Source organism: Melanerpes formicivorus, unplaced genomic scaffold (genome assembly GCF_026170545.1).
Source record: "Melanerpes formicivorus ecotype bairdi unplaced genomic scaffold, bMelFor1.0.p_v2 SCAF_16, whole genome shotgun sequence".
Lineage (NCBI taxonomy): Eukaryota > Metazoa > Chordata > Aves > Piciformes > Picidae > Melanerpes > Melanerpes formicivorus.
In genome coordinates this window covers 617608-864471 of record NW_027142368.1, presented here as the reverse complement: position 1 = coordinate 864471, position 246864 = coordinate 617608, and the positions used below count along the sequence as shown (strand labels likewise).

The 246864-nt window shown below is 53.0% G+C and overlaps 2 protein-coding genes across 11 annotated transcripts in view; one reads left to right on the top strand and one right to left on the bottom strand.

Moving 5' to 3' along the window:
• The first annotated feature begins 10519 nt into the window (after positions 1-10519).
• Positions 10520-185507, top strand: CHID1 (chitinase domain containing 1). Of its 6 annotated transcripts, none has more exons than XM_068148577.1 (13): positions 14750-14780; positions 18766-18908; positions 21625-21774; positions 22805-22937; positions 24216-24260; positions 26126-26232; positions 30384-30445; positions 41850-41942; positions 79979-80080; positions 82666-82821; positions 175192-175272; positions 178741-178783; positions 185254-185507. In XM_068148577.1, the coding sequence occupies exons 1-13, from the start codon at positions 14765-14767 to the stop codon at positions 185350-185352; spliced, it is 1230 nt and encodes a 409-aa protein (XP_068004678.1). In that variant the 5' UTR covers positions 14750-14764; the 3' UTR covers positions 185353-185507. The 6 variants fall into 6 exon arrangements, with proteins under 6 accessions (XP_068004677.1, XP_068004678.1, XP_068004679.1 ...); XM_068148578.1 differs by lacking the exon at positions 185254-185507 and adding an exon at positions 184946-185233; XM_068148576.1 differs by lacking the exons at positions 14750-14780; positions 178741-178783 and adding an exon at positions 10520-10562.
• Positions 185508-214509: 29002 nt separating this feature from the next.
• TSPAN4 (tetraspanin 4) overlaps positions 214510-246864 on the bottom strand; it is a 628454-nt gene continuing 596099 nt past the window's right edge. For all 5 annotated transcript variants that reach the window (XM_068147771.1, XM_068147773.1, XM_068147772.1 and 2 more), the window contains 4 exons: positions 231148-231249; positions 222515-222646; positions 222055-222138; positions 214510-219196 (listed from right to left, as the gene is read on the bottom strand). In XM_068147771.1, coding sequence (XP_068003872.1) covers positions 219128-219196; positions 222055-222138; positions 222515-222646; positions 231148-231249 — 387 coding nt within the window. In that variant the 3' untranslated portion in view covers positions 214510-219127. The remainder of the gene's footprint in view (positions 219197-222054; positions 222139-222514; positions 222647-231147; positions 231250-246864) is intronic.

Here is a 246864-nt window from a genome sequence, read left to right as displayed (position 1 = left end):
TGTGACCAGAGGGATTAGGGCAAGGATCATCCCTCTGTATTTGGCAATACTCAGTTCAGTTTCAGACTCCTTGCTCTATGAATGACATTGAGGTGCTGGAGTGGGTCTAGAGAAGGACAACAAAGCTGGGAAAGGGTCTGGAGAACAGTGCTGGGGAGGAGCAGCTGAGGGAGCTGGGGGTGTTTAGTCTGGAGAAGAGGAGGTTGGGGGGAGACCTCATTGCTCTCTACAACTCCCTAGGGGGGGTTTGAAGCCAAGTGGGGTGGGTCTTTTCTCCCAAGGAAAAAGTGACAGGATGAGAAGAAACATCCTGAAGTTTCAAGAGAGAACTACAGAGTAAAAATAGAATAAACCAGGTTGGAAGAGACCTTCAAGATCATCGTGTCCAACCTGTCACCCAATCCAACACCACCTAAACAACTAACCCATGGCACCAAGCACCCTATCAAGTCTCCTCCTGAACACCTCCAGTGATGGTGACTCCACCACCTCCCTGGGCAGCAGATTCCAATGGGCAATCACTCTCTCTCTATAGAACTTCTTCCTAACATCCAACCTAAACCTCCCCTGGTGCAGCCTGAGACTGTGTCCTCTTGTTCTGGTACTTGTACCAGGGGAAGATTTAGGTTGGACATTAGGAATAATTTCTTCCCCCAAAGGGTTGTCAAGGTCTGGAACAGACTGTCCCCAGCAGTGGTGGTGTCCCCACCCCTGGAGTGATTGAAAAGCCATGTAGATGTGGTGCTGAGGGACATGGTGTGATGCTGACCTGGCAGTGCTGGGTTAAGGGTTGGACTCAATGATCTTAAAGGTCTCTTCTAACATAAACAATTCTATGATTCTTTTTCATTCTGTATGCAGAGACATCCTTTGCCACATACCTCCTGTGAGCCTGCCCTCAGTTGCCTAAGTGACACAGTTGCTTAGCACTGTGATTCACACTCCTGTGACTCCTCGGACATGAAGCTGTGCGTAGCCCAGGCCACGTGTTTCTCATGAGGGCTGAAACACAGTCTCCCAGGCCACATCTGCTCCTGCTACTGGAAACATCTCAAGATTAAACTGTCTTATACCAAGGAGGTAGGGTTCTGCACTGAGCAATTAATCACATTGGCTGAAAGTTGATTCAAATTGGCCCACTCTGCCTAACCAAAAGTATGCTGAGGGTTTCAGTCATAATGCAAGTGATTAGTGTACTTAGTGGATTATAAGGACCTGGAGATTAAGGGCTACTGGAGATCAGTCAGTCATTTCATCTGTTTGCCTGCACATTTCAAGCCATTTCATCTCACCTGTGGTTGGGGGGGAGGGTTGTTTGCTTGTTTTTCTTTTTTCCCCTGAATTGAGTCTTGTGTCTAGCTTGCAGCTGCAGCCTGTCTTCCAGAAAGAGACTCAGTCTTGATCTGACACCAGTAAATTCACCCTTTTTTTCCCCCCCTATGGTTAATCCTTCTCACTTACAGTTTGCATCTTACTTAGATTTACCAAGCTCCACTGCCTTTAAGTTAATGACAGCCTTTTCTCTCATGGATAAAGAACTGCAGAGTGCTTGTTTCTCTCTCTGGTATGAATGAAGCTGGAGGTGGGGAGATTCAGGCTAGATGTGAGGAGGAAGTTCTTCCCCATGAGTGTGGTGAAACCCTGGAATGGGTTGTCCAGGGAGGTGGTTGGGGCCCTGTCCCTGGAGGTGTTTAAGGCCAGGCTGGCTGAGGCTGTGGCCAGGCTGCTCTAGTGTGGGGTGTCCCTGCCCATGGCAGGGGGGTTGGAACTAGATGATCCTTGTGGTCCCTTCCAACCCTGAATGATACTATGATACTGGCTGCACACCTCAGGCCATCTCTCAAGTGCCTGCTCTGTGTGTTTGCTGGATATGTTGTTAGATGACTGCTTCTTATTTGTGTGAGTATCTATTAGAAAGACAAGATGACAGCCTGTGGGAGTCACTCATATATCTGTTTCTCCCTGGATCCACAGAATCTGAGTTGAATCTAAGACTAGCTGTGCAGCTACAGGCCATCATGCACAACTAGTCTTAGATTCAACTCAGATTCTCTACACCTGTGGGTTTATATTAAACAAAGCTCTGCTTTTTCATGGCTTTACCAGCAGACCTGGCTGCTTAACAGCAATGTATGTTTCTTTTAGAAGCTGAAAACTTCAGATGTCACCAGGCAGGAGATTGTGGTTTAGGAAAACAAAGTACCTGGGGTTGTTTTTTTTTCTCCTTTCTGAGTCAGCCAAAATGTTGAACTGATGTCTACTCTTAAGAGCACAGTGACACCTAAAGGCTGAGCACACCAGTCCTGTCTGGCTGCATTGCAGTCTATGCTGCAGCTGCAAGTCATGCCAGGTGCACTCCAACTTCTCTTTAAGCAGTGCCTTAAATACTGCTACCAGAAGCACCCTATCAGTATCAAGCTAAGCAAGGGCTGCAAATTCTGCTTGGGAAGTGGGGTAAAGACTCAAGTAGTGAACCCATGGGGAGCTCTCTATAATTGCTGAGTATTTCTATATACTGCTGAATACTTCCTTTGAAGTGGCTCAGTATGCAGCACTCATGCCTCAGTTGGTTTATGTCAGCCTCCTTTGACTGACTTGAGAGGCTTTGCTATATTCATCCCTGCTGCCTGCCTTCTTGGTTTTTTTTGCCTCAACAAAGGCTTATATCAGGTTGGACTCGATCTTTGAGGTCTCTTCCAACCTTTGTGATACTGTGATGGCAAGTGTGCAGGTCTGCCCTTAGGGCCTCATAATGCAAAAATTCCTAGCCCATTTCAGACAGTTTGGGTACACAAAAGATAAAATTCTTATGGGAATCAATAACAATGTTGGGGCAGTCCCAGGCACTGATATGGGCTGGGCAGGGACTGGCTGGAGAGCAGCCCTGAAGAAAAGGACTTGTGTCTGCTGGGGGAGGAGAAGCACAACAGGAGCCAGCAGGGAGCACTTGCAGCCCAGAGAGCCAAGCAGAGCCTGGGCTGCAGCCACAGAAGTGTGGCCAGCAGGGCCAGGGAGGGGATTCTGCCCCTCTGCTCCGCTCTGCTGAGACCACAGCTGGAGCTCTGGGGCCAGTTCTGGAGCCTCTGTGCCAGGAAGGCTCTGGAGGTGCTGGAAGGTGTCCAGAGAAGAGCCACAAGGATGAGCAGAGGGCTGGAGGTGCTCTGCTATGAGGACAGACTGAGAGAGTTGGGGTTGTGCAGGCTGGAGAGGAGAAGGCTCCCAGGAGACCTTCTTGTCACCTTCCAGTATCTGAAGAGGGCTACAAGCAAGCTGGGGAGGGACTTTGGAGGGTGTCAGGGAGGGATAGGACTGGGGGGGATGGAGCAGAACTAGAAGTGGGGAGCTTGAGATTGGCTGTGAGGAAGAAGTTGTTCCCCGTAAGGGTGGTGAGAGCCTGTCCCAGGTTGCCCAGGGAGGTGGTGGAAGCCTCCTGCCTGGAGGTGTTTGCAGCCAGGCTGGAGGTGGCTGTGAGCAACCTGCTGTAGTGTGAGGTGTCCCTGCCCATGGCAGGGGGTTGGAGCTGGCTGAGCCTTGAGGTCCCTTCCAGCCCTGACAATTCTGTGATCAATAGCTGGAGGAAAGAGCCTGTAATGGTCTCCAAATGAGTCCTGACTGAAAGCAGCTCTGTAATGTGAGCTCAGCTGTTCCTACACAGCACAGATTTCCCACCAGGCACAGCCTTTCACAAACACACTGAGTTAATAAATCTGGGAAACGCTTTGGTTTGAGCTTGACATCTATAAAACAGCAGTCTGTGGAACACCCAGACTTCCTTAATGCCATCCACTCCAAATGCTGTGATTTTTTTTAAAGGGAATTTTAATTACTGTGAAATCAGCATTACAGGGGAAATAGTCTCTAGAAATGCTTTCCTATGGCACTGGCTGTTTTGCAGCACACTGTTGGCCAACAAATCCACAATGTTTATCCCTTCCTTTCCTTGTCATACCTTGCCTGCTTCAGTCACTTCCAGCATTTCATTCCATTTGGGTACATAGACTTGAACAGTTGCACTGCCCTTCACACAATGTTGCCACTAAACTGAATGGGTTTAGCTGGTGAGTATCAGCTCTGGAAGCTACACAATAGGAATTGTTCCTTTCCCTTTGTTACTTCTGTCAGATTTGTCCCTCACCCCATCAGTCATTCCTTCCTTCTGCTCCTCATGGTCATTCTAACCATCACTGGAAGCAAATAGAGCTAGGAAGCCAACAGAATTGCTGGCTTCTCCATATAGAGACACTCAGTCATCTTTCTCTTCCTGACAGCTAACATTCATTACCCATTAGCTCTGAGGAGACCTTATTGTGGCCTTCCAGTATCTGCAGGGGGCTACAAGAAAGCTGGGGAGGGACTTTTTAGGGTGTCAGGGAATGATTGGACTGGGGAGGATGGAGCAAAACTAGAAGTGGGTAGATTCAGATTGGATGTTAGGAAAAAACTCTTCCCCATGAGGGTGGTGAGAGACTGAAACAGGTTGCCCAGAGAGGTGGTTGGGGGCCCATCCCTAGTGGTTGTTAAGGCCAGGCTCTGAGCAACCTGATTTAGTGTGAGGTGTCCCTGCCCATGGCAGGGGGCTTGGAACTGGCTGGTCCTTGAGGTCCCTTCCAACCCTGACAATTCTGTGATTCACAGAGAGCCCAGGTTTATCAGCAATGCCTTCTGCCATGCCAGTGGGTCAGATGTGCTGCTTCCAAGATGAAGAAACACAAGGTTAGGATAATATCACTATCATGGAGCCCTAAACTTCCAGATACTTGGGTTGGATCTGCCTAGATCTTTTCTTTCCAGTGAGCTCCTCAATGACCAGAAGATGTTTACACCCAAACCACTAGGTTTATATTGAAATAGAATACTCCAGCTTTAAAAAACACTCTAAGAGAGCAGAGGAGATGAAATAAATGTGAATAAAGGTTTAATAAATGATCTCTTTTGACACCTGCATGCTGGCAGGATAATGTCAGCCCTCTGGGTGGCTTTGTCAGTTGCAATAAACTGGAGAACCCCTTCTAGTTCACAGGAGGATTTTTCATTTAGCTTCTGAGGTCCTTCTGCTGTTTCTCTTAGCCCACTTTCTCCTTAACTACAGGCTCCCACTCATTTCTTGCTGCCACACCATTTGTATTTTCTGAGTATACCAGGAAAGCAGCACACTTCTACTCTTCCCTAAGTGTCCTAACTTACTCAAGTAGAATCATACAATGGTCTGAGTTGAAAAGGACCTCCCAGGCTCATCCAGTCCAACCCCTCTGCACTCAGCAGGGACATCCTCCACTAGATCAGGTTGCCCAGAGCCCTGTCCAGCCTCACCTGGAATAGCTCCAGGGATGGGGCCCCAACCAACTCCCCAAGCAACCTGTTGCAGTGTTCCAGCAGCCTCATGGTGCAGAACGTGTACTGGCAGGCTGCCATTAGGTCTCCCTGGAGCCTTCTCTTCTCCAGGCTGAACACTCCCAGCTCCCTCAGCCTGTCCTCATAGCAGAGCTATTCCAACCCCCTGATCATTTGCATGGCCCTCCTCTGGACCTGCTCCATCAGGTCAATGTCCTTCCTATATTGAGGGCTCCAGCCCTGCACACAGTACTCCAGGTGAGGTCTCACCAGAGCCAAGTGGCAGAATCACCTCTGTGACTCTGCTGGCAGCGCTGCTTTGCATACAGCCCAGGCTGCCCTTGGCCTTCTGTGCTGCAAGCTCACCCTGCCTGCTCCTGTCCAGCTTCTCATCCACCAGCACCCCCAATCCTTTTCCACAGGGCTGCTTCCTATCACCTGTGCTGCTTTTTGAAACTAACAATAATGTACAGACTGAAACCACATGAATAAACCTGATATGATCTATCACAGGCAATCATACCCCATTATTAAACTCACTTGTGCCTCTTTGAGCTGTCCACAACTGTGAAGAATTAAAGCAAAAGATTTCTTGTCAGTAATAATAAGCAAAATCAGTAATTCTGAGAGTCTGAGGGGGAAAAGCAAACAGGAAAAATGATGATTTGAGGGGAAACATCTTTGAGGCTTGGGGCTTTTGTATTTCTAGGGGGGAAAAAAAGGAAGAATAAACAAGAGAGAGAGTTAAGAAGCATGAGATATAATTCCAGGAAAAGCAAAGTGAAATCTAATGAGTTACAATTAGTTACCCAGGGGGAGCTTAGGCACTGAGATGCTCAGCATCGTGGAACCTAAAGTACTTGGCTCAGGGAAAGGACTTTGTAGCACCAAGTTCAGTCCCTGAATTTGGTGAGTGCATGGAGAACACTGACAATTGAGAAGCATAAAGATCTCCTTATCTTTCAGTCTTGTTTAGTGGAACACTGGTCTCTGATGGGGACTGCTCAATAGCGTGTAGATGTGTTAAAAATCGGAGTGCATTCTCACATCAGAGAGGTATGGTCTGTGATTTCTGCACAGGTAGCTGCAGGTCTCCTCAGTGGCAGAATGCAACCTGCCAGCTACTTGCAGCAAACCTTTGGATCAGTCCCACTAAGGCTGTTGAAAGAGAGTTAGTAGGAGAGTATGATGGGAATGCAACATGGGAAATGATAGAGTGGAGGCAAAACTTCTGGGTTTGTGCCCTCATGCCTTACCTCTGCTGTTCCTGCTATTGAGAAGTGTAACCTGGAAGCATTTAAAGTTTGTAAGATGAGAACAGCAGGTTACAAACCAACAGACAGTCTGGTACCACATCAATTGTAAATTCCTTTAGGTACTGTAGTTACCACAGAATCACAGTATGTGAGGGGCTGGAAGGGACCTCCGAAGATCCTCCAGTCCAACCCCCCTGCCAGAGCAGAATCACCTATACCAGATAACACAGGAACACAATGAGGTGGGTTTTGGATATCTCCAGAGAGGGAGACTCCACAACCCCCCTGGGCAGCCTGTTCCAGTTTTATGTCACCCTCACAGGGAAGAACCTTTTTCCTTCTGCTTCCACAGAACTTCCTATGCCTCAATTTCCACCACTGCCCCTTGTGCTGGCATTGGGCATCACCCAGCAGAGCCTGGCTCTAGCTTCTTGGTACTCATTCTGCACATCTTTATCAATAGGAATGAGGTCACCCCTCAGGCTCCTCTTCTCCAAGCTACAGAGCCCTCAGCTCTCTGTCTTTCCTCATAAGGAAGATGTTCCACTTCATCATTTTTGTGGCTCTGTGCTGCACTCTTTCAAGCAGCTCCCTGGGGGCTTTCTTGAACTGAGGGGTCCAGAACTGGACACAGCATTCCAGATGTGGCATCAGCAAAGCAGAGTAGAGGGGAAGGAGAACCTCTCTCAACCTACTCACCACAGCCCTTCTAATCCACCCCAGGGTGCCATTGACCTTCTTGGCCACAAGAGCACATTGCTGGCTCATGGTCAATCTCCCATCCACTAAGACCCCCAGGTCCTTTTCCCCTCCACTGCTCTCCCACAGTTCAGTCCCCAGCCTATTAACCTTCCAGTTCAGCTTCTGGGAGGTCACACCAAGCTGTAACCAGCCCAGAAAGCAGGTCACAGAAAGGCTTCTGTTGGGAAGGCACTGCCAGGATCTGCCAGGCTCGCCACTGCATCATGACATAACACATCCATTTTTATCAAGGCTTTTGATCTGCTATTTAGTCCCTGCAAGCAGGCCACAAAATGACAGGGTTATGGCAAAACTGCTGCTGCAGTGAAAATAGTAGTAGCACAGCCATGTTGTATGTGAAAACACAACCTGTAGAAGCTCAAAACAGAAGGTAATCAAAATCTCAATTTAAACCATAAACTTTTGTTTTAAAGCCTGTTAAGAGCCATCTGAGATTTGAGCCCTCCCTTCTGCACAGCTGGAGTTAGCAGTATCTAGCTCTGCAGCCTTGTCTGTGCTGTCATTTATCCACTTACAGACACTGTTTGCTACACCAGGAGGCTCTCCAAGGGCATTCAGTTAGCCCGTGAGTTGCATTTGCTTTCTTTGGGTACTGAGGAGCACCAACACAACCTGCACCCAGCTGTGGAGTCCTACTTGTCAGCAGCCTGCTGCTCCACACTCCTTGTTCAAGCAGTGCCCTTTGAGAAGCTCAGGTATCTCCAGAGTGCAGGTACAGCAACACAGGTACACAGAGCAAAAAATCAATCTGAGACCCTCTAATTGCCACTGTCACCTCCATCTGAAAATCTTGAGAGCCAGTGCAAGTCCTGATTGTGGCCTTCCAGGATCTGAAGGGGGCTCCAGGAAGGCTGGGGAGGGACTGCTCAGGATCTCAGGCAGTGATAGGACTAGGGGGAATGGCATGAAGCTGGAGGTGGGGAGATTCAGGCTGGAGGGGAGGAGGAGGTTCTTCCCCATGAGAGTGGTGAAGCCCTGGAATGGGTTGTCCAGGGAGGTGGTTGAGACCCCATCCCTGGAGGTGTTTAAGGCCAGGCTGGATGAGGCTGTGGCCAGGCTGATCTAGTGTGGGGTGTCCCTGCCCATGGCAGGGGGGTTGGAACTGGATGATCCTTGTGGTCCCTTCCAACCCTGACTGACACTGTGATACTATGGTACTATGATAAGTGCTGAGCCAAGATTGCTTAACATGGATTTAGCAGGTATCCATCCTCTGAAGTTGTATTTTCTGACTGGGCAAGAATCTGTTGCTTTGAAAAGAGGCCAGGCCAGCACCAGCCTTTCCGAAGTGGGTATTGCTGGGTTTCTCAATGCAAAACCACAGTGGGTTTAGGGTGTGTTGCTTGTGTCCTAGCATAGAGACACAGAAGGATTTTAGCTTCCCAAGTACACTCTGTGTGCATTTTCTGGAGTTATGATGATCTTGGTCTGGAAAAGTTGCTGAAAGTGTTGCCCAAGAGGAAACCAGAGTCAACTTAGAGGACTCCTGGAGAAGAGGAGGCTCAGGGGAGACCTTCTTGCTGTCTACAACTCCCTGAAAGGAGGTTGTAGCCAGGTGGGGGTTGGTCTCTTCTCCCAGGCACCCAGCACCAGAACAAGAGGACACAGTCTCAAGCTGTGCCAAGGGAAGTTTAGGCTGGAGGTGAGGAGAAAGTTCTTCACAGAGAGTTGTTAGCCATTGGGATGTGCTGCCCAGGGAGGTGGTGGAGTCCCCATCCCTGGAGGTGTTCAAGAGGGGATTGGATGTGGCACTTGGAGCCACGGTTTAGTTGTCAGGAGGTGTTGGGTGACAGGTTGGTCTTGATGATCTCTGAGGTCTCTTCCCAACCTTATTGAGTCTATGCCTCTATGTGGTCCCCCCAAGAGGTCCTTTTCCCTATGTGCAAAGCCAATAGACACACAGGAGCCAGGATGTCTGCTTGATATCAGTGCTGGGTGGTAAAATCACAAATCCAGTCCCTGTGAGCTCAAACAGCAGCAGTTTATATATTAGATAAAAGCAGATTAGATTAGTTACATCACTTTACATCCCATAAATCACTGTCCACCTGCTCCATCCCTTACCTAAGTCATTATACTACTATCTAGCAATTAAACTAAGAGGGTCTGGGATTTACATTTAAATTCTTCTCCTGGAGATGTGATTTTTAGTCTTAAAATGCTCACAGGTTACAGAGGGGACACCTTGATGGTTTGATCCGTGTTCAAACCCACCTCTGGTTTATGTCAAGACACCAGAACAAGGCATAATTTACAGAGGCAAACAGAATTTTACTGCCTTTAGGTACTGCTCTTAATTCTTGTGTTCTGTTTCTGATCATTTAAATCTTCAAACTCATTCATGAGGGTGGTGAGATGCTGGAACAGGGTGCCCAGGGAGATGGTGGAAGCCTCATCCCTGGAGGTTTTCAAAGGCAGGGCGGATGTGGCTGTGAGCAACCTGCTGTAGTGTGTGGTGTCCCTGCCCATAGCAGGGGGGTTGGAACTGGATGATCCTTGAGGTCCCTTCCAACCCTATCAATTCTCTGATTCTGCCCTTCAGTTTTTAGACATTGAGACTTCAGCCTTCCATTTTTGTTCCCCTGGTTTCACACCAGTTCATTATGTACATTTTAACTCCATCCTTCCAACATGACTGGAACAGCCCAGCCAGTGCCTTTCACAGGGTCAACCAGGTTGGAAAAGACCTCAGAGATCATCAAGTCCAACCTATTACCTAACACCTCCTGAAAAATAAACCATGGCTCCAAGTGCCACATCCAAGCCTTTTTTCAACACCTCCAGTGATGGTCACTCCACCACCTCCCTGGGCAGCACATTCCCATGGCCAATTAGTTTTTCTGGGATGAACTTTCTCCTCACCTCCAGCCTAAACCTCCCCTGGCACAGCTTGAGGCTGTGTCCTCTTGTTCTGGTGCTGGGTGCCTGGAAGAAGAGACCAACCCCCACCTGGCTACAACCTCCCTTCAGGTAGTTGTAGACAGCAATAAGGTCTCCCCTGAGCCTCCTCACCCCTGGGGCGGACAGCGCTCCCGCTGCCCTCCCGCCCCGCAGCCGCCGGCCCCGCCGCCATTACGGCGCCGCCCCCCCCCGGCCGCCGCTCGCGCCCGCTCCCGCCGCCGCCTCAGCGCTGCTCCGTCAGCCGGCGGGGCGGGGCGGGGCGGGGCGGGGCGGTGCCGCCCGCCCCTACTTCCGAGGCGGCGGCAGCGGGCGGTAGGTGGTGGCCGCGAGCGGCGGCGGAGGAGGAGAAGAAGAAGGAAGAGGAGGGCTGGCGGGGGGCGGGCGGAGAGCCAGGCTGCGTCGGGCGGTGCGGTGGCTCCGGCGTGCGCCGCAGCCGCGCTGGGGGCGGCATGGCGCCGGGGGGCGGCTCCAGGGCAGAGGGCTGCAGGGGTAGGCCGCGGCGGGGCTGGCGCTGAGGGAGCGCTGGGGCTGCGAGGGGCGGCGCTGCTGTTTGGAGGCTCGGATGAGGAGGGGAGGGAATTCCTGCTGTCAGAGCAGAGCACCTTGCAAGAGCAGGGTGCGTCCCGTAGGGAAAACTGACAGAGCTGCGAGGGTGCCGGAGCAGGCTGCCCAGAGAGGTTGTGGAGCCTCCTCTGCAGGGCTGCCAACCCCACGTGGCCGTCGTGCTCCTGGGCGAGCTGCTGTGGGTGCCCTGCTTTAGCAGGGGGTTGGGTCTCCAAAGGTCCCTTCCAGGCCCTGCCGTGCTGGGATGCTGTGTGAGGAAAGGCAGTGATCATAGTATCATAGGATCAGTCAGGGTTAGAAGGGACCACCAGGATCATCCAGTTCCAACCCCCCTGCCATGGGCAGGGACACCCCACACTACATCAGCCTGGCCACAGCCTCAGCCAGCCTGGCCTTAAACACCTCCAGGGACAGGGCCCCAACCACCTCCCTGCACAACCCATTCCAGGGCTTCACCACTCTCATGGGGAAGAACTTCCTCCTCCCCTCCAGCCTCAATCTCCCCACCTCCAGCTTCATGCCATTCCCCCTAGTCCTAGCACTGCCTGAGATCCTGAGCAGTCCCTCCCCAGCCTTCCTGGAGCCCCCTTCAGATCCTGGAAGGCCACAATGAGGTCACCTGGGAGCCTTCTCTTCTCCAGACTGAACAGCCCCAACTCCTTCAGTCTGTCCTCACAGGAGAGGTGCTCCAGCCCTCTGCTCCTCCTCCTGGCCCTGCTCTGGACACCTTCCAGCCCCTCCAGATCCCTCTTGTAATAGGGGCTCCAGAACTGGAGGCAGTACTGCAGGTGGGGTCTCCCCAGAGCTGAGCAGAGGGGGAGAATCACCTCCCTTGCCCTGCTGGCCACACTTCTCCTGCTGCAGCCCAGGCTCTGCTTGGCTTTCTGGGCTGCAAGTGCACACTGAGAGCTCCTGCTGAGCTTCTCCTCCCCCAGCACCCCCAAGGCTCTCTCCTCAGGGCTGCTTTCCAGCCAGTCCCTGCCCAGCCTGCATTTGTGCCTGGGATTGCCTCCACCCAGCTGCAGGACCCTGCCCTTGCTCTGGTTGAACCTCCTGAGGTTGGCTTGTGCCCACCTCTCCAGCCTGTCCAGCTCCCTCTGGATGGATCCCTTCCCTCCAGCTGTCTGCTGCCCCACACAGCTTGGTGTCATCAGCAACCCTGCTGAGGGTGCACTCAATGCCACTGTCCATGTCACCCACAAAGATGTTGAACAAGACAGGTCCCAGGACTGATCCCTGAGGGACTCTGCTTGGCTCTTCCCGCGCTTTCCGCTCCTGAGCCTAGTTTTTGTTGCTGTAATTCAAAACCACATCGGTGTGTTTGCTGGGCTTCCTTCACTAAGTGATGAACAGCAGCGGTTCCCTCACCAGAGCGGGAATCCAGCTCCTTGCTGCTGGGTTTCACGGTAAGGAGCAGGCACCGCTGCATGGCAGAGGTGCTGAGGATGTCCCCACAAACCCAGCACAGCAGCTGAAGGCGGTGGTGGACGTGGATACAGTCAAATGTACCAGTCACACCTCATGGCAACACCTCCTGCTGACGTTGGTCAATTTCTTACTTCCCGTTAGAGTGATCAGCAGGGCACGGCAGCTGATTCTCCCCCTATACTCTTCTGCCCCTATACTCCCTGCAGCACTGCCTCCAGCTCTGGGGCCCCCAGCACAAGAAGGACCTGGAGCTGATGGAGAAGCTCCAGAGGAGGCAACCAAGGTGATCAGAGGGCTGCAGAACCTCACCTGTGGGGCCAGGCTGGGAGGGTTGGGGCTGTGCAGCCTGGAGAAGAGAAGGCTCCAGGGAGACCTTAGAGCAGTCTTCCAGTACCTGAAGGGGGCTACAGGAGAGCCGAGGAGGGACAATAGATAATGCCTTTAAGCTGGATGAGGGGAGATTTAGATAGGAAAACATTCTTTGCAGTGAGGAGTGGTGAGACACTGGAACAGATTGCTCAGGGAGGCTCATCCTGAAGGCGTACAAGGCCAGGTTGGATGAAGCCTTGAGCAACCTTGGATAGTGGGAAGTGTCCCTGCCCATGGCAAGGAGTTTGGAACGAGATAATCTTCAAGGTCACTTCCAATCCAAACCATTTTATGAATCTGTGAAAGATGCAGCATCTCTTAAATTCACTACAGTGCTCAGAGGGTGAGGGGTCTGGTTTTGGCAGCCAGGAGGTGTGGTCTCCAGGGTCACTCTGGTCTTTCAGACCTTTTTAATCTGGTTACATGTTAGATCATCACCTAATTTGCCAGGTCCTGGACTATATTAGTTTATTTTCTCTAGGTTTGAAGGACACTTGGTTAAGGAATGATCTAGGTGAAGTGATAAGGATGCAAAAGCTCTTTGTTGGTTAAGCTGGCACAAGCTGCCCAAGCTAATTCAAGTTTGTAAACATTTTCCAACAGCTAGAACCTAGTTTCTTCTTTAAAGATAAAGCATAAATGTTGACTCTGGTTTCTGGATAGTTACTGTGCCAGCCTCCAAGGTTACTTAGTTTCTTTGACTGCTTCTTTTGGACAGCCTCAGTCTCTGTCAGCTCTTCTCTCTTTCAATTAAAACATCTGACTGCAAGTAGCTTACCTCAGGTTAAAGAAACTCTGGCTTGGATAGAAACCTGGGCTCCAGATCCCCTCTTCAAAAGATGCTTTAAACCTTGAGTTTTCTGTGGTATTAGTTGAACAAGGACACAAATGAAGTCAGTATTAAATCTTGGTTGTAGTTTGCAGTGACACAGGCCATAAATGAGTGCCAAGCTCACAGTCTCACAGTATAAGTAAGGTTGGAAGAGATCTTGAGGATCATCGAGTCCAACCTATCAACACAGACCCCATGCCTAGACCATGGCACCAAGTGCCACATCCAATCCCCTCTTGAACACCTCCAGGGACGATGACTCCACCACCTCCCTGGGCAGCACATTCCAATGATGAATGACTCGCTCGGTGAAGAACTTTCTCCTCACCTCGAGTCTAAACCTCCCCTGGCACAGCTTGAGACTGTGTCCTCTTGTTCTGGTGCTGGTTGCCTGGGAGAAGAGACCAACCCCCTCCCGGCTACAACCACCTTTCAGGTAGTTGTAGAGGGCAATGAGGTCTCCCCTGAGCCTCCTCTTCTCCAGGCTCGTCCAGTCCTGCTCTAGCTAGTTTCCTGAGAACAAAAAAATGGTGAAGGAAGGTTTGCAGAAGAAACCTTGGTGGAGATCTGGTTTTGTAAGGCTTGCAAAATCCATGCTTAAGAGTTTTCACAAAGAGCATTTCAGGTTTGACTGGTTCATGTGGCAGAGCGATGCTGTCTGCTTAATGTCCCCTGAACTGGTGTCATGACCAAATCATTATGACTGGTGCATGTATGATAGAATCACAGAATTGTTAGGGTTGGATGCTGTCTAACAACATCAGTTCAGTGGATATTAAGTAAAGAACAAACTGCTACAGTGAGGTTCCAACCAGTAACTGATGTTGGCCTGTCAACAGCAGAAACCCATTTTGCCACAGACCCAGCGCTTCCTATGGATCTAGGAGCAGATGGTGACCTAATAATAATTGACAAATGGCTATGATCATGTCAAGGAAATGAGCATGTTTGGATGTCTAATTAGTGTTCAGTGATTGAAGTTTTTTTGAACCTTCTGTTCTTCAGCTGTGAAACATGAACTTCAGGGAAGTGGATGCTGTGGCTAATTGTTTCTGAAAGCGAAATCAGACGCCTCCAAATCAATATGCAGCAGCTTCTGGAAGGATTGATATCCTGTCCGAGCACTTCAGACTTGTATTGACTATTCAGGCTCTCAATTGTTCCTCTCTGCAGAAGTTTATAGATCCTGCCAAGCTCGATGGAACAGAGCAGGTGCTATCAAGAGCAACCTGCTTTGTCTGATATTTCAGGATGTGGAAAACAAAGGGGGCCCAGTGACCTTGAAGTCAAGAGTAGAAGCATGACACCTTAACTGTTAGTAATGGGGAGCTTTGAAGGTATAGCCATGTCGTTTTTACCCTGCCCTCTAGAGCTAAGGAGTGCTGGAAGCTGTCTGCTTTGATTTTGAAGTCTTTCTAAGGCTTGTCCAAAGCCTTCAGATAGTATTGTGCATGTGTTTTGGTGCTCTATGTCCTTAGCTGCTAGTGGCATTATGTTTTCCAAGCCCTTCAGCTGCCATCATCCTTCTGCTTTGTTCCCTCTTCACGTACTCCTCTTTTCCTGCAGGAGCCCTAACTCCTGCAATAAATACCTCAGCTTTTTAGAGCCTCACTGCTAAGCCAGCCACATCCCAATGTGCTTAAGCTTATTGAGTTGTTGATTTTTGTCTCTGCATTACCACTACTGGCCTCAAATAGCTGCTATTTCATCAGGTACTTGATGAGCTCTGAGGTCTTTTCCAACCTTATTGATTCCATGATTCCAAGTTGTAGTGGTTTGAGCCTTAACTGGGAGTTAAAAGCCCAAATGGGGAAAAGGCTGACAATCTCTTCCCCACTCCCACTCCCCCCCCCCTCCCCTCCAAACAGAGAGGAAAAGAAAAAGGGGTAAGGAGCAAATCCACTAAACAACAATCTGGAGTCAGCTTGGAAGTAGAGAGGCAAAGAATTTTTCTTTAAACTATATATATGTATGACAATAACAGGAAAAGTTCACAAGGGCAAGGAACAAGAGTGGATGGGAGGGGGAGAGAAAAAGAATAATACAAAACCAGTCTTTCTCTGAGGAGGTGTGGGGACAGCAGGGAAAAGGAGGTGTGGGGACAGCAGAGAAAAGGATCAGGTCCCGCCACGTGGCTGAGGAGCAGGAGGGCAGCTGCAGTAGCTCTCATCCAGCAGAGGCAGGAGCCAAAAGAATAAACCTTTAGAATAAACCTTTATTAGAATAAACCAAACCAGGTTGGAGAGACCTTCAAGATCATCGTGTCCAACCCATCAACCAATCCAACCCACCCAACAGCTAACCTATGGCACCAAGTACCCTGTCAAGTCTCCTTCTGAACACCTTCAATGACGGCGACTCCACCACCTCCCCGGGCAACCCATTCCATAGCGCAATCACTCTTTCTGTATAGAACTTCTTCCTAACATCCAACCTGAACATCCCCTGGTGCAGCCTGAGACTGTGTCCTCTTGTTCTGGTACTGGGTGCCTGGGAGAAGAGACCATCATCCGCCTGTCTACAACCTCCCTTCAGGTAGTTGTAGAGAGTGATAAGGTCACCCCTGAGTCTCCTCTTCTCCAGGCTAAGCAGCCCCAGCTCCCTCAGTCTCTCCTCACAGGGCTGTGTTCCAAACCCCTCACCAACTTTGTTGTTCTTCTCTGGACTCGTTCCAGCAAGTCAACCTCCTTCCTAAACTGAGGGGCCCAGAACTGGACACAGGACTCAAGGTGTGGCCTAACCAGTGCAGTGTACAGGGGCAGAATGAGCTCCCTGCTCCTGCTGGCCACACTGTTCCTGATGCAGGCCAGGATGCCATTGGCCCTCTTGGCTGCCTGGGCACACTGCAGGCTCATGTTCAGCTTACCATCGACCAGTACCCCCAGGTCCCTCTCTGCCTGGCTGCTCTCAGCCACTCTGACCCCAGCCTGTAGCACTGCATGGGGTTGTTGTGGCCAATAAGGAGATCCAACAGCTATGATGTCCTGCTTTTTATACCCTGGCTGGGCAGGGAGGGGGGAGTGGAACAGACTCAGCTTTCCCAGGGGGAAACGCCCTGCAGGGAGGGTAGAGTACCCGCAAGCCCTCCCCCCTGCTTTGTTTGTTTTGTTTTCAGAAAAGGGCGTTAACCCACCACACAAGTACACTAACATTGAACATTTGAGATTCCTTCTGCCACCCTGTTACAGCCACAGTACTCCTTCAAGGTGCTCACTCTGCCATTGTGGGATCTCATCTGATGTTTTGTACAGAAACCAAAGCATCCAACTTTGAGCAGGACTTGTCAGCAGTGCCAGCAGAGCAAGGCTCGTAAGCATGACTTGAAGAAATGAGTCTTTAAATGAGTGGTAGAAATGTGAATGCTTCAGAGGAATACAAGAGGTAGGAGAGCTTTTAGTTTGACAAGACTTCAGAATATGATGGGAATCATAGAATTGTTAGGGTTAGAAGGGACCACAAGGATCAGAAATGTGAATGCTTCAGAGGAGCACATGAGGCAGGAGGACTTTTAGTTTGACAAAACTTCAGAATATTATGGAAAAGGGAACCCTCTCTGCTTCTCCATCAGGATCTCATGAAAAGCAGCCTGATACTTACCTGGAGCCACTAGTTTACTACAGAGCAAAACTAATCCTAGTTTGATATACAGAGTACCAGGTTGGAAAGGTCTTCAAGGACCATCTGGTCCAACCTTTGTAAGTGATGATGTAGTTGCAATGAGCTGGCCCAGCACCCTGTTGAGCTCTCCAGTGTAGGGGACTCCACTACTTCCCTTGGGAGATGATTCCAAGGTCTGACTGTTCTCATGGTGATAGTCTTGAGAACACAGTCTCAAGCTGTGCCAGGGGAGCTTTAGGCTGGATCTTAGGAAGAAATTCTTCCCAGAAAGAGAGATTGGCCATGGGAATGTGCTGCCCAGGGAGGTGGTGGAGTCACCATCACTGGAGGTGTTTAGGAAGAGCCTGGATGAGGCACTTGGTGCCATGGTTTAGTTGATTGGATGGTGTTAGGTGATAGATTGGACTTGATGATCTCTGAGGTCTTTTCCAAACTAGTTAATTCTGTTCTGTTCTTCTGGAGTCCAATGGGCATCTCCCCAGCAGTAACTTGTCCCCATCAGCTGTTGTCTTTCCAGGGGTTTCCTTGTAAAAAGGGAGTCTTCATCTTCCTGGTAGCCACCCTTTCTGTACTGGTCCATGGTGCTTAGGTCTGCCCTAAGCCTTCTCTTCTCCAGGCTGAACAAACCCAGCTCTCTCAGCCTGTCCTCATGTGGAGGGTTTGAGAGAAGGGCTCAGCGCTCTCCCCCCCACAAGGCAGCCCTTCCAGTCCTCTGATCATTCTTGTGGCCATTGTCTGGACACCTTCCAGCCTGTCCACATCTTCTGTTGTACTGCATGGACCACCACTGCATGCAGTGCTCCAGTGACATGTAGAACATCCAGAAGTAGTATTGGTTGTTTTCCCTCATTCTGGTATTCCACCTCCTTTTGCCCTGGTTCCCCTGGTGCTAAGTATTAGTTTCTCTGTTTTCTTCTTACTTGCTTCTGGGGACTAGGCTGGAGAAGCCTTGCAGCTCAAGAGTGGGGAGAGGTTGGAAAACAAGCTCTGGCTGTGTTTGAAACCCTTCTTGTCAAGTCTTTCCTCTGTCACACTGAGGCGTGATGGCTAAATAGCACTGAGCAGAACTGTCCTTTACTCTTGGTTCTTTTACCTGGAGCTGGGACAAACTGTCAAAATCACTCTTCTAGACCCAAAAGACCCCTCTTTGTTTGCTTGTTTCCCTTCCATTCTGTGTGCATCACTGCCTTGGAAAGGAGCTGAAGGCAACATTCTCCCCTCTTGAAGTAAAGGCACATAGCTATAAGCATATAGATGTAATTCCTTCTGTCTCTTAATGAATTGGTGACTTTCTGACTGGGTTAGGCAGGAACCTAAACAAATGATCTCTCTTATCTGCTATAGGGAAGGTAAGGTGCTGCTATTATTGTTCTGGGCAGGAGACATTTATCTCAGTTTCAGCTGTAAAGCATTATAGCTCTTTGGGGATTCTTTAAAGGGAAACTGCAAGAGTCCAACCCACCTCCTCTGTGATACACCTACTAAAACAAGGGACAAGAAAAAGCTGTTTGAGCCTAGGAAGCCTTTAACATGCTCTGCTGTTTTGCTGCCAGAGCAAAAGCACTGATAAAACAATGCTGCCATAAGAAGTCTGATTCTAGAGGGCAGAAGATAAGACATTTGCTTTACTTCTCTTAGACAGCAGAACAGAATTGAACTGTTACATTCTTCTGGTCACAGAGATACCAATCCTTCTGTTTGCAGGGCAGGAGAAACTTGACATGGGGAAAACCAGCATGAGGCTTCTCTGTACTTCACTTTGTCTGACCATGATTTGCTGGCTAGCTAAAGGTACCCTGTCAAAAACAGATGCAAGGAAAGATGCTACAAAAAAACTGGAGGAGAAGGTAAGAGAAATAACTGCAGTACTCATCTAAGATGTGTAGTGAACTGAATGAACCTCTGCCCTAGTGAAACATCACCTGGAATACTGCATCCAGTTTTGGGCTCCCCAGTTCAGGAGGGACAGGGATCTACTTGAGAGTCCAAAGGAGGGCTACCAGGATGATTAAGGGACTGGAGCACTGCCTTGTGAGGAGAGGCTTAGACCTAGGGCTGTTTAGTCTGGAGGAGAGGAGACTGAGAGGGGATTTAAGAAATGTCTGTAAATATCTGTGGGATGGATGTCAAGAGGGAGGGGACAGCCTCTGCTCAGTTGCACCCTGGGATAGGACAAGGAGCAATGGATGGAAACTTCAGCACAAGAGGTTCCACCTTAACATGAGGAGGAACTTCTTCAGTGTGAGGGTGCTGGAGCCCTGGAGCAGGCTGCCCAGAGAGGTGGTGGAGTTTCCTTCTCTGGAGACTTTCCAGGCCTGTCTGGATGTGTTCCTGTGTGACCTGTGCTGGATTCCATGTTCCTGCTGTGGCAGGGAGTTGTACTTGAAGATCTCCAGAGGTCCCTTCCAACTCCTAACATCCTGGAATCTTGTGAACCTTGGGAAATGAACTCTGGTTCTGTCAAATCAGTGTTAAAAGCAGCCATGCATTGCCATTGAAGCTTTGGCTCATAAATAAGACTGCCTGGAACTGTCCATCCCTTCAGCTTCTGTAGGCTCCTGGAGCTTTATGCCCTGTGCTTGGTAAAAAAAACCAGGAAGTTTTAGTTCCCTTTTGCATAGCTAAGAGACATCCATCCATCCATCCATCCCTTTGGAAAGGGGGTCAGGGAGCAGTAGTTGGGCCAAGAGCACTAGGTCACTTAGTTGGGGAAGGGAAGGTGTCCTCAGCTTTGGAAGGCTGTATCCTGATAGAAGATCTTGAGGAACCTTCTAATCAGCAGTTCCTTTGCAGGCAGTTATGTCACAGCAATCTGAGCAAATGAAGCCAAGATGCTGAAGTCCCTTTTAACTTGCTGAGCATGTTCTTGTTTCTTGCCTGGTTTCTTTCAGGATTGCAAGAAGGCAGAGGAGGGCAAGGCAAAGAGGGGGTGTGAAGGGGATGTGTATGTGCCACTGCACAGACCAGCTGTGTGTACTTAGAATTGCTAAGCACCTGGGGCAACAAATGGAGACATGTTCAAAATCCTGTCCCTTAACTTCTAAGCATAGATAATCCTTTGTTATGCAGATCCACCTCTCATTGTATGTATTGCTCAGCCTTAACCAGGAAGAAAATCTAGTCTGCAGATAGTGGGGATAACACAAAGTCTTAGGACAGGCTTTCTCTCTTACAGTCCTTACATTGGATCAATAGATAATCAATAGATCAATAGAAGGGTGTGTGGCCAGTTTGACAGGCTGGAGGGAAGGGATCCATCCAGAGGGACTTGGGCAGGCTGGCGAGGTGGGTCCAAGCTACTCTCATAAAGTTCTACAAGGTCCTGAACCTGGGTCAGAGCAATCCCAAGTACAAATCCAGGTTGGGTGAGAAGTGGCTGAGAGCAGCCTGCAGGAGAAGGCCTTGGGGGTGTCAGGTGGTGACAAACTCCCCAGGAGCCAGCACTGGTCCCTAGCAGCCCAGAGCCAGCTGAGTGCTGAGCTGCAGCCAGAGCAGGGAGTGCACAGGGAGGGGATTCTGCCCCTCTGCTCTGCTCTGCTCAGCCCCCACCTGCAGCACTGCCTTCAGCTCTGAGGCCTCCAGCACAAGAAGGACCTGGAGCTGCTGGAGAGGCTCCAGAGGAGGCCATGAAAATCCTCAGAGGGCTGCAGAGCCTCCCCTGTGGGGCCAGGCTGGGAGAGTTGAGACTGTTGAGCCTGGAGAAGAGAAGGCTCCAGGGAGACCTCAGAGCATTCCAGTACCTGAAGAAGGCTTCAGGAGAGCTGGGGAGGGACTTTTGACAAGGGCTGGGACTGCCAGAATGAGGGGAAATGGCTTTGAGTTGGGAGAGGAGAGATTGAGAGTGGAGAAATTTTTGGCAGTGAGGGTGGTGAGACTCTGGCACAGGCTGCCCAGGGAGGCTGTGGCTGCCTCCTGCCTGGAGGTGTTCAAGCCCAGGTTAAATGAGGCCTTGAGCAAGCAGGGCTGGTGGGAGGTGTCCCTGCCTATGGCAGGGGAATTGAAACTGGCTGATCTTTAAGGTCCCTTCCAACCCAGACCATTCTGTGTTTCTGTGTACTCACCATGCACACTGCATTGGGCCTCCTCACTCCTCTCTCTCTGTTAAAACTATTTGTGCTGTCTTAGTTGAAGCAGATCTTCCTTCAAGAGAGGCATTCAGAACCTTGGCCTTCAGTGAAGTCTGAAAGATGTCCAACTTAAAAATTGCCTTCAGATTTTTAGTTAAGAAGCCCTCAGCCCTTTGGATCACTTCTGGGGTGCCATGCCAGAAAGCATTGGCAGGAGAGCAGAGCTGTGGTGAAGGATGTTCTTCAGTCTCACTGCTTCTTGACTTTATGCTTTTGTTTACATGGGTTTTTTTTTGCCTTGCAAGCCAAGTTTGCTGCTGCTGACAAATCATTTCTGAGTACTTTCCTGTTTCAGTTTTAAATCAAACTGCTCTGCATCATTTAAGAGTGCTCAGAGTGTAATGATGTGGTTGGGTTTTGTGTCTCTTTGGAGTCTGTTGCTCTTGAAAGTGGCTGTTTTGCCCAGCTGGCTCTAAAACCTCTCTTCTTCCCCCAGACACTGCATTCTGATAAAACTGTGCAGGAGAGGGGGCTGGTGGTTGTGGATCCAAAAGCAAAGGATGTGATACTGGAACACAGAAGTTACTGCTCCAAGAAGACAAAGGAAAGACATTTCTCAGGAGATGTTCTGGGATATGTTACTCCTGTAAGTTACCAGAAGGAATAAAATTGGTGCTTGGAATGAATCTGCAGCACACTGTGCTAATCTGCAGGCTTGCACCCCTGCTTTAAAAGCATTTTTATAGTGATAGGAGCTTCTGCTCAAATACAGGTGAATAGCCAGCAGATTTTTTTTGAGGGCTGCCTTGGGATTCAGGTGGTCTCCAACCCTTGTTCTCCCAGCCATCTTTTGGAGAGGATCTGGGTCGTGTTTGGGACCAATCTCTTTTCAGTAGCAGCCAGGGGTAGTAGTGCCAGGGGTGATGGGCACAGACTAGAACAGGAGAGCTTCCCCCTATCCATGAGGAAAAGCTTTGCTGGGAGGGTGCTGGAGTGCTGGAGCAGGCTGCCCAGAGAGGCTGTGGAGCCTGGGATAATGTTTTTCTCCTTGCTGGTGAAGCAGAGACCACAGTGTTCTCTCGTCCTTGCTGAGCCATGTGAAGCTGCAGTTAAGGCAGAGCAGCAGGGCTATTAATTGTCCTCACACCATGCAGCAAACTGCTTGAACCTTCTAAATAAACAGTAAAAAATTTTATGCTGCTGTAAAATTGATCTCTTTTTACTATCCAATCCTGCTGTTGTTCAGGGCATCCTCTCTTGAATAATAAATGTCTCTTCCTTTTGTTCAGAGGATGCTTTTCAGTCCTTTCCAGTCTTGCGCTGCCCTGTAAATTTTCACCTCTGTGAAGTTCTCTTGAACCAAAATGCAGAGTCTGTAATTTCAAAACTGATGGAAGTTACATCCTTGGGGGTCCCTTCCAACCCTACCAATTCTATGATCCCACATGCAAATTCCTGTAGTTGAGGTGGGTTTGCAGATTGCCTTTTGTGCAACCAGCAGAGTCTGCAGGCTATTTGAATACAAATCATGTCCCAGAGGGTTTCCTCACACTAACAACTGGGGATCTAGCAAATGGTTCTTTGTTCAAGAGTGTGTGTTGGTCAACAGTAAGGTGAACTGTGTGTCTTGCTTGTGAGCCTCTCCCTGTTCTTCACTTTCTCCTTTCTTTTGCCAGTGGAACAGCCATGGCTATGACATTGCTAAAATATTTGGAGCCAAATTGACACTGATCTCCCCAGTCTGGTTACAAGTGAGAAGGAGAGGGAAGGAAAGGTTCCAGTTCACTGGCCTCCATGATGCTGATAAAGGTGGTGTTGGTTTGCCTTTTCTTTTGCACTGCAAGTAAGATCACTGGTCTGGGAGCACTCTGGGTAGCTCTGCTGATGTATGCATGTGAGGTTTTGGGGCTCTGCCTCAGGGTGAAGCACTTGAACCCACTCCATTGTGTTTGGAGAGTTTCATTCAGTGAACTCCTTCCTGTTCCTACCTGCTTCCACACATGTCCATAGTTTATCTGTCCAAAGAATAAGTAGAAAGCTTAGCTCTGCACCAGGCTGTCTACAAAGCCCCTCTTTAAGAAACAGAAGGGACTAAGACTCTGGGCAGGCAAAACCTCTTCAGTCTGCACTGGGCAATTGCTTACTTGTGGCTTTTTTTCCCCTGCTTTGCAAAAATCCTTGGGTGATTTTGTTCTGGGAATGGGAAATGAAATGAAGCAGAAGAGAGGTTTTTTCCTTCACTGTCAAGAAACCTGCATCAACTTTGGGTTCCAGCTAATGGAGTCTCAATTAATTAATGAATATAGTCTTAATATAGCCTCAATTAATTAATAGAGCTTAATGGGTGCCTTTCAATGGGTGCCTCTCAATGGGTGCCTCTCAATTGGTGCCTCTCAATTGGTGCCTTTCAATTGGTGCCTCTCAATTGGTGCCTTTCAATTGGTGCCTTTCAATTGATGTATCTTAATTGATATATTTTAATGGATACCTTTTAATTGATACATTTTAATTAATGTATCTTAATTGATATATTTTAATGGATACCTTTTAATTGATATATTCTGAATACAGTATGAATTGATCTATTATGAATTAATAGATTCTTAGTTAATTAATATAGTCTTAATTAAGTAAGTAGTCTATGGCTTTGCTTCTGACTGTGGGATGCCATTTGAACCAGCTACAGTTCTTTACCATGTTGGTGCCTGCTGACACCCTTCCAGTGCACTGACTGCCAAGAGGAATGGGTGGAACAAGTGAAAACACCTTTTAAAAAGTGAAATAAAATAAACAGTTCCTCCTGGGGGATGGTTGGTGACTGCAGAAGTGTTGTTCTGAGCAGGCAGTAAGACAGCTTCCATGCTGAGGCAGAAGTGAGGGAGAGGCTGGGGAGAGAGAGTGTAGTAAATGCCAGTTACAGTGTGGTGGGAATGAAGAGCTTCAGGTTCAGTGCAGCAGAACAGGTGTTGTAAGCCTGCTGTCTGTGGCAGGAAGATAGAGACAGTGGAATGATGCCACATTATTTGCAGTTGTCATTGTCAACATAATTCATATTTTAACAGTTGTTCTCTTGCTACTGCTTGACAGGCTGGATGAAAGATGTCAGAAAATCCTCCAAAACCATCAAAATAGGTGAGCCTCCTGTTTGTTTGTCAGGGCTTTCTCTTTTATCCTCTTCAACTGCTGGCAGAGCAAAAGAAGGCTTTCTCCTGGGTGTAGATGGGAGATAGGGATGTTATCACAGCACATTGTTATAAAGGAAGGAGTCTGAGAAGAGAAATAAAAGCAGTTAACTGTAGGTGGTTTCATAGATTCATAGAATGGTTTGTGTTGGAAGGGACCTTCAAGATCATCCAGTTCCAAGCCCCTGCCATGGGCAGGGACACCTCCCACCAGCCCAGCTTGCTCAAAGCCTCATCCAGCCTGGCCTTCAACACTTCTAGGGAGGAGACATCCACAACCTCCTTGGGCAACTTGTTCCAGTGTCTCCCCACCCTCACTGTCAAGAATTTCTTTGTAACCTCCAGTCTAAATCTTCTTTCTTCCAGCTTCCATCCAATCCCCTTTGTCCTATCACCACAAGCCCTTGTCAAAAGTCCAGTTAAATAACTGAAGTGTTGATCATTTCTTGTCTCTGGATAAACCTCGGGTCACAGAGCCCTCTCTGGAGGGCAATTTGTTTGTACCACCACTTTCCTACCCTGGGGGAGCAATCCTCAAACTTGAGGCTCAGGAGATTGGCTTAATTAAAAGAAAACCAAATAAATGGTCTAAATGTGAGTCAGACTTCCCTGCATGGTGGCAGCAAAGTCCTTTTGCTCTTCTTCCCTTGAAGCTGTGAACTGAAGGGATGTGCCATGGTGTGTCTGGAGGGGAAATGGCAACCACATAGCTCTGTGGGAGCTGTTGGCTTTCCCAGAGTGCGTGACTGTAGGCTGTGCCAACAGCAGCTTTCCTCACTCTTGCCTGGCTATGTTTTTAATGTTTTGTGTGGTTGCAAAAAGAGATGATGGGAGCTCAAGTGCCCACTTGTGCCAAAGTAAAACTCATGGAATCACAGAATGTTGGGGGTTGGAAGGGATCTCTGGAGATAGAGTCCAATCCCCTTGCCAGAGCAGGAGCACCCATGGCAGGTCCCACAGGAACACATCCAGATGGGTTTTGAGTATTTCCAGAGAAGGAGAGTCCACAACCTCTCTGGGCATCCTGCCTCAGGGCACTGCCACCCTCACAGTGAAAAAGCTTTCCCTTATGTTCACATGGAACCACCTCTGCTCCAGCTTGCGCCTGTGTCCTGTCACTGGACATCACTGTGTAGAGCCTGGCTCTGTCCTTCCCACACTCACCCTTCAGAGGGTTCTGAGATTAGTAAAGGAGTGAAATAATATACAGAAGAGCAGGTCAGAGTTTGAGGTCAACTCTTCTGTCTCATTCTTGTGGTAGGGGAGACCCCCCAGCTCACAGAAAAATTGCTGCTTCACACTGGCAATCTTTTAAGACTCTCCCTGGGGCCCTGAGGGGTAGTTCAGCTAAGATAGTTCAGTCAAGTGAAGGTCTCTTAACACTTGCATCAGGCCTGACCTTTAACTAAGCAGAAAATGAAGCAGCATGTTCTATGGTGTCATTTTATCTGTGCTGCTCAAGCTGGCCCAAGTAACAGAGCAAAGATCTTAGTTGTGAGCTGTACTGCTCAGTGGCATCTCTGCTTGCATCTGCTCTATTCTGTTGCTGCAGAAATAGTCCATTTCCATCATTATCCACCACCAGAGTGGTGATGCACTAGAACAGACTGCCCAGAAAAGCTGTGGAGGCTCCAACCCTGCAGGTGTTCAGGGCCAGGTTGGATGGGACCTTGAGCAAGCTGGTCTAGGAAGAGGTGGCTCAGCCCATGGCAGGGGAGTTGGAACTAGGTGATCTTTAAGGTCCCTTCCAACCCAAACCATTCTGTGATAATAAATTCTTACTTTTCACTGCTGATTGATGACTTTGCTTGACAGTGCCTCGACTTTTGTTTGATGGCTGGACTTACCAGGACTTTGAGAGTGTTTTCAGCAGTGAGGATGAGATAGAGGAGCTGTCCAAGAATGTGGTTCTGCTGGCCAAGGTAAAGAGACTTTTTGCTCATGCTTCTGAAATAGTGTGAGATGGTATGCAATTCCTCCTGTGATGGCTGCTTTCTCATTCCCATGAGTTTTCTGTTCTGCAAACCAAAATGCTGCTCAAACCAATAATGAAGCTGGATTCCTGGTAGTGTGTCCTGGTTTGCGTCCAATTCCTGTAATTCATAGTATCATAGTATCAGTCAGGGTTGGAAGGGACCACAAGGATCATCTAGTTCCAGCCCCCCTGCCATGGGCAGGGACACCCCACACTAGATCAGCTTGGCCACAGCCTCAGCCAGCCTGGCCTTAAACACCTCCAGGGACAGGGCCCCAACCACCTCCCTGGACAACCCATTCCAGGGCTTCACCACTCTCATGGGGAAGAACTTCCTCCCCACCTCCAGCTTCATTCCATTCCCCCTAGTCCTGTCACTGAGATCCTGAGCAGTCCCTCCCCAGCCTTCCTGTAGGCCCCCTTCAGATCCTGGAAGGCCACAATGAGGTCACCTGGAAGCCTTCTCTTCTCCAGACTGAACAGCCCCAACTCCTTCAGTCTGTCCTCACAGGAGAGGTGCTCCAGCCCTCTGCTCATCCTCCTGGCCCTTCTCTGGACACCTTCCAGCACGTCTATATCCCTCTTGTAATTGGAGTATAGCAACACTTAGTGCAGCTAACTAGCTCTAAAGTGAGACTGTATCAGTCTGAGCAGCATAACCTTGTTGAGTTATCCTTGGCAGCTGCACTGGTGACTTTTGCCTGCCAGAATTTGTGAGTGATAAAACTGTTCCAAAGAGCTGACAGGCTGAGTGTGGCTGAGGCAGTAGTGGAGACCTGACTGCCTTCTTGTGGAGGTTGCCTAGTGAGTAAACAGCTTTCTTCTACATTCCTGTGAAGAAATGGTCTGTTAAGCAGGGGTTCAACTAGTTAGTGGTGCTTTTGAGAGGCAGAAGAAGGGTCATGGGTGCAATGAGTGTTAGAGGAGCACACTCAGTGTGCCATTGTCAATGAGCCACTTCAAGTATCACAGAATGCATCAGGTTGGATGGCACCCTCAAAGGTCATCTTGTCCAATACCCCTGCAGTCAGCAGGGACCTCTCCAGCTGGAGCAGGTTGCTTAGGGCCCCAGCAAGCTTGACCTTGACCATCTCCAGGGGGCCTCAACCACATCTCTGGAACCTGTTCCAGTATTTCACCACTATCATATTAAAGAACTTCCTCCTAATTTTCAGTCTAAATCTGCTCTGCTCCGTTTCCAAACCCTTGCCCCTTGTCCTATCCCCACAGGCCCTTCCAAACAGTCTCTCCCCAGCCCTCCTGTAGGTCCTCTTCAGATACTGAAAAGAAGCTCTAAGGTCTTGCTGGAGCCTTCTATTCTCCATGCTCAACAGCCCCAACTCTCTCAACCTGTACTTCTAAGACAGGTGCTGCAGACCTCTGAACAATTATACTGACAGTAACTCACTGGATGTCTGTAACTGCACAGTTCTGCTCAGGTTTGGTAAAGCACATTCCTCAAACCCTAGAAACTGAGGAGAAGAGAGGATCTCCTTTGAGGAATCATCCCTGTTTGATAAGGTGTTCTAGGCAGCCTTTAGCTAATGGCTTTAGAGCTATGGATGTGTAGGACCTGACAAGTTGCACCCAGAAGACATTCAACTTCAGCGGTGAGTTTTTGGCAGCCTGCTTTATTACTGCCAGGAAAAGTGTTCTCACTTTCTGTGTGATGGAAAGCACTCTTAATGTCCTCTAGAGGAAGGTGGAGGTAGAGATAAACTGGACAGTTTCTTAACATTTATGACTGATAAAGCAATTTTAGGCCCTCCCAGCAAAAGTTGGCTTCTCAAGGAAAGGCCACTCAAGTACAGCAGTGTCCTTGATTGAGCTGAACAGAAATGGGAGATTCATTGTGGGAAATGGTTGGACTCTTGCCTAGGCCAGTCTAACATTTCCATCTTCAGACTGAAGAGCTTGTGGGGTTTTATTCTGACTAGACATAAAAAAAGTCTGTCAAATTGTTTACTTGGCAAACAGCTTTCACTAATGGCTGAATGTTCCCAGGCTGATACCCACTGGTTTATCCTGCAAGAATCGAAGTCATGGTTAGAGTCTCCTCTTATCAGTGCTCAGCGGTATCTAAAGGGCAAGAGGATGATACCAGGCTCTTGTTAGTGGTGCCCAGTGACAGGACAAAGGGCAATGGGCACAAACTGGTCCCCAGGAGATTCAGTCTCAGCATGAGGAGAAACTTGTTTGGTGTGAGGCTGCTGGAGGCCTGGAGCAGGCTGCCCAGAGAGTCTGTGGAGCCTCTTTGTCTGGAGAGCTTCCAGCTAGGCAAGCTGCTGTGGGTGCTGTGGTGGTTTGAGCCTTAACTGGGATTTAAGAGCTCAGATGGGGGCAAGGCTGAGAATCCTTCCCCCACTCCCCCTTCCTCTTTCCCAATAGAGAGGAAAAGAAAGGGAAGGAGCAAATCCACCAAGAAATAATTTGGAGTTGGCTTGGAAGTAGAGAGATAAAGAATTTTCTTTAAACTATATATATATCTATATATGTAACAAGAACAGGAAGGGTTCACAAGGGTAAGGAACAAGGGTGGATGGGGGAAAAATATGAAGTACAAAACCAATCCTTTGCAGAGGTGTGGATGTAGCAGGGAGGACCACATGGCAGAGAAGCAGGGAACCAGCAGCAGTCCTCATCCAGGCAAAGGCAGGGGCTAAGAGAGGGGCTGCAGTGTCCTCCTCTTTATAGGCTTGCTGGACAGGGAGGGGGAGTGGAACAGACTAACTCAGTTTCCCAGGGGGAGTCCCTCAGGGATCAGTCCTGGGACCTGTCTTGTTCAACATCTTTGTGGGTGACATGGTCAGTGGCACTGAGTGGCATTGAGTGCACCCTCAGCAAGTTTGCGGATGACACCAAGCTGTGTGGTGCAGCAGACACACTGGAGGGAAGGGATCCATCCAGAGGGAGCTGGACAGGCTGGAGAGGTGGGCACAAGCCAACCTCATGAAGTTCAGTAAGAGCAAGTGCAGGGTCCTGCATCTGGGTCGAGGCAATCCCAGGCACAAATCCAGGCTGGGCAGTAACTGGCTGGAAAGCAGCCCTGAGGAGAGAGCCTTGGGGGTGCTGGTGGACAAGAAGCTCAGCAGGAGCTCTCAGTGTGCACCTGCAGCCCGCAAAGCCAAGCAGAGCCTGGGCTGCATCAGGAGAAGTGTGGCCAGCAGGGCAAGGCTCTACTCAGCCTTGGTGAGACCCCACCTGGAGTACTGTGTCCAGTTCTGGAGCCCCTATTACAAGAGGGATGTGGAGGGGCTGGAAGGTGTCCAGAGCAGGGCCAGGAGGATGAGCAGAGGGCTGGAGCACCTCTCCTGTGAGGACAGACTGAAGGAGTTGGGGCTGTTGAGTCTGGAGAAGAGAAGGCTCCCAGGTGACCTCATTGTGGCCTTCCAGGATCTGAAGGGGGCTCCAGGAAGGCTGGGGAGGGACTTCTCAGGATCTCAGGCAGTGCTAGGACTAGGGGGAATGGAATGAAGCTGGAGGTGGGGAGATTGAGGCTGGAGGGGAGGAGGAAGTTCTTCCCCATGAGAGTGGTGAAGCCCTGGGATGGGTTGTGCAGGGAGGTGGTTGGGGCCCTGTCCCTGGAGGTGTTTAAGGCCAGGCTGGCTGAGGCTGTGGCCAGGCTGATCTAGTGTGGGGTGTCCCTGCCCATGGCAGGGGGGTTGGAACTGGCTGATCCTTGTGCTCCCTTCCAGCCCTGACTGATACTATGATAAAATCCCCTCCAGGGAGGGCAAAGCTCTCACAAGCCCTCCCTGCCCCTGCTTCCAGGATGGGTGTAACCTATCACAGTTGCCCTGCTTTAGCAGGGGGGTTTGGAGTGGGTGATCTCCACAGGTCTCTTCCAACCCCCACAATGCTGGATTTTGGGATAACTAACAGAGATTTTCTGCTTTTGCATGTTAAGTAATTTGTGCTTTTTTTGACTTCTTCATGAAGTGCTGCATTTAAGAGGCAGCTGCCATAAGAATACAAAGCATGTTCCATCTGTGATAGTACAGCAACACTCCACTAACTGTGTGCTTTGTCAGCTCTGATACCAGCACCATGAATAAGTCTGGTGGTTAACTCTTTCTTGCTGTAATTCTCTTTATTCAGAATGAAAATTTTGATGGGTTTGTCGTTGAAGTTTGGAGTCAGCTGGGAAACCAAAAGCACAGGTGAGTATAAATCTCTAGGGTGCAGTTCCTAAAACCCAGCTCCTTCAAAGCAGCTTTTGCATGTGTCCATGGGGATTTGACATTGTCATAGGAAGTGCTAGAATGTATCCAGGGAAGAGCCACGAGGATGAGCAGGGGGCTGGAGCCCTACAGCGACAGCCTGAGAAAGTTGGGATTGTTCAATCTGGAGAAGAGGAGGCTCCCAGGAGACCTTCTTGAGGCCTTCCAGTATCTGCAGGGGGCTCCAAGAAAGCTGGGGAGGGACTTTGTAGGGTGTCAGGGAGAGATAGGACTGGGGGGGATGGAGCAAAACTAGAAATGGGTAGATTCAGACTGGGTATTAGGAAGAAGTTCTTGCCCATGAGTGTGGTGAGACACTGGCACAGGTTGCCCAGGGAGGTGGTGGAAGTCTCATGCCTGGAGGTTTTGAAGGCCAGTCTGGATGTGGCTGTGAGCAACTTGCTGTAGTGTGAGGTGTCCCTGCCTGTGGTAGGAGGGTTGGAACTGGCTGAGCCTTCAGATCCCTTCCAACCCTGACAATTCTATGATTCTGTGTGAACCTGGCCCCTTAGCAAGCCTGTGGTTTTTACTGCACATAGAGGGCTCTTCCTTTGAGATCTGTTGATGCCCTTCTGAATAGCAGAGCAGAGTCACTCCCAGCAGAGTCACTCCCGATTAGGGGCAGGTGTGGACTGCCTTTTGCTTCCCTTGTCCCCGCCACAGAAGCGCTGGGGCAGGCCATGACGCCTTGAGCCCACAGAGTGGCAGCATTGTGACATGCCTGGTTCCTGAGCTTCCTTCTCCAACCCTGGCTTTCCAGAGTGACAACATTAGTGAAGCATCTTCTTAGCCTTGGAAGGTTGAGGGTCAGCTGAAGGGAAATGTCAGCACAGAGATGAGCCCTCATGCTCTGGAGATGTGAAGCATTCACAGCACAGCAATTGTGTGCTCCCTGTAAAGCAGCTGTTTAAATTCCTGATGCAGGTCCTTCAAGGTGAGACAGCTGAAAGTAGTGTAACCTACTTCTAGGTGAAGGAACAACAGATCACAGCAATGCTGCTGGGAGCAGGGAGTACCTTGAAATTACTTCCAGAGCTATGTGACAAGACAAGGAAACCAGCCCAGCTGATACAGTACAGTCCTATTACTTAGTGTGAACATGACTGAGTTGAAAAAGATGAGAAGTCCCTTGGGTTTTGTTTATTTGGGGGGTTTGGTTTATTTGGTTTGGTTTTGTTTGCATGTGTGTTTGTTTGCTTGTTTCTGAAGTGCAAGTAGTCCATCTGAACCAAGAGGAGAAAGTTCTTTGCTGTGAGGGTGCTGGAGCAGGCTGCCCAGAGAGGTTGTGGAGTCTCCTTCTGTGGAGAGTTTCCAGCGCTCCCTGGGCATTGTGAGCCTGGGCAGGCTGCTGTGGGTGACCCTGCTTTGGCAGGGGGGTTGGACTGGGTGAGTTCCAGAGGTTCCCTTCTGAACCCACACCATGCTGGGACTCTGGGATTCTGGGGAAGACTCAGTCTGGAGAAGAGAAGGCTCCCAGGTGATCTCATTGTGGCCTTCCAGGATCTGAAGGGGGCTCCAAGAAGGCTGGGGAGGGACTGCTCAGGATCTGAGGGAGTGATAGGACTAGGGGGAATGGAATGAAGCTGGAGGTGGGGAGATTCAGGCTGGATGTGAGGAGGAGGTTCTTCCCCAGGAGAGTGGTGAAGCCCTGGAATGGGTTGTCCAGGGAGGTGGTTGAGGCCCCATCCCTGGAGGTGTTTAAGGCCAGGCTGGCTGAGGCTGTGGCCAGGCTGATCTAGTGTGGGGTGTCCCTGCCCATGGCAGGGGGGTTGGAACTGGCTGATCCTTGTGGTCCCTTCCAACCCTGACTGATACTATGATACTAATCTAGGCAGCAAGCTGAAGCTAGGCTTGTGTGTGTGATAACAAATTCCTGTTCTTTTGTTAATAATGCTATGGAGCAGACCCACCCAGTGCAGTACCTTAGCAGTGCAGGAGCAGTTTATACAGCACAGGGTATAGAATCAGCTTCCACTCCTGAAGGCAGTGTGTAGGGATAGCTCTGTCAGAGTCCATCAGTATATCCTGAGGGCAGGCAGTCTGCAAAAAGAATCTGGAGACCTGCAAATGGAAGGTCCTGACTCACTTTTAAACTGGGTTATGATTCATGCACTGCTTCATTTATTAGAAAGCTGGACTAATGGAAGCTCTCTTCTCAGCAGACCTCACCTGAGCAAGGGTTCCCATGAGATTATTTTGGTTTTCAGTAGCTGCACATGAATGTTGGTTGCATTAAAGAGGCACAGTGGCATCTGCATACTCTCCCTGTGGTCTTGGGGCTTGAACCACTGCACTGCCTAAAGATCATAGAATCAATAAGGTTGGAAATGACCTCAAAGATCATCAAGTCCAACCTGTCACCCAAGACCTCCTGACTACTAAACCATGGCACCAAGGGCCCCTCAGTTTAAGAAGGACTCTTGAAGACCCTTGAAGGTGTCCAGAGAAGGGCAACGAGGCTGGGGAGTCCTCCAGGAGCCCAGCCCCAGGCCAGCCAGGGCTGAGGTGGGAGCCTGGGAGAAGAACACACACCTTGAGTCCTGTGTCCAGTTCTGGGCTCCTTAGTTTAAGAAGGACATTGAAGACACTTAAAGGTGCCCAGAGAAGGGCAACAAGGCTGAGGAGGGGTCTGGAGCACAGCTCTGTGAGGAGAGGCTGAGGGAGCTGGGGTTGTTTAGCCTTGAGAAGAGGAGGCTCAGGGGAGACCTTCTTGCTCTCTCCAACTCCCTGAAGGGAGGTTGTAGCCAGGTGGGGGTTGGTCTCTTCTCCCAGGCAAGCAGCACCAGAACAAGAGAACACAGTCTCAAGCTGTGCCGGGGGAAGTTTAGGCTGGAGGTGAGGAGAAAGTTCTTCACAGAGAGAGTTGTTTGCTGATGGAATGTGCTGCCCAGGGAGGTGGTGGAGTCACTGTCCCTGGAGGTGTTGAGGAGGGGATTGGACGTGGCTCTGGTGACAATGCCATGTCTGGGTGTCTCCATGTAGCAGAGTAGCAGTGTTAGCTCTCTGCAAAGCTTCTGTACCCTGTGCATCCTGTGAGCAGCCTCTGTGAGAACCTGTGATCACTGAGCATTTTAAAATGAGGCAGATTTAGACACTTCTCTGTCAGCCCTTTGCACATTGCTAGCAAACAGTGAGGGTTTGAGTACTCACTCCAGGGTGGAAATGAATGGACATTCTTCCTGCAGGCCTGAGGAGTTATCTGATGAGCCTGCTTTGTGCTAGCTGGCATTGCAGATAAGGTGAAAGGTTGCTAAGAAATCATGTTGCAGGCCTCCACTAAGACATGAAACCCTGTTGTTTCAGGCTCCCCATGCATCTTCTCTTTCACATGTTCTCAGGCAGAGCTCACTTTGTTCTTTGTTTGTTTTCAGGAGCAAAAAATAATCTTCTAGGCATTCTAATTTGAGGGCTAGAATTGCTCTGTAATGCTCAGCAGACTGAAGTGATATCAATCTGCTGCTTGCTTTTGCATATTCATGTAAATGGTGATGTTAGCAACAGTATAAATTTTATATGAGAGAATTATGTGCCTAAATATATCTACCTGGTTTCATGTTAGGTGTCCTAGGCAGCCTGCTCTCTGGCTCTACATGGAAGGGTCCTAGATGCCTCAGGTCTTACACAGCAATCCTGTATGCATGCTTTGTGGACACTTGGAGGTATAAAATTGCCTTAGGTTCTTGTGTTTAGATGCTGAAAAGAATCTTAGAATCACAGAATGTTAGGGATGGGAAGGAACCTCTGGGGATCATCCAGTCATACATACAGAATCATACAATGGTAGGGGTTGGAAGGGACCTCCAGAGATCAAGTCCAACCCCCTCAGTCCAACCCCCCTGCCAAAGCAGGGGCACCCACAGCAGCTTGCCCAGGATCACAGTGGCCAAGGGGGGTTGGATTCTGTGCAGAGAAGGAGGCTCCACAACCTCTCTGGGCAGCCTGCTCCAGGGCTCCAGCACCCTCACCCCAACCAAGTTTCTTTTCATGTTGAGGTGGAGCCTCCTGGGTGCCAGCTTATACCCATTATTGTATTATTACTGTGCACCACCAAAAAGAGCCTGGCACCTTCATCCTGACATCCACCCTTCAGTTATTTATCAGCACTGATCAGATCTCTTCTCTGATTCCCTTCTCAAGACTAAGCAGCTGCAGGTCTCTCAGCCTTGGTTTGTAGGAGAGGTGTTCGAGTCCCTCAGTCATCCTTATGGCTCTCTGTTGGACTCTCTCCAGCAGGTCTCTGTCTCTCTTGAGCTGGGGAGCCCAAAACTGGACACAGTATTCCAGGTGTGGTCTCACCAGGGCAGAGTAGAGGGGAAAGAGAACCTCCCTGGATCTGCTAGCCACACTCCTCTTGATGCACCCCAGATCTGAAGAACCTGATTAGTCTTGATATATGTCTGGGGACCTAAGTTACAGGGTGAGGCTCACTTGCCAGTTCAGGCTCCCATGGACATCTAATAAAGATCATTTGAAGTCCCCTCTATAGTACTGGAGCCTACTTACTCTCTGAGCTTTCTGGGAGTAGAATTGCTGCTGTACAAATCACAGTGAGGTCAAATTTAACCTTGGATGAAAGGCTGCTTCTAACTGCTACTGCCTCCTCTCACCCTGGCAGTCATTGCTCAGTGGAAAAAAAGTATTCAGCTGCCCATCTCTTATTCTAACAGATAGGCAATTGGCTTCCTAAGGCAGCCAGCATAGCCTGTGCAGGTAATACCTCAATTCTAGTGTGTTTCACTGCTGCTTGTAGTTCAAACCTGCTCCTTAATTAAAGAACTGTCTGATTTTGCAATAAAATACTCCAGGTTATTTACCCTGTGGCATTTCAGTGTAGAAGTGTACATGGCAGAGCTGTTGAGATAACTGAGCAAGCAAAGGTCCTCCTGCTTGTTTAGGCAACAGCTAGCTAGACAGGATGATTTCTCTCTTGCTAAGCCTACTTGTGGGTTTATTGGGTGGATTTTTTTGTTTTCCTTCAGAGGTCTGGGTCATGACTCTGGGGAGACCTCACCTGGAATGCTGTGTGCAGGTCTGGAGCCCTCAACACAGGAAGGATGTGGACCTGATGGAGCAGGTCCAGAGGAGGCCATGAAAATGATCAAGGGATTGGAGCTCTGCTGTGAGGATAGACTGAGGGAGCTGGGGGTGTTCAGCCTGGAGAACAGAAGGCTCCAGGGAGACCTAATAGCAATCTTCTAGTACCTGAAGGGGACTACAAGAAGGCTGCTAAGTGCCTGTTACAAAGGCCTGCAAGGACAGGACCAGGGGCAATGGCTTTAAGCTGGTGAAGAGCAGATTGGATGTTAGGAGCAAATTTTGCACCATGAGGCTGCTGGACCACTGCAACAGGTTGTCCAGGGAGGTGGTTCAGGCCCCATCCCTGGAGAATGGAATGGAATAGAATGGAATGGAATAGAACAGAATAGACCAGGTTGGAAGAGACCTTCAAGATCATCAAGTCCAACCTATCATCCAACACCACCTAAACAACTAACCCATGGCACCAAGCACCCTGTCAAGTCTCCTTCTAAACACCTCCAGTGATAGTGACTCGACCACTTCCCTGGGCAGCACATCCCAATGGCCAATCACTCTCTCTATGAAGAATTTCTTCTTAACATCCAGCCTAAACCTCTCCTGGCACAGCTTGAGACTGTGTCCTCTTGTTCTGGTGCTGGGTGCCTGGTTTGAAATTAGAGCAGAGCAGATTTAGACTGGATGTTAGGAACAAGTTCTGCACCAGGAGGCTGCTGGAACACTGCAACAAGTTGCCCAGGGAGGTGGTTGGGGCCCTGTCCCTGGAGCTATTCCAGGTGAGGCTGGACATGGCTCTGGGCAATCAGATCTAGTGGAGGATGTCCCTGCTGACTGCAGAGGGGTTGGACTGGATGAGCTTTGGAGGTGCCTTGTAGCCTGGACCATTCTGTGATTCTGTGTTGTGCAGAAGGCATGAATGTAGCCCTCAGAATGTCAGAGCATCCCAGAGAGCACGCACAGTGTTCTGATCAGGCTGGCAGCAGCTGACAGATGGCACTGCCACCACACAGAACCAAGCTGTACAAGGGGATCTCTCTTTGTCACCACGTGTTGCAGGCACTTGGCACCATGCAGAAGATGACCTTCAGACATCTTATTAATGGTGGTAGGAGTAGAGGAGCAAAGAGCTCTGCTGGCAGTTCTATCCTTCATGTTAGTCCCTGAAAAATTAATCTATTAATCAAAGTTTGGCCATAATTCATTGCAGTTGCTTGGTATTAACTAGGCAATGTAATGGCACAAAAGGGCAATTCCTTCTCGACTCAGGCAGCTTTACTCTGCCCAATTTTCTTGACAAGGCATAAATTTTAGGGAGCACTGACTACCAAGTTGGACAATAAAAGTGGCTCAGGTTAGAAAGTTGCAGAGTTGTGAAGGCTTTTGTGGAACTGCAGAGAAGGATTTAACAGCTTTGTGTGTCTTCACAGAACTGCCAGGGGTGGAAGGGACCTCAAGGATCAGCCAGTTGCTCTCAACAGCTACCTGAAGGGAGATTGTAGCCAGGCAGAGGTTGGTCTCTTCTCCCAGGCAGCCAGCACCAGAACAAGAGGACACAGTCTCAAGCTGTGCCAGGGGAGGTTTAGGCTGGAGGTTAGGAGGAAGTTTTACACAGAGAGAGTGATTGCCCATTGGAATGTGCTGCCCAGGGAGGTGGTGGAGTCCCCATCACTGGAGGTGTTCAGGAGGAGACTTGATAGGGTGCTTGGTGCCATGGGTTAGTTGATTAGGTGGTGTTGGATGATAGGTTGGACTTGATGATCTTGAAAGTCTCTTCCAACCTGGTCTGGTCTGGTCTGGTCTATTCTATTCTATTCTATTCTATTCTATTCTATTCTATTCTATTCTATTCTATTCTATTCTATTCTATTCTATTCTATTCTATTCTATTCTATTCTATTCTATTCCATTCCATTCCATTCCATTCCATTCCATTCCATTCCAACCCCCCTGCCATTGGCAGGAACACCTCACACCACAGCAGGTTGCTCACAGCCGCATCCGGCCTGGCCTTCAAAACCTCCAGGCAGGAGGCTTCCACCACCTCCCTGGGCAACCTGTGCCAGTCTCTCACCACCCTCATGGGGAACAGCTTCTTTCTAATGTCTTCTGCAAGGCTTCTCAGACAAACCTACAGCCCTCTGAGCTGCACTGCAGGAAAGGGGACTACAAGGTATCCTGAGGAGTGCTGGAAAAGTATCACAGTATCACTAAGGTTGGAGAAGACCTCAAAGATCATCAAGTCCAACCTGTCACCACAGACCTCATGACTAGACCATGGCACCAAGTGCCACATCCAATCCCCTCTTGAACACCTCCAGGGATGGGGACTCCACCACCCCCCTGGACAGCACATTCCAATGGCTAACAACTCTCTCTGGGAAGAACTTTCTCCTCACCTTCAGCCTAAACTTCCCCTGGCACAGCTTGAGACTGTGTCCTCTTGTTCTGGTGCTGGTAGCTAGAGAGAAAAGACCTTCCTGGCTATAACCACCTTTCAGAGAGCACCTTGTAGAGAGCAATGAGGTCACCCCTGAGCCTCCTCTTCTCCAGGCTGAGCAACCCCAGCTCCCTCAGCCTCTCCTCACAGGGCTGTGCTCCAGACCCCTCCCCAGCTTTGTTACCCTTCTCTGGACACCTTCAAGTCTCTCAATGTCCTTCCTAACCTGAGGGGCTCAGAACTGGACACAGGACTCAAAGTGTGGCCTAACCAGTGCTGAGCACAGGGCACAATGACTTCCCTGCTCCTGCTGGCCACACTGTTCCTGATGCAGGCCAGGATGCCCTTGGCCTTCTTGGCCCCCTGGGCACACTGCTGGCTCATGTTCAGGCAGCTGTCAATCAGCACCCCCAGGTCCCTCTCTGTTTGGCAGCTCTCAGCCACTCTGACCCCAGCCTGTCGCTCTGCCTGGGGTTGCTGTGGCCAAAGTGCAGCCCCTGGCACTTGGACTTGTTGAATGCCATCCTGTTGGCCTCTGCCCATCTGTCCAGCCTGGCAAGGTCCCTCTGCAGAGCCCTTCCTGCCCTCTAACTGACCAACATCTGCTCCCGGCTTGCTGTCACCTGCAAATTTGCTGATGACTGACTCAATGCCCTCATCCAGATCATCAGTGAAGATATTAAAGAGGATGGGGCCCAGCACTGATCCCTGTGGTGAAGGGGACTTCTGAAAACCAAAGCTTCCCTTAAACTCTGGAGTGCTGAAAGTTTGGAGGTTTGCAGAGGGCACAAGAGACTTGGAAGTGATGAACACCTGGAAAATTGGCCTACCAAATGGTAGGGATGGTAGAAGGCCTGAAGTAGTAGGAATGAAGTAGACCTTAATTAGCTCAAGATAGCCTTAAAGCTGCCAGTGTTTTAGTAGCTACTCTGAAGTTAAATTTGACAATGTTGAAGTTCCTAGTAAATATTTAATGAAGCCTTTTCAGGAAGAGTGATTCTGTTCCTGCTTTCCTCCACCTCATTATAATGTTTAAAATGTCAGTAGCTTTTCTTTCTCAATTACCAGTGGTGGGATGGGAGAATATTGTGCTTAAAAGCCTGGGAAGCACTGTGGGCACACAGTAAAGTGTGAATTTATAGCACACACACAATGAGCATTCTGCTGTGGCTGTTTGGGGTGAGGGGGAGAGTGCATGCTTGATTTATCTGTCTTGCCTGACAAATGGAAATGAACCTAAATTAAGTCCTTAGGCATGAATCCTGGCTGATTTGCTGGGAGGCTTTTAGGACCCAAAGTCTTGGCTTGACAGATTAATGAGTAGATGTTAATCTGGGTTTCTTGAGCAGGGATCTGTTGTTGTTCTCCAGTCACCCCTTTTCTTCATAGAATCATAGAACCATTTTGCTTGGAAAAGCCTTTTGAGGGCATAAATTCCAACTGTTCTCCAACTCTACCCAGGCTGGGGCTCAGCCATGGCCCTCAGCACCATGACTCTGTGTCTTTTAAACACCTTCAGGGGTGGGGATTCAACCTCTCCTCCCTGGGGAGCTTATTCCAGTCTTTGAGAGCCCTTTCATCAAAGTTTATTCTAATGTCAACCTAAGCCTCCCCTGGGGCAACTTAAGCCATTTCTTCTTGTCCTATCACTTGTACTTAGAAGAAGAGATCGACCTCCACCTGGATCCAGCCTCCTTTCAAGGAGTTCTAGAGAGTGAGAAGGTCTCCCCACAGCCTTTTATTCTCCAGACTAAACACCCCCAGCTCCCTCAGCTGCTCCTCCCCAGCCCTGTTCTCCAGACCCATCCCCAGCTTTGTTGTCCCTCTCTGGACCTGTTGGAGTACCCCAGTTCTCAAGGTGTGGCCTCACCAGTGCCCAGGACAAGGGACAATCACTCTTCTCATCCTGCTGGTCACACCATTGCTGATCCAGCCCAGGATGCTTGTGGCCCTCTTGCCCCCCTGGGCACACATTGGTTCATGTTCTGTTGCTGTTGACCAGCACCCCTAGGTCCTTTTCTACCTGGCAGTTTCCAGCCACTCTTCCCCAAGCCTGGAGTGTTGCAGGGCAGTGTCCAAGCTGGAGCTAATTGTCTTTTGGCCAGAGCTATACTGCTGGGATTTGGTGATGGGAGGAGAGCAAGTGGCCCTTTTCCTGGAGTATTTTCAGTTAGAGCCCTTTCTGCTAGCTAGAAAATAGAAGCAGCAATCCAAACTGCACTCCTGCCCCTTCCTCAGGCCACCCATCTCTGTCCTTTGGTCCCAGTTGCAGGCTGTGGCTCTAAGCTGTATGCCTTTCTGGGGTTAAAGTATGCTACTTTGGTGCAGTCACTGCTTTTGTGGGTGAATTTTTACCTCAGCTGGCTAATCCCCAGGCTCTGACCTTGCTAAGGAAGTGGGAAACCTTGAATTTCATATTCACTTGCCTTCCCCCCACCCCCCCCCACCCCCCCTTCTTTATCTACATCTGGTTCCAAATTATTCCAATTGCTTTTCTTCTCCTGATTTAAAGCATTGCTGTCTGGATTGGCAAGATTTTAGGAGCTGAGACAGGTAGGTGAAGATGCAGAGTGGGAACAGGGTTTGTGAGTTCTGTTTCTAAGTGAAAATGAAAAAGATGTTACCTTGCTCTGCACCTTTGTGAGGTGCTTTTATCCTGTCCTGCCCCTCCTTCTATCCCCTCACCTTTGAAATAATTCAAGTCAGCCAATGTTTTGCTCAGTGTGGAGGTCTCCCAAGTCCCTGCAGCTGCAAAAGGCAGCCAGGCAGAGAAGAGAGATGTGGGCTAATGAACAGTGCAGAAGAATCTCAATGCCAGAGATCAGCCTGATCGTGCAGGTAGCCTCTCTGACAGCTAATGAAGGCTGTGCTCATAACTGCAATCTGGTAGCTACAAAAGCTACTTGGCCATGAGACACAAAGCAGTGGGAAAGGTGTAGCAAGCTTGAATGCTGCTTTTGATGAGCTTATGGCAGGAGAGCCATGCTGGGTGTGTGTGTGGGTCAATAAATGTCTGTTCAGAGTTGCAGTCTTTTCATGTGCTCCTATGGGAGAGAGCTTTTCTGTGCTGTAATTGATTTGTCTGAATAGTGACACAATGTGGAATGCCTAAGATAAGGAAATGGGAGGGAGAGCATTGCCAGAGCAACAATGGCAGCAGTACATGCTGCAGACAGCCCAAAAGCTGCTTCCTGTAGCTCCTGGAGGAGAGACAGAGCTGGCAGTGACACTTTGTTGTCACGAGCTGTTCATCACAGCCCTTGAACACCTCCAGGGATGGGGCATCCACTACCTCTTGGGGCAACCTGTTCTCCCCACCCTCATGCTGAAGAACACCTTCCTAAGCTCCAGTCTAACCCTGCCCTCCCCCAGCTTCAAACCATTCCCCCTTGGCCTGTCTCTAGACACCCTTCTGAAAGGTCCCTCTCCAGCCTTCCTAGGAACAAGATCCCTTTAGGTATTGGAAAGCAGCTCTGAGGTCCCCCTGGGGTCTTCTCCCCTCCAGGCTGAACAACCCCAGCTGCCTCAGCCTGTGCTCACAGCAGAGCTGCTCCAGCCCTCTAAGAAGATGCTCTGGGTTTGCACACAGTGTGTAGTTAGATTAAAACACAGCTGGGGAATGTTTTAGCTCCGGGGTGATCACCAGAGCCAGTAAACCTAAGACTGCCTGCAGCAGGTCAGTGTTCTGACTTGCTGGAAGAGGGCAAACCTCTGATCACTTTTTCCTGCTCTGGTCATTCACTGCAAGCTGTGTTTGGCTCCCCTGCCAGCTGCATCTTCTCCATTATTTCTGCTGTTGCCTGTTAATTTGCTCTTGTCAATGAATCAGTTTTACTGCCCTTTCTCTCTAACAATACATTTGTATTTCAGGGAGCTGATTCACCTGCTCACTCACCTCTCTGAAGCTCTGCATGAAGCACAACTTAAACTCATCCTGGTCATCCCTCCTGCTGTTGCAGCAGGGTGAGTATGCCTGCTCAGGTGGCAGAGGAGGAATACTTGCTTGTCTGATAGACAAGACATTCAAAGCTTTGTTTGTAGCTGTCTGGCTTACATGAATAACAAGCTGAGTGTGGGTAGCCCTCTCTTCAAGCATGTTTCACAGCATCACACGTTGTCCTGAGTTGGAAAGGACCCTCAAAGGTCATCTTGTCCAAGCCCCTGCAGGCAGCAGGGACATCTCCAACCAGAGCAGGCTGCCCAGAGGCACATGAAACCTGACTTTGAGTGTCTCCAGGGATAGTTTAATAGTTTCATTCAGGGTTGGAAGGGACCACAAGGATCATCTAGTTCCAACCCCCCTGCCATGGGCAGGGACACCCCACACTAGATCAGGCTGGACAGAGCCTCATCCAGCCTGGTCTTAAACACCCCCAGGGACGGGGCCTCGACCACCTCCCTGGACAACACATTCCAGGGTTTCACCACTCTCATGGTGAAGAACTTCCTCCTCACATCTAGCCTGAATCTCCCCACCTCCAGCTTCATTCCATTCCCCCTAGTCCTATCACTACCTGATATCCTGAGAAGTCCTTCCCCAGCCTTCCTGTAGGCCCCCTTCAGATACTGGAAGGCCACAATTAGGTCACCTCAGAGCCTTCTCTTCTCCAGACTGAACAGCCCCAACTCCTTCAGTCTGTCCTCATAGGAGAGGTGCTCCAGCCCTCTGATCATCCTTGTGGCCCTTCTCTGGACACGTTCCAGCACCTCCACATCCCTCTTGTAATAGGGGCTCCAGAACTGGACACAGTACTCCAGGTGGGGTCTCACCAGAGCTGAGCAGAGGGGGAGGATCACCTCCCTTGCCCTGCTGGCCACACTTCTCCTGATGCAGCCCAGGATCTGATTGTCTTTGCGGGCTGCAAGTGCACACTGAGAGCTCATGTTGAGCTTTTTGTCCACCAGCACCCCCAAGTCTCTCTCCTCAGGGCTACTTTCCAGCCAGTCCCTGCCCAGCCTGGATTTGTGCCTGGGATTGCCTCGACCCAGATGCAGGACCCTGCACTTGCTCTTATTGAACTTCATGAGGTTGGCCTGTGCCCACCTCTCCAGCCTGTCAAGGTCCCTCTGGATGGCCTCCCTTCCCTCCAGCGTGTCTGCTGCACCACACAGCTTGGTGTCATCAGCAAACTTGCTGAGGGTGCACTCAATGCCACTGTCCATGTCCCCCACAAAGATGTTGAATAAGACAGGTCCCAGGACTGATCCCTGAGGGATTCCGCTTGTCCCTGGCCTCCACTGGGACATGGAGCCATTGACAGCCACTCTTTGGGTGCGGCCATCAAGCCAGTTCCTTATCCATCCAGTGGTCAGCCATCACACCCATGTGTCACCAGCCTGGAGACCAGGATGTGGTGCGGGACAGTGTCGAAGGCTGTGCTCAGCTCCAGGTAAACGACATCAGTTGCTCGCCCCTCATCTATTAATTTTGTCACCTGCTCATAGAAGGCCACCAGGTTGGTCAGGCAGGATTTGCCCTTGGCAAAGCCATGCTGACTGTTCCCAATCACCTCTTCACTATTCTTTTGAGCGAGTAGTGACTCCAGGAGGATCTGCTCCATGATCTTTCCAGGCACAGAGGTGAGACTGACTGGCCTGTAGTTCCCTGGTTCCTCCTTCTTGCCCTTTTTGAAGATGGGGGCAATGTTTCCCCTTTTCCAGTCTGTGGGGACTTCCCCAGACTGCCATGACTTTTGAAATATAATAGAGAGGTGTTTAGCAACCTCCTCTGCCAGTTCTCTCAGTACCCGTGGGTGTATCCCGTCGGGTCCCATGGACTTGAACACTTTCAGGTTCTTCAGATGATCACGAACCTGATCTGCACTTACAATGGGCAGTTCTTCCTCCCCGTCCCTGGCTTTGACTTCCATAACATCAGGAGTGTGGCTAGAGGCCCTTGCAGTGAAGACTGAGGTAAAGAAGTTATTAAGTACCTCAGCCTTTTCCTCATCACTTGTGACCATGTAACCAGTTTCCTTTCTGAGGGGGCCCACACCTTCCCTAGTCGTCTTCTTCCCATTAATATACCTGTAAAAGTTCTTAGTGTTCCCTTTAATCTCCCTGGCTAGATTCAACTCAAACTCTGCTTTGGCTTTCCTGACCAGGACTCTTGCTGCTCGGGCAGCTTCCTTGTATTCCCCCTGTTCTACCTGTCCTTCCCTCCACTTCCTGTAGAGTTTCCTTTTAAGTAATAGTGTGTCCAGTAGCTCCTTGCCCATCCAGGCAGGCCTCCTAGCATTCTTTCCTGCTTTTCTCTTTGTTGGTACACAGAGCTCCTGGACACAGAGGAGGTGGTCCTTGAATACTGACCAGCTGTCCTGGGTCCCTCTTCCCTCCAGGGCTTTGTCCCATGACACTTTGGCTAGCAGATCCCTGAAGCCATCAAAATCTGCATGCCTAAAGTCTAGGGTCGTGAGCTTGGAATACTTCCTCCTGATTGCCCTGAGGATGTTAAATTCAACTGCTTCATGGTCACTGCAGCCAAGGCCGTCTATGAGCCTCACATTGCTTACCAGCCCTTCCCTGTTGGTGAGAACAAGGTCCAGCATAGCACCATTTCTTGTTGGTTCCTCCACCATTTGGAGGAGGAAGTTGTCTTCTATGCAGTCCAGGAACATCCTGGATTGCTGGTGCCTTGCTGTGTTGTCCCTCCAGCAGATATCCGGGTGGTTGAAATCACCCATGAGGACCAGGGCTTGTGACCTGGAAGCTGCTTCTATTTGCCTATGGAGGGCCTCATCTGCTTGGATCTGCTGGTCAGGTGGTCTGTAGGAGACCCCCACAGTAATATCTTCTTCCCCTGTCCTGCCTTTAATTTTGACCCATACGCTCTCAACTAGCTTATCATCCCTCCCCAGTTGGAGCTCCACTGATTCCAACTGGCTATTGACATAGAGGGCAACACCTCCTCCTCTCCTTCCCTGCCTATCCTTCCTAAAGAGTTTATACCCATCTATCCCTACATCCCAGTCATGGGATTCATCCCACCAAGTTTCAGGGATGGGGCCTGAACCACAGCCCTGGGCAATCTACCCTAATATTTCACCACTCTCATTGTGCAGGACTTCCTCCTAACTTTGCCCTGCTCCAGTGTCAAACCATTGTCCCATGTCCTATCCCCACAGGCCCTTCTGAACAGTCCAAGCTTTCCTGTAGGTCCCCTGCAGATACTGAAATACAGCTCTAAGGTCTTCTCCATGCTGAACAACCCACTTCTTTCATCCTGTCATCCCAGGATAGGTGCTCCAGCCCTATGATCATCTTTGTGGTTTCCTCTGGACCCTCTCCAGCAGGTCCATGTCTCTCTTGTGTTGAGGGCCCCAGAGCTGGACACAGTACTCTGGGTGAGGTCTCAGCAGAGCAGAGCAGAGGGGCAGAATCCCCTCTCTCACCCTGCTGGCCCCACTGTGATAGCTATGCACAGTCACATTTACCACTGAACTTGTGATGTCACAGTAACTTGCAGAGGGACTTCCTCTTCAGTTAACCAAAGCATCTGGTGAGAACTTTCAGAACAAGAGCAGAAACAGTTGTGGAGCTTAATCACTTGTTGCCAAGGAGTGAGAAGTGCCATAAAAGTAGCATGCAAGAGAACTTTTTGTGCCTCTGGGCATGATTTCAGCTCTGACAGATAACAGTTACTCTTTAAGTAAGAAAAACAGAGCTCCAGGAAGGAATTTTATCTAGAAGAGGGCCCTGGGTTCTCAAGATTATTTGTTTTGACTTGGATAGTTCATGTGTACAGCAAATGCATTTGGTAAGGGGATAATATTTGTAAGTGATAATGATTCTGTTCTTTTTGGTGCACTGATTTGGATCTAACAGATGTGCCAGTTTATATCCTTTTCTGCCTCAGCAGCAGTTAGCAGTTCTTATCTCTCAGTGTTTATAGCAGAAAGATATTTGAGTCTTAAGACTCAATTTGTTAAAATCCCCAAATGTGGGAGGTGAGAGTCATAGAATCACAGAGTGCTCTGGGTTAGGAGGGACCTCCAGAGCTCATCCAGTCCAACCCCCTCTGCACTCAGCAGGGACATCCTCCACTGGATCAGGTTGCCCAGAGCCCTCTCCAGCCTCACATTGAATATCTCCAGGGATGGAGCCTCAACCACCTCCCTGGGCAACCTGTTGCAGTGTTCCATTACCCTCGTGGTGCAGAAGTTGTTCCTCACATCCAATCTCAATCTGCTCTGCTCTAGTTTGAAGCCATTGCCCCTGCTCCTGTCCCTGCAGGCCTTTGCAAACAGCCTCTCTCCATCCTTCCTGGAGCCCCCTTCAGGTACTGGAGGGTTGCTATTATAGGTCTTCCTGGAGCCTTCTCTTCTCCAGGCTAAACACCCCCAGCTCCCTCAGCCTGGCCTCGTAGCAGAGCTGCTCCAATCCCTTGATCATTTTCATGGCCTCCTCTGGACCTGCTCCATCAGGTCCAGGTCCTTCCTGTGCTGAGGGCTCCAGCCCTGCACACAGTACTGCAGGTGAGGTCTCCCCAGAGCAGAGCCAAGTGGCAGAATCACCTCTCTGGGTCTGCTGGCAGCACTGCTTTGGATGCAGCAGGGTTTTTTTCTTACATGTGGGAGGAATTTGAGTCCTCTTAAATTTTTTACATTTTTAGGACAAGATTCTACATTGTCTTTAAGTGCTACAGAATGAAACTGAGAACCCCCACTTTTATTGTACCCCAGGTCTTTTGCTGGGGAGAAAATGGGACTCCAGTAGTGTGTATTTCAGGGAGATTGTGTCTGTTCCTTCAGGGGTTTGTATGATGAAGCTGTGATGCATCTATGTGAGAGTGAGCAGACAGAGCTGAAGACAAGGGTGGAAGGTGATGCAGAGTACCTGCAGAGTGATTTGACTTCATTATTGGCACTTCAGATGGAACTGTGGGCCATGCCAGTGCTGTACAGCTTGGTTAGCAAGAGCTTTGCCAATGCCCAGGTGCCATTTGGTCACATTTGGCTGCCCTTCAGGTCAAAAGATGTGTGGTGGCCTTGCATCATGAGCATGGCTGGCTGCTGTGCTCCATGGTGGTGAAGTGACCAGGTATTACCTGGGGGCAATAACTGCACCTGAAGGATGGCCAAGGGCTCAGGTGCAGCCAGCATGGATTTAGGAGGGCCAGGTCCTGCCTCTCCAACCTGAGCTCCTTCTATGACCAGGTGACCCATCTGGTGGATGTGGGGAGGCCTGTGGATGTGGTCTACCTGGACTTCAGCAAGGCCTTTGATGCTGTCCCCTACAGCAAACTGCTGGCCAAGCTGTCAGCCCCTGGCTTGGCCAGCAGCTCTCTGAGCTGGGTTAGGAACTGGCTGGAGGCTGAGCCCAGAGAGTGGTGGTGAATGGTGCCACAGCCAGCTGGCAGCCAGGCACCAGTGGTGTGCCCCAGGGAGCAGTGCTGGGCCCTGTGCTCTTTAACATCTTCATTGATGATCTGGAGGAGGGCACTGAGTCAGTCATCAGCAAATGTGCAGCTGACACCAAGCTGGGAGCAGATGTTGGTCAGTTAGAGGGCAGAAGGGCTCTGCAGAGGGACCTTGCCAGGCTGGACAGATGGGCAGAGGCCAACAGGATGGCATTCAACAAGTCCAAGTGCCAGGTGCTGCACTTTGGCCACAGCAACCCCAGGCAGAGCTACAGGCTGGGGTCAGAGTGGCTGAGAGCTGCCAAACAGAGAGGGACCTGGGGGTGCTGATTGACAGCTGCCTGAACATGAGGCAGCAGTGTGCCCAGGGGGACAAGAAGGCCAAGGGCATCCTGGCCTGCATGAGGAACAGTGTGGCCAGCAGGAGCAGGGAAGTCATTGTGCCCTGTGCTCAGCACTGGTTAGGCCACACCTTGAGTCCTGTGTCCAGTTCTGGGCCCCTCAGTTTGAGAGACTTGAAGGTGTCCAGAGAAGGGCAAGAAAGCTGGGGAGGAGTCTGGAGCACAGCCCTGTGAGGAGAGGCTGAGGGAGCTGGGGTTGCTTAGCCTGGAGAAGAGGAGGCTCAGGGGTGACCTCATTGCCCTCTACAACCACCTTTCAGGTGCTGCCAGCATATACAAGGAGTATATGTTCTCTGGGTGTTCTCCATGTGTTCTCTAGGTGAGCAGGGGGAGTGGATTAGATGATCTCCAGAGGTCCCTTCTAACCCCCACCATGCTGTTAATTACACAGTATCACAGTATCACAGTATCGCTTAGGTTGGAAAGGACTTCGAGGATCGTCGAGTCCAACCTATCAACACAGACCCCATGACTAGACCATGGCACCAAGTGCCACATCCAATCCCCTCTTGAACGCCTCCAGGGTCGATGACTCCACCACCTCCCTGGGCAACCCGTTCCAATGACGAATGACTCGCTCGGTGAAGAACTTTATCCTCACCTCGAGCCTAAACTTCCCCTGGCACAGCTTGAGACTGTGTCCTCTTGTTCTGGTGCTGGTTGCCTGGGAGAAGAGACCAACCCCTTCCCGGCTACAACCACCTTTCAGGTAGTTGTAGAGGGCAATGAGGTCACCCCTGAGCCCCCTCTTCTCCTCTTCACATCATGCCTTTCAGGGAATTGTGGTAATGAAGGTTGTCTTGTCCCCAGAACTGTTCACATTCTGGATCTCTACATTCTTCTACTCTCTCCATACCTTGCTTCTCAAAGGTAATGAGAAGAGGAAAGAAGAAATGGCCTCAAGTGGCACCAGTGGAGGTTTAGGTTAGACATCAGGAACAATTTCTCCCCCAAAATCATTGCTAAGGCCTGGAACAGGTTGCTCAGGGCAGTGGTGGAGTCCCCGTCCCTGGAGGGATTGAAAAGCTGTGGAGCTGTGATGCTGAGGGCCATGGTTTAGTGGGGACCTGGCAGTGCTGGGTTAATGGTTGGACTGGATGATCTTCAAGGTCTCTTCCAACCAAAACCATTCTGTGATTCTAGGAGTGTCCCTGTCATATGTGGGTAACTTATGTTACTTATGTCTGTGTCATGGGTGATGCCTTGTTCCTGTCAGACTGAGAAGCTCCAAATCCCTCTTCACAGGGTCACAGGATATCAGGGGTCAGAAGGGACCCAAAGGGTCCTGCCAGAGCAAGAGTATAGAATCCAGCACAGGTCACACAGGAACACATCCAGACAGGCCTTAAAGTCTCCACAACCTCTCTGGGCAGCCTGTTCCAGTGTTCTGTGACTCTTACAGTGCAGAAGTTCTCCCTTGTGCTGAGGTGGAACCTCCTGTGCTGCAGCTTACATACATTGCTCCTTGTCCTATCCCAGGGAGCAACTGAGCAGAGCCTGTCCCTGTCCCCTTCCTCCTGACCCCCAGCCCTCTAAGTCTTCTCTTTTCAAGATTAAACAGCCCCAGGTCCCTCAGCCTCTCCTCCCCAGGAAGTGCTCATTCCCCTAAGCATCCTTGCAGCCCTCTGCTGGACCCTCTCCAGCAGATCCCTGTCCCTCTTGAACTGGGGAGCCCAGAACTGAAGGCAGTATTCAAGATGAGGTCTGACCAGTGCCGAGTAGAGGCGGAGGAGAACCTGCCTGGCTCTGCTGGACACACAGCTCTTCATACACCCCAGGATCCCTTTGGCCTTCTTGGCCCCCAGGGCACCTTGATGTCCCATGGATAACTTGTTGTCCAAGTTAGTTGCTTTCAGGAGGTTTGGTGTGGGCTGTGCCCCATGGGGCTGCAGACTGAGGAAGCATAACCTGCTGGAGAGGATTAGAGACAGGGAGCAGGCTTCCTGCAGTGCTGGAGCGTGGTGCAGGAGGCTCTGCTGCCTGCAGAGCAGGCAACAGATGTGCCACACGTGCTGGTCCTGGGGGGTTTATGCCTTATCTCTGAGTTTCACCTCGTGGAAAAGACACCTCCTCCTGCTTGTGCTGATATTTCTGGCGTGCTGAGCTTGACTTCCTGATGATGAGAAGTGGGGAAGGCTCCCAACAGTCACGTTGTCAGCAGTGAGAGACTGGCTTTTTTCCTCCCCCTGCCCCAAGTTTCCTTTTTCCTTCCAGCTGTTCAGCAATCTTGTGCCTGCACATGAAAATTCAGTGATGTTAAGTCCGTGGTAGAGAGCCATTAGTAGATGTTTGTCAGATGAGAGTTAGCAGACAGCTAAAGAAAACCATTCCAGTGTCTCATTTTCCTGCCCTTGGGGTGTAAAGCAGCATGGGCAGGCTCCCAGCCACTGTGCTTTATGACCATTTAACAGCACACTTTCAGGTGCTCTTGTGCAGCCTCCTGAATTTCCTGTGGGCTGTCACAACCTTGCACTGTGCCTTCATTTTCAAGCTGCCAAAAGGGCTGAGAAGATGGAATAAATCTCTCCTCTCTGCCTGGACTTTTCTCTGCATTCATCTCACTACTTTTTGTTGAGCTTTCTAGTGAGGTCTGATGGCACTAAGAGAGAACAGCATCTCTGCCTGTAGATGGAGAATCATAGAATCATACAGGTTGGAAAAGCCCTCTAAGCCTCTCCAGTCCAACCCTCAACCCAGCACCACCATGGCCTCAGGTACCATATCCACAGGTTTCTTGACCACCTCCAGGGATGGGGACTCCACAGCCACTCTGGGCAGCCTGACCACTCTCACAGCTCCAACCTGACCCTCCCCTGGCACAATTTCAGGCCATTTCCTCTCTCCTTCTCTCACTTGAGACTAGGGAGAAGAGACCAACTCCCACCTCACTGCAGCCTTCTCTCAGGGAGCTGCAGAGGGCAATGAGGTCTCCCCTCAGCCTCCTCTAGGCTGAACACCCCCAGGTCCCTCAGCTGCTCCTCATAAGACTTGTAGCTGTGCAGGGCTTAAATGTTTCCTGCTGAAAAGCTTCAGGGACTTTGTTGTAGGTGAGTAAAAAGTTGTCTGTGTGCTGAGATCATTTAGCTGTGATGTCACTTCTGGAGGTCAATGATGTAGCCTTGTCCAAATCTATTCCTGAATATAGGATGGGTACTTTCTACCATCTTAAGACTTTAAGCCCAGAATCAGATCTAATTTTAATCTTCAATAGCTGCAGGAAATCCAATTGCAGTTTATTTTCTGTGAAACCTGTGGGCTTCTAGATGGGCTTAGTCACTTTATGTTTTCCTCTGTTGGACAATTTAGCTGCTTTATATCCTTAACTTGAGGGCACTTGTTTAATGCAGAAATCCTTTTGCTTCCACATGTGGCTGGCCACCAGCTTTGGATAGGCAGAGAGAGAGAAGCAGAGTGTTGAAGGCTGGGGCATAAGGGAACTAAATAAATGCCATTTCAATTGGCAAACAGGGCTGTAAAATAGAACCACAGAATTACTTCAGCTGGAAAAGACCTCCAAGATCATGGGGTCCAACCACCTACCCACCACCACCATGGCCACTAAACCTGTGCAGAGTCCTTTTCTTTAGGGACTGAAGGATTCTGACAGCCCAGCTGCATTGTGAGGAGATTCCTTCCTATCACAGTATCAGTCAGGGTTGGAAGGGACCACAAGGATCACCCAGTTCCAACCCCCCTGCCATGGGCAGGGACACCCCACACTAGATCAGCCTGGCCACAGCCTCAGCCAGCCTGGCCTTAAACACTTCCAGGGATGGAGCCTCAACCACCTCCCTGGACAACCCATTCCAGGGCTTCACCACTCTCATGGGGAAGAACCTCCCACCTCCAGCTTCATTCCATTCCCCCTAGTCCTATCACTCCCTCAGATCCTGAGCAGTCACTCCCCAGCCTTCCTGTAGCCCCCTTCAGATCCTGGAAGGCCACAATGAGGTCACCTGGGAGCCTTCTCTTCTCCAGACTGAGTCTTCCCCAGAATCCCAGAGTCCCAGCATGGTGTGGGTTCAGAAGGGAACCTCTGGAACTCACCCAGTCCAACCCCCCTGCCGAAGCAGGGTGACCCACAGCAGCCTGCCCAGGCTCACAATGCCCAGGGAGTGCTGGAAACTCTCCACAGAAGGAGACTCCACAACCTCTCTGGGCAGCCTGCTCCAGCACCCTCACAGCAAAGAACTTTCTCCTCTTGGTTCAGATGGACTACTTGCACTTCAGAAACAAACAAACAAACACACATACAAACAAAACCAAACCAAATAAACCAAACCCCCCAAACAAACAAAACCCAAGGGTCTTTTCATCTTTTTCAACTCAATCATGTTCACACTAAGTAATAGGACTGTACTGTATCAGCTGGGCTGGTTTCCTTGTCTTGTCAGATAGCTCTGAAAACAATGTGCTGGTACTCCCTGTTCCCAGCAGCATCACTGTGATCTGTTGTTCCTTCACCCATAAGTAGGTTACACTACTTTCAGCTGTCTCACCTTGAAGGACCTGTGCTTTTGGTTAGAGCTGCAGTCCTTCCTCAGAAATAAAGACATGGAAGCTAAGTCCTTCAAAAGCTCTTCCCAGCTCAAGAGAGAGCCTTTGCAGCAGTCAGCCACCATTAATGCAGATCTCTCTGGAAAATGGAGGGCTGCTGTGCCTTTGTGTCCCAGGGATGTTCAGTGGTGATAATAAACACTTGAAGATTGTTGTGCTTTGGTCAAATCACAAAATAAGAGGAATTCCTCTATCTTCTCTCCTCTCTGCTGTTCCTTCCCAGCTTGCTTGCTGCCTTCTTATGATCTACCTTTCTTCCCACCTGATAGCTCCTCCTTAGAGCAATTTTCTGTTGCTATTAATTGCAGTCTATTACAGATCAAGCCAAGGAGAACACTTTAAAGCATTTTTCTAAGATGCTCTATCAGTCACTTTGTCACACAGCTGCTGTTCAAAATGCTAATGCAGGCTTTGCTAGAATTGAAGTAATTGCTATCAACAGTGTTAGCACTCTAAGTGCATCTCCTCCTTTTGGTGGTAGGGAGAGGGTGGAAAACAGCACAAGCCTGAAGAATTCAGTCTCACAGTATCACCAAGGTTGGAAGAGACCTCAAAGATCATCAAGTCCAACCTGTCACCACAGACCTCATGACTAAACCATGGCACCAAGTGCCACATCCAATCCCCTCTTGAGCACCTCCAGGGATGGGGACTTCAACACCTCCCTGGGCAGCACATTCCAATGGCCAACAACTCTCTCTGGGAAGAACTTTCTCCTCACCTCCAGCCTAAACCTCCCCTGGCACAGCTTGAGACTGTGTCCTCTTGTTCTGGTGCTGGTTGCCTGGGAGAAGAGACCAACCCCTTCCTGGCTACAAACACCTTTCAGGTAGTTGTAGAGAGCAATGAGGTCACCCCTGAGCCTCCTCTTCTCCAGGCTAAGCAACCCCAGCTCCCTCAGCCTCTCCTCACAGGGCTGTGCTCCAGACCCCTCCCCAGCCTTGTTGCCTTTCTCTGGACACCTTCAAGTCTCTCAATGTCCTTCTGAAACTGAGGAGCCCAGAACTGGACACAGGACTCAAGGTGTGGCCTAACCAGTGCAGAGTACAGGGCGCAATGATTTCCCTGCTCTTGCTGGCTACACTGTTCCTGATGCAGGCCAGGATGCCCTTGGCCATCAGGTTGTCATGATGTGTCCAGTGTCTCTAGCAGAAGAAGGACACAGAGCTACTGGAGGGAGTCCAGAGGAGGCCACAAAGATGATCCAAGGGCTGGAGCAGCTCTGATATGAGGATAGGTTGAGGGAGCTGTGGGTGTTCAGCCTGGAGAAGACTCCAGGGGGACCTCAGAGCTGCCTGCCAGGACCTGGAGGGATCGTGCAGGAAGGCTGCAGAGAGACTTTTGCTGAGGGTGTCTGGAGACAGACCAAGGGGGAATGGTTTAAACTGAGGCAGAGCAGGGTTAGACTGGAGCTTAGGAAAGTTCTTCAGTATGAGGGTGGGGAGACTCTGCAGGGACTCTCCCAGGGAGGTTGTGGATGCCTCCTTCCTAGAGGTGTTCAAGGCCAGGTTGGATGAGGCCTTGGGCACCCTGGGCTAGTTGAGAGGTGTCCCTGTCCCTGGCAAGGAGGTTAGGGTGGATGATCTCTGAGGTCCCTTTCAACCTAAGCCATTCTGTGGTTGTCAGAGCTCGTGGCCAGAAGGAATCTCTGTTGTTTGTGTAGAGGTACATCTGGGTTGTCTAAACACAAACCCAAGAGTTGAAGCCACCTTGAGCCCTCTGAATTGTTAAACACATTTTGCCTTGCCCAAAATTTGCTTTGTTATGGTAACTGTGCCTTTCAAGGTTGTTTTGTAGTCAACCACTGTACTGAGGTTTGGACCTTGTGTTGGCATTGTCCCTCCTGCTGCTGTGCTGCATATTGACAGGATAGTGGATTCAGAGAATCACAGAATGCTTTGGGTTGGAAAGTCACCTAGTCCAGCCCCCTGCACTCAGCAGGGACATCTGCAGCTAGAGCAGGTTGCTCACAGCCCCAACCTGCCCTGCACTGCTGCCAGCCATGGGGCATCTCCCACCTCTCTGGGCAGCCTGGGCCAGGCTCTCCCCACCCTCAGTGTCAAACATTTCTCCATTCTCTTCAGTCTCCTTCTTTTAGTTCAAATCCATCATCCCTTGTCCTGTCACAACAGGCCCTGCTCAAAAGTCTGTCTCCTGCTTTCAAATACTGAAAGGCCACCAGAAGGTCTCCCTGGAGCCTTGTCCAGGCTGCCCAAGCCCAACTCTCTCAGCCTGGCCTCACAACAGTGCCAGCACTGCTGTGTCCTCCTCTGGCCCTGCTCCAGCAGCTCCCTGTCTGTGCTGAGGACTCCAGAGCTGCCCCAGCACTGCAGAGGGGTCTCAGCAGAGCACAGCAGAGGGGCAGAATCCCCTCCCTGCCCACGCTGCTGGGGATCAGCCCAGGACAGGCTTGGGGCCGGGCTGGCAGCGCTCATCTCCAGCTTTTCATCCTCAGCACCTCCAAGTCCTCCCCATGGCTGCTCTCCAGCCCTTTGTTCCCCCAGGCTGGGTTGATATCTGGGATTTCCCCAACTCAGGTGCAGGACCTTGCATCTGGTCTTGTTGAACCTCCTGAGGCTCCCATGCACCCACTTCCCGAGCTCCAACAGCTTTCTGCCCTGGGATTTTGAGACACCCCACTGGAGCTGGTAGAAGCCATCTATCTGAAGAGCAATTTTTCACCTGAAATCTGTATTGCTTGCCTGTCCCTAGATGGCTCTGTCTCTAGAGGAGCAGTGATGTATTCCTGGCTTCTAGCTGTGGGAAATAACATCTGCTGCTTAAGTGAACAAATCCTAAAGTCTCAGCCCTCCAAACCAATTGTTTTGTTTCTTTATGCATTCATAAAGTTGCTGGGATTTATTCATAAACCTTTATTGCCCAGGAGGATGCACTAATCACATCCTATTCAATTAATGCTGGTACATAAGCCACCTATCTGTGTCTTCCATGTATGCCTGGCTGCTGTGTTAACTAGAACACCCTCTTTAACTTTGTGAGTAAATAGGAAGCTGACAGAGCATTAATCAGATACAGGACCAGCCTGAAACCTTCACAGTGCCTCTGTGTGGTTTAAAGCCTACAAGTCTGTGGGATTTAATTCCATCACTATGCAGAATCCTGAATGCAGCCTTCAGGAAGGACATTGAGGGGCTGGAATGTGTACAGAGAAAGGTAGGGAAGCTGGGGAAGGGTTTGGAGAGCAGGGCTGGGGAGGAGTAGCTGAGGGAACTGGGGGTGTTTAGGCTGGAGGAGAGGAGGCTGAGGGGAGACCTCATTGCTCTCCACAAGTCCCTGAAAGGAGGTGGGAATGTTATATATATCAGTATCAGCATCACTAAGGTTGGAAGAGACCTCAAAGATCATCGAGTCCAACCTGTCACCACAGACCTCATAACTAGAGTAGGGAGGACACTACTGCCCACTGCAGGCTTGAACTCATGACCTTCCCACTACCAACTGAGCCACATCTTCTCCCAAGGAACAAGTGGATGACAGGAATCAGCCTCAGGTTGCACCAGGCGAGGTTTAGCTTGCACATTAGGAACAATTTCTCCCTTGAAAGTGTTGTCAAGGCCTGGGACAGGCTGCCCAGGACAGGGGTAGCTTCAAAGCCATGGAATCCCCATCTCTGGAGGTGCTGAAAAGAAGCAGAGATGTGGTGCTGAGGGCCATGGTGGTGACTTGGCAGTGCTAGATTCACAGTTGGAGTCCATGACCTTAGAGGTCTCTTCCAGCCTAACCAACTCTGTCTCTGTGCTTTTCTTCCTGCCTTTCTTGCCTATTTCCATCGCGGCTGTACTTGAAAGTGTTTAATTTATAGGATAACAAGGCTTCAGCTGAAAAGTGCTTCCCATTGTGTGTTAAATACCTCCTGTCTTCAAACTCCCTTTGGGTTTTAACTCCTGCCCGTGGCTGAGAGTGTGCTTTAATGCATCTTCCATGCCTTAGTTGTTGGAATCGCTGCAGCCTGTTAATCACAAATCGAGCAAAAGCCATGGCAACAAGTATCATCCCCAATCAAATGATATTTCAGAGTTCAGCAGCTGGCAAAAGGCTGATAAAGGAGACACTGAACTGGATGTGCAATGCCAGAACCAGCTGGGATGCTGGGAGCTGAAACGTTGTTCCTTTTGTGTTTACCCTGATTAGCATTTAAAGAGAGAGCATAGTTAAATGTAAGCAGTTTACTTAGGAATTGGTAATTGAGACTCCTTTGATATGTATGGAGATCAAAGCAGTCTGGCAGCAAACACTATCTGAGAGGAGGCTCTTTTAAAGAGCTAAAAATGTTGGGTTTGCTCAGGGAAAGACAGCCTGGAAAATGCAGCTTTGCACATGAGATCAAGTCCAAGATGCAGCAAGGCAACATATTGAATCATCTGTCGAGCTAATTGAATTCAGCTTGTGCAAACAAAAGCTCAGGCTGATCCTCCAGGTGAAGCTTGCTTCCAGAGCTGAAGGATCCACTGCAGCCTTTGCCTTTGGATTGCTCCTGAAATGTCCTGGGATGAAAGAAAACTTCCCTCCCAAACCCATGTATTTGTTTCAGCCCAGACATTTTCTGTGTTCCCTTACAGCGTTTTTGACTGTACCTGGTGGTAGTGTGCAGAGGCAGTGGCATTTGCACAGCCAGGGGGTGGGAATGTGCATGGAGGCTGAGCAGGAGGAAGGAATCTTCCTTGCGTGCTTTGCTGGCATAGGCAATGCCTGCAGAGCTTCCATGGCAGCAAGCACAGGGTGAATCACAGAGTCATAGAATCATTTTGGCTGGAAAAGCCCTTTGAGAGTCCAACATTCTCTAACTCTACCAAGGCTGGGGCTAAACAGTATCACAGAATCACCAAGGCTGGAAGAGACCTCAAAGATCATCCAGTCCAACCTGTCACCACAGACCTCATGACTAAACCATGGCACCAAGTGCCACATCCAATCCCCTCTTGAACACCTCCAGGGATGGGGACAACACCACCTCCCTGGGCAGCACATTCCAATGGCTAACAACTCTCTCTGGGAAGAACTTTCTCCTCACCTCCAGCCTAAACTTCCCCTGGTGCAGCTTGAGACTGTGTCCTCTTGTTCTGGTGCTGGTAGCTTGAGAGAAGACACCAACCCCCACCTGGCTACAACCTCCCTTCAGGGAGTTGGAGAGAGCAAGAAGGTCTCCCCTGAGCCTCCTCTCCTCCAGGCTAAACAATCCCAGCTCCCTCAGCCTCTCCTTGTAGGGCTTGTGCTTGAGGCCTCTTCCCAACCTTGTTGCCATTCTCTGAATACCTTCAAGTCTCTCAATGTCCTTCTTCAACTGAGGAGCCCAGAGCTGGACACAGGACTCAAGGTGTGGCCTAACCAGTGCTGAGCACAGGGCACAATGACTTCCCTGCTCCTGCTGGCCACACTCTTCCTGGTGCAGGCCAGGATGCCATTGGCCTTCTTGTCCCCCTGGGCACACTGCTGGCTCATGTTCAGGCAGCTGTCAATCAGCACCCCCAGGTCCCTCTCTGCCTGGCAGCTCTCAGCCACTCTGCCCCCAGCCTGTAGCACTGCCTGGGGTTGTTGTGACCAATGTGCAGCACCTGGCACTTGGACTTGTTGAATGCCATCCTGTTGGCCTCTGCCCATCTGTCCAGTGGGTGAAGGTCCCTCTGCAGAGCCCTTCCAGCCCTCTAACTGACCAACATCTGCTCCCAGGTGGTGTCATCTGCAAATTTGCTGATGGCTGACTCAATCCCCTCATCCAGATAAACCATGGCCCTCAGCACCGCATCTCTGTTTCTTGTAACACCTCCAGAGATGGGAATTCAACAACATCCCTGGGCAGCCTGTTCCAGTGTTTGAGAGCCTTTTCAGTGCAGAAATGGTTCTCTGAGGGAACCCAGATTGTGTAGGCTGAAGAAGAGGAGGCTGAGGAGAGACCTCATTGTTCTCTACAGCTCCCTGAAAGGAGGTTGGAATGAAGTGGGGATTGGTCTCTTCTCCTTATTATCAGGTGATAGGACAAGAGGAAATGGCCTGAAACTGTGCCAGGGTGGGCTTAGGTTGGAGAGGAGGAAAAATGTCTTTGCTGCAGGAGTGGTCAGGGACTGGCAGAGGCTGCCCAGGGAGGTGGTGGAGTCCCCATGCCTGGAGGGGTTCAAGAAACCTGTGGCCATGGCACTTTGGGCCATGGTTTGATGGCCATGGTGGGGTTGGGTTGGGTTGATAGTTGGACTTGATGATCTTAGAGGAGATTTTCCAACTCATACAATTCTATGAATCTAAGAAGCTGCTTCTAATATCTAATCTAGCTGAGCTCATTCCACCCACCTGCTGTCCAGGAATGGCATGGGTTTCCTACAAACATCAATGATTTGCAGGGAGAGGTGCAGGTCCTAAAGCTCCTTTCCAGCCTCAATGATTCTATGATTCCAAATGCACCTGGCTGCAGTCCTCTGAGGAAAAGGCCCCTTTTCATTTGGTGACAATTAGCAGGCAGCTTTCAGGGTGGCAAAAAGTAATGACTCTGCTCTCAGTGCCAGGCAGGTGCCATGGGAAACTGAGTCTGGGGGACTGTATTTTATGTGTAGAAAGATGAGAGTGCTTAGAAGAAAGCAGGAGGAATGGCTGGGAGGATCAGTAATGCCTCCTTGGAGGCAAGTTGGGAGAATGGTATTTAGTTTATTAAAAAGGGGAAACAAGTGTCAGGAGACATGGGAAGGCTTCAAATGTGTCAGCAGGGGCTGTCTGAGTGACAGTGATACATTGGTTTTCACATCAGCTTGGAGAGAAGGATAAAAATACTCTTAGTTCATGGTGAAGAATCCTAGGCTTGAATACTGGAAAAAAAAACTAATGTCAGCTAGCAGAGCACTGTAGAAAAAGCCAGGGCCTCAAAAGCAGCTATGTGGTGAAGGGCCTGGGAGTGCTGGTGGGCAACAAGCTCCCCATGAGCCAGCGATGTGCCCTCATGGCCAAGGAGACCAATGGTGTGCTGGGGTGGGTTAAAAGTGTGGCCAGCAGGTTGAGGAAGGTTCTTCTTCCCCTCTACTATCACCCTAGTGAGGCCACATCTGCAGTACTGCATCCAGTTCTGGGCTCCTCAGTTCAAGAGAGACAGGGAGCTGCTGGGTAGAGTCCAGGGGAGGCTGCAGAGCTGCTGAGGGGCCTGCAGCAGCTCTGGGAGCAGCAAAGGCTGAGAGCCCTGGGGCTGAGAGCCTGCAGAAGAGCAGCCCCAGAGGGCAGCTGAGCAATGCTCAGCAAGAGCTAAAGGAGCTGTGGGGGGCAGGAGGCTGGGGCCAGACTCTGCTGAGTGCTGCCCAGGGACAGCACAAGCAGCAAGGGGCACAAATTGGAACCCAGGAGGCACCACCTGAACAGGGGGAGAAAGTTTTTTGGTGTGAGGGTGGTCCTAGATTTCAGCAGTTGTGGATCATTAGCATGTGGAGAGAAATCAGTGCGGCAGGCATCCTTCAGGGACACCTTCAGGGACCAAACCTGGGGAACTCATGTGAGCATTGTGCAGATGAGGGAGCAGCTCAAGGGAGGTTCTCCTCCTTTATTCTGCCCTGGGGAGGCCACATCAGGAGGACTGGGTCCACTTCTGGGCTCTCCCCAGTTCAAGAGGGACAGGGAACTGCTGGAGAGGGTCCCTGAGCAGAGGCTACAAAGATGCTGAGGGAACTGAAAGGCTGAGAGCCCTGGAGCTGGAAAAGAGCAGCCTGAGAGGGGATCTTCTCAAACCTGATTGATAGCTAAAGGGCAGAGAGCAAGAGGTTGGAGCCAGATTCGTGTCTGGTGGTGCCCAGGGACAGCACAGGGGGCAATAGGCACAAACTGGAACCCAGGAGGATCCACCTGAACAGGAGGAGAAAGTTGTTTGGTGTGAGGGTGCTGGAGGCCTGGAGCAGGCTGCCCAGAGAGGTTGTGGAGAGTCTTCTTCTCTGGAGAGCTTCCAACCCCCCCTGGCCATTGTGCTGCTGGGCAGGCTGCTGTGGGTGCCCTGCTTTAGCATGGGGTTGGACTGGATGGTCTCCAGAGGTCTCTTCTGAATCTCCACCATGTTGGGCTGCTGGGATTCACAAACACTCCTTGCCCTGCTTCACTTGAAGAGCCAGGAGCAGCTCCATGCCAGGAGGGTACACCCAGCGCTCGAGCTCCCCTTGCTCTTTTTTAACAGAGCTTTTGAAGTTTTCTCTGTGAAGCCTTCCTCCTGAAGTTTTTGGTCATCTAGAAATCTGGAGAAGCTTGTGATCAACAAAAGGGTGGAGGGGGCAGGCACAGCAAAGGAATGGAGAGAGCTGAAGATGCCTAAGTCAGGGATTTGGCATTCTGTCCTTAAATTGAGACATTATGGGCTTGCTTTTAGCCCCAGTGAATGAAAATGACCAGTAAACATTTCCAAAGTAATGTCCCAGGCACTGGAGAGGCTCACACTGGGGAATTTATAACCTGGGAGTATTCATGAGCTGTCTCCAACTGACAAGCCATGCCTGTGACAAACCATTTGCTGTCAGCTGCTGTGCTGCCTGATTTCTGCCTTGCTGAGAACTTTGCCACTTGTGTATGGGAAGCACGGCATCTCAGTGTCCTTCTGCTTCCCATCCATTCTCAGCTAAGTGCAGTTAGAGCCCAGCCATCACTTCTAACTGCTGCTTCTTTCTGTGGCTTACCTCATTTGGCCAAAGGGAAAAAAAACAACCTCCCAAAAATGGCTAAAAATGACAGAGCTTCTCACATTTCAAACAGTCTGGAGCCTGAAGATTTGATAACTGCTCTGGGTTACGCTGAGGTTAAGTGTAGTTGACACTAGGTGTTGTTAGTAGCAAGGAGAAGTTGCTGGCAGAGGATATTTTTGGTTGATGTGTGTGTGTGTGTGTGCTATGAGACTTGGAGAAAAGCTGAAAATACCTCAAGAGCTTTTACTGCACTCCTGCAGTTGGAGCAGGGAGGTTATTAAGTGTTTTGCTGTGATTCAGCAATTTTCCTCTCTTCAGCTCCAAAAGTGTTCCTGATCCAAGCCATCACGGAGAATGCATTTTCTGTTCAAGTCAGCTTAGTTCTGTTTGGGAAGTCTTCATTGTGCTGGGAGCTGGAGGTGACACTGCTGAGCGAGATCAGGAGGAGTCTTCTCTGCTGGTTTGGCTGGGTTTAGTGTCAGGTGATGAGAAGAAATGGCCTGAAACTGTGCCAGGGGAGGGTTAGGTGGGAGGTGAGGAAAAATGGACAGATGGCAGAGGCCAACAGGATGGCATTCAACACATCCAAGTGCCAGGGGCTGCACTTTGGCCACAGCAACCCCAGGCAGAGCTACAGGCTGGGGTCAGAGTGGCTGAGAGCTGCCAGGCAGAGAGGGACCTGGGGGTGCTGATTGACAGCCACCTGAACATGAGCCAGCAGTGTGCCCAGGGGGACAAGAAGGCCAAGGGCATCCTGGCCTGCATCAGGAAGAGTGTGGCCAGCAGGAGCAGGGAAGTCATTGCGCCCTGTGCTCAGCACTGGTTAGGCCACACCTTGAGTCCTGTGTCCAGTTCTGGGCTCCTCAGTTTAAGAAGGACATTGAGAGACTAGAACGTATTCAGAGAATGGCAACAAGGTTGGGAAGAGGCCTCAAGCACAAGCCCTACAAGGAGAGGCTGAGGGAGCTGGGATTGTTTAGCCTGGAGGAGAGGAGGCTCAGGGGTGACCTTCTTGCTCTCTCCAACTCCCTGAAGGGAGGTTGTAGCCAGGTGGGGGTTGGTCTCTTCTCTCAAGCTACCAGCACCAGAACAAGAGGACACAGTCTCAAGCTGTGCCAGGGGAAGTTTAGGCTGGAAGTGAGGAGAAAGTTCTTCCCAGAGAGAGTTGTTAGCCATTGGAATATGCTGCCCAGGGAGGTGGTGTTGTCCCCATCCCTGGAGGTGTTCAAGAGGGGATTGGATGTGGCACTTGGTGCCATGGTTTAGTCATGAGGTCTGTGGTGACAGGTTGGATTGGATGATCTTTGAGATCTCTTCCAACCTTGTGGTTCTGTAAAGGTGGTGGAGTCCCCATGCTTGTGGGTATTCAAGAAACCTCTGGCCATGGCACTTGGGGCCATGGTTTGACAGCCATGGTGGTCTTAGGCTGCTGGTTGAACTCAGTAATCTTCGAGGGCTTTTCCAACCCAAACAGTTCTGTGGTTCTAATTTTGCAGCAGTGGAGGCAGAGAGTAAATTGTTGGCTCTGAATTTGTATTTTTTTTCTATTTTTGCCATGTGAAGCCTACCTTTATGGTTTGGTAGCTTTGGAGCTGCATTTCTCCTTCATTTGCAAGGAAGGTTTGCTGTGGTGAGCTGTTAAATCATGGAGTCATGGAAAGGTAGGGGTTGGAAGTGACTTCCAGAGATGAGTCCAAGCCCCCTGCCAAAGCAGGGTCACCTAGGGCAGGTCACACAGGCACACATCCAGGTGGGGCTTGAATGTCTCTAGAGGAGATTCCACAACCTCTCTGGGCAGCCTGCTCCAGGGCTCAGCACCCTCACAGTAAAGCCTCCCCTCACACTGAGGTGGAACCTCCTGTGTCCCAGGTTGTATCTGCTGTTCCTTGTCCTGTCACTGGACACCACTGAAAAGAGCCTGACCCCTTCATCCTGACCCCCACCCCTCACCTATTGATAGGCATTGATCAGATCCCCTCTCAGCCTTCTCTTCTGCTGAGTAAACAGCCCCAGGGCTCTCAGCCTTTCTTCATGGGAGGGATGTCCCAGTCCCTGAATCGGTATGAATGTGAATGTATGAAGCTTATTTAAGAGATTCCTGGGGGGGAAGAAAAAGAAGCAGTTAACACATTCCTGTTTCTTTGACCTGCTGTTTAGGCAGAACTGTTCCAAGATCAATAGTAGTCTGGGCAAATATTTAGTCTTCTCTAAATCACAGCTGAAATCCTTCCAGGACTGTGGGGGCTGGAAAGGTTAGAGCCTGCTAATCCTTTCTTTGGGAAGGAAGAAATTGTATTTCCAGGAAAGCAAGATGTTATCTTGGTACAAAGAGCCCTCCTGGTGGAGGAGAAAGCAAAGAGAGAGCTGCTCTGGAGAAACTGGGAAGCTTTGCCTGGTGTCTCTGCTGTTTGTCAAGACAGATTCAGGGAACAGGGATTTCTTCCTTCAGACCACTAATTGCCCATTCAGAACGAGGTGGCTTTCATCTGCTGTGAGAGTCAGCTGTCTCAGGCCTGACTGCAAGTGTGATGGTTCAGCATCCACCTTGGTACTACAGGGAATCCTAAAAGAGAATCACAGAATGGTCTGTGTTGGAAGGGACCTCCAGAGCTCATCCAGTCCACCCCCCCCTGCAGTCAGCAGGGACATCCTCCACCAGCTCAGGTTGTCCAGAGCCCTGTCCTGCCTCACCTTCAATATCTCCAGGCATGGGGCCTCAACCACCTCCCTGGGCAACTGCTCTGTATGCTGTCAGCAAGGGGAATTAAAATGGACCTGGGGGACAGACACCTCCCAGCATTTTGATGTTATTTATCTTTTTGAAGTGTTCTTGCTACAGGACAAGTTATTCCTGCTTCTGTTATGCTCAGCTTAGTGCGGTCCCTTAAGATAAATGCAAGAAGAAAATGCTCAAGCAATACATGAACTTTAAGAGGAGCAAAACAACTGAATGAATGCAGTGGGTCCACTCATTAAGCAGCTGGACCCAGAGATGACTGAAAATGCTTCCAGTTTCACAGAACCACAGAATGTTAGGGGTTGGAAGGGACCTCAAAAGATCATCCAGTCCAACCCCCCTGCCAGAGCAGGATCCCCCAGGGCAGATCACAGAGGAATGCACCCAGATGGGTTTTGAATGTCTCCAAAGAAGAAGACTCCACAACCTCTCTGGGCAGCCTGCTCCAGTGTTTTGTCACCTCACAGTGACAAAGTTTTCTCCTTCTGTTCCCATGGCACCTCCTCTGCTCCAGCTTGCAGCCATTGCCCCTTGTCCTGTCATTGGACATCCCTGAGCAGAGCCTGGCTACATCCTCCTGACACTCATCCTTCACATCTTTATAAAGATGACTGAGGTCACCCCTCATGTTCCTCTGCTCCAAGCTATAGAGCCCCAGCTCTACCTCAGCAGGAAGATGTTCCACTGCCTTCAGCACTTTTGTGGCTCTGTGCTGAACTCTTTCCAGCAGTTCCCTGAGGTCCTTCATGACTTGAGGGGCCCAGAACTGGACACAATATTCCTGATGTGGCCTCACCAGAGCAGAGTAGAGGGGGCAGAGAACCTCTCTCAAGCTACTGACCACAGCCCTTCTAATCCATCCCTTCTTGGCCACAAGGGCACATTGCTGGCTCATGGGCATCCTTCTATCCACCAGGAGCTCCATGTTCCTCTCCTCTGTGCTGCTCTCCAGCAGGTCAGTCCACAACCCATACCGATCCATGGGGTTGTTCTTTCCCAGATGCAAGACTCTACTCTTGCCCTTGTACCAAACCTCCAGCAAAGCAGAAGTTCAGACATTCAGGCTCTTGATCTTCCTCCACTGTGATGCTGTTTTACTACCTGTTTGCTCTTCAGAGTGTTTGTAAAATGCTTCTCTGCTGTGCTTGCTCATGAAGCATGCAGTTGAGCAGGACTTTGGTTTTACACTCTGTTAGATTCCAGGCTTTGAAAGGCTCCTGCAGCCTTGGGAAATAATTGATAGCAAATTTGTCTGTCCTTATTGCTTTCCTGAAATGCACAGCAGTGCTGCAGCCTCTTCCATTTGAAAGCCACAGGAACCCAAACCATCTTCCTCTCCTCATCTTTGAGCATAATGTATGCTCCTCATTCAAAATACAGCAGCATCCCCAACTTTGGCTGTTCCTATCTGCATATGTAAGAGGAAAGGCAAAGTCATCTGCAGCCTTTCTCCCTGGTCCTTACAGCTTCTTTGGGTACATACTGTCTGTAGTTTGCACCTCTGAAGTGCTACTTCTCCAAAATTCAAACTTTAGCTACTCATTCTTTATTCCTGCTGCAAAAGCATTGCAGATGTGAAGGACTGGCTTAAGAGGCTTCAGCTCTTCCTTTCCAGAGCTCTGGGTAGTCTGCATTACTCCAAGCCAGTAGCAGTCAGTGTCAGCTTAGTTTTGCTACCCTACCTCTTTGGAAAGGTCAACCATGGGGCAGACAACTTGTCCCTCCTTTGTGACTTGTCTTGCTCGATTCCTCCTTTCTATAGATGCAAACACACTTGGCTGAGAAGTAGGAAGAGGCAATATTGGGAGGTGCAAAGCTGGGGATGAGCTAGCACCAAGCACTGCCAGCTCAGCCCCAGCCTGTCCTGGGATGATCCCCAGCAGTGTGGGCAGCAGAGGCAGGGAGGGCATTCTGCCCCTCTGCTGTGCTCTGCTGAGACACCCTTGCAATGCTGGGGCAGCTCTGGAGTCCTCACCACAGCACAGCCAGGGACCTGTTGGAGCAGGGCCAGAGGAGGCCACAGCAGTGCTGGCAGCCCTCTGCTGTGAGGCCAGGCTGAGAGAGTTGTGGTGGTTCATCCTGGAGAGAAGGCTCCAGGAGACCTGTTGCTTTTCAGTGCTTCAAGGGCTGAGCAGAGAGCTGGGGACAGACTTTTGAGCAAGGCCTGTTGTGACAGGCCAAAGGGGGATGGTTTGAACTGAGAGAAGTAGATTGAAAGTAGATAGAAGGGAGAAATGTTTGATCTTAAGGGTGGGGAGAGCCTGGCCCAGGCTGCCCAGAGATGTAGGAGCTGCCCCATGGCTGGCAGCAGTGCAGGGCAGGTTGGGGCTGTGAGCAGCCTGCTCTGGTTGCAGATGTCCCTGCTGGCTACATGGGTGTTGGAATAGATGACCTTTAAAGATCTTTTCCAACTCAACCCAGCCTGTGATTCTAATAGTAGCTGGTGGAAAATTACTCAAAGGATGCCACAATTTGGGTGTTCTGCAAATGTGCTGAAGGAAGCAGGAGGTTTAGTATCATAGTATCAGTCAGGGTTGGAAGGGACCACAAGGATCATCTAGTTCCAACCCCCCTGCCATGGGCAGGGACACCCCACACTAGATCAGCCTGGCCACAGCCTCAGCCAGCCTGGCCTTAAACACCTCCAGGGACAGGGCCCCAACCACCTCCCTGCACAACCCATTCCAGGGCTTCACCACTCTCCTGGGGAAGAACTTCCTCCTCCCCTCCAGCCTCAATCTCCCCACCTGCAGCTTCATTCCATTCCCCCTAGTCCTATCACTGCCTCAGATCCTGAGCAGTCCCTCCCCAGCCTTCCTGGAGCCCCCTTCAGATCCTGGAAGGCCACAATGAGGTCACCTGGGAGCCTTCTCTTCTCCAGACTGAACATCTCTGAAATCTTTTCCCACCTGGTTGATTCTATGATTCAGCAGGAGTCTGTCACCTGTAGAAGCTGCTGCAGGTTCAGCTGCCTCACCACAGCTTGTGTGCAGAGAGTGATCTGTCTGTGGCTTCCCTGTTCCCCTATCTCTGCACCGTTTGCCTTAGAAGCATTCCTGGTGCCAGCAGCAGCAGCAGCTCTGCTGCAGAACGTGCAAGTAAACAACAGGGTAATTTCTATGGTAATGTATGGTAAATAAATTCAATTAAATTATAAACAGCTTCTGAGACGTCTCTGTTTGGGAGTGCAATGGGAACTGTCACTTGTTTTCACCATCACTCTCAGGCAGGACTGTGCCGAGCAGAGTGGAGAGGCTGGAGACTTTGCTTAAGTAAATAACGGCAGGGATCACAGCAGCAGGAAGCCTGATGCTTCTTTCAGCTGGGGCTGGAAATTATCAGGTTGTGTCCAATAACAGCAGACTGGGGAAAAAAAAGCAAACAATTTTTGTGCAGCAGTTTGTTAAGTAGGATTCTGTTTTACCCCACACCCACACTTGACGTTGGGTTAGGAACTGGCTGGAGGCTGAGCCCAGAGAGTGGTGGTGAATGGTGCCACAGCCAGCTGGCAGCCAGGCACCAGTGGTGTGCCCCAGGGAGCAGTGCTGGGCCCTGTGCTCTTTAACATCTTCATTGATGATCTGGATGAGGGCATTGAATCCATCAGCTGCAAATTTGCAGATGACACCAAGCTGGGGCAGGAGTTGATCTGCTGGAGGGCAGAGAGGCTCTGCAGAGGGACCTCGACAGGCTGGACAGATGGGCAGAGTCCAAGGGCAGGAGATTGAACACATCCAAGTGCCAGGTTCTGCACATTGGCCACAGCAACCCCAGGCAGTGCTACAGGCTGGGGTGAGAGTGGCTGAGAGCAGCCAGGCAGAGGGACCTGGGGGTACTGGTCTCTCATGGGGAAGAACTTCCTCCTCCCCTCCAGCCTCAATCTCCCCACCTCCAGCTTCATTCCATTCCCCCTAGTCCTATCACTCCCTCAGATCCTGAGCAGTCCCTCCCCAGCCTTCCTGGAGCCCCCTTCAGATCCTGGAAGACCACAATGAGGTCACCTGGGAGCCTTCTCTTCTCCAGACTGAACAGCCCCAACTCCTTCAGTCTGTCCTCACAGGAGAGGTGCTCCAGCCCTCTGCTCATCCTCCTGGCCCTGCTCTGGACACCTTCCAGCCCCTCCAGATCCCTCTTGTCCTAGGGGTTGCAGAACTGGAGGCAGTACTGCAGGTGGGGTCTCCCCAGAGCTGAGCAGAGGGGGAGAATCACCTCCCTTGCCCTGCTGGCCACGCTTCTCCTGCTGCAGCCCAGGCTCTGCTTGGCTTTCTGGGCTGCAAGCGCACACTGAGAGCTCCTGGTGAGCTTCTCCTCCCCCAGCACCCCCAAGTCTCTCTCCTCAGGGCTGCTTTCCAGCCAGTCCCTGCCCAGCCTGCATTTGTGCCTGGGATTGCCTCCACCCAGCTGCAGGACCCTGCCCTTGGTCTGGTTGAACCTCCTGAGGTTGGCTTGTGCCCACCTCTCCTAGAGAAGGTCACACAGGAACACACCCAGGCAGGATTTCAGTGTCTCCAGAGCTGGACACTCCACCACCTCTCTGGGTGGCCTGTTCCAGTGCTCCATCACCCTTAACTTACAGAAGTTCCTCCTCAAGTATAGCTGGAACTTCTGATGTTCAAGTTTGTGGCTGTTACCCCTTGTCCTGTCACTGGGCACCACTGCACAAAGCCTGGTCCCATCCTCTGGGCCCCCACCTTGAAGTATTGATCAGTATTGATGAGATCCCTGCTTCTGGCTGCTCTTTTCCAGACTGAACAGCCCCAATTCTCCCTGTCTTTCCTCATAAGAGAGATGTTCCAGTGCCCTCAGGATCTTTGTAGCCCTTTGCTGTACACTCTCCAGTAAGTCCATGTCCATCTTGAACTGGGGAGCCCGGCACAGGGCTGCTCTGACTGCAGCTATGGAAGGTTCAGTTCATTTTGTGTAGCTTCAAAGAGGACTGGATGGGGACAAATCTATGTAAAGGAATGCAGCCAAGGCCTGACAGCACTGCCATGTGGTGAAGCAGGTGTACACATCACATTTTGGATTCCTGCTAGGAAGAATCATTAAAATCATCTGTAGGTCAACTGATGATGGTGGAAGAGAGGGAAGAGTGGAAGATATTCCTCACCACGTCTGGCATTTGTAGCTCTACCAGTTCTGAGCCAGCTGCTGCAGAGCCATTGCTGCATAAGATTCAGTGTGAAGATGGAAAACTTTCAAACAAAAAGGAGAAAGAGTAGCATTCAAAGTCATTGCAGGAGGAATTAAGGCTGCATTTGGTGTGTTAAGAGATTTTAAAGGAGGCTTTCATGCTGCAGGGTACCAGCTTGGGTACCCTGTGTGATGTGTGACATTGGAGTGTGCTTTGCCTGGGCATTAAGCCCTGGCATGAGAAGCACTGGAGTAGTCTGGAAGTGAGGAGAACCAACTGGTGGCACAGTAGATGTGTAGTCTTGCTTAAGTGACTCCTCTACAGAGGCTGAAGCAGAGTGTTAAAAAGAGAGCAGTTAGCCTGCCCTGGAATGGAAGCCGTAAACACAGTGCCAAGTAGCGAAGGAAACTTTTTCTTCTTGGCTGTTCCAGTTGGCTGCTTATGTCAAGCAGGTGAATTCCTCATGTTGGCTGAAGAGTTTCAGGCACACATTCTGAAAAATAAATTGTGTAAGTGGTGCAGCCTGGACTGCCAGCCTGCCTCAGCTCCAAGCACAGCAATTTCCAGGCTCATTTGGCCCCTCCATGCCTGCTGGGGCTTCACCCTTCCCCTACGGGACACAGAATTGTTGGCATGTTTCTCCTTCTTGACCAGATGGGCCACAGGTAATTAGTTTGGCTTCAGGAAAAGTGTGTGGGCTACTGCATGGCAAGAGCAGATCCTGGGTTTGTCTGTTTGGAGAGCAAGCTCTGCAAAGGCAGCAGCTGGGCTGGGATGTGCCTGCCCTTGGTGTTCTGCAGAAGTTCCATTTGGTCCATAATCATCAGCTTGTTTCCCGATGAAAATGCAGCAAGTTGTTCCTTGGCAGGCTGGTATCATTTACCAAGCACTTGTGTCAGGTCACCACTCCCAGCTCTTTTGTCTTGTGGTTCTATGGGACTCACAGTTTCATTGCTTCACAGAGCCACAGAACCATTCAGGTTGGAAAAGACCCTCAGGATCACCAAGTCCAGCCATTACCCTTACTCTGCAAGGTTCACCACTGAACTATATCCCCCAGCACCACATCCAAATGACCTTTAAACACATCCAGGGTTGGTGACTCAACCTCCTCCCTGGGCAGCACATTCCAGTCCCTGACCACAAACTGGCCAGGTTTGCCTGTTGGTTTTTCAGTGCCTATCCTAATCCAATCTGAGATGTGGAAAAGTGCCCCAAGGTGAAGCCACACCTTGAGAACTGGATTCAGTTTGGGGCCCCTCACCACAGGAGGGACATTGAGGTGCTGGAGTAGGTCCAGAGAAGGCCAACAAATCTGGCAATGCGTCTGGAGAACAGGACTGGTGAGGAGCAGCTGAGGGACCTGGGGGTATTTAGTCTGGAGGAGGCTGAGGGGAGACCTCATTGCTCTCTACAGCTCCCTGAAAGGAGGTTGCAGTGAGGTGAGGGTTGGTCTCTTCTCCCTAGTCTCAGGTGATAGGATGCGAGGAAATGGCCTGGAACTGTGCCAGGGGAGGGTTAGGTTGGAGATGAGGAAAATGTCTTTGCTGCAGGAGTGGTCAGGGACTGGCAGAGGCTGCCCAGGGAGGTGGTGGAGTCCCCATCCCTGGAGGGGTTCAAGAAACCTGTGGTTCAGTGGTCAGTGGTGGTTTTCCAGCCAACACAGTTCTATGATTCTTTCATTGCTCTTGCCATGAGGAAGACATGGTCAGGAATGCTGATCAAATGTCAGGTTTGTGTTTTCAGAATGCACTTGGCCCACAGATTTTTACTTTCTTTTCAACTGCATTTAAAATTCTGTGGACATCTGGCAGGTAGCCCTTATGCTCTTTGGTGGCACCTAAATCTTAGTGCTCCTCTCATGCAGCAGCCCTTTGTCCTATCCCTGGGCACCACTGAGCAGAGTCTGGCCCCAGCCTCTTGCCCCCCACCATTTAGCTTTTGCTGAGCATTGCTCACCTCCCCTCTGGGGCTGCTCTTCTCCAGGCTCAACAGCCCCAGGGCCTCTCAGCCTTTGCTCCTCACAGAGCTGCTCCAGGCCCCTCAGCAGCTTTGTAGCCTCTGCTGCACTCTCTGCAGCAGTTCCCTGTCCAGGCTTCAGTGCAGCTAACCATGAGGTGCTGTGAAAACCAATAATACCTGATGGTGATGAGAAATGGGAGAAGGGGACTTGCACAATCAGTTGCTTTACCAATTATACAGCAGGAGAAAATGAAGTCATTGCTGAGAAGGTGACTGCTGAAATAGATACAGGAAACAGAAAATCAATCAGCTTTCCATTATGAAGGACTATTTGGAGAGGTGATGGTACAGAAAGCTCAGTGAGGGATCCAACCCAGAATGCAGTTCCACCTTGCAGGGAACAGCAGTCACTTACAAGACCTTATATTTTTTCCCCCCCTTTCTTTCTTATCTTATTTCATTTTGAGAGTAATCATAGTGAGAGAAGAAGTAATTGAGAATGCAGATTCATTTGGCAGGGAATGGAAGTGCCTTGCATGGCTGGAGGATTTTTTCCCACTCTCTCAGTAAGAAAGACTAACCTGAGAGAAGTGCCTGTCAGGAAGGCACCAATGGCAGTTCTGATCCCTGGGCCCCTCTGCTGTTTGGAGGCCTGCTTCAGTACCTGAGGGGGAGCTGCAGGCAGGCTGGGGAGGGACTGTTCAGAAGGGCCTCTGGGGGTAGGATGAGGAGCAAGGGTTTGAAACTGGAGCAGGGCAGAGTCAGGTTGGACACCAGGAGGAAGTTCTGCACAGGGAGGCTGGGGAGACGCTGGAGCAGGCAGCCCAGGGAGGTGGTTGAGGCTCCATCCCTGGAGACATTCAAGGTCAAACTTGATGCGGTCTTGAGCAACCTGCTCGAGTTGGAGGTGCCCCTGCTGACTGCAGGGGTGTTGGACAAGATGACCTTTGAGGGTATCTTCCAACCTGATGCAACCTGTGGGCAATAAACAGTCTGGGCTCTGAAACAAACTCCCTGCATTTATTGTGGGCATGAGAGGGCTCCCTGAACAATCAGCTCCAGTGCAGGCACGTTTCACTGCAGCATGGGGAATGTGCTGTACAGTGGGGTGTCTTCTGAGCTGGGGGTGTGCCATAATGCACAAGATTGGATGTTTGCAGGAGAAAGAAACTCCTCCCAAAGGCCTGAGGTGCTCTTGCAGAACCACTTCATCACTGTAGACTGAAGAGGAAAGGAGAGTCAGTGGAGCTGAGTGAGGCTGGAAGACCTGGGGAACTACAGTTTCAGAGCTAAGTGTTGAACAGATAGGGTCACAAAGAACACTAGTGGAAATGAGGCCTTGAGTAACCTGGGCTAGTGGAAAGTGCCCCTGCCCATGGCAAGGGGTTTGGAACTACATCATCTTTAAGAGCAGAGGGCTGGAGCACCTCTCCTGTGAGGACAGACTGAAGGAGTTGGGGCTGTTCAGTCTGGAGAAGGCTCCCAGGTGACCTCATTGTGGCCTTCCAGGATCTGAAGGGGGCTCCAGGAAGGCTGGGGAGGGACTGCTCAGGATCTGAGGGAGTGATAGGACTAGGGGGAATGGAATGAAGCTGGAGGTGGGGAGATTGAGGCTGGAGGGGAGGAGGAAGTTCTTCCCCATGAGAGTGGTGAAGGCCTGGAATGGGTTGTGCAGGGAGGTGGTTGGGGCCCTGTCCCTGGAGGTGTTTAAGGCCAGGCTGGCTGAGGCTGTGGCCAGGCTGATGTAGTGTGGGGTGTCCCTGCCCATGGCAGGGGGGTTGGAACTGGATGATCCTTGTGCTCCCTCCCAACCCTGACTGATACTATGATACTATGAAGGTCCCTTCCAACTAAAGCCGTTCTATGAATCTGATGCTTGTGCAGGATGTTATGGAACCTGAATGAAATTTGCTGAAGGTATTGAGTTAGAAAACCACACCTCTAGTGCCTGTTGCAGTATATTTGTAGGCCATCAGGAGCAGGTTTCTCTATACAGCAACTTTCTCTTGTCTTCAGTGTTCAGGGCCCCTCTTTAACAAGAACATTTGTTAGACTCCAGAGGAGATGTCATTTCTGAACTCAAAGCCAAAGCAGATGAAGCAGTTCAGCTGTCAGGGTTAATTCCATGCAAAGAGAAGTTTCAGATACATTCAATCATTTGCTTTTCATGTTCACACACTTGGCTCCTGCTCCTTCACTAAGGTTTCACTCACCTGGCACTTCATAAGGAGCTCTCTTTAGCGAGTGTATTGGACAGCGCTGACAGACTCTGATGGGGACATTTGTGCCTCTTCAAGGCTTAGAAGAATGGCAGCTTTTGGCTTTGACTTGGAAACCTCTATTCCTATAGGTTCATAGAATGATTTGGTTGGAAGGTACCTTAAAGATCATCCAGTTCCAAACCCCCTGCCAAGGGCAGGGACACCTCCCACCAGCACAGCTTGCTCAGGGCCTCATCCAACCTGGCCTTCAACACCTCCAGGCAGGAGGCAGCCACAGCCTCCCTGGGCAGCCTGTGCCAGAGTCTCCCCAGCCTCACTCTCAACAATTTCTTCCTCCTCTCCACTCTCAATCTCCCCTCTCCCAGCTCAAAGCCATTGGCCCTCATCCTGGCACTCCCAGCCCTTGTCCAAAGTCCCTCCCCAGCTCTCCTGGAGCCCCTTCAGGTACTGGAAGGCTGCTCTAAGGTCTGCCTGGAGCCTTCTCTTCTCCAGGCAGAGCAGCCCCAACTCTCTCAGCCTGTTCCCATAGGGGAAGTTCTCCAGCCCTCTGAGCATCTTCCTAGCTCTGCTCTCATGTGCCATGCATATTCTCTACTAAGTCTTTTGCCTCTGTTGATTTTCCCAGCAATGTAGTCAGAACATGCCTGCCCTTGAGTTAGGTTCAAAATTAAATATCAGAATGACTGGAAGACTTCAAATGAGAAGCATAACAGCTGTTGAAAACTCTTTAGTTTTGATGCTGGAGTGCCACTTTTCCTGACTTGAAACAACTCTCAGGGCGTGCATCGAATCATCTTGGTTCTGCTCCAGTGGACAGTGCAGAGCAGAATTGACTGGTGCTGCTGCTGGAGCTGGTGAGTGGTGCTTGCTTTCTGGGAGGAGGGATGGGGCTGTAGCACTCTCCATGAGCAGGCAAAGCCTATTCGTTGCTGCTGGGTTGCTTCCAAGTTGGAAGCCTATGACCTTGCTCCTCAGATAGCCATCTTTTGTAGCTAAAGTACTTCAATTGCAGGCTTGCTTTGGAGACAATTAGGACAATAACCACGTTGCTTGCTTTGTGTGTGTGTGTGTGTAAGTATTCATTGGTGTTCCTCCCCTCCCCATATTTCTTGACAGCAGATAGGAAAAGTGGCTGTAGAGGGCAAGTTGCACACAGAGATTTCATTAAGTGCTACCCAGCTTAATCTATAAAGCAATCCAACATGCCCTAATATCTAATACACATTATAATTACTTTCCATGCTTTTCCCTTCATGAGCAATCACAATCAATTTACTTGAAAATGTGTTGTGCTGGAGCTTGAGTTGTGGAATTGCTTTGCCTACAGACATCCAAGTTGCTGAGATGTTGTTTGGAAGATGTCTCTCATTTTCTTTACTCTTGTAGAACAACCCAGGGCTGCAGTTGCAGTAAATAACAAGCAGGAACCTGATGCTCTCCAGGGCTGGGTGGTGGGGCCAGTTCTCCTGCAAAGCTCTATCAATGGCCTGCACAAGGGCATTGAGGTGCCCTCAGTCAGTTTGCAGATGGCACTAGGTGAGGTGGATTTGTCAGCCTATTGCAGGGGGACCTGGACAGCCTAGACCGATGGGGTCAGGGCCAGGGGGATGAGGTTCAACAGGGCCAAGTGCTGGGTTCTGCACTTGGGTCACAACAACCTTATGAAGGCTCCAGGTTGGGGAAAGACTGCACTGGGGGAAAGGGACCTGGGAGTGCTGGTTGACAGCATCTGAACATGAGCCACTGTGTGCCCAGGTGGCCAAGAGGGCCACCAGCATCCTGGCCTGGATCAGCAATGGTGTGCCCAGCAGGACCAGGGCAGGGATTGTGGCCCTGGGCTGGGCACTGGTGAGGCTGCACCTCAGATAGGGGTTTGATTTTGGGCCACTCACTCCAAGAAAGACACTGAGGGGTTGGAGCAGGTCCAGAGAATGGCAACAAAGCTGGGGAAGGGTCTGGAGAACAGGGCTGGGGAGGAGCAGCTGAGAGGGTGTTCAGTGTGAAGCAAAGTAGGCTGAAGAGACCTCCTCACTCTCTTCAACTGCCTGAAAGGAGGCAGGAGCCAGGTGGGGTTTGCTCTCTTCTTCTAACTAACAAGTGACAGGACAAGAGGAAATAGTCTTAAGTTGCACCAGGGAAGGTTTAGGTTGCATATGAGGAACAATTTCTTTCCCAAAGGCTTGTCAACCCTGGAACAGACTGCCCAGGGCAGTGGTAGAGTCCCCATCCCTGGAGGGGTTTCAAAGCTGTGCAGGTGTGGTGCTGAGGGATATGGTTTGGTGGTGAGCTGGCAGTGCTGGGTTAATGGTTAGACCTTGTGATCTTAAAGGTCTCCAACCAAAACAATTCTGTGATTCCAGCTGAAGATTTGTTTCAATTTGTTAAAACCCAGAAGGAAAAAGATGGGATTTATCCTCAAGGTTGGGATTTCTCCTCAAGGTGCCAAGAGTGTCACTGGTTGTGAAGCCATGAGCCTTCCAGAGCACTTCTGTGCCTCACACAACCTACAGCTGCATAACCCAGCGAGTATTTGCTCAGGTTCATTGACCTGGCTTTGCAAGCAGCCTTTGTACTGGGGGAGGAGAAGCTCAGCAGGAGCTCTCAGTGTGCACTCGCAGCCCAGAAAGCCAAGCAGAGCCTGGGCTGCAGCAGGAGAAGTGTGGCCAGCAGGGCAAGGGAGGTGATTCTCCCCCTCTACTCAGCTCTGGGGAGACCCCACCTGCAGTACTGCCTCCAGTTCTGCAGCCCCTATGACAAGAGGGATCTGGAGGTGCTGGAAGGTGTCCAGAGCAGGGCCAGGAGGATGAGCAGAGGGCTGGAGCACCTCTCCTGTGAGGACAGACTGAAGGAGTTGGGGCTGTTGAGTCTGGAGAAGAGAAGGCTCCCAGGTGACCTCATTGTGGCCTTCCAGGATCTGAAGGAGGCTACAGGAGGCTGGGGAGGGACTGCTCAGGATCTGAGGGAGTGATAGGACTAGGGGGAATGGAATGAAGCTGGAGGTGGGGAGATTGAGGCTGGAGGGGAGGAGGAAGTTCTTCCCCATGAGAGTGGTGAAGCCCTGGAATGGGTTGTGCAGGGAGGTGGTTGGGGCCCTGTCCCTGGAGGTGTTTAAGGCCAGGCTGGCTGAGGCTGTGGCCAGGCTGATCTAGTGTGGGGTGTCCCTGCCCATGGCAGGGGGGTTGGAACTGGCTGATCCTTGTGCTCCCTTCCAACCCTGACTGATTCTATGATACTGTGATACTCCCTTACGTTACAGCATGGCAGGCACTTAACAGTGATTCACCCTGCCCCACTTTGCATCCTTCACCCTGTTAGCCTCTTTCCTGATGTGATGGAGCAGCAAGTGCCCTTGTAAAGCACCAAAGGGACACTGTCACGCCCTGGTGATCCACCCAGCACCTGGTGTTGGATGGAGAATCTGCACACTGGTCCAAGACTGGAAAGGGTCAAAATGAGGGAGTTTTCAGTTTTTATTGCTTGCATCTGTCACTTAGCAGCTTTTTGGGTTTACATTTATGATGGAATATGAATGGCTTTAATGTGTACCTTATCTAGGCAGGGCTTGCCTACTCAGTTCTAGGTCAAGGAGCAGTTTGTGATGCTGCTGCAAGGTCTGGAATCTACAACCTCTCCCCTCTTCTCTCCAGTGGATTCCTGTCTAGCTGTCTGAGTTGGAGCCTTGAATGGCAGAGTCCCTCCACAGTTTGTAGCTGTTAATCCACCTTTTCTTTTAGAATCATAGTATCAGTCAGGGTTGGAAGGGACCACAAGGATCATCCAGTTCCAACCCCCCTGCCATGGGCAGGGACACCCCACACTACATCAGCCTGGCCACAGCCTCAGCCAGCCTGGCCTTAAACACCTCCAGGGACAGGGCCCCAACCACCTCCCTGCACAACCCATTCCAGGGCTTCACCACTCTCATGGGGAAGAACTTCCTCCTCCCCTCCAGCCTCAATCTCCCCACCTCCAGCTTCATTCCATTCCCCCTAGTCCTATCACTGCCTGAGATCCTGAGCAGTCCCTCCCCAGCCTTCCTGGAGCCCCCTTCAGATCCTGGAAGGCCACAGTGAGGTCACCTTGGAGCCTTCTTTTGTTTCCCATTAAGATGTTCCCCTATCAGCCCTGCTCTCCCAGGCTATGTAGAACCCCATTTGACTTCTCTACCTGTCTGTCTCAACCTGCCCTGCTTCAGAGTTGTTCAGCCTGGAGAATAGAAGATTCCAAGGGGTGTTAGAGCTGCTTTCCAATACTTGAAAGGATTCTATGGGAAGGCTGCAGAGGGACTTCTCCTCAGGGTGTCTAGAAACAAGGGGGCATGGTTTGAAGCTGAGGCAGAGCAGGGGTAGCCTGGAGCTTAGGAAGAAGTTCTTCAGTATTGAGGATGTTGAGATTCTGAAACAGGCTGCCCAGGGAGGCTGTGGGTGCCTCCTCCTTGGGGATATTCAAGGCCAGGTTGGATGAGGCTTTGAGCAACAAAGTCCATTTGAGAGGTGTCCCTGCCCACGGTGGGGAGGTTGGAGCAGATGATCTCTTGGGTCTTGCCCAACCCAGGGCTTCTATGATTCTATGCTTCAGAGCTGATTCTCCTGGCAGCAGCTTCTCCTTTTGAGTTGTCTCTCATCTTTGCAGTGTGGTAAAGGCAGCCTCACATTCCCCACTGTGCTGTGTGCTGCCAGCTTGATGTTAGGAATTCTCTTTGAAACAGGTTCAGTGAAACACATGTCAGGCAACTCATGGGCATTTATTTTCTCTGGATGGAATGACTGAAGGAAGTCAGGAGTCTGAGTCTAAAGCTGTCAAAAATCCACTCACTCACCCATGGAACAAAGGTAGACATTACCCCATGGGTGGATTTGTAAGTCAAGAATAAACAAAACCAGGGGAAATCAAAACTCTGTTCATGTTTCCTACAAAAACAGGCAGAAGGCCTATCCAGGCTTGAGCCTAGAGAAGGTCATGAAGTGAATTTCTTTTCCTCCTCCACAAGAAGGAAGAAATTGATTTGTTTTTGTCTAAAGAAAAGAGGTTTGTATAATCTTTTTCTAAAAGCAGACAGTCCTATTGGCCTGCTGCTTTCTAGGACTGCCTGGGAAAGGAATAGAAAGAAGCTGAAGTGCTCTCCACCAGCGAGAGAAGATTTCTTCAGTGCCATGCAAGCTGGAACGAGCAGGGGGTTGGGAGGTTAATAAAATAATTACCTTTGGTTTCTATGTTTTCCATCAATGCTGCACCCATCCACTTATTTAAGTGTGGCTCAGGTAGCTTAGCTTTAGAAGAAGCAAACCCAGTTTGATTAAAGGTTTTGTCAAAAAGAGGATGATCTGAGGGCTGCAGAACCTCCCCTATGGGAACAGGCTGGGAGAGTTGGGGCTGTTCAGCCTGGAGAAGAGAAGGCTCCAGGCAGACCTTAGAGCAGCCTTCCAGTGCCTGAAGGGCTCCAGGAGAGCTGGGGAGGGACTTTGGACAAGGGCTGGGAGTGCCAGGATGAAGGAAAAACAGATTGAAGCTGGAAGAGGGGAGATTGAGAGTGGAGAGGAGGAAGAGTTCAAGCCTGCAGTTCGTGAGTTCAAGCCTGCAGTTCGTTGAGTTCAAGCCTGCAGTGGGCAGTAGTCTCCTCCCTGCTCTAGTCATGAGGTCTGTGGTGACAGATTGGACTCGATGATCTTTGAGGTCTCTTCCAACCTTAGGAATACTGAAGTACTGAAGAAATTGTTGGCAGTGAGGGTGGGGAGACTCTGGCACAGGCTGCCCAGGGAGCCAGCCTGGAGGTGTTGAAGGCTAGGTTGGATGAGGCCTTGAGGAACTTGGACTGGTAGAAGGCGCATGGCAGGGGTTTTGGACTGGGTGATCTTGAAGGTCCCTTCCAGCCCAAACCATTGTATGAATCTATGTACAGCTTTCAGCATCCAGCTGGTTGCTGCCTAAGGCAATTTGATTAGTCCACAGCCTCTGTGCTGGCTGCTGGAGCCATGCTGGAAATGCCTCCCTGGCCACTATGCTCTGGAAGTCTTGCTCTTCCCACTGACAACATGAGTAGAATTACACTCTGGGTAGGGTTTTTCCCTTAACCTTTATGAGAAGAAAGGCCCTGAAATACCCTTTTCTTTTTTTCATACTTTATTTTGCCATCTCAAAAGGAAAGCTGCTCCACAGATTCACAGGATGCACTGGGTTGGAAGGGACACCCAGAGGTCATCTTGTCCAACCCCCCTGCAGTCAGCTGCCACATTAAGTCTCATCTTGAATGGCTCCAGGGATGGGACATTGACCTCATCCTTGGGCAGACTGTTGAAGTATGTTACCACCTTCATTGTGAGGAACTTCTCCCTATGCCTTTCTTACATGATCATAGTATCATAGTATCATTCAGGGTTGGAAGGGACCACAAGGATCATCCAGTTCCAACCCCCCTGCCATGGGCAGGGACACCCCACACTAGATCAGCCTGGCCAGAGCCTCATCCAGCCTGGTCTTAAACACCTCCAGGGATGGGGCCTCAACCACCTCCCTGGACAACCCACTCCAGGGCTTCACCACTCTCATGGTGAAGAACCTCCTCCTCAAATGCTATGAAGCCCACAGGAGAGAATAAGGCAATTCCTGCAGTAAGTCACCTCTTCTTGGGTTTGTTTTCACAGAATCAGAGAATCAATAAGGTTGGAAAAGACCTCAGAGATCATCAAGTCCAACCTGTCACCCAACACCTCCTGACTACTAAACCATGGCTTCAAGTGCCACGTCCAATCCCTTTCTGAACACCTCCACATCCCTTTTTGACTCCACTACCTCCCTGGGCAGCACATTCCCATGGCCAATCTCTCTTTCTATGAAGAACTTCTTCCTAACCTCCAGCCTAAACCTCCCCTGGCACAGCTTGAGACTGTGTCCTCTTGTTCTGGTGCTGCTTGCCTGGGAGAAGAGACCTACCCCTGCCTGTCTACAACCTCCCTTCAGGTTTTGCTTTGTCTCAACAGGACTAACCAGCCAGGAATGTTCACCAAGAAGGACTTTGATCAGTTGGCCTCAGCAATAGACAGCTTCAGCCTCATGACCTACGACTATTCAACACCACACCGGTAAGACTCCACCGAACACTGGAACCAGACAGCTGAAGGAACTGGTTCCCAGTTCAGTCCCCAGTACCTCTGCAGTCTGAGTTCATTCTTTCAGCTAAGTGGGTGTGTTCTAACTCTGTCAGATATTAAAAGGAATCTGGGGGTTCTAATCAATAAGCAATTGAACAGGAGCCAGCAGTGTGCCCAGGGGGCCAAGAAAGCCAAAGGCATCCTGGCTGGGATCAGCAATGCTGTGTCCAGCTGGAGCAGGGAGGGGATTGTCCCTTTGTACTCAGCTCTGGTGAGGCCACACCTTGAGTATTGTGTTCAGTTTTGGGCACCTTAACACAAGAGCTGTGGAGGTGCTGGAGCCAGGGCAGAGGAGGGCAAGGAAGCTGTGAAGGGCCTGGGGAATAAACCTGATGAAGAGCAACTGAAGGAGCTGGGGATGGTTGGTGTGACAAAGAAGAGTCTGAGGGGTGACCTCATTGCTCTCTACAGCTCCCTGAAAGGAGGTTCTGGAGAGGTTGGTGCTGGTCTCTTCTCACAGGTTATTAGAGACAAGAGGGAATGGCCTCAGGCTGCAACAGGGCAGGGTTAGACTGGACTGTAGGAAATCTTTTTTGTGGCAAGAGTAGTCAGATACTGGAATGTGCTGCCCAGGGAGGTGGTGGAGTCACCTACCCTGGATGTGTTTAAAGGTCATTTGGATGTGGTGCTTGGGGACATGGTTTAGGGGTGAACCTTGTAGAGTAGGGTTAATGGTTGGACTTGGTGATCAGCCTCAGTCACATCAGAGAATGGTTGGACTGAATGATCTTGAAGGGCTTTTCCAACCAAAATGATTCAGTGGTTTCTTCAGCAGTCTTGCTCCAGTGTCTCAGTGTCTTTAAACTCCTCCAGGGATGGGGCTTCAACCACCTCCCTGGGGAGCCTGTTCCAGGGCTTGACAACCCTTCTGGGGACAAGATTTTCCTGATGTCCAACCTAAGCCTCCCCTGGTGCACCTTGAGGCCATTTCCACTTGTCCTATCACTTGTTACTTGGAAGAAGTGATCAAATCCCACTTCACTCCAACCTCCCTTCAGGGAGTTGTAGAGAGCAATGAGGTCTCCCCTCAGCTTCCTCTTCTCCAGACTGAACATCCCCGGTTCCCTTAGCTGTTCCTCCCCAGCCCTGTTCTCCAGACCCTTCCCCAGCTTGGTTGCCCTTCTCTGAAGCTGCTCCTGCACCTCAGTTTCCTTCTTGGAGTGAGGCCCCCAAAACTGAGGGTCTGTTATGTTACAGACATCTTTATGCTTTCACTGGCGCTGACACATTGCCTTGACCTGACTGGGAGCTAATCTTTTTTACCTGAGAGGAGGAGGGAACCTTTCACACCCATAGTGTGAATGAGCCTTCCAGTACCTGAAAGGGGCCCAGCAGAAAGCTGGGGAGGGACTTTTTACAAGGGCTCGTGCCAGGCCCAGAGACAAAGAAACTGTGCAAGGTGGAAACCTTTTGTTACCCACTCTAAGAAGTTTTGTGTCCCTTCACCTTAGAAATGGATCCAACAGTCCAGAGTGGGGCCAGCAAGTTTTGCACATCAGAACTTTGACACAGTGAAGAGTGAGCATTTAACCTTCATGGGGCTGGAGGTTAACCCTTCCCTCCTCTGTGTGCCATGGTTTGCTCTTCCCAATTGCACTTCACAGTATCACAGTCTCACAGTATCAATAAGGTTGGAAGAGACCTCGAGGATCATCAAGTCCAAGCTGTCACCACAGACCTCATGACTAGACCATGGCACCAAGTGCCACATCCAATCCCCTCTTCAACACCTCCAGGGATGGGGACTCCACCACCTCCCTGGGCAGCACATTCCGATGATGAATAACTCTCTCAGGGAAGAACTTTCTCCTCACCTCGAGTCTAACCTCCCCTGGCACAGCTCGAGACTGTGTCCTCTTGTTCTGGTGCTGGTTGCTAGAGAGAAAAGAGACCAACCCCTTCCCAGCTACAACCACCTTTCAGGTAGTTGTAGAGAGCAAGAAGGTCTCCCCTGAGCCTCCTCTTCTCCAGGCTAAGCAACCCCAGCTCCCTCAGCCTCTCCTCACAGGGCTGTGCTCCAGACCCCTCCCCAGCCTTGTTGCCCTTCTCTGGACACCTTCAAGTCTCTCAATGTCCTTCTTAACCTGAGGAGCCCAGAACTGGACACAGGACTCAAGGTGTGGCCTAACCAATGCAGAGTACCGGGGCAGAATGACTTCTCTGCTCCTGCTGGCCACACTGTTCCTCGTCCCCCTGGGCACACTGCTGGCTCATGTTTAGGCAGCTGTCAATCAGCACCCCCAGGTCCCTCTCTGTTTGGCAGCTCTCAGCCACTCTGACCCCAGCCTGTAGCTCTGCCTGGGGTTGTTGTGGCCAATGTGCAGCCCCTGGCACTTGGACTTGTTGAATGCCATCCTGTTGGCCTCTGCCCATCTGTCCAGTCGGTCAAGGTCCCTCTGCAGAGCCTTTCTGCCCTCTAACTGACTGAAATCTTGCCAGCAGGAGGAAGCTGAGGCTGAATGTGTGCTTTTTTCTGGCAAACTGATTTGGTTTGGTTTTCTCCTCTGACTTGACAGCCCTGGTCCAAATTCCCCTCTGCCCTGGGTGCGAGCCTGTGTTCAGGTACTGGATCCTGATGCAAAATGGAGGAGCAAAATCCTTCTAGGGCTGAATTTCTATGGCATGGACTATTCTGCCTTGGGAGCCTCTGGGGAGCCAATCCTTGGGAGCAGGTAAGACTTCTCAGGATATTAAGTACTTCTGTGTGATTTACTCTCCCCAAACTCAGCCCTTCACAGCTATTCCACTTGAGACAGATGGCTGTGTTGCTAGCAGGGAAGTGGCCACAGTGGCAGCTAAATCTGCACATGAAATAGTGGCTCACCACTCAAGAGTGCAAAACCTGTAACTTCTCTTCCCTGTCCTGAAGTGCAGATAGATGGCACAGTTACCCTGCCAGAACTCCCCTGGAAACCTTGATTTGTGTGGCTTTTCTCCTCTCTCTGTGCTTGTCCCTGCAGTTGGCCATGTTTTGTGTTCAAGTCCTCTGCACCATTCCTTTATCTTCTGGGCCATTTTCAGGGGTTCCTGCAGTTGACCTAAAGATTGCTTCTCTCAGCTGCTAAAGTTGTTACCTGTTATTTGAAATCTGATACTGGTCTCACACAGCAATATGCCACCAAGTTTCTGTTGTGTAGAAGATGCTGCAATAAGCTCACCTGGAGGAAAAAAAACAACAACAACAACAAAGAAAAATCTATAACAAGATAAAGGGAAGCATTCCAAAGGCTGCCTGAGAGTTTATATTGATTCTCAGAGGAAAATGATTGTTTTAGTTTGGGGTAATAACCACCTATAATAACAGTGAGCTTTGTAGAAACAAAGTACATCAAACCTGGGAGGTGGGGGGGAGGAGGGGGAAGAAGGCAAAGAAAACCAGTGTGAATTTGGCAGGAAAATCAGGTTTGTTCAGAAGCTTCTTATTGATTCATAAAATGGACCCAAGTGAAAACAGATCTAAATCACCAGAGATGACTCTGCTCCCCTACAGAAGTCACCAACTTCCTACCCCGGAGTCCTTCAGTGTATCACAGTATCACCAAGGTTGGATCAAAGATCATCCAGTCCAACCTCTCACCACAGATGTAACAGCTGACTTGGTAGGCATTGAAACAGTGTCAGAGGTGGGTTGTAGAAGAGAAGGGCCTGAACTGTTGATGTCCATGCCATCCAATCTAAACCTGCTCTGCCCTAGTTTGAAGCCATTGCCTCTCATCCTGTCACTGCAGGCCTCTGCAAACAGTCTCTCCTCATCCTTCAGGTACTGGAAGGCTGCTCTTAGGTCTCCCCAGAGCCTCCTCTTTTCCAGGCTGAACACCCCCAGCTCCCTCAGACTGCCCTTGTGCTCCAACCCCCTGATCATTTTCATGGCCCTCCTCTGGACCCTCTCCATCAGGCCCATGTCCTTCCTATACTGAGGGCTCAGTATCACAGTCTCACAGGATCACTAAGGTTGGAAGAGACCTCAAAGATCATCGAGTCCAAGCTGTCACCACAGACCTCATGACTAGACCATGGCACCAAGTGCCACATCCAGTCCCCTCTTGAACACCTCCAGGGATGGGGACTCCACCTCCTCCCTGGGCAGCACATTCCCATGGCTAACAACTCTCTCTGGGAAGAATTTTCTCCTCACCTCCAGCCTAAACTTCCCCTGGCACAGCTTGAGACTGTGTCCTCTTGTTCTGGTGCTGCTTGCTTGAGAGAAGAGACCAACTTCCTCCTGGCTCCAACCTCCCTTCAGGGAGTTGGAGAGAGCAAGAAGGTCTCCCCTGAGCCTCCTCTTCTCCAGGCTAAGCAACCCCAGCTCCCTCTGTCTCTCCTCACAGGGCTGTGCTCCAGACCCCTCCACAGCTTTGTTGCCCTTCTCTGGACACCTTCAAGTCTCTCAATGTCCTTCCTAAATTAAGGGGCCCAGAACTGGACACAGGACTCAAGGTGTGGCCTAACCAGTGCTGAGCACAGGGCACAATGACCTCCCTGCTCCTGCTGGCCACACTGTTTCTGATGCAGGCCAGGATGCCCTTGGCCTTCTTGGCCCCCTGGGCACACTGCTGGCTCCTGTTCAGCTGCTGTCAACCAGTACCCCCAGGTCCCTCTCTTCCTGGCTGCTCTCAGCCACTCTGACCCCAGCCTGTAGCTCTGCCTGGGGTTGTTGTGGCCAAAGTGCAGCCCCTGGCACTTGGATTTGTTGAATGTCCATCAGTATAGTAACAGATGACTTGTTAGGCATTGAAATAGTGTCAGAGGTGGGTTGTAGAAGGGAAGGCTCTGAATTGTTGATGTCCATGCCTTCAGTTACACAAACACTTTGTCATCATTACACTTGCCTCTGCTGTCATCCTGGGGCTCCTCAGCTGCTGGCAGGGGTGCAGTGCTGCAGACACAGTTTCCTCCCACTGCTGAATGGTGTCTGAATCTGGCTGTGAATAACAGAAAACGACCTGGTGAGGGAAGTGAGCTCATGGTGAAGGAAATAAAGGCATTGTCTACAGTGAAAGGTGCCCACTGAGCAGATCAGAGTGGCTTCTGTAACTTCAGTTGTAGTGAGCTAGGCAGGAAAACCACTCAGCAGTCAAAGCTCTGCTAATTTCCAAGCCTCATTTTGCACACTCAGCACAATTAATGTAGCTTCACTGTGATACTTAGAGTTCCTTTTGCAGCTAGGAGTGCAGCACTGTCTGGCCACAGTAGAAGGAGTTTGCTTGTTTCTGAACTGCAGCTTCTGCAATGAAGTTTCCACTTGAAAGCATACAGCACACTAGGGCAGCATCTCATTGGACTTGGCCTGCATTTTTCTGGACCATATGACAGTGTTAAGACATGCTGCTTTTTAATTAATGATATCAATATCCTAGCCAAGAGTCATGCAGGACTCACTTCTGCCTGCTGGTGTCTAGGGCAGAGGTGCACAGTATGGGGGAACCTGTTTTATACAGAGACTGATTCTGTTAACATAGAATGGCTTAGGTTGAGAGGCACCTCAGAGATCACCTGCTCCAACCCCTCTGCCATGGGCAGGGACACCTCTCAACTAGGCCCGATTGCTCAAAGCCTCATCCAGCCTGGCCTTGAACACCCCCAGGCAGGAGGCATCCACAACCTCCCTGGGCAACCTGTTCCAGTGTCTCACTACCCTCATACTGAAGAACTTCTTCCTAAGATCTTCTCCCTCAGCTTAAAACCATTCCTCCTTGTTCTATTGCTAGGAAAAGTCCCTCTGCAGCCTTCCTGTAGGATCCCTTCAGTTCTGGGCCTCTCAGGTTAGGAAAGATGTTGACTTGCTGGAAGGTGTCCAGAGAAGGGCAGCAAAGCTGGGGAGGGGTCTGGAGCACAGCCCTGTGAGGAGAGGCTGAGGGAGCTGGGGTTGCTTAGCCTGGAGAAGAGGAGGCTCAGGGGAGACCTTCTTGCTCTCTGCAACTCCCTGAAGGGAGGTTGGAGCCAGGTGGGGGTTGGTCTCTTCTCCCAGGCAGCCAGCACCAGAACAAGAGGACACAGTCTCAAGCTGTGCCAGAGGAAGTTTAGGCTGGAAGTGAAGAGAAAGTTCTTCCCAGAAAAAGTAATTGGCCTTAGGAATGTGCTGCGCAGGGAGGTGGTGGAGTCCCCATCCCTGGAGGTGTTTAGGGAGAGACTGGATGGGGTGCTTGGTGCCATGGTTGAGTTGATCAGATGGTGCTGGGTGACAGGTTGGACTTGATGATCTTGAAGGTCTCTTCCAACCTTGTTTATTCTATTCTATTCTATTCTATTCTATTCTATTCTATTCTATTCTATTCTATTCTATTCTATTCTATTCTATTCTATTCTATTCTATTCTATGGCAGCTCTAAGGTCCCCCCAGAGTCTCCTCTCCTCCATGCCAAACAAACCCAGCTCCCTCAGCCTGTGCTCACAGCAGAGCTCCTCCAGCCCTTGGATCACCTTTGTGGCCTCCTCTGGGCTCGCTTCAGCAGCTCTGTGTCCTTCTTATGCTGAGGACCCCAGAAGATATTCTGAGCTGACAGAGCAGGTTATTATACTTTTCCAGATACCTACCAGAAGCAGGACAAAGACTTTAGGAGCCTTTGAGTTCTGCATAAACCAAATTAATTTTCCTTTTGCTGCCTTACCTATTAAAGCTCAGTCAATGCCTAAGTTTCTTATTCCAGAAATAGCTCGGTGAGCCTGCACAGTTTTGTCTTAGTCTTTGATGTAAAGGTTATGTGCAGCAATATAATAGTGAGGTAGGCTCAAGATAAACCAGCTTCAGACTTGGCACAGCTTCTTACTTAAACCACAACGAAGGTTGTTAGAGTAAAAGCAACTTTCTGTTGTAAGGAAGTCCTAGTTCCTGGCATCTGTGAGTCCTTGGAAACTCTCACTGTCAGATCCAGTTGACTCTCAGCTTCTTCAGAGATGCTCTTCTCTCCTCCTTCCAAATGAGCTTCCCTCTGACTCCATTATTATCACTCTGGCTGCATCAGGTTTTTTGTTCCTCTAACAAGACACTGCTGAGGCTGGTCCTATTGCTCCTCATTTTTCTAGCTGCTCCATCCTACATCAAAAGACTGCTCAGAAGCTGTGTCCAGTACAGAAGTGGGTGGCCTGATGAGTTGTTTTTCTCATCTTGGCTCCTTAGTGAATCTGAGCTTCCAGTTTCTCAGAAACTGTAATCTAGTGTTAGTCATGACCTGTGACTAGTGCTGAAGGATTGAGTCAAGGCTCCTTTAAGGCCTCCTCCCTGTGCTGTACTGCTGGACATGAGCAGGCAGTGTGAGCTTGCAGCCCAGGAGGCCAGTGGCATCCTGGGCTTCATCAAAAGCAGCGTGGACAGAGATGGAGAGATGCCCCTTTGCCCTGCTCTGGTGAGACCTCACCTGGAGTACTGCATCCAGCTCTGGAGATGGGTTAGGAACTGGCTGGAGGCTGAGCCCAGAGAGTGGTGGTGAATGGTGCCACAGCCAGCTGGCAGCCAGGCACCAGTGGTGTGCCCCAGGGAGCAGTGCTGGGCCCCATCCTCTTTAACATCTTCATTGATGATCTGGAGGAGGGCACTGAGTCAGTCATCAGCAAATTTGCAGATGACACCAAGCTGGGAGCAGGTGTTGGTCAGTTAGAGGGTGGAAGGGCTCTGCAGAGGGACCTTGCCAGGCTGGACAGATGGGCAGAGTCCAACAGGATGGCATTCAACAAGTCCAAGTGCCAGGGGCTGCACTTTGGCCACAGCAACCCCAGGCAGAGCTACAGGCTGGGGGCAGAGTGGCTGAGAGCAGCCAGGCAGAGAGGGACCTGGGGGTGCTGATTGACAGCTGCCTAAACATGAGCCAGCAGTGTGCCCAGGGGGCCAAGAAGGCCAATGGCATCCTGGCCTGCATCAGGAAGAGTGTGGCCAGCAGGAGCAGGGAGGTCATTGTGCCCTGTGCTCAGCACTGGTTAGGCCACACCTTGAGTCCTGTGTCCAGTTCTGGGCTCCTCAGTTTAAGAAGGACATTGAGAGACTTGAAGGTGTCCAGAGAAGGGCAACAAAGCTGGGGAGGGGTCTGGAGCACAGCCCTGTGAGGAGAGGCTGAGGGAGCTGGGGTTGCTTAGCCTGGAGAAGAGGAGGCTCAGGGGAGACCTTCTTGCTCTCTCCAACTCCCTGAAGGGAGGTTGGAGCCAGGTGGGGGTTGGTCTCTTCTTCCAGGCAGCCAGCACCAGAACAAGAGGACACAGTCTCAAGCTGTGCCAGGGGAGGTTTAGGCTGGAGGTTAGGAGAAAGTTCTTCCCAGAGAGAGTTGTTAGCCATGGGATGTGCTGCCCAGGGAGGTGGTGGAGTCCCCATCCCTGGAGGTGTTCAAGAGGGGATTGGATGTGGCACTTGGTGCCATGATCTAGTCATGAGGTCTGTGGTGACAGCTTGGACTCGATGATCTTTGAGGTCTCTTCCATCCTTGGTGATCCTGTGAGACTGTGATACTGAGCCCTCAGTATAGGAAGGACATGGGCCTGATGGAGAGGGTCCAGAGGAGGGCCATGAGAATGATCAGGGGGTTGGAGCACAAGGGCAGTCTGAGGGAGCTGGGGGTGTTCAGCCTGGAAAAGAGGAGGCTCTGGGGGGACCTAAGAGCAGCCTTCCAGTACCTGAAGGATGAGGAGAGACTGTTTGCAGAGGCCTGCAGTGACAGGATGAGAGGCAATGGCTTCAAACTAGAGCAGAGCAGGTTTAGATTGGATGTGAGGAGCAAGTTCTGCCCCATGAGGGTGGTGGAACACTGCAGCATTACCTGGCAGTGCTTTTTAATTGCAGAATGTAATCTGGGGGTGCAAGTACCTGGTTACCCTTCCATGGAATGCCCTTTTCCCTTCATCCACTCCATGGAATGCCGTGTGGCTGTGTGGCTGTGGCTGTGCAGTGTGTATTTCTGTGTACAGCAGGCTTGCAGGAAACAAAAGGCTCAGTCTGCAGTGAGGATGTGTTCGTCTGGCAGCTCAGTCACAAGCATTCCTCGTTCATACACGAAGTCAGTTTCAGCGATCCCAGCACATTCTGGGGCTTTAATCAGCCAAGTACCATCGATGGTTGGCTGTGGGGAAGGTTCGTGCCTGGGACTGTTTAGTTCTGACCTAATTGGTGTCAAATGCTAAGCCTGAAGTCAGGGTGCTGCGCCTGTGATTCCCCAAATCGCCTCTAGTGCTCCTGGCAATGTTTTCTGCCCTCTGGCTGTCGGGAGTCAGGTGTCTGAGGTGCTGAAATGCAGTCATTAAAACTTACCACTCTGTTAAATCCTGTCAGAACTGAGCCATCTGCTGCTGCTCACTCGCTGCTCTAATGATCAGTGTGCTCCAGCAGCTCATCTATTGATACCTCAACCTGACAGGATTTCTTCTTCACCTCAGAAGTCTATGTTTTGGGTAAATAATTCTTCACTGTACCCTGAAGCTGCAGAAATTGTTCAGCATTTCTGCAGGATCTTTGCCTTTTGAGTCCTTTTTGAGAGCTGTAGCAGGGCAGCAAACCCCTCAGTCTCACAAGCTTCTTTCTTCCCAAGCACAGATCCAGGCTGGGAGAGGAGTGGCTGAGAGCAGCCTGGAGGAGGAGGCCTTGGGGGTGTCTGTTGGTGACAAACTCCCCAGGAGCCAGCACTGGTCCCTGGCAGCCCAGAGCCAGCTGAGTGCTGAGCTGCAGTCTGAGCAGGGAGAGCAGCAGCACAGGGAGGGGATTCTGCCCCTCTGCTCTGCTCTGCTCAGCCCCCACCTGCAGCACTGCCTCCAGTTCTGGGGCCCCCAGCACAAGAAGGGCCTGGAGCTGCTGGTGAGGCTCCAGAGGAGGCCACTGAGATGAGCAGAGGCTGCAGAACCTCCCCTGTGGGGCCAGGCTGGGAGAGTTGGGGCTGTTGAGCCTGGAGAAGAGAAGGCTCCAGGGAGACCTCAGAGCAGCTTTCTAATGCCTACATGAGAGTGGGGAGGGACTCTGGACAAGGGCTGGGAGTGCCAGGACAAGGGACAATGGCTTTGAGCTGGGAGAGAGGAGATTGAGAGTGGAGAGGAGGAAGGAATTCTTGGCAGTGAGGCTGGGGAGACTCTGGCACAGGCTGCCCAGGGAGGCTGTGGCTGCCTCCTGCCTGGAGGTGTTGAAGGCCAGGCTGGATGAGGCCTTGAGCAGCCTGTGCTGGTGGGAGGTGTCCCTGCCCATGGCAGGGGGTTGGAGCTGGCTGAGCTTTGAGGTCCCATTCGACCCTCTTCTCTGATTCCAATGTACTTCTTTCACCTTTAGCTCCTCAGCCTTGGTTGCTGAGCACATCCCTTCAAAGCTTCATTTGCCAAAGACATTTTGTCCTTTCTTTGTGTGTTGTGTAGTGCCGAAAGGGGGGAGGAGATCCATCTCTGAAGTTCCTCCTGGCTGTATATAACTTCTGAATGCATTCTGCATTCCAGCTCCTTTTGTTCCAAGGCTGGCTGCTGCAAATAGCTGGTGTGAAGAACTCCATTGTTGGCAGACAATGCTCTGTGTCCTCACCTTGTAGGGAGAGGAATCCAAAGAGGGATTTTGATGTTTGTTTTTAAGCACTTCAGAAGACTGAGAGGGGAAAGTGTGGGGTGAAGCAAGGGAGAAACTAATTTGACAATGGGTTGTGCTGTTCAGAGATGGAAAAGAAGATGACTTGCAAGCAGTGTGAGGGGGGGGGCAGAGCTCTGCTGAGGGTTTTATTGGCTGCCTGCCACTCTGTAAATAGCAGGTAATAAAAAGAAGGACATGGAAACAGTTAGAGGTGTGCTTCCTCTGCATTACCACAGCAGTGCCTTTATTAGCAGCAATTTAAGGAGCTTTGGCCCAACTGTGACTCATGATTTTGTCTTACAGAAAGCACCAAAAAAACCAAGCCTGCAAGGAGTGGGGTTTTGCTCTTCAAGCTTCAAGGCTTTCACAGCAATTCTCCCCGTGTTGTAACTCTCTCAGGACTTCCATTCTTCCCCTGCATGCCAGGGTTCTGTCTCCTCAGGGAATCCACTTTGCTCACAAGTTTGTGTTAGGCCACATCTTGAGTCCTGTGTCCAGTTCTGAGCTCCTCAGTTTTAGAAGGACATTGAGAGACTTGAAGGTGTCCAGAGAAGGGCAACAAAGCTGGGGAGGGGTCTGGAGCACAGCCCTGTGAGGAGAGGCTGAGGGAGTTGGGGTTGCTTAGCCTGGAGAAGAGGAGGCTCAGGGCTGACCTCATTGCCCTCTCCAACTCCCTGAAGGGAGGTTGTAGCCAAGTGGGGGTTGGTCTCTTCTCCCAGGCACCCAGCACCAGAACAAGAGGACACAGTCTCAAGCTGTGCCAGGGGAGGTTTAGGCTGGAGGTGAGGAGAAAGTTCTTCCCAGAGAGAGTTGTTAGCCATTGGAATGTGCTGCCCAGGGAGGTGGTGGAGTCCCCATCCCTGGAGGTGTTCAAGAGGGGATTGGATGTGGCACTTGGTGCCATGGTTTAGCCATGAGGTCTGTGGTGACAGCTTGGACTGGATGATCTTGAGGTCTCTTCCAACCTGAGTGATACTGTGAGATTGTGATACTGTGATAGAGCACAGCTCCTGTGGAGAAGCAGCTGAGAAACTGGCATTGTTTAACCTGGAGAAAAAGGGTTGAGGAGAGGTCTTACTGCTCTCTACAGCACTCTGAAAGGAGGTTGCACTGAGGTGGGAGTTGGTCTCTTCTCCCTAGTCCCAGGTGACAGAATCACAGTATCACCAAGGTTGGAAGAGGCTTCAAAGATCAAGTCCAACCTGTCACCTCAGCCCCCATGACTAAACCATGGCACCAAGTGCCACATCCAATCCCCTCTTGAACACCTCCAGGGATGGGGACCTAAGGAGAGGAAATGGCCTGAAATTGTGCCAGGGGAGGATTAGGTTGGAGATGAGGAAAAATTTCTTTGCTGCAAGAGTAGTCAGGGATTAGATCAGGATGCCCAGGGTGGTTGTGGAGTCCCCATCCCTGGAGGTGAGGTGGGGGTTGGTCTCTTCTCCCAGGTGATGAGCAACAGGATGAGAGAAAATGGCCTCAAGTTGTGCTGAGGGAGGTTTATATTGGACATTAGGAATGATTTCTTCACTGACAGAGTGGTTAAGGTCTGGTACAGGCTGTGCAGGGCAGTGGTATAGTCCCCATACCTGGAGGGGTTCAAAAAGCTGTGTAGATGTGGGGCTGAAGAACATGGTGTAGGGGTGACCTGGCAGTGCTGGGTTAATGGTTGGACTTCATCTTGGATTTCTAACCTTAATGACTCTGTGACTGGGGAGGTCCTAACAGTGCAAATAAAGCAATGGGCCAGTTAGCTCTGCAGAATTGAACACCTTTTTAGTCTGGAGGAGAAGGTTGAGAGGGGTTCTGATCAATGCCTATAAATATCTGAGGGCTGGGTGTCAGGAAGGGACAGGGACAGCCTCTGCTCACTTGTGCCCTGGGACAGGACTAGGAGCAATGGATAGAAACTCCAGCACAGGAGGCTCCACCTCAACATGAGGAGGGACTTCTAGACTGTGAGGGTGACAGAGCCCTGGAGCAGGCTGCCCAGAGAGGTTGTGGAGTCTCCTTTGCTGGAGACCTTCAAACCCTGTCTGGATGTGTTCTGTGTGACCTGTGCTGGATTCTGTGCTCCTGCTCTGGCAGAGGGTTGGACTCGAGGATCTCCAGAGGTCCCTTCCAACCCCTAACATCCTGTGAGCTGTGATCCTTCATAGTATCATAGTATCGTAGTATCAGTGAGGGTTGGAAGGGACCACAAGGATCATCCAGTTCCAACCCCCCTGCCATGGGCAGGGACACCCCACACTAGATCAGCCTGGCCACAGCCTCAGCCAGCCTGGCCTTAAACACCTCCAGGGACAGGGCCCCAACCACCTCCCTGCACAACCCATTCCAGGGCTTCACCACTCTCATGGGGAAGAACTTCCTCCTCCCCACCAGCCTGAATCTCCCCACCTCCAGCTTCATTCCATTCCCCCTAGTCCTATCACTGCCTGAGATCCTGAGCAGTCCCTCCCCAGCTTTCCTGGAGCCCCCTTCAGATCCTGGAAGGCCACAATGAGGTCACCTGGGAGCCTTCTCTTCTCCAGACTCAACAGCCCCAACTCCTTCAGGCTGTCCTCACAGGAGAGGTGCTGCAGCCCTTTGCTCATCCTCCTGGCCCTGCTCTGGACACCTTCCAGCCCCTCCAGATCCCTCTTGTCCTAGGGGCTCCAGAACTGGAGGCAGTACTGCAGGTGGGGTCTCCCCAGAGCTGAGCAGAGGGGGAGAATCACCTCCCTTGCCCTGCTGGCCACACTTCTCCTGCTGCAGCCCAGGCTCTGATTGGCTTTCTGGGCTGGATGAAATGGAGAATCTGTTCAACTCTTCCTTCTTGAATTTTACTGCTGGGTCAGGTGCCAGAATCATGGCAGTGAGAGGAGGAAGGTACAGCTGGGCCTGGAATCAGAAAGAAGTTCTTTATATATTACAAATGTCTGAATAATTGGGAAGTGTATTAAGAGGCTTGTTGAATTCAAGCCCCCCTGGGATGGGTGACTTCCATGGGCTGTGTCCCTCCTTGTCAGAATGGAAGGTGAGCACAAGCCCTGAGCTGGGAGTGACAGTCTAATGAATGCCTATGCAGCAGAGCACCTTGAGAAGCAACATTTCTGTCACATTGCAGCTCCTCCAGGTTGCAAACATGATGTTAAACACAAAAGCTTTCATAATTGGCTTTCCTGTAAAACACAATCCCTGCTTCCCTTTGAAAGGAGGGAAAAGGTAGCTCCTGGTTGTTAGGCAGCTAATTGGTTCTGAAGGGGAGGGGTTGGCTCTGGCTGAGTGTGGCTGTCTCAGAGCATCTGCTTGAACAAAAGTGTCATCAGTTGTGATGTACATCTTAGCTGGTGGGGGTATGGCTGTGAAGTGGGCTCTTCTCTGTCCCCTAGCACCCCTGTTCTAATAGCACATTTGCTACAGGCAATAGGTGGGCAGTCAGATGTTGACAAAATAATAGCAGTATTGTTTGTTAGTGTCTCATGCATGTGCTCCAACCATCAGAAGGTAGTGTGATGCAGTTGGGAACAATCCTTCTGTGGCTTAAAACAAACAGGGAAGAGCCACAAGCATAGAATCATGGAATCAGATTGGTGGGGGCTGGAGGGGACCTCTGGAGATGGAGTCCAACCCCCTGCCAGAGCAGAAGCACCCAAGGCAGGTCACACAGGAACACATCCAGGTGGGTTTTGAAAGTCTCCAGAGAAGGAGACTCCACAACTGCTCTGGGCAGCCTGCTCCAGGGCTCCAGCACCCTCACAGTAAAGCTTCCCCTCACACTGAGGTGGAACCTCCTGTGTCTGAAGACACAAGAAAAGGGGGAAGGGAGGGGGGAGGGAGGGAGAAGGGTGCTGTTCCTTGTCCTATCACTGAACACCACCAAAAAAGAGCCTGGCCCCTTCATGCTGACACCCAGCCCTCAGCTATTGATAGACATTGATCAGATCCCCTCTCAGCCTTCTCCTGACTAAACAGCCCCAGGGCTCTCAGCCTTTCTTCATAGGAGAGATGTTCCAGTCCCTTCATCATCCTCTCCACAGTAAGTTAAATGTAGTGATGTTCATAGGTTTGCATATCAGTGTCTGCTCCCAGTGTAAAATGAAGCAAACTCATTGCTTTGGAAGCCTTCTTTGGGCTTGTGAGATTACTAATGGCAGACCTCAACCCACTGCCAGCCCTGACTGAATCTCCTCCATACATGGTGATGACCAAACAGGGTAGAACAGGTAACACCATCTGTGAATCCAGATTCCTCCACTGTCAGTCCCTTTGCTCCCATTGCCCCACCCTCAGTCATGCTCAGTGATGAAGGGGCAATGACTCATTTTTGCCTGGTGTTGACTGGCCACCAGGACATCATCACTGTGTTCACTCAGATCAGTTGGGCATGAGTGTGAAAAGGGAGTCCTCAGAATGCTTGCTGTCTGCACAGCTTAGCCTAGAGCTGCCTAAGTGCACTGCAGATTCCTTCCCAGAGGATCCTCTGCACTGGGGATTCCTCTGGGAAGCTTCTGATGCCGAGGTCATGAGGTCCTCCTTTGGAGCCACAAGGCAGCAGCCTGGATGAAGTGTAGCACCACTAGCAGGAAGGTATGGACTGACCTCAGGCACCTGGATGTTTCTCTCTTATTTCTGACCTGGGAAAGTTTTTGACCTGTTCCTGAGCAAAACACATCCTGGGCTTGGGTTTGTTTGCTGGGCTCAAGCCCCTCCTCGATTGCTTTCTGTCTGAGTGACTTCTCCAGTGGTTTTGATGAGGGGCACCACTCCTTTTTTTGCTTGATGAATGTGTCTGATGACTGAGAAATTGGACTGGCTTGGAAAATAATGGAATATATGTTTGTGAATGCAGAGACTGCAAGACAGGGCTTGCTTATCTTCCACATTTAACAGGGGCAGACTCTGAGTGCCTCTGCTCTCTGCTAGAACACTGACAGTAATGAGATCATTTGGGTTTGGCTGAAGGAGGGGCATTGCTTGATGTGTGCTGTCTGCTGGGGATTTGGATCAGACAGGCTGCTCTTGAAAGTCTTAAAGGCAGCCTGGGAGGAGTGGCTGACACTCCATCAGGCTGTGCTGCCACTTAGTGAGACCTGGCCAGGCTGGAGAGCTGAACCTCAGCAAGTTCAGCAAGGGCAACTACTCCTGCAGCACTACAGCTGGTGGTTGACCTCCTGGAGAGTGGCTCCATGGAAAGTGGCTCCATGGGGAGGGCACTGGGAGTGCTGGTAGACAACAAGGTCCCCAGGGGCCACCAATGTGCCCTTGTGTTCTGAGGTGCATGAAAAAGAGTGTGGCCAGCAGGTCAAGGGAGGTTCTCCTTCCCCTCTACTCTGCCCTAGTGAGGCCACATCTGGAGTACTGTGTCCAGTTCTGGGCTTTCACAACAAGAGAAACAGGAAGCTACTGGAGAGAGTCCAGGGGAGGCTGCAAAGCTGCTGAGGGGCCTGGAGCAGTTCTGGGAGGAGCAAAGGCTGAGAGCCCTGGGGCTGAGAGCCTGCAGAAGAGCAGCCCCAGAGGGCAGCTGAGCAATGCTCAGCAAGAGAAGTGTGGCCAGCAGGGCAAGGGAGGTGATTCTCCCCCTCTGCTCAGCTCTGGGGAGACCCCACCTGCAGTACTGCCTCCAGTTCTGCAGCCCCTATGACAAGAGGGATGTGGAGGGGCTGGAAGGTGTCCAGAGCAGGGCCAGGAGGAGGAGCAGAGGGCTGGAGCACCTCTCCTGTGAGGACAGACTGAAGGAGTTGGGGCTGTTGAGTCTGGAGAAGAGAAGGCTCCCAGGTGACCTCATTGTGGCCTTCCAGGATCTGCAGGGGGCTCCAGGAAGGCTGGGGAGGGACTGCTCAGGATCTCAGGCAGGGATAGGACTAGGGGGAATGGAATGAAGCTGGAGGTGGGGAGATTGAGGCTGGAGGGGAGGAGGAAGTTCTTCCCCATGAGAGTGGTGAAGCCCTGGAATGGGTTGTGCAGGGAGGTGGTTGGGGCCCTGTCCCTGGAGGTGTTTAAGGCCAGGCTGGCTGAGGCTGTGGCCAGGCTGATCTAGTGTGGGGTGTCCCTGCCCATGGCAGGGGGGGTTGGAACTGGCTGATCCTTGTGCTCCCTTCCACCCCTCATTGATACTGTGATACTAAGAGCCAAAGAAGCTGTGGGGGGCAAGAGGCTGGGGCCAGCCTCTGCTCAGTGGTGCCCAGAGACAGGGCCAGGGGCACAAACTGGAACCCAGGAGGTTCCACCTGAGCAGGAGGAGGAACTTGCTTGGTGTGAGGGTGCATTCTGTGATGCAATTGGAACTGGAACTTCAGCCTCTGATTTCCAGGTACTTGGCCCCTCTGTGCAGCCAGGGGTTCTGTCGGGGCTCCTGTCAGCTCAGCGTGGGGTACATTAAGACAGGCAACCACTTTGGGTTTGATTTCAAGCAGAATGAAGATCTCAGCACTGCTTTTTCACACAGCTTTGACATTGTCATCCTTGTTTTCCACCTAATACCTGCTACAGGTTCAGATCTTTAAAGCTCTTTGCTTCTTTGTGTGATCAAGGGCAGGCTGGATGAGGATCTGAGCAACCTGCTCCAGCTGCAGATGTCCCAGCTCCTTGCAAGGAGGTTGGTTGGACTAGATAACCTTTAAAGGTCCCTTCCAGCCCAAACCAGGTTTGATTCACTTTGACACAATGATTTTAAGCAGATTAATTAAAAATCCGGTGAAGGGTCTGGTGAGGAGCAGCTGAGGGAGCTGGGGGTGTTTAGCCTGGAGAAGAGGCTCAGGGGAAATCTCATTGCTCTCTACAGCTCTCTGAAAGGAGGTTACAGTGAGGTGGGAGTTGGACTCTTCTCCATAGTTTCAGGTGATAGAAGGAGAGGAAATGGCCTCCCTTACCCTCCTGGCCACACTTCTCCTGCTGCAGCCCAGGCTCTGGTTGGTTTTCTGGGCTGCAAGTGCACACTGAGAGCTCCTGCTGAGCTTCTCCTCCCCCAGCACCCCCAAGGCTCTCTTCTCAGGGCTGCTTTCCAGCCAGTCCCTGCCCAGCCTGCATTTGTGCCTGGGATTGCCTCCACCCAGCTGCAGGACCCTGCCCTTGCTCTGGTTGAACCTCCTGCGGCTGGCTTGTGCCCAGCTCTCCAGCCTGTCCAGCTCCCTCTGGATGGATCCCTTCCCTCCAGCTGTCTGCTGCACCACACAGCTTGGTGTCATCAGCAACCCTGCTGAGGCTGCACTCAGTGCCACTAAGAAAAGCTTGGATGTGGCACTTGGTGGCACGGTTTAGCTGGTGTATCAGAGTATCAGTCAGGGCTGGAAGGGAGCACAAGGATCATCCAGTTCCAATCCCCCTGCCATGGGCAGGGACACCCCACACTAGAGCAGCCTGGCCACAGCCTCAGCCAGCCTGGCCTTAAACACCTCCAGGGACAGGGCCCCAACCACCTCCCTGCACAACCCATTCCAGGGCTTCACCACTCTCATGGGGAAGAACTTCCTCCTCCCCTCCAGCCTCAATCTCCCCACCTCCAGCTTCATTCCATTCCCCCTAGTCCTATCACTCCCTCAGATCCTGAGCAGTCCCTCCCCAGCCTTCCTGGAGCCCCCTTCAGATCCTGGAAGGCCACAATGAGGTCACCTGGGAGCCTTCTTAGGTGATAGGCTGGACTTGATCATCTCAGAGGTCTGTTGCAGCCTCACTAACTCTGTGATTGTGCACAGCAAACAGTAATGGAGCGTGGTAGCTCCACAGACTGGAGTAATAGAAGTGCAGGCCTGTTCCACACCATTAACAGCTTGGGATTTGGGCAAACAGCTTGTTTACACTTGCAGTTAGGCAGCAGGTGATTGAAGGAGGTTTCTGCTGCTAGCATTCAGCAGCAGTAAAAGGGGCAATAAATTATGTCCTTCTGTTTTTTTAGGAGCTATTCCAGTGTGGTATTAACAGCAGCAAGTAGGAGGAGAGTGGTGTTTCCCTCCCTCCCCCTTTCAATTAGCTCCTGCCCATTCTAAGGCAATGGCTCTGGAAGTGTTCAGGAATAAATCTGAGCTAAAAGAATTGGTGGGGGTTTGTGCTCCCAAGAAGGAAGAGGCTTGCATCTCAGAGTGCTTGCTGGGGTGTTGTTTATGGCTAAACTCAAGGCACACTCTTGATGCTTCACCTGATTTCAGGAGCAAAATACAGCATTAGGGAAAATGCTTGCAAATGAGTTATTTGAAACCTCAGCTGAGTGTACCCAGGCATGCCCCAAATCCATCTCCAGGCCCTAAGTAGTTCCCTTGTTCTGACAGTTTAATATGTGTAATTTCCATGTTTAACTCAAAGGTTGGCTTTGTTAGCCTGTTTTTCTCTTTGGAAACCAATAAAAACCTCTCCATGTGCCACATCTTTGTAAAACCTGTGGCAAATCACTTCTGTCTCCTGTTATTTCCCTGCCCTTAGGGTTGGGGAGGGGAAAGAAAGGTCCTCTGGAATGGTGTTCCGTGTCAAGTTCAAGCTAGCTCTATTAGCAGCTCACAGAGGGGTGGGAAAGAACCTCTGGAGAGGCCACACCTTGAGTCCTGTGTCCAGTTCTGGGCTCCTCAGGTTAGGAAGGACATTGAGAGACTTGAAGGTGTCCAGAGAAGGGCAAGAAAGCTGGGGAGGGGTCTGGAGCACAGCCCTGTGAGGAGAGGCTGAGGGAGCTGGGGTTGCTTAGCCTGGAGAAGAGGAGGCTCAGGGGAGACCTTCTTGCTCTCTCCAACTCCCTGAAGGGAGGTTGGAGCCAGGTGGGGGTTGGGCTCTTCTCCCAGGCAGCCAGCACCAGAACAAGAGGACACAGTCTCAGGCTGTGCCAGGGGAGGTTTCACCTGGAGGTGAGGAGAAAGTTCTTCCCTGAGAGAGTTGTTAGCCATTGGAATGTGCTGCCCAGGGAGGTGGTGGAGTCCCTATCCCTGGAGGTGTTCAAGAGGGGATTGGATGTGGCACTTGGTGCCATGGTCTAGTCATGAGGTCTGTAGTGACAGGTTGGACTTGATGATCTTTGAAGTCTCTTCCAACCTTGGTGATTCTGTGAGACTGTGATCCAGTCCAAGCCCCCTGCCAGAGCAGGGTCATGCAGGGCAGGTCACACAGGAACACATCCAGGTGGGTTCTGAAAGTCTCCAGAGCAGGAGACTCCACAACCTCTCTGGGCAGCCTGCTCCAGGCTCCCAGCACCCTCACACCAAAAAAGTTTCTCCTCATGTTGAGGTGCAACCTTCTAGGTTCCAGTTTGTAGCTGCTGTCCCTTGTCCTGTCCCCAGACACCACCAAAAAGAACCTGGCCCCTTACTCTTGACCCCCACCCCTCAGATATTTCTAGGCATTGATAAAACCAGCTCTCAGCTTTCTCCTCTCCAGACTAAACAGCCCCAGGGTTCTCATAAGAGAGACATTTAAGTCCCTTCAGCATCCATGTAGCCTCCTTTGGACTCTCTCCAGCAGATCCCAGTCTCTCTTGAATTCCAGAAGTGACCCAGTCCAGCTGTGCCCTCAGTAGAGCAGCGTAGAGGGGGAGGAGAACCTCCCTTGCCCTGCTGGCCACACTTTCCTTCATGCACCCCAGGATCCCATTGACTCTTCTGACCACCAGGCACATTGCTGAGCCATGCAGATCTTGCTGTCCACTGTGACTCCAAGGGCTTTCTCCCTGGGGCTGTTTTCCAGCAGGATGACCTCTAGTCTGTCCTGGTATCATAGTATCAGTCAGGACTGGAAGGGAGCACAAGGATCATCCAGTTCCAACCCCCCTGCCATGGGCAGGGACACCCCACACTACATCAGCCTGGCCACAGCCTCAGCCAGCCTGGCCTTAAACACCTCCAGGGACAGGGCCCCAACCACCTCCCTGCACAACCCATTCCAGGGCTTCACCACTCTCATGGGGAAGAACTTCCTCCTCCCCTCCAGCCTCAATCTCCCCACCTCCAGCTTCATTCCATTCCCCCTAGTCCTAGCACTGCCTGAGATCCTGAGCAGTCCCTCCCCAGCCTTCCTGGAGCCCCCTTCAGATACTGGAAGGCCACAATGAGGTCACCTGGGAGCCTTCTCTTCTGCAGACTGAACAGCCCCAACTCCTTCAGTCTGTCCTCACAGGAGAGGTGCTCCAGCCCTCTGATCATCCTCCTGGCCCTTCTCTGGACACCTTCCAGCCCCTCCAGATCCCTCTTGTCCTAGGGGCTCCAGAACTGGAGGCAGTACTGCAGGTGGGGTCTCCCCAGAGCTGAGCAGAGGGGGAGAATCACCTCCCTTGCCCTGCTGGCCACACTTCTCCTGCTGCAGCCCAGGCTCTGCTTGGCTTTCTGGGCTGCAAGTGCACACTGAGAGCTCCTGGTGAGCTTCTCCTCCCCCAGCACCCCCAAGGCTCTCTCCTCAGGGCTGCTTTCCAGCCAGTCCCTGCCCAGCCTGCATTTGTGCCTGGGATTGCCTCGACCCAGCTGCAGGTGCCTGTATTGGCAGGCATGTGCACCTCCTAGTTTGTGGGTGAGGCTGTTGAGCAGCAAGAGGGTTACAATGGGGCCTGGGGGTTCTGTGGTCCAGTTTCTTAAGACTGGGGCTAGTCTATAGTCACAGGGGGCAGGGGAGGTGGAGGTGGTGCTTGCAATCTGCAACATAAAATTATCTGCTGCAGTGGTTAAAACTCAGAGGAGGTCATCATGGAACCCCAGCATGGTGGGAGCTGGAAGGGACCTCTGGAGATCACCCAGTCCAACCCCGCTGCTAAAGCAGGGCACCCACAGCAGCTGGCCCAGGAGCACACTGGCCAGGAGGTCTGGAAGTCCCCAGAGAAGGAGACTCCACAGCCTGTCTGGGCACCCTCAGAGGAAAGAAGTCTCAGCATTCCTGTTTGCTTGCATTTACCAGAATGCTAGACATTCGTGTTTTACCAGAGGAAGTTTTTTCCTCTCTGAGTCAAAGGCAAATTTCCCTAAGTCCTGGGCTTTGAGTCCCAGCATCTTATTTCCCCAAGGTGTTTCCAGCTGAGGAGCAGTTGTGGGTGAGAGGTCTGGGCTTAATGTACTGATTGTTGGAGCCATAAAGCTGCAGAGAGGTGAAAGTCAATGGAGCTGTCACTTCCCATTTCTTGCTCTGCTGTGGATTCCTTTTAATGGGTTTAGACACAGCTACATCTCACTGCAGCCTGCCTTTTACAGTAATGAGGCACTGGGCAGGCTGAGAGGACCTAAAGCTTCCTTGGCACAAGAAGAGAAGAGACCCTGGGAGCAGAGCCCAACCCCCAGCTCACTGCAGCCTCCTCTCAGGGAGCTGCAGAGAGCAATGAGTTCTCCCCTCAGCCTCCTCTGCTCCAGCCCCCATGCTGAGGCTGCTGTTCCTCCTGGCCCCAGCTGGCTGGCTGCTTTCTGTAGCTGCAGGCTGCTTGTGCTGTGTGGGCCCTGCTGGGAGCAGTCTCCCAGTCCTGGCTTCAGTGTAGTGCTTACAGAGCTGTGCAATTGCTTTGGCTGGAAAAGCCCTTTGAGATCATTGAGTCCAACCATTCTCTGCCTCTGCCAAGCCTGGTGCTTAACCACATCCCTCAGCACCACCTCTCTGCCTCTCTTCAACACCTCCTGGGATGGAGATTCCATCACCTCCCTGAGGAGGCTGTTCCAGCCTGGGAGAATCCTTTCAGCAGCCCTGGAAGTTTCCTGGGGTGATGCCACCTGCTTCAGAAGGAGGTTGGTTGTTCCCTTGTTCTGCTGCTGAGACAGCTTTGGTACAGTTGGGCCATGAGGCTGTGGTGGCCCCACATGCTTGATCCTTGCAGGAGTGCTGCTTTTAGGGCTGGAGCACCTCTGCTGTGAGAACAGGCTGAGAGAGCTGGGGTTGTTCAGCCTGGAGAAGACTCCAGGGGGACCTCACAGCTGCCTTTCAACACCTGAATGGATCCTACAGGAAGGCTGCAGATGGACTTTTCCTAAGGGTGTCTAGAGACAGGCCAAGGGGGAATGGTTTGAAGGTGAGGGAGAGCAGGGTTAGGCTGGATTTGAGGAAGAAGTTCTTCAGTAGGAGGGTTGGGAATCAGCTGCCCAGGGAGGTTGTGGCTGCCTCCCTCCTGCAGGGTGTTGAAGGCCAGTTTGGATGAAGCCTTGGGCAGCTGAGTCTAGCTGAGAGATGTCCCTGCCCATGGCAGGGGGTTGGAGCAGATAATCTCTGAGGTCCCTTCCAACCTTGGCTATTTTATGGTATATGTGCCTTTAGAGAAGAGTTAGCCATGGGATGTGCTGCCCAGGGAGGTGGTGGGGTCCCCATCCCTGGAGGTGTTCAAGAGGGGATTGGATGTGGCACTTGGAGCCATGGTTTGGTTGTCAGGAGCTGTTGGGTGACAGGTTGGACTTGATGATCTCTGAGGTCTCTTCCAACCTTGTTGGTGTTGATTGACTCACTAAAGGTGTGGAAGATGTGTGAGTGCTGACAGGGTGAGTGGGGTTATGCTTGCTTTGGGGAATAATCTGTGGGATTGGTCCTAGATTGCAGCAGTTGTGGATCATTAGCATGTGGAGAGAAATCAGTGAGGCAGGCATCCTTCAGGGACACCTTCAGGGACCAAATCTGGGGAACTCATGTGAGCATTGTGCAGATGATGGAGCAGGTCAAGGAAGGTTCTCCTTCTTTATTCTGCCCTGGGGAGGCCACATCAGGAGGACTGGGTCCACTTCTGGGCTCTCCCCAGTTCAAGAGGGACAGGGAACTGCTGGAGAGGGTCCCTGAGCAGAGGCTACAAAGATGCTGAGGGAACTGAAAGGCTGAGAGCCCTGGGGCTGGAAAAGAGCAGCCTGAGAGGGGATCTTCTCAAACCTGATTGATAGCTAAAGGGCAGAGAGCAAGAGGTTGGGGCCAGATTCGTGTCTGGTGGTGCCCAGGGACAGCACAGGGGGCAATAGGCACAAACTGGAACCCAGGAGGATCCACCTGAGCAGGAGGAGAAAGTTGTTTGGTGTGAGGCTGCTGGAGGCCTGGAGCAGGCTGCCCAGAGAGGTTATGGAGTCTCCTGGTGTGGAGAGCTTCCAACTCCCCCTGGCCGTTGTGCTCCTGGGCAGGCTGCTGTGGGTGCCCTGCTTTAGCAGGGGGTTGGACTGAATGGTCTCCAGAGGTGCCTCCAACCCATGCTGGGATTCTGTGATGCACATTTTTTCACTCAGCTGGCTCTGGGCTGTCAGTGACCATTGCTGGCTCCTGGGGAGTTTGTCACCAACTGATTTCCCCAAGGCCTTCTCCTCCAGGCTGCTCTTGAGCCACTCCTCACCCAGCCTGCATCTGTGCTTGGGGTTGCCCTGACCCAGCTGCAGGACCTTGCCCTTGGCCTTGTTGAACTCCATGAGGTTGGCTTGGGGCCACCTCTCCAGCCTGTCCAAGTCCATCTGGGTGGCATCCCTGCCTGGTGCTGTAAGTCTCACTGCACTTGCCATATTATTAGGCCTCTTATTTGATGTGTGATTTCCACCCCCCCAGCCCCCCACCCCCAGGTGTTTCTTTGAAGTCTTTAATACTTCTACTACATATTTGTGGTGCCCATGTTCACCTCATGGAGAGTTCACCTTACCCACACATGATCTTGAATCCCACAGCATGCCACAGTGTAAATTTAGAAGTGATTCTCTTCATCACTCCAAACTCTGCATATTTTACAAACTTTGACACATTGAAGTGAAAATGGCTCATAGGAAAATGCTGCAAGGTTCTGCTGAGTGTGGTGAACTTTCAGAGCAGCTTAAACCTTCTCCCTCTATTGCAGCATCAACAAGAATAGAATGGAATGGATTGGATTGGAATGGAATGGAATGGAATAGAATAGAATAGAATAGAATAGAATAGAATAGAATAGAATAGAATAGAATAGAATAGAATAGAATGAATAGAATAGAATTACCCAGGTTGGAAAATACTTTTGAGATCATCAAGTCCAACCTATCACCCATCACCATCTGATCAACTAAACCATGGCACCAAGTGCCTCAGCCAGGCTCTTCCTGAACACCTCCAGGGATGGGGACTCCACCACCTCCCTGGGCAGCACATTCCCTTGGCCAATCTCTCTTTCTGTGAAGAATTTCTACCTAACATCCAGCCCAAACCTCCCCTGACACAGCTTGAGACTGTGTCCTCTTGTTCTGGTGCTGGCTGCCTGGGAGAAGAGACCAACCCCCACCTGGCTCCAACCTCCCTTCAGGGAGTTGCAGAGAGCAAGAAGGTCTCCCCTGAGCCTCCTCTTCTCCAGGCTAAGCAACCCCAGCTCCCTCAGCCTCTCCTCACAGGGCTGTGCTCCAGACCCCTCCCCAGCTTTGTTGCCCTTCTCTGGACACCTTCAAGTCTCTCAATGTCCTTCTTAAACTGAGGAGCCCAGAACTGGACACAGGACTCAAGGTGTGGCCTCAGCAGTGCTGAGCACAGGGCACAATGACCTCCCTGCTCCTGCTGGCCACACTGTTCCTGATGCAGGCCAGGATGCCATTGGCCTTGGCCCCCTTGGCACACTGCTGGCTCAAAGGGACATTCCTGGTGCTTGAGTTGGGGTTTTGCCTAACCCAAATAAGCCACCACTGTTCCTAGAGAGAGAGAGTTAGGTTACCATCTGAAATTCAGCTGGAGGGCTGGTGAGAAGGGCAGAGGAGCACATTAGCCCCAGCATAAACTGGGAATAAAAACCAAGTCTCTGTCTCCACGATTGCATGCCTGCAAACTGGATTTTACTGGAGTCCTTGAGGAAAGAATTTGGAACAAGCAGAGGGATTTGGGGGAGGAAAGCAACAGGAAAAGGAAAAGTTGAAGAGGCTGAGTGAGCTGTGAGTGAGGAGCAGCACCTAGCTAGGTTACTGCAGTGCTGTTAGCCAAGATGCTCTTCACAGAGAGCTGAGGCTGTGGATGTAGTCTCAGGCTGCTATTTTCATTCATCTTTTCCCCCTTTTTTTCCCTTCCTCCTTTCAAAACTCTTTGACAGATGTGAAGGTTAATGAAGCTTCATTTCAATTTGGCCTTTTCCTTGGGTTACTGACAGTTCCTTCCACACCACAGGGACTTTGTTTTTCCAGCTCCCTTCATATTTCAGTCAGAAGTGGAGCATCTGATGGAAACTTCTTCATGAATAAGTGAACTCAACTGGAACACAGCCAAACACTGTCAGAACTGGCTCCCTGAATCCCAGCCTTGTGTTTTACCCTGCTATGAGAGATTAGATTCATTAACCTCTCATTAGAAGCATGTCAATGCTAAAATCCCACAGTGGGCTGGATTCAGCCTATTAGAAATCCCCAAAGGCCACTTAACACACAAGAATTAACATCTCTTATTCCAGGAGTTAATGGTGGATTCCTCATTTGGCTCCCTTCCATTTAATTGATATGGTAACTTGTGAGGGGCTTTCTCCTTTGGAATTAGCAGCAATTTCAGCAATCCAGACAGAGCTGTTTGATAAGAAAGCTTTTAGCAGGGTGGAAGCAGCAGCACTTGCACTGCACAAATGGTTCTTTCATTATTACATTTCTGTGCAGGTGTCCAGAGAGTCTCATGTGTGTGGAACATCCCTAACCCAAGCACAGACATGGGCTGGGGGAGCAGTGGCTCAAAAACAGCCCAGAGGAGAAGGCCTTGGGGGTGTCAGGGGGTGATAAACTCCCCAGGAGCCAGCACTGGTTCCAGAGCCAGCTGAGTGCTGAGCTGCAGCCAGAGCAGGGAGAGCAGCAGCACAGGGAGGGGATTCTGCCCCTCTGCTCTGCTCTGCTCAGCCCCCACCTGCAGCACTGCCTCCAGCTCTGGGGCCCCCAGCACAAGAAGGGCCTGGAGCTGCTGGAGAGGCTCCAGAGGAGGCCACAAAGATGATCAGAGGGCTGAAGAAGCTCCCCTGTAGGGCCAGGCTGGGAGAGTTGGGGCTGTTGAGCCTGGAGAAGGCTCCAGGGAGACCTTAGAGCAACCTTCCAATACCTGATGGGGCTCCAGGAGAGCTGGGGAGGGACTTTGGACAAGGGCTGGGAGTGCCAGGCTGAGGAACAATGGCTTGGAGCTGGGAGAGAGGAGATTGAGAGTGGAGATGAGGAAGAAATTGTTGGGAGTGAGGCTGGGGAGACTCTGGCACAGGCTGCCCAGGGAGGCTGTGGCTGCCTCCTGCCTGGAGATGTTGAAGGCCAGGCTGGATGAGGCCTTGAGCAGCCTGTGCTGGTGGAAGGCCCATGGCAGGGGGTTGGAACTGGATGATCTCTAAGGTCCCTTCCAACCCAAACCCTTCTATGATTCTGTGAACTTGGTGCATGTTTTACCTCTGAATGTAACAGCACTTGGAAGAGCTCTCTCTGCAGCAGTGGCACCTCAGACAGAACCTGCTCTGTGCAGAAGGACATGAAATGCTGTTTGGGCAGGTCCAACTGCATCCAGATATTACAGCACTGTGTTTAATTCCAGGTAGAGTTCAGAGCACGAGCTGGAACAAAACATCTTTCCTGTTGCCTTGTGACCTGAGGAGCTTTCCCCTCTAATGAGAGTAAGCACTGCAAGATGATTTGAGTGAGATGGAATTCATTCTGCATCAGTCATGTTCCATAGCTCCTGCTCAAGCCTGATGCAAAAGCCAGTTAAAAGCCATGAAACAAGTAGGAAATGACCCTTTAGCAGCAATCCATCTTGGTGTGTATTCATCTGCTACTGTGAGCAAAAATAGGCATTTTCATCTCATGTGCTTAGTACAAGAGGCATGAACCAGAGCTCTGGAATTGCTTCATGCCAGTGCTGGAAATGGCAAACAGCCTCTGCAAAGGCATTGCACTTCGTTACACAGGGCCATGCTTCTCAGCCACTCTTGCTGGGACACTGGGCTGCTGTGTAGGAGTTGAACACAGGGTCATTGGGAGGGAGACAAGAAGAAATTGGGCTGGTGGAACCATGCCCTGCCCTCCCTGAGACAGAAACAGGAGGAGCCACCAGCAAAAACTCCACCTCAAGAGGGTCCTGTGTCCTCCCTTGCCAGGCAGCAGCTTAAATGAAAGACTGAGTGGAGGCACATCCCTGCTCAGGGTGGCAGGTCAACCCCTCCTTGCCCACTTTGCCTTCCCAATGCCTCTGTGCAACAGGTCTGAGGCTCCTTCTTGAGAAAGGTCTTTGCCTACTGGAGCATCTGTCTAATGAGGAAAGGCTGAGACCTGGGGCTGCTTAGTCCTGGAAAAGCTGAGAAGGGATAATGTCAATGTCTGTAAATACCTGAGGGGTGGGTGTCAGGATGAAGGTGCCAGGCTCTTTTTGGTGGTGCCCAGTGACAGGACAAGGAACAATAGGAATAAGCTGGAGCCCAGGAAGTTTCATAGTTTCGTAGTTTCATAGTGTCAGTCAGGGTTGGAAGGGACCACAAGGATCATCTAGTTCCAACCCCCCTGCCATGGGCAGGGACACCCCACACTAGATCAGGCTGGCCAGAGCCTCATCCAGCCTGGTCTTAAACACCCCCAGGAGAAACTTCTTTGCTGTGAGGGTGCTGTCAGGCTGCCCAGAGAGGTTGTGGAGTCTCCTTCTCTGGAGGCTTTCAAGACCCTCCTGGATGTGTTCCTGTGTGACCTGCCCTGGGTGCCCCTGCTCTGGCAGGGGGTTGGGCTTGATGATCTCCAGAGGTCCCTTCCAACCCTGACAATTGTGATCATCCAGTCCAACCGTTCTCTAACTCTGCCAAGGCTGGTGCTAATCCACATCCCTCAGCACCACATCTCTGCCTCTTTGAAAGGTCTCCAGGGATACAGATTCAACCACCTCTTACTAAGCAGATGACTGTAGTTAAACTCTTGATAGGATAGAACAGAGTAGGATAGGATAGGATAGGATAGGATAGGATAGGATAGGATAGGATAGGATAGGATAGGATAGGATAGGATAGGATAGGATAGGATAGGATGGAATGGAATGGAATGGAATGGAATGGAATGGAATAGAATAGAATAGAATAGAATAGAATAGAATAGAATAGAATAGAATAGAATAGAATAGACCAGACCAGGTTGGAAGAGACCTTTTTGATCATCAAGTCCAACCTATCATCCAACACCATCTGATCAACTAAACCATGGCACCAAGTGCTACATCCAATCCCTTCGTGAACACCTCCAGTGATGGTGACTCCACCACCTCCCTGGGCAGCACATTCCCATGGCCAATCTCTCTTTCCATGAAGAACTTCCTAACCTCCAGCCTAAACCTCCCCTGGCACAGCTTGAGACTGTGTCCTCTTGTTCTGGTGCTGGCTGCCTGGGAGAAGAGCCCAACCCCCACCTGGCTCCAACCTCCCTGCAGGGAGTTGGAGAGAGCAAGAAGGTCTCCCCTGAGCCTCCTCTTCTCCAGGCTAAGCAACCCCAGCTCCCTCAGCCTCTCCTCACAGGGCTGTGCTCCAGATACCTCCTCAGCAGGTTTGACTCTCTCCAGGTTTCCTCTACACCCTCTCTCTTCTCCATCTGCCTTTGTGCTGTCCTATCAGGGAGTCTCCACAAGCAGAGGGTGTGGAGAAAGAGAACTCAGATCTGGTAATGAAAGAAGGAGAGGTTCAGGGGGGAGTGTTGCATAAGTGGCAGTGCCCTCTTCCATGATAAACCCAAGCTGGCTGCTGGCAACACTCAGTGATTTAGCTTTTCATTTTGAAGCAGCTGTTCCTTAATTGCCTTATGGATTGGATTAGCCTCTAACGGAGAGGGTTTGCAGCCCACGCTGCTGGTGGCAACATTCAGTTGCTGCTTTTTTCCCCCTTCTTAATGGAAAATTGCTTCCTCAAATGACTGATTGCCTTGGCAAAAGAGATCCTTGAAGTGTTTATTGTGTCTGTATGAGGTGAGAGTTGGAGAATCACAGGACTGTCAGGGTCAGAAGGGACCTCAAGGATCATCCAGCTCCAGCCTCACACTACAGCAGGTTGCTCACAGCCACTTCCAGCCTGGCCTCAAAAAATTCCAGGCAGGAGGCTTCCACCACCTCCCTGGGCAACCTGTGCCAGGCTCTCACCACCCTCCTGGGCAACAACTTCCTAACATCCAATCTGAATTATCCACTCCTAGTTCTGCTCCATCCCCCCCAGTCCTATCCCTCTCTGACACCCTCCAAAGTCCCTCCCCAGCTTTCTTGTAGCCCCCTGCAGCTCCTGGAAGGACACCAGAAGGTCTCCTGGGAGCCTTCTCCTCTCCAGCCTGCACAACCCCAACTCTCTCAGGCTGCCTCCAGAGCAGAGCAGCTCCAGCCCTCTGCTCCAACTTGTGGCCCTGCTCTGGACACCTTCCAGCCCCTCCAGAGCCTTCCTGGCACAGAAGCTCCCGAAATGGACCCAGAGGTGCAGCTGTGGTCTCAGCAGGGTGGAGCAGAGGGGCAGAATCCCCTCCCTGGCCCTGCTGGCCACACTTCTCTTGCTGCAGCCCAGGATGTGATTGGCTTTGTGACCTTTGGGTCTGTGCTGTAGCTGTTGCTGCTGCAAGAGGCAAGTCCAGTGCTGCAAGAGCAGATGCCTCGTTCAGCTGTGGCTGGGACAGTGCAGGGGCTGAATGCATTTGTGTGATAATCTGTGTAGTTTGGTTGGGTGCTCCAGCAGCTTTTCATCAACTGTCCTAAGATATTTCAGTGTGCTTACTGCAGCATTCCTGTGAGTGCCCCCATTCTTGCCTCACTTATTAATACTTAATGAAATGAGGCAGATAGTACCAACTGGAGACCACTCCATGGGAAAGATGCTGGGACAGCAGTCTGGCAGCTTATGAAAATGTAGGCCATTAATGTGCAAGTTTATTGAGGGAAACATCTTCTAGACTTCAGACACATCAACCTTTTGATTTTAAGCCAGAGAAATAACAGTTCACTGTCTGATTCTCCAGACAGAGCGGGGGAGGGGGTGGGGGGGGGAACAAGAGAAAGCTTCAGTACGTTTCTCCTTACACAGAATCATAGAACTAACCAGGATGGAAAGGCCCTTTGAGATCAAGTCCAACCTATCACCCAACACCATCTGATCAACTAAGCCCTGGCACCAAGTGCCTCATCCAGGCCTCTTCCTAAACACCTCCAGGGATGGGGACTCCACCACCTCCCTGGGCAGCACATTCCCATGGCCAATCTCTCTTTCTATGAAGAACTTCTTCCTAACATCCAGCCTAAACCTCCCCTGGCACAGCTTGAGATTGTGTCCTCTTGTTCTGGTGATGGGTGCCTGGGAGAAGAGACCAACCCCTTCCTGGCTACAACCTCCCTTCGGGGAGTTTTAGACAGCAAGAAGGTCTCCCCTGAGCCTCCTCTTCTCCAGGCTAAGCAACCCCAGCTCCCATTGAAGAAGCTTTGTGAAGCCAGGGATAAAGTAGACTTTATTAATTGTTCCAGTTTTGAAAATACATATCAGTTACTGAAGGGTGAGGGGCCAGACCCTTTGCAGTGGTGCTCAGCAACAGCACAGGGGCACTGGGCACAAACTGGAGCCCAGGAGGATCTACCTGAACAGGAAGAGAAAGTTGTTTAGTGTGAGGGTGCTGGAGGCCTGGAGCAGGCTGCCCAGAGAGGTTGTGGAGTCTCCTGGTGTGGAGAGCTTCCAACCCCCCCTGGCCATTGTGCTCCTGGGCAGGCTGCTGTGGGTGCCCTGCTTTAGCAGGGGGTTGGACTGGATGAGCTCCAGAGGTCCCTTCCTGCCCTCACCATGCTGGGATTTGTACAGTCTCCACCACCTCCCTGGGCAGCACATTCCAATGGGCAATCACTCTCTCTGTATAGAACTTCTTCCTAACATCCAGCCTAAACCTACCCTGGCACAGCCTGAGACTGTGTCCTCTTGTTCTGCTGCTGGCTGCCTGGGAGAAGAGCCCAACCCCCACCTGGCTCCAACCTCCCTTCAGGGAGTTGGAGAGAGCAAGAAGGTCTCCCCCGAGCCTCCTCTTCTCCAGGCTAAGCAACCCCAGCTCCCTCAGCCTCTCCTCACAGGGCTGTGCTCCAGACCCCTCCCCAGCTTTCTTGCCCTTCTCTGGACACCTTCAAGTCTCTCAATGTCCTTCTTAAACTGAGGAGCCCAGAACTGGACACAGGACTCAAGGTGTGGCCTAACCAGTGCAGTGTAGAGGGGCAGGATGACCTCCCTGGATTTAATGAAGCTGGTCAGGATGGACCTTCTGATAAGTTTAACTTCACATTTGGGATTCTGCCTTTCTACTTTACATTCACTGGCTGCACTCAGCCTTGTGTGCCAGAAAGATCCCATGCACAGGGAGTGTCCTGTGCTGGAGCTGGAGCTGCTCTGCTATGAGGACAGCCTGAGAGAGTTGGGGTTGTTCAGTCTGGAGATGAGAAGGCTCCCAGGAGACCTTCTGGTGGCCTTCCAGGAGCTGCAGAGGGCTACAAGAAAGCTGGGGAGGGACTTTGGAGGGTGTCAGGGAGTGATAGGACTGAGGGGGATGGAAGAAAACCAGAGGAGGGGAGAACAAGATTGGATGTTAGGAAGTCGTTCCCCAGGAGGGTGGTGAGAGCCTGGCCCAGGCTGCCCAGGGAGGTGGTGGAAGCCTCCTGCCTGGAGGTGTTTGCAGCCAGGCTGGAGGTGGCTGTGAGCAACCTGCTGTGGTGTGGGGTGTCCCTGCCCATGGCAGGGGGGTTGGAACTGGCTGATCCTTGAGGTCCCTTCCAGCCATGATTCTATGTATTTCCCTGGGAACATGTGCACTGAGCTGGGACAGTCAACTGGCCCAGTGAAGCCAATACCAGCCTTTTACTGTTCCCTGACAGCTGCAAAATGTTAGCTGAAGTCTGGAGCCAGCTGGAAATAGTTCATTATTTGTGTGCCAATTAATGGCCAAGAAAAGAAAAAGGCAAAGCAAGGAAGGTTGTCTGGCAAGTAAAATAATCCCAGAGCAGTAAGGCTCGAGGGGAAAAGGCTGTTGATTAAGAACCCATGCACCAAGTCCCTCTAGAAGAAAAATCCTATAGAACAATGCAGAAAGAGGTCAACTTGAGCACCTTGTGAAGTGGAACAGGCAACCAGGGCATGCCTTGGAGTAGAAAATGAGATAAAGATGACTCTGCTCTCATAGATGCTGCTGCCTGCTTTGTCAGGGAGCTGGAGGGGCTGCAGAAGCATCACACTGAGTGCCTGCACCTCTTTATATGCATTCTATCAACATCATCTCTGTGCTTGGGTGAGAAATATGGATTGCTTGCCCTGGGTTTGAGGACTTCACTGATGAGCAGTTTAATAGATCCAGCGAGGAGCTGGACTCTCTGCTGATGTCTCTCTCATTGACTTGTGCAGCCTGTGGCAAATTGCCTAATATTTACATTGCTGGGGTTTGAAAAATGTTGGTGCTTATTCTTCTAGGATGCTTCTGGGGAAGGGGAGGGGGGGAAGCAAGCTCTGGAGTGAAAAATTGCTGGGTAAATTCATGTTTACTTTCTTTATATTAAACCCATCGCTCTGGGTTTTCTTCCAGATTTGCCTCCTCAGGCAGCTGCTCAATTTGGTGCTGGCTTCTGGCTGGTGCACTCCCCTGAATTGGTTTTTTGGGGGGGGGACTGATTGTAGTATTCAAAGGAGAGAGGAGGATGAAAGCAGGGGACTGTGGTTGGCTTGGGGTTTTTTAAGCTACATCCTCATACTTTACAACTGGCAGATGAGCTGCCAAGCCTCTCTGCATCAATTCCCTCCAGTCCTGGCTCACTGGTGAGGTCCCAGGGGACTGGAAATGGCCAATGTGGTCCCCATCCACAAGAAGGGTCAGATGGAGGAACCTGGGAACTCCAGGCCTGGCAGCCTGGCCTCAGTGCCAGGGAAAGTGATGGAGCAGATTATCCTGGGGGCAATAACTGCACCTGAAGGATGGCCAAGGGCTCAGGTCCAGCCAGCATGGATTAGGAGGGGCAGGTCCTGCCTGACCAACCTGATCTCCTTCTATGATCAGGTCACTGCCTGGGGGCTGTGGGGCAGGCTGTGGATGTGGTCTGCCTGGACTGCAGCAAGGCCTTTGGCACCATCCCCCACAGCAAACTGCTGGCCAAGCTGTCAGCCCCTGGCTGGGACAGCAGCACTCTGAGCTGGGTTAGGAACTGGCTGGAGGCTGAGCCCAGAGAGTGGTGGTGAATGGTGCCACAGCCAGCTGGCAGCCAGGCACCAGTGGTGTGCCCCAGGGAGCAGTGCTGGGCCCTGTACTCTTTAATATCTTCATTGATGATCTGGAGGAGGGCATTGAGTCAGTCATCAGCAAATTTGCAGCTGACAGCAAGCTGGGAGCAGATGTTGGTCAGTTAGAGGACAGGAAGGGCTCTGCAGAGGGACCTTGCCAGGCTGGGCAGATGGGCAGAGACTAACAGGATGGCATTCAACAAGTCCAAGTGCCAGGGGCTGCACTTTGGCCACAGCAACCCCAGGCAGAGCTACAGGCTGGGGGCAGAGTGGCTGAGAGCAGCCAGGCAGAGAGGGACCTGGGGGTGCTGATTGACAGCTGCCTAAACATGAGCCAGCAGTGTGCCCAGGTGGCCAAGAAGGCCAAGGGCATCCTGGCCTGCATCAGGAAGAGTGTGGCCAGCAGGAGCAGGGAGGTCATTGTGCCCTGTGCTCAGCACTGGTTAGGCCACACCTTGAGTCCTGTGTCCAGTTCTGGGCTCCTCAGTTTGAGAAGGACATTGAGAGACTTGAAGGTGTCCAGAGAAAGGCAAGAAAGCTGGGGAGGGGTCTGGAGCACAGCCCTGTGAGGAGAGGCTGAGGGAGCTGGGGTTGCTTAGCCTGGAGAAGAGGAGGCTCAGGGGAGACCTTCTTGCTCTCTCCAACTCCCTGAAGGGAGGTTGTAGCCAGGTGGGGGTTGGGCTCTTCTCCCAGACACCCAGCACCAGAACAAGAGGACACAGTCTGAAGCTGTGCCAGGGGAGGTCTAAAGTTGAAGAGAGGAGAAAGTTCTTCCCAGAGAGAGTCATTCATCATTGGAATGTGCTGCCCAGGGAGGTGGTGGAGTCCCCATCCCTGGAGGTGTTCAAGAGGGGATTGGATGTGGCACTTGGTGCCATGGTCTAGTCATGAGGTCTGTGGTGACAGCTTGGACTTGATGATCCTCGAGGTCTCTTCCAACCTTGGTGATACTGTGAGACTGTGAACTAGTAGAGTGGAGTTTAGCTCCAAACACAGCAGCACTTCTGTTGCACATCAGAATGTCCAGACAGATGTGGGGCAGTGGAAGGAAAGGTGATGTGTGATGACTCCAGAAACCCACTGGGGAAATGATATGGGCTTGAAAGTAAGAGAATAGCATTGTTCAGGGGGGATTTGAAGCTGAATTTTGCAGAAGAGCTTTGGATTTTTAACTGGAGTCAGGTTTGATCTTCAGCTTCTAATCAGCACTTGTGGAAAGCAAATGGCTTCCTTGCTGGCAAATATAATAATCATTCTATCTACATGAGAGGAGCAATGGATGAAATACCTCTGAAAGTTGCCATTTTCCCTGCTTGCAGGTGAGAGCAGCCCTGCAGAGAAGGACCTGGGGGTGCTGGTGGGGGGAGAAGCTGGCCAGCAGCCAGCAATGGGCACTGGCAGCACAGAAGGCCAAAGGCAGCCTGGGCTGCATCCAAAGCAGTGTGGCCAGAGATGGAGAGAGTGGATCCTGCCCCTCTGCTCTGCTCTGGGGAGACCTCACCTGCAGTGCTGTGTGCAGCTATGGGGTCCCCAACACAAGAAGGACCTGGAGCTGCTGGAGTGGGTCCAGAAGAGGCCACAAAAGTGATCAGAGGGCTGGAGAACTTCCCCTATGGCTGGGAGAGTTGGGGCTGCTCAGCCTGGAGAAGAGAAGGCTCCAGGGGGACCTTAGAGCAGCCTTCCAGTACCTGAAGGGCTCCAGGAGAGCTGGGGAGGGAGTTTGGACAAGGGCTGGGAGTGCCAGGATGAGGGAAGATGGTTTGAAACTGGAGCAGGGAGGTTGGACATAGGAGGAAGTTCTTGACAATGAGAGGGTAGATTTAGACTGGAGATTAGGAAGAAATGCTTTCTAGTGAGGGTGGTGAGAGCCTGAAACAGGTTACCCAGAGATGTGTTGAGGCCCCATCCCTGGAGACATTCAAGATCAGCCTTGATGTGTCCCTGGGCAGCGTGCTCTAGTTGGAGGTCTCTAGTTGGAGGGATGGACAAGATGTCCTTTACAGTATCACAGTGTCACCAAGGTTGGAAGAGACCTCAAAGATCATCAAGTCCAACCTGTCACCACAGACCTCATGGCTAAACCATGGCACCAAGTGCCACATCCAATCCCCTCTTGAACACCTCCAGGGATGGGGACTCCACCACCTCCCTTGGCAGCACATTCCAATGGTGAATGACTCTCTGTGGGAAGAACTTTCTCCTCTCCTCGACTTTAGACCTCCCCTGGCACAGCTTGAGACTGTGTCCTCTTGTTCTGGTGCTGGGTGCCTGAGAGAAGAGACCAACCCCCACCTGGCTACAACCTCCCTTCAGGGAGTTGGAGAGAGCAATGAGGTCTCCCCTGAGCCTCCTCTTCTCCAGGCTAAGCAACCCCAGCTCCCTCAGCCTCTCCTCACAGGGCTGTGCTCCAGACCCCTCCCCAGCTTTCTTGCCCTTCTCTGGACACCTTCAAGTCTCTCAATGTCCTTCTTAAACTGAGGAGCCCAGAACTGGACACAGGACTCAATGTGTGGCCTAAGCAGTGCTGAGCACAGGGCACAATGACCTCCCTGCTCCTGCTGGCCACACTCTTCCTGATGCAGGCCAGGATGCCATTGGCCCTCTTGGCCCCCTGGGCACACTGCTGGCTCATGTTTAGGCAGCTGTCAATCAGCACCCCCAGGTCCCTCTCTGTTTGACAGCTCTCAGCCACTCTGAGCCCAGCCTGTAGCTCTGCCTGGGGTTGCTGTGGCCAAAGTGCAGCCCCTGGCACAATGCCATCCAACAACTCCTTTGAGAGTCCCTTCCAACCCAGGGCAATCTCTGAAGCTGTGAACACAAACCCTGGATAAAGGCAAGCTGGGATTTCACTTCATGTCAGGTAGCTGGTCTGTGGTGGCAGTCATGCAGCTACTTCAATGTTTTCATAGATTCACAGGCTGGGTTGGGTTGGAAGGGACCTTTAAAAAAAGTCATGGAGTCCAAATGCCCTGCAGTCAGCAGAGCCAATGGCCAAGTAGAGCCCTAAACAACCTGCCCTAGACACCAAAACCCCTGCAGCAATTTGATTTCAGCAGAGACTTCAGCAGAGGCACTCAGCACAGTCTTACTGGAGAACATTTATCTTGCTTCCTTCAGTAAGCAATCTCCAACCCCCAAAATGTAAACTGTGCATAAATTAAGCTGAGAATGGAAATGTGAGATGAGAGATGAAGTTCCCACTGCAGCACCATGCCAGGCATAGCTGAATCTCCTGGACTGCTGCTGGCTGCACGTGAGTGAGAGGTGTCTGTGTGCAGGAAATCTCTTCCATCTGACATTTCTTTGAGAGCCTTCCCCTTTGCAAGCTCCTTGCTGCTTGTTTGTTCAAGGCCTAGTTCAAATCTCATGCCTGTTGGAACAGGGTGGCAGCAGTTCCATTTCTGTCTCCCAGATAAACAGAACGCTAATTTTGTGTCTGGTCTTGTGAAAGGGAAACTGCAAAGCTCCATCCCATAGCTGCTGGAAGGAGTGGGCAGGTTGAAGAGAGCTTAGGCAGAGCTAGCAAGGGGAATGGATTAGGTGCAGAAAGGGATTTATGAACCAAGATAAGAACACCTGAGCAGGTCAGGATTCACACTTCACAGTCTCACAGTATCACTAAGGTTGGAAGAGACCTCAAAGGTCATCAAGTCCAACCACCTGTATGGTTGTGGGTACATGTGAGTGCCCACAAGTGATCTCACAGCCCCAACACCATTCTGGACAGTGAAGCCTAGAGGGACACAGGCGCTGGAGGGCTGCTGGTCAGGTCAGTTGTGCTCTGAGGGGCAGCCTGCTACTGCCTCCCTTCTCCAGCAAGCTGGCCTAGGGCTGCCCTGCTCCCAGCACACAGGGCTGTGTGACTCTGCAGCTCTTTAAAAGCTTCTGCCCATGAGCCAAAGTCCTTCACAGTCCTGTCAGGTGGTCAGTCACTATATATTAGCCAAAATGAATAACCAGTGTCATGGGGCAGGGCTGGGCTGGTCACCAGCCGAGTGCCAGAGGCTCTCCTTGAGCCCCTCTGCCTCCTAAAGGGAAGAGAAAGGGAAGGAGGGAGAGAGTCTGATGGGAATGAGAACAACCCAATGAAACAGAGACACAGAGACACAAACCAACATGGAACCCAAGCCCTGGTGGCACTGACAGCACCATTGGCAGCACTGCTGCTGGGGGCAGGCACTGGGCAAGGCCCCTCACAGCAGAAGGGAACTGGATTCAGGAGCTCTGGGCTGGCTCACAGCAGGACAAAGAGTAATAACTAGAACTAGTGAAGGAAAGCAATAATGCTCAGTGAAACATTTATTTACACAGGGAGAAGATCAAAGAGTAGGAGACACGTTCAGGCACATACCTCACTCACCTAGGACTCATTGCTGTTACAGGCTGTGTAAAGCCTACACCATGTCTACACCACAGAAGTTGTACTCTGTGGACCTTCCGTGGTCCTATCTTGGCCAAGAGAACTGTTGAGGCTGGCTTGTGATGAAGGAAGAATAACCTGCAGCAGTACAGGTTAGGAGGTGATCTGCTGGAGAGCAGCCCTCTGGACCTGGGAGTCCTGGTGGACAAATCCTCCATGGGTCAGCAATGTGCCCTGGTGACCAAGAATGCCAATGGGATCCTGGGGTGCATTCAGAGCAATGTGTCCAGGGAGGTTCTCCTCCCTCCTTCTCTGCTCTGGTGAGGTCACACCTGGAATATTGCATCCAGTTCTGGGCTCCCCAGCTCAGGAGGGACAGGGATCTGCTGGAGAGAGTCCAAGGGAAGGCCACCAGGATTTTGAAGGGACTGCAGAACTGCCTGGGGAGGAGAGGCTGAGAGCCCTGGGGGTGTTCAGTCTGGAGAGGAGAAGACTGAGAGGGGATTGAAGAAAGATCTGCAGGCTGGGGGTCCAGAGGGAGGGGACATGGAGAGGCTCTGCTCAGTTGCACCCTGGGATAGGACAAGGGGCAATGGATATAAACTCCAGCACAGGAGGTTCCAGCTCAACATGAGGAGGAACTTCTCTACTGTGAGGCTCACAGAGCCCTGGAGCAGGCTGCCCAGAGAGGTTGTGGAGTCTCCTTCTCTGGAGCCTTTCCAGCCCTGTCTGGATGTGTTCTGTGTGACCTGGGCTGGATTCTATGCTCCTGCTCTGGCATGGGTTGGACTTGAGGATCTTCAGAGGTCCTTCCAACCCCAAACACCCTGTGAGCTGTGACCTGATGTATAAAATCCAGCAACAAAAGTGAGGCTCTTGTGCTTCTTCCCTTGGAGTTTTCATGCTGTCTGCCTTGAGTTTGTATTTCTGCCCTTGAGCTGTGCCTTCTGGTAGATGTTCCTCTGGCTTTACTTGGAAGGATCTTGGCCAGAGTAATCCAAAGAGCTTCCCTGCCTCAAGCAGTGAATCTGTGTGTGCTGCATTCAGGTATTGGCTACTGCACTGACCGATGCCCCTTGGTGAGAGGCCATTGTTCATCTCTCTGCCAACAGCCAAACTTTGCCTGTGGCAGACACAGGCAGGAGAGCTCACCTCAGCTGGCAGCAGAAGAAATTGTCAGCTCTCTCTCAGTCAGCTTTCCCTCAGTCAGCTGCTTCCATCAAATCCAAGCAACTGTTTCAAAGACAGGCTTTCATCCCCTGGTTTGGGTTTGGGTTTGTTTTGGTGTGGGTTTTTTTTTAGCACACAAATCTCTCTGCATTCAGATAATTAAAGTGCCCTAACAGTTTTCACATTTCATTGCCTAATTAACAGCAATAAAGGGCCACACTAAATCAGGATGAATCTGTAATTTCAGCACTAATCACACAAGTGTAAGTGTCAGCATGGTAATGAGATGCACAAATCTGGAGGTAATGAGGCTGGGGCTGCCTGGGAAATGAGAGCAAGTGCTGGCACAAATTGTGCAGCAAGGTTTGGGCCCATTTTATTAATTACATGCTTGCACAGGGAATTGTAACGAACTCAGATCACTTTAATTTGTGAAATTCGTGCTCCCGACAATGAACTTGACATCTGGGCATGAAGTTGGGGATCCCATCCCTCCCTCAGTGCATCAACAAGGGCTCTCAGCCTTCCCTCCTCACACAGCTGGTCCAGGCCCTTCAGCATCCTCACAGCCTCCTCTGGACTCTATACTGTGTCCAGTTCTGGGCTCCTCAGGTTAGGAAAGATGTTGAGCTGCTGGAAGGTGTCCAGAGAAGGGCAAGAAAGCTGGGGAGGGGTCTGGAGCACAGCCCTGTGAGGAGAGGCTGAGGGAGCTGGGGTTGCTTAGCCTGGAGAAGAGGAGGCTCAGGGGAGACCTTCTTGCTCTCTCCAACTCCCTGAAGGGAGGTTGGAGCCAGGTGGGGGTTGGGCTCTTCTCCCAGGCGACCAGCACCAGAACAAGAGGACACAGTCTCAAGCTGTGCCGGGGGAGGTTTAGGCTGGAGGTTAGGAAGAAGTTCTACACAGCGAGTGAGATTGGCCATGGGAATGTGCTGCCCAGGGAGGTGGTGGAGTCCCCATCCCTGGAGGTGTTCAGGAGGAGACTTGATAGGGTGCTTGGTGCCATGGGTTAGTTGATTAGGTGGTGTTGGATTGGTTGATGGGTTGGACTTGATGATCTTGAAGGTCTCTTCCAACCTGGTCTATTCTATTATTATTCTATTATTAAAGTGAAGAGTAGGAGAGACAGAAGCATTTGGGGTCCAGGTAATGACTGGTGGGATGTGATTGCAGCTCTGAGCCAGTGCACTACACCTGTTGAACTGATGAGCTGAAAGCTCACCTGCCTGGCTGGCTTTGGTTAGGCAAAGTCCACTTTTGCCTCCTAACAAAAACTGCTGCAGTGCTGCAGGTGAGAAATGACTGGCCCAGATGTGTTGGTCCATCTGAGGTGGGATGGTTTTATGAACACATCATGCAAGGTCAGCTGTGGGTTGGATCAAGGTGATTGAATGATTTGTGCTAATTCCACCCTAGAGCTGTTCAGGAAGCTTCTGGGTCCTTTGGAGGTTTGTCCAGCAGCACATGGATACCTTTTCTGTGAGAGCCAAGGGTGACACTGATCTTTCTTCCTCTGGAATCTTGTATAACTAATAATCAGCACTTCAATAAGATAGTCATAGAATAGTCTGGCTGGGAAGGGAACCCTTAAAGCCCATCCAGTCCAACCCCTCTGCACTCAGCAGGGACAGCCCCAGGCAGAGCAGGCTGCTCCCAGCCCCACACAACCTGCCCTGCACTGCTGCCAGCCATGGGGCAGCTCCACCTCTCTGGGCAGCCTGGGCCAGGCTCTCCCCACCCTCAGCACCAAACATTTCTCCCTTCTCTCCACTCTCAATCTCCCTCTTTTAGTTTATACCACCCCTCCTTGTCCTGTCACCACAGGCCCTGCTCCAAAGTCTGTCCCCAGCTTTCTGATCCTTCCCTTGAAGCACTGCAAGGCCACCAGAAGGTCTCCTTGGAGCCTTCTCTTCTCCAGTCTGAACAACCCCAACTCTCGGCCTGGCCTCACAGCAGAGGGCTTCCAGCCCTGCCAGCACTGCTGTGGCCTCCTCTGACCCCCCTCCAACAGGTCCCTGTCTGTGCAGTGCTGAGGAGCCTTAATCTTTCATTCTGAATGCTGCTAGACTGCTACAAGGACTCAATGATCTTAAAGGTCGTTTCCAACCAAATCAATTCTTTGTACTGTGCTCACAAAGCCTCTGTTCATCCTATCTGCACTCAGGTTTTACATTGCATTAACATTTCTCACCAAAGAGGCAAAATCCAATCTATTATCAGCCCCCAAAGGAGTGTTCACAAGGGGCTGGAGGAATTACATTTCCTGGGCTCTGTTTATCACAGTGTGGAGAAGTTGTAAAGATGTGGAGAAGTTGTAAAGGTGCCAGTGAGGTTAAGGATTAGCTTCAGCAGCATGATGAGCATTTTACAGGGAAAACACTGCAGTCCCACCGTGGGGAACACTCCAGTTACTCTCTTGCACTAGATAAAGTTGGTACTAGCAGGTAACTGGTAGAACAGAACAGAACAGAACAGAACAGAACAGAACAGAATAGAATAGAATAGAATAGAATAGAATAGAGTAGAATAGACCAGGTTGGAAGAGACCTTCAAGATCATCAAGTCCAACTTATCATCCAACACCACCTAATCAACTAACCCATGGCACCAAGCATCCTATCAAGTCCCCTCCTGAACACCTCCAGTGATGGTGACTCCACCACCTCCCTGGGCAGCACATCCCAATGGGCAATCTCTCTCTCTCTCTGTAGAACTTCTTCCTCACCTCCAGCCTAAACCTCCCCTGGCACAACTTGAGACTGTGTCCTCTTGTTCTGGTGCTGCTTGCCTGGGAGAAGAGACCAACCCCCACGTGGCTCCAACCTCCCTTCAGGGAGTTGGAGAGAGCAAGAAGGTCTCCCCTGAGCCTCCTCTTCTCCAGGCTAAGCAACCCCAGCTCCCTCAGCCTCTCCTCACAGGGCTGTGCTCCAGACCCCTCCCCAGCTTTCTTGCCCTTCTCTGGACACCTTCCAGCAGCTCAACCTCCTTCCTAACCTGAGGGGCCCAGAACTGGACACAGGACTCAAGGTGTGGCCTAACCAGTGCAGTGTACAGGGGCAGAATGACCTCCCTGCTCCTGCTGGCCACACTCTTCCTGATGCAGGCCAGGATGCCATTGGCCCTCTTGGCCCCCTGGGCACACTGCAGGCTCATGTTCAGCCTACCATCAACCAGCACCCCCAGGTCCCTCTCTGCCTGGCTGCTCTCAGCCACTCTGACCCCAGCCTGTAGCACTGCCTGGGGTTGTTGTGGCCAATGTGCAGAACCTGGCACTTGGATGTGTTCAATCTCCTGCCCTTGGCTTCTGCCCATCTGTCCAGCCTGTTGAGGTCCCTCTGCAGAGCCTCTCTACCCTCCAGCAGATCAACATCTGCCCCCAGCTTGCTGTCAGCTGCAAACTTACTGCTGATGGACTCAATGCCCTCCTCCAGATCATCAGTAAAGATGTTAAAGAGGATGGGGCCCAGCACTGATCCTTGGGGCAGGTTAATAGCTAAACTTTTTCCCACGTTGAAGAGAGGAGGGGGTTGGTCTCTTCTCACATGCACCAAGTGAGAGGACAAGAGGAAAGAGCCTCAAGTTGTCCCAGGGGAGGGTGAGGTTAGGTCTTAGGGAAACTTTATTCCCAGCAAGGGTTCTCAGGCATGCCCACTGAGTGCACTGATGCTCAACCTTTTCAGCACTGCTGAGGCCACAGCACAAACACTGGGCTCAGTTCTGGACCCCTCACTACACTGGGGGGGCTGCAGCATGTCCAGAGAATAGCAACCAAGCTGGTGAAGGGTCTTGAACACAAGGCTGAGGTTGAGGGAACTGGGGGGGCTTAGTTTTCGGTAGAGAACACTGAGGGAGACTTCATACTCCTCTACAACTACTGCAGAGGAGCCTGGAGCCAGGTGGGGGTTGGCTTCCTCTCACATGCACCAAATGACAGGACAAGAGGAAACAGCCTCAAGTTGTGCCAGGGGACATTCAGGTTGGGTATTAGGAAAAAAATTATCCCCAGCAAGTGTTCTCAGGCACTGGAACAGGCTGCCCAGGGAGGTGATGGAGTCCCCATCCCTGGAGGTGTTTGAAATACAGGTGAATGTGGTGGTGAGGGATGTGGTGCAGTGGAAGTGGCTTAGCAGCAGGGGTGGCATTGTGAGCTCTGGGCAAGCAGTTGGACTCGATGATCTCAAAGGTCCCTTCCAACCTCAACAGTTCTGTGCTCCATCCAGACCTGATGGCTTCTGCCTTTTCTGCAGCTGTATTGAATGCAGAGCTGCTTTTTTTTTCTCAGCCAAGTGTCCTACACCCACATTTTAAAGAGCAATGTAATTTCCAGTTGCAGAGTCAGTGGGAAGAGCCTGCATTGAGACTTGAAGGTGTCCAGAGAAGGGCAACAAGGCTGGGGAGAGGCCTGGAGCACAGCCCTGTGAGGAGAGGCTGAGGGAGCTGGGGTTGCTTAGCCTGGAGAAGAGGAGGCTCAGGGGAGACCTTCTTGCTCTCTCCAACTCCCTGAAGGGAGGTTGTAGCCAGGTGGGGGTTGGTCTCTTCTCCCAGGCAGCCAGCACCAGAACAAGAGGACACAGTCTCAAGCTGTGCCAGAGGTGGTTTAAGCTGGAGGTGAGGAGAAAGTTCTTCACAGAGGGAGTTGTTAGCCACTGGAATGTGCTGGCCAGGGAGATGTTGGAGTCACCACCCCTGGAGGTGTTCAAGAGGGGACTGGACTTGGTGCCATGGTTTAGTAGTCATGAGGACGTGGGTGACAGGTTGGACTTGATGATCTTCGAGGTGTTTTCCAACCTTATTGAGTCTATGATTCTATGATTGTCTTACCCTTGGATGGGTCAAGCTGTGGGTAAGGGGCTGCATGAGCAGCCAGCTCGTGTGTGGAGCAGCTGTGGATTGGGGTAGATCAGAACTGTCTTCCAATCAAGCCCAACAAACCCTGGCTGCGTTTTCTTGCATCTTTGCTTCCTCCTGGCTTGTGGCTTTAGCTCATGTTTCCAATCTTGTTAGGTCTTTTAGTTCTCTGCATTAAAGGGAGGGTGGGTGGCCTCCTAAAACCTGCAGCGGTTCAGGAGGTTGCTTCTCCATCTGGGTTGTCCTGCTCAGCCCAGCTGAGGACTGCCTCAGTGCCCTGCAGATACTCTGTGTCATTAGCCAACAGCAAAGGACGGCTGAAGGCATCCTAATGATTGTGCTCACATCCTCATCTGCTATTACCAGATGGGATTAGCAGAGGTTCAGTGTGGTCTTTTCATGAGACTTGCTGACTGCTGCTTCAGAAGAACATTTCCTTTGCTTAGTTTCCTGTCTGGCAAAACTCTCTCTGAAGCAATCTGACTTGCAAGTGGAAGTTTGACAAAGGCAGGCTTCTGACACGCAGCATAAGGCTGGCTGTTCTGTCGCAAGATGCCATCTGTCAGCAGCCTTGTTTGGAGCTTTCAGTTCCCTGCTAGAAGATTTTGGAAATCACAGGGCCCTCAAGAGTTTTTGCCCTGAAAGGGCAGGTGACAGACTGCAGCGTAGCCCACGCTGGCAGCAGCTGCGAGCTCTGCTCTCGGCTCGTCTCAAGGCGTTGAAGCGGAGCAGCCTTGTCCTCCTGACTCCCTCTCAGGAGGAAAACTTTCAGGGGAAGTTAGGGCTTCTTCTCAAGTCTTGTTCTCAGTTAGCTTTCATAGACAGTTCTGTGACTCATAGAATGGTTTGGGTTGGAAGGGACCTTAAAGATCATCTCGTTCCAACCTCCCCTGCCATGGACAGGGACAGCTCCCGCTGGAGCAGATTGCTCAAGGCCTCATTTCCCCACAAAGCAGTTAGATCTTTTCTGAGTTCAGCCTTGGCCTATAGCTGTGCATCTGCTCTGACCTTTTCTTTGGCTTTGTGAATGCTCTGTGATCATCAGAGGAGACCTCATTGCCCTCTACAACTACCTGAAGGGAGGTTGGAGCCAGGTGGGGGTTGGGCTCTTCTCCCAGGCACCCCAGCACCAGAACAAGAGGTCACAGTTTCAAGCTGTGCCAGGTTTAGGCTCGAGGCTGGAGGTTTAGGCTCGAGGTGAGGAAGAAATTCTCCCCAGAAGGAGAGATTGGCCATTAGAATGTGCTGCCTAGGGAGGTGCTGGAGTCACCATCCTTGGAGGTGTTTAGGAAGAGCCTGTATGAGGGCACTTGGTGCCATGGTTTAGTTGATCAGATGGTGTTGGGTGATAGGTTGGACTGGATGATCTCAAAGGTCTTTTGCAGCCTGGTGAATCCTCCTCTCCTCTCCTCTCCTCTCCTCTCCTCTCCTCTCCTCTCCTCTCCTCTCCTCTCCTCTCCTCTCCTCTCGCTCTCCTCTCCTCTCCTCTCCTCTCCTCTCCTCTCCTCTCCTCTCCTCTCCTCTCCTCCTCTCCTCTCCTCTCCTCTCCTCTCCTCTCCTCTCCTCTCCTCTCCTCTCCTCTCCTCTCCTCTCCTCTCCTCCTCTCCTCTCCTCTCCTCTCCTCTCCTCTCCTCTCCTCTCCTCTCCTCTCCTCTCTCTCCTCTCCTCTCCTCTCCTCTCCTCTCCTCTCCTCTCCTCTCCTCTCCTCTCCTCTCCTCTCCTCTCCTCTCCTCTCCTCTCCTCTCCTCTCCTCCTCTCCTCTCCTCTCCTCTCCTCTCCTCTCCTCTCCTCTCCTCTCCTCTCCTCTCCTCTCCTCTCCTCTCCTCTCCTCTCCTCTCTCTCCTCCTCTCCTCTCCTCTCCTCTCCTCTCCTCTCTCTCCTCTCCTCTCCTCTCCTCTCCTCTCCTCTCCTCTCCTCTCCTCTCCTCTCCTCTCCTCTCCTCTCCTCTCCTCTCCTCTCCTCTCCTCTCCTCTCCTCTCCTCTCCTCTCCTCTCCTCCCTCCCCTCCCCTCCCCTCCCCTACCCTCCCCTCACCTATCCTATCCTATCCTATCCTATCCTATCCTATCCTATCCTATCCTATCCTATCCTATCCTATCCTATCCTATCCTATCCTATCACTCTGGCATTGATTTATTATTTGTATCCCTCTACTGATGTGCTGCAACCAGGAGCTGAGACTTAAGGTTTGCATCTCTGTAGCTACCCAGGAGACTGATGAAGCTTGGAAGCAAAACACAAGGGGAAAGGAAACTTCAAACTATGTTTTGTCTTAGTATTCATTTTATTCAATGATTTAAGTTCCCTTTTACAATCTTTGTTCTGTTATTTTGCTTGAGCTCCTTTTGGAGGAAGTTCATTGGCTATCAGGAATCACAGACTCACACAGTGCCAGGTTGTAAGGCACCCCAAGGATCATCTGCTCCAACCTCTCTAGGTATCATAGTATCAGTCAGGGTTGGAAGGGACCACAAGGATCATCCAGTTCCAACCCCCCTGCCATGGGCAGGGACACCCCACACTAGATCAGCCTGGCCACAGCCTCAGCCAGCCTGGCCTTAAACACCTCCAGGGACAGGGCCCCAACCAACCCCCTGGACAACCCATTCCAGGGCTTCACCACTCTCATGGGGAAGAACTTCCTCCTCACCTCCAGCCTCAATCTCCCCACCTCCAGCTTCATTCCATTCCCCCTAGTCCTATCACTCCCTGAGATCCTGAGCAGTCCCTCCCCAGCCTTCTTGGAGCCCCCTTCAGATCCTGGAAGGCCACAATGAGGTCACCTGGGAGCCTTCTCTTCTCCAGACTGAACAGTCCCAACTCCTTCAGTCTGTCCTCACAGGAGAGGTGCTCCAGCCCTCTGATCATCCTCCTGGCCCTGCTCTGGACACCTTCCAGCCCCTCCAGATCCCTCTTGTCATAGGGCCTCCAGAACTGGAGGCAGTACTGCAGGTGGGGTCTCCCCAGAGCTGAGCAGAGGGGGAGAATCACCTCCCTTGCCCTGCTGGCCACACTTCTCCTGCTGCAGCCCAGGCTCTGGTTGGCTTTGTGGGCTGCAAGTGCACACTGAGAGCTCCTGCTGAGCTTCTCCTCCCCCAGCACCCCCAAGGCTCTCTCCTCCTGTCACCCAACACCTGATAACTAACTAAACCATGGCACCAAGTGCCACATCCAATCCCCTCCTGAACACCTCTAGGGATGGGGGACTCCACCACCTCCCTGGGCAGCACATTCCAACAGCCAACAACTCCTTCCATGAAGAACCCCCTCCCCACCACAGAGCTGGTGCAGCCCGAGACTGTGTCCCTTACTTGTGGCACTGGTTGCCTGAGAGAAGGGACCAACCCCCTCCTGGCCACAACCCTCCCCTCAGGTAGTTGCAGACAGCAACAAAGTCTCCCCTGAGCCCCCTAAGGTGATGGTGGAGGTGCAAGCAGCTGGCCCAGCACCCTGCCAAGCTGAAGCTTCAAACTGCCCTGTGCAGGGGACTCCAGTGCTGCCCTTGGGAGATGATCCTACTGTCCAACTGTGCTGATGGGAAAACATTTCCTGCTGGAGTGCAATGGGAATGTCCCCAGCAGTAACTTGTCCCCATCACCTCTTGTCTTTTCCATGGGAATCCTTCTCAAAAGGGAGTCTCCATCCTCCTGGTGGCCACCCTTTATGGTACTATGCACAGGGTGAATTAAATCTCACCACCATCCCAGCTCCTAGAGCTTCAGGAGTTTCTCTTTGTCTCAGAACTGAGGTCCAGGAATGTGAATTCTCTCACATCTCAGACAGAACTGTAAACTTCCCAGGTTCTCTGTGCAGAACTGGTGTGGCAGGGACTTCTGTAAGCTAGTACTGGTGGGATTCTAGGAACTGAGCAGGCAATGAGAGTGTAAGAGGGGCTGCAACAGAAGCAGCAGCTCAGCACTGGGAACTGGGGCTGGTTTGTGACCTACAACTTACAGGTGGTAGAGCTAGTCAGGGCAGTGTGTCATCATATATCAAATATTGCCTTCAGTTTTGGGCTTCTCACTCCAAGAAGGGCATTGAGGTGCTGGAGTGTCCAGGGAAGGGCAACCAAGCTGGGGAAGGGTCTGGAGAACAGGGCTGGGGAGAGCAGCTGAGGGACCTGGGAGATGTTTAGTGTGGAGCAGAGGAGGCTAAGGGAGACCTCATTGCTCTCTGCAGCTCCCTGAGAGGAGGCTGCAGGGAGCTGGGGGTTGGGCTCTGCTCCCTAGTCTCAGGTGATAGCCCCTCACTCCAAGAAGGACATTGAGGTGCTGGAGTGTGTCCAGAGAAGGGCAGTAAAGCTGGGGAAGGGTCTGCAGAACAGGGCTGGGGAGGAGCAGCTGAGGGAGCTGGGGGTGTTCAGTGTGAAGAGGAGGCTGAGGGAGACCTCATTGCTCTCTGCAGCTCCCTGAGAGGAGGCTGCAGGGAGCTGGGGGTTGGGCTCTGCTCCCCAGTCTCAGGGGATAGAAGGAGAGGAACTGGCCTGGAATTGTGCCAGGAGAGGCTTAGGTTGGAGGTTAGGAAAAATGTGTTTGCTGCAAGAGTGGTCAGGGATTGGAAGAGGCTGTGCAAGGAGGTAGTGGAGTCCCCATGGCTGGAGGTGTTCCAGAACCCTGTGGCCATGGCCCTTGGGGCCATGGTTTGCTGGCCATGGTGGGGTTGGGTTGGTGGTTGGACTCCATGACCTTAGAGGTCTTTTCCAGGCGAAACAATCCCATGATGTTCTGTGGTCCTAATATCTGATTCTTGCATCTTTTCTTTCTCTTCCCTTGCCCTTCTATGCCTTTTGGAAGGGTAAGCAGTCCTGGGGCACCATTAAACCCTGGGTGCTAACATCTGAAGTGCTTTGTGCAGGAGCCTACAGCAGCAACTCGAATTAGAGCTGACCCAGTTCTTTACGACTGGATAAGCTCGAGCTGGCTTTGGAAGCAGCCAGGCTTCCATCCCATAAAGTGTTCTTCTGAAATGTGGTTGTCCTGTTGAACTGTGGTTAAAATTCTTTGCTGCTTCATTCATTATTCAGCAGACTGAAGCCTTAGCTTAAGATCCCTGTCATGTATTTGTAATGCATTAATTCACTCTCGGCAGCCATCGGTGCTTAATGCCTAATTAACAAGCAGATTGTCTGTGAGGACCATGCTCTCTGTTGCAGAAATGTTGTGCTCATACCTCACCAAATTCAGGGCACAGAGAGGCCACCAGAGAATGCTTGTCACCACTGCAGCGTGGCTGTTCGACAAGCACAGAGGAGGTGGCGCTGGGTTGCAGAGGATAATGTTTGTGCCTCCTGTTAGTGTGGAGCTGGTGCTGGCAGGCAGAGCGGAACAGAACCTGCTGGATCTGCAGCTCAGGGACTCCTGCATCATACAATGGGTTGGGTTAGAAGGGACCTTAAAGATCAGCCAGTTCCAAGCCCCTTGCCATGGGCAGGGACACATCCCACGAGCCCAGCTTGCTCAAGGTTCATCCAGCCTGGCCTCCAACACCCTCCAAGGGAAGGGGCATCCAGAACCTCCCTGGGCAACTGGTCAAGTGTCTTACCACCCTCACTGGCAAGAATTCCTTCCTACCTTCCAGTCTCAATAGAATGGCATAGTATAGCATAGCATAGCATAGAATAGCATAGCATAGCATAGAATAGACCAGGTTGGAAGAGACCTTCAAGATCGTCACATCCAACCTATCAACCAATCCAACACCACCTAATCAACTTACCCATGGCACCAAGCACCCTATCAAGTCTCCTCCTGAACACCTCCAGTGATGGTGACTCCACCACCTCCCTGGGCAGCACATTCCAATGGGCAATCACTCTTTCTGTATAGAACTTCTTCCTAATATCCAGCCTAAACCTCCCCTGGCACAGCTTGAGACTGTGTCCTCCTGTTCTGGTGCTGGCTGCCTGAGAGAAGAGACCAACCCCCACCTGGCTCCAGCCTCCCTTCAGGGAGTTAGAGAGAACAAGAAGGTCTCCCCTGAGCCTCCTCTTCTCCAGTCTAAGCAACCCCAGCTCCCTCAGCCTCTCCTCACAGGGCTGTGCTCCAGACCTCTCCCCAGCTTTGTTGCCCTTCTCTGGGCACCTTCCAGCAACTCAACCTCCTTCCTAAACTGAGGGCCCCAGAGCTGGACACAGGACTCAAGGTGTGGCCTAACCAGTGCAGTGTGCAGGGGCAGAATGACCTCCCTGCTCCTGCTGGCCACACTCTTCCTGATGCAGGCCAGGATGCCATTGGCCCTCCTGGCTGCCTGGGCACACTGCGGGCTCATGTTCAGCCTACCATCCACCAGCACCCCCAGGTCCCTCTCTGTTTGGCAGCTCTCAGCCACTCTGACCCCAGCCTGTAGCACTGCCTGGGGTTGCTGTGGCCACTGTGCAGCACCTGGCACTTGGATGTGTTCAGTCTCCTGCCCTTGGCCTCTGCCCATCTGTCCATCCTGGCAAGGTCCCTCTGCAGAGCCTCTTCACCCTCCAGCAGATCAACTCCTGCCCCCAGCTTGGTGTCAGCTGCAAATGAACCTTGGGTGATCTGTAAGAACATCAGAAACCAGATCCCTCTTTTGTGTGATGTCTGTGTGTGTTGCTGTCTCACAATACCCTTCAGCAGCAGGATAATTGAAAGGTGCAGAGGGACTTGTTGCTGGAAACAGCCCCTCCCTTTGCTTGCACACTTTAAATTAATGAATGCTGTTGTGCTGCTGTAGAGCAGTGCTCAAGGGTTTCATCTATGCAGGTGTAGAGTGTTTGAATATTGTCCTGCTGGGAGCCAGCCCAGGGCCAGCTCTGCCCAGTGCTGGCCCTGCCCAGCTCAGGCCCTGCTCACTGAGGCACTTGCTGCAGCCCAGGGCAGCTTGGCACAGCCAGGGGCTGCTCCTAGCAGGCAGAAGCTGCTGGGGACAGATCCTGCCAAGGGCTGGGCTGCAGAAAGCCTCTGCCTGAGACTTGCTCCTGGGCACACCAAGGGCACTGCCACAGCTTGTGCCACACCTTGGGGGGCAGGAAGGCAGAGGTGGAGCTGTGGGGAGGAGCAGCCAGGAGAGGGGAGCCTCAAGTGCCCCCCAAGGGATTGCAGCCCATGGAGGGCATCTCCAGGAGCAAGCTGAGGGATCCCCAGGGTCAAGCCTCTTCTTCCCTGGGCAGTGTCCCAGCAGGACTCTGTCCCTTCTGCCTTCCAGTCTGATCCCTGTGTTCCTGAATCCACTTCTGAATCCAGCTCCTGAATCCAGCTCCCTTCTGCTGCTGAGTCCAGTCTGGGCCTTGCCCAGTGCCTGCCCCCAGCAGCAGTGGTGCCAATGGTGCTGTCAGTGCCACCAGGGGTTGGTTCCATGCTGGTTTGTGTCTCTGTGTCTCTGTTTCATTGGGTTGTTCTCATTCCCACCCCAGCTGGTTCAGTTTCTTTCCCACCCCATCAGCCTCTCTCCCTTCTTCCTTTCCTCTTCCCTTTGGGCAGGCAGAAGGGTTCCTGGAGAGCCTCTGGCACTGGGCTGGTGGCCAGCCCTGCCTTGCCCCTTGACAAATACTGCAGGAACTGCTGGCTGAATGCAAACTGCTCTGTTCACTTCAGTCTTAGGAATTTCTGCAAGTACAGCCCTGTTTCAGAAGCATCCTTAGCCTGGGCTCTTCACTGCTGCCCAGCATGGCTATTGCTACTGGGTTGGGTTTGAAACCCTGAAATACAGAGAGTATCCAAGAGATTCTAAGCAGCAAAATCTTGCTGCTATTCTTTGTGTCACACTGCCTTGCTGGCTTGCTTTGAGGATGCTGAAGTGTTGATAACCTCTCTGAGACATTTGCAGTACAGCATGGCAGTCTGCTATTCATATGCACAGTGAGGAGCTGCCTTGGTGAACAAAAATACACTCTTGATGTACTTCAACACAATTCTCATGTAACAAGCCGTTAGAATAGGTTGTGTATGGAGAAAGTGAGAAGTCTCTGCACATGAAACATGAGAATGTTATCTCTGGGAGCAGAAGTGCTCTCTGCAGCACTCTGTCCAGTTCTGGAGGCCCTGTTACAGGAAGGCTCTGGAGGGGCTGGAAGGTGTCCAGAGCAGGGCCAGGAGGAGGAGCAGAGGGCTGGAGCTGCTCTGCTCTGGAGACAGCCTGAGAGAGTTGGGGTTGTGCAGGCTGGAGAGGAGAAGGCTCCCAGGAGACCTTCTGGCGGCCTTCCAGGATCTGCAGGGGGCTACAAGCAAGCTGGGGAGGTACTTCTGAGGGTGTCAGGGAGGGATAGGACTGGGGGGCATGGAGCAGAACTAGAAGTGGGGATATTGAGATTGGCTGTGAGGAAGAAGTTGCTGCCCAGGAGGGTGGTGAGAGCCTGGCACAGGCTGCCCAGGGAGGTGGTGGAAGCCTTCTGCCTGGAGGTGTTTGCAGCCAGGCTGGAGGTGGCTGTGAGCACCTTGGTCTAGTGTGAGGTGTCCCTGCCCATGGCTGGGGGATCAGAACTGGCTGATCCTTGAGGTCCCTTCCAGCCCTGACAGCTCTGTGTTTCTGATTCAAATGAAGCAGTGTCCTATCTAGTGGGAGTGACAGTCTGTTCTCCTAAGGAACAAGAAGAAATGGTCTCAAGATGTTGGTCTCAAGATGTGCCAGGGGAGGTTTAGGTTGGACATGAGGAACAATTTCTTTCCCCAAAGGGTTGTCCAGCCCTGGCCCAGGCTGCCCAGGGCACTCATGGATTCTCTATCCCTGGAGGGGTTTCAAAGCTGTGTGATGTGGTGCTGAGGGCCATGGCTTAGTGGTGACCTGGCAGTGCTGGGTTAATGGTTGGGTTGGTGATCTTAAAGGTCATTTCCAGCCAAACCAATTGTGTGGCTCTGAGATTCTAATAGTAACTGTGGACTCTCCACACAGGATTGCAGCTGGTTAGATGTTGTGTTGCTTGATGGCTCTTGGTGCAAACACTCACTTGGCCACACGAGATTGTGAAACCACTGGAGCAGAGATGCTGTAGCAGCCCTTAGGCAGCCCCTCAGAGCACTGACTTCCTGACCTCACTCCTCATCCAACCAGGCACTTGACAGGCTTTTCATTTTAGACTTCTCCACACACTTGACTGCAGCTGTAGCCTATTGATCTGCTTTTTCTGACAGGAGCTGGGTAGAAGAGGTAAAACCCAGGGTCCTGTCACCAAGTGGGACACTGCTCAGAGCCCCCTGGGAAAGGGCAGTGCTGAGGAGGTGATGCTGCTGCACTGCATGGGAAGCACCATGAGCATGCCTGACAGCAGCAGCTGTAGCAATTAGCCACTTAAACAGTTTTTATTGATGATCTGCATGAGCTAATAAACTTTTAACAAGCTATAAAACACCCCCTGGATCCATCTTGCTATGAACAGGCTGGATCCTAACCAATTCTTATTAATTCTAACTAACATTATTGTTTGGGAGCTGGAAGGAGGAAGTGGACTCTGCCAAATCTGAAAGTGGAGCCATCAGTCCAAATAAATTCTGGTGGTTTGGGGAATATTTCTAATGTCCTTCAGCAAATAAAGCAGGCAATGATTCACAAAATAGTTTGGGATGGAAGGGACCTTAAAGATCCTCCAGTGCCAGCCCCACTGCCATAAGCAGGGACACCTCCCCCTAGAGCAGATTGCTCAAGGCCTCGATGGCAACACTCTGAGCTGGGTTAGGAAGTGGCTGGAGGCTGAGCCCAGAGAGTGGTGGTGAATGGTGCCACAGCCAGCTGGCAGCCAGGCACCAGTGGTGTGCCCCAGGGAGCAGTGCTGGGCCCCATCCTCTTTAATATCTTCATTGATAATCTGGAGGAGGGCATTGAGTCCATCAGCAGTGAATTTGCAGATGACACCAAGCTGGGAGCAGATGTTGGTCAGTGAGAGGACAGAAGGGCTCTGCAGAGGGACCTTGCCAGGCTGGACAGATGGGCAGGGGCCAACAGGATGGCATTCAACAAGTCCAAGTGCCAGGGGCTGCACTTTGATCACAACAACCCCAGGCAGAGCTACAGGCTGGGGGCAGAGTAGCTGAGAGCTGCCAAACAGGGGCCTGGAAGTGCTGGTTGACAGCTGCCTGAACATGAGCCAGCAGTGTGCCCAGGTGGCCAAGAAGGCCAATGGCATCCTGGCCTGCATCAGGAACAGCGTGGCCAGCAGGAGCAAGGAGGTCATTGTGCCCTGTGCTCAGCACTGGTTAGGCCACACCTTGAGTCCTGTGTCCAGTTCTGGGCTCCTCAGTTTAAGAAGGGCATTGAGAGACTTGAAGGTGTCCAGAGAAGGGCAAGAAAGCTGGGGAGGGGTCTGGAGCACAGCCCTGTGAGGAGAGGCTGAGGGAGCTGGGGTTGCTTAGCCTGGAGAAGAGGAGGCTCAGGGGAGACCTTCTTGCTCTCTGCAACTCCCTGAAGGGAGGTTGTAGGCAGGAAGGGGTTGGTCTCTTCTCCCAGGCAAGCAGCACCAGAACAAGAGGACACAGTCTGAAGCTGTGCCAGGGGAAGTTTAGGCTGGAGGTGAGGAGAAAGTTCTTCACTGAGAGAATCATTCACCATTGGAATGTGCTGCCCAGGGAGGTGGTGGAGTCCCCATCCCTGGAGGTGTTCCAGAGGGGATTGGATGTGGCACTTGGTGCCATGGTTTAGTCATGAGGTCTGTGGTGCCAGGTTGGACTTGATGATCTTTGAGGTCTCTTCCAACCTCAGTGATTCTGTGAACCAGATACTGTGAATCCAGCTTGGTCTTGAACAATTCCAGGCTTGGAGCCTCCACAGCTTCTCTGGGATACCTGTTCCAGTATCTCACCCCTCTCACAGTGAACTTCTTCCTAATGTGGCAGGGGATGTGTTGAAGAGTCTGAAGAGATCTCACAGGCTTTGTCATCTGACCAAGCACTCAAGCTTACTAATGGATTTCATGTTTCAGACTCCCTTTGGAGTCAGGAAGGCTTTCAGAGTTCCCCAGAACTGTGGCAGGAGGGTTGGAACTAGATGATCTTTAGGGTCCCTTCCAGCCCAACCTATTCTATGCTCTATAAACTCTGCCTGTAGACAAATGCAAGCAGCCTAGCACAGGCTTATCTCTGCACTTGCCATTTCCCCTACAGGCACCCCACCACACATCCCTTCAGTTCACAGCTTCAAGGGAAGGAGAGCAAAAGGACTTTGCTGCCACCATGCAGGGAAGTCTGACTCACATTTGGAGCATTTATTTTGTTTCCTTTTAACTGAACCAAACTCCTGAGCAACAAGTTTGAAGATTGCTCCCCCAGGGTAGGAACATGGTGGTACAAATTACCCTCCAGAGAGGGCTCTGTGACTCAAGGTTTATCCAGAGACAAGAGGTTAAGGCAAAACATTAGGGCACCAACAGGATCAACACTTCAGTTGTTTACTAGACTTCTGACAAGGGCTTGTGGTGATAGGATGAGAGAGAATGGATTGAAGGTCAAGGAGGGGAGATTTAGACTGGAGATGAGGAAGAAATTGTTGGCAGTGAGGCTGGGGAGACTCTGGCACAGGCTGCCCGGGGAGGCTGTGGCTGCCTCCTGCCTGGAGGTGTTCAGGGCCAGGCTGGATGAGGCCTTGAGCAGCCTGTGCTGGTGGGAGGTGTCCCTGCCCATGGCAGGGGGTTGGAGCTGGCTGAGCTTTGAGCTCCCTTCCAAGCCAAGCCCTCCTATGAATCTATGAAGCTGCCACGATCCCTGTGTGTGTCCAAGCATCCCCTTAGGCCCTTACAGCTGGGAAATAATTGTGCTTAATTATCCTCTGCTTAGCTCTGTGCTTGCAAAGCCCTCACCTCAGGGTTCTTGCATGAGGAGTGCAAACAATGCAGTCTTGCACGAGAGTGGAGGCTTCATGTGTAAGATATGATGTCTCTAACCCAGAGCTGTGTTTCCTGTCCTGAAGGGCTTTGCTTCCTCTTCCTCACTGGCATGCTAATGGGAATGTGTTGCACTGGAAGGATCCCAGAGCATTGCTGTAAATATTTGCTTGAATGCTTTAGAAATATTTGCTGCAGCCTGCAAATGTGTGGAGTTGGCACTGAAAATATTTGTGCTCAGAGCCACCAGAGGAAAAACCAAACCCAACACTCCCAGGGTGTTGGGATTTCCCCAGGAAACTCTTTGCAGGAGCTGGCAACAAGGAAGCCTTGGGGCAAGGAATTGCAGTGGTGCCACAGCAGCGCTCGGTTCTCTTGCTGCCGGTGCAGGCAGCTGGCTTTGAAGTTCACCTTCATGCTCATACCTTGGCTGGGGCTTGCATGGTTACTGTGCTGTCCTTCTCCTCCCCTTCCTGATGGAGGCAGATCCTTCTTTGTTCCCCCACAGTGAACTCAACCTTGCAGCTGGTTTCTGTAAGCCCCCGGCCGAGCATGGATGCTGCCAGGGCAGTTAGCACAAACCCTCCCTCAGCTCCTGCTCTCCACTTGTGTTTGGCTGTTTCTCTGGTCGAGTGTTTCTGATTCAACAAGTGAAACAAACAAGGAAATGCCCACTGGGACTTGCTGATGGCTCCAAGAAAGCAAACACTCCTCACTTCAGCTGGAGGAAGAAACGTACAGAGGGCAAGCCCATAAATGTCTGTGTATTTCTTGTGCTTGGGCTTTCTTCAGGGAGTGTTATTTGAAGGTAGCACCCCAGGTCATTCCTCCCCTCCTGCACAGAGCTTTTATTCTTCTGCTCAGACAAAAACAAATTACAGAATCACAGAACTGTCAGGGTTGGAAGGGACCTCAAGCATCAAGTTTCAACCCCCCTGCCATGGGCAGGGACACCTCACACTACAGCAGGTTGCTCACAGCCACCTCCAGCCTGGCCTTCAAATCCTCCAGGGATTAGGCTTCCACCACCTTCCTGGGCAACCTGTGCCAGTATCTCACCACCCTCATTAGCAACAACTTCTTCCTGACATCCAATCTGCATCTCCCCTCCAGCTTGGATCCATTCTCCCTACTCCCCTCACTACCCCACACCCTCAAAAGTCCCTCCCCAGCCTTCTTGTAGCCCCTTTCAGATCCTGGAAGGCCACAAGAACATGTCCTTGGAGCCTTCTCTTCTCCAGACTGAACAGCCCCAACTCCTTCAGTCTGTCCTCACAGGAGAGGTGCTCCAGCCCTCTGCTCATCCTCCTGGCCCTTCTCTGGACACCTTCCAGCACCTCCAGATCCCTCTTGTCATAGGGGCTCCAGAACTGGAGGCAGGACTGCAGGTGGGGTCTCCCCAGAGCTGAGCAGAGGGAGAGAATCACCTCCCTTGCCCTGCTGGCCACACTTCCCTTGCTGCAGCCCAGGCTCTGGTTGGCTTTCTGGGCTGGCTGAAATGGAGAATCTGTTCAACTCTTCCTTTTTAAAATTTACTGCTGGGTCAGGTGGCAAAATCATGGCAGTGAGAGGAGGAAGGTACAGCTGGGCCTGGAATCAGAAAGAAGTTCTTTCTCTGTTACAAATGTCTGAATAATGTGGGAGTATATCAAGAGGCTTGTTGAATTCAAGCCCCTTTCAGATCCTGGAAGGCCACAAGAAGGTCTCCTTAGAGCCTTCTCTTCTCCAGGCTGAACAACCCCAACTCTTTCAGCCTGTCCTCATAGGAGAAGTACTCCAGCCCTATGAGGACAGGCAGCTCTTTCCTCCCAGAGAGCCATTATGTGCCCCCTGCTTTTCTAGTCCTTCATCTCTTTTGTCTCTTTCCCTTGTCAGAGGATCAAAGTTAGTTCATGTATTCAGAGCCTGTTAGAATTTAAATGTAAAAGTGAGCTGTATCTGGTGCAGCAAGCTGTCCTCCAGGGATGCTCCCTCTGAAGAGCTGGTCAGCAAAGGAGGCTTTATTGCACTTGAGCTGGGAGATCAGATGCTGCTGTGATAGACAACTGCAGCCTGTGTGTGGCCTGAGGCCATAAGGGCTTCCATGTTTTCATCACCAAAACTCCTAAGGCAGTGACAGTCTCTGGGCTGTCAGAGGCACTCGGTGGAAATGCTTTGTCCTCCTGCACTGGTCAGGCTGCAGCTCCAGTAGTGGGTTCAGTCTGGGGCCTCTCACTCCAAGGAAGACATTGAGGTGCTGCACTGGGTCCAGAGAAGGGCAACAAAGCAGGGGAGGGGTCTGGAGAACAGGGCTGGGGAGGAGCAGCTGAGGGAGCTGGGGTTGCTTAGCCTGGAGAAGAGGAGGCTGAGGGGAGACCTCAGTGGACCTCAGTACAGCTCCCTGAAAGGAGGTTGGAGTGATGTAATGGTTAGTGTGCTCTCCCTAGGAACAAGTGACAGGTGCAGAGGAAGTGGCCTCAAACTTGCTCCACTGGAGGTTTAGGTTGGAGATGAGGAACAATATCCTCCCAGGAAGGCTTGTCAAGACCTGGACCAGGCTGTCCAGGGCAGTGGTGGAGTCCCAATTCTGGAGGGGTTTCAATGCTGAGGGATGTGGTCTAGTGGTGACCTGGCAGTGCAGGGTTAACAGCCAGACCGAATGGTATCATAGCAGTATCATAGTATCATAGAATCAGTCAGGGTTGGAAGGGAGCACAAGGATCATCCAGTTCCAACCCCCCTGCCATGGGCAGGGACACCCCACACTAGATCAGCCTGGCCACAGCCTCAGCCAGCCTGGCCTTAAACACCTCCAGGGACAGGGCCCCAACCACCTCCCTGCACAACCCATTCCAGGGCTTCACCACTCTCCTGGGGAAAAACTTCCTCCTCCCCTCCAGCCTCAATCTCCCCACCTCCAGCTTCATTCCATTCCCCCTAGTCCTAGCACTCCCTCAGATCCTGAGCAGTCCCTCCCCAGCCTTCCTGCAGCCCCCTTCAGATCCTGGAAGGCCACAATGAGGTCACCTGGGAGCCTTCTCTTCTCCAGACTGAACAGCCCCAACTCCTTCAGTCTGTCCTCACAGGAGAGGTGCTCCAGCCCTCTGCTCATCCTCCTGGCCCTGCTCTGGACACCTTCCAGCACCTCCACATCCCTCTTGTCCTAGGAGCTCCAGAACTGGAGGCAGTACTGCAGGTGGGGTCTCCCCAGAGCTGAGCAGAGGGGGAGAATCACCTCCCTTGCCCTGCTGGCCACACTTCTCCTGCTGCAGCCCAGGCTCTGCTTGGCTTTCTGGGCTGCAAGTGCACACTGAGAGCTCCTGCTGAGCTTCTCCTCCCCCAGCACCCCCAAGGCTCTCTCCTCAGGGCTGCTTTCCAGCCAGTCCCTGCCCAGCCTGCATTTGTGCCTGGGATTGCCTCCACCCAGCTGCAGGACCCTGCCCTTGCTCTGGTTGAACCTCCTGAGGTTGGCTTGTGCCCACCTCTCCAGCCTGTCCAGCTCCCTCTGGATGGATCCCTTCCCTCCAGCCTGTCTGCTGCACCACACAGGTCTCAAAGGCCTCTTCCAACCCAAACAATTCCATGATTCTATGAAATGAATTCTACAAGATGTAGTGGGGGCTGTGCTCTGGGACCTCTACTGCAGAACTGCTGAGAAAATATTCTGGGAAGCTGATTGTGATGCTGCTTGTGGAGAGAACAAGGCTGGAATGGGTAATGCAAAGGCTTGTTAGGGCAAGTGAAAGCAACAGGGTGTTTGCACAGGCAGGGATGGAGAAGGAGCAAATGAAGACACATCTCTTGATTATCTCCCCAAAATGAAGTTTGTCAGTGCAAGGGCTCTGGAATCCATTTCTGCTTAAGTCTATAAATAAATATTGCACTTCATTACCAGGAGGCAGGCTGCATGCATCATAGCTTTTGAATTGGGATTAAATGGCAACATTTGCATTCAAAAGGCAGCAGAAAGGAGCAGGAGGGGCACTGGGTTGGCCAGCTTCTGGCTTGCAGTGGGATGCCATTGCTGAATCCTCTTTCACTCCGTTGAAGGTCTTAATTTTCTGTGTTTGTTGTTCTTTTCACCTGCACTAAGTGACAAGTGGCCAGAAGGATGAGCAGAGGGCTGGAAAACCTCCCCTGTGGGGAGAGACTGAGCAAGCTGGGGCTGTTCAGCCTGGAGGAGAACTCAGAGCAGCCACCCAGCACCTGAAGGGGCTGCAGGAGTGCTGGAGGCTGAGCAAGCTGGGGCTCAGAGCAGCCACCCAGTACCTGAAGGGGCTACAGGAGTGCTGGAGGCTGAGCAAGCTGGGGCTGTTCAGCCTGGAGGAGAACTCAGAGCAGCCACCCAGTACCTGAAGGGGCTACAGGAGTGCTGGAGGCTGAGCAAGCTGGGGCTGTTCAGCCTGGAGGAGAACTCAGAGCAGCCACCCAGTACCTGAAGGGGCTACAGGAGTGCTGGAGGCTGAGCAAGCTGGGGCTGTTCAGCCTGGAGGAGAACTCAGAGCAGCCATCCAGCACCTGAAGGGGCTGCAGGAGTGCTGGAGGCTGAGCAAGCTGGGGCTGTTCAGCCTGGAGGAGAACTCAGAGCATCCATCCAGTACCTGAAGGGGCTACAGGAGTGCTGGAGGCTGAGCAAGCTGGGGCTGTTCAGCCTGGAGGAGAACTCAGAGCAGCCATCCAGTACCTGAAGGGGCTACAGGAGTGCTGGACCTTTGACAAGGGATTGTAGTGATAGGACAAGGGGCAATGGCTTTGAGCTGGAAGAGGGGAGATTGAGACTGGAAACAAGGAAGAAATTCTTGCCAGGGAGAGTGGGGACACACTGGAATAGGTTGCCCAGGGAGGCTGTGGATGACTCCTCCCTGGAGGTGCTTAAAGCCAGGTGGGATAAGGTCTTGAGTAACTTGGGCTGGTGGGAGTCCAGAACTGCACAGTGGGCAAAACATAGAGCACTGAGGGCTGGAGCATGACCAGAGAAGGCAACCAAGCTGGGGAAGGGTCTGGAGAGCAGGGCTGGGGAGGAGCAGCTGAGGGAGCTGGGGGTGTTCAGTGTGGAGCAGAGGAGGCTGAGGGAGACCTCATTGCTCTCTACAGCTCCCTGAGAGGAGGCTGCAGTGAGCTGGAGGTTGGGCTCTGCTCCCTAGCCTCAGGTGATAGAAGGAGAGGAACTGGCCTGAAATTGTGCCAGGGGAGGCTTAGGTTGGAGAGGAGGAAAAATTTCCTTGCTGCAAGAGTGGTCAGGGACTGGCAGAGGCTTCCCAGGGAGGTGGTGGAGTCCCCATGGCTGGAGGTGTTGAAGAAATGTGTGACCATGGCACCTGGGGCCATGGTTTGCTGGCCATGGTGGGGCTGGGTTGGTGGTTGGTCTGAGAGGCATCTTCTAACCCAAACATCTCCATGATTCCATGTTTTGTGACCTTGGTTCTGGAGATTTTGCTCTTTTCATTTTGCAAGTGAAGAATTCTCAGCTTTCTGCCTCTCCTGCCACTTTGCAGCGTTTTGTTCAGTCTTCTTTTGAATCCTCAGATCTCACAGCAGTGTCTGAAGTGTCATAGCTCACACCCAGGAGACTGCAGCTGTGAAATCCCTGCAGCACCTCACGTTGCAGTTACAGCCATCGTGTTCAGCCACGGTGCCATCGCAGCACCACCTCTCTTCATGGCCCTGGGGTGCTTGAGTGAAGCTTTAATATGCTGCAATTACAGCCTGCAGGTAGGCTTTGCAGCTCTGCACATAAAGTGTTTGCTGCCTCTTGGCCTGTATCAGGAGCAGTGTGGCCAGCAGGAGCAAGGAGGTCATAGTGCCCTGTGCTCAGCACTGCTGAGGCCACACCTTGAGTCCTGTGGCCAGTTCTGGGCTCCTCAGTTTAAGAAGGACATTGAGAGACTTGAAGGTGTCCAGAGAAGGGCAACAAAGCTGGGGAGGGGTCTGGAGCACAGCCCTGTGAGGAGAGGCTGAGGGTGCTGGGGTTGCTTAGCCTGGAGAAGAGGAGGCTCAGGGGAGACCTTCTTGCTCTCTCCAACTCCCTGAAGGGAGGTTGTAGCCAGGTGGGGGTTGGGCTCTTCTCTCAGGCACCCAGCACCAGAACAAGAGGACACAGTCTCAAGCTGGGCAGGGGAAAGTTTAGACTTGGCCTTAGCAAGAAGTTCTTCACAGCCAGAGAGATTGGCCTGGGGACAGGCTGCCTAGGGCGGTGGTGGAGTCCCCATCCCTGGAGGTGTTTAGGAAGAGCCTGGATGAGGCACTTGATGCCATGGTTTAGTTGATCAGATGGTGCTGGGTGAGAGGTTGGACTTGATGGTCTCTGAGGTCTTTTCCAACCTGGTTAATTCTATTCTATTCTAGTCTAGTCTAGTCTAGTCTAGTCTTTGTCACACAATTGGAGTGTCAATGTTGATGTGTCTGTTTGTCCTCAATATAACCTTTCTATGGGGCCTAACTGACTGGCACTGACTTTTTTTGTCAGTCAGTGACCACTCTGCTTTGGAACCTGATCATACAATCATAGAATGGTTTGGGTTGGAAGGGACCTTAAAGACCATCCAGTTCCAAGCCCCTGCCATAGGCAGGGACACCTCTCACCAGCCCAGCTTGCTCAAGGCCTCATCCAGCCTGGCCTTCAACACCTCCAGGCAGAAGGCAGCCACAGCCTCCCTGGGCAGCCTGTGCCAGAGTTTCCCCAGCCTCACTGCCAAGAATTTCTTCCTCATCTGCACTCTCAATCTCCTCTCTCCCAGCTCAAAGCCATTATTCCTCATCCTGGCACTCCCAGCCCTTGTCCAAAGTCCCTCCCCAGCTCTCTTGGGGCCCTCTTCAGGCACTGCAAGGCTGCTCTGAGGTCTCCCTGGAGCCTTCTCTTTTCCAGGCTGAACAGCTCCAACTCTCCCAGCCTGGCCCCACAGGGGAGGTTCTACAGCCCTCTGAGCATCTTTGTGGTCTCCTCTGGAGCCTCTCCAGCAGCTCCAGGTCCTTCTTGTGCTGGGGGCCCCAGAGCTGGAGGCAGTGCTGCAGGTGGGGGCTGAGCAGAGCAGAGCAGAGGGGCAGAATCCCCTCCCTGTGCTGCTGCTCTCCCTGCTCTGGCTGCAGCTCAGCACTCAGCTGGCTCTGGGCTGCCAGGGACCAGTGCTGGCTCCTGGGGAGTTTGTCACCAACTGACACCCCCAAGGCCTCCTCCTCCATGCTGCTCTCAGCCACTCCTCACCCAGCCTGGATCTGTGCTTGGGATTGCCCTGACCCAGGTTCAGGAGCTCCTTGCACTTGGCCTTGTTGAGTTTCATGAGGTTGGCTTGGAGCCACATCTCCAGCCTGTCCAAGTCCCTCTGGGTGGCATCCCTGCCCTCCAGCCTGTCAAGCAGATCATGTTTAATGATCTTGGTGTTACAGAGCCCACACAGAGAAGCCAAATCAAGGCCTTCTCTCTCTGGAAGCCGTTTCTCAGCGTGTTTGCATGGTGTGTGCTCCTCAGAAGCAAATATGCTACCCATCCTCACAGCTGTGGACCCTGTAAGTATCTTGCACAATCAGGGTGGCAGATTAGATCATTAAGGTGCCAGGTCTGCTGCAATTAAGAACCTGCTTCTGTGTCTGATGCTTTTCTAAGTACTGCCAAGTGAACCTACTTGCTGAGGTTTGGGCTGTCTCCTGGCAAGGCTTAAGCACCACATCAGCACTTGTTGGGTTCCACATCTCAGCTGCTCTGCTCCTAATTCCCCTTCAGCCTGCAGAGCTTCCTGGTGATTGACAGGTTCTATTAGTGCTCATTCTGATATGGAGATTAAACCATGACTAAGGGAGCTGTGCTCCAGACTCTTTCATTTCTTCAGTGGCTCCTCATGCAGTGCAGTGGCACCTTCTTGCCCCCTGGGAGAGCAAAGCTGAGAGAGCAAAGCTGAGAGAGCTGCTCAGGCCAAGATTAGTTTTACATTCACCTAACTGATGGCAGCAGTATGGGCAAAGCAGCCCAAAGGATTTCTGCTTTGTGATTGATTTCCTGCTTGGAGGGGATGTGCAGCAGACACTGGGATTGGATGGAGACTGGTCAGAGGCTGGTTAAAGGTGACCCTAAGCTGGAGGGTTTGATGCATTGCACCTGATACCTGTCACAGGCTTTCAAGCACCAGAGCTGGGAGTTGCATCCAGGCTGCTTTGTAAGTGAGTGAGAGGTTTTATCACAGATTCAGAGCTAGTATTGGGTTGGAAGGGGCCCTCAAAGGGCATCTTGACCAACTCCCCTGCAGGCAGCAGGGACACCTCCATCTAGATGAGGTTGCTCAAGGCCACATCCAGTCTGATCTTGAATGTCTCCAGGGATGGGACCTCAACCACCTCCCTGGGCAACCTCTTCCAGTGTCTCCCCACCCTCCTTGTGCAGAACTTCCTCCTGGTGTCCAACCTAACTCTGCCCTGCTCCAGTGTCAAACCATTGCCCCTTGTCCTGTGCCCATAGACCCTTTTGAACAGTCCCTCCTCAATCTTCCTATATGTCTCCTTGAGAAACTGGAAGGCTGCTCTAAGGTCTCCCTGGAGCCTTCTCTTCTCCAGGCTGAACAGCCCCAGCTCTCTCAGCCAGTCCCCATAGCAGAGGTTCACCAGCATTCTGATCATCCTTGGGATCCCCTCTCATGTCTCTCTTGTGCTGGGTGCCCCACAGCTGGATGCAGTACTCCAGGTGAGGTCTCACCAGAGCAGAGCAGAGGGGCAGAATCACCAGGCTGCCCTCGGCCTTCTGTGCTGCCAGTGCCTATTGCTGGCTCCTGTCCAGCTTCTCCCCCACCAGCACCCCCAAGCCCTTCTCTGCAGGGCTGCTCTCAATCTCATCATCCCCCAGCCTGGACTGATGCTGAGGATTGTGCTGCCCTAGGTGCAGGACTTTGCACTTTGCCTTGCTGAGCCTCCTGAGATTCACTTGCAGTCCATCTTTCTGTGGTCCTTCCTTTCTTGCTAATTGCTGGTATTCTGTTGGACTTCTTGGCCAGTCCCTAGACTGATGCTGAGAGAGAACCACCTATAGAAACCCCAAGGTGATTTCTCTGGGTGATCTCACCTTATCCAGAGCCCATATTCTGGTTGGCTTACAGTTGTTGTTCTGTATTCATTGGCATCAGAATTTGGTTGCCACTTTACTGCCACATAACTCATTGCTGTCAACTTCTGCAGCTTCTTTCAGTCAATTTTGGTGTTAATGAGCTCTGAATATCTTCACATCAACAGGGAATTTTGCTCCCCTGTAATTGCTCCTTTTCCAGATTTTGATGTGTGTAGATGGAACAAAAGTCACAACCCAGAGATCTGGGGAAAGGGTGGCTGAGAGCAGCCAGGCAGAGAGGGATCTGGGGGTACTGGTTGATAGTAGGCTGAACATGAGCCTGCAGTGTGCCCAGGGGGACAAGAAGGCCAATGGCTGGCCTGCATCAGGAAGAGTGTGGCCAGCAGGAGCAGGGAGGTCATTCTGCCCCTGTATACTGCACTGCTTAGGCCACACCTTGAGTCCTGTGTCCAGTTCTGGGCCCCTCAGGTTAGGAAAGATGTTGAGATGCTGGAAGGTGTCCAGAGAAGGGCAAGAAAGCTGGGGAGGGGTCTGGAGCACAGCCCTATGAGGAGAGGCTGAGGGAGCTGGGGTTGCTTAGCCTGGAGAAGAGGAGGCTCAGGGGAGACCTTCTTGCTCTCTCCACCTCCCTGCAGGGAGGTTGTAGCCAGGTGGGGGTTGGTCTCTTCTCCCAGGCAGCCAGCACCAGAACAAGAGGACACAGTCTCAGGCTGTGCCAGGGGAGGTTTAGGCTGGAGGTTAGGAAGAAACTATACACAGAGAGAGAGATTGCCCATTGGAATGTGCTGCCCAGGGAGGTGGTGGAGTCCCCATCATTGGAGGTGCTCAGGTGGAGACTTGATAGGGTGCTTGGTGCCATGGGTTAGTTGATTAGATGATGCTGGGTGATAGGTTGGACTTGATGATGTTGAAGGTCTCTTCCAACCTGGTCTGGTCTGGTCTGTTCTATTCTATTCTATTCTATTCTATTCTATTCTATTCTATTCTATTCTATTCTATTCTATTCTATTCTATTCTATGAATCCCCTCTCCTGACCTGCTGGCCATCCTTCTTTTGATGCATGCCAGTTTGGAGTTCAAAACCCCTTGACTGCTCCTCAGGCTTGGTGTTGCAGAAGAGCAGGAACTCCATGAGGCCATCTCTGCACTGAGGGATTTCTGTCCTGAGTGACTAATGCTTAAGTGCAGCTCTTGCTGCCACCCCCAGCCCACGCTGCTCTGGACTGAAATGTTCCTTTCCTTTCTGTTGGAAAAAGGAGCAGGCCCTTCATGTGGGGGGTGGTGCAAAATTGATGAACCTCTGAATTATTCATTGCAAAGCTTTTATCAGTGTGTAGCTGTATTTAAATGCCACAATAGATGATCACCCTGCCCCTTACCACCCCTTCAAATAAAGTACTATGGATTAGGAACTCATCAGGCCTGAGCCTGCTCTTCTCCCAGGCACTTTAGGTAGGAGCTCTTGACATTGCAAGTCAGGTTGTCCAAAGCATTTGGGTACTTGGTTCTTAATGCAGTTTGATGTCCAGAGAAGGTCCAGGAGAATGATCAGAGAACTGTAAAGGCTGCCACGTGAGGACAGGCTGAGAGAGCTGGGTTTGTTGAGTCTGGAGAAGAGAAGACTGAGGGCAGACCTTAGCACCATGGACCAGGACAGCAAAGGTGGCTACCAGGACTTTGGAGAGTCCCTCATGACAAGGAGTCCCATGGGGCAGCCAAGGGCTGATGGGGACAAGTCACTGCTGGGGAGATTCCCACTGGGCTGCAGAAGGAAATGTTCCCCATGAGCACAGCTGGGCACTGGAATCATCTCCCAGGGGCAGCAGTGGATGCCCTGCACTGGGGAGGGTGGAGGCTCAGCCTGGCAGGGGGCTGGGCCAGCTCCTTGCAATTCCACCATCACCTGGAAAGCTTGGACCACAAGATCCATGGGCTCCCTTCCAACCTGTGAGTCTGTTGTGAAGGGTCCTAACAGAAATGAATCCTGTAGACATTGATCAGATCTCCTCTCAGCCTTCTCCAGGCTGAACACCCCCAGCTCCCTCAGCTGCTCCTCCCCAGCCCTGCTCTCCAGACCCTTCCCCAGCTTGGTTGGCCTTCTCTGGACCTGCTCCAGCCTCTCAATGTCCTTCCTGGAATGAGAGGCCACAAACTTGGAAACTTTTATCAGGTGACTGCCTGGGGGCTGTGGGGCAGGCTGTGGATGTGGTCTGCCTGGACCTCAGTAAGGCCTTGGACACCATCCCCCACAGCAAACTGCTGGCCAAGCTGTCAGCCCCTGGCTTGGACAGCAGCACTCTGAGCTGGGTTAGGAACTGGCTGGAGGCTGAGCCCAGAGAGTGGTGGTGAATGGTGCCACAGCCAGCTGGCAGCCAGGCACCAGTGGTGTGCCCCAGGGAGCAGTGCTGGGCCCTGTGCTCTTTAACATCTTCATTGATGATCTGGATGAGGGGGTTGAGTTCATCATCAGTAAATTTGCAGCTGACACCAAGCTGGGGGCAGGAGTTGATCTGCTGGAGGGTGAAGAGGCTCTGCAGAGGGACCTTGCCAGGCTGGGCAGATGGGCAGAGGCCAAGGGCAGGAGATTGAACACATCCAAGTGCCAGGTGCTGCACATTGGCCACAGCAACCCCAGGCAGAGCTACAGGCTGGGGTCAGAGTGGCTGAGAGCAGCCAGGCAGAGAGGGACCTGGGGGTGCTGGTTGATGGTAGGCTGAACACGAGCCAGCAGTGTGCCCAGGGGGCCAAGAAGGCCAAGGGCATCCTGGCCTGCATCAGGAACAGTGTGGCCAGCAGGAGCAGGGAGGTCATTGTGCCCTGTGCTCAGCACTGCTGAGGCCACATCTTGAGTCCTGTGGCCAGTTCTGGGCTCCTCAGGTTAGGAAGGAGGTTGAGATGCTGGAAGGTGTCCAGAGAAGGGCAAGAAAGCTGGGGAGGGGTCTGGAGCACAGCCCTGTGAGGAGAGGCTGAGGGAGCTGGGGTTGCTTAGCCTGGAGAAGAGGAGGCTCAGGGGAGACCTTCTTGCTCTCTGCAACTCCCTGAAGGGAGGTTGTAGCCAGGTGGGGGTTGGGCTCTTCTCCCAGGCAGGCAACACCAGAACAAGAGGACACAGTCTCAAGCTGTGCCAGGGGAGGTTTAGGCTGGAGGTTAGGAGGAGGTTCTACACAGAGAGAGTGATTGCCCATTGGAATGTGCTGCCCAGGGAGGTGGTGGAGTCCCCATCCCTGGAGGTGTTCAGAAGGAGACTTGATAGGGTGCTTGGTGCCATGGGTTAGTTGATTAGGTGGTGTTGGATTGGTTGATGGGTTGGAATTGATGATCCTGAAGGTCTCTTCCAACCTGGTCTGGTCTATTCTATTCTATTCTATTCTATTCTATTCTATTCTATTCTATTCTATTCTATTCTATTCTGGTTTTAGCTTTACCTTCCCCTCTGTGAGCAGCCATCCTTCTGGGGGACACAAGGAAGATTATCTGGAGTGCTGGAAAGAATTTTCAGGAGTTTATATAATATTCTGATCTCTCTTTTTTTCCCTCAGTGCTTTCCCCCCTAGACATCTGCTAACTCTGTTGCCATGCTTCTACAGAAATATTTATACTTGGTGGCAGATTCCTTGCTGCCCTTGCAGGGAAAAGTCCTCCTTGTTTGCTTGCACACAATCCCCACAGTTCCAGGCTGGATTGGGTGTGCTCTCCTCTAGTTAATTACAGCATCACCCCAGACTTCCCTCTTGCAGAGGAAGAACTTGTTTCCAAACAGACTCTCTATGGGAATCTGTAGCCTTCCCACCTCTGCCTTAATTGCTTCATGTTTATGCCTCATCCTGAAGTGTGAAGAGCTGTGACAATCTGATGGGTTTGTGAATTCTTTCAGCACTCTTCTGCTCAATATGTTCCCAGCTCATTGTAAGGTGCAACTGCAACAAAGATGAGAGGTTACAGCTTCACAGATTGCATCTGGGTGGAAGGGAACCTCCAAGGGCCTCTTGTCCAACCCCCCCCCGCAGGCAGCAGGGACACCTCCAGCTAGAGCAGGCTGTCCATGCCCAGAGCAAGTCTGATCTTGAATGTCTTCAGGGACAGGGCTTCAGCCACATCCCTGGCCAACTTGTTCCACTGTTTCACCACTCTCATTGCATAGAACTTCTCTCTGGTGTCCAACCTAAACCTCCCCTGCTCCAGTTCCAAACTCATTGTGAAGAACTTCTGTCATTAGGTTTGAAAGCAGGGGTGCAGGTCAGACCTCTTCTGCCATGGGAGGAGAATCTGCACCATCTGCCAGCTGCCAAGTTCATTGAATGATGTTGTGATAGACACAGGCTAGCTTCTTCCACCCTTAAACTCTGCTGGGTCAAAGAATTAGTGCTGCTTGATTGTGTTGGACTTGGACACTCACAAGCCCATGGGACCAGATGGGATCCACCCTAGGGTGCTGAGAGAGCTGGCAGATGAGCTGCCAAGGTGCTCTCCATCAATTCACTCCAGTCCTGGCTCACTGGAGAGGTCCCAGGGGACTGAAACTGCACAATGTGGTCCCCATCCACAAGAAGGGTCGGATGGAGGAACCTGGAAACTCCAGGCCTGGCAGCCTGACCTCAGTGCCAGGGAAAGTGATGGAGCAGATTATCCTGGGGGCAATAACTGCACCTGAAGGATGGCCAAGGGCTCAGGTCCAGCCAGCATGGATTTAGGAAGGGCAGGTCCTGCCTCTCCAACCTGATCTCCTTCTATGCCCAGGTGACTGCCTGGGGGCTGTGGGGCAGGCTGTGGATGTGGTCTGCCTGGACCTCAGCAAGGCCTTGGACACCATCCCCCACAGCAAACTCCTGGCCAAGCTGTCAGCCCCTGGCTTGGACAGCAGCTCTCTGAGCTGGGTTAGGAACTGGCTGGAGGCTGAGCCCAGAGAGTGGTGGTGAATGGTGCCACAGCCAGCTGGCAGCCAGGCCCCAGTGGTGTGCCCCAGGGATCAGTGCTGGGCCCTGTGCTCTTTAACATCTTCATTGATGATCTGGAGGTGGGGATTGAGTCAGGTGACACCAAGTTGGAAGCAGATGTTGGTCAGTTAGAGGGAAGAAGGGCTCTGCAAAGGGACCTTGCCAGGCTGGACAGATGGGCAGAGGCCAACAGGATGGCATTCAGCAAGTCCAAGTGCCAGGGGCTGCACTTTGGCCACAACAACCCCAGGCAGAGCTACAGGCTGGGGTCAGCCAAACAGAGAGGGACCTGGGGGTGCTGGGTGATGGTAGGCTGAACATGAGCCTGCAGTGTGCCCAGGGAGCCAAGAAGGCCAATGGCATCCTGGCCTGCATCAGGAAGAGTGTGGCCAGCAGGAGCAGGGAAGTCATTCTGCCCCTGTACTCTGCATTAGTTAGGCCACACCTTGAGTCCTGTGTCCAGTTCTGGGCTCCTCAGTTTAAGAAGTACATTGAGAGACTTGAAGGTGTCCAGAGAAGGGCAAGAAAGCTGGGGAGGGGTCTGGAGCACAGCCCTGTGTGGAGAGGCTGAGGGAGCTGGGGTTGCTTAGCCTGGAGAAGAGGAGGCTCAGGGGAGACCTTCTTGCTCTCTCCAACTCCCTGAAGGGAGGTTGGAGCCAGGTGGGGGTTGGTCTCTTCTCCCAGGCAACCAGCACCAGAACAAGAGGACACAGTCCCAAGCTGTGCCAGGGGAAGTTTAGGCTGGAGGTGAGGAGAAAGTTCTTCCCAGAGAGAGTTGTTAGCCATTGGAATGTGCTGCCCAGGGAAGTGGTGCAGTCCCCATCCCTGGAGGTGTTCAAGAGGGGATTGGATGTGGCACTTGGTGCCATGGTTTAGTCATGAGGTCTGTGGTGACAGGTTGGACTCGATGATCTTTGAGGTCTCTTCCAACCTTAGTGATACTGTGAGACTGTGCTGTGTTTTATTGCAAGAGAGCAAGTAATGAAAGAGGTTCTTTCAATGTCTGTGGGGCCAGAAAGGCTCAGCAGCTTGTTGGAATGGGAATATGATTTGTGAATATTAATTAATAGGTCAAACAATCTCTGTCTTCATAGAATCACAGAATCAATAAGGTTGGAAGAGACCTCCAAGGTCATTAAGTCCAACCTGTCACCCAAGACCTCCTGACTACTAAACCATGGCTCCAAGTGTTCATCCCCTGGGGCCCAAAAAAGCATCCCGCAGGTCTGAGTTGCTGTTTTTTGCTCAGAAGCATAAGTGGCTAAAAACTGGCTCTTGGCCTCACTGTTTGCTTTTGGTTTAGCTCTTCTTGTCAGCTTAAGAAACCCCTTTCAGTGTTTTCTTTCCTTCAGAAGGTCGTTTGCCCAGCTCCAGTGCATCTCCACCAATGCACACAGCATGGGCAACAAGCAGGAGGAGCTGGAAGCCACTGTGGAGCAAGATAGCTCTGGCTTAGTGACCAGCACAGAGACATGGGATATTTTGGTTCTACTCATAGTTTAGTCCTCTGTATGGAAGCTTTCTTCTCTTGATCTGGCACACCTCAGGCAGCATACAAAATGCACAATTAACCAGGTTGGAAAAGACCTTCAAGATCATCAAGTCCAACCCAGCACCATCTAATCAACTAAACCTTGGCACCAAGTGCCTCAGCCAGGCTCTTCCTAAACACCTCCAGGGATGGTGATTCCACCACCTCCCTGGGCAGCACATTCCCATGGCCAATCTCTCTTGCTGGGAAGAATTTCTTCCTAACCTCCAGCCTAACCTCCAGCCTAAACCTCCCCTGGCACAGCTTGAGACTGTGTCCTCTTGTTCTGGTGCTGCTTGCCTGGGAGAAGAGACCAACCCCCACCTGGCTACAACCTCCCTTCAGGAAGCTGTGGAGAGCAAGAAGGTCTCCCCTGAGCCTCCTCTTCTCCAGGCTAAGCAACCCCAGCTCCCTCAGCCTCTCCTCACAGGGCTGTGCTCCAGGCCCCTCCCCAGATTTGTTGTCCTTCTGATCATCTGTCTGATTGTCCTTCTGATCATCTGTCCATCTGATCAAGGCCAGCAGTCACCATAATCCACAACTGGAGAGTCTGGGGGAGAGGAAGATTACTCACAACATCCTGTTTGGGATTTCAAGGCAGCAGGTGTGAAAATCAATCAGCAGAAGCTTGTTCAGCTCATCCCAGCCATGGAATCAGCTGATTGAACAGCCAGGAACCTGCACTTTTGTCATGCTCTGAGGAGGTCATTTCTATTTCTCTTCAGAGCTGCTGGATTTGATTCACCAACCTTTTGTTGTCCTTTTTTCTTTTGCTGCTGAGCACAGACTCTGTCACCCAGCAGTAAGAGTTCTGTGCTCCAAGCTGTGCCACCCTGAGGGGGTTGAAGTGGGAGAGCTTCTGCAGTGGTGCAGTTGCTGTCTCATAGACTGCAAACCCTTGAAGCAGGCCTGAGCTGTGTTGCAGTAGCCTCAACAACAACATGAAACAGGTTGGAGCCCTCCACCAATTAAAATGCCAGCCAGCAGAAGCCTCAGCAGTGCCAGGCACAGGTCAGTGAGGCTCTCACTGCTTGCAGCTGCAACTTTTTCATCTCCTCCAAGCACTCTTCTCCAGGTTCTTCATCTGCCTGCATTGGAGGGCTTTGCAGTTTTACAGCTGACAGTCCCATCTGTTTCTCTTCAGCTTCTGGCTGCCCTAGCATCCTCTCCTTCTGTTTTCTTCCCTTCACAAGGGCATTCACACCTCATCTCATCTCCCCAGGGAGGGGGAAGTGGAGGTTGGAATGGTCTGGGTTGGAAGTGACCTCCAAAGGTCATCTAGTCCAACCCCATCTGCAGTAAGCAACTAGAACAGGTTGCCCAGAGCCCTGTCCAGCCTCACCTTGAATATCTCCAGGGATGAAGCCTCAACCACCTCCCTGGGCAACCTGTTGCATTGTTCCACCACCATCCTGCTGCAGAACTTGTTCCTCACATCCAATCTCAATCTGCTCTGCTCTAGTTTGAAGCCATTGCCCCTGGGGCTGTCCCTGCAGGCCTTTGGGAACAGTCTCTCTTCTCTCCATGGGAAGTCAAACTTCCTTCTTCCCTCAGCCTGCGTCCTGGGCTGCATCCCCAGCAGTGTATGCAGCAGGTGGAGGGAGGAGATTAAGGGGTGATGGGTTTAAACTAAAAGAGGGAAATTTGCACTAGATCTAAGGAAGATTTTTTTTTCACACTGAGCTCCTGGCCCAGGTTGCTCAGAGAGTTGGTAGATGTCCCATCCCTGGAACCATTCCAGGTTAGGTTGGAAAGGGCTCTGAGCAACCTCCTCTAGCTGAAAGCATTCCTGCTGTGACTATAATTCCCCTTTACACTTTTCCTCTCAATCAGCTTTTTCTTCAGCAAAACAAAGATCCTTTGAGTACCTGGCAGGGGGTTGTGCTTGCTGTGAAAAGCAGTGCTGTTTATTTTCAAGCTTAAAGCCCCAATAAATCCATACAGAGCTGTTGGAGGTAAACCAGCACTGCACTGGGAAAACTCCAGGGAACTGAAAGGGCAGAAGATGTGGTGGCCATCATTTCATCCCTTGCTTTGTACTCCCAGGGTTGCCATTTGATTGAAGCAGCAGTTCTTTTGGAAGTCATTTTGAATACATACATGCATGGCCCAGAGTCCTCACATGGAGGGGTTTGAAAGAACCTCTGGGGATCAACCAGTCCAACCCCCCTGCTATTGAGATTGGCTGTGAGGAAGAAGTTGTTGCCCAGGAGGGTGGTGAGAGCCTGGCCCAGGTTGCCCAGGGAGGTGGTGGAAGCCTCCTGCCTGGAGGTGTTTGCAGCCAGGCTGGAGGTGGCTGTGAGCAAGCTGCTGTGGTGTGAGGTGTCCCTGCCCATGGCAGGGGGTTGGAGCTGGCTGAGCCTTGAGCTCCCTTCCAGCCCTGCCAGTTCAGTGATTCTGTGAGAGTGATGTGGGGAAAGGCAGACAGGAGCCTAACAAAGAGCCATGGCTTCTTGTAGGATTGAGGAATGACCTGCAGCTGTGGTGGGACACAGCTGCCCCAAGGCAGGGAAGAGCTGCAGCTGTGCTGCTTCTGAGAGGACAGGGTTTGCTTCTTACTTGTGTTGAAACCATACCAGTACTAAGAAGAGAGCTCCAGTGACAATTCCACAGGAGACTTCACACACACTGATGTGGTGCAAGGCATAGCATCTCAGCATGGAAGGGAGCTCTGGAGCTCACCCAGTCCAACCCCCTGCCCCAGCAGGGCACCCCCAGCAGCTTGCCCATCAGCACAGTGCCCAGGGGGGGTTGGAAGCTCTCCACCCCAGGAGACTCCACAACCTCTCTGGGCAGCCTGCTCCAGGCCTCCAGCAGCCTCACACCAAACAACTTTCTCCTCCTGCTCAGATCCAACCTCCTGGGTTGCACTTTGTGCCCCTTGCTGTCCCTTGTGCTGTCCCTGGGCACCACTCAGCAGAGTCTGGCCCCAGCCTCTTGCCCCCCACAGCTCCTTTAGCTCTTGCTGAGCATTGCTCAGCTGCCCTCTGGGGCTGCACTTCTGCAGGCTCTCAGCCCCAGGGCTCTCAGCCTTTGCCCCTCCCAGAGCTGCTCCATGCCCCTCAGAAGTTTTATAGCCTCTGCTGGACTCTCTCCAGTCTCTCTTGAGAGTGTCCAGAGAAGGGCAACGAGGCTGGGGAGAGGCCTTGAGCACAAGCCCTACAAACAGAGGCTGATGGAGCTGGGGTTGCTTAGCCTGGAGAAGAGGAGGCTCAGGGGAGACCTTCTTGCTCTCTCCAACTCCCTGAAGGGAGGTTGTACCCGGGTGGGGGTTGGTCTTTTCTCTCTAGCAACCAGCATCAGAACAAGAGGACACAGTCTCAATCTGTGCCAAGGGAGGTTTAGGCTGGAGGTGAGGAGAAAGTTCTTCCCAGAGAGAGTTGTTAGCCATTGGGATGTGCTGCCCAGGGAGGTGGTGGAGTCCCCATCCCTGGAGGTGTTCAGGAGGGGATTGGATGTGGCACTTGGTGCCATGGTCTAGTCATGAGGTCTGTGGTAACAGGTTGGACTTGATGATCTTTGAGGTCTCTTCCAACCTTGGTGATACTGTGAGACTGTGACACTGTGACTCTCCCTGTCTCTTGAACTGGGGAGCCCAGGACTGAACCCAGTGCTCCAGCTGTGACACAGGACTCCAGCTGTGACTATTGAGGCTTCTATGCAGGTTGGCACTTTGAGTTCTGCTTCCAAATTTAGCCTTGTGCTTACACCAACCTTAATAAGTCTAAATAAACATTAGCAGCCTCCACAGCTCTGTCTGCTCAGCAGGAACTATCCAGCCACAGGCACACAAATATTTGGGGGAGTCCCAGCCAAGATGCCAAAGACATTCAGCTGGAGTTGCATGATGGGCATTGGCTTTGCTTTGAAATGGAGCAGTCAGATGAATATGGATTAGTTTAACTAAACAGCAAGAGATGTCTAATCCCATGTTCTCAAGTATTTGCTTAACTGCCCTGATGAAGATAGTTGCTTAAAAGGGGCACAAATCTCCTTGGATAAAAAGGGAGAAATCATTTATTACTTCCCAGCTCATCTTCAATTCAAGGCTTGCCAGAGCTGGAGGCATTACATGTCATCCAGCTTCTCCTAAAGCATGCTCAGAATGGGCTAACCCTGGGAGATTTGCATTATTTATGGGAGATTAACAGTGATCTGCCTGAATTTGTCATCTCTCTATCTCTTCAGAAAACAAAAGCCTGAAAGTCTTCCATTAGAGCTGGTGCTGTAAATCCAGGCTAAATCTCCTGATAGGGACTGAACCTGTGGTCAGTGCAGAGGGGGGAAAATAATCCCTCTGCCAAGGATTGAAAAAGAACTCAGAAGTCAGCAGAAGTGTTCATTCCTCTCTTCACTTGGGCCCAAGGGATGTCAAAGTCCTTAGCACCCTGGGACAGTTGTACAGTTCACCTCTCTGCCTTAGGTTTCAATTCAGTGTTGTTGCCACTTGCTGCTCCAATCCTGACAGTCATAGTATCATAGTATCACAGAATCAGTCAGGGTTGGAAGGGACCACAAGGATCATCCAGTTCCAACCCCCCTGCCATGGGCAGGGACACCCCACACTAGATCAGCCTGGCCACAGCCTCAGCCAGCCTGGCCTTAAACACCTCCAGGGACAGGGCCCCAACCACCTCCCTGCACAACCCATTCCAGGGCTTCACCACTCTCATGGGGAAGAACTTCCTCCTCCCCTCCAGCCTCAATCTCCCCACCTCCAGCTTCATTCCATTCCCCCTAGTCCTATCACTCCCTCAGATCCTGAGCAGTCCCTCCCCAGCCTTCCTGGAGTCCCCTTCAGATCCTGGAAGGCCACAATGAGGTCACCTGGGAGCCTTCTCTTCTCCAGACTCAACAGCCCCAACTCCTTCAGTCTGTCCTCACAGGAGAGGTGCTCCAGCCCTCTGCTCATCCTCCTGGCCCTGCTCTGGACACCTTCCAGCCCCTCCAGATCCCTCTTGTCATAGGGGCTCCAGAACTGGAGGCAGTACTGCAGGTGGGGTCTCCCCAGAGCTGAGCAGAGGGGGAGAATCACCTCCCTTGCCCTGCTGGCCACACTTCTCCTGCTGCAGCCCAGGCTCTGGTTGGCTTTCTGGGCTGCAAGTGCACACTGAGAGCTCCTGCTGAGCTTCTCCTCCCCCAGCACCCCCAAGGCTCTCTCCTCAGGGCTGCTTTCCAGCCAGTCCCTGCCCAGCCTGGATTTGTGCCTGGGATTGCCTCCACCCAGCTGCAGAACCCACCAGTCATGGGTTGAATTTAGGATTTCTGTCCTGTGAAGGCAGAATCTTCCTGCTCTGTGTCACTGACATTTGGTGCAGTGCATCAGAATGACTTCTTAGCAAAAACTGGCCCTGAGCTCTGGCTTTCTTTTCATAGAATCATAGAATGGTTAGGTTTGGAATGGGCCCTAAACATCATCCAGCTCCAAGCCCCTGCCCTGGGGCAGGGACACCTCCCACCAGCACAGGCTGCTCAAGGCCTCATCCAGCCTGGCCTTCAACACCTCCAGGCAGGAGGCAGCCACAGCCTCCCCGGGCAGCCTGTGCCAGAGTCTCCCCAGCCTCACTCTCAACAATTTCTTCCTCCTCTCCACTCTCAATTTCCTCTCTCCCAGCTCAAAGCCATTGTTCCTCAGCCTGGCACTCCCAGCCGTTGTCCAAAGTCCCTCCCCAGCTCTCCTGGAGCCCCCTTCAGGAACTCCAGACTGAGCAGCCCCAACTCTCCCAGCCTGTCCCCACAGGGGTGGTTCTCCAGCCCTCTGAGCATCTTCTCAGCCTCCTCTGGAGCCTCTTTGAGGTCTTTTCCAACCTTATTGATTCTATGATTCTATGATTCCAGCAGCTCCACATCTCCCTGGAGCCTTCTCTCCTCCAGGCTGCACAGCCCCAACTCTCCCAGCCTGGCCCCACAGGGGAGGTTCTGCAGCCCTCTGAGCATCTTGGTGGCCTCCTCTGGAGCCTCTCCAGCAGCTCCAGGTCCTTCTTGTGCTGGGGGCACCAGAACTGAAGGTAGTGCTGCAGGTGGGGTCTCAGCAGAGCAGAGTTTTCTTACTGGAGGTGGTGGTCAGGCCTTCAGATGCTGAACTTAATATATGATATGGAGAAGTTCTGAAGCATTATTCTGCTTTATGAAAGCTAGGTTGAAGGACCAACATTTATCTGACTTGCCAGCTAATTAAAGTAAAAATTGGAATAGAAGAAGCTGCAAATTTTCCAGAGCTATCTGTCTGATAGCCTCAAAGTTCTGTTTTAGTCAGGATTATCACCAATAGCCAGGTCATAGAATCCCAAACTGCTTTAGGTGGGAAGGGACCTTTCAAGGTCATGCAGCCCAAGCCCCTGCACCCAGCAGGGACATCTGCAAGCAGGGCAGGTTGTTCACAGCCCCAAACAGCCTGCCCTGCACTGCTGCCATGGATGGGGCACTGACCACCTCTCTGGGCAGCCTGGGCCAGGCTCTCCCCACCCTCAGCACCAAACATTTCTCCTTCTCTCCACTCTCAATCTCCCTCTTGCAGTTCCAACCATCCTCCCTTGGCCTGGCCCAACAGGCCCTGCTCCAACCTCTGTCCCCAGCTCTCTGCTCAGCCCTTGGAGCACTGCAAGGCCACCAGAAGGTCTCCTGCAGCCTTCTCCTCTGCAGGCTGTCCAAGGCCAACTCTCAGCCTGGCTCCCAGCAGAGGGCTTCCAGCCCTGCCAGCGCTGCTGTGGCCTCCTCTGGCCCTGCTCCAGCAGCTCCCTGCCTGTGCTGAGATCTTTCCCTTCTGCCCCAGGATCTTTCTGCCATACCTGGTGACCTGTGGTGCTTGCCCCCAACACCCATCCCCTATATTACACCAAATGAACTTCACTTAGCAGGTGTAGCCTTCCTGTAACCATGCCCTGGCTGGGGCTGCCCCTGCCCAGCTGTCTCAGCCAGGGCCTTCTGGCAGCTGTGTGCAAAGGGCTTGAGCAGCTCCCTGGCAGTGGTGTCCTGGCAACCACAATGGTTGTCCTCCAGGAGCCCAGCCCCAGGCCAGCCAGGGCTGAGGTGGGAGCCTGGGAGAAGAACACAAACCTTGAGTCCTGTGTGCAGTTCTGGGCTCCTCAGGTTAGGAAGGAGGTTGAGATGCTGGAAGGTGTCCAGAGAAGGGCAACAAAGCTGGGGAGGGGTCTGGAGCACAGCCCTGTGAGGAGAGGCTGAGGGAGCTGGGGTTGCTTAGCCTGGAGAAGAGGAGGCTCAGTGGAGACCTTCTTGCTCTCTCCAACTCCCTGCAGGGAGGTTGTAGCCAGGTGGGGGTTGGGCTCTTCTCCCAGGCACCCAGCACCAGAACAAGAGGACACAGTCTCAAGCTGCACCAGGGCAGGTTTAGGCTGGAGATGAGGAGAAAGTTCTTCCCAGCGAGAGAGATTGGCCATGGGAATGTGCTGCCCAGGGAGGTGGTGGAGTCCCCATCCCTGGAGGTGTTCAAGAGAGGATTGGATGTGGCACTTGCTTTCTCTTTTGCCCTCACACAGGGAGAGTTCTGTCTGGTGAGGTTCTGCCAAGGGTCAGGGCTGGGCTGGCCACCAGCCCAGTGCCAGAGGCTCTCCAGGAACCCTTCTGCTTCCCACAGGGGAGAGGAAGGGAAGGAGGGAGAGAGTCTGATGGGTGGGAAAGAAACTGAACCAGCTGGGTTGGGAATCAGAACAACCCAATGAAACAGAGACAAAGAGACACAAACCAGCATGGAACCCAAGAACCCAACCCCTGGTGGCACTGACAGCACCATTGGCACCACTGCTGCTGGGGGCAGGCACTGGGCAAGGCCCCTCACAGCACTGCAAGTTGTCAGGAGGTGTTGGGTGGTGATCTTTGCACTTGATGCTCTTTGAGGTCTTTTCCAACCTTACTGATTCTGTTCTGTGACCTGCAGTGCCCCTTTCCTGACAGAGGGTGAGGAGGAGACATCCCTGCTGGCTTTGGGGGTTGTTAAATCTGGTGGGGACGTCGCTCTTGACCTTGGGTTTGTGCTGAATGTTTTGCCTCAATGCTTTTGCAGCTAGAGCTGGTAAAAATGAGATCATTCTGGAATAAAATGAGCTACTCTGCTGCTGCTTTCTCCTGGTATCATCACATAGAGCTGGAACATTACCTTGATTTAAAAATCAAGGGTAAAATGAATAGAGAGTTGTAATAGCTAGGTGCAGAGGATGGGATGTGACACACAGGGGCATAATGAGTGCAGCTGTTGCCACCTCTGCAGATTCTGTTGAAATTGTCTCTTCATTAGGAGTGTAACAGTGTTTCACCTCTATTTAGGACAATTTGCATGCATGGAGATGTTAAGGATGCAGATGAAACAAAACTGGGGGGGAGTGATCACCTGCTGGAGGGGAGGGAGGCTCTGCAGAGGGATCTGGCCAGGCTACTGATGACACCAAGCTGGGGGCAGGAGTTGGTCTGCTGGAGGGTTGAGAGGCTCTGCAGAGGGACCTTGCCAGGCTGGACAGATGGGCAGAGTCCAAGGGCAGGAGATTGAACACATCCAAGTGCCAGGTTCTGCACATTGGCCACAGCAACCCCATGCAGTGCTACAGGCTGGGGTCAGAGTGGCTGAGAGCAGCCAGGCAGAGAGGGATCTAGGGGAGCTGGTTGATGGTAGGCTGAACATGAGCCTGCAGTGTGCCCAGGCAGCCAAGAAGGCCAAGGGCATCCTGGCCTGCATCAGGAACAGTGTGGCCAGCAGGAGCAGGGAGGTCATTCTGCCCCTGTACACTGCACTGGTTAGGCCACACCTTGAGTCCTGTGTCCAGTTCTGGGCTCCTCAGGTTAGGAAGGAGGTTGAGCTGCTGGAAGGTGTCCAGAGAAGGGCAAGAAAGCTGGGGAGGGGTCTGGAGCACAGCCCTGTGAGGAGAGGCTGAGGGAGCTGGGGTTGCTTAGCCTGGAGAAGAGGAGGCTCAGGGGAGACCTTCTTGCTCTCTCCAACTCCCTGAAGGGAGGTTGGAGCCAGGTGGGGGTTGGTCTCTTCTCTCAGGCAACCAGCAGCAGAACAAGAGGACACAGTCTCAGGCTGCGCCAGGGGAGGTTTAGGCTGGAGGTGAGGAAGAAATTCTACACAGAGAGAGAGTGATTGCCCATTGGAATGTGCTGCCCATGGAGGTGGTGGAGTCACCATCATTGGAAGTGTTCAGGAGGAGACTTGATAGGGTGCTTGGTGCCATGGGTTAGTTGATTAGGTGGTGTTGGATTGGTTGATAGGTTGGAATTGATGATCCTGAAGGTGTCTTCCAACCTGGTCTGGTGTATTCTATTCTATTCTATTCTATTCTATTCTATTCTATTCTATTCTATTCTATTCTATTCTACATCGATGGGATGAGGTTCAACACAGCCAAGTGCTGGGTCCTGTACTTGGATCACAACAACCCCATGAAGGCTCCAGGCATGGGGCAGAGTGGCTGAAAGCTGCCCTGCAGAAAAGGACCTGGGAGTGCTGGTTAACAGCAGCTGAAGATGAGCCAGCAGGGCCCAGGTGGCCAAGAAGGCCACCAGCAGCCTGGCTTGGATCAGCAGTGCTGTGACCAGCAGGAGCAGGGCAGGGATTGTGCCCCTGGGCTGGGCACTGGTGAGGCTGTACCTTGAGTCCTGGGTTTTGGGCTCCTCACTCCAAGAAGGACACTGAGGGCCGGAGCAGGTCCAGAGAAGGGGAACAAAGCTGGGGAAGGGTCTGTAGAACAGGGCTGGAGGGGAGCAGCTGAGGGAGCTGGGGGTGTTCAGTCTGGAGAAGAGGCTGAGGGGAAACCTCATTGCTGTTCACAGCTCTCTGAAAGGAGGGTGGAGTGAGGTGGGGGTTGCTCTCTTCTCCCCAGTATCAGGTGATAGAAGGAGAGGAACTGGCCTGAAATTGTGCCAGGGGAGGGTTAGGTTGGGGGTTAGCAAAAATGTCTTTGCTGCAAGAGTGGTCAGGGCCTGGAACAGGCTGCCCAGGGAGGTGGTGGAGTCCCCTTGCCTGGAAGTGTTCCAGGAATATGTGACCATGGCACTCTGGGATGTATGGGTTAGATGGCTGTTGGGTTGATGGTTGGACTCAATAATCTTGGAGGCCTCTTCCAACTGAAACAATTCTCTGTGATCCCCCCAGGTAGTTCTTGGCTTTTGGTTGGCCCTGCATGTGCTGGTGCAGGTGAAGACTTCAACCTGGCTCCTCCTTGCCTAGCACCTACAAGACACATTGTAGGGTTTAGACATTACAGAGAAGGTTGTCTGCACAGAGAGCCTCCAGGACCCTGTGTCTGGATAAGCACTGCTGGGACTGTCAAGCTGTGTGGACCAGTGAACCTCTGTGGAGCAATGTTGATAAGTGAGGGAAATGAGGTTTCTTACTTGTTGTAGGGCTGCTGGTCATCAGTGTGTCCTGCAGCTCTTGTCATAGAGTTAACAGAGCTGTGGGTGGTGGTGGTGGAGGGTGTGAATCTGGAGCAAAATCAGTTTGGTTTCACAGGGTGCTGTGTTCTAGAGCTGCAAAATATCATCTGACAATCCACTGTAAGTCAGGCAGCAGAAAGAAGCTGCCCCTGCTGTATTGCAGAGACAGTGGTGGGGGCTAATGACACCACCTTCAGTTAGGAGAGAGGAAGTGTGACAGAGGGAGGGTCTACTTCAGACCAGCTTTTAGACTAGCAAATTATTTATGCTGGACTCCTGTACCCTTCTGCTGCTTTCTCTTTTACCCAGGGAGAGTTCTGTCTGGTGAAGTTCTGCCAAGGGGCAGGGCTGGGCTGGCCACCAGCCCAGTGCCAGAGGCAGTCTGGGGACCCTTCTGCTTCCCAAAGGGGAAAGGAAGGGAAGGAGGGAGAGAGACTGATGGGGTGGGAAAGACAGAAGGGCCACAAGGATGATCAGAGGGCTGCAGCACCTCTCCTATGAGGGCAGACTGAAGGAGTTGGGGCTGTTGAGTCTGCAGAAGAGGAGGCTCCCAGGTGACCTCATTGTGGCCTTCCAGGATCTGAAGGGGGCTCCAGGAAGGCTGGGGAGGGACTGCGCAGGATCTCAGGCAGTGCTAGGACTAGGGGGAATGGAATGAAGCTGGAGGTGGGGAGATTGAGGCTGGAGGGGAGGAGGAAGTTCTTCCCCAGGAGAGTGGTGAAGCCCTGGAATGTGTTGTCCAGGGAGGTGGTCGAGGCCCCATCCCTGGGGGTGTTTAAGAGCAGGCTGGATGAGGCTCTGTCCAGCCTGATCTAGTGTGGGGTGTCCCTGCCCATGGCAGGGGGGTTGGAACTAGGTGATCCTTGTGGTCCCTTCCAACCCTGAATGAAACTATGAAACTATGAAACTGAACCAGCTGGGGTGGGAATGAGAACAACCCAATGAAACAGAGACACAGAGACACAAACCAGCATGGAACCAAAGCCCTGGTGGCACTGACAGCACCATTGGCACCACTGCTGCTGGGGGCAGGCACTGGGCAAGGCCCAGACTGGACTCAGCAGCAGAAGGGAGCTGGATTCAGGATCTGGATTCAGGAATTGGATTCAGGAACACAGGGATGAGGCTGGAAGGCAGAAGGGACAGAGTCCTGCTGGGACAGTGCCCAGGGAAGAAGAGGCTTGACCCTGGGGATCCCTCAGCTTGCTCCTGGAGATGCCCTCCATGGGCTGCAGTCCCTTGGGGGGCACTTGAGGCTCCCCTGTCCTGGCTGCTCCTGCCCACAGCTCCACCTCTGCCTTCCTGCCCCCCAAGGTGTGGCACAAGCTGTGGCAGTGCTCTTGGTGTGCCCAGGAGCAAGTCTGAGGCAGAGGCTTTCTGCAGCCCAGCCCTTGGCAGGATCTGTCCCCATCAGCTTCTGCCTGCTAGGAGCAGCCCCTGGCTGTGCCAAGCTGCCCTGGGCTGCAGCAATTGCCTCAGTGAGCAGGGCCTGAGCTGGGCAGGGCCAGCACTGGGCAGAGCTGGCTCTGGGCTGGCTCCCAGCAGGACATTATGTTTTTATTGAAGGCTTCAAATGGACCATTCGATAGTATTAAAGACTAAAATGAAATAGAATATGTATTTAAGAGCCCCATCCCTTGCCTGGGGAAGCTCAAACTTCCAGCTCATAGACAAATGGAAGTATATTAAGTATGACTAAACAGCTCTGCTAGGTGAGCTTGTTCCTGATGATGTGCTTTCATTCCATTTGCTGATGCTTTTTGTTTCTGTAAGCTTGCTTCAGCCCTGCTTTTTATTCCAGCACAGTCAACTCTTCTACCATTAAGTTGTCTCCTGCCTGACAGGAGGCTGCCCTTTGGCAGAGCAGGCAGGGCAGTGCAGATGATACAGCTTTTAGAGGCAACACACTCATTCTTTCAAGACATCAAAAGCAGTCCAGTCCAAGCCCAGCTATAAATAGTGACCTGGCATGTGTTAGGTTGGCTAAATCAGAAAGGAAGAATCAAGGTCTGGGTGCACAAATGCAAGCCAAAAGATTGGCATAACTGAGCCAGGAAGCTGAGGCTTGGTCCAGAGCAGAAAAGATTAGAATGTATAGAATGTACAGAATAGAGCAGGTTGGAAGAGACCTTCAGGATCATCAATTCCAACCTATCATCCAACACCACCTAATCAACTAACCCATGGCACCAAGCACCCTATCAAGTCTCCTCCTGAACACTTCCAGGGATGGTGACTCCACCACCTCCCTGGGCAGCACATTCCCATGGCCAATCTCTCTCTCTGTGTAGAACTTCTTCCTAACCTCCAGCCTAAACCTCCCCTGGCACAGCTTGAGACTGTGTCCTCTTGTTCTGGTGCTGGCTGCCTGGGAGAAGAGACCAACCTCTGCCTGTCTACAACCTCCCTTCAGGGAGTTGGAGAGAGCAAGAAGGTCTCCCCTGAGCCTCCTCTTCTCCAGGCTAAGCAACCCCAGCTCCCTCAGCCTCTCCTCACAGGGCTGTGCTCCAGACCCCTCCCCAGCTTTGTTGCCCTTCTCTGGACACCTTCCAGCATCTCAACATCTTTCCTAACCTGAGGAGCCCAGAACTGGACACAGGACTCAAGGTGTGGCCTAACCAGTGCAGTGTACAGGGGCAGAATGACCTCCCTGCTCCTGCTGGCCACACTCTTCCTGATGCAGGCCAGGATGCCCTTGGCCTTCTTGGCCACCTGGGCACACTGCAGGCTCATGTTCAGCCTACCATCAACCAGCACCCCCAGGTCCCTCTCTGCCTGGCTGCTCTCAGCCACTCTGACCCCAGCCTGTAGCACTGCCTGGGGTTGCTGTGGCCACTGTGCAGAACCTGGCACTTGGATGTGTTCAATCTCCTGCCCTTGGCCTCTGCCCATCTGTCCAGCCTGGCAAGGTCCCTCTGCAGAGCCTCTCTACCCTCCAGCAGATCAACTCCTGCCCCCAGCTTGGTGTCATCTACAAATTTACTGCTGATGGACTCAATGCCCTCACCCAGATCATCAATGAAGACGTTAAAGAGCACAGGGCCCAGCACTGCTCCCTGGGGCACACCACTGGTGCCTGGCTGCCAGCTGGCTGTGGCACCATTCACCACCACTCTCTGGGCTCAGACTCCAGCCAGTTCCTAACCCAGCTCAGAGAGCTGCTGTCCCAGCCAGGGGCTGACAGCTTGGCCAGGAGTGTGCTGTGGGGGATGGTGTCAAAGGCCTTGGTGAGGTCCAGGCAGACCACATCCACAGCCTGCCCCACAGCCCCCAGGCAGTCACCTGGGCATGGAAGGAGCTCAGGTTGGTCAGGCAGGACCTGCCCTTCCTAAATCTATGCTGGCTAGGCCTGGTCCCTTGGCCATCCTGTAGGTGCTGTGTGCATCTTGTGCATCTTGATTGCACTCAGGATGACCTGTTCCCTAGTCTTGCCTGGCACTGAGGTCAGGCTGACATGTCTATAATTCCCTGGCTCATCCAACCAGCCTGGTCCATCCCTGATGGAAATGATGCAAAGTGGATGCAACAAAAAGCAACACAGGAAACAGTTGTGGTCATCAATAATGCACACTGGGCAAAAAAAGTTCACAGTTTGTAGCCTCAGGTGTCTTGGGAAATCAAACACCAACAGCAAAGAGAAATCCTTTGCATTATAAACTAAAGTGGAGCAGCTGAAGAGCAGTGTGGGGTTGATGGTAGGCAGAGAGGTTTGTAACACAGAACCACACAATTGTCAGGGCTGGAAGGGAGCTCAAGGCTCAGCCAGCTCCAACCCCCTGCCATGGGCAGGGACACCTCACACCACAGCAGGTTGCTCACAGCCACCTCCAGCCTGGCTGCAAACCCCTCCAGGCAGGAGGCTTCCACCACCTCCCTGGGCAACCTGGGCCAGGCTCTCACCACCCTCCTGGCCAACAACTTCTTCCCCACATCCATTCTGAATTCACACATTTCTAGCTTTGCTCCATTCCCCCCAGTCCTATCACTCCCTGACACCCTCAAAAGTGCTGCCCCCCACTCCTGCCCCCAGCTTGGTGTCAGCTGCAAATTTACTGCTGATGGACTCAATGCCCTCCTCCAGATCATCAATGAAGCTATTGAACATGATGGGGCCCAGCACTGCTCCCTGGGGCACACCACTGGTGCCTGGCTGCCAGCTGGCTGTGGCACCATTCACCACCACTCTCTGGGCTCAGCCTCCTGCCAGTTCCTAACCCAACTCAAGAGTGCTGCTGTCCAAGCCAGGGGCTGACAGCTTGGCCAGGTGATTTCAGGGGCTCCAGGAGAGCTGGGGAGGGACTTTGGACAAGGGCTGAGAGTGCCAGGATGAGGAACAATGGCTTTGAGCTGGGAGAGAGGAGATTGAGAGTGGTGATGAGGAACAAATTGTTGAGAGTGAGGCTGGGGAGACTCTGGCACAGGCTGCCCAGGGAGGGCTCTCACTCTGCACTCATGAGACCCTACCTGCAGCACTACATCCAGTTCCTGGGCATCGAGCTTAAGAAGCAAATAGAACTGCTTGGAGAAGGTCCAGAAGAGGTCTCAGAGATGCTCAGAGGGCTGGAGAGCCTTCCCTGTGGAGACAGGCTGGGAGAGTTGGGGCTGTGCAGCCTGGAGAAGAGAAGGCTCCAGGGAGACCTCAGAGCAGCCTTCCAGTACCTGAAGGGCTCCAGGAGAGCTGGGGAGGGACTTTGGACAAGGGCTGGGAGTGCCAGGATGAGGAACAATGGCTCTGAGCTGGGAGAGGGCAGATTGAGAGTGGAGAGGAGGAAGAAATTGTTGAGAGTGAGGCTGGGGAGACTCTGGCACAGGCTGCCCAGGGAGGCTGTGGCTGCCTCCTGCCTGGAGGTGTTCAGGACCAGGCTGGATGAGGCCTTGAGCAGCCTGTGCTGGTGGGAGGTGTCCCTGCCCCTGGCAGGGGCTTGGAGCTGGCTGAGCTTTGAGCTCCCTTCCAACCCAGCCCATTCTGTGATTGGATGATTTTATCCTTCAGCCTCTCCCCAACCTTTCTCTCTGCACCATGTGCAGGGCTGTGCACACACCTAGAATGTTATGCTGATTAGTGACTCTGCAGCTAGGCTCTTCATCAGTTTGTGGAGGCTGACAGAAACATTTTGAAGAGTAAGAGCTGGAGATTGTTAAATTGCAAAGCACCTCTGCCTGTTGCAAGCTTCAAGTGAGTGAGAGCTCAACAGCTCTCCCTAATCTTCTCCCCTTGCACATTTTCTGCCTTTCCTGCTTTCATTTATTGCCATTGAAGGCATCTGTTATCAAAACTCTTAGCTCCATGGTTGAATTATTTAGTAGCTGGTAGTATATTCAGCAGTTTTGCAGCTGTTCTTTAGGAATGAGCTGCTGAAAAGCAGACAAGGCCTCCAGAAAAAAACCCCAACCCCTAAACTAAACACCAAAGGGGCTCAAGCTGTCCAACCCTTTCCATTTAGAGCTTCAAAATGCCTCCAGATTCTCCTGGCCCTTGACATTTTCTCCACCAAAAAGGAAGAGGTTTCAGCAACAGGCTACAGTAAAAGGGAGTTATCAAAGTATCATAGTATCAGTCAGGGTTGGAAGGGAGCACAAGGATCACCCAGTTCCAACCCCCCTGCCATGGGCAGGGACACCCCACACTAGATCAGCCTGGCCACAGCCTCAGCCAGCCTGGCCTTAAACACCTCCAGGGACAGGGCCCCAACCACCTCCCTGCACAACCCATTCCAGGGCTTCACCACTCTCATGGGGAAGAACTTCCTCCTCCCCTCCAGCCTCAATCTCCCCACCTCCAGCTTCATTCCATTCCCCCTAGTCCTAGCACTGCCTCAGATCCTGAGCAGTCCCTCCCCAGCCTTCCTGGAGCCCCCTTCAGATCCTGGAAGGCCACAATGAGGTCACCTGGGAGCCTTCCCTTCTCCAGACTGAACAGCCCCAACTCCTTCAGTCTGTCCTCACAGCAGAGGTGCTGCAGCCCTCTGCTCATCCTCCTGGCCCTTCTCTGGACACCTTCCAACCCCTCCAGATCCCTCTTGCCATAGGGGCTCCAGACCTGGAGGCAGTACTGCAGGTGGGGTCTCCCCAGAGCTGAGCAGAGGGGGAGAATCACCTCCCTTGCCCTGCTGGCCACTCTTCTCCTGCTGCAGCCCAGGCTCTGGTTGGCTTTCTGGGCTGCAAGTGCACACTGAGAGCTCCTGCTGAGCTTCTCCTCCCCCAGCACCCCCAAGGCTCTCTCCTCAGGGCTGCTTTCCAGCCAGTCCCTGCCCAGCCTGCATTTGTGCCTGGGATTGCCTCCACCCAGCTGCAGGACCCTGCCCTTGCTCTGGTTGAACCTCCTGAGGTTGGCTTGTGCCCACCTCTCCAGCCTGTCCAGCTCCCTCTGGATGGATCCCTTCCCTCCAGCTGTCTGCTGCACCACACAGCTTGGTGTCATCAGCAAACTCGCCGAGTTATGTCATATCTGTGTCTCCTGTGCTGGCTGTTGAGCCTTTCACATGCGCTCCTGATCCACACAGAGCAGTGGGGACACATGTAAACATGTTGTTTCCCTGGGCCTGAGCACAGCCTTCCACACTGTCCCACACCACATCCTGGGCTCCAGGCTGGTGACACATGGGTGTGATGGGTGACCACTGGATGGATACAGAACTGGCTTGAGGGCTGCACCCAGAGAGTGGCTGTCCATGGCTCCATGGCCCAGGGGAGGCCAGGGACAAGCAGAGTCCCTCAGGGATCAGTCCTGGGCCCAGGCTTGTTCAACATCTCTGTGGGTGCCAGGGACAGTGGCACTGAGTGCAGCCTCAGCAGGGTTGCTGATGACACCAAGCTGTGTGGGGCAGCAGACAGCTGGAGGGAAGGGATCCATCCAGAGGGAGCTGGACAGGCTGGAGAGGTGGGCACAAGCCAACCTCAGGAGGTTCAACCAGAGCAAGGGCAGGGTCCTGCAGCTGGGTGGAGGCAATGCCAGGCACAAATGCAGGCTGGGCAGGGACTGGCTGGAAAGCAGCCCTGAGGAGAGAGCCTTGGGGGTGCTGGGGGAGGAGAAGCTCAGCAGGAGCTCTCAGTGTGCACTTGCAGCCCAGAAAGCCAAGCAGAGCCTGGGCTGCAGCAGAAGTGTGGCCAGCAGGGCAAGGGAGGTGATTCTCCCCCTCTGCTCAGCTCTGGGGAGACCCCACCTGCAGTACTGCCTCCAGTTCTGGAGCCCCTATGGCAAGAGGGATCTGGAGGGGCTGGAAGGTGTCCAGAGCAGGACCAGGAGGATGAGCAGAGGGCTGGAGCACCTCTCCTGTGAGGACAGACTGAAGGAGTTGGGGCTGTTGAGTCTGGAGAAGAGAAGGCTCCCAGGTGACCTCATTGTGGCCTTCCAGGATCTGCAGGGGGCTCCAGGAAGGCTGGGGAGGGACTGCTCAGGATCTGAGGGAGTGATAGGACTAGGGGGAATGGAATGAAGCTGGAGGTGGGGAGATTGAGGCTGGAGGGGAGGAGGAAGTTCTTCCCCATGAGAGTGGTGAAGCCCTGGAATGGGTTGTGCAGGGAGGTGGTTGGGGCCCTGTCCCTGGAGGTGTTTAAGGCCAGGCTGGCTGAGGCTGTGGCCAGGCTGATCTAGTGTGGGGTGTCCCTGCCCATGGCAGGGGAGTTGGAACTGGCTGATCCTTGTGCTCCCTTCCAACCCTGACTGATACTATGGTACTATGATACTATGATCAGTCCTGTTTGCAAGTGAGGTAGCAAAGAAGGAATGTCCTTAGCCGTCCTGCCAGGAAAACAGAGAGGGAAGGGAATGAAGCTTGAGGAGGGCAGATTGAGACTGGAGATGAGAAAGAAATCCTTAAGAGTGACGGTGGGGTGATCCTGGAACATGTTGCCCAGGGAGGTTGTGGATGCAGTACTGCATCTTGTTCCTGGGTCCCAGTCTTAAGAAGCAAATGGAACTGCTTGGAGAAGGTCCCGAGAAGGTCACCAAGATGCTCAGAGGGCTGCAGAACCTCCCCTGTGGGGCCAGGCTGGAAGAAATGGGCCTGCTGAGTCTATAGGAGATAAGGCTTCAGGGAGACTTCAGAGCAGCCTTCCAGTACCTGAAGGGCTCCAGGAGAGCTGGGGAGGGACTCTGGACAAGAGCTGGGAATGCCAGGCTGAGGAACAATGGCTTTGAGCTGGGAGAGAGGAGATTGAGAGTGGAGAGGAGGAAGAAATTGTTGAGAGTGAGGCTGGGGAGACTCTGGCACAGGCTGCCCAGGGAGGCTGTGGCTGCCTCCTGCCTGGAGGTGTTCAGGTCCAGGCTGGATGAGGCCTTGAGCAGCCTGTGGTGGTGGGAGGTGTCCCTGCCCATGGCAGGGGCTTGGAGCTGGCTGAGCCACTCCAACCCAAACCTTCCTGTATGAATCTCTGTGAAAGGGATGCATGCTCACTAATGGTTTCCTTCTCAGGGAAGGGAGTGACTCAGGAGTAGTAAAGCAAGGCAGCTGAGGATTAAGAGAGTCAGGCTTCATCCATAAATCCTGGTGTAAAATATCTGTGTGAGGGTAGATATTTTCCTGGAATGGATATTGTTGTGAAAGATAGAGCAGAGATTTGCTGCTTTATATTCTTGGTGGAAAAGGATATTATCCATGAAGATAAATACCTCCTTCAGGGGGACTGTAGATCCTGGGGCTTACCTGAGCATATTCCAGGGCCATACCATCTGTCATGCTTTGCAGGAAACGTGTCTCAGAAGCAGAGCACCAGGCCATCAATCCTGAGGAGCCTCTTGCTGGATCCTGCTGTTCTGAGCTGGCTGTGCAGCAAAGGGTAGCAGTGTGTGGGGGCAGCTCTGCTAGTGCTGTTCATAGACACACATCCTTGGCAGGACTGGCTTTCAGGTGCTCCAGAGTACCTGTGTCTGGCAATCACTCTGCAGAAGGGAATGCTTCTGGCAGTCCAAGGCTGCCCAGTGAGGGGGAACCAGGAGGATCAGATTGCTGTCTGCAGGCCAAGAAGTGCCCTTTCTAGCAGAGGTAGGTGTCTGGCTGGGAGCCAGCCCAGAGCCAGCTCTGCCCAGTGCTGGCCCTGCCCAGCTCAGGCCCTGCTCACTGAGGCACTTGCTGCAGCCCAGGGCAGCTTGGCACAGCCAGGGGCTGCTCCTAGCAGGCAGAAGCTGATGGGGACAGATCCTGCCAAGGGCTGGGCTGCAGAAAGCCTCTGCCTCAGACTTGCTCCTGGGCACACCAAGGGCACTGCCACAGCTTGTGCCACACCTTGGGGAGCAGGAAGGCAGAGGTGGAGCTGTGGGGAGGAGCAGCCAGGACAGGGGAGCCTCAAGTGCCCCCCAAGGGATTGCAGCCCATGGAGGGCATCTCCAGGAGCAAGCTGAGGGATCCCCAGGGTCAAGCCTCTTCTTCCCTGGGCAGTGTCCCAGCAGGACTCTGTCCCTTCTGCCTTCCAGCCTCATCCCTGTGTTCCTGAATCCAATTCCAGAATCCAGATCCTGAATCCAGTTCCCTTCTGCTGCTGAGTCCAGTCTGGGCCTTGCCCAGTGCCTGCCCCCAGCAGCAGTGGTGCCAATGGTGCTGTCAGTGCCACCAGGGGTTGGTTCCATGCTGGTTTGTGTCTCTGTGTCTCTGTTTCATTGGGTTGTTCTCATTCCCATCCCAACTGGTTCAGTTTCTTTCCCACCCCATCAGCCTCTCTCCCTTCTTCCTTTCCTCTTCCCTTTGGGCAGGCAGAAGGGTCCCCAGACTGCCTCTGGCACTCTGCTGGTGGCCAGCCCAGCCCTGCCCCTTGGCAGAACTTCACCAGACAGAACTCTCCCTTTTGCGCTCAGTTCTAAGCAAGAATTTTCCTCCTCCTCCCAGTTAAGATGAGATGAAGGGTAAAGGAGAAAGCAGCAGATGGGTACAGCAGTCCAGCCTAAATAATTTACTGCTTTAAAAGTTGGTCTGAAGTAGATCCTCCCTCTGTCACACTTCCTCTTTCATAATTGACAATGTGGTCATTAACCATTCTTTTCCCTCTGGGAAGGGAGAGAGGTTGGTGGCAGAGATCTGTCACTTGCTGGTGACTCTTGGCAGCCTGGCAGCACAGCACTGCAGAGTTGAGGTCCTGCAGGCCATGTGGCAGGCAGGCTGGAAATGGTTTCCAAGCACTTGGGTGTTCTGGGGCCCAGTTTTCACCTGGCTGTAACCCTCAAACTTTCCAAGTCCAGCAGCTGGGTTGATGCCTAAGCTACTCAGCTGTGGTTTTGTTTTCTGAAGGAAAAAAAGTGCTGGTTTGGGTAGGAGAAATGAGCCAGGATGGCAGATCTCTGGTGAAGGGCAGGTACCTTCCAGGGCGCCACAGAGGTGACCTCTGCCTTTTGTTACTACCTCTGCTAGTTCACCATCCCTGCTAGTTCATCAGCTCTACACTCTGCAGGGGCACTTCAGCTGAGAAGCATCAAGGCTCTGGAGCCTGCTGGAGGCAGTATTCCAGGTGGGCTCTCACTATGCACTCATGAGACCCTACCTGGAGCACTGCATCCAGTTCCTGGGCCCCCACCACAAGAAGGACCTGGAGCTGCTGGAGAGGCTCCAGAGGAGGCCAGGAAGATGCTCAGAGGGCTGGAGAATCTTCCCTGTGGAGACAGGCTGGGAGAGTTGGGGCTGCTCAGCCTGGAGAAGAGAAAGCTGCATGGAGACCTCAGAGCAGCCTTGCAGTACCTGAAGGCACTCCAGGAGAGCTGGGGAGGGACTTTGGACAAGGCTTGGGAGTGCCAGGCTGAGGGACAATGGCTTTGAGCTGGGAGAGAGGGGATTGAGAGTGGAGATGAGGGAGAAATTGTTGAGAGTGAGGCTGGGGAGACTCTGGCACAGGCTGCCCAGGGAGGCTATGGCTGCCTCCTGCCTGGAGGTGTTGATGACCAGGCTGGATGAGGCCTTGAGCAGCCTGTGCTGGTGGGAGGTGTCCCTGCCCATGGCAGGGGCTTGGAGCTGGATGATCTTGCAGGTCCCTTCCAAACCTATCTGTGCTGGCCTTGTTTCAGGCTCAGGGCAGAGGCAGAGCAAGGCTTTCTCTGGAAGTGGTCACAATCTTCCCAGGCAGGGTGAGGCAGGGAGCTGAGCTTTCAGTGTTCATCATGGCCCAACTGCTGAGGCTGCCTGGTGAAAGAAGACAGCTCCTGAGTGAGGAGCTGACAGATGGGGAAGCCAATAAATTCATCTGGCTGGGACTGTAAAAGCAGGTTCACACTGGGACAGTGGCAATAGAAAGAGGGATAAATTAGAAAGAGAGGAGAGAAAAACAGCAATAAATATGAACTGATGGGAGAAGAGTGAGGTGAGAGGTGGACAGAAGAAGGATGTCTGGCTGTGAAGAGTTCCCTGCCCTATCCCTTTTCCACTTTGAAGAAATGGAGATGAATCTTGTTCTCATGGGGCCCTGCAGTGACTGGGGCTGATCACTGCAGAATGGGAATGGATTGTTCCCAGGTTAGGGCAGTAGAAAGCCTGAGTGAAACAGCTCTGGTATGCTGCTGCCTCTGCCAGGCTCTTCACAGCAACCTTAGAGTAGAATGGAATGGAATGGAATGGAATGGAATGGAATGGAATGGAATGGAATGGAATAGAATAGAATAGAATAGAATAGAATAGAATAGAATAGAATAGAATAGAATAGAAAAGAATAGGTTGGAGGAGACCTTCAAGATCATCACATCCAACCTATCATCCAACACCATCTGATCAACTAAACCATGGCACCAAGAAGGCCAATGGGACCACCCTGGATGGGCATTCAGAGGAGTGTGCCCAGGGATCCAGGAGGGTTCTTCTCCCCCTCTGCTCTGCCCTGGTGAGACCTCACCTGGAATATTGCATCCAGCTCTGGGCTCCCCAGCTCAGGAGGGACAGGGATCTGCTGGAGAGAGTCCAAGGGAGGGCTGCAAGGATGCTGAAGGGACTGCAGCACTGCCTGGGGAGGAGAGGCTGAGAGCCCTGGGGGTGGTTAGTCTGGAGAGGAGAAGACTGAGAGGGATCTGATCGATGTCTATCAATAGCTGAGGGCTGGGGGTCAGGAGGAAGGGGACAGGGACAGGCTCTACTCAGTTGCACTCTGAGATAGGACAAGGGACAATGGATATAAACTCCAGCACAGGAGGTTCCATCTCACCATGAGGAGGAACTTCTTCACTGTGAGGCTCCCAGAGCCCTGGAGCAGGCTGCCCAGAGAGGTTGTGGAGTCTCCTCCTCTGGAGCCTTCCCAGCGTGACCTGTGCTGGATTCTATGCTCCTGCTCTGGCAGGGGGTTGGACTTGATGATCTCCTGAGGTCCCTTCCAACCCCTAACATCCTCTGATCCTGTGACCCTGAACATCTCAAGGTGGAGCAGCTTTAAACAGTGTGTGTTTCCAGAGGGGCTGGGCAGGCTTTAAGGTTTCTCTGGTGTGCTTTGTAAAGATTCATTCTTTTGTTGTGTGCTGAGGAGGAGTGTTGGAGCTGCTACCATCTGGTTGCTTATGTAGGTACTTCAAAGGTGTTCCTGGTGTGAGTTCATCTGACTTCAGTGCAAAATGAGAATCTCTTCTAAATCTGCCAGCAGCAGGTGACAGTTTCCCCAGGTGTGAATCAGCAACCCACGGCGAAAGGGAGAAGCTGTCCCTGCAGTGCTGAGTGCTGGAGCTGCAAAACCACCAAAGGAGAGAATACATCCCCTGCATAGAGTCAGAGAGGTCTGGCTGGGAAGGCACCTCCCAAGCTCATCCAGTCCAACTTCCCTCAATCCCTCTATCTGGCCTGCATCAGGAACAGTGTGGCCAACAGGAGCAGGGAGGTCATTGTGCCCTGTACTCTGCATTGGTTAGGCCACACCTTGAGTCCTGTGGCCAGTTCTGGGCTCCTCAGTGTAAGAAGGACATTGAGAGGCTGGAAGGTGTCCAGAGAAGGGCAAGAAAGCTGGGGAGGGGTCTGGAGCACAGCCCTGTGAGGAGAGGCTGAGGGAGCTGGGGTTGCTTAGCCTGGAGAAGAGGAGGCTCAGGGGAGACCTTCTTGCTCTCTCCAACTCCCTGAAGGGAGGTTGTAGCCAGGTGGGGGTTGGTTTCTTCTGCCTGGCAACCAGCACCGGAACAAGAGGCCACAGTCTCAGGCTGTGCCAGGGGAGGTTTAGGCTGGATGTTAGGAGGAAGTTCTTCATAGAAAGAGAGATTGGCCATGGGAATGTGCTACTCAGGGAGGTGGTGGAGTCACCATCCCTGGAAGTGTTTAGGCATAGCCTGGCTGAGGCACTTGGTGCCATGGTTGAGTTGATCAGATGCTGTTGGGTGATAGGTTGGACTCGATGATCTCCAAGGTCTTTTCCAACCTAGTTAACTCTGTATTCAGCTTGATACAGCTGCTCAACAGCCCAGCATGGCAAACCTGCTGCCTCAGGAATGTCTGCAGTGTGATGTCACAGCTTGCCTTTCAGCAGCACCCATCCCACCTCTGTGCTTTGTATCCTGCAGGTACATTGAGACCTTGAGGGAGCACAAGCCAAAGATCGTCTGGGACGAGCAGATCGCTGAGCACTACTTTGAGTACAAAAAGTGAGTCACAGTCCCTCCCTTCCCCTTCTGCAAGCACTGTGGGGGGCACTGAGGCACTCTGAGAAAGAAATAAGAATTAGATTGTTCCAGAGAATCACAGGATCATAGAATAGGCCAGGTTGGAAGAGACCTCCAAGATCATCAAGTCCAATCAATTACCCAACCCTAACTAATCAACCAGACCATGGCACTGAGTGCCTCATCCAGGCTCTTCCTAAACACCTCCAGGGATGGGGACTCCACCACCTCCCTGAGCAGCACATTCCCATGGCCAATCTCTCTCTCTATGAAGAACTTCTTCCTAACATCCAGCCTAAACCCTGGCACAGCTTGAGACTGTGTCCTCTTGTTCTGGTGCTGGCTGCCTGGGAGAAGAGCCCAACCCCCACCTGGCTACAACCTCCCTGCAGGGAGTTGTAGAGAGCAATGAGGTCTCCCCTGAGCCTCCTCTTCTCCAGGCTAAGCAACCCCAGCTCCCTCAGCCTCTCCTCACAGGGCTGTGCTCCAGACCCCTCCTCAGCTTTGTTGCCCTTCTCTGGACCAACCCCCTCCTGGCCACAACTGCCCTTCAGGTAGTTGCAGACCCTTCAGGGTAGTTGTAGAGTTGTAGTTTGAAGCCATTGCCCCTTCTCCTGTCACTGCAGACCTCTGCAAACAGTCTCTCTCCATCCTTCCTGTAGGCTCCCTTCAGGTACTGGAAGGCTGCTCTAAGGTTTCCCCAGAGCCTCTTCTCCAGGCTGAACACCCCCAACTCCCTCAGCCTGCCCTCACAGCTCCAACCCCCTGATCATTCTCATGGCCTCCTCTGGACCTGCTCCATCAGGTCAATGTCCTTCCTATATTGAGGGCTCCAGACCCATGCATAGCACTCCACCTGAGGTCTCAGCAGAGCAGCCATGGCCCAGCACACAATGAATTAGCAGTTAGCTCTAGCAGGCAGCTGAATTCAGCCAGTGGAGGTTCTGCTGTTTGTGATCTGTGTGCCAACACTGAAGTACAAAGTAAAAGAGTGCCTCAGGCAGGGGGAGTCCATCACAGAAGGATTAATGCAACAACATAAGCTAAAGCAATCCTTAGAAGTCTGGTGAGTCACATCATCAGAGCTTCCCCATCAAAGTCAGCTGCTGAGTGGCAGTTCAGCAGAGGCTCTGAGATTACTGCTGAGCTGTTGAGTGATTACCAATCACTTGGCCAAAAGTAGTTCTGAGAAGAATTTGTGGTTGCCCCCTCCATGGAGGTGTCCAAGGCCAGGCTGGATGAGGCCTTGAGCAAGCTGAGCTGGTGGCAGGTGTCCCTGCCCATGGCAGGGGCTTGGAACTGGATGATCTTCAAGGTCCCTTCCACCCCAAAGCATTCTCTGAATCTACAGATGTCTGGGTTTACAAGTCCTAGGGATAAAACAGGTCAAGCCAAACAGCTCTGCTAAATGAAATGGACTGCAGAGAAGTGCTGGGAGAATCAGACCCAGTGTCTTCCAGGTAACTTCTTACAGCATTGAGAGCATGAGGGGAAAAGGTCATAACTTTCTTTGTCCTCCTTTTGTTCATCCTGAAATAACAAGAGGATTCCTGATCACAGGATCACAGCTCACAGGATGTTAGGGGTTGGAAGGGACCTCTGGAGATCATCCAGTCCAACCCCTGCCAGAGCAGGAGCAGAGAATCCAGCACAGGTCACACAGAACACATCCAGACAGGGCTGGGAAGGCTCCAGAGAAGGAGACTCCACAACCTCTCTGGGCAGCCTGCTCCAGGGCTCTGGGACCCTCACAGTGCAGAAGTTCCTCCTCATGCTGAGGTGGAACCTCTTGTGCTGGAGTTTCCATCCATTGCCTCTTCTCCTATCCCAGGGCACAGTGAGCAGAGGCTGTCCCTGTCCCTTCCTTCCTGCCCCCCAGCCCTCATGTATTTACAGGCATTGCTCAGATCCCTTCTCAGTCTGCTCCCCAGACTAACCACCCCCAGGTCCCTCAGCCTTTTGCAAGCCTTATGCTAGCCAAAATCTGGTTTGCAAAAGGAGCAGCACCTTCCTGAGGCTGGCTGGTGACTGGCTGGGTTTGGATACAAATGGATCAAGGCACACAAATTTCTGTACCCAAAATACAGAGAAATCTGCAATCCCAGGATCAAATGGTGCAAACAAGAACTTGCTAGTTCTACCAAACCATGGCTGGCATTTTAGAGCACAAGCCTTGTGAAGAGCAGCTGAGGCAACTGGGGTTGTCTGGCCTGGAGATGAGGAGGCTGAAGGGAGACCTCATTGCTCTCTACAGCTCCCTGAAAGGTGGTTGGAGCTGGGTGGGAGTTGGTCTCTTGTCCCTCTTAACAAGGGATAGGACAAGAGGAAATGGTCTCAAGTTGTGCCAGGGGAGGTTTAGGTTGGATGTGAGGAACAATTTCTTCCCCCAAAGGTTTATCAAGGCTGCCCAGGGCAGTGGTGGAGTCCCCATCCCTGGAGAGATTTCCATTTCCTCTCCTTCTATCACCTGAGACTGGGGAGAAGAGAGCCACCCTCACCTCACTCCAGCTTCCTTTCAGGGAGCTGCAGACAGCAATGAATCTCCCCTCAGCCTGCTCCTGGATGGAGTGCTGCACCCAGAGGAGTTTGGCACTTTCATTTTAGTCATGAGAGTTACCTGATTGCCTCCCACACTGTCTGATAGGTACTGGGAAACTCTGCTCTGTGCTTTAGATGTTTCAAGAGGCCTAATCCTGAAGCCTTCAAGGGAATCCTTTAGATAACCAGGAGTTTGTTGTTGTTGTGGCTTGGATACTGGCTCCTGGTTTGGGCCCCTCATCACCAGCAAGACATTGAGTTGCTGGAGAGGTTGCAAAGCAGGGCAATGAATCTGGGGAATTGTGTGGAGAGCAGGTCTGGTGAGGAACGGCTGAGGGCCTTCAGTTGTTCTGCCTGGAGAAAAGGAGGCTGAGGGGAGACCTTCTGCTTCTTTTTGCAGGGCTCCACCACAGCCCTGTTCTCCAGACCCTTCCCCAGCTTTGTTGCCCTTCTGTGGACCTGCTCCAGCAACTCAATGTCCTCCTTGGAGTGAGGGACCCAAAACTGAACCCAGTATTCAAGGAGTGGCCTCAGCAGTGCCCAGTACAGGGGGCCACTCACTTCCCTGGTCCTGCTGGCCACACCATTGCTGATCCAGGCCAGGGAATGAATGGGAAGTATGGAGTGAATTGGATGGCAAAAGTGTTTGACTGCAGAGTGCCTCAGATTGCAGAGAGCAATCAGTGCCAAATCCCAAAGAGAGGAGCATTCTGTGAGTGCTGGTGTGCTGCAGCTGCCTTAGTCTGCATGGCAGTGATGGCTTCAGAAGAAACTCAGCACTTTCCTTCAGCACTGTCTTTGCTTCCTTCTGGTGGGAAGGAAAAATCTCTGGGTTGGCATTCTAGGCTCAGCTAAAAATCCTCTGGGACTCTGTCAAAGCTGTGGTGACTGTTTTGTTGTCCTGTTTTGCAGAAGCAAAGGAGGCAAACATGCTGTCTTCTACCCAACACTGATGGTAGGTGCCACTTTCCCACCTCAGGGGGCTGCCAGGGGAAAGAGAGGATGTGTTGCATTATTGAGACACTGCACAGAGTGTTGAGCAGGTTTGAGGCTCCTGTGGAAGAAGTTTAGCCTCATGCAGTTTTGATGATTCCATGCTCCAGCTGCTTGTACAAGATTGTTTCTTCCTACCTCAGGCATTAGAGGGGTTGGGGATCTTTGAAGTGGAGACATGTCTACAAACAAGGCACACCAGGGCAGATCAGTGCTTGAGAGGATCTATTAGTGAGCACAGAGACACCCCAGGGCAAACCAGGGCTTGAGAGGATCTATTAGTGAGCACAGAGACACCCCAGGGCAGATCAGTGCTTGAGAGGATCTATTAGTGAGCACAGAGACACCCCAGGGCAAACCAGGGCTTGGGAGGATCTGTTTGAGTGCACAGAGACACCCCAGGGCAGATCAGTGCTTGAGAGGATCTGTTTGAGTTCACAGAGACACCTCAGGGCAGATCAGTGCTTGAGAGGATCTGTCTGAGTGCACAGAGACACCCCAGGGCAGATCAGTGCTTGAGAGGATCTGTGTGAGTGCACAGAGACACCCCAGGGCAGATCAGTGCTTGAGAGTATCTATTAGTGAGCACAGAGACACCCCAGGGCAGATCAGTGCTTGAGAGGATCTGTGTGAGTGCACAGAGACACCCCAGGGCAGATCAGTGCTTGAGAGCATGTGTGAGTGCACAGAGACACCCCAGGGCAGATCAGTGCTTGAGAGCATGTGTGAGTGCACATAGACACCCCAGGGCAGATCAGTGCTTGAGAGGATCTGTGTGAGTGCACAGAGACACCCCAGGGCATATCAGTGCTTGAGAGGATCTGTTTGAGTGCACAGAGACACCCCAGGGCAGATCAGTGCTTGAGAGGATCTGTTTGGGTGCACATAGACACCCCAGGGCAGATCAGTGCTTGAGAGGATCTATTAGTGAGCACAGAGACACCCCAGGGCAGATCAGTGCTTGAGAGGATCTATTAGTGAGCACAGAGACACCCCAGGGCAGATCAGTGCTTGAGAGGATCTGTGTGAGTGCACAGAGACACCCCAGGGCAGATCAGTGCTTGAGAGGATCTGTGTGAGTGCACAGAGACACCCCAGGGCAGATCAGTGCTTGAGAGGATCTGTTTGAGTGCACAGAGACACCCCAGGGCAAACCAGTGCTTGAGAGGATCTGTTTGAGTGCACATGTGCTCACAGACATGTTGATGGTCAGGCAGGAGACAGAAGATTCTTTCCTTGTGATTATGCTGGCTGGGATTACAAGCAACTTTTGCCTTCCTCTGTAACAGAGGCTGCTTCTCCCTGGCAGTCTGTGTCACCCTGGTTTCTTGCTTCTGTGCACCCTAAGGCAGTGCTTTGACACCTGAATCACTTGGCCTGACTCAGGTCCTTTGGCAGGACACACAATTTCTGTCTCCACTATAGTCTGCAGTGTACCAGAACAGAGGACAAAATGGTTACTTGCAGCCTTAGTTCCTAGCAAGCTGTCTTTAGGTTGTCACAGAATGGCAGGGGCTGGAAGGGACCTCTGGAGAGGCAGGTTCACACAGGAACACACCCAGGCAGGTTCTCACAGGAACACATCCAGGCAGGTTCTCACAGGAACACATCCAGGCAGGTTCTCACAGGAACACATCCAGGCAGGTTCACAGAGGAACACATCCAGGCAGGTTCACACAGGAACACATCCAGGCAGGTTCTCACAGGAACACATCCAGGCAGGTTCACAGAGGAACACATCCAGGCAGGTTCACAGAGGAACACATCCAGGCAGGTTCACACAGGAACACATCCAGGCAGGTTCTCACAGGAACACATCCAGGCAGGTTCACAGAGGAACACATCCAGGCAGGTTCTCACAGGAACACATCCAGGCAGGTTCACACAGGAACACATCCAGGCAGGTTCACACAGGAACACATCCAGGCAGGTTCACACAGGAACACATCCAGGCAGGTTCACACAGGAACACATCCAGGCAGGTTCACAGAGGAACACATCCAGGCAGGTTCACACAGGAACACATCCAGGCAGGTTCTCACAGGAACACATCCAGGCAGGTTCACACAGGAACACATCCAGGCAGGTTCTCACAGGAACACATCCAGGCAGGTTCTCACAGGAACACATCCAGGCAGGTTCACACAGGAACACATCCAGGCAGATTTGCAATGTCTCCAGCAATGGAGTCTCTACCACCTCTCTCAGCAGCCTGTTCCAGTGCCCTGTCACCCTCAAGTTACTGAAGTTTCTCCTCATGTTTAGATGGAGCTCCTGATGTTCAAGTCTGTGGCAATTACCCCTTGTCCTGTCACTGGGCACCACTGAGCAAAGCCTGGCCCCATCCTCAGTGAGATCCCCCTCAGGCTGCTCTTTGCCAGACTACACAGCCCAAAATCTCTGTGCCTTTCCTCATAAGAGAGATGTTCCAGTGCCCTCAGCATCTTTGTAGCCCATTTCTGAACCCTCTCAAATTCCTGTCCTTGAACTGGGGAGCACAGAACTGGACACAATAATCTAGATGTGGCCTCACCAGGGTAAAGTAGAGGGGTAGAAGAACCTCCCTTGACCTGCTGGCCACACTGTTCTTAATACACACCAGAAGACCATTGGCCTTCTTGGCCACAAGTGCACATTGCTGGCTCACAGGCATCCTGTTGTGCACCAGCACTCCCAGGGCCTTTTCCCCAGAGCTGGTCTCCAACAGATCAGCCCCCAACCTGTGATTAGAAGAGAACAGAACAGAACAGCACAGCACAGCACAGCACAGAATAGAATAGAATAGAATAGAATAGAATAGAATAGAATAGAATAGAATAGAATAGAATAGACCAGACCAGGTTGGAAGAGACCTTCAAGATCATCAAGTCCAACCTATCATCCAACACCACCTAATGAACTAAACCATGCAACCAAGCACCCTATCAAGTCTCCTCCTGAACACCCCCAATAATGGGGACTCCACCACCTCCCTGGGCAGCACATTCCCATGGCCAATCTCTCTGTCTGTGAAGAATTTCTTCCTAACATCCAGTCTGAACCTCCCCTGGCACAGTTTGAGACTGTGTCCTCTTGTTCTGGTGCTGGCTGCCTGGGAGAAGAGACCAACCCCCACCTGGCTCCAGCCTCCCTTCAGGGAGTTGGAGAGAGCAAGAAGGTCTCCCCTGAGCCTCCTCTTCTCCAGGCTAAGCAACCCCAGCTCCCTCAGCCTCTCCTCACAGGGCTGTGCTCCAGACCCCTCCCCAGCTTTGTTGCCCTTCTCTGGACACCTTCAAGTCTCTCAATGTCCTTCTTAAACTGAGGAGCCCAGAACTGGACACAGGACTCAAGGTGTGGCCTAACCAGTGCTGAGCACAGGACACAATGACCTCCCTGCTCCTGCTGGCCACACTCTTCCTGATGCAGGCCAGGATGCCCTTGGCCTTCTTGGCCCCCTGGGCACACTGCAGGCTCATGTTCAGCCTACCATGGGCCAGCACCCCCAGGTCCCTCTCTGACTTGTCCTTCCTGACTTTAATTGGATTTCTTCCTGCCCAGCTCAACCTGTCTAGGCCACACTGGGTAGCAGCACAATTTTCTCAAGCTGAAGACCTCTGCTTGCTTCTCCTACTGGAAGGGAATTGCTTCTGTAGTGGAAACCAATCATATTTACAGGGAACAGAGACATTTTGCATGGTTAAACTGGTGTCAAATGATGCAAGGCTGTGTTTTGCTGAGCAGGATTGTTATCTTAAGTTCCATTAGTATAAGGGTAATTCCCTTTGCTAATTGAACATTGGTGGAAGGATCAGCACAGATGGGATATTAATGACCATGCCTAACTGCAGCCTTGCTAGGAGCTCTAGGGTGGTAGAAAGTTTTATTGCAAACTTGTAAGAGAGAAGAGAAGAGAAGGGAAGGGAAGGGAAGGGAAGGGAAGGGAAGGGAAGGGAAGGGAAGGGAAGGGAAGGGAAGGGAAGGGAAGGGAAGGGAAGGGAAGGGAAGGGAAGGGAAGGGAAGGGAAGGGAAGGGAAGGGAAGGGAAGGGAAGGGAAGGGAAGGGAAGGGAAGGGAAGGGAAGGGAAGGGAAGGGAAGGGAAGGGAAGGGAAGGGAAGGGAAGGGAAGGGAAGGGAAGGGAAGGGAAGGGAAGGGAAGGGAAGGGAAGGGAAGGGAAGGGAAGGGAAGGGAAGGGAAGGGAAGGGAAGGGAAGGGAATTAACCAGGTTGGAAGAGACTTTTGAGATCATGCAGTCCAACCTGTCACCCAGCACCATCTGATCAAATAAACCATGGCACTAAGTGCCTCATCCAGGCTCTTCTTAAGCATCTCCAGGGATGGTGACTCCACCACCTTCCATGCTACATTTTGTTCTGCTGTATTCATCTACAAGTTTGCTGTCTGGTCAGGTTGACAGGTTGGAGGGCAAGGAAGACATCCAGAGGGACTTGGACAGGCTGGAGAGGTGGGGCCATGCCAGCCTCATGAAGCACAACAAGGCCAAGTGCAAGGGCTGGAGCTGCTCGGCTCTGGAGACAGCCTGAGAGAGTTGGGGTTGTGCAGGTTGGAGAGGAGAAGGCTCCCAGGAGAACTTTCTGGTGGCCTTCCAGGGTCTGCAGGGGGCTACAAAAAGCTGTCAGGGTGTTATAGGACTGGGGGGGATGGAGCAAAACTAGAAGTGGGGAGATTGAGATGTTAGGAAGAAGTTGTTGCCCAGGAGGGTGGTGAGAGCCTGGCCCAGGTTGCCCAGGGAGGTGGTGGAAGCCTCCTGCCTGGAGGTGTTTGCAGCCAGGCTGGAGGTGGCTGTGAGCAACCTGCTGTGGTGTGAGGTGTCCCTGCCCATGGCAGGGGGTTGGAGCTGGCTGAGCCTTGAGGTCCCTTCCAGCCCTGACAGTTCCATGATTCTATGATCAGAACCAGAGGGACAGGCCATGGGGATCAGGCCCATGATGCCTTGACCATTTGTTGTTTGGCATGGAAGTGAGGTTTGAACACATTCCTGGTGAGAACAGGTCCAGCATTGCAGTGCTGCACTTCACAGTAAGCAAAACTGAGTGTCAGAGGCTGAAAGATAAGGATTTTTATTGTCTGGACCGACGGAAGAGGGATGTGGAGGTGCTGGAAGGTGTCCAGAGAAGGGCCAGGAGGATGAGCAGAGGGCTGGAGCTGCTCTCCTGTGAGGACAGACTGAAGGAGTTGGGGCTGTTCAGTCTGGAGAAGAGAAGGCTCCCAGGTGACCTCATTGTGGCCTTCCAGGATCTGAAGGGGGCTCCAGGAAGGCTGGGGAGGGACTGCTCAGGATCTCAGGGAGTGATAAGACTAGGGGGAATGGAATGAAGCTGGAGGTGGGGAGATTGAGGCTGGAGGGGAGGAGGAAGTTCTTCCCCAGGAGAGTGGTGAAGCCCTGGAATGGGTTGTGCAGGGAGGTGGTTGGGGCCCTGTCCCTGGAGGTGTTTAAGGCCAGGCTGGCTGAGGCTGTGGCCAGGCTGATCTAGTGTGGGGTGTCCCTGCCCATGGCAGGGGGGTTGGAACTGGATGATCCTTGTGCTCCCTTCCAACCCTGACTGATTCTAAGTGCAGCACATGGATTTGTTGCATTGCCTCCCTCACAAGCCAGTGGCCACAGCACCTCCACAGGAGTGGCTGGAGCTCAAACAGAGAGGCTTTGAGCTATCAATCTCCCAGAACCTCTTTCAAATAGAACTGTGATAATGCAAATGGTGACTGTGTCCTGGGAGAAGGCAAGGGGAGGTAGGAGATCTTGATGGGGTTTGACAAGTTGTTCCTAATTGTCTTCATTGATAAAGTTTTATTTCACCCCTGAGACATTTCAGGGAGAGTTATCCTGGCTGTGTGTCAGGAAATGAGAGCCTCAATTACACCAGTCCTCAGAGTTCATAAAGCTGATTTATTCCTCTGACATTTGCTCTGTTTAGCTGGTTATTTTTTATTAGGTCATTGAATTAACTGGAGCAATTAACTGTCTCTCACTGGATGATGGCTTGCTAACCAGAGAGCAGTTGAGATACAGGCTGGGTTCTACAGCCTCTGCTTCAAGGAGAGAGGTGTTTAACAAGCCTGACAACGAGATGGGAGCATGGGGAGGCTGCTGTCCCTGACTGATGTCCCTGCTCTGTGTCTCTCTTAGTCCATCCAGCTGCTGTCCCTGACTGATGTCCCTGCTCTGTGTCTCTCTCCTAGTCCATCCAGCTGCTGTCCCTGACTGATGTCCCTGCTCTGTGTCTCTCAGTCCATCCAGCTGCTGTCCCTGACTGATGTCCCTGCTCTGTGTCTCTCTCAGTCCATCCAGCTGCTGTCCCTGACTGATGTCCCTGCTCTGTCTCTCTCTCAGTCCATCCAGCTGCTGTCCCTGACTGATGTCCCTGCTCTGTGTCTCTCTCTCAGTCCATCCAGCTGCTGTCCCTGACTGATGTCCCTGCTCTGTGTCTCTCCTAGTCCATCCAGCTGCGCTTGGAGCTTGCAAAGGAACTGGGCACTGGAATCTCCATCTGGGAACTGGGACAAGGCCTGGACTATTTTTATGACCTGCTTTAATATGAGAAATGAACTGAGGAAGACTCTGCTGCACCAAGCCTCTGCCTTCAGTCAGTGTGGGTATCCTACAGGTGTGATGATGAAACAGTTTTGTACTTCCTGCCCTGTCTGAGCCCTTTCCTTTTTCCTAATAAAGAACCTTTTCTGATTTGCCACACAGACTGCAGTGCTGCCAGCCCAGGAAAGGCACTGGGAAAGACCTACTGAATGTAACAGACCAATACAGCTGGGGTGCTGTGCCAAGGGGCAGGGCTGGGCTGGCCACCAGCCCAGTGCCAGAGGCTCTCCAGGAAGCCCTCTGCCTGCCCAAAGGGAAGAGGAAAGGAAGAAGGGAGAGAGACTGATGGGGTGGGAAAGAAACTGAACCAGCTGGGGTGGGAATGAGAACAACCCAATGAAACAGAGACACAGAGACACAAACCAGCATGGAACCAAGCCCTGGTGGCACTGACAGCACCATTGGCACCACTGCTGCTGGGGGCAGGCACTGGGCAAGGCCCAGACTGGACTCAGCAGCAGATGGGAGCTGGATTCAGGAGCTGGATTCTGGAAGTGGATTCAGGAACACAGGGATGAGGCTGGAAGGCAGAACAGAGTCCTGCTGGGACACTGCCCAAGGAAGAAGAGGCTTGACCCTGGGGATCCCTCAGCTTGCTCCTGGAGATGACCTCCATGGGCTGCAAGCCCTTGGGGGGCACTTGAGGCTCCCCTGTCCTGGCTGCTCCTCCCCACAGCTCCACCTCTGCCTTCCTGCCCCCCAAGGTGTGGCACAAGCTGTGGCAGTGCCCTTGGTGTGCCCAGGAGCAAGTCTCAGGCAGAGGCTTTCTGCAGCCCAGCCCTTGGCAAGATCTGTCCCCAGCAGCTTCTGCCTGCTAGGAGCAGCCCCAGGCTGTGCCAAGCTGCCCTGGGCTGCAGCAAGTGCCTCAGTGAGCAGGGCCTGAGCTGGGCAGGGCCAGCACTGAGCAGAGCTGGCTCTGGGCTGGCTCCCAGCAGGACATGGCATCAGAGCTCAAAATATTCTCTGACATGCTTTCTATGAGAAATGAAATGGAGAAGTTGATGCCACCTGGTCACAGTTCAAGACAGAGAGCTCTCCAACAACTGCTGTTAATAGCCAAAGTAAGTGAGCAGATAAACCCATGGGATTATGTCCAGCAGATTCACTATCTGCCAGACCCTTGGCATCTGCTGTCTTCTGGTAAGGTAAGTTGATGGGAAATGGTGAGGGGAAGACCAATTAGGACCTCCTCAAGATGGTAGCAAAGCAAGCACTGACAAGCTAAGCTGTCAGCTCTGGTTTCCTCATGTTAGTGAGTCCCTCAAGTAGTTCCCAGTCACAGCAATTGCAGTGTAGGACTTGTTGCTGAATCAGTCTTGTGCCAAGTGCTGCTCTCTGATTCCTTCCTCTGCTTAGCCTGCAGAGCTCTCAGCATTTAGCAGCAGTGTGTGATGCCTTAGTGGTCAGTCTGGGGGCACTGCAGTGCTGAGCACCCAAGGCAATGATGGATTACATGGAGAACAAGCACAGCCCTGTGAGGAGAGGCTGAGGGAGCTGGGGTTGCTTAGCCTGGAGAAGAGGAGGCTCAGGGGAGACCTTCTTGCTCTCTCCAACTCCCTGAAGGGAGGTTGTAGCCAGGAGGGGGTTGGTCTCGTCTCTCAAGCAACCAGCACCAGAACAAGAGGACACAGTCTCCAGCTGTGCCAGGGGAAGTTTAGGCTGGAGGAGAGGAGAAAGTTCTTCCCAGAGAGAGTTGTTAGCCATTGGAATGTGCTGCCCAGGGAGGTGGTGGAGTCCCCATCCCTGGAGGTGTTCAAGAGGGGATTGGATGTGGCACTTGGTGCCATGGTTTAGTCATGAGGTCTGTGGTGACAGGTTGGACTTGATGATCTTTGAGGTCTCTTCCAACCTTAGTGATACTGTGAACCCCAACAGACAGAGCCCCAGAGCAGCTCAGACAACCCCCTGGCTGCAGTGGGTGCTGGGACTGTGATCAGCTTCTTTGTGCCCCATGCTGTTGTTCTGCCTGCCTGCTTTCACCTCCATAAAGCAGGTTTCTTCCCCAGCCCCAGAGCTGTCACAACCCAGCAGGCTGAAAGCAACCCCCAGAACTGGGGGCCCTGCTCTTTTTGGGGTTGCAGTAGTTGTGGGGCTTAAGGCTTTAAGGCAGTTTCTTCCAAGGGACTGAGAGGTGCTGGGAGTTTGATGAGGGTGTCACTGGCCACCAGCAGAGACTCAGGTAATAGCTCTGTCCTCCCACTGCTGTTCTTCTTGCCTCTTGCAGCTGTCACTGCACTCTTCTGTTGGCATCCACCCTTGCCAGTAATTAATCTCAGTGGGGAATTTATCTGCCCCTGCTGATTTCAGCAGAATAAATCCCCCTGTAATCCACCATTGATTAAAGCACTATTGATCTTCACCTCTCTGATTCAGTTCTGGCATCTCTCAGCTCCTCACATTACAAGTATCCAGCAGGGCTGTGCTAATCAGGCTGCTTGCTTTCATACCATTAGTGGTAAGATAATTTGCTACATGGGTCCTCCTGTTCAATTAACTTGAACTTTCTGCTTGGTTCAAAGGCAATTTAAAGTCACTCTGGCAGTGGATCCTAGAATAGCACAAGGATTAACTTCTATTCTTTAGAGGGGGCTTTGTTGTTGGGGTTTGGTTGGGGTGTTTTTTTCTCCCTTTCAGTGGCACAGCAGAACCAGGATGTCTCAGAGAGAATCAGGCTGTAAGGGTTGGAAGGGGTTGTGAGCTGACATCAGGTGTGGGGAAGGGAAAGAGCACAGGCTCACAGGATGTTAGGGGTTGGAAGGGACCTCTGGAGATCAAGTCCAACCCCCCTGCCAGAGCAGGAGCATAGAATCCAGCACAGGTCACACAGAACACATCCAGACAGGGCTGGGAAGGCTCCAGAGAAGGAGACTCCACAACCTCTCTGGGCAGCCTGCTCCAGGGCTCTCGGACCCTCACAGTGAAGCAGTTCCTCCTCATGCTGAGGTGGAGCCTCCTGTGCTGCAGTTTCCATCCATTGCCCTTCATCCTATCCCAGGGCACTACTGAGCAGAGCCTGTCCCTGCCCCCTCCCTTCCTGACCCCAGCCCTCAGCTATTGATAGACATTTATTAAGTCTCCTCTCAGCCTTCTCCTCTCCAGCCTGCACAACCCCAGCTCTCTCAGGCTGTCTGCAGAGCAGAGCAGCTCCAGCCCTCTGCTCCTCCTCCTGGCCCTGCTCTGGACACCTTCCAGCCCCTCCAGAGCCTTCCTGGCACAGAGGCTCCAGAGCTGGCCCCAGAGCTCCAGCTGTGGTCTCAGCAGAGTGGAGCAGAGGGGCAGAATCCCCTCCCTGCCCTGCTGGCCACACTTCTGCTGCTGCAGCCCAGGCTCTGCTTGGCTCTCTGGGCTGCAAGTGCTCACTGCAGGCTCCTGTTGAGCTTCTCCTCCCCCAGCACCCCCAAGGCCTTTCCTTCAGGTGTGATCTCAAGCCAGTCCCTGCCCAACTTGGGGTTGCCCCAGCCCAGCTGCAGGACCTTGCCCTTGGTCTTGTTGAACCTCATGAGGTTGTCATGGGTTCACTTCTCCAGCCTCTCCAGGTCCCTCTGGATGGATCCTTCCCTCCAGCCTGTCCAGGTCCCTCTGGATGGATCCCTTCCCTCCATCCTGTCAGCTGCCCCACGCAGCTTGGTGTGCTCAGCAAACCTGCTGAGGGTGCACTGGGTGAAGGCCCAGCAGGAGCACTGTCAGCATTCCTGTGCTGTGTAAGGTGGGACAGAGATGCCTGGGAGGGTTGAGTGACCACACTGAGAGCAGTTCCTGTCATTAGCAAAGCTGGTTCCTGTCAGAGGGGATTGTGGTGGGGTGGCACAGCTCAGCACAGCTGCTGCCTGTGGGCTGGTTTCCCTTTTGTGCTGTTTGAGCTGCTGGGGTGGAAGGTTTGGGGGTGGGGGGAAAGCTGTTGTGCTATTTTTGCTCCGCTCTTTGGTGTCCTCCTGTGAAAAACCTCGGTGCTGATCATGTTTTGGTCTCATTAAAACAAGGAAGTGAGAGGCAGAGAGCCCTCTGTGCTGCACTGGAGCTGGGGGTAGAGCTGAACCAGGCTTAGTCAGTGCAGAGCAGTTCTGCTAATGCAGACAGGTTGGGCAGGAGTGCAGGCTCCCCTCTTCACAGGGAAACTTCAAATCATTTCAGTTGCAAAAGCCCTTCAAGACCATCCAGTCCAGCCATGCTCTAACTCTACCACATCTGGGGCTAAACGCTGGCCCTCAGCACCACAGCTCTGCCTCTTTGAAACACCTTCATGGGTGGGGTTCAACCACCTCCCTGGGCAGCCTGTGCCAGGGCTTGACATCCAGCCTAAACCTCCCCTGGTGCAGCTTGAGGCCCTTTCTCCTCATCCCATCACTTGTTTACAAGGGAGAAGAAACTGACCCTAACCAGGCTACAGCTTCCTTTCAGGGAGCTGTAGAGAGCAATGAGGTCTCCCCTCAGCCAACCTCTTCTTCCCCAGGCTAAACCCCAGGTCCCTCAGCTGCTCCTCACCAGCCCTGTTCTCCAGACCCTCAATGTCCTTGCAGTGAGGGCCCCAATCTGAACCCAGTACTCAAGCTGTGACCTCACAGCCAGGTGGGGCTTGGTCTCTGCTCCCAGGCACCCAGCACCAGAACGAGAGGACACAGTCTCAAGCTGCGCCAGCGGAGGTTTAGGCTGGAGTGAGGAAGAAGTTCTTCCCAGAGAGAGAGATTGGCCATGGGAATGTGCTGCCCAGGGAGGTGGTGGAGTCCCCATCCCTGGAGGTGTTCAGGAAGAGACTGGATGGGGTGCTTGGTGCCATGGTTTAGTTGATCAGATGGTGCTGGGTGAGAGGTTGGACTTGATGATCTTGAAGGTCCTTTCCAACCTGGTCTGGTCTAGTTCTGTTCTATTCTATTCTATTCTATTCTATTCTATTCTATTCTATTCTATTCTATTCTATTCTATTCTATTCTATTCTATTCTATCCTATCCTATCCTATTCTATTCTATTCTATCCTATTCTATTCTATTCCATGTAGCAACTGCTGGTCGAACTTGCAAGCGTTCCATTTCTGTGGCGTCCAGGTGGCTGGCTGGTGTCATTAGCTGGGATTTGCATTAGGAAGTGTTGGCTGCTTTGGAACCCCAGGACTTCACTGGCTCTGTCTGCTGTGCCAGGGCTCTGCATGCTGCTGCTTCTTAGCTCAGAGCTTTCTGTTGAGATGAGAGAGCTTTGGCTGTTAGCTTGGAATTGTTTCAGATGGACTTTGTGTCGAGCAGCTGGACCAGGGCTTTAAATTCCATCTAACTCCTCCTTTCTCCATGCATATCGACCCTGACATTGCAGTTGGCTGAGCTCCTGTCTGCAGAGCCTGGCTGAGAAGTTTATTGGCTGTTTTAAAGCACTGAGGGTTAAATGAGGCCTCTAGGATTTGCTTTAGGATTTGGGATCCCTGCCTTTGATAGAAGAGGGGACGGGCAGGAAGCTCTGGGAGTTTGGGTTTCATGCTGAAGCAGACTTTTGGGTGTTTTCAGCTGTTTCAGTAAGAGATTTAAAGCACACACCTACAGTGACAGGGAGGCTGCTCCTCATCCTCAGAATGAAGCCTTCCCTGATCTCTCTAATACAGACTTCTTAAGCCTTTGGTGTGAGCGAGGTCCCAGGTTTGTGCTCACGTTGCATCTCCTGCCCTTGGCAGTAGCCATGTGTCTGAAGGTGGTGGGCAGGGCTGGGAAGGGAAATCATAGTACCATAGTATCAGTCAGGGTTGGAAGGGACCACAAGGATCATCCAGTTCCAACCCCCCTGCCATGGGCAGGGACACCCCACACTAGATCAGCCTGGCCACAGCCTCAGCCAGCCTGGGCTGGGGAGGGACTGCTCAGGATCTGAGGGAGTGATAGGACTAGGGGGAATGGAATGAAGCTGGAGGTGGGGAGATTGAGGCTGGAGGGGAGGAGGAAGTTCTTCCCCATGAGAGTGGTGAAGCCCTGGAATGGGTTGTGCAGGGAGGTGGTTGGGGCCCTGTCCCTGGAGGTGTTTAAGGCCAGGCTGGCTGAGGCTGTGGCCAGGCTGATCTAGTGTGGGGTGTCCCTGCCCATGGCAGGGGGGTTGGAACTGGATGATCCTTGGGCTCTCTTCCAACCCTGACTGATACTATGATACCTCCAGGGACAGGGCCCTAGCCACCTCCCTGGACAACCCATTCCAGGGCTTCACCACTCTCATGGGGAAGAACTTCCTCCTCCCCTCCAGCCTCAATCTCCCCACCTCCAGCTTCATTCCATTCCCCCTAGTCCTATCACTCCCTCAGATCCTGAGCAGTCCCTCCCCAGCCTTCCTGGAGCCCCCTTCAGATCCTGGAAGGCCACAATGAGGTCACCTGGGAGCCTTCTCTTCTCCAGACTGAACAGCCCCAACTCCTTCAGTCTGTCCTCACAGGAGAGGTGCTCCAGCCCTCTGCTCCTCCTCCTGGCCCTGGAGCTCTCAGAGTCATTCTGTGAGTCTCCTGTGTGAAAGCATTGACTTCTGAGTTCAGAGCAAACCCAAAGCAGTGGCAGCTTTGCTGACTGAGCAGTGTTCCCAGTGCAGGTGTCAGTCACTCAGCTGTGGGCAGTTTCTTGCTGGCTGTGGGGTGGTGTCACCCATGTGGACCACAGCCACTGGGCAGGCAGGAGGCTAATGATGCAACTTGCTGTGCATGGAAATGGCTGTGGATTTCTGATTGCATTGCAGAGGTCTGGAAACACAGCTCTGAAAGTGAGCAGCACCTGGTGAGCCCTCAGAGTTCTCTAGTGGCATCTCCCCACCCAGCCCCTTTCTGTCACTGCAGAGCTTTGCTCTCTGTCAGGGAGTTGGAGTGGTGCTGCTCAGCTGCCAGGCAGGATTTGGTATGCAGCCCCTGCAGTGGGCATTGCCCTGAGGAGAAATGTTTGCTTTAGGGGCAGGATTGTCTGTGTCCTGTTCAATGTCTCATCCTTTGGCCATGACTGTTGGAGCAGCTCCAGTTGGAAGGGATTTGCAGTGATGACCCAGTCCAACTGCCTGATCACTCCTGCTAACATGCATAGAAGCTGGGGAGGCTCCAGCTCTGAGCCAGGTTAGACAGAGGCCTGAGCAACCCGGGCTTGCAGCCCATGGCAAAGGGGCTGGAACTGGATGATCTTTCAGGTCCCTTCCCTTGGCAGTAGCCATGTGTCTGAAGGTGGTGGGCAGGGCTGGGAAGGGAAATGGAGCACTCAGTGCTGCTTGAGGGACATGAGAGGAGGAGATGAAGCAACTTCAGCACAGAAATAAAACCACCTTCTCCATTTCTCCCTCCTGCAGAAGCAGCAGAGGTGGACTTGGCAAAGGAAAACCCCAACCCCTGTGTTCCCATGATTGCTTCTGTGTGGTTTGGAGCCTTGGAGTTGTGGAGCCAAGGAATATGAAATGTTGTGGCAGAGCCAATGCATTTCCATTTGTAAAAGCTCAGGTTGCTCTCCTGGTGGCTTCTCCCTGTGCTTTTTTTGGCAGAGGGTGAGGCTGCTGAGTGGATTCTGCAGATGACACCATGAATATTGCAAATCCCCACTGCCTTCCCAGGTACCCATGCTGGTGTGCCATGTGAATTTCAAGTGTCTGCAGTATTAAACTCACTTATCAGCTGTGTGAGAAGGCTTTTCCCTCTCTGCCTTGGGAGCTCTTGCTTGTTAGGGCTAATGACTGCACTGAAAATAAACCCCAACAGGTAAGCTTCCCAGAGTGAGGAGCCAGAAGAGGACAGTGCTCCCAAGAGCACCCCCAGAGTCTGAACCAGACCTAGCAGGGGAAGGATGGAGAAAGAGAATCATCACAGAATGTCTTAGGTTGGAAGGAACCTCAGAGATTATGCACTCCAACCCCCCTGCCATGGGCAGGGACACTTCTCAACTAGACTCACATCCCCAAGGCCTCATCCAGCCTGGCCTTGAGCACCCCCAGGCAGGAGGCAGCCACAGCCTCCCTGGGCAGCCTGTGCCAGAGTCTCCCCAGCCTCACACTGCAGAACTTCTTCCTCAGCCCCACTCTAACCCTGCTCTGCCTCAGCTCCAAACCATTCTCCCTTGGCCTGGCTCCAGCCCCCCTCAGCAAGAGTCTCTCTGCAGCCTTCCTGCAGGATCCCTTCAGCTCCTGGCAGGCAGCTCTGAGGTCCCCCTCTAAGTCTCCTTCTCTGGAGATATTCAAGACCTAGAGACAATTACTCTCAGTGTTGGGTAGTGTCAGAAAGCCCAAAGGGAGCCAAGCTTTCTGACTCCCTCCTATCACCCTGCTGCTGAGTCATGAGAAGCCAGAGCAGCCCAGAGCAAAGTAGGTCCTTTGCTCCCTGAGACTGAGCTGAGGGGCTTCTGAAAATCCCTGGCTGCAGAGTAATCTGTTGGCAGCACAGCCAGCTGGTGAGCAGAGCATGCTGTGAGGGGTCCTTCCCCACAGGTGGAGGGGAACTAGGGTTGCTTGTAGATCTGCAGACAAGTAAGTCTGCAGGGGAGAAATGGAACTAGTAATCTGCACAGCATGCAGTCAAGGGGAGGAATTAACCACTGCAGTAAGGCAGAAAGCCACAGGCACTAGCTGGGGGATCCCTAGCCAGGAGAGCACTGTCAGACACTTCAGAGGGGAATCACAGGGGTTAGTCCTCTTGCCATTAGCTAGATTGTTCCTCCTGGGAGGAGTCCTCTCCCACCAACTCATCCCAGTCTTTGAGCATTATGCTTTGGTATCACCCCAGAGTAGCCTGGAAATCAACACTGCCCACTGCTCCCACTGTGCCCCAGGGTCCCATCCTCTTTAACATCTTTATTGATGATCTGGATGAGCTGACCATAGTATCATAGTGTCATAGAATCAGTCAGGGTTGGAAGGGACCACAAGGATCATCCAGTTCCAACCCCCTGCCATGGGCAGGGACACCCCACACTAGATCAGCCTGGCCACAGCCTCAGCCAGCCTGGGCTTAAACACCTCCAGGGACAGGGCCTCAACCACCTCCCTGGACAACCCATTCCAGGGCTTCACCATCTGATCTTTAAGGTCCCTTCCAACCCAAACCACTCTATGATTACATGAAAGTGAAGCTGAGGTTACACCAAATGAAAGGTCCTTACAGTGCTGCATCAACTTCCCTGTGGGGCCAGGCTGGAAGGGTTGGGGCTGTTCAGCCTGGAGAAGAGAAGGCTCCAGGGAGACCACATCGCAGCCTGCCAGTACCTGAAGGGGGGGGTACAAGAATGCTGGGAAAGGACAGGGAGTGTTTAAGGGCTCAGAGTGCCCGAACAAGGGCCAATGGCTTTGAGCTGGGAGGGAGGAGATTGAGAGTGGAGAGGAGGAAGAAACTGTTGAGAGTGAGGCTGGGGAGACTCTGGCACAGGCTGCCCAGGGAGGCTGTGGCTGCCTCCTGCCTGGAGGTGTTCAAGGCCAAGCTGGATGAGGCCTTGAGCAGCCTGTGCTGGTGGGAGGTGTCCCTGCCCATGGCAAGGTGTTGGCACTGGATGAGCTCTAAGATCCCTTCCAACCCAACCCATCCCTATAGTATCATAGAATCAGTCAGGGTTGGAAGGGAGCACAAGGATCATCCAGTTCCAACCCCCCTGCCATGGGCAGGGACACCCCACACTAGATCAGCCTGGCCACAGCCTCAGCCAGCCTGGCCTTAAACACCTCCAGGGACAGGGCCCCAACCACCTCCCTGCACAACCCATTCCAGGGCTTCACCACTCTCATGGGGAACAACTTCCTCCTCCCCTCCAGCCTCAATCTCCCCACCTCCAGCTTCATTCCATTCCCCCTAGTCCTAGCACTGCCTGAGATCCTGAGCAGTCCCTCCCCAGCCTTCCTGGAGCCCCCTTCAGATCCTGGAAGGCCACAATGAGGTCACCTGGGAGCCTTCTCTTCTGCAGACTCAACAGCCCCAACTCCTTCAGTCTGTCCTCACAGGAGAGGTGCTATGAGTGTGTCCTGTGCTGTGTAGAATCACCTCTGAAAGCCCCCCTGCTTTCCAGTGTCCTCCATGGGCTGTGTCCCCTGTATGGTCTATCTCCAGATGTAAATTGGCTGCTAATGGATCTCTCTGCTGGCTCTTGGTCTGAGCACTGGTATGGCTTTGGAGAGTAAACCCCTTGTCTTCCCAGGATTTGGAGGTGGCTGGTAAGACATGCTCCTTCCTGACCCTGCCTCTTCCCTTCCTGCGAACTCCTCCAGCTGCCTCCCACCAGCCTTAAATTAAACTGGAAGAACTAAGCAGGAGGAGGAAAGAAATTCAATTGTGCTAAGTCTGCCAAGCTATACACTTGGGGCATGTAGAATTTGTGGCAAGGCAAACCTGGCTCACCCAGCAAGAGGAGAGATTAGCACAGAGTTTGTTCAGGAAGGAGCTGGAGCTTGCGGTTGAGCGGCTGGCGATCGCTGTGCATCTCATGAGGGCCCTCCCTGCCTCTGCTCAGCTGAGTCACACCTTCCCCTCCTGCACCTCCAGAGTGTCCTGCCCATTCACATCAGCCTGGGTGTTGCTTGTGCTGCTTCTGCATTCAGAGTTGTTTGTAAGGAGGGATTCTAAATGACAGAAAGATTCAGGTTGGAACTGAGCCTCAGGATCGCCGAGTCCAACCCAGAGCCCTACCCTACAAGGTTCACCCCTGTGCTCAGCACTGCTTAGGCCACACCTCGAGTCCTGTGTCCAGTTCTGGGCTCCTCAGTTTAGGAAAGAGGTTGAGATGCTGGAAGGTGTCCAGAGAAGGGCAGCAAAGCTGGGGAGGGGTCTGGAGCACAGCCCTGTGAAAAGAGGCTGAGGGAGCTGGGGTTGAAATCCCAAACAGGATGTTGTGAGTAATCTTCCTCTCCCCCAAACTCTCCACTTGTGGATTATGGTGACTGCTGGCCTTGATCAGATGGACAGATGATCAGAAGGACAATCAGACAGATGATCAGAAGGACAACAAAGCTGGGGAGGGGTCTGGAGCACAGCCCTGTGAGGAGAGGCTGAGGGAGCTGGGGTTGCTTAGCCTGGAGAAGAGGAGGCTCAGGGGAGACCTTCTTGCTCTCTCCAACTCCCTGAAGGGAGGTTGGAGCCAGGTGGGGGTTGGTCTCTTCTCCCAAGCAACCAGCACCAGAACAAGAGGACACAGTCTCAAGCTGTGCCAGGGGAGGTTCAGGCTGGATGTTAGGAGGAAATTCTTCACAGAGAGAGAGACTGGCCATGGGAATGTGCTGCCCAGGGAGGTGGTGGAGTCCCCATCCCTGGAGGTGTTCAGGAGGAGACTTGATAGGGTGCTTGGTGCCATGGGTTAGTTGATCAGGTGGTGTTGGATGATAGATTGGACTGGATGATCTTGAAGGTCTCTTCCAACCTGGTCTGGTCCATTCCATTCCATTCCATTCCATTCTAAACCATACCCCAAAGCACCACGTCCAAATGACCTTTAAACACATCCAGGGTTGGTGACTCAGCCACCTCCCTGGGCAGCACATTCTGATGTCTGACCATTCTTCATGTCTGAAGCTGTGAAGGGCCTGGAGGGTAGATGTGATGAAGAGTGACTGAAGGAGCTGGGGATGGTTAGTTTGCAAAAGAGGAGGCTGAGGGCAGACCTCATTGCTCTCTACAACTGCCTGAAAGGAGGTTGTGGAGAGGTTGCTGCTGGTCTCCTCTCACAGATAATTAGTGATAGAAGAGGGAACAGCCTCAGGCTGCCACAGAGCAGGTTCAGACTGGACAGTAGGAAACATTCTTTCCCAACAAGAGTGGTCAGGGACTGGAATGTGCTGCCCAGGGAGGTGGTGGAGTCCCCAAGCCTGGAGGTGTTTGAAGGTCTTTCAGCTGTGGTGCTTGGGGCTATGGTTTAGGGCTGAGCCTTGCAGAGCAGGGTTAGTGGTTGGGACTTGGTGATCCTGAGGGTCTTCACCACCCTGAAGGTTTCTGCAGTTCTGTGACTAAGCTTAAATAAGCATCCACCATGCCAGGGGGCACACAGGGGGAGCTGGCAAGTGGAAGGTAAATTGGTTAGCAAATCTGCCCCTGCCTCAAGGGCTGCTCTGCAGGTCTTGCATCAGAATTGGAGGATTGGCTATTCCTTTTGCATGAGTCCCTTTGCAGACCTGGCCATTTCCCTGCTGTGGGCATGTGGGCCACAAGCAAAAGGAGGGAGGTTCTCCTCCCCACCCTGCTCTGCCCTTGTGAGGTCATATCTGGAGGACTGGCTCCAATCCTGGGCTCCCCAGTTCCAGAGGGACAGGGAGTGCTGGAGAGAGCCCAGGGGAGGCTGCAGAGCTGCTGAGGGGCCTGGAGCAGCTCTGGGAGCAGCAAAGGCTGAGAGCCCTGGGGCTGAGAGCCTGCAGCAGAGCAGCCCCAGAGGGCAGCTGAGCAATGCTCAGCAAGAGCTAAAGGAGCTGTGGGGGGCAAGAGGCTGGGGCCAGGCTCTGCTGAGTGATGCCCAGGGGCAGTGAGCACCAAATGGCACCCAGGAGGTTCCATGTGAACAGGAGGAGACACTTCCTTGGTGTGAGGCTGCTGGAGGCCTGGAGCAGGCTGCCCAGAGAGGTTCTCTGCTTCTGTGGGTTTGCTCCTGCCCACTCAGACTCTGTGCTCCTGCTTGCTTGCTTTGTTTTGGCCACATCCAGCTTTCCCCCCTGGGGATGTAATTCCTGCCTGGCCATTGTTTGATACCTGTCTAGACATGAGAAAGGGAAATTCAGCTTTCTATTTCTGCTTGTAGAGAGCCTGCTCTGCCCCTAATCCCTGGCAGAGAGGTTTTGGCATGCCCTCCCACAGGGGAATGGTGATGCTGTGCATGGAGCAGGCCTGGCTGCAGGAGAAAAGTGGGGTTGCAGAGGAGGGCAGAGAGAAAGTAAGACAAAAGAATTATCTCATCTTGGAAGGTCGTTGTTCCTCAGGCAGTGTGACAAGCCAGCCTCCCCAGCAGCTCACAGGGCTGCTGGAGCTGTGCTAGACCTGAAGTGTGAAGCAGAGGAGAGTAATTTATCTGATGCCCTCCTTCCCTGTCAGGTAGAAAATGATGTCTCAGAAAGCCTCTTGGCTGCATATCCACTGAGACAGTTGAGCCTGGTTTCTAGGCAAAAGCTGTCTTGGCCAAGTGCTCTCAGCTGGAATGTTCTGTCCAGTTCTGGGCCCCCCAGTTCAACAGGGACAGAGAGAGAGCCCAGCACAGAGCCACAAAGATGGTTAAAGGAGTGGAACATCCTCCATATGAGGAGAGCCTGAGGGAGCTGAGGGCTCTGTAGCATGGAGAAGAGGAGCCTGAGGGGTGACCTCGTTCCTGTTGATAAAGCTGTGCAGGGTGAGTGCCAAGGGGATGCAGCCAGGCTCTGCTGGGGGATGCCCAAGGACAGCACAAGGGGCAGGGGTGGAAGCTGAGGCAGAGGAAGCTCCATGGACACAGGAGGAAGGATTTTGTCACTGAGGGTGACAGAGGCTGCCCAGGGGAGTTGTGGAGTCTCCTTCACTGAAGACTATGAAACCCCACCTGGATGTGTTCCTGTGTGACCTGCCCTGGGTGACCCTGCTGTGGCAGGGGGGTTGGACTGGATGAGTTTTGGAGGTCCCTTCCAGCCCCTAACACTCTGTGACTGTGATAATGGCAGAGCAGCAGAGATCAGCTCTCATCCCTGCTGTGGCTGTGGTGCTGTGGCTGTGGTGCTGTTGTGGCTGTGGTGCTGTGGTTGTGGTGCTGTGGCTGTGGTGCTGTTGCTGTGGTGCTGTGGCTGTGGTGCTGTGGCTGTGGTGCTGTTGTTGCTGTGGTGCTGTTGCTGTGGTGCTGTGGCTGTGGTGCTGTGGCTGTGGTGCTGTTGTTGCTGTGGTGCTGTGGCTGTGGTGCTGTTGCTGGGGTGCTGTGGCTGTGGTGCTGTGGCTGTGGTGCTGTGGCTGTGGTGCTGTGGCTGTGATGCTGTTGTTGCTGTGGTGCTGGTGCTGTGGTGCTGTGGCTGGGGTGCTGTTGCTGTGGTGCTGTGGCTGTGGTGCTGTGGCTGTGGTGCTGTGGCTGTGGTGCTGTTGTTGCTGTGGTGCTGTGGCTGTGGTGCTGTTGCTGGGGTGCTGTGGCTGTGGTGCTGTGGCTGTGGTGCTGTGGCTGTGGTGCTGTGGCTGTGATGCTGTTGTTGCTGTGGTGCTGGTGCTGTGGTGCTGTGGCTGGGGTGCTGTTGCTGTAGTGCTGTGGCTGTGGTGCTGTGGCTGTGGTGCTGTGGCTGTGGTGCTGTTGTTGCTGTGGTGCTGTTGCTGGGGTGCTGTTGTTGCTGGGGTGCTGTGGCTGTGGTGCTGTTGCTGTGGTGCTGTTGCTGTGGTGCTGTTGCTGTGGTGCTGTGGCTGTGGTGCTGTTGCTGGGGTGCTGTGGCTGTGGTGCTGTTGTTGCTGTGGTGCTGTGGCTGTGGTGCTGTGGCTGTGGTGCTGTTGCTGGGGTGCTGTTGTTGCTGGGGTGCTGTGGCTGTGGTGCTGTTGTTGCTGTGGTGCTGTGGCTGTGGTGCTGTGGCTGTGGTGCTGTTGCTGGGGTGCTGTGGCTGTGGTGCTGTGGCTGTGGTGCTGTGGCTGTGGTGCTGTGGCTGTGATGCTGTTGTTGCTGTGGTGCTGGTGCTGTGGTGCTGTGGCTGGGGTGCTGTTGCTGTAGTGCTGTGGCTGTGGTGCTGTGGCTGTGGTGCTGTGGCTGTGGTGCTGTGGCTGTGGTGCTGTTGTTGCTGTGGTGCTGTTGTTGCTGTGGTGCTGTGGCTGTGGTGCTGTTGCTGGGGTGCTGTGGCTGTGGTGCTGTGGCTGTGGTGCTGTTGTTGCTGTGGTGCTGTGGCTGTGGTGCTGTTGCTGGGGTGCTGTGGCTGTGGTGCTGTGGCTGTGGTGCTGTGGCTGTGGTGCTGTGGCTGTGATGCTGTTGTTGCTGTGGTGCTGGTGCTGTGGTGCTGTGGCTGGGGTGCTGTTGCTGTAGTGCTGTGGCTGTGGTGCTGTGGCTGTGGTGCTGTGGCTGTGGTGCTGTTGTTGCTGTGGTGCTGTTGCTGGGGTGCTGTTGTTGCTGGGGTGCTGTGGCTGTGGTGCTGTTGCTGTGGTGCTGTTGCTGTGGTGCTGTGGCTGTGGTGCTGTTGCTGGGGTGCTGTGGCTGTGGTGCTGTTGTTGCTGTGGTGCTGTTGCTGGGGTGCTGTTGTTGCTGGGGTGCTGTGGCTGTGGTGCTGTTGCTGTGGTGCTGTTGCTGTGGTGCTGTGGCTGTGGTGCTGTTGCTGGGGTGCTGTGGCTGTGGTGCTGTTGTTGCTGTGGTGCTGTGGCTGTGGTGCTGTGGCTGTGGTGCTGTTGCTGGGGTGCTGTTGTTGCTGGGGTGCTGTGGCTGTGGTGCTGTTGCTGGGGTGCTGTGGCTGTGGTGCTGTGGCTGTGGTGCTGTTGCTGGGGTGCTGTTGTTGCTGGGGTGCTGTGGCTGTGGTGCTGTGGCTGTGGTGCTGTTGCTGGGGTGCTGTTGTTGCTGGGGTGCTGTGGCTGTGGTGTTGTTGCTGTGGTGCTGTTGCTGGGGTGCTGTTGTTGCTGTGGTGCTGTGGCTGTGGTGCTGTGGCTGTGGTGCTGTTGCTGGGGTGCTGTTGTTGCTGGGGTGCTGTGGCTGTGGTGCTGTTGCTGTGGTGCTGTGGCTGTGGTGCTGTTGCTGTGGTGCTGTTGCTGTGGTGCTGTGGCTGTGGTGCTGTTGCTGGGGTGCTGTGGCTGTGGTGCTGTTGTTGCTGTGGTGCTGTGGCTGTGGTGCTGTGGCTGTGGTGCTGTTGCTGGGGTGCTGTGGCTGTGGTGCTGTGGCTGTGGTGCTGTGGCTGTGGTGCTGTGGCTGTGATGCTGTTGTTGCTGTGGTGCTGGTGCTGTGGTGCTGTGGCTGGGGTGCTGTTGCTGTAGTGCTGTGGCTGTGGTGCTGTGGCTGTGGTGCTGTGGCTGTGGTGCTGTTGTTGCTGTGGTGCTGTTGCTGGGGTGCTGTTGTTGCTGTGGTGCTGTGGCTGTGGTGCTGTGGCTGGGGTGCTGTGGCTGTGGTCCTGTATCTGTGGTGCTGTTGTTGCTGGGGTGCTGTGGCTGTGGTGCTGTGGCTGTGGTGCTGTTGCTGGGGTGCTGTTGTTGCTGGGGTGCTGTGGCTGTGGTGTTGTTGCTGTGGTGCTGTTGCTGGGGTGCTGTTGTTGCTGTGGTGCTGTGGCTGTGGTGCTGTGGCTGTGGTGCTGTTGCTGGGGTGCTGTTGTTGCTGGGGTGCTGTGGCTGTGGTGCTGTTGCTGTGGTGCTGTGGCTGTGGTGCTGTTGCTGTGGTGCTGTTGCTGTGGTGCTGTGGCTGTGGTGCTGTTGCTGGGGTGCTGTGGCTGTGGTGCTGTTGTTGCTGTGGTGCTGTGGCTGTGGTGCTGTGGCTGTGGTGCTGTTGCTGGGGTGCTGTGGCTGTGGTGCTGTGGCTGTGGTGCTGTGGCTGTGGTGCTGTGGCTGTGATGCTGTTGTTGCTGTGGTGCTGGTGCTGTGGTGCTGTGGCTGGGGTGCTGTTGCTGTAGTGCTGTGGCTGTGGTGCTGTGGCTGTGGTGCTGTGGCTGTGGTGCTGTTGTTGCTGTGGTGCTGTTGCTGGGGTGCTGTTGTTGCTGTGGTGCTGTGGCTGTGGTGCTGTGGCTGGGGTGCTGTGGCTGTGGTCCTGTATCTGTGGTGCTGTTGTTGCTGGGGTGCTGTGGCTGTGGTGCTGTGGCCGTGGTGGTGCTGTGGCTGGGGTGCTGTGGCTGTGGTGCTGTATCTGTGGTGCTGTTGTTGCTGGGGTGCTGTGGCTGTGGTCCTGTATCTGTGGTGCTGTTGTTGCTGGGCTGCTGTGGCTGTGGTGCTGCACCCAGCTGTCCTCTAGCTGCAGTCTCCCCTGTCAGCACCAGCAGGGCAGTGTGAATCCTGCTGAGAGGCTCTCCCTGCTTGCTCAGCTGGTGTTGCAAGGCAGGGGAAGAGGGAGCTTTGGTCCTTCTGAGGTAAGCCTGTGGACCCTGGGTCTAGGCAAGTGGGGGGAATGTGACAGCAGGGCCCCATGAGCTGCTGGAAAAGGCATGGATTTGTCACACAGTGCTCCTGCCAGCGTGGGGACAGCTCCCTTTGGCTGCTGCCACCCTACAAATGCACAGACATCTCTAGTTTGAGGGGGGGGAAATGTTTATCTTCTGTGGCCTGCTCAGGATTTCCCAGCCATACAGAAGTGCTTTGGATTAAGACCTTAATATTGAATAAGATCTCCATTGTGGGGGAGCCAGTGAGCCTGCCAGGGAGAGATTGGGCTGGCAGCTCAGGGATTAGTGCACACACACAGCTGGCTCCAAAAGCCCTGCATGATAATCTTTAAATATGCTTAGGCATTGTGCTTGTGCAGCTCCCCCCTGGACCTGCCTCTTCTCTGCCTCACAGCCTGCCCTCAGGACAGAGCTCAGGCTGCAGCACAGCCTTGTCTGCTGGCAAGCCTGCTCCACTCAGAGAGAATGGGTTGGGGTGGAAGGGGTCTTGAGGATCAGCCAGTGCCAAGCCCCTGCCATGGGCAGGGACACCTCCCACCAGCACAGGCTGCTCAAGGCCTCATCCAGCCTGGTCCTGAACACCTCAGGTCAGAGAGGAGCACTTCTTACCAGCCACCTCCAAATCCTGGGAAGACAAGGGGTTTACTCTCCAAAGCCATACCAGTGCTCAGACCAAGAGCCAGCAGAGAGTTCCATTAGCAGCCAATTTTCATTTTGAGACAGACCACCTATGGGACACAGCCCATGGAGGACACTGGAAAGCAGGGGGGCTTTCAGAGGTGATTCTACACAGCACAGCACACACTCACAGGGATGGGTTGGTTGGAAGGGATCTTAGAACTCATCTAGTTCCAAGCCCCTGCCATGGGCAGGGACACCTCCCACCAGCACAGGCTGCTCAAGGCCTCATCCAGCCTGGTCCTGAACCCCTCCAGGCAGGAGGCAGCCACAGCCTCCCTGGGCAGCCTGTGCCAGAGTCTCCCCAGCCTCACTCTCAACAATTTCTTCCTCCTCTCCACTCTTAATGTCCTCTCTCCCAGCTTTCATCCATTCCCTCTTGTCTTATCACCTACCAGCCCTTGTCCATAGTCCATAGGGCAAATCCTGCCTGACCAACCTGGTGGCCTTCTCTGAGCAGGTGACAACATCAATAGCTGAGGGGAGAGCAGCTGATGTCATTTGCCTGGACCTGAGCACAGCCTTCCACACTGTCCCACACCACATCCTGGTCTCCAGGCTGGTGACACATGGGTGTGATGGGTGACCACTGGATGGATACAGAACTGGCTTGAGGGCTGCACCCAGAGAGTGGCTGTCCATGGCTCCATGGCCCAGGGGAGGCCAGGGACAAGCAGAGTCCCTCAGGGATCAGTCCTGGGCCCAGGCTTGTTCAACATCTCTGTGGGTGCCAGGGACAGTGGCACTGAGTGCAGCCTCAGCAGGGTTGCTGATGACACCAAGCTGTGTGGTGCAGCAGACAGCTGGAGGGAAGGGATCCATCCAGAGGGAGCTGGACAGGCTGGAGAGGTGGGCACAAGCCAACCTCAGGAGGTTCAACCAGACCAAGGGCAGGGTCCTGCAGCTGGGTGGAGGCAATCCCAGGCCCAAATGCAGGCTGGGCAGGGACTGGCTGGAAAGCAGCCCTGAGGAGAGAGCCTTGGGGGTGCTGGGGGAGGAGAAGCTCAGCAGGAGCTCTCAGTGTGCACTTGCAGCCCAGAAAGCCAAGCAGAGCCTGGGCTGCAGCAGGAGAAGTGTGGCCAGCAGGGCAAGGGAGGTGATTCTCCCCCTCTGCTCAGCTCTGGGGAGACCCCACCTGCAGTACTGCCTCCAGTTCTGCAGCCCCTAGGACAAGAGGGATCTGGAGGGGCTGGAAGGTGTCCAGAGCAGGGCCAGGAGGATGAGCAGAGGGCTGGAGCACCTCTCCTGTGAGGACAGACTGAAGGAGTTGGGGCTGTTGAGTCTGGAGGAGAGAAGGCTCCCAGGTGACCTCATTGTGGCCTTCCAGGATCTGAAGGGGGCTCCAGGAAGGCTGGGGAGGGACTGCTCAGGATCTCAGGCAGTGCTAGGACTAGGGGGAATGGAATGAAGCTGGAGGTGGGGAGATTGAGGCTGGAGGGGAGGAGGAAGTTCTTCCCCATGAGAGTGGTGAAGCCCTGGGATGGGTTGTGCAGGGAGGTGGTTGGGGCCCTGTCCCTGGAGGTGTTTAAGGCCAGGCTGGCTGAGGCTGTGGCCAGGCTGATCTAGTGTGGGGTGTCCCTGCCCATGGCAGGGGGGTTGGAACTGGCTGATCCTTGTGGTCCCTTCCAACCCTGACTGATACTATGATAGTCCCTGCCCAGATCTCTTGTAGGCTCATTCAGGTACTGCAAGGCTGCTCTGAGGTCTCCCTGGAGCCTTCTCTTCTCCAGGCTGAACACCCCCAACTCTCCCAGCCTGTCTCTACAGGGGAGGTTCTCCAGCCTCTGATCACCTTGATGGCCTCCTCTGGCCCCACTCCATGTTGCTTCTGCCTCATGGAACCCATTCTGAGAGTGCTTCATTCATGGGCAGAGATCACAGTCTCACAGTATCACTAAGGTCGGAAGAAACCTCAAAGATCACCAAGTCCAAGCTGTCACCACAGACCTCATGACTAAACCATGGCACCAAGTGCCACATCCAATCCCCTCTTGAACACCTCCAGGGATGGGGACTCCACCACCTCCCTGGGCAGCACATTCCAATGACCAATGACTCTCTCTCTGGGAAGAACTTTCTCCTCACCTCCAGCCTAAACTTGCCCTGGCACAGCTTGAGACTGTGTGCTCTTGTTCTGGTGCTGCCTGCCTGGGAGAAGAGACCAAGCCCTTCCTGGCTACAACCTCCTCTCAGGTAGCTGTAGAGGGCAATGAGGTCTCCCCTGAGCCTCCTCTTCTCCAGGCTAAACAATCCCAGCTCCCTCAGCCTCTCCTCACAGGGCTGTGCTCCAGACCCCTCCCCAGCTTTCTTGCCCTTCTCTGGACACCTTCAAGTCTCTCAATGTCCTTCTTAAACTGAGGAGCCCAGAACTGGACACAGGACTCAAGGTGTGGCCTCAGCAGTGCTGAGCACAGGGCACAATGACCTCCCTGCTCCTGCTGGCCACACTCTTCCTGATGCAGGCCAGGATGCCCTTGGCCTTCTTATCTCCCTGGGCACACTGCTGGCTCATGTTCAGGCAGCTGTCAATCAGCACCCCCAGGTCTCTGTCTGTTTGGCAGCTCTCAGCCACTCTGCCCCCAGCCTGTAGCTCTGCCTGGGGTTGTTGTGGCCAAAGTGCAGCACCTGGCACTTGGACTTGTTGAATGCCATCCTGTTGGCCTCTGCCCATCTGAGCAGTCCTGCTGCAGTGCTGGTGGAGACACCATGTGCAGCATTCTGGGTTGTCTCCAGACAAACTGAAAGGCTTGAGACCATTTCCCTTGCAGAAGATTGCTTTTTCTTTATTGAAATAAGAACTTAACCAGTCTGAAAGGTGTCTGGGCCAAGAGTCACTTTGCTTGTGTACACATTGCTGGGGATTATCTCCATTTCAATTTAATTTGCCACTTCACTTCATGCTAGAAAGCTCTCAGGGAATCTTTAATTTTCAGTGAGAGCTTGCTAAATTAAAATGAAAATGAAATAAGCTTTCATCACTGGCCCTGGGAATGGCAGCACCCTCCCCAGCCTCTGCTGATCCTTCCCCAGAGTTGATTGTACAGATAAGAATAAACCTTTATTTAGAATAAACCAAACCAGGTTGGAAGAGACCTTCAAGATCATCGTGTCCAACCCACCAACCAATCCAACCCACCCAAACAGCTAACCCATGGCACCAAGTACCCCATCAAGTCTCCTCCTGAACACCTCCAGGGATGGGGACTCCACCACCTCCCTGGGCAGCACATTCCAATGGGCAATCACTCTCTCTGTGTAGAACATCTTCCTAACCTCCAGCCTAAACCTCCCCTGGCACAGCCTGAGACTGTGTCCTCTTGTTCTGGTGCTGGTTGCCTGGGAGAAGAGACCAACCCCCACCTGGCTCCAACCTCCCTTCAGGGAGTTGGAGAGAGCAACAAGATCTCCCGTGAGCCTCCTCTTCTCCAGGCTAAGCAACCCCAGCTCCCTCAGCCTCTCCTCACAGGGCTGTGCTCCAGACCCCTCCCCAGCTTTCTTGCCCTTCTCTGGACACCTTCCAGCAGCTCAACATCTTTCCTAACCTGAGGAGCCCAGAACTGGACACAGGACTCAAGGTGTGGCCTAAGCAGTGCTGAGCACAGGGCACAATGACCTCCCTGCTCCTGCTGGCCACACTGCTCCTGATGCAGGCCAGGATGCCATTGGCCTTCTTGGCCTCCTGGGCACACTGCAGGCTCATGTTCAGCCTACCATCAACTAGCACCCCCAGGTCCCTCTCTGCCTGGCTGCTCTCAGCCACTCTGATCCCAGCCTGTAGCACTGCCTGGGGTTGCTGTGGCCAATGTGCAGAACCTGGTACTTGGATGTGTTCAATCTCCTGCCTTTGGCCTCTGCCCATCTGCCCAGCCTGGCAAGGTCCCTCTGCAGAGCCTCTCTGCCCTCCAGCAGATCAACTCCTGCCCCCAGCTTGCTGTCAGCTGCACATTTACTGCTGATGGACTCAATGCTCTCATCCAGATCATCAATGAAGATGTTAAAGAGCACAGGGCCCAGCACTGATCCCTGGGGCACACCACTGGGGCCTGGCTGCCAGCTGGCTGTGGCACCATTCACCACCACTCTCTGGGCTCAGCCTCCTGCCAGTTCCTAACCCAGCTCAGAGAGCTGCTGTTCCAGCCAGGGGCTGACAGCTTGGCCAGCAGTTTGCTGTGGGGGATGGTGTTAAAGGCCTTGCTGAGGTCCAGGCAGACCACATTCACAGCCTGCCCCACAGCCCCCAGGCAGTCACCTGATCATAGAAGGAGCTCAGGTTGGAGCGGCAGGACCTGCCCTTCCTAAATCCATGCTGGCTGGGCCTGATCCCTTGGCCATCCTGTAGGTGCTGTGTGATTGCACTCAGGATGACCTGTTCCATGATCTTGCCTGGCACTGAGGTCAGGCTGACAGGCCTATAATTCCCTGGCTCATCCAACCGGCCCTTCTTGTGGATGGGCACAACGTTGGCAGCTTCCAGTCCTCTGGGACCTCTCCAGTGAGCCAGGACTGCTGAAAAATGATGGATAGTGGCTTGGCCAGCTCATCTGCCAGCTCTCTCAGCACCCTAGGATGGATCCCATCTGGTCCCTTGCACTTGTGAGGATCCAAGCTGCTGAGGAGAACTCCAACCACCTGCTCATGGAACATAGGGAAACTGTGCAGCTCCCTGGCTCCTTCTGCCAGCTCTGCAGGCCAGCTGTCTGGAAGGCAGCAGGACACTCGACTGGGGACTCCTAGGACTGCTTGTGCTGCTGGACACCCTGCTGTTACCCTGCTGTGTAACTGCACTGCTCACAGACTCACAGGAGGGTTTGAGCTGGAAAATCAGCCAGTTCCAATCCCCCTGCCATAGGCAGGGACACCTCCTGCTAGAGCAGCGTGCTCAAGGCCTCATCCAACCTGGCTTTCAACAGTGCCAGGCTTGGAGCCTCCACAGCTTCTCTGGGCAACCTGTGCCAGTGCCTCACCACCCTCACAGGGCAGAATTTCTTCCTAGTGTCCAATCTAAATCCAGCTTCTTCCAGTTCCAACCCATTACCTCTCATCCTGTCCCTCCCCAGCTCTTCTGTAGCCCCATTCAGGTACTGACAGGCTTCTGTAAGATCTCCCTGGAGCCTTCTGTTTGCCAAGCTGAACAACCCCAACCCTCTCCGCCTGTCCTCACAGCAGAGGGCTTCCAGCCCCCACATCATGGTTGTGACCTCCTCTGGACCCACTCTAGCAGTTCCTTCCTGTGTTGGACTCTCCAGAGCCTGGCACAGTGCTGCAGGTGGGGTCTCAGAGGGATGTTGCTGGATCTGCCAGGATGCTAAGAAAGCTTTTTTTAACTTGCAGGCCCCTGTGCTCCCTGTGCCCAGTGGCACATCAGGTGTGACATGCTGGGCTCTGCTACTCTGGGCTGGACCTCAGCACTTCTCAGCAGTGTTTAAATCACCCAAAATTCCTCCCCAGTGCTCCCTGGACTGATCTCCTGTGAGGCTAAGTGCAGAAAGGTTGAAACATGTATGAGACATCAGTGTCAGTGCCCCTCTGAGTGTTCCAGTGTCCTGCAGCAGCTGAGAGCAGCAGCACCTGCGAGAGGTGGGACAGGGATGCAGGTGGAGCAGGGGGAAAGCAGGATCAAGGGGGAAAAAAGGTAAACAAAACTGCCCTGAACATTTACATCCATAACCCCCACCCTGTATATGCTGGAGAGGGCTGGGGACATCCCACTTGTCCTAGTGACAGGATCATAGAGGCTGCTTTCACTGGCCACAACATCACAGGATCACAGCATGGTCAGGGCTGGAAGGGACCTCTGGGGATCACCCAGTCCAACCCCCTGCCCCAGCAGGGCACCCCCAGCAGCTTGCCCAGCAGCACAATGCCCAGGGGGGGCTGGAAGCTCTCCAGAGCAGACTTCACAACCTCTCTCCAGGCCTCCAGCAGCCTCACACCAAATAACTTTCTCCTCCTGCTCAGATCCAACCTCCTGGCTTCCAGTTTGTGCCCCTTGTGCTGTCCCTGGGCACCACTGACAGGAGTCTACTCCCCTCTTCTTGACCCCCACCCCTCAGATATTTATAGCCATTGATCAGATCCCTTCTCAGCCTTGATTTCTTCAGACTAAACACCCCCAGGTCTCTCAGCCCTTCCTCCTCACACAGAGGTTCCTGTCCCTTCATCATCCTCATAGCCTCCATTGGAACCTCCAGCAGATTCCTATCTCTCTTGAGCTGGGGGAGCCCAAAACTGGACACAATACTCCAGGTGTGGTCTCAGCAGGGCAGAGCAGAGCAGAGCAGAGCAGGAGAAAAGCTTCCCCAGCCCTGCTGGCCACACTTTCCTTGCTGCACCCCAGGAGACCATTGGCCCTTTTGGCCACCAGGGCACATTGCTGTCCCATAGACTCCTGACTGTGCATTAACTCTTGATTCCAAGCAGGAACAAGGGAGTGTGATTTGCAGGAGGCTTCTAGCTGTGCCAGTTTTCCATGTGATCATTCCTTTAAACCTTGCTTCAAAGGACTTTCTGATGGTGCAGGTTGTATGGTGTGGGGGTAGGCAGCTGTGGTGCACAGCCAGGAGCAAGGAGGTGTTTAATAGGGAGCAACTTGAATGCACAGACTTCACAGGGAGGAGATTTAGAACTTCAGCTTTTGATTAGCACCAAATACCAAGCCAGTTCCATGGCAAGGAGCTGCACTGGCATGCTGCTGAGTTACTCAGTTGAGGGGAAATGAGTTCCTAGCTGTGTGACACATCAGCTCAGGCCATGTGCTCCTCCTCTGTGAGACTTGCTAATCCCTTCAGCTGTGCACAGCTCTGAGTTCACAGTTTCTGGGGTTTCCCCCCAAAACCAGAAGGGTTTCAGGGCAGCTCTGCTCTTGAGAGAGCAATTAGCAAGGTGTCATAGGATGGCAGGGGTTGGAAGGGACCTCCAGAGATCGAGCCTGACCCCCCTGCCAAAGCGGGGTCACCCAGGGCAGGTCTCACAGGAATGCATCCAGGTTGGAGTCTCTCCAGAGAAGGAGACTCCACAACCTCTCTGGGCAGCCTGCTCCAGGGCTCTAGCAGCCTTAAATTGAGGAAGCTTCTTCTCCTGTTGAGGAAGACACCCTGGCTGCTCACCAGCAGAGAGCTCAAAGCACCCCTGGCTCCCAGGGGCAAACACTGCCGTCTGCTTTGGTGACACACTCCTGGGTCATTGTATCATAGTATCAGTGAGGGATGGAAGGGACCACAAGGATCATCTAGTTCCAACCCCCCTGCCATGGGCAGGGACACCCCACACTAGATCAGCCTGGCCACAGCCTCAGCCAGCCTGGCCTTAAACACCTCCAGGGACAGGGCCCCAACCACCTCCCTGCACAACCCATTCCAGGGCTTCACCACTCTCCTGGGGAAGAACTTCCTCCTCCCCTCCAGCCTCAATCTCCCCACCTCCAGCTTCATTCCATTCCCCCTAGTCCTAGCACTGCCTGAGATCCTGAGCAGTCCCTCCCCAGCCTTCCTGGAGCCCCCTTCAGATCCTGGAAGGCCACAATGAGGTCACCTGGGAGCCTTCTCTTCTCCAGACTCAACAGCCCCAACTCCTTCAGTCTGTCCTCACAGGAGAGGTGCTCCAGCCCTCTGCTCATCCTCCTGGCCCTGCTCTGGACACCTTCCAGCCCCTCCAGATCCCTCTTGTCCTAGGGGCTCCAGAACTGGAGGCAGTACTGCAGGTGGGGTCTCCCCAGAGCTGAGCAGAGGGGGAGAATCACCTCCCTTGCCCTGCTGTCCTGCTGTCCTGCTGTCCTGCTGTCCTGCTCCTGCAGCTGAGCTCTCAGCAGGAAGAGTTTTCTCAGCTTCATTCAGAGCTGATTCAGCTCCTGCCAACAGGAGAAAGGCAATGGGGCAGTCAGGGTGGCATGGGTAGGAAGGGAGGAGAGCTTAGTGCTGCTCTGGGGGTTGCAGGGAAGCTTTGAGCGACTGTTTAGGCTCCAGGAGTGCTTTCTTCCTGGAGTACCTGCAAATGCTTCATCTTAATTGAGTTTGTAAACAGCTGCAGCTCCCCTGGGGGCAGGCTGCGATTCGGGGAGGAAGGAGAGACTGAGGAGAGAGCTGAGCATTCCCCTTTTCGGTTTGTCTTCCTCATTCATTGTGGGTTCTGTTTGGGTAGGAGCTACCCCGGGCAGGCAGGCTGCACAGCGGCAGCTGTAGGGAGGCCCATGTGCTGCTCCCACCCCAGTGCAGTGTGGGTGCTGGGGAGCATTCCCTAGCAGCAGTGCCAACATCAACAGTCTCACAGTATCACCGAGGCTGGAAGAGACCTCGAGGATCATCGAGTCCAACCTGGCACCACAGACCTCATGACTAGACCTTGGCACCAAGTGCCACATCCAATCCCCTCTTGAACACCTCCAGGGATGGGGACTCCACCACCTCCCTGGACAGCACATTCCCATGGCTAACAACTCTCTCTGGGAAGAACTTTCTCCTCACCTCCAGCCTAAACTTCCCCTGGTGCAGCATCAGACTGTGTCCTCTTGTTCTGGGGCTGGCTGCCTGGGAGAAGAGCCCAACCCCCACCTGGCTCCAACCTCCCTTCAGGGAGTTGGAGAGAGCAAGAAGGTCTCCCCTGAGCCTCCTCTTCTCTAGGCTAAGCAACCCCAGCTCCCTCAGCCTCTCCTCACAGGGCTGTGCTCCAGACCCCTCCCCAGCTTTCTTGCCCTTCTCTGGACACCTTCAAGTCTCTCAATGTCCTTCTTAACCTGAGGAGCCCAGAACTGGACACAGGACTCAAGGTGTGGCCTAACCAGTGCTGAGCACAGGGCACAATGACCTCCCTGCTCCTGCTGGCCACACTGCTCCTGATGCAGGCCAGGATGCCATTGGCCTTCTTGTCCCCCTGGGCACACTGCAGGCTCATGTTCAGGCAGCTGTCAATCAGCACCCCCAGGTCCCTCTCTGTTTGGGAGCTCTCAGCCACTCTGACCCCAGCCTGTAGCACTGCCTGGGGTTGCTGTGGCCAAAATGCAGCCCCTGGCACTTGGACTTGTTGAATGCCATCCTGTTGGCCTCTGCCCATCTGTCCAGCCTGGCAAGGTCCCTCTGCAGAGCCTCTCTGCCCTCTAACTGACCAACATCTGCTCCCAGATTGGTGTCAGCTGCAAATTTGCTGATGACTGACTCAATGCCCTCATCCAGATCATCTGTGAAGACGTTAAAGAGGATGGGGCCCAGCATTGATCCCTGGGGGAATCTCCAGGCTGAGACATTTTCTTGCTCAGTATTCCTCTAGGTGCTTTGTCATCCACGCTGAGAGACCCCAACAGGTTAACTGCATCTGTGGGTGATGCACTGGCACTGAACAAGCTTCTGAAGCAAAGTGGGTTAGAAGGGGTGGGGGAAAGTGGCAGAAATGATTCCCTGCAGCCTCAGTGGAGAATGAGAACCATGCAGTGAGCCTGAGGGCATGAAGAGCAGTTGGGGTGCAGTCAGTGCTGAGCTCTGTAACCAGGCTGACATGAATCTCTGGGCTGCAGGTCCTCTGTGGGCTGTAGGTCCTCCCTGGGTTGCAGATCCTCCCTGGGTTGCAGATCCTCTCTGGTTTGCAGCTCCTCTCTGCTCTGCTCTCTGCATCACTGTGAAACCTGAGTTCTGAAGAGACCTTCTGGTGGCCTTCCAGGATGTGCAGGGGGCTACAAGAAAGCTGGGGAGGGACTTTGGAGGGTGTCAGGGAGGGACAGGACTGGGGGGGGGGGGATGGAGCAAAACTAGAAGTGGGGAGATTGAGATTGGCTGTGAGGAAGAAGTTGTTACCCAGGAGGGTGGTGAGAGCCTGGCACAGGTTGCCCAGGGAGGTGGTGGAGGCCTCCTGCCTGGAGGTGTTTGCAGCCAGGCTGGAGGTGGCTGTGAGCAAGCTGCTGTGGTGTGAGGTGTCCCTGCCCATGGTAGGGGGGTTGGAACTGGCTGAGCCTTGAGGTCCCTTCCAACCCTGACAGTTCTGTGAGGCTATGCAAGGTGTCTAGCCTGGGGCACTAGAAGGTATGAAATACAAGTCCACACTGGGCAGGCTTGGGACCTTAGCTGGCCTTGTACCATCTGGGACCTTAATTGGCCAGGTCAGAACAGCAGATTTCAGTGGTGCAGTAGATGTGGAAGGGCTTTACAGCCATGGCAAGGTGACTGTGGAGGAGGCAGATGATGAGCTGCATCCTGATGGCCTTTCACAAGCCAGTTCTCAAATCCCTTTGTTTCTGTGTGAAATGTAGTGGCTGCAGGATGCACCACTCACACCTCCAACTCCTCTTGCTGTCCAGGTGGGGAATGCCACAGATGAGCACTCACCAGCAGCAGCTGGGCTTATGCTGCACTCTTCCCTAGATTTAGTTGTGTAGTTACTTGGGTCAAGGTCAGGGCTGGGGCAGCCACTAAACACTGGGCTGGAAGGTAAAACCAGTGCCCAGAATTAGCTCTGTTCTGCCTCAGATTGGGGCAAGTCAGGGATTTTATACTGTTGGCTGTGGCTTGAACCACATGGGACTGTCAGAGGAGGCTCAGGGTGGGTGAGGATCTCATCCTTTCAAGTCACTGAGGAAGTATCTCTTAAGCATGTCTGTGGTAGCAAAATCAAAGGATCACAGAATTGTTTGGGTTGGAAGAGACCTCTAAGATCATCAAGCACTGGTTAGGCCACACCTTGAGTCCTGTGTCCAGTTCTGGGCCACTCAGGTTAGGAAAGATGTTGAGATGCTGGAAGGTGTCCAGAGAAGGGCAACAAAGCTGGGGAGGGGTCTGGAGCACAGCCCTGTGAGGAGAGGCTGAGGGAGCTGGGGTTGCTTAGCCTGGAGAAGAGGAGGCTCAGGGGAGACCTTCTTGCTCTCTCCAACTCCCTGAAGGGAGGTTGGAGCCAGGTGGGAGTTGGGCTCTTCTCCCAGGCAGCCAGCACCAGAACAAGAGGACACAGTCTCAGGCTGTGCCAGGAGAGGTTTAGGCTGGAGATGAGGAGAAAGTTCTTCCCAGAGAGAGTTGTTGGCCATTGGGATGTGCTGCCCAGGGAGGTGGTGGAGTCACCATCCCTGGAGGTGTTCAAGAGGGGATTGGATGTGGCACTTGGTGCCATGGTCTGGTCAGGCTGGAGGGGAGGAGGAAGTTCTTCCCCATGAGAGTGGTGAAGCCCTGGGATGGGTTGTCCAGGGAGGTGGTTGGGGCCCTGTCCCTGGAGGTGTTTAAGGCCAGGCTGGCTGAGGCTGTGGCCAGGCTGATCTAGTGTGGGGTGTCCCTGCCCATGGCAGGGGGGTTGGAACTGGCTGATCCTTGTGGTCCCTTCCAACCCTGACTGATTCTATGATACTATGAGGTCTGTGGTGACAGGTTGGACTCAATGATCTTTGAAGTCTCTTCCAACCTTGGTGATACTGTGAAAATAATCAGGGGTGGGGGTGGAGGAGAAAGAATCTCTGAGGAAGGCTGCAAGCAGAGGCAGGCAATGAGAAATGACAGGAAGAAGGAGGCTGTGGGTTTATTGTCTTTTATTGTCTGTGGAGGTGCACCCACACCGCGCCCTCCCCTCCGGGTGCGCCGCTGGCTCCTGCTGCAGGGAGCGGGTTAGAAAGAAGACAAAAGCCACTCTGGTGTAAACTTTGGAAGAATATTTAATAACCTTTAAAAAATAAAATGTATATTTTTCAATTCTGTGCCTTCTATGGATGCACCAAAAAAAAAACCAAACCCCAAAGCCAAGCCAAAGTCCCGTCCTTTGCAGCGCCAGGAGCCGAGGAGCCCTGCCTGCTGGGCTCAGGTGCCAGGCACAGGCTGGCAGAGGCCACTCTGCAACCCAACCCAACCCTCCTGGCTGAGCCCCTGCCTGGTTTGGGACTGGGAGGTGTCTCACTGAAGCTCCCTCACGCTCAGCAGGACTCTGCCACCACGAGCCTGGCCCCAGAGCAGGAGTCACAGCCTGGCTTCTGCCTTTGGAGCACAGCTGTGGGGCTCGAAGGGTAACCAACCTGCTGCAGCCTTCTGGGTGCTGACACCTCCTACCCTGGCTGTGCTCGGGGGCAGGGCAGCCTGGAGCCGTGGCTGCTGAGATGTGGTCACCTTCTGAGTTGGTCTGTGAGGGGTGAGGGCCTGGGTGGGCTCCTGCAGCAGCCCTGTGGCTGCCGCGAGGTGAAACCATCGTCCCAGCTTGGGTGCAGTTCCTTCCTCTCCATGTTCTAAAGCCTACAGCGCTGCATTCCAATGGGAATTCCTCAGTGGCAGAATAAACCCTTTACAAGTGGATACTATTTGAGGGGAGGAACAAAGGAGTGTTGGGAAGAAGAGAAGCTGGGGGTGAGTTCAGTGAGTGTGCACGATGAGCCGTGGAGCTAAATAATTCTGGTGGCCAAGCAATAAGATTTGGCTGCTACTGACAGTTACTGTACAGGAAAATAACCCACCTTCTAGTTTATACATAGCTATATGTACCTAGAGTCTCCTAACTGTGACAATGGAAAGCCAGGAGGATATTGGAAAGCCAGAAGGATATTGGACAGAGTCCAAAAGCCAAACCCTGCTGCTGCTGCTGGCTTCAGTGAGCCCAGCCACGTGCCCTGGGCCTTCACATCCCATTAGCAAAGCAGGAAGAGCAGTGGGTATCAATTAGCAGTGCTCTCCCTCCCTGCCCCTCTGCCTTTGGTCTGCTCTTCACTTCAAATGCATCAAGTCCTCCTTTGTGGGTAAAGGTAAGAAGTGGAAGTAACACAAAGACTTCACTGGAAGTGACAAAGCACTAATGGCAGCGGGGGGACTGGGTCGGTGTTGCTCGGCAGACACACCACATAAGCACCTTTCAGATGGGGTTTGTGTGCTAGAGGGGAGGTTTATCTTCAGCCAGGTCCCCGTGGAGGGTGATGCAGAACATGGAACTCTCTTGCCTGGGTTGCTGCAAGATTGTTGCTGCTCCACACAATCTTCTGCCCTCGCCAGCAGAGAGGATGGAATCCTCTGAGAGAGGGGAGAGGGGAAGGGTGAGGCTGGGCAGACATGGAGTGGTCAGGGGGCTGGCATTGGGTCGTGCTGGTAATGCCTCAAGCACCATGGCATCTGTCTGGCCTGTGTGAGGAGGGCTGGTGGCATCCCACCCAGCCAGGCAGCAGCCCAGTTAGCTAAATGCTGCAGCAGCCTGGCAGCTGGCAGTGTGAGGCTGCTGCTTACAGAAGGGATTATTAGCAGCAGCAAGGTGTGGGCTGCTTGCTCTTGGTTTGGGTTTGGTTTTTCTTTCTCTCCAGCAGTTAGGGCTCTGTGTTGCTGTTGCAGTGACTGGGCTCTACCGAGTGAGTGTTGCTTCTGCTCCCCAGAGGTGTGCCTGGAGCACAAGGCAGCTTGTCTGGTTGTAAAAGAGCTCAGCTGTGGAGGGTGGTCAGAGGGAACCACAACCTCTGACCTGGCCTCAGCTTGTTCCTGCTGCAGGTTTTGCTGCAGGGTCATGCCTAAGAGCTCAGCATGTGCTGGTGGGGGACTCAGGAGGAGGGTTTGTGATTCCCCCCCCCCCACCACCAGGCAGCTGGTGAGGATTGTCCTCCGTGGAGCACTGAGGCACCAGGGTTTGTTGTTACCAACACAGCCATCAGCAGCCCGCTGTCTGTGTTAATTGGTGATGGCAGGGATCACTGCAAAGAGCCTGGGCTGCCTTTATCTGCCTTGAAAAGCCATGCTTTGTTACTGTGCTCATCACTGTTCTGCTGCTCTTCAGTGGGGGAAACCCTGAGCTGGCAGCAGGAGCACCTGTGGGCACAAACCATCGACCATGGCAAGAAGCAAGGTGCACCCAAGCTGGAATTGCCTGAGCAGGTAAGGCAGGACCAGAGTGGAGAGAGGGAAGGAACAACTTGCACCCCCTTCCAAAGTTCAGGGCTGCTGGCAGGGCAGCCTGGGCTTGGGAAGTGGAGAGCACTGAGCCTGTGGTAACGCTGTGATTGCCTGGGGGCTGCTCACTCAGTTTCAGCTCTGGCCTGGCTTCAGTTCTGTTACTGCCCACCAAGGCTTCTTAGCACAGCAGGAAAATCCTCAAGTGGTGGTGAGGGTGCTCTGGTAGAGTGCACACAAGGGACACTTCCAGCTTGGGCTGCCCAGCTCAGTGCCCCATGCTGGAGGCTGACAGCTGGAGGCGGGGTGGCAGACAGCTGCTCCTTGACACATCACTGTCCTAAGCATCTCCCCACAGGGCATGGAGTAGGTTCAGGCCTGAGGGGAAGAAGACTGCAGGAAATCAGCAGAGAGGGGGGAAAAAACCCAACCAACCCACCCAAAGCACCTCCAAACCTGAAGCAGTGAGGATTTGTCAGTGGTGCAGGGCCAGGAGGGGTGCTGAGGTGGGGGTGGGGTGGCATGTTCAGCTCATGGCCTTTACATTTAAATCAAAGGGAGCTCTGACTCCTAGCTGAGCCCTGCTGTCAGCACTACAGCTCCAGAGTGACTTGCCTGAACCTGGGGCTTGCTCCCAGGCTGTCACAGCAGCACTGGCTGCCTTGAGCTGCAGGCACCGTGGTTGTGTCTCTGGTCTGCTGCCAGGGGCAGGGAGGACCTCACCGGCTGTGGGGAGCAGGCCAGTTGCACCACTCCCTTTGCCTATTCCCTTCTGTGTTCTTTCCCTGGGAGGCTTCAGCTTCTCCCTGCCAAATTATCTGGGGCTGCTCCCTGATGGGGAATTGTTTGTTTGAACAGGAAACAGCTGACTCAACCTCCTCCCTAGAAGGGGTGCACAGGAGGGGACCCCCCGAGTCACCTCAGTCCCCAGGGCAGGGTGGGGGAATGGGAGAGCTGGTGGCTGGTGTGAAGGGCAGTTCTGAGTTGGATTCCTGCAGGTTCCAGAAAGTGTGGGGCACACTCTAGCCCCCAGCCAGGCTGAGGGAGGTGGAGCTGAAACAGAGCTGCGAGCTGACTGCCTCCAGGGTCTGACACAGCCCTGATGTGCCTTGGCTGCTGTAAGAGCGCAGGAGAAAGGGAACAAAAAGCAGCAAAGCATAAAACCATCTGAAGTCTCAGGAAGCCTCAGAAAAAGGAGCTATGTGCAAAAGATTTTTTTCCTCAGCAAGGCAAACTCTGCCACACCTGCAGCTGCTGAGATCCCCAAGTAGGTGAATGAAATGCTGCCATCCAGGGAAGGGAGGGCTGACAGCCCTGCACGGAGCAGCTCATGTGGAAATGAGTGATAGCTTTTGGCAGGCTAACTTGAGAGAGGGATGGTAACAAAATAAAGCCCATAGCAGAGGATGACAGGGAGAGCCCACTCAGAAGCTGTTTACTGAAAGGAAGATACAGCTGAGAGCAATTCCTTGTTTCCCAGAGGTCTGGGTGATTGTGCCTCCGAGGAGAAGCCATCCTTGGGTACTGATTTCAGTTGGAATGTAAAAGGGTTCCCTCCCTCCTGAGGGTGGGTGCTGGGTACCTTCACCCCCTTTCAGAAGAGCCTGTCTCTGAGTGGCAGACACACAGATCCCCCAGGCAGCCAGCTGTGGGCCACTGGCAATGACTCAGTGAGGCAATGTCCAGAATGGTTTTCCCTTGCCAGCCAGACCTCGCTGCACAGCCCCGAGATTAAAAACCACTCCTTTAAAGCAACCTCTGTCTGAAGCTGATCCTCTCCTGGCTACAGAACCATCTGGAGACACCTGGAGGCAGGGCTGCTGGGGCTGGACACTTCAGCTGTGTGCAGGCTGCAGGGCAGGACCCCTGCCTCCAGCACAGCTGCCCTGGCCCTTCTGGCCGTGCTGAAGGAACAGGTGGTTCCCATGCCCCCTCTTGCAGACCCCGGGGGGTGTGGAGCAGCCTGACAGGAGCAGGGGCTGCCTCGGGGCCTCTCTTCCACCATCAGCTTGCAGCTCAGCCCCTCCTCAGCAGCCTCCTTTGCCTTGGAGCTCTTTGGAGGTTTTCTTCTCTTTACAGCCAAGGCTGCCACTTCCCCTTGCCAGTTCAGGTACTGACTTCTCCTTTTCTTCCTCCTTCAGTAAGTGGGTGGTTCACAAAATGTTCAGGAGTTATTACAGCATTATACACAGTTTATAGTACAAAGAGGAAGGGGGGGGAGGAAATAAAGAGTCAGATGAATGAGCATGAAGGAGACTTCTCCTGTGTCCTTGGGAGGAGGAGCAGGAAGGTTGGGAATGCTGTCTATGCACAGTAGGTGTCTGCCTTGACTACCTGACAGTACATGGTCATTGCAAAGGTGAGGCCCAGAATCTGAGAGGAAAAACAAACAAAGAGGTGGTTTTCAGTAGGCAACCCCTCCCCCTTACTCATCAAACCAAAGGAAAAGAGAGCAGCAACCTCCCCTGCTTTGGTTCCCCCATCCCAGGCTGCTGCTCCTCCTGCCACAGCCTCTCCTGCTTCCTGCCTGCCTTATCCTTACCTGCACTGCTGTGGGACACAGGGAGAGCTCCACAAAGAGCAGGCCCTGGGAAGGGGGGCACTGAAAAGCAACCTTTGGATGAGTTCTGCTTGGAAGCGTTTCCAGGCAGCAGCCCAGAGCTGCAGGGCTCTGCGGTGACAAAGGCTGCGCCCTGGCCCGGAGGCGGCTGCGCCCTGGCCCGGCGGAGGCTGCGCTGCGCGGCTCGGGGCTGTGCTCGGCCCGGGCCCCCTGGGCTCTCGCCGAGCCTGGCCATGCTCTAATCACCACCAGCAGCGCTCACCTCCGGTGCTGCTGGCCGGCTGCTCGGCCCAGGCAAGCGGCAGGCAAGAGGTGCTCCTGCTCCCGGCTCAGCCATCCGCCTGCTGTGTGCCTCTGCTGGAGGGCTTGAGCGGGGGGAGAGGCTGATCCCCGCTGGAGCACTTCAATGAATGCACTAAGTGGTTGCTACTGTTCCTCCGCACTGCAAAAGCTCTCCTTGAAAGAAAGGTTTGCCAGGTAGGCTGCTTTTTTTTTTTTCGCTGGTATGAGCTCTATTTTCAGCACTTAATTTGACCACTTCAGTGTGGTCTCTGCAGAAAGAGGAGCTCCTGCTAATGAGTGTTTGCAGAGAGTACACGAATGACACACACAGCCTGCTGCTAAGGAGAGAAGGGAAAAGGGTTATGAGGCTCTTTCCTCCCCACTTCCTCTCTTTCCAGAGTGAAATAACCCTGCCTGGCTCCGTGGTGCTGGCTTGGAGTAGGGAGATGCCTTTGGAAGCATCCCCTGAGCAGTGCCTTCTGCTGCCTGGCCAAGGAGCAGCAATTCAGGGGCAGGGGTGGCTGGACTTGGGTTGTACCTGGAAGCATGAGGGCTGAAGAAGCTCCTTTCTGCCCTGGAGCGTGGCACTGTGTGATTCTAACCCCAAGCTGGGTTACACAGAAACCAGAAGTCATCACCTGCTTGGGGCCAGAAGCACAGAGCAGCAGCAGCACCAGAGGGAGCCCAGGTCCTTGTGTGGGTGCTGGTGCAGCACAGCTTTGGTCAGCAGCACCAGAGGGAGCCCAGGTCCTTGTGTGGGTGTTGGTGCAGCACAGCTTTGGTCAGCAGCACCAGAGGGAGCCCAGGTCCTTGTGTGGGTGCTGGTGCAGCACAGCTTTGGTCAGCAGCACCAGAGGGAGCCCAGGTCCTTGTGGAGGTGCTGGTGCAGCACAGCTTTGGTCAGCAGCACCAGAGGGAGCCCAGGTCCTTGTGTGGGTGCTGGTGCAGCACAGCTTTGGTCAGCAGCACCAGAGGGAGCTCAGGTCCTTGTGGAGGTGCTGGTGCAGCACAGCTTTGGTCAGCAGCTGGATTTGATCCCAGCTGGGAGCCCAACTACAATCCTGTGGTGTTTCTGCAGCTCACACTATTTACTAGGAATATTAATTAGCCTCTTGAAATTGCCTCAAGTGCTTCCTCCTGCCCAAAGTGCAAAAGGCAGCCTTCTACACAGCCTGAATTGACTCCAGGGCCAGGAGGGGGGCTCTGATGAAGACTCAGGCATTTGCAGCCAACACCTGACACAGGGAGAGTCTGACAATGCCATCCTGCCTAACCTCACCTGAGAGGGAACCCCAGCATGCTGGGGGTTGGAAGGCACCTCTGGAGCTCACCCAGTCCAACCCCCTGCTAAAACAGGGCACCCCCAGCAGCTTGCCCAGGAGCACAATGCCCAGGGGGGGTTTGGAAGCTCTCCAGAGGAGACTCCACAACCTCTCTGGGCAGCCTGCTGCAGTGCATACAGGAGACTGCAGCTGGGATTCTGACCCCAGGCTCTCTCATGCTGCTGCTAGTGGTGTGCCAATGCAAGTCCAAACCCCCACAGGTTAATCTGGGGTCACATGGTATTAATTAGCTTAATGATGCCATCAATTCTGCTTGCAAGTATGAGAGAGGCAGAGCTGGAAACTAAAGCTGCAGCTTCACTGCAGTCAGGAATGGGCCACAGAAGGAGGGCTGAGCTCTGGCACAGCCTTCACCTCTGAATCCTCAGGCTGGAGCTGTTGGGGATGCACTGTGGCTGCAGCCATAGGAAGCTGGAATACAGACACAACTACCTCAGAGCCAAGGGGCTACAGGAGGGCATGCTCTTCTCTGACCAGTCTGAAAGATCTGCAGGTCAGAAATCCAACAGACAAGCTGGACAGACACCCACCTCCCTTCCCTGCAGCTAACACCAAAGGAGTGTGTGGCTTTATTGGTCAGGGTGAGCAATGGTAGACACAGCCCAGCTTGTATCTTACCCTGGGGCTGAGGCTGGAGAGTTTAACTGCCTTTAGGCTACACTGAAGCTAGGTGCTGAGTGGGTGCTCCTCTCTGGAGAAGCACTGGGCAAACACAGGTACCCTGACAGGCAGCACCCTGAAAGGCAGCTCCCTGCAGGTCTGTCTGTGGAGGGCAGGGACCACCCCACCACTGAGGCCAGGCTAAAGCTTTGATAAACCCCTGGGGGTAAAGTGCAGCCTGAACCAGAAAGTGTGCAGCATGCAGTCCCCCTTGCAGAGAGTATTCTAACTAAATTCCAACACAAAAGGCTGAGACCTTGCAGAGCCTTACTCTAACATCAGGCAAAACTGGGGATGATTACAAGAGGCTTGAGCATAGAGCTGGCTCTGTGGTAACTGAAATAGCTACACTGAATTGGGGTGTGAAAAGGGATATGCAACTGTACCTGCACCATGGCTGTGCACAAGCCAAAGATTCCCACTGCTAATAGGTTTTCCTGCAGCCAGACCTTCACTGTTTCATAGCAGGGCTGGAAAAACAAAACCAAAACAGCATCAAGAGAAGATTGTCTCAGCCATAACCCCACAGCTCTGCTCCCCTGGCAGTGTACAGACAGCAAAGGCTAAGCAGGTTGCCACCACCATCCACTTCTGCCTGCAAGCTTGGACGAGGGCTGTAAGGCCACAGAAAGTGGCCCTCCAAAGTGCTGCCTGAGCACTGCTGCTCCCTGTGCATTGGGCCAGCAACTGAAAATAAGCAAGCAGTGGGCTTGGCTCCTCTGTGCCCTCTGCAAAACAACTGGAAGCAGAGCTTCAGGAAGAGCCTTTCCTTTCCCCCCCATGCAGCACACCTGCTCAGCTGCACAGCCCTGCCAGCCCCTGCCCTGCTGCTGGGGAGCCACTCACTGCTTTCCACCAGGTGCCTGGGGAGTGGAGCCCGCAGTTCTCGCTGAATTCCAGGCAGCAGGAGTCCGGCACCCGGGTGGTGTTGTACACCTCAAACCAGTCGGTGTAGTTGGAGACTCCACAGCATCTGAACTGCAAAAGGACAAACCCAGACACCCCCCCTGTCAGTGTGAGCTGCCACTGCCTGCTGCTGCTCCTGACACCTGCCTGCTGCTGCAGCTGGGCATTCAGCGCCTTTCAGTGACCCCAGCAGAGAGGCTGGAGGTGGTAAAGCCCCGCAGCACGTCCTCAGCTTTACCCAGACAGAGCCTTCCCCTCTCTCTCAGTACATTTAAAGATGCCCTGGCATGTAGCTCAGGTTGATACAAGCAGCAAAGGCAGCTGACTGCAGTGGCAGGACCCTGCAGGAGCTGAATCAGGACAGCCAAGAGCTGAGTGACAGAGCAGGATGGCAGCAATCATTTGCAGCTTGCTGACAGCGGGGGGAAAGAAAGCCCAACCTCCAGCTAGAGCACTCAGGAGATGGAGATGCTGAGCTCTCTCCAGCACATTGCCTCTGAAATCATGATTGAAGGCAGATTTCTCTCCAAGCTGTTAATTGCTGATCACCTTTGGAAGGCTCTGTCAGTCAGTGAAGATCTATTTCCTGCTCTTCTCTCCTGGGGGCAGTTCCTCAATAGCATCATCTGTTGCAGCTAAGCAGCGGTGCTCCAAGTGTCTGCATGCACCACAGGCTGCAGGCTGACTGTGTCAGAGCTAAACCAGGAGGTTTGTTCCCCTTTGGTGTAGGATGAAAGGTAGAGAAATGGTAGATCACAGGGAAGGGCTCCGTGACCACCCTGCCCCCCTGGGAGCTGCTGTTTGCCTGTGGTACAGAACAAGCTCAGATTCATTTCCATAGTGATGTATACACCATCTGTGCCTCCTCAGAGAGCTCAGGAGGAGGAATTTGTTGGTATTTAGACACTTCACCACTAAAGGCACTGCTGGGCTGCTGCTGGCAGCACCTCACACTTCTGCAGGGCTCTGCCAGCCACCTTCATAGCCCCTAGGTGACCAGGGCAGGTTCAAACAAGGCAAAGTGCATGGACCTGCACCTAGGTTGGGGCAATCCTCATTATCAGTACAGGCTGAAGGATGATGAGGTGGAGAGCAGCCCTGCAGAGAAGGGCTTGGGGGTGCTGGTGGGGGAGAAGCTGGCCAGCAGCCAGCAATGGGCACTGGCAGCACAGAAGGCCAAGGGCAGCCTGGGCTGCAGCCAAAGCAGTGTGGCCAGAGATGGAGAAAGGGATCCTGCCCCTCTGCTCTGCTCTGGGGAGATCTCACCTGGAGCACTGTGTCCAGCTCTGGGCCCCCAGCACAGGAAGGACATGGGACTGCTGGAGCAGGTCCAGAAAAGACCATGAAGATGATCAGAGGGCTGGAGAACCTTCCCTGTGGGGCCAGGCTGGGAGAGTTGGGGCTCTTCAGCCTGGAGAAGAGAAGGCTCCAGGGAGACATCAGAGCAGCCTTCCAGTACCTGAAAGGGCTCCAGGAGAGCTGGGGAGGGATTTTTGCCAAGGGTTTGGAGTACCAGGATGAGGAACAATGGCTTTGAGCTGGGAGAGGGGAGACTGAGAGTGGAGATGAGGAAGAAATTGTTGAGAGGGAGGCTGGGGAGACTCTGGCACAGGCTGCCCAGGGAGGCTGTGGCTGCCTCCTGCCTGGAGGTGTTCAGGACCAGGCTGGGTGAAGCCTTGAGCAGCCTGTGCTGGTGGGAGGTGTCCCTGCCCATGGCAGGGGGCTGGAACTGGATGATCTTGAAGGTCCCTTCCAACCCAACCCGTTCCATGACTCTAAGAATGTATCTGCATAGATGTAAAGTAGATGCAGAGCCTGCAGGCACAGAGGGCTGAGCTCCACGGCACACACAGGATCTGCTACTGAGCACCAATAGAGGGCAGAGGTGCCCCACGATAGCGCTCACCCAAGGATGCTTCAAGCCCTTGAAGGCCAGGAGAGAGGCTTCAGTGCTCACAGCTCACAGCCCTTCTGCCAAGCCAAAGCCAGAAACCTGCCCTCAGCTCACTGCCATCCCCTCAGCTCACTGCCATCCCCTCAGCTCACTGCCATCCCCTCAGCTCACTGCCATCCCCTCAGCTCACATACATCCCCTCAGCTCACAGCCATCCCCTCAGCTCACTGCCATCCCCTCAGCACACAGCCATCCCCTCAGCTCACTGCCATCCCCTCAGCTCACTGCCATCCCCTCAGCACACTGCCATCCCCTCAGCTCACTGCCATCCCCTCAGCACACAGCCATCCCCTCAGCTCACTGCCATCCCCTCAGCTCACTGCCATCCCCTCAGCTCACTGCCATCCCCTCAGCTCACATACATCCCCTCAGCTCACATACATCCCCTCAGCTCACAGCCATCCCCTCAGCTCACTGCCATCCCCTCAGCACACAGCCATCCCCTCAGCTCACTGCCATCCCCTCAGCTCACTGCCATCCCCTCAGCACACTGCCATCCCCTCAGCTCACTGCCATCCCCTCAGCACACAGCCATCCCCTCAGCTCACTGCCATCCCCTCAGCTCACATCCTTCCCCTCAGCTCACTGCCATCCCCTCAGCTCACTGCCATCCCCTCAGCTCACATCCATCCCCTCAGCTCACAGCCATCCCCTCAGCTCACATCCTTCCCCTCAGCTCACTGCCATCCCCTCAGCTCACTGCCATCCCCTCAGCTCACTGCCATCCCCTCAGCTCACATCCTTCCCCTCAGCTCACTGCCATCCCCTCAGCTCACTGCCATCCCCTCAGCTCACATCCATCCCCTCAGCTCACAGCCATCCCCTCAGCTCACAGCCATCCCCTCAGCTCACTGCCATCCCCTCAGCTCACTGCCATCCCCTCAGCTCACATCCATCCCCTCAGCTCACATCCATCCCCTCAGCTCACTGCCATCCCCTCAGCTCACAGCCATCCCCTCAGCTCACTGCCATCCCCTCAGCTCACATCCTTCCCCTCAGCTCACTGCCATCCCCTCAGCTCACATCCATCCCCTCAGCTCACTGCCATCCCCTCAGCACACAGCCATCCCCTCAGCTCACAGCCATCCCCTCAAGCCTCTGCTCTGAATTCTGATTTGGCCCCTGGCAGGAATCAATCCTGAGCCTACAACTCTTTGATTTGTCAGCTGGCAGCTTCATCTTCTACAAACTGGCTTGAAAGGTGTGGGGGGGAAGGTAAAACCCCCCCAGCGTTGGTGCCTTGCTCTGTTTGTGTGCTCCTGCAGAGCAGGCAGGAGCTCTGTGCGTGCCAGGTCCCAGCAGAGGCCAGGAGCAGCGTGGAACACAAGGTGTGCACTGGAGGAGAGCTGCTTCAGCTGGAAACCCAACAGGAAGGTCTTGCAGGCTGTCATCATTAGAGCCAGGAGGCAGCTCGTTGATAGACAGTGAGAAGTGACAGCTTGTAAATAGCAAGGCTTGAGGCTGCAGCTCAGCTGTGCTGCAGAGAGAGCAGTGGAGAGGGCTCAGACAGCTGAGGAATCTTCTGGCCAAGCACAAGTGACACGGGCTTGCAGGGATCGGGCCTGAACCCCTTCCGCCCGGGATGCTGTCTGCCTCAGGCTGCCAAAGCCTGGCAGGCTGAGGAGGTGAAGATGGAGCAGAGGATCTGTAGCTCAGGACTGCCCAAGAGGCTGAGGCCAGCTGCTCCTAGAAGGTGGCTGGGCCATGAGCTAAGGCTGGGACTCCAGAGAGTAGAACTCCCTGGTGGCAACAGGACAGGATGGGCTGCAGAGACGAGCTGCAGCTGGACACAGGTTGCCTGCCCATGGAGGTCTCCTGTGAGCTGTGCAGGGGCAGAGCATTCACTGTGGGTACTGACCTGCTGCTGGCAGGCAAGGCAGGCACAGCAGCGGGAGAAAGGGCTGAGAAATGCTCAAGGGAGGAAAGAACAAAGCAGCACAAGGATCCGGAGTCTCAGGACTGGAAGAAGCAAGGTCTGGAAATGTAACTGGAAGAGTTGAGTCTTTGGAAGACAAAGGAAGGATGAGTGATGGAATTAAGGAGCAGATCACAGAATCATCAAGGCTGGAAGAGACCTCAAAGACCATCAAGTCCAACCTGTCACCACAGACCTCATGACCATGGCACCAAGTGCCACATCCAATCCCCTCTTGAACACCTCCAGGGATGGGGATTCCACCACCTCCCTGGGCAGCACATTCCCATGGCTAACAACTCCCTCTGGGAAGAACTTTCTCCTCACCTCCAGCCTAAACTTCCCCTGGCACAGCTTGAGACTGTGTCCTCTTGTTCTGGTGCTGATTGCTTGAGAGAAGAGACCAACCCCCACCTGGCTCCAACCTCCCTTCAGGGAGTTGGAGAGAGCAAGAAGGTCTCCCCTGAGCCTCCTCTTCTCCAGGCTAAGCAACCCCAGCTCCCTCAGCCTCTCCTCACAGGGCTGTGCTCAAGGCCTCTCCCCAGCCTTGTTGCAGAGGTGATGGGCACAGAAGATGACCAGCACCACAGAGAGTGCAGGAGCCAGTGAGCAGCAGTGTCCAATGAGGGCCAGAGGCAGCAGGTGGAAAAGGCAAGGAGGAGGAAACAAGCAGCAGTGGGACTGAAACTGTCACCAATGCAGATCCAGCAGAGGGCTGCAGTCAAGCTGCCTGAGAAGCTGAGAGCTCAGAAGATTCAGAGACTTCCTTATGGAGGCCCAAGCAGAGAGATGAGAGTGTGGGAGAGAGGTTGGACAAGGGATTGTCTGCAAGAAGGAGAAGTAGCCAAACTGTTCACAGGGAGATGAAGGACTCAGAAGAGAGAGGAATACTGAGGATGTATGCAGAGTAAGAGGATTCTTGAGAGCCCTTCTAGCTTTGAAACCTTACAAGGCTTCTGAGCAAGGACAGCTGGAGGCAGCTCTGCACCTGGAGGATCACAGAACTGTCAGGGCTAGAAGGGACCTCAAGGCTCAGCCAGCTCCAATCCCCCTGCCATGGGCAGGGACACCTCACACCACAGCAGCTTGCTCACAGCCACCTCCAGCCAGGAGGCTTCCACCACCTCCCTGGGCAACCTGGGCCAGGCTCTCACCACCCTCCTGGGGAACAACTTCTTCCCCACAGCCAATCTCAATCTCCCCACTTCTAGTTCTGCTCCATCCCCCCCAGTCCTATCCCTCCCTGACAGCCTCCAAAGTCCCTCCCCAGCTTGCTTGGAGCCCCCTGCAGCTCCTGGAAGGCCACCAGAAGGTCTCCTGGGAGCTTTCTCCTCTCCAGCCTGCACAACCCCAACTCTCTCAGGCTGTCTCCAGAGCAGAGCAGCTCCAGCCCAGGATGGAGATGGCTCAGGCCACACAGAGGATCATTTCTGTCAGCAGCACTCTGTTGCAGCCACTTGTACCAGAGCTCAAACCCCTCCAGGCTGGCTGATGTCCTGCCAGGGCCAGAGCTGAACCGTCAGGAAGTGACTGCAGACTGGGTTGGGTTTCAGGGTGGGTTGGATGAGTTCAGCAATGACCCTCAAGTGCAACAAGTTCTTACAGTGAGGGTGGTGAAACACTGCAACAGGTTGCCCAGAGAGGTGGTGGAGGCTCCATCCCTGGAGACATTCAAGGTCAAACTCATTTGGGTCCTGAGCAACCTGATCTAGTTAAAGACATCCCTGCTGACTGCTGCCCTTCCAGGGTCCCTTCCAAGCTGATGCACTCTGTGAGTCTGTCAGGATCAATGAGTGGGGGAGAGGGAGGTGGGCCCAGCTTTGTTCTCAGTTACAGTGGTGTAAGGAGGCAGGAAAGGCCTCACCCAGCAGTGAGAAGGAGCTGCATTTGTTCACTTTAGTGAAGCTAATGTGCCTGCTGCACGCCTCTCAAATTACTGCCTGCTTAGTTGAAAGGAAGAACTGTTCCAGTATTGATCACAGAAATGCTGGGGATGGAGCAGCACTTGAAACATTAATGCCTCTTGATGTAACATTCACCTGGCTGGGGAGGAGCAGAGGGTGGCTCAGGCTACCTCCCATCCTAAGCTGCTGGAATTCCACTCATGACTCAGATCACTCTGAAAGCCTTCACAGGCAATGCAAAAGTCACCTGCTCCTCTTTCTGAGCCTTTTGAGGTCTGAAGGGCTGCTGGGAGAGGCTGTGAGGGTAGTTAGCTGCAGGTATTATAAAGCAATCAATAAACAGTGCTAATTGGAAGCAGCTCCCTACCCTGGATGCTTAACCACTGCCTGATGAGCTTTGCCTCTAACCCTCACTGTGTGTTTGCAGCTCAGCCCAGCACCTTCACTGCAGACCTGAACACATCACTCTTGGACCAGAACACCTTAAAGATGGGCCTGAGGGCCCCTGTTGTCCCTTGTTCCCAGGAATTGCAGCCTCCTGTTCAAAAGAGAGAAACCATTTCTCAGGGCACAGAGGCTTCAGGGAAGAGAGGTGCTCAGGGCTTTCACACTTGAAGAGGAAAGGCAATAAGCACAGGTCCTGAGGCCCTGTGTGCACACTGGGGACTCCCAGCCACACCTCCCCTCTCATTTGCCAGCAGCCAGCCCCACACAAGTCAAACTAGAGAGAAATTCTTGGCAGTCAGGCTGGGGAGACTCTGGCACAGGCTGCCCAGGGAGGCTGTGGCTGCTTTCTGCCTGGAGGTGTTGGAGGCCAGGCTGGATGAGGCCTTGAGCAAGCTGGGCTGGAACTGGATGAGCTTTGAGCTTCCTTCCAAGCCAACCCCTTCTGTGAATCTATGGCCTGTGGTTCTGTTGCTGGGAAAGCTTTTTTCCTCCTTGAGGGAAGGGTTGCCCTACAGAGTGATCTTGGGATGGTCTCTGCCTAAGCTTAGATTCCCCCTGGCTGAGCCTGCTGCTTCATCCATGCTGCCACCCTTCTGCTGCAGCTCTGAAAAGCACTGCTGCAAAGCAAGGAGTGTGAGTGCAGAGGGCAAGGGGGAGGCCTCGTTCTGAGGGGTGCTGCTGCTGTGGGTTTCACATTCCATGCTTTTTACCAAGGCTGCTCCTTTCCCTCCACAGGCAGGCACAGCCCAGAGCTCAGCTCACGACTGATGTCTGCTGCTCCCATGAGGGAAGTCAGTGCTGAGGCATTGCCCTCTGTGGCAGCCTGGTTAGCTCTAGTGTGGAACCAGAAAGCAAACAGCAAGCCTGGGCTGGGACTTCCCTTTCAGCAAGTCCTCTGCACTGCCCTAACCCTCCTACCAGTGCTGAGGGATGTAAGGGATAATGATTATTACTGAACACAGCAAATAACACTTGGCATTTGCACAGCACCATTCAGCTGCAGAGTGCTTCCCATAATTAACCATGCTGGGATTGCCTTCCCTGCACCACTGCAATCAGCTGCTCCTAAAGACTTTTGGAGAAGAGATGTGAAAAGCAATTATGGAGAGCAGTAAAAATGGAGGCCTGGGAGCTCTCCTCAGTGCCCAGCAGAGGCTTCAGGCTGGTGCTGCCCAGACAGCTCCTGCTCACATCACAGCAGCTCTGTGAGAGATGAGAGTGATGCCACATGGCTGCACAGGGCTGCAGACTGGCACTGTCCTGCTGTCTGGGGGGCTCCCAACACCTGGCCAACTTTTCATCTGAAATCTAACAGACTCCCTTACACCAGAACAGACTTCAAGGTCCAAGGTGTTGATAAGACACTGGAGCCTCACCTCCAAATAATGGTTTTTCCACCCTACCTTTCCTCTCTACTTCTAACAGCTACTGAGGTGTCACAGAATCACACAGTGGGGGTTGGAAGGGACCTGTGGAGACCATCAAGGCTAAGCCCCCTGCCAAAGCAGGGCCACCCAAAGTAGGGCCACCCAAAGCAGGGCCACCCAAAGCAGGCTACACAGAAACACATCCAGGTAGGTTTTGAAAGCCTCCAGAGGAGACTCCACAACCTCTCTGGGTAGCCTGCTCCAGGGCTCCAGCACCCTCACACCAAAGGAGTCTCTCCTCATGATCAGGTGGAATTGTCTGGCTTCCAGTTCATTGTTCCTCATCCTGTCATAGGACACCACCAAAAGGAGCCTGGCACCTTCACCCTGACACCCACCCCTTAGGTATTTAGAATCACAGGATTGGGAGGGTTGGAAGGGACACCTCAAGGCTCAGCCAGTCCCAACCCCCTGCCATGGGCTGGGACACCTCACACCACAGCAGGTTGCTCACAGCCACCTCCAGCCTGGCTGCAAACACCTCCAGGCAGGAGGCTTCCACCACCTCTCTGGGCAACCTGTGCCAGGCTCTCACCACCCTCCTGGCCAACAACTTCTTCCTCACAGCCAATCTCCAGCTCCCCACTTCTAGTTCTGCTCCATTCCCCCCCAGTCCTATCCCTCCCTGACACCCTCCAAAGTCCCTCCCCAGCTTGCTTGGAGACCCCTGCAGCTCCTGGAAGGCCACCAGAAGGTCTCCTGGGAGCCTTCTCCTCTCCAGCCTGCACAACCCCAACTCTCTCAGGCTGTCTGCAGAGCAGAGCAGCTCCAGCCCTCTGCTCCTCCTCCTGGCCCTGCTCTGGACACCTTCCAGCACCTCCAGATCCTTCCAGAACTGGCCCCAGTGCTCCAGGTGTGGTCTCAGCAGAGTGGAGCTTGTTGAGGTGCAGCCCCAGAAGAGGAGGAGGAAGAAGGCTCAGACTTACATCAGTCTGGATGATGCTCCAGGCGTTGGTCAGGCCGATGTTGCCCTCGGTGCCGTACAGGTGGAGCCCTTTCTTCAGGTCCCGCTGGGCGTATTTGTCAATCTGCAACCAACAAGAGACACACAGCTCAGCACCTGCTCAGCACCACAGGGCATGCAGCAGGGAGATGCAGGGCACCAGCCCTGATCCCCAGTGAATGCAGGAGGCCTGTCTCCAGCAGGGCTGAGATATGCACCATGTGAAGTACATGGAGTCATAAAGGCTGGAGGAAAACCTCTAAGATCGTCCAGCCCAACCCTTAGCCCAGCACTGCCAGCTCACCATCAAGCCATGCCCCTCAGATACACAGCTTGCTCAGCCTCCAAGGATGGGGACTCCACCACTACCCAGGGCAGCCTGTTCCAGGGCTTGGCAAACCTTTTAGGGAAGCAATTTTTCCTCACCCTCAAACTAAACCTCTGCTGAGGCAATTTGAGGCCATTTCTTCTTGTCCTATTGCTTGGGAGCTGGGGTTGCTTAGCCTGGAGAAGAGGAGGCTCAGGGGAGACCTTCTTGCTCTCTCCAACTCCCTGAAGGGAGGTTGAAGCCAGAAAAGGGTTGGTCTCTTCTCCCAGGCACCCAGCACCAGAACAAGAGGACATAGTCTCAAGCTGTGCCAGGGGAAGGTTAGGCTGGAGGTGAGGAGAAAGTTCTTCCCAGAGGGAGTTGTTAGCCACTGGAATGTGCTGCCCAGGGAGGTGGTGGAGTCCCCATCCCTGGAGGTGTTCAAGAGGGGATTGGATGTGGCACTTGGTGCCATGGTTTATTCATGAGGTCTGTGGTGACAGCTTGGACTTGATGAGCTTTGAGGTCTCTTCCAACCTTGGTGATTCTGTGAGAAGAGACCAACCCCTGCCTCACTCCAACCTCCTCCTTTTCTCCAGGCTAAGCAACCCCAGGCTGCTCCTCCCCAGCCCTGTTGTCCAAACCCTTCCCCAGCTTGGTTGCCCTTCCCTGGACACACTCCAGCACCTCAATGTCCTCCTCGGAGTGAGGGCACAAACTGAACCCAGTATCCGAGTTGTGGCCTCACCAGTGCCCAGCCCAGGGGCACAATCACTGTCCTGCTCCTGCTGGCCACACCAGTGCTGATCCAGGCCAGGATGCTGGTGGCCTTCTTGGCCACCTGGGCACACAGTGGCTCAGCTTCAGCTGGCTAATGCACATGGTCCTGCTCTGGCAGGGGGGTTGGACTCGAGGATCTTTGGAGGTCCTCTCCAAGCCCTGCCATCCTGTGTGAACTTTGAGCCAGCACAACAAAGACCTCAGCACTTTAAACCCTCTCAGCACTTCCTTTTGGATGACTACATTGAACTCTAGCTGCTGTGCTTCTGCTTTGTCATGATCATGTAACCTCTAGTGCCTGCCCCTCTTGCACTGCTCATGCCAGCTGAGGGGGGCCCAGAATGAAGGAACCACTGCTAGCTGTGAACTGGCAGAGGGAGCAAAGCTGTTCTGCTCCTAACCACAGGCTTGGATTTTCCTTCTGCTGTGTTCAATCAGAATGGTTCTCATTTGCTGCTGGAAGAAAGGAAATATAGATGCAAAGAACCTTTACAGAGGAACTTTCAACCCACTGCATCACAGTGATCATGAGGTAGATGTGAAGTCATTCAGCAATGTGACTCCACAAAGAACTAGGAGCTCCCAACTTCATCATGGCCAAGGAGCCCCTGCTGTACATGCCAAGGGCTGTGCTTGCTCTCCCCTGGTCTTTGCCTCCTTGCTAAAGTTTACCACCATCCTGCTAAGGCACCACTGAAACAGCTTTGTCTGTCCAGCAGAGCCAGGGAGGTTCTCCTTCCCCTCTGCTCTGCCCTGCTGAGGCCACACCTGGAATACTGCATCCAGCTCTGGGCTCCCCAGCTCAGGAGGGACAGGGATCTGCTGGAGAGAGTCCAAGGGAGGGCTGCAAGGATGCTGAAGGGACTGCAGCACTGCCTGGGGAGGAGAGGCTGAGAGCCCTGGGGGTGGTTAGTCTGGAGAGGAGAAGGCTGAGAGGGATCTGATCAATGTCTATCAATAGCTGAGGGCTGGGGGTCAGGAGGGAAGGGACAGGGACAGGCTCTGCTCTGTTGCACCCTGGACAAGGGGCAATGGATATAAACTCCAGCACAGGAGGTTCCACCTCACCATGAGGAGGAACTTCTTCACTGTGAGGGTCCCAGAGCCCTGGAGCAGGCTGCCCAGAGAGGTTGTGGAGTCTCCTTCTCTGGAGCCTTCCCAGCCCTGTCTGGATGTGTTCTGTGTGACCTGTGCTGGATTCTCTGCTCCTGCTCTGGCAGAGGGGTTGGACTTGATGATCTCCAGAGGTCCCTTCCAACCCCTAACATCCTCTGATCCTGTGACCCTGAACATCTCAGTTGCACCCTGTGATAGCACAAAGGGCAATGAATATAAACTCCAGCACAGGAGGTTCCACCTCAACATGAGGAGAAACTTCCCTACTGTGAGGGTCCCAGAGGCCTGGAGCAGGCTGCCCAGAGGGGATGTGGAGTCTCCTGCTCTGGAGCCTTCCCAGCCCTGTCTGGATGTGTTCTGTGTGACCTGTGCTGGATTCTATGCTCCTGCTCTGGCAGGAGGGGTTGGACTCAAGGATCTTTGGAGGTCCTCTCCAAGCCCTGCCATCCTGTGTGAACTTTGAGCCAGCACAACAAAGACCTCAGCACTTCAAACCCTGTCAGCACTTCCTCTTGGATGACTACCTTGAACTGTAGCTGCTGTGCTCCCACTTTGTAATTACCATGTAAACTGCTTCTGACTTTACACAGAGCCTACACACAGCCACTGCTACCTTAATTAGAAGAGAAAACCAAAGCTGAAAGGTGTCATTAAATTTGGAATTAGCTGAGAAAATTACAGGCAGTAAATGATAAACTTCTGGGGGGGGGGTGGGGGGTGGTGTCCTGGCATGCTTTTAAGCATTAGACTGCACTGGGGTTTGGCTCTTCACTCATCCACAGCTCCCTGGGTCTCAGCTGGACCTGCTGTGGTCTCAAGCAGAGCCAGCAATTAGGCTGGAAGGGGATGGTCGTGTCTGAGAGAGGCTTAGAAATGCAGCCCAGTGTCCCACAGTGGTAGTGAGATCAACCAGGTGTAGATAAACTACATCATGTTCTGAAAGGGGAGGTGGAGAGGAACAGCACAGCTGAGGGTATCATAGTATCATAGAATCAGTCAGGGTTGGAAGGGAGCACAAGGATCAGCCAGTTCCAACCCCCCTGCCATGGGCAGGGACACCCCACACTAGATCAGCCTGGCCACAGCCTCAGCCAGCCTGGCCTTAAACACCTCCAGGGACAGGGCCCCAACCACCTCCCTGCACAACCCATCCCAGGGCTTCACCACTCTCATGGGGAAGAACTTCCTCCTCCCCTCCAGTAGGGTAGGGGTGACAGAAGGGGTTACATAGTTCACAGAGGCATTCAGATTAGAACAGAGCCTCAGCATCACCAAGTCCAACCCAGGACCCTGCTCTGCAAGGCTCAGCCCTGAACCAGAGTCCCAAGCACCACATCCAAACCTCTTTGAAACACCTCCAGGCTTGGGGACTCCACCACCCCGCCAGGCAGCACTTTCCAGTCCCTGACCACTCTTGTGGGGAAAAATTCTTCCTACTGTCCAGTCTGAACCTCCCCAGGGGCAGCTTGTCCTGTCCCTAATGACCTGGGAGAAGAGACCAGCAGCAACCTCTCCACAACCTCCTTTCAGGCAGTTATAGAGAGCAATGAGGTCTCCCTCAGCCTCCTCTGCTTCACTCTAACCAGCCCCAGCTCCTTCAGTCTCTCCTCACCAGAATTATTCCCCAGGCCCTTCCCAGCTTCCTTGCCCTGCTCTGCCCTGGCTCCAGCACCTCCACAGCTCTCTGGCACTGAGGAGCCCAGGACTGGGCACAGCACTCCAGGTGTGGAGTCCCAGAGCTGAGTCCCAGGGAACAATCCCCTCCCTGCTCCTCTGGACACAGCATTGCTGATCTCAGCCAGGAGGCCTTTGGCTTTCTTGGCCCCCTGGGCATACTGCTGGCTCCTGTTCAGCTGCTTGTCCATCAGCACCCCCAGGTCCCTTCCTGCCAGCAGCTTTCAGCCACACTGCCCCAAGCCTGGAGCCTTGCTTGGGGTTGTTGTGCCCCAAAAGTGCAGGACCTGGCACTTGGCCTTGCTGAAGCTGCTCCTGGTAACCTTGGCCATGGATCCAACCTCTCCAAGTGCTTCTGCAGAGCCTCCCTGCCCTGGTGCAGATCAACACTCAGCACCTAGCTTGCTGTCATCTGCCAAGTGACTGCTGACAGCCTCTGTGTCCTCATCAAGGTCATCAATAAAGATGTCAAACAGGAGTGGTCCCAGCACTGAGCCCTGAGGAACACCACTTGTGACTGGCCACCAGCTGGGCTTAACCCCACTGACCTCCACTCTTTGGGCCCTTTCCCCCAGGCAGTGCTGCATCCAGCAGGGTCTGTGCTCACCCAAGCCACGAGCAGCCACTTTGTCCACCAGAATTCTGTGGGATAGTTCTCCTTCAGAAGTTTCCTCAAAGGCACCAAAGAGAGCTGCTGCTGAGAGCAGCTGATTGCAACCCTCCTTTCCCCAGAGCCACTCCTTGAAGCACTCATCATCTCCTGCTTGCTAATGCTGCTCTTCATCCTCACCTCGAGACACCCTTGTGCAGCACAGCTGAGCCTGCAGCCCTTTGGCACCAGGGGAAAGGGGACACAGGCTTTGGCCTCTGCTCTCCTGTCACTTCTCTCTGCAGCTGAGGTGCCAGCAGGAGGTCCTTCCTGTCTCTGGCTCCCTTGTTTCTAGCCAGTTACAAAAGCCTTCCCCCCCCCCCCCTTCTCTTTTAATGAATATGAATCAGCTACCTTGCAGGAATTCATCAGTGCAGAAGCAGCCCATGCATTCTCAAAGCAGAGCTGACTCCAAACAAGAGCACAGCCCTCATTCAGGCCATGAGGAGGGAGAGGGTCATCAGACTGCTGGGGCTGGAAAAGCCCTTCAGGAGCATCCAGTCCAAGCATTCTCTAACTCTGCCACATCTGGGGCTAAACCACAGCCCTCAGCAGCACAGCTCTGCCACTTTTAATCCCCTCCAGGGATGGGGAAGCAACCACCCTCCCTGGGCAGGCTGTGCCAGGCTGTGAGAGCTCTTTATTGATGGTCTGGATGAGGGCATTGAGTCCATCAGCAGTAAATTTGCAGATGACAGCAAGCTGGGGGCAGGAGTTGATCTGCTGGAGGGTAGAGAGGCTCTGCAGAGGGACCTTGCCAGGCTGGACAGATGGGCAGAGGCCAAGGGCAGGAGATTGAACACATCCAAGTGCCAGGTGCTGCACATTGGCCACAGCAACCCCAGGCAGTGCTACAGGCTGGGGGCAGAGTGGCTGAGAGCTGCCAAACAGAGAGGGACCTGGGGGTGCTGGTTGATGGTAGGCTGAACATGAGCCTGCAGTGTGCCCAGGCAGCCAAGAGGGCCAAGGGCATCCTGGCCTGCATCAGGAGCAGTGTGGCCAGCAGGAGCAGGGAGCTCATTCTGCCCCTGTACACTGCACTGGTTAGGCCACACCTGGAGTCCTGTGTCCAGTTCTGGGCTCCTCAGGTTAGGAAGGAGGTTGAGCTGCTGGAAGGTGTCCAGAGAAGGGCAAGAAAGCTGGGGAGGGGTCTGGAGCACAGCCCTGTGAGGAGAGGCTGAGGGAGCTGGGGTTGCTTAGCCTGGAGTAGAGGAGGCTCAGGGGAGACCTTCTTGCTCTCTCCAACTCCCTGAAGGGAGGTTGTAGACAGGCAGAGGTTGGTCTCTTCTCCCAGGCACCCAGCACCAGAACAAGAGGACACAGTCTCAGGCTGCACCAGGGGAGGTTTAGGCTGGATGTTAGGAGGAAGTTCTTCCCAGAGAGAGAGATTGCCCATTGGAATGTGGTGCCCAGGGAGGTGGTGGAGTCCCCATCCCTGGAGGTGTTCAGGAGGAGACTTGATAGGGTGCTTGGTGCCATGGGTTAGTTGATTAGGTGGTGTTGGATTGGTTGATAGGTTGGACTTGATGATCTTGAAGGTCTCTTCCAACCTGGTCTATTCTATTCTATTCTATTCTATTCTATTCTATTCTATTCTATTCTATTCTATTCTATTCTATTCTATTCTATTCCATTCCATTCCATTCCATTCCATTCCATTCCATTCCATTCCATTCCATTCTTTCATGGAAGCAGGATGGTACTGGTAAGAAATTGGTTTATGGGCCTTTAACTGCCACATGTCAGCAAAACTCTGGCAATGTCTCCTACCAAAACCTTGCAAGACCTTGGAATTGTTTGGGTTGGAAGAGTCCTTTAAGATCACTGAGTCCAACCATCCCCTAACTCTGCCAAGGCTGGGGCCAAACGGTGTCCCTCAGCACCACAGCTCTGCCTCTTTGAAACACCTCCAGGGATGGGGATTCAGCCACCTCCCTGGGCAGCCTGCTCCAGGTTTTGAGACCCTTTTCAGTCAAGCAGCTTTTTTTCTCATGTCCAACCTAACCCTCCCCTGGTGCACCTCGAGGCCATTTCCCTCATTCTGTCACTCGTTCCTTGGGTGAAGAGCCCAACCCCCACCAGGCTCCAGCCTCCTTTCAGGGAGCTGTAGAGAGTGAGAATCACAGAAAGCTGGGTTGGAAGTGACCCCAAGGATCACCTTTTCAGGTGATAGGGTAGTTGAAATGAGATGTCTCATTTCACCCTGTCAACCTGAGTCTTAAACCTGAGCAATGCAGGGCAATCCACCGCTTCCCTCGGGAGACATCTCCCCTGTGCCTCCTTTTCTCCAGGCTGAACCCCCCCCCCACCTCTCCCTGCACTGCTGCCACAAGCACACTGCCCTCTGCATCAGTGACCTCTGCACAAGGTTACAGGGTGGATGTTTTTCCCCCTCACTGAAGCACTGTGTGAAGCTCCAGACATATGATTCCTACCGGCTTAGAGCAGGAAGGGGGAGAAGCAAAACTCAGCACCTCTTCGTGGAGCAGGGCTGGCAAATCCTCCTCCAGGTCATTCTGTTTCCTGCTGATCTCAATGCTGTTCCTTCCTCAGCACGTTCTGAGAGTAGCAGGAACTTCTCAATGTGCCTTTCTTTGAGCTGTGTGTTTGATGGCAATTAAAGCTCACCTCCCCCTCCCCCTGCTGCCTCTGCTGCCTTCAGCTGGAGCTTTGCAGAGAATGATCTTCCTGGGGCTGAAGTGCTTCGAGCACCTCAGGGACTCCTCACTCTGCCTCCTGGCAGATGATCCCATTCAGCATCCACCACCCTGTCAGCCTCTTGTTTGTCTCTGCTCCCAGGCCTCAGCCAGGCAAAACGCCTGTGGCAAAGCAGGGCTTTGGAAGAGCTGTAGGAAACCTTCTGCTGTGTGAATCTGCTGTGCTCTCCCACACCTGAGTCAGGCCCTTCACAAAGCACAACTCAATCTGGTGCTGGAGCACCATGAAGCACACCAACACCTCTCTGGGGCTCTAAATGAGCTGCCTCTTTTCAGTCATGTGGAACACACCAGACAGGCCCTGAGAAGAAAGAGTTTCTGAAAGGTTGAGCACTAAAAACCTTTCATCAATCTAGAAGGGAAGCAGAGAAAAGTGTTTTCCCTGATAGGATAGGATAGGATAGAGTAGGACAGGATAGGATAGGATAGGATAGGATAGGATAGGATAGGATAGGATGGGATGGGATGGGATGGAATGGAATGGAATGGAATGGAATAGAATAGAATAGAATAGAATAGAATAGAATAGAATAGAATAGAATAGAATAGAATAGAATTAACCAGGTTGGAAGAGACCTTCAAGATCATCGAGTCCAACCCATCAACCAATCCAACACCACCTAATCAACTAACCCATGGCACCAAGCACCCTATCAAGTCTCCTGAACACCTCCAGGGATGGGGACTCCACCACCTCCCTGGGCAGCACATTCCCATGGCCAATCTCTCTGTCTGGGAAGAACTTCCTCCTAACCTCCAGCCTAAACCTCCCCTGGCACAGCTTGAGACTGTGTCCTCTTGTTCTGGTGCTGGCTGCCTGGGAGAAGAGCCCAACCCCCACCTGGCTCCAACCTCCCTTCACGGAGTTGGAGAGAGCAAGAAGGTCTCCCCTGAGCCTCCTCTTCTCCAGGCTAAGCAACCCCAGCTCCCTCAGCCTCTCCTCACAGGGCTGTGCTCCAGACCCCTCACCAACTTTGTTGCCCTTCTCTGGACACCTTCCAGCAAGTCAACCTCCTTCCTAAGCTGAGGGGCTGGATTCACTGGCCAGCAGGTGAAAGGTGTAAGCTTCAAGCTGGCATCTCACCCATGCCAGTTCCTCTGGCTGCTGCCTTCAGACCCACTGGAGGCTTGCTCATGCTTATCAGCACCTTCAGATTTCAGAGGTGCTTCTACTAATGGCAGCCCAATGTGTCCTGTGGCTTAGGGTGGCAATCCACTGCAACCCATGCCTGCAAGAGAACCACTTCTTGGAGCAGGGCATGCACAGTGCTAACACTTCACCTAAGGCAAGATCCTTTTCCCACTGCAATGAGCACACAGATTTTCCTCACTGACTTCCAGCAGGCACTAATTTGGCTCTTAAATCTCTCACTGTGCTGCTAAAAAGGGCAGAGAGGTTGTGTGCCCAGGGTCTCAGGCAGTGAAGAGAAAGCTCCTAGAGATTCCTAGATTCATAGAATGGTTTGGGATGGAAGGGAGCCCAAAGCTCAGCCAGTTCCAAGCTCCTGCCATGGGCAGGGACACCTCCCACCAGCACAGGCTGCTCAAGGCCTCATCCAGCCTGGTCCTGAACCCCTCCAGGCAGGAGGCAGCCACAGCCTCCCTGGGCAGCCTGTGCCAGAGTCTCCCCAGCCTCACTCTCAACAATTTCTTCCTCCTCTCCACTCTCAGTCTCCTCTCTCCCAGCTCAAAGCCATTGTTCCTCAGCCTGGCACTCCCAGCCCTTGTCCAAAGTCCCTCCCCATTTTTCCTATAGTCCCCTTCAGGCACTGGAAAGCTTCTCTAAGGTCTCCCTGCAGCCTTCTCTTCTCCAGGCTTCCCCCAGGACTGGAGAGAAACAGCCCCAGAGGTCAGGAAATGTGGCTGGAAGCAGCTGATGCGGAATGGGCAGAGGTCTGTCTGAGCCTCACCTGAACTGCAGCTGTGACAACACATCCCTGACTAAATCTTACCACAGCCTGTGCAGAAATTCTGTCCAAATTAAAAAATGGTTCCTCCTTAATCTGTATTCCCTGGAGGCAGCTACTTAAAGCTGGAGCAGCTTCTGTGTGAGGCTTGTTCTGCTGTCAGCTCTGTCCCCTCGGCAAGCCGGAGCCTCCGAGCAGGATGGTGGCTGGCTGGCTGGCTGACAAGCCCAGCTGCGGGAGCCAGCATCCTTCAAGAGGACAGAGAGCTGTCAGACTGCACCTTGCCTCCTTGAGTAAGACAAGCTAGGGATAATTGAGGCTGAGATAAAACCCGTGTAGCAGCAGCACAAACAACCACCACCCCCTCAGCACTGACACGGGCTGGCTGAGAGCGCTGCAGAAGCCGCCTGTGCTGCAGGCACCGGCGAGCATCGCTGCTGCTGCTGCCTGCTCTGGGCTACAGCTGGGGGCTTGCTGTGCCCACCTCAGCTCCTGGGGACGCTCTCTCTGTCTAAATGAGAGACTTTGGAGTTTATCAGATGATAGAAGGAGAGGAACTGGCCTGAAACTGTGCCAAGGGAGGGTTAGGTTGGAGAGGAGGGAAAATGTCTTTGCTGCAGGAGTGGTCAGGGACTGGCAGAGGCTGCCCAGGGAGGTGGTGGAGTCCCCATCCCTGGAGGGGTTCCAGAAATGTGGGGCCATGGCACCTGGGGCCAGGGTTTGATGGCCATGGAGGGGTTGGGTCGCTGGTTGGGTTGGGTGAGCTTGGGGGTCTCTTCCAACCAAAGCAATCCTATGAGCCTGTGATTCTCTCCACTGTGTTCCCTGTGCTGAGGAAGGGATTTATACCATGTGTGTGTTTGCACAGCTTCTCAGAGGTCTCTGCTGGTCTCTAGGAGCATGAAGCTTTTAGGCAACTGACAGTAGTCAGGGATTGGCAGAGGCTGCCCAGGGAGGTGGTGGAGTCCCCATCCCTGGAGGGGTTCCAGAAATGTGGGGATGTGGCACTTGGGGACATGGTTTGGTGGCCATGGTGGGGTTGGGTTGCTGGTTGGACTTGGTGATCTCAGAGGGATTTCCCAACCAAACCAATTTGGTTGGATTCTACTTCCTGCTAAGGCATGCAGCAGAAGACAAGCACTGCCCTTTGAGAGAGCAGCCCTGGAGGTTTGCTGCTGAGACAGAGGAGGAAGCCTTTTGGACCCAAACTTCCTGGGCAGACAACGAAGCTGTCTGTGTGCAGCACACACATTAGCAATAATTCATAGTATCATAGTACCATAGTATCATTCAGGGTTGGAAGGGAGCACAAGGATCATCCAGTTCCAACCCCCCTGCCATGGGCAGGGACACCCCACACTAGATCAGCCTGGCCACAGCCTCAGCCAGCCTGGGCTTAAACACCTCCAGGGACAGGGCCCCAACCACCTCCCTGCGCAACCCATTCCAGGGCTTCACCACTCTCATGGGGAAGAACTTCCTCCTCCCCTCCAGCCTCAATCTCCCCACCTCCAGCTTCATTCCATTCCCCCTAGTCCTATCCCTGCCTGAGATCCTGAGCAGTCCCTCCCCAGCCTTCCTGGAGCCCCCTTCAGATCCTGGAAGGCCACAATGAGGTCACCTGGGAGCCTTCTCTTCTCCAGACTCAACAGCCCCAACTCCTTCAGTCTGTCCTCACAGGAGAGGTGCTCCAGCCCTCTGCTCCTCCTCCTGGCCCTGCTCTGGACACCTTCCAGCACCTCCACATCCCTCTTGTCCTAGGGGCTCCAGAACTGGAGGCAGTACTGCAGGTGGGGTCTCCCCAGAGCTGAGCAGAGGGGGAGAATCACCTCCCTTGCCCTGCTGGCCACACTTCTCCTGCTGCAGCCCAGGCTCTGCTTGGCTTTCTGGGCTGCAAGTGCACACTGAGAGCTCCTGGTGAGCTTCTCCTCCCCCAGCACCCCCAAGGCTCTCTCCTCAGGGCTGCTTTCCAGCCAGTCCCTGCCCAGCCTGGATTTGTGCCTGGCATTGCCTCCACCCAGCTGCAGGACCCTGCCCTTGCTCTGGTTGAACCTCCTGAGGTTGGCTTGTGCCCACCTCTCCAGCCTGTCCAGCTCCCTCTGGATGGATCCCTTCCCTCCAGCTGTCTGCTGCACCACACAGCTTGGTGTCATCAGCAACCCTGCTGAGGCTGCACTCAGTGCCACTGTCCCTGGCACCCACAGAGATGTTGAACAAGCCTGGGCCCAGGACTGATCCCTGAGGGACTCTGCTTGTCCCTGGCCTCCCCTGGGCCATGGAGCCATGGACAGCCACTCTCTGGGTGCAGCCCTCAAGCCAGTTCTGTATCCATCCAGTGGTCACCCATCACACCCATGTGTCACCAGCCTGGAGACCAGGATGTGGTGTGGGACAGTGTCGAATGTGGTGCGGGACAGCTAATCTGAGCTGAGACCTTGATCAGCCTCAAGCTATACCAGTAAGGAAGAGACAAAGCCCTTCCACTGTCCCAGCACCCTGAGAGGGAAGGCAGCTTCGCTCTCTAGAAGGAAAGCCAAAAAGAAGGCTCCTGGGGAGATCCTTATTAACTCCCTTTCGACTCAGTGGCAGCAGGAGATGTAACTAAGACTCTGGCACAGCCTTTAGGCAAAGGGCAGAGGATGCCAGCAGTGCCCCAAGCTTTCTAACCTGCAGGTAAATGGAGACTTTTAATTTCAAGCCTCAGTGCTTCCTGGCCTCGCCAGGAACAATAATTCCACCCAACAAGGCCCTTAGACCAGACAAAGCCTCTCAGCAGCCTTTCAATATCAGCAAGTAAATACTCCTGACCTTTCTGGTGATTGCTTTCCCTGCCTCCCCCCCACCAGAACTGGAGAGGCTGGAAGGGAATGACAAAACACCCTATAGTTTCCCCCCACCAGGCCACACTTTTAATTTAACACCTTGGTAATCACTCTCTACAAATAGCAGGGGCTGGGGAATCGAATGGGAACAGAAAGTGCCTCATCTATAAGGTCATTCCTGGGGCCCTCTTGCCTGCTTAAGAAGAGATGGGATTGATTGTTTCAACAGGTGAGGCTGCTTGTAAAGGAGCTGTCCCCAAGCCTGCCTAGAAGAAGCTGAGGGCAGTATGTGCTCTCCTCGCCACTCAGACCATCCTCACACCTTAAAGAAAGCCTTCCTTAGGCAGCAGCCTGCCCTGGATCAGCAATGGTGTGGCCACAAGGACCAGGGCAGTGATCATCCCCCTGCACTGGGCACTGGTGAGGCCACAGCTGGAGTGCTGGGTTCAGCTTTGGGGCACTCACACCAAGAAGGACATTGAGGAGCTGCAGCAGGTCCAGAGAAGGACAACAGAGCTGGGGAAAGGTCTGGAGAACAGGGCTGGGGAGGAGCAGCTGAGGGAGCTGGGGGTGTTCAGCCTGGACAAAAGGAGGCTTGGGGGAGATCTTCTCACTCTCTACAACTCCCTGAAAGGAGGTTGGAACTAGGCAGGGATTGGCCTCTTCACCCAAGTGACAAGAGACAGAATGAGGGAAATGGCCTCAAACTGCACCAGGGGAAGGTTAGGTTGGACATGAGAAAAAACTTCCTCCCTGAAAGGGTTCTCCAACCCTGGCCCAGGCTGCCCAGGGAATTGGCTGAACCCCATCCAGGAAGGTGTTTCAAAGAGGCAGAGATGTGGTGCTGAGGGCCAGGGTATAGCTGGAGCTCTAGGCTAGAGCCTTGCTAGAATCAGAGAATGGTTGGACTGGATGATCCTAAAGGGCATTCCCAACTGAAATGATTTGAAGTTTCTCTGTGAAGAGGGAGCCTGCAATCCTGAACAGCCACAACAACCCCAGGCAGAGCTACAGGCTGGGGGCAGAGTGGCTGAGAGATGCCAAACAGAGAGGGACCTGGGGGTGCTGATTGACAGCCGCCTGAACATGAGCCAGCAGTGGTCCCAGATGGCCAAGAAGGCCAATGGCATCCTGGCCTGCATCAGGAAGAGTGTGGCCAGCAGGAGCAGGGAGGTCATTGTGCCCTGTACTCAGCACTGGTTAGGCCACACCTTGAGTCCTGTGTCCAGTTCTGGGCCCCTCAGGTTAGGAAGGAAGTTGAGAGACTTGAAGGTGTCCAGAGAAGGGCAAGAAAGCTGGGGAGGGGTCTGGAGCGCAGCCCTGTGAGGAGAGGCTGAGGGAGCTGGGGTTGCTTAGCCTGGAGAAGAGGAGGCTCAGGGGAGACCTTCTTGCTCTCTCCAACTCCCTGAAGGGAGGTTGTAGCCAGGTGGGGGTTGGTCTCTTCTCCCAGGCAAGCAACACCAGAACAAGAGGACACAGTCTCAAGCTGTGCCAGGGGAGGCTCAGGCTGGAGGTGAGGAGAAAGTTCTTCCCAGCAAGAGAGATTGGCCATGGGAATGTGCTGCCCAGGGAGGTGGAGTCCCCATCCCTGGAGGTGTTTAGGAGGAGACTTGATAGGGTGCTTGGTGCCATGGGTTAGTTGATTAGATGGTGCTGGGGGATAGGTTGGACTGGATGATCTCAAAGGTATCTTCCAACCTGGTTCTGATCTATTCTATTCTATTCTATTCTATTCTATTCTATTCTATTCTATTCTATTCTATTCTATTCTATTCTATTCTATTCTATTCTATTCTATTCTATTCCACTCCATTCCATTCCATTCCATTCCATTCCATTCCATTCCATTCCATTCCATTCCATTTCTATCTGTCCACCTGCATTAGCAGAACTGCTCTGCACTGCTTCAGCTCTGCCCCCAGCTCCAGTCACTTCCAACCAAAACAAAGCCAGGATCTTGTAAGATTTAGTTAAGTGAGAGCCATTGCCTGAGTTTTGCTGATGTCTGGAGGGTAAGTTCCAATAAACCAGCTCCCTGTCAGCCCCCTCACTGTTACACAGCACCTCCAGGATGCTGTGCTCAGCTCTGTGGCTTCCACCTTCCTCCCTTCTCCCCAAATGTGAAACAGCTCCAGGATTTAACCTTCTTCTGCTGGCCACTGCCTCCTCCAACAGCAAACTGCTGCCTCAGTGAATTCTCCTGTCCTAGTTTGACTGCAGAAATCTGTGTCAGGAGTCAACCCCTTTGCAGATGTTCCAAACTTCAGTCAGCCAGCTCAAATGCTCCTTGGCTCCAGCAGTGTTTGCTGCCCTACCACTGACTGGGTAACTTCAGAGGAAAAGCAGAGAGCAGAGGAACAGAAGATCACAGGAGATGGCCTGGGAGTGGGAAGGAGAAGGAACGCTGTGAATCATGCTGGCTTGGGTTAGCTGAGGTGAGAGCTGTCAGTTGTGCCCCAGGCTTCCAACCTAGTCTTGAAAAGCCTCTGTTTCTGAACACAGAATACAGAATTCACCAGGCTGGAAAAGGCCTCAGAGATCATCAAGCCCAACCTATCACCCAGCACTATCTGATCAACTCAACCATGGCACCAAGTGCCTCACCCAGGCTCTGCCTGGACACCTCCAGGGATGGGGACTCCACCACCTCCCTGGGCAGCACATTCCCATGGCCAATCTCTCTTGCTGGGAAGAATTTCCTCCTAACATCCAGCCTGAACCTCCCCTGGCACAGCTTGGGGGTGCTGGTTGGGGAGAAGCTGGCCATCAGCCAGCAATGGGCACTGGCAGCACAGAAGGCCAAGGGCAGCCTGGGCTGCATCCAAAGCAGTGTGGCCAGAGATGGAGAGAGGAATCCTGCCCCTCTGCTCTGCTCTGGGGAGACCTCACCTGCAGGGCTGGGTCCAGATATGGAGCTCTCAACACAAGAAGGACCTGGAGCTGCTGAAGCAGGTCCAGAAGAGGCCACAAAGATGATCAGAGTGCTGGAGAACTTTTCCTATGAAGACAGACTGAAAGAATTGGGGCTTTTCAGCTTGGAGAAGACCCCAGGGAGACTTTAGAGAAGCATTTCAGTACCTGAAGGGGACCTACAAGAAGGTTGGGGAGGGACTGTTCAGAAGGGGCTGTGGGGATAGGCCAAGGGGCAAGGGTTTGAAACTGGAACAGGACAGAGTTAGGTTGGACACCAGGAGGGAGTTCTGCCCAGGGAGGCTGGGGAGACTCTGGCACAGGCTGCCCAGGTAGGTGGTTGAGGCTCCATCCCTGGAGCCATTCAGGCTCAGCCTGGCTGTGTCCCTGGGCAGCCTGCTCTGGCTGGAGCTGTCCCTGCTGCCTGCAGGGGGCTTGGACAAGATGCCCTTGGAGGCTCCCTTCCCACCCAATGCAATCTGTGAATTCTTGGCTTGCTGCTTCTTGTTTCAGAGGTGTTTGAATGCTGCAGCCAGCAGAGGGGAGGGAGGGCTGGGCAAAGCCAGGGAGGCAAATCAGATCAGCTCCATGCACAAAAGGCTGACAGTGCAAATTAATTACCAGGATGTTGAGTCAATCCTTCTTGAGCATTGTGCATCTGGAGTGACAAAAGCCTCACCAGCAGTGGAAGGCTTTCAGGTGGGTGAACACTGAAGTGCATCTTTTTTGTGACACACCTAATTACTTCTCCAGCATGCAGCAGCAGACATCTTGTGCTGATCCCAGAGGAGGAACCTTTTATTTACAGAGAAACAAGC

Bases quoted from the DNA above. Each gene is read 5' to 3' on its own strand.
- CHID1 (XM_068148575.1), top strand. The intron at 24,261-26,125 runs GTGAGCCTCCTG...TTTGCTTGACAG, and splicing joins CTCCAAAACCATCAAAATAG to TGCCTCGACTTTTGTTTGAT. The intron at 175,273-185,253 runs GTGAGTCACAGT...TGTCTCTCCTAG, and splicing joins CACTACTTTGAGTACAAAAA to TCCATCCAGCTGCGCTTGGA.